This window comes from Budorcas taxicolor, chromosome 1, assembly GCF_023091745.1.
Source record: "Budorcas taxicolor isolate Tak-1 chromosome 1, Takin1.1, whole genome shotgun sequence".
NCBI lineage: Eukaryota > Metazoa > Chordata > Mammalia > Artiodactyla > Bovidae > Budorcas > Budorcas taxicolor.
In genome coordinates this window covers 43727434-44011968 of record NC_068910.1, presented here as the reverse complement: position 1 = coordinate 44011968, position 284535 = coordinate 43727434, and the positions used below count along the sequence as shown (strand labels likewise).

Below are 284535 nucleotides of genomic sequence, written 5' to 3'. Positions count from 1 at the left end.
ACTTGACGGCTCGTGCACTATTTTGGGTGATTTGGGATGTGAATTTGGGCCCATTGTCAGACTGGAGGGAGGAAGGCATTCCAAACCTTGGGAGGATTTCAGTAAGAATAAGCTGAGGCACAGTAGGGGCTCGTTTGTAGTCGGGAAAGCTTCAATCCATCCAGAAAATGTATCTATGAAGACTAGGAGAAATTTAACCCTTTTTACAGGTGGCATGTGGGTGAAATCTACCTGCCAGTCTTGTGCGGGAAGGTGTCTGTGAATTTGGTGGGTGGGGAAAGGAGTCGGGGCAAATATTAGGATTTGTCTGCCGACAAATGGTACAAGTTTGGGTCAGATTATTTAAATAAGTCACATCGTCTTTAGTCAGTTTAGTAACGTTTTGAAGGCAAGCCTTAAGTACTTTTGTAGTGGGGTGGAAGAGGGAATGTAAATATAAAAGTAATGTGTGGATGTTAGGCTCATCAATCTGGGCTATAGAAAGGACAGGACTAACAGAGGTCGGCTGCCGTTTTGTGTCGTGATCTGTTATATTGTTATAAAGGGAGATAGGACTATGTTGCTGATGTCTCCAGCAGTGTATTAGAGCAGCTTGTTTTGGGAGCTGAGCCGCATGGAGGAGTTCAGAAATAAAAGAAGCATTGAGAACAGGTGTGTCTTTTTGAGTGAGGAATCTCTTTTCTCCAGATTATAACGTTAGAATGTAATACGTTATAGACATGTTTGGAGTCAGTGTAAATGTTTATCTTTTGGTCTTTGGCTAGGATCACAGCTTGTGTAAGAGCTATCAGTTCAGCCTGTTGTGAGAATGTGTGAGCTAGCTGGCAGTGTGGCTGACTTGATGAGGCGAGGGGGGATAACTTTGTCAGGCTGTCCCTGAACTATAGAGTATTGAACCCCAAATGGGGCTTGTTTTTGGGCAATGCCATCTATGAACCAGGATGGGACTTTGGGTTCAGTAAGGGGCTGATCAGTTATATGTTCAGAGGGATTAAGTGTCATATCTAAGTCTGAACACAGTCATAAGATAGGTATTCTTCTAGATCTGGTGTGGGGAGTAAGCTAACAGGATTAAGAGGTTTACAAGGCATAAAAGAAAGGGATGGGTCGAAGTGGTGTGCGTGGAAGATCTGTAGTCGAGGAGGGTCAGAGAAAGGAAAGCCCGATTACAGAGCAAATCTTTGAAGGAATGAGGTGAGCATCTATTTAGAGGGGCATTTCGGGTTAGTTTTTGGGCTTCAGGTATTAAGAGAGTGGTTGCAGCTAAGGCCTGGAGACGAGGTGGCCATCTGAGTGTGATGAGATACAGTTGTTTAGATAAGTAAGCTAGAGGGCCCCATATGTCCCCCCCTTTTGGGGCACAGAATCTCTAAATCATGTCCTTGTTGAGAATGTACAAAAAGGAAAAAAGGCTTGGGGTAATCAGGTAAGTAAAGCGAAGGGGCTTGTAGTAAATATTTGATAAAAGTCTGCTGGGGTGTGGAGAGAGGTGGGGGCCAATAAGGGATCATCTAAGTTTCTTTGAGTAGCTTGGTAGAGCGTATTTGCATGGAGGGCAAAATTTGGGACCCATATTTGGAAGAAGTTTAATAGACCTTGTTATGCCCAGTGTCCGAGTCCCCAAAACTGAGAGAATAAGACGTCCACAGCAATGCAAAAGCATAAAGGGGTGTATTGCTAGCTCGACCTAGGGCTCAGGTCTCATCCAGCGCAGTGGAGTCTTGATGAGAGCCCCGCACTCTGAATCACATCTACTTTTATACAGACGGTTCTTTGTTCCTGTAACAGCATAGCTGATTGGTTAAACTGTACACGCCCACGGGACTTTTAACCTCACATCCTTATCCGGATTGGCTCAGGTCTGGTGCAGGCGGGGGGGGGGGGGGGGGGGGGGCTACCGGGATTTTTTCTGATTGGTCGAGCTGCACTGCCTGTGGGAGTTCCCAGTGCCTCAGCTTTCCTAGAGACTAAACCTCAGGCTTAGCCTGCCCCTTAGAGCCTGTCCTGGCTTCAGTTTGGTCCTAACATTCCCCCCTGTCTTCAGCTACATAGAGGAATCTTTCTCTTTATTTTGGGGCAGGTCCTGATACTGTTGCCTCAGTACCATCAGTTGGACTGTATTGATGTGGTCTTTTACAAAGGCAACAACTTAGTTATTATGCGTGGACCAAAAGTAAGTATTAATAGTAGCACTATTAGAGGGCCCACCAGGGTGGAAATTAGCGTAGTTAACCATAGGGACTGTTGGAACCAGGACTCAAATCAATTTTGAGACTTTTTTTTTTTTTTTTTTGATTTAGCCCTTCTCTTATCTTGGCCAGGGACTCCCTGATTATCCCTGAGTGATTTACATAAAAACAACGTTTTTCCCCTAACACAGCACATAGGCCCCCTGAGAGACTTCATACTCAGGATACTTTTTGGGAATTGGGGCGGAGGTCTCTTTCTTCTGTAACTTCTTTCTGCTGTGCATGGGCGTAGGCCTGCCTAGCAGAGCAGAAGTCTCTCTACCTGATCTAAGTTGGAGTTTTCCACATCTGAAACCAGCTTCTACCCTTGTAGTTGCAGCGATTTATTTGGCCCCTCTCAGAGATGAAATAGACAAGGGCCAAACAAGAGACCTAACAGGATGGTCATCTCCGGTCCCCGGAAACATAAGGCAACATTTGGGGTGAGGGTTACAGGGTTTGTGACCCCTTCTGATTGGTTGGTGGTGAGATAACAGAGCAGTGCTCCCAAGAATCTTGTGTTCAGTCTGAAGTTACCATCTTCCACCTGGGTGGGGGCTCAAAGACATTGTTATGCATATTTCTTTGAGTAGGAACCAGGACTCTGTCTGGAGGCTGTACCAACCTTTGATTGTTTCTGTTTTTGTATCCCCTCCCTTCCCTGATTAGCAATTGTTTGAATCCATGCTTTGGAATTCAGGGAAGGCCAAGGAGGCTGAACAAAGTCTATATCCTACAGATAAGAAATGGAGAACACAGAGCAGATCTGTACTCCAGAGCCCCACAGAGTCCAACTCAGTTTTAATTTTAGGGAACTAGGCAACAATGACTATGATAACTTCCTGTCAAAATGGGGCATAGGACTGCCCCAGCTTGGAACAATACAAGCTCTAATCTGAAAGTACACCCATAGCATCACCTAGTTATTTTCCAGGATATCTGAACTTTATTTTGACTTTTAATTATAAACTATTTTTTAATAGCCAAAGCAGATTTTACTGTTAATGACATCAGTGTTTCTCTAGATATGAGAAGATGCAAGAATTGGGACTCATAAAATCTTCTCCTGAGAAGATCTAACTATCTGACAGCCTGTTCTGCCAGTTTTTCCCAGAGCACAGAGTGCCTCATCCCTGATTTTCACCATGAACTCCTTTCAGGGGCATTGAAAGTCAGCAGTTGCAGCGGCCATGATTTAATCTTTGTAGATGCAGATGGCGAGTGTCAGTCTTCAGTTGGCAGAGCCCCTTTTTGCTCATAAACTTGACCATGATTTTGAAGGGGGCATTTCATGACCATTTTATCCCATGGTGCTGAGAATGCCCATTCTCAGGTTTGGCAAAGATTCTGTTGACAGGCCACTCAATGTGCTGTTACTGGATTAGGCCATAAAACAGTATCCAAAATTTTCTGGACCGCCTCTCTTATTAGCTTCTTGGTCCAGGAAAATATTCCCTCTTGTTGCTTCTTGCCATATCTAGAGTTACACTGTTACCATCATCGATCTCATATGGGACTATATATTATTCTATTAGAGGCCTCATACACACATTTGACAGTGTAAGAAACAGCAATTTTGTAAGACAAGGGAAATACAAATAAAATAACCAGCAGTATTAGTAAAGTCACAAGTAAGACTATGTTAAGAACTTCCATTAGATGTAGCCCAGTATATCTTCAGGTCATCTGACTTAGTCTGTCCTGTAGAATCTTTATCTTTCAGGGAAATTATATATTGGCACCATCTATAAGGCACATAGCCCAGTTTTTTAGTGTTACTTGACTGATTATCTTTAGTATGATTTATTTATTTCTTTATTCCAATAGAGGAGACTTTAAACCTAAATTATTGTAGCCTGGTATTATCTATATAAATCCATCCCATAATTGTGGGAGATTTTTTTCCTTCTTTGTAGAAACTTTTCTTGTTCTGATTGAGCTTGGGTAGTAGAAAAAAGCTCAAATTTATAGCCAGAGTCAGAGCAGGCGTTATTAATCGGCCCGGTGAGGGGATCTTATTTAGTAATACCATCGTGACCTGAATATGACTATAATTCTTAAGTAAATTTTCTCAGGGCCAACCAGTTAGAGTCTGGTGGTAGAGAAATTTACAAGGTAACCCAGAACTAGACACAGGTAATTGGCCACAAACCCAACAATTGGATTGATTTTTAAAACTAGCATAGGATCAGGCCTATGATAGAAAAGCATTTGACTTATATGCAAAGGTCTAAGAAGCCAAGAAAACATAAATGATCATACGAATCAGGTCCCGCATCTTGGGGAAGCTGTCTACCTCTAATGTCATCGTCTTCTCATCCTGGTGTAGTGTAGTTTCTCCTGATAAAAAAGTCCTTCCATCTATGTTGGAGACAGTCCCTTAAATTATGTCTTTTTCCAGTCCTGGTTGCAGGTCACAAGGCATCTGATCTTCATCCAAAGATAGATTACTGAGATAAGCTTCAGAAACAAACTTAGGGTGTTTTTCAAGAATTCAATTCAATTTTACATCAATATCACATAACAGCAAAGAACTGTCTAAGAGATGAGTCTTACTAGATGCAGACCTCCATTAACAAACTGGGATTTAACATTTTGAAATATCTTTTTCTCCTTATAGTTACCCTTATCTTTATTAAATACAACCAAATTAAGGCTAGTTTATTTGCAAAATAGGTCTTTCTCACTGATTTTGGTCTGATGGTTTTTATAACCATAATTGATTATAGGCTTTTTATTTTGCTGAAACATTTATAGAGTCTCAGACTGAACTTTTAAAATAAAACAGGTCTGGGAAACTCACACCAAAGGCTTATCACAGATTCTGCCTAACAAATCTAGGTGAATTCTTCCCTTTTTAAGGTCTCAAAAATTTCTTGAGATTTTTGTATCTGTGAGATAACCTTCCTAACTCATTTGATGAACTTACTGGAAACCTAAGAACTTCCCATTTTTAGAGAGGTCAGAAAATATAATTGTTTTGTTTATAACGTTTAATTTTACCAAAGTATTGTCATAATTAGTTTGAGAGGAAGATTTTCCCTACTCCCTGAAAACATAAGATTCAAACCCATAATTTTTCAGATAGAAATCATAAAAGTTATAAGCATATTTACTGGTTCATTCAGTCCTTTTGCTAACTTTTGTGAAGCCATCAGGTTTTCCATTAAAATACCAGGACATATCAGAATGTTAAAAACTCCATATAATTTCTAGGATATCTGTATTAGTTAATTTACCATAGATTATAACATGAGCAGATTACTCATTTGATAATCTTTTCCATGTAATTTAACCAACCAAATAAACACAGTTTAATATCTCTCCTTGGGATGTTCCAGGGGCCCTCTGAAGCACCCCAAAGTTAGCTAGAGATATAAAAGCTCATATCTTATTTACATTCTTAGAAGTTTTATCACTTGAGGTAATTTCCTTGTTGACAAACTTGTAACAGATATAATATTTAACTTATATTAATCCTAGGTACAATGAAAATATTCTACTTAACGTTATTTTAAGACATATCTATATTAGATAGGTCAACAAACAAACATTAATATCAGGTATTTAACACTGAATATTTCCCAGTTCACATGAACCTGGAATTTATTGTTTAATTTAGAATTACTTGATTTGTAAGCACTTACCCCTTTTTTTTAAGCCAAATAAATAGAGCTCATATACATATTAACCACAAAAATATTACCAAGACATATTTAGACAGACACAGTGCAAGATCTAGCTTTAAGTCTTTTTTCTTTTTTTTCGTTTTCCCTCAGTGTCAGGAGTTGGAGACGGTCTAGATGAGTGTTCCTGAGAGCCCTGGTCTCCAGGCGCAGAGAAAGAAAATCAAGTTCTAACAAAATGGCGGCATGTCTAAACCACATGGTGGCCAGACAAAGCAAAATTTCCTTCTCCAGGGGATCTTCTCGACCCAGGGATTGAACCCAGGTCTCCCATATTGCAGGCAGACGCTTTAACCTCAGCTCCACCACGGAAGCCCTTAAATACAAAAATATAGTCTCTCTGGAAACCTCCTTTAGAGACACAGAACTTCAGATCTAAGTACTAACATCAAAGATTTCAAGGGGAGGAAAGGAAGCCAGGTGGAAAGAAGAAGGGGGAGGAGGCAGGAGAGGGGGCAAAAGGGGTGGCCTTACAGACGTCCCCTGCCACCTACAGATACCCAGGCGTTACGGGACTTTTCCCTGGGCCTCCAGAGAAGGGAGGACTGGAACTCGGCCCTACCAGGAATCAGAACCAGAATTCAAGTTCTCTGCCAAGAGGAGGTGATCAGTCTCCAATCCTCAGCTCAGGCTGAGGGCCCTTCGACCAGATTCCTGCATCCAGGACTGGGGGAGGGACTAGAAAAACAGGGAAGCATAGGAAGGGTTAAGGAGAGGAAAGAGAGAGGGGAAGGGAGAGAAGTCAATAAAGTCTCTTGTTCCTTACCAGTCGGGGCACTCTGGCCAGTTGTCCCCATCAGGAGGAGACCAGGGACAAAAGGGTCCCGGTTGCAGCCGCTGGGTCTGGTCCATTGGCAGGCAAGCTGGCCCCTGAGTACCCCGAGTGGTCAGGATGTCAGTCTCGGCTTTTTCACCAATAATGATAGATTTTGTGCCCTAGATTTGAAATCAGAAAAATGGTCAGTCATAAGGAACAAAGGAGTAGAAGTCGCTTGCCCCATGATTACAGAGAAGAACACAGGAGACGAAATGAACACAAAAGAGCGGAGACAATGCCGGCACTCACACAGACACGACAAACAGATAACAGATACACATCGGCCAAGAACACAGCACTAGGTCTTCCTGGGCCCCCCTGAAACTTTCTTTCCCTCGAGGTAATCTTACCAACAAGGCGTCCACAGAGCCAGCCGCCTCCCCAGCACAATGCCAGGCCTCGGCCTTACGCTGGTCTTAACCAGAGAACAGAGCCAGCCGCCTCCCCAGCACGATGCCGGGCCTTGGCCTTATGCTAGTCTTAACCAGAACTAACACCGGTGTTCAGATATCTCTCCTCCTAGTGAGGAAACCCCTTCTGCCGGGAGAGTGTTATTCTTCCCAGTTAACAGGATCCCGGACGACCCCCCAAATGTTATGCCCAGTGTCCGAGTCCCCAAAACTGAGAGAATAAGACGTCCACAGCAATGCAAAAGCATAAAGGGGTTTATTGCTAGCTCGACCTAGGGCTCAAGTCTCATCCAGCGCAGTGGAGTCTTGACGAGAGCCCCGAGCTCTGAATCACATCTACTTTTATACAGATGGTTCTTTGTTCCTGTAACAGCATAGCTGATTGGTTAAACCGTACGCGCGTGCGGGACTTTTAACCTCGCATCCCTATCTGGATTGGCTCAGGTCTGGCGTGGGCGGGGGGCTAAGGGGATTTTTTTCTGATTGGTTGAGCTACACTGCCTGTGGGAGTTCCCAGTGCCTCAGCTTTCCTTGAGACTAAACCTCAGGCTTAGCCTGCCCCTTAGAGCCTGTCCTGGTTTCAGTTTGGTCCTAACAACCTAATAGAGAAAGCGGTTTTCTATTGGTCTGGGGCCTGGGGGTCTGTGTCAAGGCTCGAAATCTCTGAGTTGGGATTATGTTTTAAGTCTTTGTTGGGGGAAAAAAAAAAAAAAAGTCTTTGTTGGGATTCCGTGGTCAGGATATATTGAGTTTGGGTTATTACTTGAGAGGGATTTTTAAGAAAGACCTGCCCGGGGGAATGGTGTCTGGCTACTGATGGGGCTTCGGTGTCCCAGACCTGAGGATCTATCGGGGAAAGATCAGGGAGCAGGTTTTGGGAGTGAGGGCTGGCCAGGGGTTCGGGTGCCATTTGGATGCAAAGAACTGATATGGGATCTAAGAATGGGAAGTTTACAGAAGTTTGTAGCTTTGCCGGAAGATTACATCCCATCGATGTCATTGGGCATTGAGGAACTGTTACAAAAGAATGTGTTAGTATTGTTTTGCCAAAGGAACAAAGGAGAGGAGGGGTTATTTGGGGATAAAAAGGGATGTCTGAGACCCCTTTGATGGCCACTTTTGAAGGTTGGAGAGGGCTCTTAAAGGAGGTTAAAAGTGAACAGGCCGCTCCAGCATCTGTTAGAAATGAGACTTCGTGTCCGGCCACCGTGTCAGTTACCCGACGCCCCGAGTCCATCTGTGTGGGGCGGACTTGGGGTCTGGAGCCTGGGCTCTGTCGCTGGAATGATTCAGGCACAGTTGGATCATCTCTGACCTCATCCGAGGAACCATGGTCTGGGATGCCAAGGCCTGCCTGAGTCTGGTTCCTGGCCCATTGTTGTTGGGTCTGGGGTGGACCCGGAGGTTTGGTGGGTAGTGTCTGAGAACAATCTATTTTTCAGCGGCCCCATTGTTTGCAGGTGCGGCAGCGTTTGGTGGGTGGCCGGGGATTTGGGTAGGACAGCCCAGTGTCCCGTTTGGTTACATCTGAAGCAGGGCTCTGCACGGTTAGGTCTCATAAGGGTGGGCTGAGGTTGATGAGCCAAAGGGGTTGAATTTTTTCCTTGGATAGCTGCAGCGAATAAAGCATATTTGGCCTTTCTTTTCTTCTCTTTTTTCACTTCTTCTTCCCTATTGTTGAAAGCTTTAATGGCTAATATTAGGAGATCTCGCTGAGGGGTTTTGGGGGCACTTTTCTGACTGGCGTAGGTTTCTGCGTATATTGGGGGCTGACTGGCTTATGAACTGGACATGTAGGTACAGAAGTCTGGCGGGGGAGGGAATATCTAGATTAGTGTATTTTTGGATTGCCTCAGTAAGCCGTGAAAGAAAAAGGGCAGGATTTTTATCTTTTTCCTGAGTCACTTCCCTAATCTTATCGTGGTTAATGTGAATGTGAGAGCTTTTTAGCATTTCTTCTAGTAAACAGGTGACCATATGATGCAGGTCCTGGATGTCGTCCACTGTGGCTCAGTTAAAGGGACTGCATCAGCAGCCACCGGATTGGTCTTATCTTGATTATGGAGCTGATCAGCGTGAGTCCTGGCTGCCTGTCATATCCGTTCTTTTCCATCAGGGGTTAAAGTGGCATTTAGGATATAATAAAGATCATTCCAGGTTAAATGATATGTTTGTGTAAGGCAGAGGAATGTTTTTCTGTATCTAGTAGGATTTGCTGAAAAGGATCTCAATGTTTCTTCAGTTTGGCTCGCATCAGAAAGGCCCAGGAACCCGTGTAGGGCCCTCCGGTCTCGCTACCCCTGAGAGGAAATGGTTTGCTTCGGGTCCTGGCCGATGGATGGGGGTGGAAATTCTTTTGGGGTTTTGGAGTCATTGCTTTCTGTTTTGGAGGAGGAATGGCTGGAGGATGGGGTCTCGTCTCTGGATGGTGTCTCGTTTCTTTGGGGCAGTAGGGAGGAGGCTCATTTGTTGGGTCAAATGAGCTTTAGATTTGGATTCTTTTGTAATGGAGGTGGGGAGAGAGCAGAGGAGGATTTGATAGGTGTAACAGTCTTTGCAGGAAAAGCAACGGCTTTTAAGGTCTCAGAAGGCTTGACTATAGGGGGCCTCCGACCGTTTGCCATTCCGTTTGAGGAAGTTACTGATATCTGATAAAATATTGAAATGAAAAGTCCCGAACTCAGGCCAGAAGTCTTGATTGTCTAATTGGTACTGAGGCCAGATCTGTACACAGAGCTGTTTTAAGCGGTTAGCTTTGAGTTCAGTGAGTAAGAGTGGTTTGAGATTCTTGAGAACACAGGCCAGAGAGAAATCTTTTGGGACAGATCAGCCAGACCCCATAATTGAAAGGCAAGCAGAGGCTCCTATTGGGAACTCGAGTCAGTCACCAGTAGTCGCAATAGGAGTTATGAGAAGAGAGCCCTGTGTCGAGGTGGAGCGTCCCCCACCATCGTCTACAGAATGGCCCTAGGCCAGGGGTCCCTGGGCCCAGAGAGGACTGAGTTCTAGCACGCCTCTAGAACACCGTGTGGATCTTACCTTAATCTAGGGGCCAGCTCGAGTGGAATGTTGCATGTAAAGCGGTCAAATGGCAAAAGGCGTCTGTCCTGGAGTTGGTCGGTCTTGGGGAAAAGAAAGTGTAGACAAAAGAGGAAGAGAGAGAGAGGCCAGCATTCCTCAGGGTACGTGGAAAACCAATAAAGCCCTTACACAGGGCTTGTGCTGCTCACGAAGGCACAGGGCGTCCTCTCGAGGTCTTGAGAGCCTGGGCAGCAGGCTTCCACGCTCCGAAGAGGTGGCGGTGGAGAACGAGGAGGAACCTCAACATCCCGGGTTTCGGCACCAAAAATGTAGGGTAATGGAGTTAGAGAAGGCGAGGTTCAGAAAAAGAATGAGACCAGCACTTTACAGGAACAGACCACCTTTAATGAGGCGAGAAGGGGCGGCAGTCAGATTAGTGAGCTGCTGCACTAACCCAAGAAAAAAGTGTATATAGGCGTCTATGTGGAAGGCTACTGTATTAAGGGGGCCTGTTCTTCTCCAAGGTTGTTCAGAGTAGTTATCTCTTAAACAGCTGGGGTAAGGAATTTTGGAGATCGGCCAGAGGCTGGACTGGCTGGGACCTGGACGTAATCAACCTAATGTTCATTTTTGCTTCGGGTGAGAGAGTTCTTTGTTTTGTATAGAATGGTGGGGAGGACCTGGAGGGGAATTTTAACTCCAGGCTATTTTGAGCTGTGTAACTGTCCTTCAGTGGGGGTAGTAGGCTTAGTGTGGGTGGAGGAGGGCCAGCCTGGATCTGAGGATTGAGGTCCCCAGCACAGAGGATGAGGCCCTGCAGATCCAGGGAAGGGCTCATTTGCATACCCATCCTCCCACCTCCCTCAGCCAGGAGACAGCCCACGCTGGGGACCCACGCCGGCTCAGGCCCCTTGGATGGGACACCAGCCGTAGCCCCTAAGGAAGGAGGGGTCGAGCACAGGCCTTTGGGTGTCGTTTGCTCCTGCCGTGTATTTTCGACTGGAGTAGAGTTTCCCTTGCAAGGTTAGCTTGTTGTCAGCAGCACAGCCACTCGATCCATCAGTCCACACAGACACAGGTATTCTTCTACCCATTCTCTCCATGAATAACTTAATATACGTTTGAGTAGAGTTCCATGTGCATAAGGAAGCTGTTGCTCATTGCCCTTTATCTCTCTACCTGTCTGTCTGTCTAGGCCCCCACCAAGCTCTCTGTATACCTCCCTAATTCTGTCTCTATTTCTCTTTCTGGCTATCAATAAATTTCTCTCCTTGTATTTATATCTCTGTCCATTCATTCACTGTCTCTACATTCATCAGTTTCACTGTCTATGTTTCTCTCTGTGCATATTCATCTTTTAAGTCCATGAATCCAGCTACCTCTATATCCATCTGTGTCTGTCTGTCTGTGTAGCTATGAATGTGTCTCTCTCTCTTTCTCTCTCCAGGTACCAGTGTAGACAGGAATCCAGCTATTCATCTCCCTCTCTGTCTATATTCATCTCTTTCTCTCTGCCGCTGTTAGTAGATCTATTTATCATCTACATTTCTGTGTCCTTTCATCCTCTGTGTTTGTTTATATTTTATCCGTATCTCGATGGGCCCAGTGTTCTTGTATCCAGCTATCTCTCTAATCACATTATCTCTGGATTTCATACCTCTGAATCTCTACATCTTTATATACGTTTTTATTTATGTTTACAGCTATATCTAACTCTTCCGCCCTTGTTCCAGCTCTCCACTCCCTTTTTGTCTGCGTATCTACCCACTTCTCTGTGTCACTCAAATTTGCTACGTTTTCATCCCCAGCTCCTCAATTACCCTTCCTTTCATTCTAGACGTCCCTTTGCCAAGTCTCAGTCTGATGTCTCCGGCTGGGAATCTGTTTCTGTTGGGGAAACTAGTTCATTTGTGATGCTTTCGGATTCCACCTGAGCGCTGTGGTATGTATACTACTCGTCTTTCTCTATCTGCTTTCCTGGAGTCAGTGTGACCATCTGAGGGACTGTCAATGCGCAAGAACTGGCATGATTTTCTTGGTGTTTCTGGCTGAGTCATCATCAATTGCATGTATATAGGCCGTCTTCCATATCCGCTCATCTGTGAATGGGCATTTTGGTGGTTTCCAATGCTTGACTCTTCTGGGGAGCCCCGCAGGAGACACTGGGGTTCAGGTGTGATGGAGAAGGATGGTTTTCCCTGGATAGCAGCCCCAGAGTGCGATTTGGGGATCTCCTGGTAGGTGTATTATTCGCCTCTGAACAAACCTGCAGGCCGTCTCTGTAGAGAGCCTGTTAGCAGTTTCCATTCTGTGCAGCAACATGGCGGGGGGCGGGGTGGGGGGGTTCTGTTTTCTGCACGTGGCCTTGAACATTTGTTGTTTGTAGAGTCAGCAGAGGACCAGTGCCAGATGCCACCTCAGCTGCCCTTTTGCATGGCGGCTGTCTTCGTGGTTGAGAAGCTGAAGAACTCTCCAGGCTCGTCGACAAGTTGTAACTGTGAGGAGAACTTTTGCCTTGAAATCGGCTCTGAAATTAGGCACACTTTTGCATTCTTCTAGTATTACCAACCACAGTAAGTTTCTCCAGGGTGGGGATCATTTAGGGCCCCGCAGGCCTTGTGAATATCTAGATAGATGGATATAGAGGTAGCTGGAATCATGAACTTCAGAGATGAATATAAACAGAGAAACATAGGTAGTGAAACTATGGGGTGTATAGATAATGGATAGAGATATCAATATAGGTAGATAAATTTATTGATATCCAGATTGAGAAATAGAATTAGAGATTTTCTCCATGTGGAGAAAGCAGAACCCCCCTGTGTTGCTGCATGGAACAGAAACTGTTACAGCCTCTCTGAAAACACAGCCTATAGGGTTGTTCATAGGTGAAAAATGCACCTACCAGGAGATCCGCAAATTGCACTGCAGGGCCGCTATCCAGAGAAAACCATCCTTCTTCAAGACACCTGAACCCCAGTGTCTCCTGCAGCGCTCCCCAGAAGAGACAAGCATTGGAAACTCCCCAGAATGTCCACAAATATGGAAGACAGGCTACATACATACAATGGATGATGACTCATCCAGAAACACCAAGGAAACCGTGTCACTTGCAGCCGCATTGAGGGACCCTCACACGGACTCAAGGAAACCAGATGGAGAAGGATGGAGAGTATACACAGGACGGCATTCAGTAGAATCCAGAAGCGACACAGATGAACTCGTGTCCCCAGCAGAAACAGATTCCCAGACGGAGACGCCAAACTGAGACTTGGCAAGGGGATGTCTGGAACGAGGGGAGATGTAATTGAGCAGGTTGGGATTAAAACATACAAAGTTTGGGTGACATACGGAGGTGGAGAGATACGTGGGCATAAAGGGAGCTGGAGAGGTGGAAAGACAGTGGGAGAGTTAGATATAGCTGTGAATATGTCAATAGATACATGGGCAGATATAAATAAGAATGTATGTCAACACGCAGCCACAGAGATTCAGAGGGATGAAACTCAGAGAGAGTGTGATAGAGATCTAGCTGGAGATAGGGAGACTGGATCCATAGAGAGATGGATAAAACATAAATACACAGAGGATGAAAGGACACAGAAAGAGCTTCCAACAGCTGCAGAGAAGCAGAGAGGAATATAGACAGGGAGGCAGGTCAGTAGCTGGATTCCTGGATACATAGGTACCTGGAGAAAGAAAAACACAAATACAGGGACAGATACATAGCTAGCTAGACAGACAGACTTAGACAGATGGATATAGACGTAGCTGGAATCATGGACTTAAAAGATGAATGCACACACAGAGAAACAGAGATAGGTCGATGGCTGTATAGATAGCGAATGAATGGACAGAGAGATAAATATAGGGAGAGAAATTTATTGATAGCCAGAAAGAGAAATAGAGACAGAATTATAGATGGGGAGGTATACGGAGAGTTTGGTGGAGGCCTGGAACGATAGAAAGTTAATGAACTATGACTTCCTGGATACAACAGGGAGTTCTCCTCAACAGTGTATTAAGTTACTCATGTAGAGAATGTGCAAAGGAATACTTACGTCCATATGGACAGATGGATCAAGGGTCTGTGCTCCTGACAAGAAGCCAACTTTGCAAGTTAAACTGTACTGCAAGAGAAGATACAAATCACACAAGAAGAGAAAATTAAGCCCAAAAGCCTGCATTCAGCCCCTCCTTCCTGACGGGCTATGCTGGGGTCACATCCATGGGGCCTGAGCAGGCGTGGGTCCCAAGGCTGGGCTGTGGTGGGGCTGCGGGAACTGCGGAGGATATGCCAGCTGCTGATCCCCCCACTGTATCTGGATTACCTCGTCCCTACTTTTGGGGCCTCCTTTCCCATATTCAGACTGGTCTGCTTATAGCTATGCCAAGGTTTGTGTCTCTGAAGGATCATGAACCCCCGTCCATGAAGAGTTTCATAAAGTCATGTTGTCTCCCAGGCTTCTGGGGTTGGACTTCCAGCCTCCTTCCTTAGAGTCACCCATCTACTTACCACAGCACCCTCATCATAGCACTTTGGCAGAATTTTGGATTTGTCTGGGGCCAGAGGTCAAGTGTAAGCAATGAGATACAGCCCTTGGGTATTTCTTCAGACACTTTCCAGTCTAAGTTACCAGGCAGAAACAGGACTATCTCTAGGCTGTGGACGTAAGAGTGCATCATAAAGAAGGGCTCCTTGCTTGTGGTTCTGGCTCAGAACAATTTGAACGTTGTGCTTTGTCCTTTGCTAAGTCACTAGGTTGTGTCCAAATTTTTATCACCCCATGGACTGCAGCACACCAGTTCTCCCTGTCCCCAGCCATCTCCCAGAGTTTGCCCAAGTTTATGGTCGTTCAGTGATGCCATCCAGCCATTTCATCCTCTGCTGCCCCCTTCTCCTTTTGCCTTCAATCATTCCCAGCATCAGGGTCTTTTCCAGTGAGTCAGCTCTTTGCATCAGGTGGCCAAAGTACAGAGTACAAAGCACAGAGCTTCAAGCAACAGTCCTTCCAGTGAACACCCAGGACTGATCTCCTTTAGGACTGACTGGTTTGATCTCCTTGCAGTCCAAGGGATTCTCAAGAGTCTTCTCCAGCACCACAAATTGAAAGCATCAATTCTTCATCATTCAGCCTTCTTTATGAATGAACTCTCACATCTGTACCTGACTACTGGAAAAACCAAACTAGATAGACCTTCACTGGCATAGTGATATATCTGCTTTTTAATATGCTGTCTAGGTTAGCCATAGCTTTTCTTTCAAGGAGCAAGTCACTTTTAATTTCACGGCTGCAGTCTTCGTCCGCAGTGACTCTGGAGCCCAAGAAAATAAAATCTGTCACTGTTTTCACTTTTCCCCCCTTCTATTAATATTTGCCACAAAGTGATGGGACCAGTTGCCATGATCTTAGTTTTCTCAATGTTGACTTTCAAGCGAGCTTCACCCCCATCAGAGGCTCTTTAGTTACTCTTTGAGTTCAGTTGCTCAGTCGTGTCCAACTCTTTGCGACCCCATGAATCGCAGCACGCCAGGCCTCCCTGTCCATCACCATCTCCCGGAGTTCACTCAGACTCGTGTCCATCGAGTCAGTGATGCCATCCAGCCATCTCATCCTCTGTCGTCCCCTTCTCCTCCTGCCCCCTATCCCTCCCAGCATCAGAGTCTTTTCCAATGAGTCAACTCTTTGCATGAGGTGGCCAAAGTACTGGAGCTTCAGCTTTAGCATCATTCCTTCCAAAGAAATCCCAGGGCTGATCTCCTTCAGAGTGGACTGGTTGGATCTCCTTGCAGTCCAAGGGACTCTCAAGAGTCTTCTCCACAGTTCAAAAGCATCAATTCTTCGGCGCTCAGCCTTCTTCACAGTCCAACTCTCACATCCATACATGACCACTGGAAAAACCATAGCCTTGACGAGATGGACCTTTGTTGGCAAGGTAATGTCTCTGCTTTTCAATATGCTGTCTAGGTTGGTCATAACTTTTCTTCCAAGGAGTAAGCGTCTTTTAATTTCATGTCTGCAGTCACCATCTAAGTCACCTGAATGGCATAGTGGCTTTCCCTACTTTGTTCAATTAAGCCTGAATTTTTCAATAAGGAGCTCATGATCTGGGCCAGTCACTTCCAGGCATTGTTTTCATGGACTGTATAGAGCTTCTCCGTTTTGGCTGCAAAATGGAGATTTTGTGGTCAGATGTCGTCAGATTTTAGTGCTGACCATCTGGTGATGTCCGTGTGTGGCGTCGTCTCTTGGGTTGTTGGAAGAGGGTGTTTGCTGTGACCAGTGGGTTCTCTTGGGAAACTGTTAGCCTTTGCCCTGCTTCATTTTGTAATCCACAGTCAAACTTTCCTGTTATTCTGGGTTTCTCTTGACTTCCTACTTTTTTATTCCAGTCCCCTATGAGGAAAAGGATATCTGTTTTTATTGTTAGTTCTAGAAGGTGTTGTAGGTCTTCACAGACTGGGTCAACTTCAGCTTCTTCAGCATTAATGGTTGGGACATAGACTTGGATTACTGTGATGTTGAATGGTTTGCCTTGGAAATGGACCGAGATCCTTCTGTCATTTTTGAGATTGCACCCAAGTACTGCATTTCTGACTCTCTTGTTGACTATGAGGGCTACTCCATTTCTTCTAAGGGATTCTTGCCCGTAGTAGTAAATATAATACTCATCTGAATTAAATTCGCCTATTCCTGTCCACTTTAGTTGGCTGATTCCAACGAATTCAGTACAGGACCAACTCTTAAGATGCCATTTCAAGAGCAAAATCTTCCTCCCATTCTTTAAATCACATGAAAATATGCTCAGCATCTTTGGGTTTTCCTTGGTGGTCCAGTGGTTAAGAATATGACTTCCCATGCAGGGGATGCAGGTTCGATCCTCTTGGGGAACTAAGACCTCACTTGCCTCAGAGCAACTAGGCCCAAGGGGTGAACCCGTGGGGTGAAACTACTGAGCCCACGTGCTCTAGAATTCACGCGCCACAACTAGAGTAGCCCATACCACGATGAAGACCCTGAATGCCGCAGCTAAGACGCAATGCAGCCAAAAATCAAAATATATAATCTTTTAAGTTTTTAATTAAAATAAGTACCCACCATGTTCCCTTCAGGCCTTGGTGACCTGGGCTGGTATCCCATCCCTAAGGAGGCTTGGGTTCCAAAGCTAGACTCTCCTTAGGCTGAGGGTGCTGGGGAGGTTGTAACCAACAATGCGCCGCCTGGGACCTCTAGTGTCTGGTCCCCTCTGGATGTGACCACAATCTTTAGATCCAGGTGGCCCCTCTTGCAGTTAAACCAAGCCTAAAGGACCCCCAAAATGATGGCCCCTTCAGGCGAGAAGAGCTTTGAAAAGTCATCTGGTCTCCCATGTCCTCTGAGTTCCCACTTCCTTAGAGGCACCCCACTTACAAATGACAACTCCTCAGCAGAGCAGCTTGGTATGGATTCCAATATACCTGGAGACGAAGGGTGAGGAAGGAGCAGTAATGAAACACAAGCCCTTGGGTATTTGTGCTGGTACACTACACTCTAATTGACAACCCAGGAACAAGACTTTCCCTAGGGCTCTCGTTGCCCCAGTAACCAGAGTTGGCATGAAGAAATCCTGCCGTCTTGTGGCCATTGCTCGCAACTACAACTTGCAAATTGGTGCTTAACATTCATTCACAAGGGCGGCGGCGGCGGCGGCGGCGGCGGCGGCGGCGGCGGCGGCGGCTGCTGCTGCTGCTGCTGCTGCTGCTGCTGCTGCTGCTGCTGCTGCTAAGTTGCTTCAGTCGTGTCCGACTCTGTGCGACACCATAGACGGCAGCCCACCAGGCTCCCCCATCCCTGGGATTCTCCAGGCAAGAACACTGGAGTGGGTTGCCATGTCCTCCAATACATGAAAGTGAAAAGTGAAAGTGAAGTCGCTCAGTCGTGTCCGACTCGTAGCGACCCCATGGACTGCAGCCCACCAGGCTCCTCCGTCCATGGGATTCTCCAGGCAAGATCACTGGAGTGGGGTGCCATCGCCTTCTCCGTCACAAGGGCTGTAGGGATGTAAATAAATAACTCCTTCCCTAATAAGATGGGCTGGATAGGCTACCCGATCCAGTATTCTTGGGCTTCCCTGGTGGCTCAACCGGTAAAGAGTCTGCCTGCAATGCAGGAGACCTGGGTTCAATCCCTGGGTTGGGAAGATGCCCTGGAGAAGGGAAAGGCTACCCACTCCAGTATTCTCCTCTGAGAAAAGCCATGAATGGAGGAGCCTGGTGGGCTACAATCCATGGGACTGCAGAGAGTCAGATATAACTGAGCAGCTAAGCACGCACACACAAGGCATGGGAACACCCGAAACGTCCCTCGACAGATGAACGGAAAAAGCCATGCTACATGTACTGAATGGACTGTGACTCAGCCAGAAACAGAAGGAAATGATGTCATTTGCAGCAAAATGGACGGACCGGGAGATGTCCACACTAAGTCCAGCAAGTCAGGCAGAGAAAGACATGAATGATGTCACTTACAGGTAGAATACAAAAATTGATAGAACTGAACTAATTTACAAAAGAGAAATGACTCACAGACTTAGATGATACAGTTAGGGTTACCAAAAGGGAAAGTTGGGGGGGATAAATGAGGAGACTGGGTTTAAGCAACACCCACTAATACTTATGGGCTTTCCTGGTGGGTCAGACAGTCAAGTCTGCAGTGCAAGAGACCCAGGTTCGATTTCTAGATTGGGAAGATCCCCTGGCGAAGGGCATGGCAACCCACTCCAGTATTCTTGCCTTGAGAATTCCATTGACAGAGGAGCCTGGTGGGCTGCATTTATAAAATAGATAATCAACAAGGGCCTACTATAGAGGACAGGGAGCTCTACTCAACATTCTGTCATAACCTATATGCAAAAAGAAGCCAAGAGCAAGAGAAATTTATATATACATATGTCTATTTATACCTGAATCACACTGCTGTACACTTCAGATAAACATAACATTGCAAATCAACAATACTCCAATATAAAATAATCTTTAAAACATAAAAAATGCCTAACAAAGTTCCCTTTGGCCACAGGGGCCTGGGCTCTTAGCACATCCCTGGGGCCTGAGGAAGCTGGAGCCGAAGGCTGGACTAACTACAGGGCTGACAGTCTAGGCCAGAGAGCATGGAGAGCACAGTTCTGATCCTAACCAACCCTGAACCAAAGATCACCGCTCACCAGAGGCCCCAGGACCCTGACCTGAACCAGAAGTCACAACAGCAGCTGCGATTTACTGAGACCTGCGTGAAGCGGCACAGCTTTCCTGGATAGGCACATACTCCTCGCCTTACTGATGAGCAAATGGGCAAGACGTTCAAAAGCTACCACTGCCATGTGCTAAAGCCAGCGCTGGCATCACAACCCACCGTCACGAGGACTCTGAAATTAGTCCTTCCAAGGGTGGATCAGAGAGGAAGTACGGGGGCTCCTCAGAGGTTGGCAAGGAGGGGAGCTCCCACCAGGCCTTTCTGTGCGCACACTTAGATGAAAGCTCAGGCCGCTCACTGCAGGAAGCTGTGTACAGAGGCAAGTGTGGACCCCTGTTCTACAGGTTCCTTGTGCGTTTCTCAGCAGCAGAACCTCTGCTTTGAAATAAATCTTAGATCGAGTCAGAGGGAGGGGATGTACAGATACTTAGGAATGATTCATGTTGTTGTATGGCGGAAAGCTATGCAACATTGTTAATTATCCTCCAATTAAAAAAAATAACAATATTAAAAATAATAAATATTAGATAACATATAAAATGGAAAAAAAAGTGAAACTACTTTGGCTGAAGTGAGGATACAGCGGCCTGGCCCACTCAGTCTGCAAAATCCAAGCCTTTAGCGAACAGGAGGACAATAGTTGCTTCCTTCCTTCCATTATTCAGACATGAAAAGAAAGGCCAAGAAGGCAACTTTTGCTCAGGCTTCTCAGCGGACACAGACTACACTGAATTCTAATGAGCTCTACATTTCTGCTTTCTCTCATGCTCTCTGTGCTCCCAAGGGCAGGCCTGGTCCTCCGTACAGTGCCTGCTGCCATCAGTGAATGAATAATGAGAGGAGACTGGCCCCAGTCACACAGTGGGCTTAGTGATAGGTCATTGGGCTCCTGGCCGTAAGCTGTGTTTGTACCTTACAGCACCAGGATCAATGACAGCAAGCTGAAAGTAAATGAAATTGCCGCCCTCCACCGTTTATGCTTAGGGGAGTAACGCGTTAGCCATTCCTAAGAGAAATAGTTCGAGTCTGTTACAACAAAGTAAGCCAAGGCAGTGGAATACAGGGCTGCGTCCATCTTCCAGGGCAGTCGCCAAAGCCAAATGAGACGAATGGAAGGGTGCGTTCTGGTGAGGACACGGCGGCAGAGCAGCCACACAGGTTTCCAGTCCTTTCACAAAAGCAAAGCCGCCAGGAGAGTAAAAGAAACCCCCAGGTGGCATTAAAGGAGTTCGTCAGACTCTAGAACGTGAAGGAGCAGGGCCAAACCACTCATAGCCATAACACCAGTGTGGTTTCAGCGCGGGGAGGAGAAAGGCAAGTTTTTCAGGCCCTTTGAGTCAAGTAACCCGAGAATTATGATCAAATACACATCCCTTCTAGATGGAAAACTCAACAAGCCAATATGAGAACTGTCAAACTAGGAGCAGAGTCCCATGCTTTCGTTTAAAAGTGAAAAATGGGGGATGCAAGAAAGTTGCGAATGGAGTCTCTAGCAATGAACAATTCATTATTAAAGTAAAAAATACACTGGATGGGAGTACACAGACATTAGACACTGCTGAAGGAGAGATCAGTGAGTCTGAATTCAGCAATAAAAATTACACAAACTGAAGCACAGAAAGAGAGACAAGACCCCTCCAAAAAAATAACAACAGGTAAGTTACTACAATATTAAGTAGTTTAAAATATGTGTAAGTCTAAAAATCTTTGAGGAAACAGCCAAAATTTTTTTCAAACTGGATTAGAACTATAACCCTACAGATTCTAGGAAGTCAAAGGACCTCACACACACTATAATAAAACTGAAGCTAAAAAAGCAACCAGAGAAAAAAGATACATTACAGATAAAGGAACAAATATAACAATGTCAGATGTGCTGAAAGAAAAAAACCTGTTAGCTTGGAATTCTACACTGAGTGAAAATATCCCTTTTTAAAGGTGAAATTAACTCTTTTTCAAGTAAAAACTGAAACAATGAGTTACCAGAAAAGCTGAAATACAAGAAATGTGAAAGTAGCTTCTTCAGGTAGAAGGAAAACACCACCAGATGAAAATCTGAATCTACACAAAGGAATAAGGAACACCAGAAATAGTGACCATCTGGGTGAGTAGAAGACGTTCTTCCGTTTGTTTAACATCTCTAAAAATACTGACTATCCAAAGTACACTGTGGCGGTTATAGCATATAGAAGTAAAAGGTGTGGAATAGCACAAATAACGGCAATAGGGAAATCAAAGTATTCTGTTTGAAGGATCTTATAGTATAGAAAAGGAATATCCTATCGGTTCAAGGAATGTTGTGGTGAAGCTGTGTTTTAAATCCTAGGTCAACCACTGAATAAAACAAAGAATATAGCTAATAAGTCACCAGTGATTAACATAATACCACAAAAAAATGCTCCAAAAATGGGCATGAAGAGAGAAAAGGAACAAAGAACAGGAGAGTCAAGTAGAAGACAGCTAGTAGGTTTATACCAGACTATACAAGTGATTGCAGTAGGCTAAAGACTCCCAAGTAAAAGGCCCTGGTCAAAAGAGATGATCAGAATAGATTAAAAAAAAACCCAACTACATGCTGTTTATACAAAACCTACTTTAAACATGAATACACAGATTAAAACAATGGAAATGATTTAGAAGCTATCCTATATACATACTAATCAAACGAAAAATGAAGTATCTATATTATAATGACATAAAACTGATTCTAGAATAAAAAATATCCGATAAAGTAGACTTCGGGACAACAAATACTTATAAAGGATTTTAAAAAAAGGACATAATAATAAAATGATCAATTCATCAAGAAGGCAACAGTCCTAAATACGCATGCACCGAAAACAGAGCTTCAAAATATGTGAAACAAAAACTCACAGAACTGAAGAGAAGTCATTTCCAATTCCAGCTGGAGATCTTAACACTCCTCTTTTAGCAACAGAACAAGTAGATCCCTAAAAAAAAAAAGTAAGGTTATGGAATACATACACAAACCTATCAATCAGTTTGACTTATAGCATATTTCACCCAACAACACTTAAAGGCATTCAGGTACATCTGGAACATTCATCAAGATAGACTCATTTCTAGACTCATTTCTGGACACCCAGACATTGTTTAACAAATTTAAAAGAATTAAAAGCATCAAGAACATACTCTTGGACTATAATGGAAATAACCTAGATATCAATAATAGAATATTTGGGAAAATCTTCAAGTATTTGGAAATGTAAGCAATATGTACACACTTAAATAACTCAGGGATCAAAGAAAAAAAATCACAGTAAAAATAGTTATCTATAGAGGAAAGAAGAAACAGAGAGAAGGGGACAGAAATGGAAGGTAATAGTCTCTGCTCTACAATGCAGGAGACCCAAGAGAAGCAGGTTCAATCCCTGGGTCAGGAAGATCTCCTGGAGAAGGAAACAGCCACCCTCCCCAGGATTCTTGCCTGGAGAATCCCGTGGGCTGCAGTCCATGGGGTCACGGAGTCAGACACGGCTGAAGCGACTTGGCGCACATGTACCCTGTCCTATGCATTGACTTTGGAAGCATGTGATGTTTAGTAAATAACAAAGAGGGAAAAATTCCTAAAAACTGAGAGAACAAATGGATGTAATTTTACTCATATATCAAGCCCAATCCATAACCAAGAGAGAAAATAAGTATTGAAGTGTTTTAAACTGTATGTTCCTAATAGGCTGTATTTAGTAGTTTTGTGGTTTGTAGTAATTGCAGTCATCTTGTTTTGAAAGTATTATGTTGAGACCATAATACAGAGCAAGAGAAAAGTAATTTTGTTACTGTAACTAGAAACCAAGATTTTTAAGATAAAAGAAGGGATTTAAGTATACAACTCAAGAACTGAAAACACTGTCACCTTAAGTTTTACTTGGAAATAACACTAACTCATGACCTATTTTTCTCCTAACTATATTTTTTCTCATCTCTGTACTGAAAGGGCCTAGAAGCAATATAACTAATTAGCATCCAGACTGTGGTCTTTTGTAAAATATATATATGTGTGTGTATATATATATACTTGTTTATTTATTTGTGGCTGCCCTGGGCCTTTGTTGCTCCGTGCAGGCTTTCTTTATTTGTGGCTGCCCTGGGCCTTTGTTGCCCTGTGCAGGCTTTCTCCAGTTGTGGTCAGTGGGCTCTAGGGCAAGGGCTCGGGAGTGTGGGGCACAGGCTTAGTTGCTGTGTGGCATGTGGAATCTTTCGGGACCAAGGATCGAACCTGTGTCCCTTGCGTTATCTGAGGTGGATTCTTAACCACTGGACCATCAGGAAAGTCCCAGACTGTGGTCTTTAAAAACTACTTCCCACTAAAAGAAACCAGCATTTCTTAAAGGAATTACAAATTAAGGTCAGAAGCAGGAAGGGCACGCACAAAATGAGCCCAGGATTTCTTAATGGGACAGAAAAAAATGAAAGTGTTAGATGCTCAGTCATAACAAGGAAGCTACAAAAAAAAAATAGGGTTATGTCAAAAGCACACAGCAATCAACTCTTCAAATATGGAAGCATCAAAAATAATAATGAGTATAATTGATTAAAACACATTTTAAAAACTCTTTGAGTGTGTGATAGGGGAAAATTTTTGAAGGTTGCTAGAACAATGAATGACTTTACTTTGAAAATAAAAAGAAAAAAAGACTCATGTATTTTTCTTGCCTTTCCTGTACAAACTGTGTATCACGGTGATAAAATAATTGCTGAAGGAAACAATGCTAGTAAATGTAGAAAGGAACAATAAAAAAAATAATAATCAGGTACAGGCACAGGGCTGGTACAGCCTGAGAGTGTGTTTTATCTGTTAAAGATACATACTGAAGCTTTTAAGGTTGAAATTACATGATTGCCGAGATTTGCTTTTAAAATATTCCCCTAAAAAGAAAAACAGTAAGTGGGATAGAAACATGAAGCAAGATGCTAATACATGTCGAAACTGACGATGGATGCTTGGAGACTCACTGTATTACTCTCTCTGCTTTCTTTCTATGTTAGAAATTTTCCAGAATAAGAAGCTCAAATATATGTGGTGTTAGTTGCTCAGTTGTGTGTGACTGTGACCCCATGGACTGTAGCCCGCCAGGTTCCTTTGTCCGTGGGGATTCTCCAGGTAAGAATACTAGAGTGGGTTGCCATTCCCTTCTCCAGGGAATCTTCCGGATCCAGGGATCAAACCCAGGTCTCCTGCATTGCAGGCAGATTCTTTACCATCTGAGCTACCAGAGTGAGAGACAGTCGTGTCCGACTCTTTGCGACCCCATGGACTGTAGCCTACCAGGCTCCTCTGTCCATGGGATTTTCCAGGCAATAGTACTGGAGTGGATTGCCATTTCCTTCTCCAGGGGATCTTCCCAACCGAGGGATTGAACCTGGGTCTCCCGCGTTGTAGACAGACGCTTTACAGTCTGAGCCACCAGGGAAGCCCTCAAATACATGTGGAGAGAGTTTATCTTCAGTTTAGTCGCTCAGTCGTGTCCAACCCCTTGCGACCCCATGGACTGCAGCACGCCAGGCTTCCCTGTCCATCACCCACTTCTAGAGCCTGCTCAGACTCATGTCCATCACGTTGGTGATGCCATCCAACCATCTCATACTCTGTCGTCCCCCTCTCCTCCCTGCCTTCAATCTTTCCCAGCATCAGAGTCTTTTCAAATGAGTCAATTCTTCCCATCAGAGGGCCAAAGTATCTGAGTTTCAGCTTCAGCATCAGTTAACATTGGCTTAAGTTACACTATTCTCCTCCAAAGGCCTCTGGGGTCCAGATCCGAGTGGGTTCCCACCCCAGTCCCACAGCTGCGGGTATGCAGTGAGGTACTTTCCGGGCACCGTCTCCGCTCCCTCAGTGGTTCTGACGTCCTTCACCACTTCCTTCCTCCCCGACCCAGCCTCAACTCTTCGGGATGTGCTTGGGGTGGTTTCCAACCCACAGACACATCTCTGTTTCCAAAGATAACACAGCAAGAGAGCGTGGGTGTTTGCCTGTGGGTGGTGTGTCTCCCCCCAACCCTGCCCCACCTTCAGGCCGTCTGGGCCCCCAGGCCTGAGCTCAGGTGGCCCCCAGGGGTGAAGGCCTCTGGGTGACAGGCTTACACTCTGCTGGGACTGAAGGAGGGGTTCTAGCCTCCACGGTGGGTGCGCTGGTGGTGAGAAGCTTCCCAGCAGAGGTATTGATACTCGGCCCCTGCAGTACCCTGAGGGGCTCAGCCAGCCCCTCCCGGGCCCACACTGTCCCTAGAGTCTCCACAGGGGTCCAGTGCCCCCCAAAGTCCATCTATATCAGAAGGTCACTGGATGACCACTGGTCTGCTGGCTCCCCAACCCCCATTCTGTCGTGCTCAGAACCTGGTCAGGAGGCCAGCACTGCCACTGAGGGCTGCGTGGCTCTGGGGAGACTGTGGTCTTTAGGGCATTCAATTTTCCTCCTTATAAAAAGAGAGGTGCAGCCTCCCAGGTCTTTAAGGTCCTGTTGGGTCACTCCTCCCCTCAGGAGCCTTCATAGCCTCCCTCCTCCAGATCCAGCCCCAACGCCTTGTCCCAGCAGCTCCCAAACTGTGCTTATCCTCACCCGGCATCTCCTTCGAGGCCTTCCCTTACGATCCATCCCCCACCTCTGCCGCCCTCCTCTGAGCATCCCACCCTCTGACTGGGGCTCCACACAGTCTGCACTCATGCCTGCTTTTCATCTCCGCTTCTGCCCACTGCCTGCCACAGGGCTTCCCTTCAAAGCTCTGCTCCACTGCCAGCGGAGCCCGGTCAGAAGTTAGTTCTTCCTCCAGAACACTACAAGGTCTATGCAGACAATTCACCGAGCCCTCAGGAGTCCTCGCCTGAGCATCCCGTGTCATGAAGGGGTCCGGGGCAGGTATGGAATCCCCCACGTGGTTGACGAATTCTTCATCTGAGAACATCTGACGTAGCAGAGGCTGGCCAGGGTACAAAAAATAGTTGTTTTCTGAATTATACTTGACAGGTTGTAAAGGATTTCACACCATCACCTCAGTTAATCCTGAAATTAATCCTCAGTAAATCCTGACACTCTGAGAGGCAGCCCTGAGCAGGGGGACGCTGAGTGACCTCCCCAAGGCCAGGGTGTGTGTGGTTACCTGGGGCAGCACGAGGCCCCAGCTCTCCTGCCCCCAGGGGCCCCTCTGCTCCCTCTCAGAAGCTGGCTGTGATTGGGAAGACCAGCCCACACATTAGGAAAGGCTGAGCCATCACCACCACCCAGAAGAAAGCACTGGCATTCAGCGCCTGTTGGAGATGGTCCCTGCCCTGCTCTCCTGCAGTTTCTTCATCTGAAAAATGGCCTTCCCTTGGAAAGGCCTGAAAATTCCATAAGCTGGAGTCCTATAGGCTTGAGGCTGTGAGAGCCTGAGCAGAATCCCTTATGGAAAGCAGCAAAGGCCAGGGCAGGACACGCTCCTGAGATCGAGTGATCCTGTCCCTGGAGGAAGGGAACCGCAGACAGGCTGAGGCCACCAAGCAGCAATAGCGGGCAGGACTCAGGGCCGCCCTCCTCCCTCCCACCTAAACTCAGGGCTGAGCATGCCTGGGGACAGGAGGGCAGATGGCCACCCCATGGGGCTGCCCCAGGCCAACCCAGCCATCTCTTAGGGCATCTGACCTCCGCTGCTGATTTCTACCCAGAGGACGTCATGAGCATTTTTAGTTCCCAAGGAATGTTAATCAGCACCCGGAGGCTGGGCTGCCCTGAGATAGGACTGCTGTTTAAAACAAACAGGGGCTTCCCTGGTGGCTCACTGGTAAAGAATCCTCCTGCTGATGGGTTCGATCCCTGGTCTGGGGAGATGCCACATGCTGAGGAGCAGTGGAGCCGTGTGCCACAACTACTGAGCCTGTGCCCGCGAGCCTGTGCTCCTCAACATGAGAGCCCCCACTCGCTGCAACTAGAGAAAAATCCATGCAGCAATGAAGACCCAGCACAGCCGAATAAATGAATCCCAGGCAGGCACTCTGGTGGTTCTCGTCTGCAGGGACCTGTTTTTATGGGTTTATCTCACCCTGACAACTGTCTGCAGGGCCATCTGGACACAGTGTCCTGGGGCCTTGCTGGTTCAGCTTCCTCATCGCTCCTCGAGGCCTGGGACAGAGGACTTGGGGAGCCCCACTGTCAAACATTCCGCCTCTGAGTGAACATTCTTGGCAAACAGCACCCACATCCTTCCACCGCTCCTAGCTGGGGGAGGCAGGCACACAGGGGGCTAAGCTGTCTACTCAGCAATTGCGGCCCCAGGTCTAAGTCGGAGCCCTAGGGCTGACTGCAGGGCTTGGGGCACAGGGATGGAAGGTAGGGCAGAGAGGGGATGGGAGGAGGGGAGGGGAGGCACGTGGTCCGGACTCTCGCCTCCAGGCCCGTGTGTCCCCAGCCAGCTGAGGCCATGCCTGCCCCGGGGACCGTCTGCAGCCTGCAGCTGCTCAGTGCACTCTGGGTGGACTTGGCCAGGGCGGGCTCCAGCTCCTGAGCCTCAAACATCAGGAAGTGCAGGTGAGACATCTCCCCACAAGCCCTGCATTCTGAATGGGGAAACTCCTTCCAGCCCTGCCCTGAGCCGTGTGACCTGGGCAGCGGCTCACACGCTCTGGGCTTCAGCCTTCCCCCAGAGCACAAAGGAGGCCTCTAGGTCTAAACGCGGGCCCGTACCTCACGCTGCTTTTGGACGGACATGGGGGCTCAAGGTCCTAAGGAGAACACCTCCTCTTTCCAGCAGAGAAAGGAATCCAAGAAGCCAGCAGTCACACCAAAGCCCCGAAGCCCTGGGAGGCTGGCTTGGCCCGGAAGTCAGGCAGAAAATGCAGAAGATGAACTGGAAATCCAGGTGGGTCTCTGCAGTTTTATGCCTCTGGCAGTGGAAGGGATAGTGGACTCTGTGCCACTGGGCTCTGGGAGGTCTTTGCCCATCAGCAGGCAAATACCTAAGTAACTTTGCTGCAGCAGGATGAGCTCCAAGCAGAGGGGAATGGAGGTGCCAGCAGACACCAGGCGATCACAAAGGGGAGCTGGCAAACAGACACCAGGAAGAAAGCGCTGCTCAGATTGGAGACGTTTCCCTAGAGCAAACTTTCTGATGGACTCAGGGACCTCTCAGACCTTATCTGACTTTATTTTATGAGGGGCAGAACCCTGGACAGGTGAGCTGGGGGTCCAGCTCTCACCAAACCCCACCTATTGATGAGGATGGAGCCCACCAGGCTTGCTTAGGCTTTGGTGAATTGTGCACGGAGGGCCAAGGAGGACTAGGAGAGAGAGGGCGTGAAGGCATTTTATAAGGGATCCCCACCTGTGTGGGGAAGGTGAGTGCAAGGAGGTGTGCGTGCTTAGAAAACCAGCGAATGGTCCTGACCAGAGTTAAGGTAGAGAAAGACCTCTGTACAGGGGAAGCAGAATCCCCCCGGGCTGCCTGGTCCCCACACCTGTCTCTTTCCGCTGCTTCATCCTCTTGCTTAGCATTTAACCTCTACAACCTCCCGTGAGGTCAGTAAGGCTGGTCTTTTAGAGTAAGGCCCTCGTTTAGAGACAAAGGACAGAGGTTCAGCTGGGAGAGCTCATTGGCCTGAGGGGCCACAGCTTGTGTGGGGCAGAGGTGGAACCCCTGGTCTGGGGGCACTCTGGTCCCCAAGCCCTGTATCCCCATCACCCTCTGGCAGAGAGAGAGTGGGTGGCCCAGTAAGTCTCCTTGGCCTCCCTCCACCGACCCCCAGCCTCTCCCCTGATCCCTGTGAGTCAGGGGTGAAATCCCCAACCCACACCCTCTGACCCTTGCCAGGAGCCTCCTCCCACCACGTGTGAGATCCCACCTGTCACAGTGCCCCTCGACACCAGTCTGCAAATCCTTAGACTAAAATGAGGGAACTTTCCCAGTGCACCAGCCAAGTCCAGCAGGGTAAGAGAAGCCCTAAGCCAGCTCAGATGCAGAAGTTTCTAGTTTCCACAGAGGGAACGGCAGGCACTACTTCAGCTAGAACTGGGAGTCGGCGAGTCGGGGGTGGGACACCCGAGGTGGAGGGGCCAGGGCGCAGCCCGTGACTCTGCCTCTGCTCTCCAGACCCCTCCATTCCTGGGGTCCCATCTCGATCATCACAGGCCCCTCCACTCCCTCCGAGCTTGTTTCCCAAAATGGAGTTTCAGACCTAGAAGCTTTCGAGACCAAGTCCCACCCCCAGGGCACCCAACCGCTACTCACCAGATGAGAACACTGAGGCCAAAGGGGTCTTTTCAAGCCACTTGAAGCCACTCTCCCGTCCAGCGGCCACTGCGCCTGTCAGTTTCCCCTCGTCCGGCTCCAGGGTGCAGTCTAGCCTGGCAGGTCTCCAGTTCGGTGCCCCTACTGCTGTGCAAGGTCTGCTGGGTCATCTGACCACTCGCATCAGCCAGGGGGTGGAGGGAAAATGAGTATGCACTGAAGGGAAGGAAAGAGGGGCTTCAGGTCCCCCCCAGATCAGTGACCTCATCACTCGCTTCGTCTTCATGGTGGCGACGAGGGATGGAGGTATGTTTTAAATAGGGAACCAACACGTAGCTGTTTTATTAGTATCTCTGAGCGTCTCTGCTCATCTGTGAAATGGGAGCCACAGTGGCCCCTACCTGGAGGGTAAGGGCTCGGCCTGAGCCTGACCAGGATGAGGGCTGATGCCAGGCGCGGTGGCAGCGGCCCTGGGGCTCAGAGGGGCTCCAAGGCTGGTGGGTTCCAGTCTGGCGTCTGGCCCTGGCCACCACCTCCTTCTGCAGCCCTGGGCACGTCATACAACCTCTTAGGGGCTTAGCTGTTTCACATGAAAACGCCCCGTCCTGAGTGCAGGGCAGGGGCAGAAGGACCATGGGCTCCTTTTCAGCCCCAAGATCCCTTTGTCTACTCATCCAGAATCTCATTGCCCAACATGGCCAGGAACCCACGTGGGGTAACATGAAGGTAAGCAGTCTCCACTCCCCAGGAGAGAAACAATGATGTGGCCACAAACAGAGCTCCTTCCTCTGCCCACAGCTTTGAGCTTCAAGAAGTCATCTCACAAGCTGCTGAGAAAGGAGGGCTTGTGGGGCACCCTCCCTGCAGAGAGATGGAGCATAGGAAGAACAACCTTGGCTCCGAGCATCCTTCAAGGAAAGCGTCAGCTTCCTGTCCGATTTTCCACAGAACAAGGAAAGGCCTGTGCAGTCGAGAGGAAGACCACCTGGGAAGGGAAGAAGGCGGGGGGCAGACACCATTCCCCAGGCTAGTGCTGCGTCCACCAGGGAGAGCCCTGTCTGCAGATCACCCTGCCGGCATCTCAAACTCTACCACTGGCCATTCAACCTTCTGCCTTCCAAAGCTGCAAGGATGCGGGAAACTCGTTCCAGGGGACCCCACAGCTTTTATCAGTAACCTCCTCAGTGGTAAGGACAGAGGGTACAAGGTAAGCCCTTAAAGATGGTGAGGACAAGCACTGAAGCATATACACTATCGTGTGTAAAATAGGCAGCTAGTGGGATTTGCTGTGTAACACAGGGAGCTCAGCCCGGTGCTCCGTGAGGACCTTGGGGGGGGGGGGCTTCAGAGGGAGGGGATACACATGCTTCAGGCTGATTCACGCTGTTGTACTGCAGGAACCAACACGACATCATAAAGCAATTATCCTTCAATGTAAAATAAAATAAAGATGGTGGGGATAATAAGACCAGGCCCAGGAAGGAAGGTAACCTGGCTGAGGGGTGCCTGCTGGACCCCAGGCCCTTCTCTCTCCCCCTCCTGAGAGCCCAGGGCCTCCACTGGGATGGGGGTGGGAGGGTGAGACCTCTGACAATTCCTGGGCCCTCCTCCTATAGTTCAGTGCCCCCTTTGACGCCGGGATCAAAGCTGTCGGGGGCTTAGTCCCACCAGCACGGCTAGACCCTGGGGAAGTTTCTTCAGGATGTCCTTTGGGAAGAAGCCCGTGCTAAGTCCTTGCCCAGGTCAGGTCAACTCCAAGTTTTCGCTGGAGTCCCAGCGTGAGTCTGCCTATGGGTAACAAAACAGCAGTTTTCTTCCCCACCCTTGCATCTCAAGCTTGACTCCTCTGTCCCAAACACAGTCATCCCTCAGTTCCCACAGGGGATTGGTTAGAGCACTCCCCCCGCCCCGCCCTGCCGCTTTTAGGGGATGGATCCCAGTCACACGGTGCACACTCTGAGGCCAGTGCTCTCCCCATGGCAACACACCACATCCATCACCCCGTGGAAGAAAAGCCGACTGTGACGGCACCAGCAGGACAGTGGACGAAGCAGCGGGGCCTTTTGGTGGGCACTTTTTGGTTTTTTCCAGCTACGCTGTGAGGCACGTGGGATGTTAGTTCCCCAACCAAGGATGGAACCCGTGCCCCCTGCCATGCAAGTGTGGAGTCTTAAACCCTGGACCGCCCCGGAAGCCCCAGACATGGCACTTTGACTTGACCTCACTTTTCAGAAGGCCCGATCGGCAAGTGACCAACCCTGAGACCAGCCACCTCTCCATTCTCCCAGAAGCACTCAGCTGGATTCCAGAATACTTCAAGACCACACCCAGGTCTGAGGGGTATTAGCCCGAGGTGAATCAATGCTCAAACTGGATGCTGAAGGTGCAAAATGTTTACTTCACCAAAGAGGAAGATTTCACTGAAAAACAACCACCCAGCCAGCCAATTCTTGGTCTGTGGTCAATGGAAAGAGAAAAAATGAACATGTAGCAAGGAGGTGTGCATGCTTAGAAAACCAAATTAGAGCCGCACCTACAGCGGAGAAGTTTATTGAGGGGATGTAGGAGCAGAGGAGGGAGAGAGAGGAGGAAGGAAGGGCGAGACAGAGGAAAAGAAGAAGACAGGCAAGGGTCCTTTAAGTACCAGAGCTTCTCAAGTGCAAAGAAAGCTACATCAGCAACCAGTGAGGCCTGTGTGAGCAGGGGAACTTGCGGTGACACCGTCAGAGCCACTGAGCGGACATTCACGGGCAGAACAGATGCTGGGAATGTGAAAGCCTGAGTCTGAAGCTGGACACAATTGGGGCACGAGCAACAGCTAGAGCCACCGCCAGACACGGCTGACCTGACCTCTTCCCCTTCCTCCTGGTCCACTGAGAAGACCCGCACGGCAGACACCGCCTCATGTGGCCAAGGCTGGCCATTGCCTTGGCTCCTCCATCGATCTGGGACACGAGGGTGATGTCCCAAAAGCCTTCCAACCCCAGCTCACGGCTGAAGTGAGCCTTGATCCTTAAGTTCCACCGCTGAATTCCAGTGAAGACCCAGTCTTCCTGGGGGGAATGTCTCTTATGAGTCACGTGCTCTTTGGTGTGAACTGACTCGAGCTAGTGACGAAGGAAGGGTGATCACAGGGGGAGAATCACTGCCCGCCTCAGCATGTGTGCACCCATTAGAAACACACAGGACACCTCTCCGTGGAGCCAGGGTAACGTCCACACTCTGGAGAAACCCTTGTCACAGAGGGCTTCCTGTAGGAGCCAAGTATCTTCTCCAGTGACATTCTGGCCGCCAGGCACTTAAGACACAGCCCCGTAGTGCAAACCACCCATCATGCTTGGTGGGCACCACGATCCCCCACCACCATCCCTCAGCGAGGTGCCATGAGTGGCCCATGGAATGTCATCGTGATCAAGGAACCTCTTAGAAGTGCAGAATCTTGGGCCCCGTCCTTGCCCTAGAAGATCAGGATCTGGGCTTTAACAAGACCCCAGGAGCATATATCATGGCTTAATGCCCACAGGGTCCTATTCAGGCAGCAGAGCCAGGTGGCCCCACCTGACTTAGAACAGGTGTCAACTCTCACATGACTTAGGACAATGCAAAGGACCCTCAAGGAAAGTGAGACTGAATGAAAAGGCTGTCCTGTTTCCTCTTTCACTGACCTTCCTGTCCCAACTCTCTAAGCTGCAGCTCTGCCATCAACTCCATGCCTGTCCACTGGGCAGACCACACAGACACACCCCTTCCATCTCAGGAAAAAACACACACACCCCTTTCATCTCAGGAAACCACACACACCTATTTGGCTGTGTAATGACTTGGCTCACCGAGCTCTTGCCTCTGAAAGCATCTGCCTGTAAGGGATGACCCCAGTTTGAAAGGCATTATCCCCATTAGGGGGGCTTCCCAGGTGGTTCAGCAGCAACGAATCCTCTTGCCAGTGCAGAAGACACAGGAGATGTGGGTTTGGTCCCTGGATTGGGAAGATCCCTGGAGGAGGAAATGACAACCCACTCCAGTATTCTTACCTGGGAAATCCCACAGACAGAGGAGCCTGGCGGGCTTCAGTCCATTGGGTGGCAAAGAGTTATACACAGCACACACACATCCCCACTAGAGGAATCTAAGGTATTGGAAAGCAGGTGAATGATCTGGGTGGAGGAAGCGAAGTCCACCTCCAGTGAGCCAGCTTTTCTCTCTGATGCAGAGACCCACATGTGGGCCTGGAGCTGAGGCACATCCCAGCTCTGAAACCTAGCAGGAGGGCCACCCTGATCATGGCTGGCAATGCCCAGAGCCCTTTTCTCAACATCCAGAGAAGGAGCTAAGGCCCAACCATCATCAAACAGCACAAAAAACCACTTCCTGACCTGGTGAAGCCGCCAGTTGGGGTTCAGGGGAGGATGGGTGCCTGGCTCCGAGGAATGCTGGTCACCTGTTGCTCCCCCACAAAGACAAGGCTCTACACTTTTCTCAGGGGGCACACACAAGCCTTCTCTCCCACTTGCCCAGGTCATTCATTCCAGAAACAGATGTTAAGCACCCACTCGGGATGGGGCTCTCTCAGCTGGCCCAGGTAGCATGGTGGGGTGGAACGCTATGAGCCTCAGACTCAGACCCAAATATGAACACCAGCTGTCTGATCCAGCCCGTGACACTGAACTTCTCAGGCTCCTCCCATGTAAGGCTGAACACAGTATCTCCCTGGAGGATATCTGCACACAGTAGGCACTCAATTATCCTCAGAGCCACCTTTTGCTGCATTCCTGCTGTGCACTAGGCACTGTTCTTAACACGTCTCACATGAATTTAATGTAATTTCAGTTAATTTCCACAACAAACCCACTTAAGAGGAAGAAGACTGAAGTTCAGAGGAATTAGGTGACTTCTTGAGGTCAGGTAGCAAACAGGTTTCTGACTTACCCAGAGCTGTGGCCTTGGGCCTAGGCTGCCCCATGTTCTGTTCTCAACCAATCTCACCCTCTTGCCCTGCTACCTAAGGTAGCCTTTGGTTTCCATTTTTCATTTTCGTTCATAAGACATAGGATCAACTTGGAGTAGGCCAAGGACAATTTCAAATTGACAACTGTAAGAAATAAAAACTGATCGCAGGGAACACAGGGGACATACTTGAGAAAATGCAGCATTTCAAACCTGGTCCCACATCAGCCTTCTCAGACCTTCTCCTGCCCACGTCACTTCCCGACATCACTACCGGCTCTCTGAAGCAGGTATATTTATGCCCTGGGCTGAGCAAGGTATTTACACAGGAAAAATAAAAACAACAAAAAAAATGTCCTTATGAAAAAATTGTTTTATAAATAATACGCCCAGTACATTAGAATGATAGCACGTGTATTTCACTTCTTACACACTTACAGGGGTGTAAGAAATTCCCTTAGGACAGTGTACACAGAGGAGTAGAGACCCATGCTTAGCAACCGCACTTTAGTCTGAATTCACTTCCAAACACTGTTAACAAATGAGCATTTACAGCAAGCAAGAGGGCTGCCTGGCCACTGACCAACAGTTCTGCTGCCGTTCTGGGCACTTTGTTCAAGCACCATACAGTGGACATTTGCCTGGATTTTACAGAAATGAGTGACATAAAAATGAAAGTGCTCGCAGTAAATGATTACTATTGGTCCCAAGCTTAATACACAGAGAAAGATGTAAAACACCAGGAAGGCCAACAGCAGATTTCCAGCCACACAGAGACTATCTCTGTGTCAGGCAGACACAGCTGCCGTGCGCTCAGCTGGGATGGAGTTCGGAGTGAGGAATGTGCTGGAAATACACAAACCAATGACTGTGCGTCCCAGATGAGGCATCAACAGATTCCAAATTCATCGACTGTTCTTGGAACAGAGCCTCCCTTTGGACAGACTTACTTTTGGCTTGAGCACTTTTGTCCAAGGATGCCTTAAGACAGGAGGAAGTTCTGTTTCACTGCATGCAGAGTTTGCCCAGAGGCACCAGAGTTCACAGTCCAGAGCCCACAGTTCAACGGAGTCATCAACAACACCCTTCTTCATTCCATTTTTTCCCCTCCTGTTTCATTGATCAGGAACAAAGAACGTGTCTATTTTTCAAGGCTAAGAAGCAGAAGTGTATCTGGGTGTTCCTGGGCAGTAAAATGAGACTAAATGCTCAGAGGCAGCAGAGATCTGGAGAAGTTACCCAAGCTGCTTCCAGCTGAATTCTGCTGAAGCACAGACATATTCGAGAAGGTCTCCAGACCTCCGGATCCTTAGGGTACAAAGGTAGGAAACAACCAAACCACTGCTAACACTCAGAAATACAAACACACATAGAGACCATGGGAGCTGGCTGAAGATCCATCACTTTATTTTTAGAAAGAGATGCCCAAAGGGGATGAGGGGGCAGAGATACAGAGGCATGCCAGCAACACAGCAGAAACAATCCAGTTGGCCACCCAAAAACTGTAAATGAAACACAGTGCCAACTGGCTTTCACCCGCCCTCACCCCCATCCCGCCTGCCACAGGTCGCATTTCACTGTGTAACAGAAATGAAAATCCTTGATCCTGGAGATGAAAGTAGATAGCACCTGCTGCTTCACCTTGGCAGGGGATCTGTGATGGCTCTGAGACATCCACTGAGTTGTCACTCTTCATCATTGCACGTGGGCCCGGCTGGTTTCCCTCGTTGCTGTCGTGATTTCCAGGCCTTGTCATGAAGGAGACGGCTAAGCAGCAGTTCATTTGGGGAACAATGAAGCACTCTGAAACACTTAGTCCTCCAAATCTTCCAAGCAGAAGAATAAGGCTCTGGACTCCCCAGATCTGAGGCACAGATGATGCACAGCTGATCCATGGAAGGTCGACAGTGAATCAAGGCCCACTTCCCAGGCCAGCAACTTAGGTACCCGGGCAAGGAGGAAATACCACACACGAAACCCCAAGTCCTTTTCCTTGCAGCTCATGAGGTTCCAAAGTACCTTCCACAAACACCTAGAGGGATCCAGCACAAGTGACGGCTTCGGCTACTGGTCTCCAAGAAACAGACAAAGGACCCAGGGCGGCCTCACTGAGGAAGCTGGAATTAATGATGCTTTTGTACCAAGTGCAGGGCGTCCTCACTCTTAACCTTTGACTGTCATAACCTTCCAGGGTCTGTATGGAACATACCTTCACAAGGCACCAGCAGGGCGCGGAGTACAGCTCAGAATTTGAGATGGCCTGGCTGCTCAGAGTCCGAGGAGGGGCTCTGACTTCCACCATGGAGAAAGAACACAGTGGAGGCCAAGGTGAGGGAGAGCCCCAGGACGGGAAATGGGAGATTCATGGACACCAGGCCTCTTGTTCTGCATAGGCAATGGACAGGGCTGGGCGGCGCCAGCAGAGCTTTGGAGAATTAAACTGGTTTACTTCTCGACCTGGGTGGGGCACACAAGGGGCCGTTACGAGAGATGGTACAGAAGGAATATTTCTGGTCCAACGCTGCAGGAGAAGGGGGCAAAGTGGAGGCCAGCGGGGCTGACAGCCCTGAGGGCAGGCTAGCAGACAGTTTCTGCAGCAGACTGGACCCTTGGTTAGTTCAACACGACTGAGCTTCAGACCTGGGGGCCTCAGTAAGGGGGAAGAACACCTTCCCTAGGGTCCTTGTCCTCAAATGGGCTTCCTCCTCAGGTCCCCCAGTCGATCCAGGTTTCCCTCAGCCAGGACTTGCCCTGGACAGTGGACGCCCCTCGGCCCTCTCTGTCAACAGAGGGGAACCACTGAGACTGCAGCTGAGTCCTTCAGCCAGTGCTGACACGGAACTGACACTGGCGACGGTGCGGGCCAGACCGAAGAGTTATCCAGGGGAGCGAGGGGCTCCTTCACTGGCCACAGGAGCATCAGCCTTCGAGACAGGTCTCTGGCCAGCGTCCCCCAGAGATTTCCCACTCGGGAGTTGTGTTAAGAGTGGAGAACCAGGAACCACACCACTGGCTCACGCGCACTAAACGAGCAGTGCGACTTCACACACAGACTGCTTGCACCTAAGCGGCAGAGACTGGCTCGGGGTGGGTGAGTTCGCTGCGCACTCACACCCTCTCCCTCTTCTGCCCGGGTCGCCCTGGAGCACCTGGCCAGGAGGCCAGCCCAAGCCCCTTGCCCACCCACCGCACCCCTCCCCACCCTCCCCAGCCTGAAGCAGAGGCCTCTGCAGAGGTCTCAGGAAACACCCCGTCCGGGTTTCCTCTGTCCCAGCCGGCTCTCCAACATCCTCGAGCGGGGACCCACAGGCAGACCTCACGTGGCCTTTCTCCTGTCAGGCCGCTGGTCATCCTGCAGGGTGTGGGGAAGAGAAAAGGATGAAGGTTAAACTCAACTTCAGGGGCGTCCCTGGTGGCTCAGCAATAAAGAATCTCCCAGCCAACCCAGGAGATGCAGGTTCGATCCATGGGTTGGGACGATCCCCTGGAGAAGGCAACCCACTCTAGTCTTCTTGCCTGGAGAATCCCATGGACAGAGGAGCCTGGAGGGCTCCAATCAATGGAGTTGCAAAAGAGTCGGATACAACTGAGTTAGCACACAAACTCAAGTTCACTCAAGACAGACCAGGCTCATTGCTTACCCCATGTTTACCTGCTCCACATTTATAGAGACCAAGTCATTTTTTGTCTTGGTTTTGCAAAACTACACATGTACTGTGATTTTCCCCACCTTTCCTAGGAGACTCCTGGTGGCACTCTCCCTCCTTAAAGACTGTAGAGGCGGCGGGTGTTCTCACGCAGGGTGGCCAGGGTGCTGGCGAGTGGCAGGTCTTTGACCCTGGCAATCTCTCGAACCGTGTGCAAGGCCAGGCCCGGGTGGGCGTACTGGCAAAGGCTCTTGGGAACCTGGAAGACACCAAGCATTCAGGACATCGCTGTGCTTTCTGTGCACAGCCATCAGGCACGTGTCCCTCCCCGGCCCTTCCCGAGCAGGGCCTCTTTGGAGCTGTGTAGAGACCCCTTTACCTGCAGGTGCAGGGAGAGTCCCAGTCATGGGGGCTCTGGGTGAGCAGGGTCCCACGCTTCCTTGGACAACCCTCTACAGGGTAGAGCTTTGCACTGCCTGGAAGAGAGTGGTTACCCTTCAGCTTCTCAGCCCCCTAGACTTTGGTTCTGCAAAGCAACAGAGAGGAGACATCTACACAGCCAAGGGCGGGACCTGGAAAGGTACTGGGCGCTCTGGTCCTGCCAGCCTTGCATGGGCGACCGCCCGCCTCCCACCCTCTCTCAGCGCCTCAACTTAGCTTGAAGACAGCCCTACCTGTCGAGGCAGGAAATAGGGAGCGTCCGTCTCTACGATGATCCTCTCCAGCGGGATCTGTTTCAGAGCTTCCCGGGCCTCCCAGGCGGAGGAGTAGGTCAAGACGGCTGTGAAGCCCACGGACATGTTGGGAAAGTGCTCCAGCAGGGGCTCGATGACCGGGTAGCTGCCGGTGAAGCAGTGCCTGCGAGGAGGAGAATCCCACTTCAGGATTCTCTCATCACCCACTCTGCCAAAGCCCCAACTCCCTCTAGACACTGCACCTCTTCTGAGTTAATTTTGGTGGACAAATTCTCAAAAATGCAAAGACTGCATTCGAGGGAAGGACTCACAGTCGACACAGTCAGAAGTAGAACTGACAAATGCAGCCCCTTTGGATCACAAGGACCGTGGGCAGAAATTACGTCCATGTAATCGAATAAACCGGAAGGGGCCTAGGGGTGAACTTTTCTTCTCTTAACCTGACACCTGTCCATGTTCTTAGTACCATATACATCAGCCCAAAAGGGCCGAGTGACTGTGCCTCGTCTCATCTCTGGCGACCGCTCCACTCAGAGGCGTCACCCTTGGCCTGGGTGCCTGGAAAGCAGTGGTCTAGAGGCCTGACAGCCCCACCCTCTTCAGTCACCTGTCAGAACCAGGCTTGGGATCTAGACTGTTTCTTCAGTTAACCCATCTCACCCATCTTGAAAGAGCCAGCTGGGCATCACCTCCTGGCCCCCTTGCAGCCAGAGGCAGCTAAGGGCCCGTGCTCTGGCTCCCTGTGCCCAGCTCAGCCCCACACCCTCTGGGCAGTCACCCGCGGATTGTCTCTCACAGCTCCTCCAGGGCCCCCTCAAGCCAAGCCCATGCCCAGAACAGGCACACAGCAGGATATCCAACTAAAGAACCCCTAGATACCATTTAGAGAAGATACTTCCTGGGCTTTAAGGTAGGGTGGGGAGGGGTGGGGAGGGATGGGGTTTCAAACCACAAGCAGGAGAGAAAATGTCTTTTCCGGTGACCTGGAATGCTGTGTGCTCAGGCAATGGACCCACAGCCGCTCCCCCAGATCAACAGCTCTCATTTCTGAGAACTGAGCCTCCGTCACAACCTGCTTCACGGGATGGCGGTCACAGTGATTCAGGGTATTAGCTCAAACCATATGAAGCTGTCATTTTTTACGTAAAAAGTGGTCAAGTATCAGAAATTTCATTTGGGTCAAAATGATGTTAATCTTTTGAAAAGATTCTATGAAAACTAACATTATCAACGCTCTTCTCACTGCATTTGTTTTTCCCAGTAACATCCTAGACAGAGGGACATGTTCACTTCATTTGCCTGCTGAAGTTCTAGGCTCTCACCTGTGAATCTTGTAGTCTGGAGGCACAAGTTTTTTCATGATTTTTAGCAGATCCTCATCAGCTTCTCGGCAGTGGATTACCAAGGGCTTCCTTAGAGACACGGCCAGCTGTAGCTGCCTCTCAAACACCTGGGAGAAGGTAGCGACAAAACCTGTGGGTGAGGGCCGTTCTGGATGTCTGTTAGCTCCAGAGGAGCCAGTCCAGTGGGCAACCCCCACCATCTCCCATTCTTTGTTTTTAAGCTCTATAATGCATAATAGCAGCTAACATTTACTGACTGCTTACTAGGTAGTATTATTATTTAGGTGCGTTATAACCTGTAATCCTCAAAAACACCCTAAGCTAGGGTGCTCAGCCCATCATGTAAAGAAACGGAGGCTCTGAATGAGGTCAGATAATTTGCAGTTGATTAGCTGGAGCACCCCGATTCAAACCGGAACCCAGGCTCTGCATGGAGCAACTGCTGCTGCTGCTGCTAAGTCGCGTCAGTCGTGTCCGACTCTGTGCGACCCCATAGACAGAAGCCCACCAGGCTCCTCTGTCCCTGGGCTTCTCCAGACAAGAACACTGGAGTAGGTTGCCATTTCCTTCTCCAATGCATGAAAGTGAAAAGTGAAAGTGAAGTCACTCAGTCGTGTCTGACTCTAGCGACCCCATGGACTGCAGCCTACCAGGCTCCTCCGTCCACTAGGCAATGCTTATTTGGGGCTCCAGGGGCGGGACAGGGCTCACGAGCACCACTCCAAGATAAGTGTCCTCTCCTTCACTGGCCCTGCCCCTACTCCCACTCCCACGAAGGAATCCATCACCTTGCACACCTTCCTACATGAAAAGTTGCCATGGATATATCTGCATGATGCCCGACTCTCAGAGGTGCTCAACTACTTGTGGAAAGAATAAATACTAAAGCTGTTTCCTGCAACTTGCTTTCTTAACCAAAATCAGATCTGCTAGGTGAATACCTACAGATACATTACATTTGAAAAAAACAATGCTCTTAATATTTCCATGAGTAGTTTTTTTCAATCGTGGAATATAATTCATGTTTGAATTTTTAGCATCAAATTAGAAGATGCTTTTGAGTCAGGTGATTCACTTGAGAATGACATTTTCAAGTCCAACACTCGTACTACCTTGTCTCAAGATAGTGGCAATGAGCCAGTACCAATTTTGACATAATTCAGGTTTAACCTGTGTTTTCAACTAAAGGAAAGTGAGCCAGGAAACCAACACAGGATGCTTTCAAGGACTTTAACGATGAGCTAATCGCAGTACCGGCAGCCCACTGGAGCCCTCTTTAATATATATGCCCTCCTTGAACTCCTCCAGAGGCAGAAGGCTGCAAGAGATTCTAATTTCAACACTTAATTTTTGCTTCTAAAAAGCTACTGTTTGCATAATCAAACTATTATAGACTTGGGGTGGATCATTACATGGCTGTTAAAAAAGCCTATTTTTCAAAGAATATTTAATGAAGCAGGAACATTTTCACGGTGGAAAAAACACTCAAACTACTACTTTCTCTAAACTTACTACTTGAAATTCTTTTTTAAAAGGCACATACATACAGCAGTCATTTCCTTGATTCTTTGAAAGGTGCTCATAAGACATACCACCAACTATCCCTTGCAACTCTCTAAGGGATAGCGACAACAAAAATATGAATTCCAAAACACATCTGAATTTTAAAAACTATTAAGAAGAAAGAATTGTTAGGGGACAGGAACAGCAGCTGCAATGGAGCATGTGTCATCCCCAGGAGCCAGCAGAAAAAGAACAAGAGATGAAGCTACTGCAAGGGGGAAGTCATGGTCGCTCTCTCCTGGATTGGGAAATGATCATCTTTGCTCATTTGCGTGTTTTGCAAAATATTCTGCAATGGGCACACTAACTTTAAAATCAGAAGAAAAACAGTGTTTAATTAAACAAACAAAATGTGTTGCTTCCCAAGAAGGAATGGAAGCTTTGACATTTGTATCATTCACTGTAAAGGTCATTCAGCCCCTACCCTCCTCTTCTTTCATAAATCACCTGAAAGAAAAGACACAGCTTGCGAAGCATTTGACCAATGACATCTGGGGTTGGGGAGAGGGGGTCTGGATAAGAACAATCACGTTTTTAGAGATTCTGAATTCTTTAAGTCCCAAAGTGGAGAAACCCTTATGTAACCACTAAGAGAGGAACACTGAGCAAATGAAGGACGATGTTACCTTGTGCTGCTCTGGGACAGGCGTGGTGCACTTGTGAGAGTAATCCAAGCCCATCTCCCCGAATGCCACGGCCTTGGGGTGCCTCAAGGCTTGCAGAAGATTTCTTTCTTGACTCTCACTGTAGTAACGTGCAAAATGCGGGTGACAGCCAAAGGCACCCCACACCAGATCCTCCTGCAACAGGTCCTCCCAGAGGCCATCCGTCAGGGTGCGAGGATCGCAGAAGTCGGAGATGCAGCCCTGAAACTCCTTAGGGAAGGAGCTACTGTAAATCTTCCTGAACTTGGTGAAGGTCCCTTTGAATGACAGCTTGGAATAGAGCATGTCCAAGTGACAGTGGGTGTCGATGAAACCCTCCAGCCTAGGCTCCCGACGGCTCCGGGGCAGGGAGCTAGATGCAGGTTCTTCACCCGGCCGGGGCAGCACATCCTCCTGGAATGTTCTTTTCTCCTTCGCGTGTCCTTCCGAGCTTCTGGAGAAACGAGATGAACGAGACTTCCGGGATCTGCCTTCCTTGGCAGCCTCAGGCTCCCTGGAGGTGAGCGGGGGGCTCGCCGTCGAGGCGGGGGAAGAGCCCCGGCCGCTCCTGCCAGCCTGCGTCGTGTCGCTGCCGCCACTGCCCACGGACGGGTACCCGGGGGTCTTGGGACCACTGGTCCAGTAGCTGGCGTAGTCACACCAGGGACTGCTGTACAGGTGAGCTGGATACATGACATAGTCCGTGGGGAAGGCAGAAGCCTCCGGAACTGCGGAGGGTTTCAGGGGGACGGGCTCCTCCTGAGAGAACCTGGCCGTGGAAATCTCGTCCACGTCGGACCAGTCACTTCCTGAAGAGGTGTGCTCCATCACCACCTCCCGGTCCTTAGGCTGCGGAGAAGAGAAGAGACAGAGGTGTGCCTTTGTCCTGTGTGAGGACAGCCTCCCGTGCTCGGCCATCTGCCAAACAGAGGCCCTGGCCGCTCTCTGGCCTCGGTGACGGCGCGGCATTGACTGCTTAGCGCACTTTTGTCATCTGGCTTCCTAATTACTTCGCAGAAGGTAAGCCAGGTTGCCACGGAATAAACTTGGGATCATGGTGTCATGTGCCCTCCCTGGAAGGGAGGCTGTGCCTGCATTCCCTTTCCGAAGAACCCCTCTTGGAAAAGAACTGCTCTCTAGGACATACAGGGTATGGGGGGGGTGCGGTTTTTAGAGAAAAGCACCGCCCAGCATCTCATCACTAACAGGTCTGTTGCACATTCGAAATATACCACCATGCAGTTGGAGTCGTTTGAGGGTGTCTGCAAATTCTTTGACGTTACTCTCCACTGAAAGGTGGGGTCTGTGACCCCTCCCCTTGAACCTGGGCCAACTTGTAACTGATAGAGCCAGAAGGGACTGCAGCTTCCAGGACTAGGTCAAACCAGTCTTGCTCCTCTGGGGGAGGCAGACTACCATAGGACTTCTGAGCACCCACAGCCACATGCTAGAGAGGTCACAGGTAGGTGCCAACCACCAGCTGCTGGACACGTTCACATGTGAGCATGTCAATAAAATACCTCTGACATACACTAACAGATAATTAACATCTTTGCAATCTAGCTCTTCAAAATATATTTCACTATTTCCTTTTCCCCCAACAACAAAAGTTAATCTGATTAAAATTATAAAAAATGTCCAAATGGAAGGTAAGGGTTTCTCCTCAAAATGATACTTCTCTTCTCTGAGGGTTCATTTCATATTCAAGTCCTCACAAAGTCTCTTGTAGTACAAGATATACTCTTTTATTTGAAGATAAATGACCCTAAACAAAACTCAGTCAAGCTAACTTGAGAATTTAAAGAGGTTCCCTAAACTCATTTTTTTTTTAAAAGCGGGGAGATGGGAAGCAAAAAAAGGTAACAGATTAATAATTGTTCCTGGGGGTATGACCTCAAAATTCTCTGCTAGACATCATTTTGAACAAAGGTTTTAAAGACAGTTTTTAGTTTTTTATAAAGATAACTTTTTAAACAGCAATAAGGTAAGTGGTTAAGCATAAAATTATACTGGAAACTTAAATAAAATATGTAGGAGGAGGAATAGGGCAACACAGGGCCAGCTGGAAAACTCCTTTTCACTAAATACATTTTTTAAACAGTGGAAATATATTTCCTAAAATACTAACTGAAAGAATAATTAGACATGGTTACACTGTAGGATGCCCAAAAATTTACCTCCCAAGGCTGAACAAATGCAAAGGGATTTGCAAAGGGCATGCAAAAGGAACAGCTATTTGCAATGTGGGACAGAATTTCCAGAGACAGAATAAGCCAGACCAAAAAGTGCTACATCGTATCAATGGGATCTCAGCTACAGGAAACTCTACAAGTCAAATGACATCTTTTTTTTGTTTAATATATGTAACAACAAATAACATGGAATGGGAAAGGGGAGGAGGAATCTACAGAGACTAAGAGATTTAACACTTAAGAAAAAGACATATATGACTCTTACATCCTGCCTGAAGCAATCATGAAATAGGGAATGGATATGTGTGCTCAGTCGTGTCCGAGACTCTGCGAGCCCATGGACTGTAGCCCACCAGGCTCCTGTGTCCATGGGATTCTCCAGGCAAGAATAATGGAGTGGGCTGCCATTCCCTTCTCCAGACAGACTGGATAGTTGACCCTATTAAGGACCAGAGGGAGAGGGCAGAGGGAGAGATTAGAACTGTAGTTACGCTTGTTTTTTCCCTAAAGATCCTAATTTGAGAGAGAAACACTAAATATTTATGGGTGAAATGATATGGTAGGTGCAATTTTCTTCCAAATAAGTTGTGGAGAGAAAAGGGATACAGAGCTCAAACAAGACAAGACTGGCAGTGAGTTAACACTTACTGATGATGAGTAATGGGTAGTCGGGTAATTTTCATAAATATTTTGAATATCTCATAATAAAAACTTTAAATGGAAATAATAGCAATTAAAATTCCAACTCAGATGGAAGGGTATAGATGTCCTCTGGCTGCTTCACGAACAATCATCTGAGGGTACTGGTTAAAAAAAAACAACTAATTCTGCACTTCCATCTCAGACCTCTTGAGTCAGATTCTCATTCTTCTCATGAGGGAAGTTCAGGAAATCACATTACATGACTCAAAAAGTAACTCCAGTGACAACAAAGACCATGTCAGAGAAACCTGTGAAAAGGTTCAATAAAACTAATCAAATATGAGGGGATGGGAAATGGCAGAGTGGGGGTAAAAATGACTTCAAAAAATGCACATGTACCTAGAAATACATATGATAAACAGACTTTGATGACATCATCTAAGACCTTGAAAGACTTTATATATAGTCAAGTTGGCCAGGAAAAGGTTTTGGATTCCTTTTTGGGAAAACAGACAATTACCTCTACTCAAGACTGCCTAAGGTTCAGTGCGTATGGTGAAATTTAAAGCTGCATTTATTGAGAGTCTACTATACACGAGGCACTGAGCAAAGTATTTTCATGTATTAATTTAGCATTCAGCAAACTTCAACCCACAAGCCAAATCCAATACACTGCCTGCTGGTTTAAGTAAAGTTTTATTGGAATAGCCAGGCTCATTCACTTAAATATTGTCTATCGCTGTTTTCACGCTATTACAGAAGAGTTGAATAGTTGCAATGGAGGCCTCAAGAGCTCAAAAAACCTAAAATATTTACTATCTGGTCCTTCACAGACAGAGTCTGCTGATCCCCGTATTAGTCTGTGATAACATTCAAGAATCATGCCTTTTTATATAGAGGAAGAAACTGGGGCTCAAAGAGGTTAAGTGACTTTCTCAAGACTGCAGTACACTGGCAGAGCCAGGATATGAACTCAAAATGTCTGATCTCAACACTCATCTGCTCACCTACCCAAATATATACTCAACAGGCAATCTAAGTGTCCAGTCTGACAAACAGGAGTTTCAGTATAGAAGTTTGGAAAGTTCACCCATACCAGGGAACTCCAGGCAGCGAAACAATGATCTACATTAGACAGGAAACACAGGCATTATACACTGGGTTGGCGGGAAAAGTAGTTTACAAAACCTACTGCTCTTGGGGTTTCCAATTAAATACAGCACATGTGGGTTTTGTCCTTCCTGCCAAAAAACTCTTATTAAAGTTATAGGAAATGGATGTGAAAAAGCATAAACCTATGAAGAGAAAGCATACAGAAAAAAAGAGCAAAGCAAACTAAAAAAATAATCAGATACTAGAAAGCACATAAAGCAACAGTCACTGGATAAGCAGATCACAGATGGCCAAAACCTAGGCCTGCAGTGAGAAAAACCCTGAAACATGCTGAATCATACTACAGGCCCCCAGAAGACTCAGGAATTGGAGGTATCAGAGCTCTCAAAATGAAGGCGAGGCTGGAGATGAAAGTAAGAGGATCTGTGAAGTTAGAGCCCCAGATCCTTGCTCCCATCCTGTACAGACGGGTCTGCCCCTTCCCCGCCCAGCAAAAGATAGATTCGCGCTTGGAAAAGTTAAGCCAAGGAGCCTGTGGAAGAATCAGGGACAACAGACACATAGCTGAGGGTCATCACATGTTAGACACTGATGAACCCAGGCACCTCCCTCAACCTGACTCCTAAAACACTAGCAGCTGGACATGTGCTCCTGAGCAGAGCCCTGGAGGATTTGTCCCAGGGCCCCACCCCTCACGCCCCAGCAGCCTCTGAGGATGAAACTACAGGTGATCACCTGATGCTAAAGGCAGCAGTTGATAAGCCCACCCAGGCACCAAGACTTCCAACTGGCTTAATGCTTCATCGTTAAAACATGAACAGATACCCAAAACATCTGAGGAAAAGCCTACCACAAAAGATGACACCAAAATATTTAGGGGAAAAAAACAACAAAACAGAAGAAAACTGAAAAAGTAGTGCAGAAAGAAAACTTCAAAACAAACTTTTAATTCATATTCTCAGAGAAACAAGAGAAGGTATTATAACCTCAAAATGAAACAGGATGTCTAAAAAAGGACAAGTCAAAAAACTGAGCCAGTGTTTTATAATTTAAGTACGCCAAAAATGTTAAAAGCATGTGTTATCATCAGATGCACTCTCCTTAATTACGCATAAAGAAAGCAGAGATGAAAGGAGACCGAGGGAAAAAGGAATTGTAAGGAATCAAAAGGAATATACTCTCAAAAAGAAAAAAAAAGGTGGGAAGCAGACTACTTATTTTGACAATATTGAGAAGAATTTTATGGTACTGTTAGGGGAAGCACACTGACTAAAACCGCCCACCCTGGCCAGGCACCATAGTAACCATTTGCATGAGTTGTTTCACGACAGTAGGTCCTGGTAAGGAACACGGAATTAATAAGCCACCACCAACCAGAAGAGTTCAGAAAAGGTCAAAAGGAGACACCACATGTCCAACCACCTCCCAGAATCCTCCTCTCTGGCACCCATCTTGGCTGAACAAGGCGTGCACCACCAGGAAGGACTCTGAGTCAGAATGACTGGCTAAGGACAACCCAGAAACTAATCCCATCACCATAAAACCCGAGACTGCGAGCCACATGGCAAAGCAGTTCTCCTGGGTTCCCTTACCCTACTGCTCTCCACCCAGGTGCCCTTTCCCAATAAAATCTCTTGCTTTGTCAGCACATGTGTCTCCTCGGACAATTCATTTCCGCGGGTTAGACAAGAGCCCAGTTTCAGGCCCTGGAAGGGGCCCCCCTCCCTGCAACAGTACTAGCAGTTTGGAGATGAAACAGTCATAAGAACAGAAAACTACAGGAAAGAAACAAAGATGAACTTCAAGGTAGACAAACTTTTATAAGATTGGAAATATAATCAGAGTATACTAAGTCAGTCAGCTATGAATACGGGCATGATAATTGTAAATAGATTTGACTAAAAATTGTATTATGAACCAGGGAGCTATAGGAAGGCAGAAAGGATACATTTACACGTGTGGGTACCGTCGAAGTGTAGAGAACTAAATTCTCGTCTCCTGTGTAGAAAGTCCACAGATGTCTAAATTTTTAAAAAATAAACAGTGTGAAATTACTTAGAAACACAGACTAGAAGAGAGAGATGAAAGGGGCTACCTCCGAGCAGCGGTCACAAAGCATGGGCAGAGATGGGTACCACGGGGGAATGTTTTTCCCTCCGAATCAGAAGCAGTGTTAAAAACTGCTAGTTTCCCTTCAGTGCTATTCAGTGTCACCCTCTGGTCCTCTAGAGCAACAGAAGTTTATCTGAATGTAGTGTTTCCCAGATGGAAGTCAGTCTGGACCTTTCCAGACTTTCTTGCAAGTGTTGGCCAGATTCTTCTCAACAGATATGAGCAGATACAATGGGGACTACTTCTGAGCCAAACTCTTAAAAGGGAGGGAATGTCCTTTGCTCTTCTCCCCTTCCTCCGGGCTGGAATGTCAAAGTAATGTGCGGAGCCTGGTCACAGCCACCCAAACCACAATATGGAAACCGCCAAGCACCAGCAGAGAGTTAAGCAGAAGGCACCGGGTCCCCCACACCGTGGACCCATCCTCTACAAGGCAAACTGCTTAAGTCAATGTTATTTTGGCCTTTGTTACACAGGAAAATCTGTATCTTAACGTATAAATCCGAAAACAAAGCTAGCACTGAATTGAGGTTTCTTAATAAATCAGAAAGGCATGATACAAGAGAACTATCAGTTTGTTTCCTGAAGCCCTGGGTAAGTCAAGGACTGCGCTGAATGAGTAATACTTTATGATCAAACTAAAAAGACCAAGGACATTTAACAAAACTCACAACTCCACGCTGGACCTGAGCTTGACTCACCTTCTGGCCATTCAAATGCGAGTCAGAGTCATCCAGAAACTCCAGGGGTGGAGAGCACTCTTCCGTGAGCACCCTTCGGCCACGCAGGGGCTCCTCGCTGGGTCTCTCCTGAGGGTCTATCACCACCCTCCTGTCACAGAAGCTGCTCTTCTCCAGCACAGCATCCTCCTCCTCCGCTCTGACCTCTGCGGTGGACTCTCTCTCTTTCTGAGGAGCAGCCACGCTGCCACTCCTGGCTGGTCCCTCTCCGCGGCGGGGGCGCTCTGCGATGTGGGGTTTTGCCTGTGGGGCCGCCTCTCCCTTCCTCTTTGGCATCGACTTTCCCAGGATGCCCTGGATGGCCTTTAGGTAGATCATGGCGGAGCCCTGGTCTCGAAGTCTATCCCTCTGCCTTTTCTGGACCTTGTGTGGTTCCTCCATTGTACCATTTTGACCCTCCACTTCCGCTGCCAATTCAGAATCCACGGAGCTACGAGGGCTATCTTTGGAATCAACCTGGAGGAAAAAAATAAGAAATTATGAAAGGTGATTTCATATATGAAGCACTTAGCAAATGAGACATTAGTGGAGACGTCATGCCAGCCCTCAGCACACGCAGCCACTGTGAACAGTTTCAGTAGAAACTGGACTAGAAGAGCGAGCTAAAAGAGATGAAAGGGGCTATCTCCAAGCAGCAGTCATGAAGGATGGGCAGAGATGGGTACCACAGAGGATGCCTCCGCCCACTGTTCGTCTACAGCTGCCACAAAGAGTTCTACCATCTGGCAACATGACACCGCCGCTTAACATGCTTCAACCGCTCTGTGTCTGCCTGACTCCTGAGTGTGACCCCAGAAGCTCTCCTCCCCAGTTGGCCCCCAGCCTTCCTTCCAGCATCATCTCCTGCCTTTCTCCACTCACCCAGGTGTCCTGAGAATGAGGGAAGCACTGGAGAAGGAGGAAAGGAGGGCCCTGGAATAAGCAGTGCCCTAAGCATCAGAACAGCATTTCATAATCCTTTTAGGACACACACTATTCTTGTTTCCTGAAATGTACTTGTCCGTCAAGAGAACTCAAATGACACCTCTTCTGTGAGGACTTTCCCGATGCTTAGTCACTCACTCCTCTGACCTCTCGTACTCCAAATATCCCTGTTACCACACTCCACACCTCATACTGTGATGAACTGTCTCATTCTCTGCACCACCAGCCCCAGCACGGCCTCACCCAAGCACTGGACATCCACTGAGTGAAGCAGAAGACAGGATCCCCCGTGAAAGTCTCATCACTCAAGAGCCAAGATGCGCAGTGCTTTCTTGTGTCTGGGTTGCGTGACCCTCTAAAGGGCCCCTCCAAGGAAGGACGCTGCCCTCTTCATCTCCCTGCTCCTCCCACCTAATGCTGGGCCAGGATGAGCACGTGCTCAAAGGAGGGCAGCAGCCCCAAGAACACTGCCTGTGAAGTCAGACTGACCTGGGATTATGCTCTGACCTGTACAAGCTGTGTGGCCTTGGTCCAGTCATTTGACCTTTCTGAGTGTCACTATCCCAGGGTTTACATATATAGCATGTGCTCAAACATTTGTTCACTGGTATCTAAGCATTTGTTAAGGAAGACATAAAGATAACACTTCCATCAACTATACTTCAATTAAAAACAAACAAGCTTAAAATCTTAAGGGTTTAGCATAACTATGGCTTTACTTCTCATAAAAATAATAAAACAGATGACACTACCCACCTCACAAGACTGAGAATTATGTGAATGCACCTGATGCGAAGTGACTCATTGGAAAAGACTCTGATGCTGGGAAAGATTGAAGGCAGGAGGAGAAGGGGATGACAGAGGATGAGACGGTTGGATGGCATCACCAACTCAATGGACATGAGTTTGAGTAGGCTCCTGGAGTTGGTGATGGACAGGGAAGCCTGGCATGCTGCAGTCCATGGGGTCGCAATGAGTCAGACATGACTGAGCGACTGAACTGAACTGAAGAGAGGTCAAATATTGAGATTCACATTTGACAAGCTTTAGCTTCCCAGGTGATGTTAGTGGTAAAGAACCCACCTGTCAGTGCAGGAGATGTTAAGAGAAACGAGTTCAATCCCTGGGTCAGAAAGATTCTCTGGAAAAGGAAATGGCAACCCACTCCAGTATTCTTGCCTGGGAAATCCCATGGACAGAGGAACCTGGTGGGCCACAGTCCATGGGGTTACAATGAGTCGGACCTGACTTACCTACTAAACCTCCTTCTCCAGCACATCATAAAGTTCAAACTTTTCCTTCCACTCTTCCTTCCCCAAACTGAATTAAAAATTTGGACATGTCATCAACAGATGGAGAGAGATTTCATGTTCCCAGGTTGGAAGAAACAATACTGTGAAAAATGACTATACTACCAAAAGCAAGCTACAGATTTAATGCAATCCTTGTCAAACTACCAATGGTATTTTTTGAAGAACTAGAACAAAAAACTTCACAATTCATATGGAAACACACAAGACACCAAATTGCCAAAGCAGTCTTGAGAAAGAGAAATGGAGCTGGAGGAATCAACCTTCCTGACTTCAGATTATACTGCAAAGCTACAGTCATCAAGAGAACGTGGCACTGGCACAAAAGCAGAAATATAGACCAAAGGGAAAGATAGAAAGCCCAGAAATAAACCCATGCACCTATGGGTAACTTATTTTTGACAAAGGAGGCAAGAATACTCAATGGGGCAAAGACAGCCTCTTCAATAAGTGGTGCTGGGAAAACTGGACAGCTACATGTAAAAGAATGAAATTAGAACACTTCCTAACACCATGCTGCTGCCGCTAAGTCACTTCAGTCATGTCCGACTCTGTGTGACCCCATAGACAGCAGCCCACCAGGCTCCCCTGTCCCTGGGATTCTCCAGGCAAGAACACTGGAGTGGGCTGCCATTTCCTTCTCCAATGCATGAAAGTGAAAAGTGAAAGTGAAGTCGCTCAGTCGTGTCCGACTCTTAGCGACCCCATGGACTGCAGCCTACCAGGCTCCTCTGCCCATGGGATTTTCCAGGCAAAGAGTACTGGAGTGGGGTGCCATTGCCTTCTCCTCCTAACACCATACACAAAGATAAACTCAAACTGGATTAAAGACATAAATGTAAGACCAGAAACTGTAAAACTCTTAGAGGAAAACATAGGCAGAACATAAATCAAATGATGATGTAAATCAAAGCAAGATCCTCTACGACCTACCCCCTAGAGTAATGGAAATTAAAACAAAAACAAGTGGAACCTAATTAAACTTAAAAGTTTTTGCATAGCAAGGAAACTATAAACAAGGTGAAAAAAACAACCCTCAGAATGGGAGAAAATAATAGCAAATGAAACAACTGACAAAGGATTAATTTCCAAAATATACAAGCAGCTCACACAACTCAATACCAGAAATACAAACAACCCAATCAAAAAGTGGGAAGAAGACCTCAACTGACATTTCTCCAAAGACATACACATGGCTAACAAACACATGAAAAGATGCTCACCATCTCTCATTATTAGAGAAATGCAAATCCAAACAAAATGAGATATCACCTCATACCAGTCAGAATGGCCATCACAAAAAGTCTACAAATAAACGCTGGAGAGGGTGTGGAGACAAGGGAGCGCTCTTGCACTGTTGGTGGGAATGTAAACTGATACAGCCACTATGGAAGAGGTATGGAGATTCCTTTAAAAACTAGGAAGAAAACCACCATATGACCCAGCAAACTCACTCCTAAGCAACCAAAATTTAAAAAGACACATGTATCCCATTGTTCACTGCAACACTATTTACAATAGCGAGAATATGGAAGCAACCTAGACGTCCATCAACAGATGAATGGATAAAGAAGCTGTGGTACATACATACCATGGAATATGACTCACCCATAAAAAGGAATGCATCTGAGTCAGTTCTAATGAGGTGGATGAACCTAGAACCTATTATACAGAGTGAAGTAAGCCAGAAAGAGAAAGATAACCATCATATACTAATGTATATGTATCATATATAATGAATCTAGAAAGACGGTACCAATAAATTTATCCACAGAGCAGCAATGGAGAAACAGAGAGAACAGAATTATGGATACAAGGCGGGGCGGGGCAGGAGGGCAGCCAGAGGGTGAGATGTGTGGCGAGAGGAGAGAGTAACACGAAGACTTACACTCTCGTGTGTAAAACAGACAGCTAGTGGGGATTTGCTGTGTGACTCAGGGAACTCAAACGGGCTCTGTATCAACCTAGAGGAGTGGGACTGAGAGGGAGATGGAAGGGAGGCTCAAGAGGGAGGGGACCTATGTATACCTATGGCTGATTCATGTGGATATTTGACAGAAAACAACAAAAGTCTGTAAAGCAATTATCCTTCAATTAAAAGAAATAAATTAAAAAAAACTTAGATATGTCATACTAAAGGCTAAATATAAGGTAGGTGAAGGTGCTCACAACAGAGACATTTAACCTTCTCTATAAAGTAAACGAAAATCATCAACTACCGTTAGAATCTGAGGGTCTTCCCTGGGGGTCCAGTGGTGAAGAATCCACCTGCCAATGCAGGGGACATGGCTTAGATTCCTGGTCCTGGAACTAAGATCCCACGCGCCACGGGGCCCATCTGCCACAACAAAGACCCAGCACAGACCAAAAAGCAATTAAAAAAAAAATCTGAGAAAACCTTGCCAACAATTATCCTGGAGGTAATAAGGCACAACAAGGAGATGCTGGCCAGCAGGAATCGCTAATGATTCCAAAGTGGCAGTCTAGCTATGGTCTAAATGTGTTCCCCACAAAATTCAAATGTTGAAATCTGATCCCATGGTGGTGTTATTCTGTGTGTTCTTTGGGAAGTGATTAGGTCACGTAAGTGACTACTTCTTATTGACAGGATGAGTACCCTAGTGAAGGGGCCCCAAGACAGCTTTCTTGTCTGTCATGTGAGGACATAAAAAGAAGTCTGTGACCCAGAAGAGGGTCCTCACCAAGCTGGCACCCTGATCTCAGACTTCCAGTCTCTAGAATTGTGAGAGATTTGTGTGGTTTGTAAGCTGCTCAGTCTATGGCATTTTGTTACAGCAGCCAGAATGAACCAAGATAAACATCTTCCCCTCGGAATACTCCATGACCTGGCACACAGACTTCTCTGCTGAGGGGGACACACAGAGCCAAGTGTGTATCTCTCCAAGTCCACAGAGCACATGCAGAAGGGCAGGTGGGTGGGTGGGAAAAAGGCAGGTGAGTGGTGACAGGGCTTTGACTTGTTAGACAAACAAGTCTGCAAATGACTGCAGAAAAAGCGGGGAAGAGGGGCAGAGAGAGGGGACGGTCAAAGAGGCATTTTCAAATCATCTAAATGAGTAAAGTACTGTACCTTGTTTTCAAACTAACAAACCCTCTCTAGGGAGAGTGCTTAGCAGTGCTAGAGAAAGATAGTTGGGATTAATTCTATCAAGTCGCAGAGTGTACTGACATGAATGATCTTCCAAAAGCGCAAATCTGCCTTCCCTCCATACAGAGCTCCCTAATGGCTTAGAATAAATCCAAATTCCCTTGGCTTGTAACACCCCACTGCAAGCTGCCCCCTACCTAGCTCCTCAGCCTCCATTCCACCAAACCATATCCTGAGGCAGTCTCGTGACTTCTTCAGGCCTCGCTTCAGACACCATGCTCCTGTGAAGGCTCGTGGGGCCACCATCCAACAGAGTGCTTGACACACAATCCTCACCCAAGTGCTTATGACTGACAGCAAGCCAAGGGAAGAACCCCAAGACTTCTGAGACAGGACCAGACTGCTCGTCTCTCCAAGGGTAGCCGTGAGAGTGACTGTGGTAAAGCAGGCCCTTGAGGCCTGGAGGATTGGCGTGTGTGCCATGAGATGAGACCACCCCCCATCAGGGGCCACACCCTCAACGCTCCAGTTCTGGCCCAAGAGAACCCAAGCCCAGCACGCAGCACCCCTGAAAGACTAGGCTAGATTCTTCCTCGCCTCACGATCTGGTTATTGAGATTCAATTTAATCAACTGATCGCTTTACCTTGTACCCCAAACCACTGAAACTGCATCAAGGATAAATGACAAGATCAAACTAGCCTCATATTTACCTCATTTACATGTGTCATATTACATATACTTCCTATTACCTACACTTATGTCAAAGACAAAGCCTTTCAACTCACCATTAAATTAAAAAAAAAAAATCAGTGTGCCCATACAAGGGTTCTGACCGTGAGGGCCACATAGAAAACACGTGAACACTTCTCCTAAGGATAACAACCTGCCAGCAAGGACACAGAGCTAAATACAGCCTCACTTCTCAGTTCCACATCAGAAACCACTCAGCAAAGGCTTTAGGACAAACTGTTTTCTTTCTGGCTGGTTCTGGGTTTTTTAATGATAACTTTATTTAGGGGCAGCCCATCTTACCCAAGTAAGACTTTGCCTGTCTTTGCTCCTCCACGTACAGAACGCCCCACCTCTAAAGGCCCATACCTCCAAAACCTAGAAAGCAAATCCCAAGCAACTAGAAACACTGCCTGGCACAAGCTAGGACCTCGATAAATATTTGCTCAAAAACTAATTAAAGAGGTGGCTGACGCTCACACAGTAGCTGGCAACAAAAACTAGGACTCGTCTCCTCCCTCTAACCCGACTGGAAGAGACGGAACATTTACAAATTCACGTTCAACTTTCTCTCTCACACACACAGTGCAGGTGCTGAGAAAATGTCATTAATCCTTTAAAAAAAGAAAAAGTTAAGGAAGTGGGTGAAACCCACCTCCTCCGTGAAGCACTCCTCAGTCTGCTCCCCAACATTATGAAACCCTCCTGTGTGTTTCCACTGGGGAACTAAATGCTGAACCTCTAAAATAACCCTGCCCCACCATGCAAAAGCCCAGCGTGCTGGAAAACATAACCTTGGTGAAAAGCCACACCAAAAACCAAATCCTTTTTCTTGGTTCTGTGCCTCGAGGTATATGGCACAACTCAGTAAATTAACAACTAAATTACATACACCTATGTCTCTGGGGCACGCCAGCCACCTGGCACAGCGAATCTCCACCATGACTGATGGCCAGTTACAAGCACCTGAGAAATACTTCAATACCAGGAAGCTGTGCCCACACTCGTGCAGAACCTCAAGAATTTTTAAGTAGTTTCAAAGTGCTGGCAAGTTTGCAAACTACCTCTCAACGGAACTTCAGGTCATCCCCTGGCGTCTATCCAGTTTGCGCTTAGTCCCCTGGGAAGACCCCAAAGATCTTAACAGACATCTTTTTCTTAGCGTCCTTTCACCAAAACTCCACCGCCAACATCTCCGTCCAAGTGGAAAGGGCTTCGCCGTTTCCAAGGCGTTGGGGCCACTTACCTTAAGGCTGCAGGCTTCCTCCTCGAGAGAAGCCATTTCTTCCAGAGAAGGTCTGACAGAGCGCAGAGGGGATCCCCCTGACGAAAGGAACCCCTGTGAGCTCGGAATCAGGCCTCGTTTGCAGGCGGCCCCACCCGCACCTGGGCCAGAGGAATGGGAGGAGGAGGAGGAGGTGGAACTTCTGCGGCGGGAATGCGAGGAAGAGGTGGAACTTTTGTGGCGGGATGAGCCCCAGGACACATCGTCCTCCTTCTGGGCTTTCAGGCGCTTGGGGCTGCTGGCCCCTCCTGAACGCGACACAGAGCTGTGAGCTGGGCGGCTGGAGGGGGCCACATCACTGGGCTCCCGGAGGCAGCTGCGCTTGCGGGAACTCCGATCCGAAGTGCTGCTCCAGTGGTACTTGACCTTGCGCCGCTCCGACGCCATGGGCACCTGCAAGGTAAACAGGCGGCCGGGAGTCCACCACCACCCCTGCTGGCTGCCCCTTCCTCAGCCTCCCGCCTTCCCAGGAACCCCTGCGGGAGGGCAGGCCACTAGGTCACAGCCAGGGGATGACTTCACTGACCTTTCCCCTTTTCCACTGCCCATCACAGTTCTCAAGGTTTCAGAGACGCTAACGCGCTTCGTGTGTCGGCGATAGCAAAGCGCTTCGGAGAAGTCCAGAAGGTCCCAGGATTTACTAAAGGTTTCCTTCGATTAGGTTTCCGAGCCCACAACGTGCTTCCGCGATTACCAAGAGCATCAGTTTGCACAGCGCTACTTCGGGGATGTCAAAGCGCTTCCGGAACTACGACGCGCTCGGATTGAGTTTGCAATACAAAGCCCTTCGCAGATGTCAGCGCTTCAAACGGCTACAGGGCGCTGTTAGGTCCACACTTGGAGGCCAGTCCTGCAGCCTCTGGGCGGGCCCGCGGCCGGGAGGCCCAGAACACCGAGCGCGGGCCGCAGAGCAGGGCCAGACAGGCACGCAGCCCGCCCTGCCCCCGAGGCCCAGCCGACCAGCCCCGGGCCGGAAGGGGGCGAGCCGCCGCTCAGCCGGCGGCTCCTGGGTCCGCCTGCTCAGACTATCCCCGGGTCTGCCCCGCTCGTCCCTGCTCTCGCGGCCCGGACGTCGGCTCCGCAACCTGCACCGCCCTGACGCCCTGCCTTGGCCGCCCGCTTGCCGTCCGCCCCAATCCTGCGGGGCCGGCCCTGCCTCCGCAAGAGCTTGGACCACACCAGCCTCTGCTGGACCCGCCTACCGGAACGAGTTGTGCGGCCCGCAGCCCGGCGTGCGGCGAGGGCGGGTCCTGCGCTGAAGAGAGGGCGCCCATTGCTCAGATCAACAAGGGGCGGAGCTCCGAGCAAGACGGAGCTCCTCTGTTGGTCAGTAAGTCTGGAGGCGGAACCCTTCGCCTTACGAATCTCGTCCATTGGTCGGAAGCTAGACGGGCGGAGCCACACACGTTAGCTCTTAGAGCTCGAAGCAGAGGCGGGGTAGCAGTTCCTCAGGCTTGCGGAAAGTAGGGGAAGGGAGCGCCGACTGATCCGTACTCCCGGGGCTGTTCCCTACTGCTCAGCGCTGTCCCCTTTAGCAGGACGCCTTCAGATTCAGATGCGCTGATCAAACCCACACTCGCGTCATCACTCCATTTACAGAGCAGGAAACTGTGGTTCAGAGACCCAGTGACAAACCCAGAAACTGACGGATTTGGAATTAGAAACCATGGGGTGGGGGGTGGGTGGGGGGACAAAAGCCTACACAAAAATGTAAACTATCCTCTGGCAAAAAAACATCAAAGTTGAAAAACAAGGTACAAACTTGGAAAGATGTTTGCAACACATAGCAAGGGGCTCATGGCCTTACTATGTAAAAACTTTCGCAATAAGATAATTAAGTGGGCAAAGGAACTGATGAACGTAACAAATCACAAAATTGATTAAATTTCATGTTGCCATATGAAAAAATGGCTCCGTTTTCAATCATTTAATGAGTACAAATAAAATTATGTTTTCACCCATTAGGTTAGCAGTGATCAAAAAGCATGATGATATTCTCTGTAGTTGAGAATGTGCAGAAATGCACTCCCATACATCACCAACTGACCTTATACTGATGTAACTTGTTTGAAAGGTTTGGTTGCAGGAAGAATGAAAACAATCTCAGTATCCAGAAAGTGAAGTTAGTTGCATAAATTACAGAATAACCATACAATGGAATAGCACGCAAAAAGAAGTGCGTGCTCCAAATGTACTGTTGAAGAATAGCCCAAAAAGACAAGAAAAAACAGGATCCAGAATAAATGAAAATACCCTGTGTGTAGTAAAAAATGAGAAATGGAGCCTCAAGATACAAAATTTTTTACGTCTGTGAGTAACCACTCTGTGTGCTTCTAATAATTTTATTGAGATATAATTTACATACCATAAAGTTGACCAATATATAATTCTATTATATTTTAGTATATTTAGAGTTGTGCAACCATCACCATAATCTAATTTTGGAACATTTCATCACTCTAAAATCTTGTGATCATTACCACTTCCCTCCCCAAACCACTCCCTGCTCCCCCACACACACACTCCTAATTTCTGTCTCTATGGATTTGCCTGTTCTGGACATTTCACAAAAATGGAAGTATATATGTTCGGCTTCTGTTAGCATTATCTTTTCAAGTTCACCTATGTTGCTTCAGTACTTCATGTTTTATGGTTGAATACAATTCCATTGTATGCATATGCCACACATTCTGTTGATGGGGCATTTGGGTTGTTTCTACCTTTTGGCTATCATGGATACTGCTGTTATAAAAACTGGTGTGCAAGTTTTTATATGAACATGTTTTCATTTCTTAGATACATAGGAGTGGAATTTCTGGGTCATATGGAAACACTACCCAATTGGCAACTGTCCTCTATTGCTCAAAATGCTTTGGAAACATACTGTTCATAATTTGAAGGTGCTTACCACATCTCAGGTCCTTTTTGGGGTACATAACAGACTCTAGTTGAATCCTTGCAGCCACCAGAGCTTAAGACAAAGGTGTTAGTACAAATCACTGTCCACCTGGGCTGGAGCCCACTCAGATTTCTTATGTACTAGTACAAAGCTGACCTTGCTGGGGGGCTGTTGAATGCCCTTTTACTATCAAAGCTATGAAACTGGTACTTTTTATCCTCCCCCATTGTACAGATGAGGAAACGGAGGCTCAAAGTAACTCCCTAATTTGGCCCAAGATCATCCAACTATTAACAGCCAAGATTTTAGAGCCAGCGCCCAACCTCTTAGCTATACCACTACACCACTCATGGATGCAGAGAAACTTCTCTATATCATCTGGACACACAACTAATTATGATACACATTAGCTTTACCAATGTGTTTTTATCTTACAAAATAAAAAAAAAATCACTATATTAGACTTATTTAAAATAGGACACACTGAATTTAAATTAGCATTTTAACAAAAGACTTGCAACATGACTTTTCAGAAATAAACCCATTGCATAAATGTTAGTTGAATGACAAAAGTAGACACTTAATGTCCTTTTTAAAAATGTATTTAATAAAACAAGATGTGCATTTTCCAAGTATTTCTGTAGCCATGTCTCTACCTCTTCCTCCCCAACAGCCCAGGGAGGGAGAATGAATGAATGCATGTTACTTACAAGGAAACTGAGGTCCCACAGATTAAATGCTTGACTTAATTAGCAGCAGAATCAATCATGAAACTAGTTCCCCTGGTTCTTCATCCAGCCATAAATAACACATACTCTCTAAATAACAGCTACACTTAAAGTATTAGCGTTAGTGAGGTGGGAAAATAAAGGTGCATAGTAAGCATTAAATAAATATCTGTGAGTTGGAAGATTTCCAAAAGAGAAAGCAGAGAAATCTCCAGAGCCTTCTGCCAAGTGTCTGGCATATGTGAAACTTGAGACCTTGAGGAAGGAGTGAAGAACCGAACTGGGACGCAAGTTGAAAGTCTTTGAGGTCATGGAAGTTTGCAAGCGGCTGGTGGCAAATATGACCTAGAGAGCTTAGCTTCGGAAAGTGCCATCAGCACTCAGAATGCTCCAGTGGTTGTCGAGAGTGAGAGCCAGGCAACGGCATCTGCGGGGGTGGTTATCATCACATACTCCCCAGAGCCACAAAATTGCCCACATCCTGGGCTCATGTACCAGGGTTTTCACTTCAGTGGCCTGATAACCCAGAGCTCTGACTGACAAATCCCAGAAAGGAAGAGGACTTCATGGATTCGTGTGTCCTGGAAAGCTGAGTCCTATCTCCCCTGACTCACTCTGGAAAAGTGGAAGTGTCTCTCCGCCTGACCCAGGGGAAGCTGATGTTTGGTGTTTCCTGGGAGATCTCGATTCTTCCTTAGATCTTTTTCTTGATCTGATGTTCATCTTTCCAATGGAGGACGAGGGTCCTCAGCTGTGTTCAAGTCATCAGGGGCCAAAAAGCTCGATGCTATCCAGTTTCTCTTCTTTGTAAAGCAGGATATTCTCCATGAGTTTCCTTTTGGCCTCATTGATCTCGATTTTCCACGAAGTCTCTGTAGCTGACATTCAATGTAAAGAAAAGCAACTTGAACAAAACGTAAATACCTTTTGCGACTACTGACAGCTGGAAATAGTTACTATTATTGTAATTCTAAGAAAGTCAGACTTCGTCAGAATTTTTCACTTAAATCGGGGTTCTGAATCGGGCCTAAGTGGAATGAGCATTGCCACTGCTTCTGCCTTTGCAGGGAAAACCTGCCACCTACCCCTACCTTTCAGAGAGGAAGGGCTTCCATGTTTCTCCCCTGGAAGTGGGGGACAGTGTTAGAATGAAGCTTACTCTCTTTTTTTCCTCTCACTTCCATGTAGGAAGAGGAACAACAGGAAAGGTCAGAGTCTGAGACACTCAGAGCCACGTTTACTAGGGGAAGAGGATGCTGAATTGTCAAGGCCTTCTGAATGTTTATTTCAGAAGGAACCTGGTGTATTTGGAGCCAGGAGGCAGAAAGAGAAAGTATCTTTGGAAGCGGCTGCCAAGCTGTGAAGTGAGGATGCAAAGGCAGGTGGCGACAGACCACAAGGAGCTTTGCTAGTCCCAAGGGAAAGTTTTTACTTGGTCTCTAAGTGCAATGGGGAACCACAGAAGGGCTTTAAACGAGGGGTGACAGGAGTCGTTTTTAAAAAACCAGGATACAGGATGCTTGGGGCTGGTGCACTGGGATGACCCAGGGAGATGATATGGGGAGGGTAGTGGGAGGGGGGTTCAGGATTGGGAACTCATGTACACCCGTGGCGGATTCATGTCAATGTATGGCAAAACCAATACAGTATTGTAAAGTAAAAAAAAAGAAACAAAAAAGTTTCTAGGATGTAGGCAAGTGAGGACTCTCTAACTCGTCATTAGAATTATAAGCTTCCCTAATCTTTTTGATGAGTGTTTGGTAGAGAACATCAGAATTTTTAATGTGCATTTTGCTGGCATAGAAGTAATATTTATAATGTGATTAACCCTAATTTAAATGATATACATAAATAAGTTGAAGAATGCTCACTGTAGATTTGTTAAAATATTAGAAAATTGGCACTAATTTTCCAGTTTTTCCTATAAGAAAAAGCCAATTTTGTTCTTCCCTGTATAGTTTCCCAATACTGTTATCTTTTACAAATATCATACACTATATTTATAAGTGGAAGCACACATAATTATCTTTCTTATATCTAGTAATGGTGATTCAGAGGGAAGCATTTTTATATGAAAGAGAAAAAAGTAAAATCACTATTAATAAAAAAAAAATTAAAAACCACAGTGGCTGGTCCCTGGAAGAAGAACTGGTGAGGGACCAGAGCAGATCAGGAAGGCCACAGGGAGGCTGTACAGTCATCCAGCAAGAGGAGAGTAGTTTAGACAAGGGGGAGGGTTACGGGGACAGGCAATGCAGAGAAGCAGATGGAGGTGAAGGATATTTAGGTCAATAGAGAGGCCTGAGTGAGGGACTGGACATCGGGCGGGGGGTGGGGAGGGGGGGGGACGGAAAGGAGGATGACTCTCTTCATCCAGTCAGCTGGCAGGTGGACAGCTGAATAACAAAATTAATGCATGAATGAGGGAGAAAAGGAATAAATGACAGGCTGAGTTAAGGGACATAAGTGACCATGTATAAGTACTGAGACCCCATGCTTACCATCCTGGGGAGGCTCTGGAAGGGCACAGGCCTCAGCGGAGGAGTCAGCTTCCTCTGCTCCACCAGCCAGCAGCATGCCTTCTTCATCCGCTGTCAGAGGAGGCGAGGAGGTAGCCCCAGCCCAGGGTGCAGCCCTCATGGGGTAGGAGGCATCCAAGCTGGAATTGTCCACGTCATCTGTTTCTTCTGGGGTGTTGGAGGAAGAGCCTGTGCCCTCAGAAAGCCCACTACAAGGGAGCGAGGTCTCCTGACCTCTCAGCTGCTCTTCCACAGCAGACACGGAGCTACACACCTTGGGGAAGAGAGACGAGAGCACTCATCAAGAACTCTTTCTGAAATTAAAAATCTAACAGATCTCCCAGGCAGGGAGAGAGAGAGAGAGACTGAAGAACTAAATGACTGTTGCTTTGCCTGGAAGAATAGCATCCTTCCTTTGAAAAGAGCTGACCCCATCACCGTCGACCTCAGCACATGACCCAGATGGGTCAATCTCAGTATCCCATCCCTGTGACCTTAATGATTGGTCCAGATTTGACCATGTGACCCAACTAGGCCAATCAGAATCCTTCTCTGGGACTCTTGCACCTAATATTTATTGAGGAAACACTGTCTTTTCCTTCCCAGTGGCACAGCCAGATACCCTGCCTCACAAAGAAAACGTGTTTACAGTAGGAGAAAATGAAGCTCCCACACAGAGTAAAGCAGGGGCTAGAGATGGGAGTGGTGTGCGGGGGTAGAGAGAGTGAGCACAGGGGCCAAAGGCGCAAGAGAGTCAAACTGCTGTACTTCTGTTGGTTGAGACTGTAGGCCTAGGTGCCCCAGCAATGCCTATCCTGCCTGTGGTGTGGTTAAATGAGCCAATAAATCGCTCATTCACAGGCTCCCTGCTTTCTTCTCTTTCTCTTTCTGTTTACATGTCTGTGTGTCTGTATCTAAGAATTTGAATTGAGTTTCTATCACTTTCAACTAGAAATGCCCTAAGTAATATAGATACTGCACCTGAGGGCTTTTCTGGTTAGGGAGGTTAGGAAGATTAAAGGCAGGCAGGGAAGAAATATTTCTTCCTTACACACATATTCTCTCTCATACAAATGGCACACAAACCTACCCTTAGTAAAAATAACAAATCTCAGTTGCTCAGTGCCTTGCAATTTACACAGCACCTTTGACGCACAACGTACAGGGAGTTCTTATAAATAAAAATTTAAAAGATCAGAGAGGTTAAGTTCCTTGCCCAAGGTCACCCAATCAGTGAGTGGCAGAGCTGACCACTAAACCCAAGTCTGCTTGTCTTCAAGTCCAGGCCTTACTGATCTCTCATCTTCCTATCTTGGTTGTGAAATACTGGGGACGAGGACCATTTCTCATTCCTTTGTGTATATGTATAGTCCCCTGTCCCTTTTATTCTACATAGCAAATGCTTCCAGGCCCAGTTCAAATGTTACCTTTTGAGATAAATCTTCACAGAATGTACTCAGTAAATGTTTGTCAAGGTAAAAACTACAGAACTACATAACTTGGTTCTGGCCTATGGGGTGTGAGAAAAAGTGATGTGTGCATTTCCAAGTCCCACCCTTAAAAAGAAGAGGATTAAAAAAAAAGAAAAAAAAAGAAGAGGATATGTTCTCCTCTTTTTTTTTTTTTTCTCCTCTTAAACTCCCTTTCAGTGGTTGGAACGTAAATGTGATGGCCTGAGCTACAGCAGCCTTCCTGGACTCTGAAATGGAAGCCACATGATAAGGATAGCAGAGCCATTTTACAGGAGCCTGAGTCCCTAATACTGAGACACTGCCACATCAGCTCTGGACTGCCAACACTCAAACTCCTGAGCTAAAAAGAGTAAATTTCTATCTCCCTTATTTTGGAGTCTCCTCATCATAGCAGCTTCTTTGAATGTACTTTAACTGATACCCTGAACAAAAGAATAAAATGAAGGAAGGTTGCGGGAAAGAGATCTTTTTAAAGCATAAGTCTGATTATGTTCTGCGCCTGCTTAATACCCCCAGTGACTTTCTCCAAATCCTGACTGTGCCTGCAAAGCCCTCTACTGTCAGGTTTTTTCCCCAGCAGCCTCATCACAAGCCACTCTGCCCCATACACTCTGTGTTCTAGCCACCCTGGCCTTCTACCCGGCCCCTGACCTTGCTAGGATGGCGCTCAACTCAGGCTATTTGCATGCATTGTTCCTTCTGCTTGGATTGCTCTTCATTTGCTTACATATTACGTCTTCGGGAAAGTCCTGGGTGGGGCTCCCCTGTCATACACCACTCACCAGGCAGTTACTGCACAATGTCTGTGAACTCCAGGAAAGCGGAACTGGCTTGCCTTGTTCCCCATTTATCCCCAGGGTCTAGCACGCCACTGCTGAATAAGCGAATGCGCTCAGGTAACTGAAGCCAGCCCAGGCTGAGACTCGGGACTTGGTCTCTGGCTCCTGCCATGCCCCGGTGCAAAAGATGGTGAACCTGAGGCTGAGCCAGGAGTCCAGCGGGCTCTGACCAAAAATCCCTCTGGCCTCATCCCCACTTCTCTGGGTCTTGACTTCGTCTGTAAAATGGGAGGCTTGGCTGTAAACATTGGTGTTTGAAGGCTTTGTTGTTGTTGTTTTTCCAGCTATCAAACCCTTTCCTCAAATAAAATACTAAGAACCCAATACAGTTATGAGAAGTGACAATGGATGTCTGGTTGGAGTCATGGGTAGGGCCTGCAGCTCTCTTTCTTTTCTCTCTCTCCCAAGGAGCCCCTCTCTGCCAGACACCACTTCAAAATCACTCAGCGGGATAACCTCTAAGAGCCCTCTCAGGCAGTTATTTTGTCTTAAAAAAACATAGCAAATTTGGTCCCCAAATTTATACCTACTACCATGGAAACCACCTCTGCATATCCTAGCCATAGGAAAATGTTTATCTGCTGTGGTGGTTGATTTCTGGTGTGTCTGCCTAGTCCATGGGCTAAGAAATGATTCCTTTCTCTGGGACTTGGCCCTGCCACCTGCCAGGCTTGACACCCCTAGCCAGGAGGTTTATATACTGAACTCCTACCTTACCTGATTGCCAACAGGTGGACACCTGACTCTAGCTAAGCCAATGAGTTTCTCTCACTAAGAGGTTGAAATTGGGGCCTGGAGACTTGGCCACTTACTGAAAACAGAACTATGACATGTAAATGAATATGGCTGTATTCCCTGACCAAGAGGATGCTGCTAAGTCGCTTCAGTCATGTCCGACTCTGTGCAACCCCATAGACAGGAGCCCACCAGGCTCTGCTGTCCCTGGGACTCTCCAGGCAAGAACACTGGAGTGGGTTGCCATTTCCTTCTCCAATGCATGAAAGTAAAAAGTGAAAGTGAAGTCGCTCAGTCGTGTCTGACTCTTCGAGACCCCATGGACTGAAGCCTACCCGGCTCCTCTGTCCATGGGATTTTCCAGGCAAGAGTACTGGAGTGGGTTGCCATTGCCTTCTCCGACCAAGAGGATGGAGGGAAGGAAAAGGGGCCCACAGAGAGGACAAGGAATAAAGCAGGTTCAGAGAAAACAGATGGACTTCTGTTACATCTGAGAGTATGGTCCGAGGTACCCTCAGGACCTCTGACTCCAGCTTAGCTGCTGTCAGCTCCAGCAGACACTGCTGTTTGCAACCAAATACGGCTCTGGAGTATGAAATCACTTCTCGGTGAAGGGACTGGTAAAGGGATTGTAATGGGCCCCTTGTAAAGCCGACTCACAAACAGGGCTCATCACTAGGGAAGGGCTGAGCTGCAGGCTCACCTCTGCCAGGCTGGCGTTGCGCCTCCGCAGACAGAGGCAGGCGGCCATGACCAAGGCCTCGGCGTGGGCCTCCAGCAGCCTCCCTGCTCTCTTCTCCAGGTATTTCTGGCAGATCTCCTTGGCCATCTCTTTCTCCACACCTGTCTTCCTGGAGCAGAGCGATGTGGTGCTGCCGGGAATTTCATGGAGCAGTAAATCCTTCTGTGGGAAAGAGTGGAAACACCCCCATGTGAGGTCCAGGGGTGTGGGGTACGTGTGCCCCACCCACCTCCAGGATGGCACCAGAGCTGCAAACACTCCGAAAACCAACATGGTTTTTAAAAAATAATTGCGAGGATCCCAGAAACAAGTAAAATAGCCAAGAATTGGAGAACAGCTAAATTCCTCACATGTACAGGGCATTTCATAGTACCCTCATATCATCATGCAGGGGCTTAACCTTTCTAGGCCTGTGTTGCTTCATCAGGAAAATGGGAATAGGATTAACACAAATTAGAAGACATAGTGCATAAAGTATGGAACTTGACACAGAATCAACATTTAATGCTCTATTAGTGATTGTAATTAATAGTAATAATAGCTATCATTTATATAGTACAGTATAGCATAATTATACCAGTATAGTACAATATAGTATAATTATGCTAATAACTCACCTTGTTAACATTTACAGGAAAATGTTAGGATGTAAGATTCTGGCCCATATACATTTAATAGGAGATGTACTATATAAATAATACTATGTATATTTTTATATTTTATAAATTTTGTACTACATGTTATATTTTATGCTACTTAGCAGAAATCTGAACTATGCATAAAACAGAAGATATGCTATATAAATAACAATAGATATATTACTATATAAATATATAGATATATTTTTATAGCATAAATTATATGTTACATGATACATTTTGCAGGTATGCATTTACTTATATAAATAGGTTATAAATATATTACTTGTATTGATTACATAGATTAAATATAGGAAATTAATACACCATCTGAAACAAATGAGAACCTGTACAGTGATTGCCCTGAAGGAATGGTGTAAGGAGACGCTCCCCAGCTGGCTACTCCCAACGAAATCATGGGTCTTGTCCCATGGAAGTGTGAAGTCTTAACCACCGGACCACCAGGAAAGTCCCTATTGTCGTTCTTTCTTTCTTTATTCCGGCTGTGCTGGGCCTTCACTGCTGCACGCAGGCTTCCCATAGTTGGGGTGAATGGGGGCCACTCTCTAATCAGGGTGTGCAAGGGCTTTTCATTATGATGACTTCTCCTGTTGCAGAGTACAAGCTCTAGGGCTCATAGGCTACAGAAGTTGTAGCACGTGCCTTTAGCTCCCTTGTGGTATGTGGGATCCTAGCTCACGGACCAGGGATGAAACCTGTGTTCCCTGGAGGATTCTTGACCAGTGGACCACCAGGGAAGTCCCCACTATTGTCACTTTTTTAACCAACTCCCAACTGAATCCACTTGCCAGTGCAGGAGACTTGGGTTGGGAAGATCCCCTGGAAGAGGAAATGGCAACTCATTACAGTATTTTTGCCTGGAAAATACTACAGACAGAGGAGCCTGGAAGGCTATAGTCCATGGGGTTGCAAAGAGTAGGACATGACTGAGCACTCACACACGCATATATAAAGTGTCAAGCACAGAGCTGGGCTGTATCATTGTATTTTTGAAATTGACACTATACACACACACGTATACTTGAATGAGAGTTGTTATAAACCTACAAAATAGAAATTATTTAGAAATTATCATAGAAACCTAAAAGGGCTGAAATTTACTTTCACCACTTTAAAGACAACGGCTACGACTTCCCTGCTGGTCCAGAGATTAATACTGTATTTCCATTGCTGTGGGCGTGGGTTTGATCCCTGCTTGGGGAACTGAGCCCACATACTGCATGGTGTGGCCAAAACAAACAAACAAACAAACCCTATTTGATTGCCTGACATGTAGACAGAAGAAATGGATTTCCCCCAAACTTTCTAAACTGTATTTTCATGCAAAAGTAGTTGTTGTCTGGCTGGTGAAAGGGGAAGGTTACAGCTGCTTTGCACAGGTACAAACCACACCCTGGATTTAGGCCTCATTAGCGATAAAAATGGGTCCAGATGGGTCCAGTGGAGGTTCCTGCTCTCCCCACCCCTTGACCCCTCCTAGCTGCGAGCCAGAAGGGTTGGTTCCCTTACCAAGTAAACTGGGCTCCGGTTGTTGTCCATCGCCGGGATGCCTGTGAGGACCTCGGCTAACACCTGGAGGGAATACGGAGTTAGCACGGTTCGGACACACATGCACAAGTTCACACAGGAGATTCTGGCCAAGAGAGAAGCTTCTTCTCAGGAATACAGTCTGAGCTTCAGGCCTGGCTCTGTCATTTGCCAGCATAGACACTTGCCCCAAATCTGGAATATGTAAACATCACTAAACACCTTCTCTAGCTAAACACGTCACTCAGCTGCTAGGAGAGGTTTAAACTGATAGCAAAGCAAGGAGGATGAAAACCAAATGTGCATGTATTACCATCAGATAGATACACACACACAAACACACACACACCTTTCCCTCCCCCCCCCATATATATATAAACATCTGTATACATACATACATATGTATACACACACACTATATATTAAATATATTTTCATTTAAAACCCATCAAAAATGGTAAGCAGGCACTGCTATGTTAATCTCAAGAAAAGGAGGAATCTACATGCAGATACCTATTCCAGACAGAAAATCTTGGCAATATCTATAGCATTTTCATCCACAGGCTTTTATTAACATTATTTGCTCATTAATTCATCCATTCATGAAAGGAGCACAGTCCTGAGCTGGTGTAAGCCACCACCAAACTGACAAACTGTGATTTGTATCTTAATAAATGCAAGAGCTGCTTTGAACAGAAATTCTCAGCGGAGGTAACAGCACATTGGCTATGGAGTCTAGCCAGTCACATAGGCCTGGGTTCACATTCTGACTCTGTTCCTTACACGCTGGGGTGATCTGTGGGCAAGAAACTAAAATGTGAGCCTGTATCCTTATCTGGTACATGATGATCTAATGACTGTATATATGAGGGAGTGGGTACTCCAGCTTAGTGTTAAATCTCCCTCCAACAACTTCTCTCAAAGACAGAATAAGGTCTAATTACTGCCAAGAAGTACAAACTGGAATCAAGATTGCCGGGAGAAATATCAATAACCTCAGATATGCAGATGACACCACCCTTATGGCAGAAAGTAAAGAGGAACTAAACTAGGCCTCTTGATGAAGGTGAAAGAGGAGAGTGAAAAAGCTGACTTAAAACTCCACATTCAAAAAATGAATATCATGGCATCCAATCCCATTGCTTCATGGCAAATAGATGGGGAAACAACGGAAACAGTGACAGACTTTATTTGGGGGGCTCCAAAATCACTGCAGATGGTGACTGCAGCCATGAAAGTAAAAGATGCTTGCTCCTTGGAAGAAAAGCTATGACCAACCTAGACAGCATATTAAAAAGCAGAGACATTACTTTACCAACAAAGGTCTGTCTAGTCAAAGCTTCGGTTTTTCCAGTAGTCATGTATGGGTGTGAAAGTTGGACCATAAAGAAGGATAAGCACCAAAGAACTGACTGAACTCTGGTGTTGGAGAAGACTCTTGACAGTCCCTTGGACTGCAAGAAGATCAAACCAGTCAATCCGAAAGGAAATCAATCCTGAAAGGAGTGGTGCTGAAGCTGAAACTCCAATACTTTGGCCACCTGATGTGAAGAGCCAACTCATTAGAAAAGATCCTGATGCTGGGCAACATTGAAGGCAGGAGGAGAAGGGGACGATAGAGGATGAGATGGTTGGATGGCATCACTGACTCAATGGACATGAGTTTGAGCAAGCTCCGGGAGACGGTGAAGGACAGGGAGGCCTGGCGTGCTGCAGTCCATGGGGTCTCAAAGAGTCTGACACGACTGAGCTACTGAAGAACTGCCAAGAACTCCTCCACCCTGAAAGGGCCTGCAGTGTTACTAACAGACTGCAGCGGCCAGGAGAGGGCAGCAGAAGGCACCCCTGCAGCTGCCGGAGGGGAGCCAAGAGAAAAGGGACTCCAGTCGAGGTCCCGCCAAGACTGGAGAAAAGAACAAGAGGAAATGAACAGACAAGCTTCCTCTGCCTCTTCCACAGGGCAGGCCCTGTGCCAGGCCTTTCACAAAAATTACTTAGCGCTCATCAAAAAAGCCAGTGACTTACTACTATATAGCATAGGGAACTACATTCAATATCCTTGGATAAATCACAATGGAAAAGAATATAAAAAATAATGTATACATATGTATCACTGAGTCACTATGCTGTATAGCAGAAATTAACACAATGTCGTAAACCAGCTATATTTTTTAAAAAAGATAAACAAAAACAACAATAACAACAGAAAAAGGCAGTGTTCCCCACAACAAGAACCAAAATTGGAAATCATACTATCCGTCAGCAACAGGGCTGAGAAAAAGATTGAAGGGAGCCAGTAGGCACTCACTGAATGAATGAAAGAGGAAGTCAATTGTTACATCAAGAACTGAGTTAAAAAGTCAAGCATTAACAGAAGTCAGGAGTGAGGGTGTGAAGGCAGGGATAATTATAATAATTAACAATAATCCCCATAATAATAATCATATTGATCAATGAAACATACTCTGCTAACCAGTTTATATATGTTATCTTATGAATCTCATTAATGTCTATATGCATCATTACCTCCATTTTACAGAGTATAAAACTGAGGCCCAGAGTTATCAGTGATACCCTAGGTCACACAGCTGAAAGCAGCTGAGCTGGGACTCAAACTCATGCTCTTCAGCTCTACACTGTAAGTGCCTGGCAGCTTTGGGGTTTAGTTCCACTGGCTCTTAAGGGAGGAGGATCCTGGGCTGACCCTGCTGAGCTTCACTGAGCACCCCCCACAGTGGGGCTGGTGGGGGTAGGGAGGGGGTGAGGCAGGAAAGAACTGGGGGACAAGTAAACCAGAAGGGCTGATGGGCCAGGAGACAGAGGGAAGCAGAACCTGGTATGTGGAAGCTGGGCTGAGGGCAGAAGGTGGCTCAGAAGAAGGGCATTAGTGGAAGAACCAGACAGACTGTGGTCAAAGAGAGGAAGTGCAGAGTTTGAGGCTGGAGACGAAGAGAGAAGGCAAAGGCCAAGATGCAGCTGTTGGCTCTAGGCAGAGGTCAGCCAGAAACCGTCACTTTTCTCAACCCGAACTTCCCAGACTTGGATCCCCGGGTCTCTGATGTTTAGAGATGCTAAGAAAACAAGGTTCCATAGTCAAGGGAATTGGGGACATGCTGCATACCCTTACTTCACTAATACCAGATTAAAGACCATTACCATATGAAAGGCCCTGGTTAATTTTTTGTGGTAACTTTTTTTCCTGCATAACCTTGTTCAACCCAGCGTTTCTCAAACCTATTTGAACACATCAAAACCCTTTAAACACATCAAACCTATTGAGACCTCAGGGAACTGGTATTTTATAGAAATGTGCTTTGGAGATGCTAGACTCAGACCATGAACTCTTGGGGGAGGGACTGTGTTTTAGTCACATTTATAGTCCCAGTGCCTGGCACACAATAATGATGGACAGCAGTGGTGATTAGGACACGGGTTGGATGGCTGGATGGATTCTGAATGGATGGGTGGCTGTTGCATGAATGGCTGGATAATAACTGAACTGATGGATGGACAGATGGACTAAACAGACAGATGAACAAACAAGACGAAATAGCCAAGTGGATGGATAATTAGATGGCAGGCTGAATGCACATCAGGGAAGTCAGGAGCTATCTGTAGCCTATTAAAATCTGGACACTCATGGGGAGGGGGAGCTTTACTTCAAGGGTTGGCAAACTTTACTTTCTAGAGATATTTACTTTCTAGGCTAAATAGTAAATATTTTAGGTTTTGTGAGCCACAAACAATTTCTGTCACACGTTCTTTTATTATTGCTGTTGCTGTTATTATTCAGTCTTTATACACATAAAAACTATTCTTAATTACAGGCCATAGAAAATGGGCTGTAAGCCAGTTCTGTCCTGTGGGCCATAGTTTGCCAACTCCTGCTGTACTTTGTGGAACACTTCTAGTTTGTGCTTACAGAGGAGCCATCGGAAAGACAGATGTGTGCAGGCCTTGATTTGAGCACAGAAGGAAGCTCTTACTATTCCACAGCTGAATACGTCCACTCGCTTTGTCAGCTGCCCCACTCTGATGAAATCTTCCGGAAGATATGCAGTGGAGGCCTGGAAAAGGTGGGTCTTCATCATGGTGTATTTTGATGTTCTGTTGACAGGACATGGGTGAGCCATCGAATGAGCCAGCTTGGGGGTGAAGTTTTGGTCTAGCAAAACATTGGAGCTGTGGGAAAGAAGGCAGAGAGAACCTTGTTGTTTGGAGGTGGACAAGAAGAGGTTGCCATGGAGACCCTTTTGGAAAGCAACGTAGTAGTGAGCAGTGCCAGCCAGCGAGGGTCACTGAAGACCCTCAACAAGTTTATGAGCCAGTCCTGATGGGGGAGTGGGGATTGGGAGCCCACCTTCACCAGCAAATGGGGATGAAGCTAAGATCAGTCCTGCTGCGCCAGAAATGGCATTTGGTGGCCAGAGAGGTGCAGCCATCCTTATCGCCACAGATGTCAGCCCTGAGCCCAGAGGCTGTACTGGCTCCATCTCTTCTGAAGCTGTTCCACCCCCAGCTATGGCCTTGCTGACTCAAGTCTAAATGTCAGCATTCTTCGGGACTGAACCTGCTCAGATCATGGGGAATAAGAAGAACAATAAAAACATTCTTAGACTTAAGCATCTAATCTACAGGAATGAATACTCTCAGAAAGTACTCCAAAGGAAAAAAATTTAATTTTTAAAAACTAACCTACATGTATAAAAATATTCAATCTGAGGACTTATCTCACGGTCCAGTGATTGACTTCACCTTCCAATGTGAGGAGGTTTTGGGGGAGAATGGATATGTATATGTACGGCTGAGTCCCTTCACTGTTCACCTGAAACTATCACAACATTGTTAATCGGCTATACCCCGATACAAAACAAAATGTTAAAAAAAGAGAAAAGATTTTGCCTTCCAATGCAGGGTGTGTAGATTCAACCCCTGGGTAGGGAGCTAAGACCCCACATGCTTCATGGCCAAAAAAATCAAAATATAAAACAGAAGTAATATCGTAACAAATTCAATAAAGACTTTAAAAATGACCCACATCAAAAAAAAAAATAATAAAACCTTTAAAAGAAATATTCAAACTAACCCTAAATGGTTTTTAAAAAGTAGATACAGAGATCAATTCTCCTGGGTTCCCTGACCCTGCTGCTGTTCACTTAAACACCCCTTTTCAATAAAGCCTTTCATTTTGTCACCCAAAAAAAGTAGACAGCAATTCCAATATTGGCTATTAGGAGTAGTTATGTAATTTATGGGCAAATACCTTCAATGGAAGACAAAGAAGTACCAAAAAATTGATGACATGCAACGTGAGGAAATGTTTAACTCATGGGGAAAAGAGACTGTGGCTGGGTAATCAGGTAATAGTGCTCTCTGAGGGCTGAGATATCTGTGTGGGCCGGGGCTGGGGGAAAAAAAAACAGCAGAGAAATGGAGGCCACGTGGTGAGTCAGGATAATAGGGTCAGGATGACCTCTTGGATCTTTACTTCCTCTCTTGCTATTACAATTGTTGGCACAATTCAATAAAAATCAGGGGGGAGAAAAGAGGAAAGGGCTTCCACTGGCCAAAAGAGGAGAGAACTCTGGGGAAGTGCAAATTCTATGGTTTCGAGGTCACTGTTGCCAGGCCTTCTGGTATCCTCTGGAATCCCTCTCCATGTTTCTAATCTTGGGAGCGCGGTACTGAGATGCTGGGGTGCACACCTAACCTGTGTCACGGTATCTGTGGCAACAGACGCACGAACGAGAGCAGGTCTCAGAAGCCCAGGGAGCCCGGCAGTCACAGCCACAGCTCGAGGACCCAGTCCAGATCGGTTGCTGGAGGGGAAGTGAAATACGGCAGGGGAATGGAAGGCTTGTGGGGAAATACCAACAAACTTGTTGGGGAAATACCTCTGTTAGGGAAAGACAAACACAGAGACAGGCAGTCGTGCTGACAGCACCCAGAGACAGAGTACCCCCTAGAAACACTGATGTTTCCGGGAATAGCAAAGAAAAAGAGATCCACGAGAGGCAAGGAGGGGAGAGAAAGTCAAAGAAAAGAGAGGCAAAGGGGGAGGAATGGGACCAGCGGTGTGCGTGGCCTCACCCCTGCCAGCCCAGCCTGGGGCGGGGCTCAGCCCTCCTCTCTCACCTCTTGACATTGCCGTGGATGATCTCCAAGCTGTGCAGGTGCTCCACGGCGTGAAGCAGTCCTGAGCAGATGCTGATGCGCTGGGGCCAGGGGAGAGGGTCTGAGCCGCCCTAAGAGAAAGAAAAGGAGGAGAGAATAGTGACACCTGTGCCTTTTTAAAGTCTCAGTGGACTTCAAAGTGGCAGAGTCCTGGGCTCCTGTCTCTCCGCCAGCCCTCAGGTCCTCTACAACAGGGCTCAGCCAGCATGGTTTACTGGCAGGGAGCTGGCTTTGACATCAGACAGATCTAGGTATAAATCTCAGCCCAGACACACACTAGCTGTGTGACTTTGGAAAAGACACTCAATCTCTCTGAGCCTCCGTTTTTTCTGATATAAAATAGAAACGTTAATCCCTATGCTTTAAGGTTGTAGTAAGGATTCAAAGGAGTGAATAGTACGCCCCCAGCATAGTGCCTGCCACACAGTGGGTGCTCAATAAATAGCAGCTATTTTTATCCTGACTTTCCTGCAGCAGTTCTGGAATTTTTCTCTAAGAGGGGCTGCTTGGGAGAGGAGCTAGGGAACTTGTGTTGGCTCATCAGGCACATGAGCTGATTTTACAAGTATTTGGAGAGATTTCACAAGAGCTGATAGAGATTATGGGTGGTCTAAAGCCCTCTATACTTCCACCGTTGTTCTGAGACTGAATGTCCAAGAAAAATCCCTTCTCATTTTTCAGGTGACCTCTTAGATTCTACATCCTCTAAGAACTGGCCTTGCCAATAGATTTCTTCTCAAAAACTCTGGAATCTGGAGCCACATGAACCTCGTTTAAACTCTTGCCCTGATAACACGTCAGCTGTGTGGTAAGTTCCTTTGCTTCTCTGAGGCAGAGACTCCTCTTTCTGAAAATGGGGGAACCTCTGGGGTTGTGGCAAGGCCTGAAGGAGATGTACAAAGCCATTATCACGGTGTCCTGCCCACAGTGAGAGCTCAGCAAAGCTAACAATCATTATTATACCATGAATAACTACTTTATCTGATCCCTCCCAAGGGAACCAATAATTCTGTTGTGGAATAACTTTTGTCACTCTCTTTGAGGACTTTCTGGGAAGGAGGCTTGTTTGTCTTAAAACTTACAACATTAATAGATATAACACTCATATGATATGATATGCAAAAGGTCAAATGAGTATGTAGTAAAAGTTTGTCTCCCAACCAGAGCCCTGTCTACATAGTTCTCCCCAGAGGCAGTCAAGGCACCAGTTTTCTGTATCTCTCCATAAATATTCCATACATTCGCAAACAAATAGGAATCTATGAGAATATCATTTTTAAGAAAAATTTACCTCCACTTTCCGTGCTCTGTATCTGTTCATCCTTTCTCTTGTCCTTGCACCTTCAGAACAATACTGGATAACAGAGTGCTACGGGCTACCTTTGTTTCACTCTTGACTTAAATGCCTCTTTGTCAAAAAACTTTCTAAATAGGTTTTTCCTGAAGACGTTTAGCCAGATCTTATCTACCTTGGCCCAGCTCCTCTCCTTGCAGGGCCGCTCCGGGGCCCCCTTCTCCTCTGGATTCCTTTAGGTGGTTAATCCTTGATTCTGCGAGTGCTGCCTAGTCCTGTTCTTTGACCGTGACCCAGCCCCTTACCTGACTCTGGAGTCTGTCCTGTAAAGAACCATTTGCCATGTATGGGTAAATCAAGCTGTAAAACTGTTCTCCAGTGCAGCAGCCCAGCAGAGGTAAGACGTTGGGGTGGCAGCATCTGAAATTAGGCATCAGAGCAGGCATGAGGAGTCAGACAGAAAGAATAATCAAAGACTACCCCATTTCCTACCTCCTCCACCTCTTCGGCCCTCTCCACCCCCTGAGGCCACCAGGAAGCTCCCAGGTACCAAATGCTCTGACTCCTGAGGGTAAAGAGATGACAACTGCATGCCTTCAAGATGCTTGAAATCAAAGAACTCAAAGTACATGATACCCCAACCACTTGTGATTCTTCACAAAATCCTCTTCTGGCGGACTGAAAGTCACTGTTCCCTCCTGACTCTCCTGCCTCTCTGACAGCTCTTCCTTGGCCTTTTCTGCTAAGACCCTCTTCCTCTGCCTTTCTCTGAAACCTGAGTCTCCCCGGATGGGCTCATCAGCTCATTTTATAAGCTGCTCCACCAGGGAACTCTCACCTCTACAAAATGCACCCTCTCTATGAGGAGCACCCCTGCATCTCTCCAGGTCCAACCCACAGTCCAGACCTGAATGTCAAATTGCATCCCAGTGTTCCAGGTGAACAACCTAGACTCAACAAGTTCCAAACCTGATTCTCCAGCCTCAGTTATTTGCTCAACCAAGGGCACGACCAACCAACCAACCATCCAATTTCCTAGAAACCTCCTTACCTCTCCCATCTAATTAGTCACCTTTCATTGTCTAAATAGCTTTGAAAAACCCCCTTCATTCTCCCCTCCTCCACCTTGAAGCAGATGCTGATGGACTCTCCCGAACACTCTTTCAAGGGCCGCCTGCCTGCCCCTCAGCCCCTCTCCGCTTCCGGCTAGGCCATCCTAGTGCACACTTTCCACCCTCACCAGTTATTTACATTCACTCTCCCCTCGGCACCGTGAACTCCCCAAGGCGGACGCTGTGTTTTCTGCATGTCTGCACTCCCGAGAACCAAGAAAGGCCTTGATGACTCACACTTGCCAAATGAATGAATGAAGCAATGGCTGCTTACTCCAGGAAGGCACTATACCAAGATGGAAAGGGAATCAGATTTCCACTTTCCATTAAGAGTGTGTATGTGCATTCATGTGTGTAGATAAGGATGTGTATATATGTATATGTGTGTGTGTTTGTGTGTAGTCACATATATATATATATATATGAAGGAAAAAGGACTAAAGAAAATATATAAAAATCTGAATACTGTAGTAGTAATTTACAGATGCTATGGAAAATCGGTGATTTCTATTTTCCTCTTTAAAACTTTCTTTATTTCTTAAAATATACCACAGTCATCCCACACTGCTTTCCCGAGACTGCATATTTGGCAGAGAAACTCAGAGAGTGTCTTGCCAGCTCGAATGACAGCTGGTGTCCAGCACACTGCAGAGGCCTAGTATGCATGTGTTAAATCCATCAGGCAATGACAGTAGGGACAGGCCAAGTGTCCAGGTCTGTAAATGTCCTCCCCTCTCTTTACCAGTCCCCCTGCCCCCACTAAGCTCTGTGATGAGAGGGTCACTTTACTTCTCCAGCCTCAGTTTCATTATCTGTAAAATGCCGGTTTGAGGATGACTTTTGATGGCCCTTATTGCTCAAGACCAGAGGTAAACAAAATTCCTCTGTAAAAAACTAGACAGTAAATATTTTAGCCATTGTAGGCCATCTGGCTTCTGGTACAATTCCTCCACTGTGCACAATCACGAAAGAGCAGCCACAGATGACACGGAAATAAATGAGCACAGCTGGGTTCCAATAAACTTCATTATAGATGCTGATATTTGAATTTCACGTACTTTTCATGTGTCATGAAATTATCTTCTTTTTATTTGTTTAACCATGTAAGAACATAAAAACTATTCCTAGCTCTCAGGCCATTAAAACAGAGCTAGGAAAAAAAACAAAACAAAACAAAACAGAGCTAGGCCAGGCTAAGCCTGTGGGTCATCATTTGCTTTTAGAGTTGGAATCAGTACATTTCTGTCCATCTCAAAAAATGGGACAGAAACAGATTCTTTCCCCCCTGGAAGGATGGCGTTGAGCCAAGTGAGCTGAGGTTCTTTTATAATTCTAATCCATGCATACAGTGGCTACAGAGAAAAAGCATGGAAGGAGTCAGATAAACCAACCAAATTCCAGCTCTGCCACATACTAGCTGTGTGATCTTGGACAAAACACTTAACATTTCTGTGCCACAATTTGTCCATGTGTAAAATAATGTGATAATAGTAGCCATGTTACAGGGTTCTTATAAGGATTACATAAAGAAAATGCTTAAAACATGTTACCACATAGGAAGCACTATATACAGGTTAGCTGTCATCACTATCAAACAAAGTATTTTCCAAAGAGGAGGCTTACCTACGACAAATTTGTACCTCTGCCTGGAAGAATTTTTCAACTGATCCTGGACCTGAACAGGCCATCTGTGGGAAAAGACATTGAAACATGAAAATCCAGCCTCACCATGCAGCCTCCACCTCTTACTGGAAACCAAGAAGTGCCTACCTCTCTGAGCTTCTTGAAGATAAACGGTGTGCCATGCTTTTGCCCTCTGTAGACATCGGCAAAGGTCCCCTCACTGATTTTGTGGCTTGGGTTGAAGTTATCAGTTGCCTGGATCACATCTACCTCACTCCAGAAAAGGTCATTTCCAGCCAGGCTTGAAAGTGTCTCTTGCTTAGGAATGGAGGCACTGAAATCCTGGAAATTCAGCGAGAAGAGACAGAGATTAATGTGGAAAGTACTATTTTCCCTACTACCTCAGGGAATCTCAGAACAGCAGAGCTGAGGGGTGAATGGGATCATCTCATCCAGTGAGGAGGAATACGAAAAGGACAGATCCCAGCTCCACTTCTAACCTTGGACAAGTTACTTAACCTTTCTGAGCCTTCACTGCCTCATCAGCAAAAACGAAGATAATCATAGTACCCTGAAAGGTAAAATTACCTTTCTACCTATAGATTAACTACAATGTGAGTATTCCCAGCCCACGGTCAATGTTTCCTTTATTTTTTATTTTCAGTTTACAAAGGGTCAAACAACTGAAGTCAGATTCCACTCCAGGTCAGTGGCTGGGCATAAACATAAATTTCCATTTTTTTAAGTTATAAATGCTTTATAAGGAACTCCCAGGTGGCACAGTGGTAAGGAACCCACTAGCCAATGCAGGAGATGTGGTTCAATCCCTGGGTTGGGTAGATCCCCTGGAGGAGGAAGTGGCAACCCACTCCAGGATTCTTGCCTGGGAAATCCCATGCCCAGAGGAGCCTGGCGGACTACAGTCCACAGGGTCATAAAAGAGTCAGACACGACTGAGCGTGCGCACACAGCACAGCACAGCAGGCTCTTATAAATAGTTTTAAAGAATTAGAGTCGGGGGCTAATTATGCATGATCCCATTATCCTCTTAACTGTTATTAAAGTTTGGTGTAATCCTTGCCAATTAGATATTTGGGGATTTCTTTTTTAAATTGGGATTGTGGGAATTCCTTAGAAGTCCAGCAGCTAGGACTGTGCACTTCAACTCCAGGGTTCATGGGTTTGATATCTGATCTGGGAACTAAAGATCCCAGAAGCTGCAGTTCAGCCAAAAAAAGAAGAAAAATAAAGGATAAATAAATAAAAACTGAGATCATGTCACACATATTGTTTTGATTTCTGGTGTTTTCTCTTAACATTACTTCATGATTATTCTCCCAATTATTCAGTTGTCTTTGAAAATGATTAATTATTAAAATATAAATCACCTTGCTTAGGTGACAGTCCCATTTATGGAAGAGCTCCACTGACCAGATCTGTGTAGCACTGGCTTCCCTGCCAGGCACCACGACACTTTTAGGGGCCCACAAAAACGTCTTAACATAATTTCTTTCAAAGTCTAAAGAATAAAAATGTACATTTTACCTCAGAGAAAATGTTGAAATTTTTAATCCAACTTGGATTATGTTCATCTTTATACCACTGCAGTCATAAAATACGATTTTTAAAAACATTTTTAAATGAAAGAAAGAGCTTAGAAAGGCAAAAAGTGCTTAAGATTCACAGAAGTCACTTGTGACCCTGGACCCAAATCATTAAAAATTGAGGATAAATCAGATATATTTTGTGTTGAAAAAAGGTTGGAGGGAAGGCATGTTCTAAGCAAATGACTACTGCCACCAAGATATTTCAGGGGGTGAGGAGGATACCAATTATCAGCTCTCATTTAAACACAAATAATGGAAAAGCTCATTAAAAACTAAAGCGTGCCTTCTCCCCGACCCTCTCTCCTGTTTTATTGAGGGTCAGCACTTAAAAGTCTTAGAAGCTCAGAGTAATTCGATGGGATTCTCCTCTTCACTCGGACCCCTAACCCCCAAACTGGTCTCAGGGAATAAACACATTGCATTTTTGAAAGACAGTCAAAGCCGGGGGTTACACTCAGGGTGGGGGGTTTACCTTTGAATCAGCTGAGGCAGGCTGGTCAGTTTTTAAGGAAGAAGAGGCATGTTCAGGAGGGGCTGGGAGGTTGACTCTGGCTGCAGCAGGTCCTGGAAAGGAGGGACAGTGGATCAGGCCTCGGCTGCTGGAGGAAGGCAGGAGGGGTCCCTGACTGGTCCCCAGACCCAGCCAGTGTCTCATTCACGCCAGTGACACTTACTGTCGATCATGACGTCAGCCATTTCCTGACAGCCAGGTGCTAGCCTATAGGCTGCTCGAATGCTACCCTGTGGAAGACTTCTGACAGCCCTGTGGGTTGGTCCTATACAAAGTCCCCCTGTGACAGGAGGAGGAAAGGAGGCGCTGCAGGGCTGCCCAGGGCCACACTGATGGAAGGGACAAAGTCAGCCTTCAAAGGCAGCTCCCTGTGCCTTCTGACTCCCAGCCCTAACCCACCTCCCCCAAAAGCAGCTGAGAAGGACACAAGTGAATCAGCTACAGAGCCTGACTTCTAGAAACCTCCATGTGGCAGGAATGGCAATAACCAGCCTCCCTGGGGAGAGGCAAGAGAGGTCTGCCTCAGTGAGCTGTGAAATCAAGGAAGGTTTCACAGAGGAAGGAACACTTGACCAGGACCTCCAAGCAGGGGAAACATTTGCAACAGTAGCGGTGAGGGAGGAAGGGCAGCAAGGCCGAGGAACCAGCCCATGAGGAGGTATGGCAGCGGGAAAGCCCAGGCTGCGGTAAACATTCCAGGCACGCTCAGTTAGCACACACTGAGAGTATGCCTGGCTCTGTTCCCAGCGCTTCCCTGACCTAATTCATTTCACCCTCACAACAGTTCCAGGAGTCAGACTCATCATCTACTCCCTACAGGTGGTGAAACTAAGGCACACAGAGGTGACCCCACCTTTCCAAAGACACCCAGTCAGTGGCTCCAGAGTTTGTGCTTTCACTGCCGTCGTGAATGGAGAAGATTCACAAGAGACACGTTAAAGTGGACCTTGGCCAGAAGCCAGAGCTTCAGATGTCATCTTCTGGAAATACCCAAGTGGTCTTACCGCAGGGCCGGCCTCTGTGTAACAGGAGGCCCATCCTTCCAAGGGAACCTGACTTTGGCCCCAGAGTTGCAGACCAAATCCACCTGCTTCAAGTATGTCTGGCTTGCATCATCAGGAAAGGAGTGATTAATGTGCAACTTTGGCCATAAAAATTAACTCGGAAGACTGAAAACAGCACCATGGTGAAACTAGAACTAGCTTTTCAAAACTATTTACCCAGGCAGCTAATAAAGCAAAACTCATCTGATACAAAGTCTGAGGCTCTTTCATTCTCTGAGAAGAGGGGCCACCCTAAGCCTCTCTCCCTGAGTTTTCTGCTGCTTCTAGAGTTTTTGTTTGTTTTCTGTCTTCCTTTTTTCCCCCATATTTTCCAGCACTGGCTATATTTGAAAGGACTACACTTTAGAAGGTACCATGTTGGTACGCCCACACTGCACCAGAGACCCCCAGAATGGGAGTAGTAACAATAAACACCCCTCCCCAAAATACACAGGTGTACACACAGTCACACATACCCTCCTTGTCCCTTAGGGCACTGCAACTTAAACTGAGCTTCAGAATAAGAGCTATAGCTCAGATATAGATATTAAACTTTTGGCCAATAAAAAGGAAAAAATAAAACCAGAATAAATGAATAAAGAAGATGGGGTATTTTTACTCAGCCATTAAAAAAAAAAATGAAAGGGAAAATGTTGAGGGAGAGATAAATTAGGAGCTTGGTTTAACAGATACACACTACTATATACAGAACAGACAACCAACAAGGACCTACTATATAGCACAGGAAACTATCCTCAATATTCTGTAATAACCTATAAGGGAAAATAACCTGAAAAAAAAAGAATGGAAATATATATTTGTATAACTAAATAACTCTGCGGTATACCTGAAACCAACACAACATTGTAAATCAATGTAAATCAATTTAAAAAAATAAAAAGGTAAAACAAATAAAGTAAGTAAAACCAGCAACGCATTGCAGAACAGCTGCTGGCACTGTAACTGTCCAAAGACCAGCTGCTCCCTCAGATCCCTCTGTGCCTCTGCCCCCGGGCTGATGGCCACAGCTGCTCCCACCCCCACCCCAGCCCCACCCTGGTGCCTGGGTGTAGAGGGGAGGCTCCCTGGGTGGCTGCTCCACCCACAGCAGCTCCATCTTCAGAGGCCTCCACTGTCGCCCTGCCATCCCTTGGGCTCGGCTCAGTGCCCTTGGCCTGAGTCACAGCGGTCATAGTCGTCCACTCCTAGGTGTGGGTCATGCGTGCGAGCTGCTCCACGATGTTTTCTTTCACTCTGCTCAATTCACATCTTAAGTATCCAGCATTGAATCCCTAGTCTTCTGTGCATGTAATACATGCTCTAACACCTGTGTTCCACGCACACTGGCGGGCAGAGGCTCTGCGCTCTGGGGACAGCTGCTCCAGGCCAACTCGACTCCCCCACTGCTTCTTTCCTGCATTTCTGCACAACCGCTCTCCCCACCCCAGGGTGGCCGCACTAGGCTGCACACATGGTCCCTCACCCTTTCCCACTGCCCAGCAACACCAAGGTCCACACTGGCCTCACACAGCCATGATTCTCTGGTCTGATGCCTGGGGTTTGCTCTGGGGGCTGCACCAGGCCTCTCAGAGTAGGGGGATCGCTGAGGTCTGCTCTTGTGACACAGGAGAGCTACTAAGGGTGGTTCAGTCTGTTTGTCTCTCCGGTGTGGAGAGTGGGGGAAAAGGGAGTGGAATGTGGGCCAGTACTGCAAGGCTGAGAAATCAGGTAAGAACAAGCCATTGCTTTCTTTGGAAACACTCATGGAAGACACTGGTCTACACAAATGTCATTTCCAAAACACTAGAGTTTATCTTTCGTGTGCCATTTCCCACAGAAATCTTTCTAGAATATTTGCTTTCTCAAGCAGAATGCACCAAAATCTTGTCCTGCTGAGTTGCGTCACTGCAGGCAGGGTGCTGTATTTCATTTTGGAGTTTTCTGGATCCTGCCCTGTGGCAGGCAGTGCGTCAGCCTCTACAGCTTCCCTATCTCTTTCTTGGTAGCAGACAGAACTGAGCTCCAGCCCTGGCTCTGTCGTTACTAAAGATTTGAACTTGGGTGAGTTGTGCCTCATTTTAGCTTTCTCAAATGTAAAAATGAAGAAACAACAACAAAAGAAAACAGTAATGGTCCATTCTTTGTAGAGTTCTTTTCCAGATTAAAACATGGCATAAAGCACAAAGGTCAGCCTCTGGTATAAATGGGGTACCAAGGCTGGTAAAACTACATACAGAATAAGAGCAAATCAATTCTGATGAACAGCCGATGCCTCTCCTACAGGTAAGGCTTTGTGACAATTATTTCAGTCACTCAGTGGCCTTTTTTCTGAAATCTAGCTTTGAGCATCTGTTTAAGGAGGTACTGAGAACTTGCCCATGGCTCATCTGCTTGTGTATTTTCCTTCTCCATGTCGCTCCCTACTTCCTCCCCACCTACTGCCAGGGGATCAGGAGATACAGAGGTTAAGACGTGAACTCTGGAGCAACTCACATGAGCTGAATCCACTCCCACCGCTTGGTCAGCCATGGAGTTTTGACAGGTTATGTCTCCTTCCCTAGCTAGCAAGAGCCCTCCGCCCTAGGGTGTCAAGCTGATTCAGTGACTGCCAGTAGGCACCATTCCCACCTGTCAGTCCTCCTCCCCAGCTACCTCTGCCTCCACATTCTCCACTCCTATGAGAGAAATAGCTGGAACTTTGGGGCCCAATAGAAGCTTGGGGTTTTCCCAAGAGAAGACTGGCTTTGGGTTATTTGAGGAAATTAATGATCACACCCGTATTTTCAGCTTGGGCAAAGATAGACAATAGACTTCCTGTCTCTAAGAGAGTTATCGTCCTGACTTGTCTGAGAACATGTCCTCCCAAGTGTCATTCAAGAAAGCGAAGGGTGCGAAGGCTGGCAGAGACGTACGGTGCTTGTTTTCACAGCAGCCGAGCTTAGGAACCACTAAAGAAGCTGCTATATCAGTAATCTTCTCTAGCCTCACCCGCACTCTCCTAGGATCTCCCTATTTATTATTTTCCTTCCCTTTGGCTACCAACCACTGTCATATGAGCTTTAGGACCATATCCCCTTTATCTTTAATCACAGATCAGAGTTCTGCCCTTAGCAAAAAAATTCTTTAGCTGTAGGAAATAATTCAGACTACTTGGACTAGAATTAACTTTTCAGACTCAACCTAGCTGGGGTGTCTGGAACATTCCTAAGATCAGCTAATGCTTAATGAACATCTACCTGGCGGTAACCCCAAGGTGTATGATTACTCCCCACACAGGATGATGTGGTTTCTACTATTATGCCCATTTCTTAGATGAAGAAAATGAGGTACAGAGAGGCTAAGGCAGTCAGTCTCCTGCTGGTGAGGACAGAGCTGGGATTCAAATATAAGTCTGCCGGATGCAAAAGCCCATACCCGCTCCTCTCAGCTGACACTGACCCTGGCTTCGGGGGCCACATCAACAAATTTGGGAGGTTTCATGGATTTGGGGTCTCCGGCTCTCTACTCAGGAGACTGCAGAAGAATAGAAGGTAGGTGGGACTCCGGAGGAGACGTGGGAAGGATGGCATGAAGAACGGGTCCCCTGGGGAAGTCACCTGCCCGGGGACAAGGAGGTAGAGACAACTGGAGCGGGCTGACAGGCTTTGGGGCAGTGGTGTGTGCAGTGGCTGGGGACATGAGCATTCAAATCACATGGCTCAGATGCTACTTCCTACGCACATGACCTTGAGCAAGTCACTTTCATGCTCTGTACTCAAACTCCACAGAACAAAGAGCAGCAGATCTGTGCCAGGCAGAGGGGAGGAAGGCTATGGGGCAGGCAGCACCCCTTGCCAACCTGGCTGCAAGGGCCAGGGGCCTGGGGAGGGCCAATGAAGAGGTCACTAGGCTCCTTGCCCGGAGCCTGTGCTGGGTCTTGGGGAACCAAAGGTAAAATACATGGGCACATTGCATATGAACCTGATAGGCTATAGGAAATAATTCAGACTACTTGGCCTAGAATTAACTTTCCAGACTCAACCTAGCTGGGGTGCTTGGAATGTTCCTAAGATCAGCTAACGTTTAATAAGCATTTACATGGTGGCAACTCCAAGGTGTATGATTTCTTATCACACATGATGATAACCTCTCTGTGCTTCAGTTTCCTCATCTGTGAAATGGGGAGAAAAATAATACCAAACTCCCACAGTCAGTTGAAGGTTAAATAGGTCAACATCTTTGAAGGGTAAATTTAGAACAGTGTGTAACACATACAAAGCCCTCTGTTACTGAGTTTCTTTTTCCTTTTTACAAAAAAATGGGGGACTTCCCAGGTGGTCCAATGGTTAAGACTCTGCTCTGCCAATTCAGGGTTCCACCCCTGGTTGGGGAGCTAAGATCTCACACGCTGTTCAGTGAGGCCAAACAAAAACAAAGGTAATAGATCGCATATATCCTCCTGTCATCTGACATTTTTAACCTCAACGTATCACGAGCATATTTCCATGTGTATAAACACGTGCTCTGTTGTGCTTAGTTGCTCAGTCGTGTCCAATTCTTTGCAACCCCATGGACCGTGGCCCACAAGGCTGCTCTGTCCATGGGGATTCTCTAGGCAAGAATACTGGAGTGGGTTGCCATGCCCTCCTCCAGGGGATCTTCCTAAGTCAAGGATTGAACCCAGGTCCCCCACGTCGCAAGCAGGTTCTTTACCATCTGAGCCCCCAGGGAAGCCCGTGTATATTCCTCCCTATATCACTGTTAGCAGGATTTTACTGTTACCACCATCTGTGATTAATTTTGCCACCCACATTCGTTGTTTCCATTTTTTTGCTATTATACTCTGAGCTAAATATCCTCATAGATAAAACAGTTCCTTAAATAAATCTCCTTTAAATTAAAAAATTAAGTTTATTAAAACTACCTGAGCCTGGAAAGATGGGTGGCCTCACAGGCTGCCCCGTTTCTTGCTTATCCTCAGTGTTTCTTACAGAAGCTGCCAAAGGCTTTCCTGGCTTCACAGTGTCCGAGAAGTCTGGGATGGAAGACTTGACTTCAAGAACTGGTTTCCCTGAAATGAGGTAGGGAGAGAGAAAGCTATTACCATTCAGTGAAGTGGGTGAGCCATCGAGAGGTTGGATGGAAAAGTCAAGAGACTTGGTTCAGAGTCTGGGGTTGGCTTCAAATTCATGCGCCCCCGAAAGCTGTTTCCCTCTCTGGGCCTTGGCCTCCCCGCGTGTAATGTATAGCGCTTGGACCCGACAATCTCTGTGACCGTCCAGCTCAGGCACTCTGAGTCAGACCCACCTCACTTCCAATGCTACCAGCTGTGTGACCTTTGATAAGTCACTTTCCTTCCCTCTCTGAGCCTGTTTCCTCACCTATGAGACCGAAGTGATGATCATGATAACATCTGCTTGCTTCCCTCACAGGGCTGTCGGGAGGAGGGAATGAGAATGCAGACATGAAAGGGCTCTGTAGACCACGAGGTTCCCTGAACACCTGGGGGAACTGCTGAGTCCCTAGCTGAGCCCCTAAGTATAAAAGTACGGCCAGTCTTCCCGCTTCCCCTTCCATGAGCAGTGCAGATGTTGCATCCTTCCCTGTTCTAGAGATGGGAAGCCTGAAAATAGCAGCCACGTCAACTGCGAGCCATAACGTCTGGTCAGCCCCAGTTCTGCAAGCATGAAATCCTCCCAAGGTCCTGCAGTGCATCCTGCCAGAGATGAGGACCCTGAGACCTGAGCAGGTTAAGTGGTTTGTCCGAGATCACACGGCCTGAGAAGGCAGGACCGGCTCAAGGAGCCTGGGTGGAGGTCAGCTGCCTTTTGAGAGTAATCACTTCCTCTCTGCAGTGATTTGGGAAACCCCAAAGTTGCCCGAAGGTGTGTTTCCACCAGCTTCCACAGAGCCTGCTCCTAAGAACCGGCTTCCTCTCCCCTCCCCCACCACTGCCGTCCTCTCAGGTTGGTCCCGGCCTCCAGCTCCAGTGGCCTCCAGAGCCCTCCCCAGGCCTCATCTTACTGAGATACCTTCCTGGCCCCGCCACTTCCCTGCTTAGAGCCCTTCTGACTCCCCACTTTCAGGATAAAACACACACTTCGCACACGAACCCTCTGACACCCCACCCCCACCCCCCACTGCCTCCCAAACCAAATCCGAATTCTACAGCCCTGCATTCAAGGCCCTTCACCTCCTGGTGGTGGGAGGTGGACCCATATTTTTTTGAGAACCAAAAAAACAGAGTGCCCCGAAGTGTGGGGAAGAATGGCCACTCGCTCGTTCTCACGTGGGCAGCGGGTGGGGCTTCAACGAAACACCTCCAGCCTTTGGGTCTGCAGGAGCATTTATTCCAACAGGTAAACTGTGTCTTGGGGCTCCCTGGGGTGGCTCGGCGGTAAAGAGTCTGCCTGCCAATGCGGGAGACTCAGGTTTGATCCCTGGGTCTGGAAGATCCCCTGGTGGAGGAAATGGCAACCCACTCCAGTATTCTTGCCTAGGAGAATTCCATGGATAGAGAATCCTCCTAGGCTAGGCTACAGTTCATGGTGTTGCAAAAAATCTGACACGACTGAGCACACACACAAACTGTGTTTCTCTGTAAATAAAACCGATCGTTGCTACGGGACCAAACTTCTCACACAGGAGCTCTGGGCCTAGAACAATAATAATGCCTAAATTCACGGCACTGCACATGGAAGGCCATGCAGATTTATTTGATGTTCTCAACAATCTCTGGTGGCTGACAGATATCTCTGCCTTTTACTTTTGAGCATATTGAGGCTCAGATGGGTGAAATGGTTCGTTCCCAGCCAAAGAGCTGATGGATTCAAACCTGGGGCTGCTTTCACTTTTATTCACCCAGCAAGGACAGAACCACTCAAATGCACTGTCCTTAGCACTCCTGTTCCCTTCTGCAGGTGGCTCGGCTCTGGGGCAGCCCCATCCGAGGAAAAGCAGGACAAAGGGTACAGGGTGCAAGCAAGTGAGGAAAGGCCAGAGGGAATGCACAAAAGTATCCAGAAGGCTGAATGAGGGATAATGGGTGACTTTTTCTTTGTTTCCTTTACTGTCACTGACATACTATTCCTTTAAATAGAACTATCTTATAAGATGGGCTTCCCAGTTAGCTCAGCTGGTAAAGAATTCACCTGCAATGCAGGAGACCCCAGTTCAATTCCTGGGTCAGGAAGGTACCCTGGAGAAGGGACAGGCTACCCATTCCCATATTCATGGGATTCCCTAGTAGCTCAGATGGTAAAGAATCCATCTGCAATGCGAGTGACCTGGGTTTGATCCCGGGGTTGGGAAGACCCACAGGAGGAGGGCAAGGCAACCCACTCCAATATTCTTGCCTGGAGAGTCGCCATGGACGGAGGAGCCCAGCAGGCTACAGTCCATGGGGTCACAAAGAGTCAAACACGACTGAGGAACTAAGCACAGCATTTTATAAGATATCTTTTATCTTATAAAGAAGTAGCAGAGCCTGGTGAGCTGCTGTCTATGGGGTTGCACAGAGTCAAACATGACTGAAGCGACTTAGCAGCAGCAGAACTTAGCTGCTTGGAGTCCAGGTTTTGGCACAGACACCAGTTTCATCACCTCCCAGCTGTGCTGGCTTTGGACAACTTCCATGAGACTAAGAGGAGTCAGCACATGTTAACTGATTAGCTCAAAACATGGGAACTTCATTGGTGGTGGTGGTATCATATTTTTAAAATAGTGGGTTATCTCTTTTCTTAAAAAAAAACAAAAACAACTTACTTAGCTGCACTGGGGCTCAGTTGCGTCATGTGGGATCTTCAATTTTCGTTGTGGCGTGTGGGATTTTAGTTGCAGCACATGGGATCCAGCTCCCTGACCAGGGACTGAACCCGGGCCCTGTGCGTTGGGACCATGGAGTCCCAGCCACTGGACCACCAGGGAAATCCCACAGGTTATCTCTTAAGCAGCCCACATATTGGGCGCAAAGAATGTAGGGCTGGAGTCTTTTAGATTTCATTTAACCTAACTCTGAATCATTTACAACTTTCTGCTGTTGTTTCACTGCATTTGTTCTTTTAAGTTGTGGTAAAATACATAAAACATAACATTTATCATCTTAATAATTTTACAGTTCAGTGGCATTACCTGCATTTACACTAGACACAGCTAGAGAGAAGCCAGCATGCCTGCAGTGAAGAGCCAGCATGCCACAATTAAGACTCGACACAGCCAAATAAATAAATAAATATTATTCTAAAAAAGAAAAGTGCATGTACACTGCTGTCCAACCATCACCATCATCCATCCAAAACTTTTTCATCTTCCCAAACTGAAATTCACGCCACCCCATATGGGGGCCCCAGAGGTCACACACTTCATTTCTCCCCACCTGGGGTCCTCAGGCACCATGCTGCCCCCACGCCAGTCCCATCAGGGAGAGGCCCTTCTGGCCCAGCTGTGACCCCAGAAGCGAGGTTCTTCCCCAAGGGCAGCCCTGCCAGCAGGATTCACGCACTCCCACGTCTTTGCTCACGTCACATACTGCCTTCCTCAGGCGCTGGGTGACACAGTTTCTTGTAGAGAGTGACAACAGGGACAGTCACCAGTAGTGAACACTGATTCCTGGGAAGATATGGAGCAGAAGCGAACACCCTAGGAGGAAGGGGCCCCCAGGCCTCTCAGAGCCCCCTTTTCCCCTCTCTGGCCTAAGGAGACGGCCCCTTGGCACACCCCGCTCTCCACCAACTGCCTCGTGCGGGTCTCATATCTCTCAAAGGGCCACGTCTAAGCCGTCCTCATGACAACATCTGTGTATGAGGCACAGGGCCAGAGGTGGCTCTTCTGTGGCTCCAGTTCCCCTTGCACTGGGCCAGTCGGGCCTGCTGGTGAAGGGGATCCCAGATAGCCCACCACAGCAGGAGATGCTCCTGAATTTATCAGCTTCCAAAAGTCCCACCTGCACCCCAACTGGCACCTTCCCCCATCCGAGGCCTGGCTGAGCTTGCTTCTTCATCAGTCAAATGGGAGGGAAGCTGGCCATCCCGGCCTGACCTTACTTCAGTGACTTATCCCTTTCCTCTTTCCCCTTCTGCACAGACCTTTGCCTCTCAGTCAAGATCTATTTGGTAGGAACATCAAGGCCACCCACCCATCTGTGGCTGACCTCTCTGGCCTCCACCCTCAGGAACAGAAACGGCTTCGTTACATTCTCACCCTAAGGAGAGTGTGCAGTGACATGCGGGAGCCTACAGCTGGCACTGTGCTCTGTGCAAACGTGGGACTGGGGCACACACCCGCCTGGGGAGGGAACACTCCTGAGGCACCTAGCGGGGTCTCCAGCCTGAAACTGAACTCGTCAGAGCATTTCAGCTAAAGTCCACTTGAGTCCCACCTAGTCACACACAAGGGCATAGCGGACAGCTGATGGAACCCAGCTTCAGGCTTGCGGTAGCAATCAAATTGAGAAGCTTCAGTTTCCTGAGAAACCCCCGTCTCAGCACTCCGTGGGTTTTCAGATGGTTTTGAGATGCAGACGTGACATGATATGTTATAAACATGACATATCTTCAGTTTGACTCTGGGGTTCCTGATGTCCGATCTGAATTGGAAGGTGCAGGGCACGCTTTCGCTTGTCTCTTTTCCTACCATCAAACCCAGGAGTGGGAGAAACTGTGGCTTTTCCCCTCTTACTGCCTGGAAACTGATCCGTGATACCTGAGAGGGCACAACGCCCACTCCTTTGAGCCAGTACATACAGCAGAGTGTCGTTGAAATAAAAATAGAACATCAAAGGCAGGATGGGGCAAAGGAGGACATAACGCTCACACAAAAGGGTCATGATGATCTTTAAATCTCACAAGCTTCCTGTCTGCCAAGACCAAAAAGCAAGTCAGTGACATCATTTATGCCTATGACTGATATACGGGAACAGCCTCACACTTCAAGGAGACAGCACTCTTTTTCCGCTGCAATTACATGTTCAAAAAGAGTCCACACAAAAAGTTGACTTTGCTGTATCATGAGAACCAAAAATAGGAATTGTGATCACCAAGTAGAAGTGAGAGGAAGTGTGGGGAAGCTTCCAGAGCCAGCCTCTCTTAGGCTGGATTTTTAACCTTCTGAGCTTCATTTGCATCTTCTATGAAGTCAGAATAATTATAATTCTTCTATCCCAGGACAATCCCAGGAGTCAGTGGAACCAGATATAAAACCAGATACTAAAACCAGATACATAACTGGGCCAGTGACGGGAGAGGGCACAAACTGTGACTCAGTCATTCTCTGTCCTCTCTTGCTGCTCAAAAGACACAGAGGAAGAATCTCTGATCCCAATTTAGGTTCCTTGAAGGAAGCATCTGGGGTGGACAGTTCCAACAGTTTAAACCCTCCAGTGGACAATGTGAGTCTCAGTGGGCAGTGGCAGGGCCTTGAAGGTGCAGTGGCCGTGGTGCGGAGTATTACAGAAGCCCAAACAGAAGAGAGCTGTGCCCTGCTTCTGTCCGCTGTGTCGTTGGCAGCTGGCCTGCTCACACCCAGGAGGACAGGCAACTTGGGGTTCTCCTGTCGAGACCCCTAGAAATGGGAGGAGATGCCAAAGCTCAAGGTAACATCTTTGGTGGCTGTGGGCGCCAAGGGGTTGAGGTGTTGGTTCTCAGATCAATTAAATCAGAGTCTGGATGTTTTCAAAAGTTCCCTAGATAAGGCTCAGAACTGCTGGTTTAACCCAGAATGATGAGCATTGAGTTTCCAGCTCCAAGGGGCAGAGGAAGGGAGTCAGAAGCGTTTCTCTCTGCTCTCTCCATAGTTCCCAGGGAACAGTGGGTCTGACTCCTTTTTCTCTCTACTTTGTATTTTCAGGATGTCCCACTCTCTAATGAGCCACAGATGACATGTGCTGTGGAGCCCAATAGTGAATTCAGGACTTCCAGCCCACTCATGCACACCACAGTCAGGCTCGTGGGCAAAGGAAACTCTCCAAGTTTCATCTGACAAGTGGGATGAGGAACTACGCCCTCCGCCCCCAGAAATGATGAAATAAGTAAATGCTCAACAGTTATAAGCTACTATTGTAATTTACTATTGTTATGATCATCACCCCCGAGTTTAGGTCAGGCGTTTTTTTCTCCTGTGTTTTACCATATGTGTAACCCATTGAATTCAAATGACAGCTCTGGGGGGAAAGGCCAGTTGCTATCTCTAGGTAACACCTCAGTAAAGTCAAGCCTGACGTAGTTCTCTTACTTATATTTTGCTTATGGAGGCCCCATTTCCTTTGGTCGAAAGGCTTATGCATGCTGGGCCCTTGGCAGAGGGCCCTGGGGTCTCCTCGCCGGGGCCAGCAACTTGGGAACATTTGACACAGTGGCAAATCCTGGAGCCACATGCTTGAGCAAAGGGCACTCCAGCTGCCAGCAAGGTATTTCCCCAGTGAGCAAGTCTGGAATTTCCCCAACTCTTCACAGCCCTCGGCTGAAGGGTGTCACCTCAAGGTAAACAGTGATGTAGTATTTATATATTTGTCTTTATTTTTTGTGTTTATTCTGATTCATGTGGCTTAAATGGATTCCTTTGAGAGCAAATAAAAGTGATTCAGCCCCTAAGTGAAGAACCCAGGTGCCAGCTGACCATGGCAGGACAAACAGAACTTTCTGGACCCTCTCTTTTCCTTTTCCTTTCCCTCCCTGGGCATCCAAAGTTCATACACACACAGCCCTAGAAACTCCCAGCTCAAGCTAGACATGAAGTTAGGCAAGTCAGAGAGCATGACCTGTCTTCCCAATCACCCTGTCTAGGATCCTCCATTGGAACCATTCCCTAGCTGCTAAAATGACTGATCCATCCTCATTCACTTACTCACTGTGTTAGGGATAGGGGATGCCAACCGTTATCAAAACCCACATGATAGTTCAAAGATATCTAATTATAAACTGGGAGGAGTTCTGTGCTGAAAACAAGCTGGAGGAAGGGAGAGATGCCTGACACTTACTTACATGGGGTGTCTGTGGACAGGTGCCGTTTAAGTCGAGACTCAGAAGATGAGAGAGATGAACCACGGAAAGAATGCAAGGGAGTTGGGGGGGCGGGGGTGGGCAGGGCCCAGCATTATAAAGAAAAGGAACAGCATATGCAAAAATCCTGAGGCAGAAGATAGTTCGGTGTATCTTCTAAAATGAAAGATGACCTACTGGCTGAACTGAATGAATGGGAGGGTGGGGAGAGTAGCCAAGATGAGCTGAGAGAACTGGGCAAGGGTTAGACCCTGTGAGACCATGGGGGCCACAGTGAGGTAGAATCTTGTAATAAACCCCCTTGAACTGAGGTACCCTAGAGCTGAGACAGTGCTTACCAAACAGTCCTTGCTCCCCTCAGACCCCAGCCTCCCTAGCAATTAGGCTGGGGCCACGTGACTGGTTCTGGCCAATAGGTGTTAAGTGGAAGGTGTTAAGGTGTTAAGCCATTGTCACTTCCCGGACAAAGCAAGCCCATCTCTTTTCCTCCACAGTGACTGTGGAAACCATGCATTCCTGATGGCCTACCAAGTGCTAGAAGGCAGGAGGCAGCCCTAGACTCTGAGAAATCATCATTGCTGCATTGAACAACTAAGATTTCCAGGTTTATCTGTGATTGCAATGTACCACAGCCCATCCTGATTAATGCGCAACCTCAACATGTGTCTAATGCTCGTAACCCAGAGGAGCTGCTTTCCACAGCGTGGCATAGAGCAGGAGCTCAGTAAACCGCAGCTCCTCTCCCTCCAGCTCCCACCTGTCCTCTCTGAAACACTGGGGATTGGTTGAAAGGCGCTGCATGTGCCCCTCTGTCCACGCTCACATGGACTCCCAAGAAACCCACAGTGATCAAAGCCTCGCTCATTTCCAGTGGAATCACTAATGCGTGGAAGGAGGGTCAGGAGACCATGCTGAGTCACACAGCAAGGATGTTCAGAAAGCCTAGTGCCACTTATGTTCCAAAGCTTCCCCGTTTATGAGACAATCAGACAGGACAATGTCTGTGCCTGTGTTTCAGAGGGGAAAGTGAGACTTGATGCCATCTGGTGATGTCCCCCAGCTGGAGTTAAGGTCAAGCCGACCTGCATCCCTTCCCAGCCCATTGCTTACTCGCTGTGTGTGGCTTTGGGTGACTTAATCCCCGCATCTTAGTTTCTTCATCCATGAAATGAGAATAGCAAGATCTGTGAGGTAAGATACTTGCCCAGCACATCAGGTGCTAGATACCAGTTATAACTAGCACTCAGGTAACATGACTCTGGCTGGGATGTGGTGGGAGGGGCAGGGGGCTCTTGGTCCAGTGCAGTGCCACCACCAGGGACAAGTCTCCTGGGGTCCTAGGACCTGAGTCCTTCCCACACTTTGTTGTTCCCTAGTGGTAGGAAAGGAGTGGATGTTGCGGAAGTCGCCAGGAGAACACACACACCAGCCCTGTCTGGTCCTTGCAACTGCTCAGCCTCTTTGGGAGAGGAAGGGTTTGTTCTCTTCCATTTCACTTTAGGAATCTGGACAACAGACAGAAACTCCCCACCCAGCAAGAGCCCAGCTCCAGGAAGGAAATGACTTTGGCTGAGACACCAAACAAAAGTTAGAAACTGTGAAGGTTGCTCAACTAAGAAAAGACTGTGTGAAAATTGGGAAACTTGAAAGAACAAACTCCCAGGAAGATGACAGCAGCAGATGGAAAGAAGAAACCTGCTTCACTTCCCTTGGAGTCCCCTCAGGTTCCAGAAACTTCTTGCTCTCCTATTCAGCTGACACCTCGAACCTCAGAAGCCCCTGTTCCCCACCACGGCCAGAGCAGTGGGGATACTCCCTCCGGAACCTTCCCATCACTCCTGATGAAAGCGGACCTGACCACGGCCAGGCATCGCTCCTTTCCACCACCAGGCCTTTGCACACGCTGTTCCCTCTGCCTGCAAATGCCTGTGTGGTTGGCCCACCCGTCCTTTGAGTGGAGACTCGAGTTTCAGTTCCTCAGGGAAGCTTCCTCAGATGAAATCAAACCTTCCCCTCTCCCACCCTCCTACCTACCTACACTTCTTTGAGCACTCCTGCTGCGGCTGGGTACCCATCTCCATGCCATCATCCTGTGCATATCCAGCTCTCAACTAAACTGCACACTCCTTCAGGTCGGAGATCTAGTCTATATTTTCACTGCAGTGTCCTCGGCACCTAGCACATGGTGGGCACTTGATGACATGCCTCAGTTCACTGCTGACTCTCCTCTCCAGATTCTGTGTATCTAGCTCCCTATGGGGAAGAACAAGGGAGAGTTCTACCTCAGAGGTCAGGCACAGCTGGTTTCATGCCTGCATGCTCAGAGCTAGAGCCATCAGACCACTGCTGTTGGCAGGTTCAGCTCCTGTGCCCACATTAGTGGCATTTCATCAGCTCTGAAGCTCAGTCGTGATGACAGCCAACCTACTTCTGGCTGGAAGCCACAGCTCTGATACTTTGGCGTCTGCCTTGATTCCAGCTCCTGAGACCCCCAGATGCCAGCACACAGCCGTCTCCCTAAGCCTGGTGGTCAGGAAAAGTCCCCATCAGGAGAAGGACTCTCAGGTTTTAAGCCCCAGGGTGATGGTTGACCCTAGGTCCCAGGGTCAGACTCTTCTGATGCTGGCCTGACCACGTGAATGCTGCCCCTGATGCCCCAGGTTCTCCATCGTGAGGCTCCCCTGGGATGCCCAACAACTGCACCATGGCCACCATTTATTACAGCAGTGACTCCCACGGTGTACTGATTCCGTGGGAATATTAATAAATATCAAATGAAAAGAGGGCTCCCATAGTCACATGTAAATGGAAAATACTGGCCTAAATAGGTTCCTTTGCTATAGAACTTATCAGAGCCTTAAAACATTGGTGTGTATCTTAGGGGGGATGATAAAGCATACGGATTGCCCAAGGTTATTTTTTCATGAATCCTTTGTTTGCAGGGGGTTAACTTTCTGGAGCACATGGGCACGTGATTTGGGAAATGCTACTCTAAACCATGAGTCACCCTGCGGACATCCTATGCATACGGTACTTTCCCTACCACAAAAACACAGTTTTCAATCCAATACAAAGGCCCCATTCCTCTTCCTATGCTGACTCAGAGACTGGGGCTTCACTTAAGACCCTGCTCTTCCCTGTGGGCTCAGAAGAGCCTGGATGTGAAGACATCCATGGAAAGTCACTTTATGTCTGGTCTCTGGCGGAAGTTGGGAGGTGAAAGCGGAGAGGGGAGAGTAATAAAGGGCAAAGTAAAGTCACTTCATCTTACAAAGTGAAGAATCAAGAGGTACTGCCTAGGCCCTTCCCTGGTGGTCCAGTGGGTAAGAATTTGCCTTCCAGTGTAGGGGATGCAGGTTTGATTCCTGGTAAGGGAGCTAAGATCCCTCTTGGCCAAAAAACCAAAACATATAACAGAAAATAAGTTGTAACAAATTTAATAAAGACTTTAAAAATGGTCCACATCAAAAGATATGTTTAAAAAAAAAAGGGTACTGTCTAGAGCTGATGGAAAATTCATCAAATATGTAATGATATTCGTTAAAAGTTAGAACAACAACCTACAGACTATAGAGGAACTAGAAATCCGTCTACAGATTACAGAGGATATCAATGTATGGCCGTACATATATTGGGAGGAATGGGGAGAGGAGGTGTGTATGCTGCCAGCCAAAATCTTGGCCTTCTCTGCCCACCAAAATTAAAGAAAAAGTACGGAGACAGGGTTTGGAGGAAATAGAAAGATGGCTTTTATTCTCAGCCAGTAGACAGGGGAACATAGTAGGCTCATGCCTCCAGAATTGCGTCCCTCCTCCATGAAGAAAGAGTCTAGTTAGTGACTTCTACAAGGCAAGGGCTTGCAGTCATGAGATGGTGATGAGGAACAAAGGTGATAGGATCTTGATTTTTTCCTCTTGCATTGTTTCAAAGACAGTCATAAACTGGCATCGGTAATCCAATAATTGAGTCTGATAGTTAGGGGGCTCTGCGGCCCTCTTTTTGATGTGTAACTACAAGGGGAAGGGTGTTGTAAGGGTAAACACCAGATAGGGGATGTAGTTAGCTACAGTCAAAGAAGAAAATGTGCACTGTAGCTCCGGCAGAGTTAGAGGGCAGAAAAGCAAACTTAGTTACTGACATGCAAAATTAAGATCAGTTAGATTAAAAAAAACAAGGAATGTTCACGCCTGCTCACTGATTTTTAAGAAAAACTCATATCTTGCTTTTCCTTTTTACTGCAACATGTAGAGCCAAATTCTCTTCTAGGAAGTTAATGGATAACATTTAAATTGATATATATGAAAAGAACAGGATAAGCACATTATTTAGAGAGAGTGCAAATGTGGTGAGAATATCCATTCCCCTTGTCTTCCTACATTCTAGAAGTTTTAGCCAGACAGACAGCTGCCTGGATAAAAACTACATTTTTAATCTACATTCAGACTTCCCTTGCAGCTAATTATGGTCATGTGACTAGGTTCCAGTAAATAGAACTTAATAAAGAGATGGGAATACCAGCCCACCTGACCTGCCTCTTGAGAAATCTGTATGCAGCTCAGGAAGCAACAGTTAGAACTGGACATGGAACAAAAGACTGGTTCCAAATAGAAAAAGGAGTACGTCAAGGCTGTATATTGTCACCCTGCTTATTTAACTTACATGCAGAGTACATCATGAGAAATGCTGGGCTGGATGAAGCACAAGCTGGAATCAAGATTGCTGGGAGAAATATCAATAACCTCAGATATGCAGATGACACCACCGTAATGACAGAAAGTGAAGAAGAACTAAAGAGCCTCTTGATGAAAGTGAAAGAGGAGAGTGAAAAAGTTGGCTTAAAGCTCAACATTCAGAAACCTAAGATCATGGCATCTGGTCCCATCCCTTCACGGCAAATAGATAGGGAAACAGTGGAAACAGTGGCAGACTTTATTTTGGGGGGCTCCAAAATCACTGCTGATGATGACTGCAGCCGTGAAATTAAAAGATGCTTACTCCTTGGAAAGAAAGTTATGACCAACCTAGACAGCATATTAAAAAGCAGAGACACTACTTTGCCAACAAAGGTCCATCTAGTCAAGCCTATGGTTTTTCCAGTAGTCATTTATGGATGTGAAAGTTGGACTATAAGGAAAATTGAGTGCTGAAGAATTGATGCTTTTGAACTGTGGTGTTGGAGAAGACTCTTGAGAGGCCCTTGGACAGCAAGGAGATCCAACCAGTCCGTCCTAAAGGAGATCAGTCCTGAGTGTTCATTGGAAGGACTGATGCTGAAGCTGAAACTCCAATACACTGGCCACCTGATGCGAACAGCTGACTCATTGGAAAAGACCCTGATGCTCAGAAAGATTGAAGGTGGGAGGAGAAGGGGATGACAGAGGATGAGATGGTTGGATGGCATCACCGACTCAATGGACATGAGTTTGGGTAAACTCCCGGAGTTAGTGATGGACAGGGAGGCCTGGTGTGCTGCAGTCCATGGGGTCACAAAGAGTCAGACACAACTGAGCAACTGAATTGAACTGAATGAAGTGATAAAAGTACATCTTTCAGCTTATACCCTTAGAAGGAAAGAAAAGTCCCCACCCCTTTCTGCTGCCTGGAATATGGAAAAGAGAAGAGGAGCTGAAGAGAGTATCTCAAACCACAAGCTGGAAACCACATGTTCAGGATAGCAGGATAAGGTAGGAAAAAAGCTTGAATCCCTGACACTGTGGATCCACCCTATCAGCCTTTTTGCCAGGACACACACTACTAATGAAGAGAAATCTTGTTTTAGTTTAACCCGTTGTTAATTTGGCCTTTCTTATAGGAGCCAGGGTTTCCCTGGTACCTCATCTGGTAAATTATTCGCCGGCAATGCAGGAGACCTAAGTTCAATCTCTGGGTTGGGAAGATCCCCTGGAGGAGGGCATGGCAACTCACTCCAGTGTTCTTGCCTGGAGAATCCCCATGGACAGAGGAGCCTGGCGGGCTGCAGGCCGTGGGGTCTCAGAGTCGGAAACAACTGAGGGACTAAGCACAACACATAGGAGTCAGATCAATAGAATAATGTTAGGAGGGGCAAGGACCGGTATGGCAGGCTGGAAAGCTGATCACTCTCCTCAGACCAAAGGCAGCGGAAGGCAGTCCATGTGCTAAGGAATCCCGTAACTCTGAATGGAGAAGCTGAAAATGTTCTGAGGGTTGGTGTATGTGGCTTCTTTTTCAAGAGACCTCCAACGAAGGGAGAAGAACTCCTGTGGAGCCAGACCACGTTAAAGCGGAGATGAAAATGATGATGCGGCCTGTAGTAGAAAATACAAGTTGACAAAGAACCACATCCCCTGTCAGGGGTCCCAAAGGGAAAGTCCCAGCAGGAGGCGATAGCACGGCCCCAACTCTTGTTTTAATCCACACTTCGCAGTCCACCACTGATCTAATTCTCAGTCCACCACTATCTGCCAGACACAGAGCCCAGAAGCAAGAGTCAAAAGAAGAACACTTCTGTCCCATCCAAGTGGGGCAGGCTGAGTACATAGGCCAGTAAATAAAAGATCAAACCTTTCAGGGCTAAGAACTAAGTTATCTAGGCTGGATCATCAGCTGTGGTTATCACATACAGAACTGATTAGAAGCCAAGAGACCAGAAATTTCTAGCATTTTGAGGGAAATGTATTGCCAAAGAAACCACAAGCCTGGTGTGACAAAAGCTGGCCATTATTTGACCCCACAGCTTCTCTGAGGCCCCCAAACCACTTCTCCCAAGCAGGAAGGGAGCTATAAAAGCCATGTAGCCCCCTATAAGGCCAGCCTTTTCAGAAATTCCCACTTCCGATGAGACCACAGCAACAGGGAGCAGGGCAGCTCCACCAATAGCTACCTCAGCCCTCAAAACAGGGTCAGAAATCAGAGAACCAGGTGCTGGAACAGCAGTTCTTAACCTTTATCTATACCGGCAACTGAGGTAAGGCCCAAGAACCTGCATTTCTAACAAGTTCCCAGGGGACGCTGAGCCTTAGAAATCTAAGGAATACACTTTAAGAATCACTGGTCAACTAAGAAGAACAAGGGGCTGCCAGATGGACCAAGCAAAGGACTCACTCCCCTTGCTAAAAGACAGTCCCTTGGGGAAAAGGTGAGCACGTTGTTTGTGGGAAGAAGGATACATACAGCTATTTGGGTGGCCCAAAGCAAAGGGCCAATGGAAGACAGCTGTCCCTCCAACATGTATCCCCTCGTCTTCTAGAGTAATAGACATTTCAGTCGTGCACACAGGTTCCCAGCTACAGATCACATTTCCCAGCTTCCCTTGCAACTACGTGTGATCATGTGATCAACCCTGGCCAATGGCCTGTGAAGGGAGGTTACACTGCAGTTCCCAGGGGATCATGCCTTTCTTGTCAGCTGGAAGGCATGTGTGGAGGCACACAGTCTTTTTAAAATCTTATTTAAGTCACTGTAGTCTGTCCTTAGTAACAGCAATGAACCTGGGATGCTAATATAGGAAACTATCGAGAAACAGCTAAAGGAATAAAAAGGGTTGACCCTGGCAAGCAGATTTGCCAGAAAAAGGAATGGTACGGCTTCTGTACTACTACTGCTAAGTCACTTCAATCGTGTCTGACTCTGTGAGACCCCATAGACGGCAGCCCACCAGGCTCCGCCATCCCTGGGGTTCTCCAGGCAAGAACACTGGAGTGGATTGCCATTTCCTTCTCCAATGCATGAAAGTGAAAAGCCAAAGTGAAGTCGCTCAGTCGTGTCCGACTCTTAGCAACCCCATGGACTACAGCCTACCAGGCTCCTCCGTCCATGGGATTTTCCAGGCAAGAATACTGGAGTGGGTTGCCATTGCCTTCTCCGATGGCTTCTGTACTAGTTTATTCTAATTCTTATAACATTTAATGTCTGACAATTGAATATTAATGGTCTTGGCAATTAAGGCTGAGAAAATATCAAGGAACAGAGACCCACACACTCAGCTCTTTACACAATGAGACCAGCAGCCCCTTGAAGGACATGATTTCAAGAGACAGGACACATGTGTGGCCCCCTGTGAACCCCACACTCAGCCTTTTGGTTCAGGTACAACCTTCGGAAGGCCTCTGCTAAATACAAATATATTACCTAGAGTCTTAAGTCTCTGAGGCTGTATATGTGGGAATTTTGGTGTCTGGTTTTCAAGTTCTGTTTTAATCAAACCTAGTCTTAAAGTTCTCTGAAAAGTCGTGGGCAGAAGTCAGGTTCTCGAACTGCTACGGGCAGCTGAGCAAGCTCATAAACAATCTTCAGCAAATGTTAGGTAGCTAGAATAGAAAACAGGAGTCCAAAATGGCATGGCTAAAAGACAGGAAGGGAAAAGCCCGCAAAAATAGAACAAAGGAAGGTCCGAGGACAGGAGTGAAGACCTCAGGAAGAACAAACAGCACTCCTGGCTAAGCCCAATTTGCATAGGGCAGGCCCAGGGGGAAGAAAAAACATAAAAGGAGGAGCCAAAGCATGCTTGCTCTCTCTCTCGCTGTCTCCCCCAACGTGCCTGTGTGCGTGCACGCACGCGCGAGCCCTCTCGCTCGCTCCCGCTCTCTCTCTCCCTCCCTCCCCCTCCCCACATCCCCTGCGAGCTGGGCGCTTCTCCACTTTCTTCTCTTCACGTCTTTGGGTTGGCACGCCCTCACACTCCTGCTGTCTTCTAAATAAAATAGAGCTGTAACACTGATTTGTCTAAGAGTTATAACACGGTTTGTCCAAGACCCAAGAGCTGTGATGCGCTCCAAATCTTTGTTGTGACGAGACAGAACCGAGGAGAATACACTTGCGTGCCACAAATAAATGCAAAGCAACGTTTAACTAATGCTACAGTTAGGGCCTCCCAGGTGGCACAGTGGTAAAGAATCCACCTGCCAATGCAAGAGATGCAGGTTCAATCCCTGGGTCCAGAAGATTCCCTGGAGAAGGAAATGACAACCCACTCCAGTATTCTTGCTTTGGAAATCCCACGGACAGAGGAGCCTGGTGGGCTACAGTCCATGGGATCGCACAGAGTCCCACAGAACGTATGGACTAAACAAAAGCAATGTTACAATTAGGGAAGGGAAAACTGATCTAGTTGGCTGGAATAACAGAAATTTAATATGCCTCACTCATGCCTTTTGTATTCAACTTCAAAAAGTGACCAAGATTTACGGCACCTTTTTTTTTTCTGAATTAAAAAAAAAAACAGAAAAACAAAACCCAAAAAAACCCCAAGATACCAAAAGGGGAAGTGTATTGCCTAAGGACTGAAAGCAATAGTGAAAACACAACCGAAATCCCAAAACAAATCTCTCTTCCTCAGGCAATTTTAATCAGCAGAGCTAAGGAGGAATGGGGAACGGAGGCCGACTCTCACAGTCCTCAGAGGTTACAGGTTGGAACAGGAAAGTAGGGAACTGAGTAAAGTTCTAGGAAGAAAGGCTGACAGATAACTGTTTCCTGGAAGACCAAACACTGTGAGCAGTGAAGTTCCCATGGAAAAAGCTAAGAATGAGGACTCTGGTCCAGACGCGCCTGGGTGTGACCAGACTTGTGCCCTTGGGGAAGGCTCTGAGCCATTCCTGACCTCAGTGTCCTCTTAGCGGGAGAAGGGGCTCCTTAGAGCACCCACCTCGAGGGGGTTCTGGGAGGAGCCAAGCTCAGCGCCTGGCCCCTCAGAAGTGCCTAGTCAGTGTCAGCTTCAGAGTGTCACACTGCAATGAGTGTTTCTCTGAATCTGGCATTAAGCTGTGTGTTGACCTCAAATTGTGAAGAATATGTTCAAGATTAGTCAACAGTCAGGTTCTGACGTCAATGGCAAACTGGTGTGTCCAAGGAGAGATGTGTCTCAATTCCTCAATTTCCCTAGGCCTCCAGACCTCCCTGCAGCTTCCCGGTGCCCTAAACCGGTATCCGCCCCAAAGCAGCCTGAGCCAGACGTCCCTCCATTCAGGCTGACCTGACCCAACAACAGCTTTCCTGCTCCACTCTGCAGTCCCCACTCTGCACAGCTCTCTCTTTTTTCCCTTCTCTCTTTTTAGCATCCTTGGACAGGCACAAATTTCCTCACCTCTTTTTGATCCCATTTAGAGTTTATCACGAATTCTATCAAAACATGAAAAAAATGTTTGAAAGCACATCTACTCAACTCAGAGTGTACCACATGTCAGGCTCTGGGGCTGCAGACAAGCCAGAGAGGGATCTGCAAGCAGCTACACAGGACAGGTGTTGGTCACACCAACCACTGTGTGTCTCCACCTATAGGCCACTCTGATAGGTCCTGATTTATCTCTGAGGATGGAGGGCTCTAAGCCCCACTCCTCCTCCTGAAAGCCCTCCCTGATTCCAGAAGGCAGGTGCTGAACTGAGGTCTGTTGGTTCAGTCAGGTTATTCCCAGCTCAGGAACCCTAGACAGGACAATTCCAGGGCCCACAGGTCTCCCACAGTCCGGTGGGGCTCTGAATGCCCTGCTGTCTACCTCTCACACCACCTTTATGCTAGTTCCTTCAATACCCCTGGGCCTTCGCACAGGCTGCTCCCTCTCCCCTGGGCTCTCACTCCAACTCCTCTCACGGGTGCCTTCTTTTCACTCCCCCGTCTTCACCTCCCCAGATGGGCCTTTCGTGACCACCATGTTCTAGAAGGCTCCCCTACTCAGTCCCTCCCTCCCATTATTTTTACCTGTTTTCCTATCTGCCATCTCCCCATCACTATGCTCTCCATGAGAGCAGAGGACCTGCTGCTTTCCCACCTGTATTCCAGGACCTCGGACAGCACCAGGCACTGGGCAGGGGCTCAGTAGGTACCTGTGAGAGGCCTGGCTCACTGCCCCACACTGAAAGGGTCTCTTTGGGAACATGGGGCTGGGGGGCCCAGGTGTAGATTATCAGGTCCCCTCATCCCCCTGCCTCTGCTGAGCACTGGCTGAACACCAGGCCCTTGACATATTCTATTTCTTTAGTTTCACTGACACCCTTCAGGGTAGGGAGGTTATTATTTATTACCTGTTAATATATTCCTACCATGGCCATATCTCTAGGGGGGGGCAGTTTGTAACACTGGTACTGAATTCATCAAAACTTAAAATATACAAACTTTCAACACAGCCATTCCAATGTTGGGAAAATCATCCCACAACTAGATTCACCTGTGTGCAAATGAGGTGTGTGTCCCAACACTGTATACAATAGGCAACTGCTAGAAGCAACCGGAACATCTATCAATAAATACAGTATGTCATAGGAATACAATGTCACTACTGACAGAAGATCTCAATATGAAACAGCCTGGAAGATCAACTGCCAGGTAAAAACAAGGGGACATCTGAGTGCATGGTCTTCTCTCTGCCATCTGTATTAAAAGTGTAGCAGATACATATAAACATTTGCCTAGAAAATTTCTAGGAAAATAAACAAGAAATTATAACTAGCGGTTACTTCTTGGGATGCCAAATTGGGAAACGGGATGAGGACATAAATAATTTTTATTGCCGACTTTCTTGAATTGTTATGTTATAGCTCTTTTTAAATTTCTATTTATTTTTGCAACAGAGAACCAACATTTAAAAGATGCAAAGAGACTGACAATCAAAAAAATCAATAAAATAAAATCTTTCTCCAACTCCTGCTTCCCTGGCCACACCATTCCTCTCCCTGGGGGTGACCACTGTTATTAGTTTCTTATTTGGGTGGTAAGCAATGTTTTTAAGGTCAGGAAAGCTTTTAAGGCCAGAAAGCGCAGCCCCCGCTGGCTGTGAGGGGACTTTGGGGACTCACAGTTGAGGATGATCTGGGCGGCGCGGTAGAGCTCCAGGTGGCACAGGAGGTCCAATAGCTGCTGGACGGTGGCCTGCCGCATGCCCCACCACCACAGCAGCTCTCGTGTGATGCTCACACCCTGGGCCCGCTCCATGGACTTGATCTTCCGCAGCTGGGTCAGGTCTGTGATCACGTAGGAGGCTGAAAGGTAAGCACGAAAAAATAATTCAGAGTCAGAAGGCCAGTCCCTCCACCAGAGGGTCCCCATGCTGGCCCGGCTCCGTCCATCAAAAAGCTGCCTGCCCCTCACTCTACCTGAAATTCTACCATGAGTCGGACTCCACCGGCAGCCCAAGTCATTCATCACCACCAGGACCAGCATGCTCACACTTGAATGTAAATGTCACCCTGGGCTGCCACGCAAGACTTAGGAGAAAGACCACTGGACAAGAGGGTCAGGGGCCTTGAGCTTTAGCTGCTTATTTGCTATGGGCAAGACACTTCCCCAGGGGGATGGGAGCCTCAGTTTCCTCAAGTGTAACAGAATGTGAAAGAACTTTGCCTGTCTTCCCTTCCAAACAGAAGCCCCATGTAGGCACTGTTAGAGCCTCAGAACAGAGAAGAATGCCTGGCACAGAGTGGGGGCAGGGCCAGGACCAAAGTGAGGCCGTGGAGGCAGCCAGGGGGCAAACTTGAAGGAAGTGCTCACTCTCAGGGCTGGTCCTGCACCTGAAGCAGCCGGAGAGTAGATGCCTCCTACAGTTTTGCCCTGGGCATCTCATTCTCCTCACCTCTAAGTCCCAGCCCTGGCAGGGGGAACTGAATGAATGAATCAATGAATCCACAGCCCGCCATCCTCACAGAACTGTTATAAGGAGCAAGAGAGCCATGGATCTAAAAAGCACTCTGCCGACTCTGAAGCACCGTACAATTTACAGGGGGCTACTGTCTACAGTGGGATTCCCTGGTGGCTCAGCGGTAAAGAGTTCACCTGCAATGCAGGAGACGCAGAAGACTTGGCTTAGATCCCCGGGTTGGGAAGATCCCCTGGAGGAGGGCGTGCCAACCAACTCCAGTATTCTTGCCTGGGAGATCCTATGGACAGAGCAGCCCGGCAGGCTACAGTCCACGGGGCCGCAAAGAGTCGGACAGGACTGAAGCCACGGAGCATGCACGCACTGTCTACAATGCTAAAACTAACGTATTCCTTCTCTTCATTTCTTATTATAAAGTTAATGGTTGTTTGCTAAAGAAAGCTTGGAAAACGCAGGGGTGAAAAAGCTAATAAATGACACAGCATCCCACTAGGATACTTTCCATTTCTAAGACTCTCCCCCTCAAAACAGACAGCTGTGCTTCTGGATGCAGCTGTTGCCAGACTATAAGAAAGAATGTGTATCTAGACCTTATCTACTAACATTATACCATAAGCATTTTTCAAGTTGGTTACAAGCTCTCCATATTTAGCATTTCTGAATGGTCACATAGTATTCTGCTGAGTTTCCTGAAGTGAGGCAGGCATTTATTTATTTATTTTTAAACTAGGACAAAAACGATCAGACTTCAGTTTCAGGATTTCAGAAATCATGGAGCAGATATCTATGGGAACATCAAGTCATACATTCATTCAACAAAATATTACTGAGCTCCAGGCCTGTGACAAGCTCCAGAGATACAGTGGTGAGTCAACCCGAAGTCCACGGAGCTTTTCTGTTTGAAAATATACAAACATAAGTGAACTGAGTGGGGAAAAGCAAGACAAGAGCCCAGGATCACATAACGATGGAGTTCGAATGCCAGGCTACCGTCTGAACCTGATCCTAGGAGCCACAGACACCAGGACACTAGGAAACACCTCAGAGCCGGGGAGGGACACGATCCTACTGAACAGTCCCTGTTGCTCTGGAGGAATGGGGAAGGTTGTGACAGCCTCCCACAGAGAGAAAGCCTCTGGGAGAAGTGCCTGGTTAGAGATGGAAAGTTCTTGAGTTGCAACCTTAGTCACTGGAAACCCCAGGCCAGATTCCTGGTCGGTGGGATGTGATGTCAGCAGGGTCAGGGGCTGCTTCCAGTGGCAGAGAGACAAGAGTGGAGGGAAGAGGAAGGAACCCCTTCTTCCCAGCCCTCCGTGCACACAAGCTCTGTCCACAGGTTCACCTCCCACTCTCTGGAGGCAGCATGATGTCATGGGAAGAACAGAAGCCGCCCCCAGGGCTCCACTGCGGCAGCGCTCACTTCTGTGGGCTGCACTTTCCTCACGGGCAACGTGGGAGGAAGAGGAATTAAACCCGGAGTTGCCCTGCAGTGTGGACACTGTAGCTCTGTGAAAGTGACATCTCTCACAGCGCTGACCTGTCAGCATTTAACAAGACCCTGAAATCAGGCTTAAGACAAGATACAGATCTTAGCGGGATGAGTCACTGCCGAGTGCCCTGCTGAGCCTTTGGCTCTTTGCCCAACACTCACAAGCAGTACCTGGTCATCACATGTGGAACATTCGGAAACTGGGAGAAAATCAAAGCCCCCATGATCACCCTACTTGGAAGACCCCAAGGAAAGCACTGGTTATACTCTTGTAGGCTCTTCTATCAGAAATAGAAATACATGCTTATGTCAGCAGGATGGATGTTCAGTCACAGGCTCAGGGACCAGACTTTGGATTTTTTTCTTTTTTTTAAATATTTATTTGGCTGCACCAGATCTTAGCTGTGGCTCTCAGGATCTTTAATTGTGACATGTGGGATGTAGTCTCCTGACCAGGGTTTGAACCCAGGTCTCCCACATTGGGAGTGCAGAGTCTTAATCACTGGACCACCAAGGAAGTCCCTAGACTTTGGATTCTGAGGCCTGGGTTCAGGTCTTCTCTCTGCTACTTATTTGCAGTGTGCTTAGGGAAGGCGCCCCCTCCCCTCTCCCTGTGCCCCACTTTCCTCATTTTCAAACGAGGAAAACAATGGCACCTGCTTCAGTGGTTGTTGCAAGGATTAGATTAGTTATACATATAGGATAACATACCTGTGATATAAATGCTTGCTGTAATTGTTAAGCCATCTCTACTCTATGAAAACCTGCTTTCATCCCCGAAGGTTAACAGTACATGATGACCATCCCTCCTGGTCTGGGATCCTGAGTCCTGCAGGACACAGGAGAAAACCTTGCCCATCTTCAAAGCTCTCTGGAGCAGAGAGGGAACAGTCTCCTGAAATGATCCACCCTTGGATGAAGTACTTCTTGTCTGGACTAACCAGACTCCTTCCTGGTTGAGGAAAAGGGAGAATGTCTTGTCCCCTAAGCCTCTCAGCAACTCATCCCCATTTTACAGATGAGGAAACTAAAGGCTCAGAGAGAGGCAGTCACTTGCCTGAAGTCACACAGCTGGGCAGGGACAAGGCAGGGCTGTACACGAAGACTGGTGCATGCACGAGAGAGGAGGAAGGGGAGCCACCTAACAAAGGAATCCCTGCCCCAGGACTCCTCGGAATACACCCGGAATGAGCGAAACAGTAAGAAGGCTGTTTTCCCCCAAGGGGAAACATCAATGCAGTCACAATCATAGGGAAACAAACAGGAGGCAAACAATATCTGCCAAAATTGTCAAATCCAAAGAGTTTGCGTATTTGTGACTGTATGATTTTTGAATCACTTTATGGACTTTTCCACCTCCATTCCCCAGTATCACAATCTGCCCTAAAGGATGATCGCTTCTAAAACAACTGGCTTTATCTGTAATAGTAAAAAGCTAGAATGCCACTAAAGAAAAAAAAAAAGAATAAATTGTGGAATTTGCAGTAAGGTCTTTCAACTTCAACAACAAAAAAGGAGACTCACAGAAGCTGAGACTCCTTAGGGCTGGAAGAACAATCATGATTACTTGTGCTGAACCATGAAGTGCTGCCTTGGCAAGGAGCTGTTACCTGGGGGCCTTGGCTGGCTCCCAGCCCAGTGACCTCTGACTCAGCACAGACAGCTGGCTGACCACGGGGCTCCAGGCCATCTTACGTCCTCACCATTCCCACATCCTTCAGCCCATCATTCACTCAAGTGGTACTGAGTGTCTGCACTGGCCGGGCACTGCCCCAGGCGCTAAGAATACAGAAGCAAACCAGATAGGTGATGTTCCTGCCCTGATGGCGCTCACATTCTCTGGGGACAGACAAACATAGACAAATAAGGAACAGGGTCATAGCATGTTAAGAGAAATGAAGAAAATAAAACATAGAGCTGAGATTAAAAAAAAAGAAAGGGGGACAGGGTCAGCTTCTCAAACAAGGTGGCATATGAATTGAGAACTGACAGACTATGCCCCTCAAAGATGTCAGTGTCCTAAACCCCAAAACCTGTGAATATGGCACCTTACATGACAAAAGGGAGTTTGCAGATGGCATTAAGTTAAGGGCTTTGAGATATGACTATCCTGGATTATCTGAATGAGCCTTATATGGTCCTTATATGCAGGAGGCAGGAGTGTCCAATTCAGGGAAGACTACAGAAGCAGAGGTAGAGAGAGCTGGAGGTGCTACCCTGTTGTCTTTGACAGTGGAAGAGGGGCCACAGGTCAAGGGATGCAGGCAGCCTCTGCTGCTGCTGCTGCTGCTAAGTCACTCCAGTTGTGTCCGACTCTGTGCGACCCCATAGACAGCAGCCCACCAGGCTCCCCCGTCCCTGGGATTCTCCAGGCAAGAACACTGGAGTGGGTTGCCTGGAGAAATGCCTGCCATTTCCTTTTCCAATGCATGAAAGTGAAAAGTGAAAGTGAAGTCGCTCAGTCGAGTCCGACTCTTAGCGACCCCATGGACTGCAGCCTACCAGGCTGTCCCGTCCATGGGATTTTCCAGGCAAGAGTACTGGAGTACTCTTTGCTTTTTGCTGGCAAAACCAAGGAAATAGATTCTCCTCTAGAGCCTCTGCAAGGACAGCTGCCCTGCCAACACCTTGATTTTAGGCTTTCTGACCTCCAGAACTGTAACACAATAAAGGCTGTTTTTAAACCATTCAATTGCGGTAATTGGTTATAGCAGCAATAGAAGTCTAAAAGAGACTAGAAAAACAGCCCTGGGGAAGATGGGGGAAGAATGTCCCAGACAGAGGGAACAGCAAGTACTAAGGCCCTGAGTCTGGACCAAGGAGGCTAGCATAGCTGGAGCAGGGTGAGCAAGAGCTGGGTGTGGGAGGAGAGTCACACAAAAGTCAGTGGAGCTCACATTGGGATGGGCCTGGTGAGGAATTTGGATTATAACCTAAATCACAATGGGAAGCCTCTGAGGACCTTGAGCAATTCTGGTGTCTCCACAGTCTAAGGGGTCAGAAGTATTCTCCACAGAGGATGTACAAATGCACATGAAGAGACACCCAATATCATTAGTCATTATGGAAATGCAAACCAAACCACAGCAAGAAATCACTTCATACCTCCTCGAATGGCTCCTCAGATGGCTAGAAACTCAGAAAGACGGACAGTAGCAAGTGCTTGGATGGAGGGGGACATGTAGAAATCGGGACCCTCATACAGAGCTGGTGGGAATGTAAAATGGTAAATGCATTTCTGAAAACAGTGTAACACTTCCTCAAAGTGTTAAACATAGTTATGCTGTGACTCAGTAATTCCACTCCTAGGTATCTACTCAAGGGAAATGAAAACATACAGCCACACAAAGACGGACACAAATGTACACAGAAGGATTATTCATAATAGTCAAACAGTGGAAAGAACCCCAAATGTCCATCAGCTGTCAGATGAATAAATAAAATGAAGTACCTCCACACAATGGAATATTATTCAGTAATAAATAAAAAGAAATTAAGCACTGATACACACTAAAATATGGATGAACTGTAGAAAGGTGCTAAATAAGTCAGTTGCAAGGGAGTACATATTTTATGATTTATTCCATTTATATGAAATGTCCAAAACAGGCAAAGCCTAAAGCTGGGGGAAAACAGGAGGTGTGTTTGGGGGTGTTGGGAGAGATGGTAGGGGTATAGGGTTTCCTTCTGGGGTAATTAAAATGTTCTAAGATTGATATGGAAATGGATATACAACTTTGCATATACTAGATGTGATTGGATTGTTCACTTTAAATGTGTGAACTGCATGGTAGGTGAATTATATCTCAATGAAGTTGTGCTGTTTTTTAATCATCATATATGGAGAACAGACTTGTTGCCAAGAGGGAGGGGCATGGGGGAAGGATGGATTGGGAGTTGAGGATTAGCAGATGCAAAATGTTATATATTAAATGGATAAACAACAAGCTCCTACTTTATAGCACAGAGAACTATATCCTATATCCTGTAATAAACCACAATGGAAAAGAATTTTTTAAAAATATATAAATATATATAACTGAATCAGTTTGCTTTTCAGCAGAAGTTACAACACCGTAAATCAACTATAATTCAATTTTTAAATTTTTTAGTTTAAAAAAAAGAGGAAGAACTTCACAAGAGTGCCTTCTAAATTAATATCCTAGAAACAGAAGTTGTTCTGGCCTTCATAACTGAGGCCAACATGGAAAAAACTAGAGTCTCTTACATAAAGTGTTTGTCCATGACCCAGGAAACAGTCAAAAGTAGTTAGATCGAAGATCATCTGAGCAAAGGGTCACAATGCGGTCTAGAAAATCAGATGATGACAGATATTCTCAGAGATGCCCTGATGTGTTACCAAGGGACTGCTTCTGCAGGGAGGAAAGGGGAGGCTGAGGACCAGGGAAGGGAAAGATACAACTTTTTAGGGGCCTGATTTGTTCATTTAACCTAGTACATCTGCTATTTTTTTCCACTAAACAGTTAATAAAAATACACACTGAATAAAAATTGAAGTCTGTGTTGCTAAAGAATACTGCTTGGCAAGGAGAAATAATCGTGATACAGCGTAAGTGAAAAAAGTAGGCTAGTAGAATGTACAAAATTATGTGATTTTTGGAAAATGTATATTCATAAATAAATATGCTTAGGGGAAAAAAAAGACTAGAAGGTATAAGACACCTAGCACTCTGCTGGAACATGGTTAGTAATTCATGTTCCCGGCTGCTGTTGTTATTATTATTATCGGCACCCAAATGATAGGAATAGCATCACTGAGCAGCAGAGTTTGAGCTAATCTTTGTTTCCCTCAGTATTTTGCAATAAGCATGTATTATTTTTGTGATTGGTTTAAAGCAGGACTTCTGAACCTCAGCACTACTGACACTTTAGGCTGGATAGTTCTTTGAGGAGGGGGCTGTTTTGTGTGTTGTAGGACAATTACCAACATCCTTGGCTTCCCTGGATGGCTCAGACGGTAAAGAATCTCCTGCAATGCAGAAGGCCTGGGTTCGATCCCTGGGTTGGGAAGATCCCCTAGAGAAGGAAATGGCAACCCACTCCAGTATTCTTGCTGGGAGAATTCCATGGACAGAGAAGCCTGGCTGCAGTCCATGGTGTCGCGAAGAGTCAGACACAACTGAGCTACCGACACACTTGGCATCTACTCACTATACCCCCCAAGCTGCGACAACCAAAAATGTCTCCAGACATCAGAAATGTTCCCTAAAGGGGTCAAAATGGCCCCTGGTTAAGAACTACTAGGTTAAAGTATATATTATTTCCTTAAACTGAATGGACAACAACATGCATGTTCATTTTATTATTCTTTCCACCATACATAAATATTACATTCTTTGTTCAAATGGTATATATCATAATCTCAGTTTTTTAAAATACAGATATTACCTTTCAAATAAAGTGGCACCAGTCGCACGGTTTAAAAAAAAAACAACTAAGAATGGTCATTGTTAATACTTCCTTAATACTTACAAGAAACTCTGACACACAAGTGTCAAGAGCTTTTTATATAATTTTCATTCCTTACAACCACCTCCAGTTTACAGATTAAGAAACTGAGACTCAGATTAAGGTTAAGTAACTTGCCAAAGTCACCAGTCGGATCTGGTGGAGCCTGGAGTACGGACCTCTGTTTGGGTGCCTGAGGACCACACGCTCAGCATGCCCCATAATGCCAAGCCGTCAGTCAATCACCAGGCGCAAACAAAGAAAATACACCAAGGAGTTAAGGATGTCCTGGCGGAGCCAGACGCTGGGGTTTAAAGCCAACTCCGCCACTTAGGAACCGCAAGTTACAAGTGACTCTCACAAGTGGCTGCCCTCACAAGTGACTCTACCTCTAAATCCTTTTCCTGGTCTGTAAGATGGGGTAAGAGAAATATGCACTTTACAGGTTGCTGTGAAAATTAAATGAGATCATCCGTGTCAGGTGCTTGCGTCAGGGCTGGGCACACAGTAAGCACCAGTCATTGCTGACAGCAATGATTTTCAGCTTTACTGTAAACAGAGAAGTGCAGCCAGTCATTACTTAGCGACAGACTAACAGCAGAAATCGTCTGAGATCACCTCAAACCTTTCAGATCACCAACAGAGAAGGGGCAGCGCCTAACTGAGGATACACAGGGAGGCCCGGGCCCAGGAAAGCAGCAGAGAGAGCCCTTGACATCAAGGACCACGGTAGACACGCGGGGAGGGGGCTTAGTGGGGTCGCAGAAAGGACCACTCACCGAACTGCATCCAGTCCCACTCGCTCAGCGTGTCCATGTTGCGGCACAGGTCGTCCAACACCCAGGAGGGCAGCTGGTAGATGTAGCAGGACATGGCCAGGCTCTGAGGGCTGGCGGGCAGGCGGCCTGACAACTGAGTCCGACGCAGGCAGGTCTCCGCTTCTGTACCCGTGGGCTCGTGGGTCCACCCACCGCGCGCCGCCGGGAAGTGGGCGGGGCCGGCCCTGTGTGCGACTGCCCCCTGGCGGACACTGGGGGCGCGACGCCGCCCAGCCGGCTTGACCAGTGGCTGAAAAACCGTCTGTCTGAGCCCGGGGGAGAAACAGGCCCAGAGGAGAGAGAAAACACCTTTAAGACCACAAGGGAATCCAGTGATGATCCCCAGAGACCTTCTGACTCCACCTCCAGGGCTTTAGCCCCTCAGCCACATTCGACTCATTCAAGAGATAGTCTATTAATAACCTGCTATTGTAAGTGAATAGTAAGTGAAGTCCCTCAGTCGTGTCGGACTCTTTGAGACCCCATGGACTGGAGCCTACCAGGCTCCTCTGTCCATGGGATTTTCCAAGCAATAGTACTGGAGTGGATTGCCATTTCCTTCTCCAGAGGATCTTCCCGACCCAGGGATTGAACCTGGGTCTCCCGCATCGTAGACAGACCCTTTACCGTCTGAGCCACCAGGGAAGCTGGGCACTATTCTAGGTGTCGGAGATGCAAAGGTGCAGAAAACTTACAAAAGTCCCTGTTTTCATGGGACTTACAATCTAGACGGGGGTGGGAGTGGGTGGAGGAAACTAGCGATAAATAAAACAGTACTGAATGAATGTTACATGAAATGCAAAGGTGCTATTGTTGCTGGGAGTAATTTATGAGGAGTCAGGAGTCCAGAGGAAGCAGGGGTAGGTCTCTGTATTAAATAGGAGACTCAGGATAGACTGTGATTTTAAGGGCCAATACTTATTGAGCAGCTACTATGTGCCAGACACTGCTCTAGGTGCTGGATTCTTTCCTCCAGAGAGGCTTGAGTAGTGCAGGGCCTCAGCAGGCCAGCTTATGGACACGACTTTGCCCCCACTCTTTAGAATAAGTTCTTCCAAGTAAGGTCTTTGTTATCACTAATTAATAGATTTGCCACTCACCTATCAAGTACCAGGCATCTAACACATATTATCTGTGTGTAGATCCCTACAATGATCCTACAGGATACATTTATCATTTCCCTTCTACAGATGAGGAAACTTAGGCTTGAGTCAGTTGTAACTTGTCCAAGCCAAACTGGTCAAGTAATGAGATTCAGCCCAAGTCTGATCCCAAGGAACGGCTCTTTGTTCCCTATTTTGTTCTCCGAAAAATCTCCTGTGATCCTGAAGAATACATAGTTTCTCCTAATTAGCTTTTCCATGACCAACACCCTCCCTACCAGGGTTGGTTAAAAAGTTACTGAAGCTAAATGTAATTAGTGATATAGTTGTGCCATTTTGACCTGTTCATGTTTGCTGCTGCTGCTGCTGCTAAGTCGCTTCAGTCGTGTCTGACTCTGTGCGACCTCATAGACGGCAGCCCACCAGGCTCCCCCGTCCCTGGGATCCTCCAGGCAAGAACACTGGAGTGGGCTGCCATTTCCTTCTCCAATGCATGAAAGGGAAAAGGGAAAGTGAAGTTGTTCAGTCGTGTGCGACTCCTAGTGACCCCATGGACTGCAGCCTACCAGACTCCTCTGTCCATGGGATTTTCCAGGCAAGAGTACTGGAGTGGGTTGCCAGTGCCTTCTCCATGTTCATGTTTAATTCCCTTGGAAATACAGAGGCTTGCAATCCCTGCTACACCTTAGAATCATTTGGGAACTTTAAAAAATAACCTATAGGCCTAACCCTACCTCTGTCCAGAGATCCAGGTGCAATTGTTCTGGGTGGGAACTCAAGCACTGGCATTTCAAAAAGCTTCCCAGGTAGTTCTACTTATGTGCAGGCAGAGCTGAGAACCCGTGGGACATCAGGAAGATGGAAGTGAAAGAAGGCTGATAAAAAGGAAATAACCAAAATAATGCTTTTCTGTGTAGTTTGCACATATTTTTCTTCTCTAATAAAAAAAACTTTATTGGTTTTTCTGATAGTATATGATCATGTCCTAAACAAAGGAGGGAAATTAAGAAAAAAAAAAAAAAAGCCAGTCCTGGACTTTGTTCCACCTACCTAGGGGAAATCCCCAGTTCTCCCTTCTTGTGTTTCTTTACTTGTAACTGAGCAGGACCCTACTACGGGGTGCCTTCTCAGAGCAGACCCCACCCCCCACCACATCCTCTGCCTCCATCTGGTCTGTAGGAAAAATTCAGCCTCTTAGACCCTCCACGAGTTCCAAAGAGTAAATTTAATCAGAGAAGTGAGAAAATGAAGAAAGGAAAACAGTCAAGTGAGACAAAATAATAATAGTTTAGCCATTAATCAAGGACTGTTACTTCCTCCTCAAGGGCTAGACATAACATTCTGAGCCAAATTCTTTGAACTATCTTGTAGATACTAAAACCCCCACCAGATGGAAGAAGTTAACCATATGCTGCCCACAAGCATGTAGACCCCAGGCCAGTTAGAATTAGAAGACTGATGATGTTAATTCCTCATTATCTCATCACTGACCAATCAGAAGAATATCAGGACTGGATCACACACCCCACAACCCCCACTTCCTCACCCTATCTTGAAAACCTTTCTCCATTTGAAAATGAATAGATACATGTATAGGCATAAGTGCATCACTGTGCTGTATACCTGAAACTAACACAACATTGTAATCAATTATACTCATACATGGGAGAAGGCAATGGCACCCCACTCCAGTACTCTTGCCTGGAATATCCCATGGATGGAGGAGTCTGGAAGGCTGCAGTCCATGAGGTCGCTAAGAGTCAGACACGACTGAAGCGACTTAGCAGAAGAAGCAGCATACTGTTACATAAAATAAAAGGTTTCAAAAAAAACACAAAAATCTTTTTCTGAAAGGCTTCAGGAAGTTCAGGTTTTCTGAGCACTAGCTGCCCGGACTCCTTGTTTGGTGCCCTGCAAATAAACAAAGGAGTTTCCTTCTCCACAACTCAGTGTAAGTAGGTTGGCTTTACTGTGTGCGGCAAGTGGACCCAAGTTGCTTTCAATAACACTATTACACACAACACTTCACTTGGGACACTTCTAGTCACCAAATGATGGAGAGGGGGTAGTTTCCCCACAACAAGCAATCGTCTAGGACACCAGCTGGGTGTTCTACAATTTAACTCAATTCTAACACTATCTACCAGGAGATAGTGTCAGATCCCAGAGGTTAAGGGCTCAGTTCCATGAAACTGTCCCCACCCACTTTAGATGCCATCCAAGTAGTTGTACTACTCATTATATATCCCCAGGTTATTCATTATTTCTGTCCAACATGGCTACAAATCAGAGGTCCCCAGGACCCCTCCTTAAGTTCAATTAATTTCCTAATTGCCCAAAGAACTTATGGAAATACACATACCACTTTATTAAAGGATATGATAAAGAATACAGATGAACATCCAGATGAAGAGAAATATGGAATTAGATCTGTTAGATACTGTGTCCTAGGCTGGAGAAGGGTGGCTAGGGCTGAAAATTCCATGCTTTCTTCCAGAAGTCATACAAGAGCCAGCCCAGAGTCCTCTCATTAGAATAAAAGATGCTCCTAGTGATCTTATCACTTAGGAATTTGAATTCAATGGTTTTAGGAGCTGTGTACCAGGAGTTCAGGCAGAGCTTTATATATATACATATATATATATATATATATTTTTTTTTTTTTTTTTTTTTTTCCTGTCAGAGAGACAGAGACAGAGAAATGAACACCTTCCCATAGTCTCATCCTGGAAGGACAACCATTATTAATAGTTTGGTGTATATACTTGCATGTATCTTTAGACCTCTATAAAATTAACTTTTTAACATAAAAATTTTAAAAACACATTTTCTACGTTTTTCAACTAATAATGAACAGTTTTTCATGTCCATACATAAGAATCTACCTTTTCCTTTCTAATGGTTTATTTAGGAGCACCATACGTGATTTGGCCCATCTCCTATTAATGTACGTTTATTTCCAGTATCGGACTCTGTTCCAGCGGTGTCTGCTTTCTCATCTACAGGAAGGGTTAGGGGAGTCCTAAAGTTTATCAAGGAAAACCATAAACCAATTTTTGGAAAACTGATGCCCCAAGGACATAGTAGACCGTTCCCCAAATTCCCTTCACTCTGCATTTGCTACAGGACAAGGGTAATCCAGACCTGCTAGAATCCAGACCTACTCTAGTTTCCATCTGATTGTTTCTGAGCACTGGATAACTGAAGCACAAGTTCTTAGTATTTCCAAGTTGGAAATACCCTGCTCCTTCAGGTGAAGAATGTCATCTTATGTCCTCCCTACCAAACTGCTGCTAGGCTATCCTTCGCCCAGTTAATTCTTCAATTTATCTGAAGATAAAATAACTTGCTAAAATGATTTCCTCTGAGTCTTTCAGAAATCTTTGGTCTGTTAACATTTGTGGGTCCAGTCCAGTTATCAAGGACTCAACTCTTCCCAACTGGAACAAAACAATCTTTTGTGTTTTCTACCTGAATAGGGAGAGAGCATATCGCTATTCATTTGTATGTTGACTTGTACTTTCCTGAGGTTTCATGTTCCAAATTCTGAAACAAGTTTTGCAGGCTTCTCTCTCATTTAAGTGTCCGGTGCTATTGCCCAACACTTTCGGTTAACATCACAAGCATATCTGTCAATCTATTCTGTCTGATATTATAAAAGTGAATAGATGTCATTAGAAATTCGTCCAAACTCACAGAATGTACACCACCAGGAGTCAACTGGTGTGATCTGCCTATGGGCTACTGGGTATGTGTGGTAACGGGAGAAGTCTCCAGGAAAATGTTCTGTTGAGGCAGGGAGCTTAGCTGACAGAAAGGGGAAATGGTGAAGGGGTAACAGGCAGCCCGGTGACTAGTATGGAGCGGGGCTGAGGTGCTAAAAACAGGATACAGAAACCTAACATGAAGTAGCTGAAAAGTTCATGCTGGTGTTCCTATTCTAGGACTCTAAAACACGGGTATTTATTTCATGTCCTTAGTGAGCTGAGCACCCTGCTTTCTTTTCATCCTCTCAATATACAGTAAGTCCTAGTGAGATATTAACCACTTTTTTTAAAAATAGACTATTTTCTAAAGCAGTTTCAGGTTCACAGCATAATTAAGAGGAAGGTACAGGATTTCCTATATACCTCCTGTTCCCACACGAAGTCTCTCCCATTATCAAATCCCCCATAGAGTGGTATATTTGTTACAATTGATGGACCTACACTGACACATTATTACCCCAAGTCTACAGTTCACCTTAGGATTCACTCCGCATTGCACATTCTGCGGGTTTGGACAGATGTATAATAATATATATCCACTATTATAATATCATACAGAATAAATTTACTACCTCAAAAAATTCTCTGTGGTCTATTCATCCCTCCACCTCCTCCAATCCTCTCTGCCCTGTAAATTAAAAAAAAAAATTATTTATTTTTGGCCATGCCAACTGCACATGGGATCTTAGTTCACCATCCAGGGATCAAAACCATGACCCCTGCATTGGAAGTGTGCAGTTTTAACCACTAGACCACCAGGGAAGTCCCTCCAATCCCTTTTTAATCCAATTCTGCCTTTTCCAGAATGTTGTAGACTTGGAATCATAAAATACGTGACGTTTTCAAGCTGTCTTCTTTCATTTAGTAATAAGCACTTAAGTTTTATCTGTCTTTTCTTGGTGGACAGCTCCCTTCATCTTAGTGCTGAACAATATTCCGTTATTTGGATATATCATATATGCATCTATTCACCTACTGAAGGACACCTTGCTTGTTTCCAGATTTTAGCAATTATGAACAAAACTGCCATAAACATCCATGTGCAAGGTTTTGGACATACGTTTTCAACTCCTTTGAGTCAATACCCAAGGAGCATAATTACTGGATATATGATAAGCGTTTAATTTTGTAGGAAGCCACCAAACTGTCTTCCAAAGTGGCCATATGATTTGGCGTTCCCATTCGCAGTGAGAGTTCCTGTTGTTCTACATTCTCACCAGCATTTGGTATGGTCTGTGTTCTGGATGTGAGCCTTGTTTTGTGTGTGGAACATTCTAATAGGTGTGTAGTAGTATCTCATTGCTGTTTAATTTGCAATTCTCTGATGACGTACTACGTGGACCATCTTTTTTTAAATACTTTTTTTGGTCACCCCACTTGGAATGTGGGATCTTAGTTACCTGACCAGGGATCAAATTCACGCTCCTTGCATTGCATGCATGGAGTCTTAAGCACTGGACCACCAGGCAAGTTCCTGGAGCATCCTTTCATATGCTTAGTTGCTATCTGTGTATCTTCTTTAGGGAGGTGTCTGTTAAGGCTGGTTCTATTTTCATGGAAAAAAAAAAAAAAAAGCCTTTGTTCCCAATGTGAATGCTTTTTTTCTTCATCCTTTTCTGTAGTGCTTAAAATTTTTAGTGATATTTCATCTTTACAAGAAAAGAAAAGCTAAAAGAATCAAAGTTCTAAACAAAATCCAGGGTTGGAAAGAAAAGGGACAGAGAACCAGGTCCCTTGTGTTTCCTCTCCCCAAGGCCATTAAAGTCTTCACACCTCTCCAAGACAGAAGAACTTGGCAAATGACATCTTACCTATTTCCTTTACTCAGCACCACTTACTGTATCCAAAAGAAGCTTTAAAAAAAAAAAAAACCTGAAAACAGGTAAGATCACAATCTCTCAAGAGCAATACATTTAATACATTCATAAGATTTCAAATGAGTACATACATCCTACAGGTTTTCGATTTTCTTTGGACAACACAAAAACAGTACTCAAGCTGCAAGTTTTAACAGGAACATTTTGACACAACGGCAGGTTAAAAAAATAATAAAACCAACATTGAACTAATCCAGCACCAACAGACTTCCTTAAATCTCTCATACTATCCTACTTTTGAAATCATATGGCTGCCTTCTATACCAGCATATTTTCTTCTCTACCCAACAATTCAACAACAAAAATTAGATAAAAAATTAGAGGTGTGTCACTGAATGAATAACACAACAGATTAAACAACAAAAGCCCCTTATTTGTTGCATGTTGAAAGAGGAGACTATGATTAGGTGGAAAAACTGTAAGGCATTTGATTCATTCACTTCACTCTGATATCAGAGCACAGGAAATGTGCTCAAAGATTAGCAGAAGGATTTAATAAGGATGGCAAGAAATAGTCCCACATTATTTATAAAAGGAAGGCTGCACTCATGAGTATGAAGTGCTTATAACACCATGGAAAAATATTTTAAGTTATAAAGTTAAATGAGAAAGTAGAATATAAAACTGTATATTCAGTATGATCTCAACTATGTAAAACCAAGCCAAGCAAAGGCTGAAAGTTCAAAATGTTAAGTTAGTGGTTGTATTTAAGCAATGTATCTACCTGGATCTTTTCTTCCTTTTATTTTTCTGTTTCTTCCAAAATTTTCTCTATTGAGGAGGATCCTTTTTTTTTTTAAACGATTAGCTACCAAAAAAGGATGCCTGATAGAAGTACTGAATTCAAATTAATGAATTTAAGTCCAGCCTATAGGAAAGGATCTGGGCATGTACAAAACTATAAAACATTCCAGGCTATTCTCTAAATCCACAGTGTGTTAGCTGTAACATTCCAGAGGCTAGAGGGCTTCTTCGTCTTCTCCTCTAGCCAGGTGCAAAGTGTCACCAGATCCTGTCTGATGAAAAACTGCTGAATTAAACAGAAATGTCACAGGTTTACAAAAAGAAACAGAAATACCCACACTTGGCAAAAACCTATTTATAGTACAGGAGTAGCTCTTTAATACTATGATTAAACAAGGTAATGGTTACTTTCTCCTATCTCCTGTGCCGATAGCAAGTTTCAAAAAGCTATCACCACAAGAACTGTAGAAAGCTAATCCTGGCTTAGAAACAGAAGTAAAACAGCCCTGTGACAACAATGGACTAAGAAAAGTCAAAATTTAGAAAATTATAAAAAAATTGCTTTCTATAAAAATGATTCCCTTTTAAATATCTGTTTACTATATATACTTTAAGGTCCCCACTATCACTCCCCCTCAAAAAAAAAAAGGGGTCAAAACCTCTAAAACAAAACCTTTCTACCAAAGGACCCACTGGTTTGTTCATTCAACTAACACAGATGGAAGGCTCATAATGTGCGAGGCACTAGGGTCTCAAAGAGCAGACAGATTTTCCCCTTCCCCAAGGACATTCTGTCTCTCAGAGCAGGAGGCCGGCACATCACCAACCACAACACAACAATGAAAAGCAGGCGCCACTGCTTCCTTACAACTCAAGAATAAGCGACAATTTTCGCTGTAATTACTTCCACAAAAGTCCTTACACAGAAACTTTCCTCACTCACTAGGAAGCAAAGATGCAACTACTTTTCCTTGATAAATATTTCTACAAGAGGCAGGCATAATTATTACATTTTGTGATATTTGCCCTTAGACATCACAATGCCTTGTAGTGAGGTCAGTTAACTTTGTTTTAAGCAATGGAGCATTTTCACTCCAAGAATGAGACACCTTGAAGCTGAGAAAAGGTGACCAGTCCCAGCTCTAGATCAAGCCTTGTCAGGACCGTCAAAAGCTGAGACCCAGGAGTGTGACTCGGAGCTAAACATCTTCAATCTCCCCTGCCATCCGCTGGTTCTCAATATGCTCCTGCGTCAGCCGCACCAGGTCCTTCCGCACATTGGGGTGGTCTTCCAGATCTTCGTAGAGGGATCGCGCAATGTCCAGTCTCCTGTAATCCTCAGGCTTGACCAGGCTTCGCACAACTTGGAGGCACCGCTCTTTCAGGGTGTACACTGTAAGGGCAGAAAACCAACTCTCAGCAGCAGACTCAGGCCTGGGGACTGAGCGCTCACGAGGCTTGGCCAACTGAGGCTGTTAAACATTTTTGACAGCTGGACCTCACGTTGGACAAAAAAAGTGAGTACGTGGGTTGTGGCAGAGTGTAACATGATGGCTCTAATAGACATCTCATAGTATTCATGGCCCTGTGGAGGAACTTCCCTTGAGACTGGGCTGAGCCTATGGTGTGCTTTAATTAAGTGAATGTGGGCAGAGCGACGCTGTGCTGATTCTGGGCTTCAGCCTTAAGAAGCTCTGGCAACGATCGCTCTCACGCCTTCAGGAGCTCTGAGTTATGCAGCAAGAGAGACCACACGAAAAGGGCCAGGCACTGAGACAACATGGGAGAGAGGCCCAGCCCTCAGCCAACCTGCCAGCAGAAAGCAGCCACACCAGTGACCACCAGAGAGTAGAATAACCCCTGAGTTGAACTCAGCCCTGCCTGCAGAATTATGAACAAATAAAATGGCTGTTTTTGGGTTACGGGTAGCTGTCACAGAGCAAAAGATACCCAAAACAGCATATAACTGGAATTTGGGGGGAACTCAAATCCTATGTTTTTGCTTTTCTTTGTCACACCTCACAGCTTGTAGGATCTTAAGTTTCCCTGATCAGGGATCGAACCCGTGCTCTCTGCAGTGGAAGCACGGAGTCCTAACCACTAGACCTCCAGGGAAGTCCTTCAAATCCTATTTTTTTTTAGTAATTAAAAAATTTTAACTTTTCCTAAAATAGCATTAAGTAGCAAACAGAAAAATCACCGTAACAAGTTGTGAGAGAGACACAGAAGAAAGGGAAAATATTTTAGTATTTTAAATGGTAGTTTTCCTGATTTTTGGACAAAAGGTCCCACATCTTCATTTTGCACTGGGTCCCACATATTAGGAAGTCAGCCCAGCTGCTGACTACTCTGTTCCTCCTGAGGCAGGTCTCAACCTTTCCTTATTGAAACCTCCTTCTGTCTATAGCCTTTTGGGGATTCCAGCTGACTGTCACCGATTTCCTCAAATCCTATTTTTAACTCACTGGGGAACTTACTCTTTAAAGGTCTCCTATAAGGCAAAATTTCCTACATTTTAACTTGCCAGTGTTCACTTCGGTATATCCACTGCCTTAAAACAAAATCTATATACACATACTAGTTTGAACCTTATGAAGCCACAGATATTTAGGGTTTTTTTTTAAACCAAAAGATCAGTTTCTTAGGGTTCAACCTAATAAAATCACTTGAGTTTTAAACAAGTAGTAAGCTATGAAGCTAATGTTCAATTTGTTGAGGTTTTTTTTTTTTAAACCCCAGACTGGCACAGTAAGCTTGATTGGATTAAATTACATTTAAAAGATACAACACCAGAAGTCATAAATAAGCCATGATATCTCACTCTCTACACATTTTTTCTCCTGAGATTCCAGAGCATAATTCTACTCCAAGGCCACAGAAACAAAATGCACTCATAATTCTACAATCAGTTATTTTAATATAGCCCACTCCTGACAAGCCCAAAGAGCTTCTGAGACACCACAACATCTTTGTTTAACATAGAGAATACCAGTAAATTTCTTACATTTTATTTATGGTGGAGAATAGGACACAGAAAAGTTGGATACCTTGCCCAGCATCAGGCAAAAATCACTAAGGACTGAGCTCCTTCAAGGGCCTATCCTCTACTTAGCACAACAGCCTATCTTTTTAAAAAGTAAGATGGAACATCGGTATACCTGGCAGTGTGATGTTGGCAAAAATAGGCTGCCCATCAACATTGAGAGATGGCACAAACAGCTCAGTTTGGTTAACTAGAAGCCCATCAGATGTCCCAGCATCTCGGAAGAGCCAAAGGTGACCTGTTAAGACAAGCAGAGGTTAAGTAGTCACATATCTACTGCCTTCATCTCCCCAGACTGAAATACTTGCCTCTCATTATGCTTGAATACCATACAAAACCCTCCCAATAATGTTATTCTATTGAATCCTCACAAAAGGCAATGGAGACAGTAGACAGAAGAGCAACTATACCAGGTTCCAAAATGAAGGCCCTTTCTGCTACCTTGGTGCAAAAGCAAAGTATTTGAACTGCAAATCACATCCAATGGTGCAAACTAAAAGGAGAGAGGTCACCAACTCCTCAGATCTGTGCTTCTCAAAAACAACAAGGTACAAAAACATCACACTGAGAGAAAAAAGCCAGACAGAGAAGGGTACATTCTGTATGAAGAGATGAAACTAATCAAGGATGTGAAAAATCAGAAGAGTAGAAAGGGGCAAGAAAGAACTTTCTGTGATAATGGAAATATTCTAATCTATAACTTGATCTAGGTATTGTCAAAACCTATTAAATGCTAGGATCTGTGTATTTTACTGCATGCAAATTAAAAAATGGATTTAAGAAATAAATATATCTTATGCAAAAAAAAAGAGGTGGGGGGACAATTGGAAGGAGACAAAAAATCCCAGGCCTAAGATTCTGTTCAAGGAAGGAAGGCGGCTGTTTCAGAATAAAAACAGCATGAAATCCTGGGCATATGTTTACTTGACGATTTGGAGGCAAAATTTAAGAAATGTCAAGTGAGAAGTAATGTTTTTTATTGTGGCAAAATATATATAACATAAAATGGGCTTTTTAACCATTTTTTAAGTGTATAATTTAGGAACATTAAGTACATTCAGGAGGTAAGTAATTGCTTTAATGTTTGCATTAAATCAGGCACAGATAAATTTTAGAGAATACAAAAGTCACACAATTTCCCGGATATAAGACTGCATTTAGTAAATGTGGATGTCTGGAAGAATTGACTTCTTCCTCATTAAAAAAAAGAAAAAAAAATTATTTTTTTTCCTAGGATACTACGTGGCCTGCAAGGATCTTAGTTCCCCCACCAGGATCCAACCAGGGCCAGCAGAGAAACCGCTGAGTCCTAAACACTGGTGCATGCTTAGTCGCTCAGTCATGCCTGACTCTGACACCCCATGGACTGCAGCCCGCCAGGCTCCTCTGTTCATGGGTATTCTTCAGGTAAGAATACTGGAGTGGGTTGCCCTACCCTCCTCCAGGGGATCTCCCCAAGCCAGGGATTGAACCCAGGTCTCCCTCATTGCAGGCTGATTCTTTACCTTCTGAACCACAGGGAAGCCCAAAGAATTCCCATTCCTCATTTAGTATTAGACGAAATTTGGTGTAAAAGTTTGAAGAGCATCACTGACTATGCTCCCCTCATGGAAAAAAGATTCATCAAGATCCTCTGAGAAAGATAGTGAATTTTTAGTAAGCGTTAACTTCATTTTGAAAACCAAGGGAAGATTACTGCCTCCTTAGGAAGTAAGGCCTAGACATCTCCAGCCTGGGTTATTACAACAGTTTTCTAACTCTTTTTTTTTTTTTTTTTAAGTTTTCTAACTCTTACCAGTAGTCTTCCCCTTCCAAATCACCTTGCATCCTGGGGAATCTTTTTAGTATTAAATCAGGCAATGCCATTGACATGGCATTTAATAATCCTTTAATAATCTCCAATGGCCCCCATTTTCCTAGGGGTAAAATCATCTTTCAGACTTCCTCTCCCATTCCATACCCTCTCCCCGGTTCCGGGTGTCAGGCCATGCGGTTCTGTCTGTCTACAGCTCTCAACTTCTCTTGGGTTGGTCAGATTCCATGCATCTTCCAGGATTCTCCTTCTTTTCTGGGAAGCTTCCCTAACTGAAAGCACACCCCCTTCTCTTTCCCTGAGCAGGTGCAATGCTGTGCTCCGTTCCTACTGCAGCAATTATGACACTGGCTTGTTCTTATCTATTTATGCATTTGTCTCTTCTAATGGGCAGAAGAGACACTTCTCCATGAAGGCAGGGACCCGGTGCGGACCGGAGAATGTGGGATTCTCCTAATCACAAACTGAACAAATGGGCGTGAGGGATGGAATACACGTGGGGTTGATCTTCAAGTGCAAATTACTCATTCTCAGAAAGATACTCTGGCACTTACTAGTTGCGTCAACTTGAATCTGTCACAACCTCTCTTGGGGCCTCAGTTCCTCGAGTGTAAAATGGGAATAAAAATGACAACAGCAGCTGCCTCCCCCGAATGGGGCAGGGGGATTCGGTGAGACCGCGCCACTGTCACCGTGAATCTCAGGCCTAGAGCGCGGCTCGCTGCGCTCAGCTCAAGGGGGCGGCGCGGCCGGGCGCGACAGGGCGACCCCGGCCCGCCTACCTCGGTAGCTGTGGATGCGGCGGCCCGTGCCTGGGGGCAGCGTCGGGTAAGGCTGGGGCTCGCCATCGAAGTTGAGCCACACGGGCAGCACCACGCGCGGGCTGCGGTTGCAGAAGATGACCTGGGACGGCTCGCGCGTGTTCACGGAACGCAGCACCGGCCGCAGCCGCCCGGCCTCCATCTCCCGCTCGGCGCCGGGTTTCTCTGCACTGGCCCCCTCAGCGCCGGCCTCAGCCTCTTCCGCGTCCCCCGCCTTCCGGGGCATTACCTCCGAGAGCCTAGACTACCCGGGCCTCGCGGGATTCGCCGGCCGCGCGGGGCGGGGCGGGAGGTGCGTGCGCGTCCCCGCGCAGGCGTACGTGAGGCTTTCGCGCGCTCCCGGTGGAGGATGGATTACACCCTGAAGACGGCCGGCTAGAGGCGGTGCGCATGCGCAGATGTATCACCTAACCTTAGGGGACTAGACTATCCTTCTCTGAGGTGGAGGGTAGCGCTAGGCCATTTTGCCCCAGGGTTTCCTCTGAGCGTTAGATTCTTGTGCCTCCCATAGGTTTTTCACACAGCATTTCTTTAGCTTCATTCATTGCCTTAAGACCGTCATGGTTTTTGCCATATTCTCCCTATCATCTGCGCTATTTACTAATTTTATTAATCAAGTTGTTTTGTCTCTTTTGGATCACAAAATTTGAGTCTTGTACAGAAAAGTAGGATAAAGTGAAATTTTCCCTTTCATCCTAGTTCCCCCAACCACCTCAAAAGAATCCCTGGAGGCAATAAGTATCATCAGCTTTTTGTATTTCCTTTCAAAGTTTTTCTGCTGCTTCTGCTAAGTCGCTTCAGTCGTGTCCGACTCTGTGCGACCCCATAGACGGCAGCCCACCAGGCTCCCCCGTCCCTGGGATTCTCCAGGCAAGAACACTGGAGTGGGTTGTCATTTCCTTCTCCAATGCATGAAAGTGAAAAGTCAAAGTGAAGTCGCTCAGTCGTGTCTGACTCAGCGACCCCGTGGACTGCAGCCTACCAAGCTCCTCCATCCATAGGATTTTCCAGGCAAGAGTACTGGAGTGGGGTGTCATTGCCTTCTCCAAAAGTTTTTCTAGGCATACCCAATTGAACACATCTGAGAGGAAATTTTATATCACCACCATCAATGGAAATTCTTTATCATTTACCATAAAAGAATACAGAGGAAATAAGTTAAAACAAGTTATTAAACAAACACAGACCTTAACACTGACATTGTATCATTGCAAACGTTTACATGTTTAAGAGGAAAGAAAATGTATTTGGGGTATTCTAAGCCCAAGCTACAGGCTATGTTGTTCTTGGAGTACATTTTACACTATGCCAAACAGAGAGAAAAAGAAAACGTACCCGTTTTTCAAAACAACTAGTGGTTTTTTTTTCTTCTACTTCTCAGCCTTTTCAAAATTTTTTTAATATATATTTTGCCTTGTTTTTGCTTCCCTGGTGGCAGAATTAAAGAATCCACCTGCCAAGCAGAAGATACAGGTTTGATCCTTGGGTTGGGAAGATCTCCTGGAGATGGAAATGGCAACCCATTCCAGTATTTTTGCCTGGGAAATTCCATGGACAGAGGAGCCTGTTGGGCTATATTGTCCATGGGGTCCCCAAAAAAGTTGGATACAACTTAGCAACTAAACAATATTTGACCAATTAAAAAGTATAGAGTAATAAACCAAACACTGATAATCTCACCATATAAAATTAACAGTACATTGTCATATTTACTTTTTAAAGTTAAGACAACATAAATGATAAGGCCAAAATTCCTTTAAGTTCCACCCTGTTTCCCCTCCTTCATCAGAGGCAATAGCTACCATGAGTTTGATGTGTCTAACCAGGCTATTTTTCCCCCCTAAATTTATTTTAAATTTCCATATGGTAGAGTTCACTCTTTTTGGTGTATAGAGCTGTGTTTTGATAAGACAGATAGTCATGTAACCATCAGGACAATCAAAGTACAGAATAATCCACCCTCTCCCACCCCCCAAAAATGAGTGTAATCAAACCCTACCCCCAGGCTTAAGTCTTATCTTTCTTCCATCTCTATAATTTTCCAGACTGTCATATAATGGGACCACACAGCATGTAGAATTCTGAGTCTGGCTTTTCACTTAGTATGCTTGAGATTCATCAATATTGTACAACCTATCAAGTTTATTCCTTTCCATCGCCAAGTGGTACTCCACAATACACTCACCAGGTAAGGGACACTGAGCAATCATGAATAAAGCTATAAGCATTTGCATACAGGTTTTATGTGTGTGTCCGTTAAGTTTTCACTTCTCTTAGGTGAGAATCATCTACAGATGAGGCTCCTGAGACACAGTCAATGCATGCTTAACTTCGTGAGAAATTGTTCAACTGTTTTCCCACAGTGGGTTATATAATTTTGCATTCCTACCAGCAATGTATGAGTGTTCCAGTCGCTCCACATCCTTGCCTGCACTATTATCAGGATTTTGTGCATTTTGAAAAATCTTATCAGCCAGCCATTCTGATAGAGTTCATATGGTAGTATCTGGCTGAGGCTTCAATTTATATTTTCCCAATGACTAACAATGTTGAAGATCTTTCATGACCTTGTCATCCTTTTGTCTTTGAAGTTATCAGTTCAAATCTTTTGTCCATTTCCTTATTAGCTTGTTTTCTTAGCTGCTGAGTTTTGATAGTTCTTTTATCCGGAACAATTTTGTTCATGATGATGATATGACTGAGAACAATCTTGATTCAGAAAAGCTGGGTACAATATTAACAGTTAACCTCTCTGAACTCCTGTCAAATCAAAGCAGCTAGCCTATCAACATCTTAATTTTGTTATAAAAGGATAAAACATTTTATGTTTAAAGACCTGAGTGACTTAAGTGTTAAAATGCAAACCATAACTTTATCATCATCAGTGAGAGTAAAAGGTATCAGAACTCTATGTTAAGTTGAAGGGACACATTGGGGACAAAATAAATGGTGGTTTAGGGTAACACTATTTATGGGCTGAAATGACCTATGTGCAAAGATGTGTATAACCTGAGAATAATATCCCAATTTCTGGAGCCTGACCAAATACGGTCTTTCAGAAGGAAACCCACAGATAGCTAGGGAAAGTGTCAGAGTTGATAAAATTCCTTAGGCAAGACTTCCGGAAAAGACAAGACACAAGCCTTCAGAGAAAGGAAGCTGGAAGAACTGAAACAATATAGACATCAATGTGAGCAGCATTTGCTAGACAGAGCCAGGAAAACCCATGAAGTCTTCTTTACCAAAGGAAGGACAGTGAAAAGGCAGGTAAAACTAACATGGGTGCGTAGCAGCTTAAAAATTATTTAACAGCAATGAACTAGGAACGAGAAAGTAAGTTTTAGATCTGGTTTTAGATTTACCAGATTCACAAGTAGAATCTGAGACAGATACGTCTAGGTCCATATTCTAGCACCTTTACTTACTCTGTATGACTTGGCACAAGTTTTAGCCTCTCTAAAGAAGTGCATGGAGGGACCCCCCTGGTAGTCCAGGGGTTAAGACTTTGCCTTCTAGTGCAGGGGTTGCAGGTTTGATCCCTGGCAGGGAAGCTTAGATCCCACAAGCCTTACAGCCAAAAAACCAAAACATAAAATAGAAGCAGTATTTTAACATATTCAATAGAGACTTAAAAAATGGTCCACATTAAAAAAAAAATCTTAAAAAAAAATTTTCATGAAGAAAGCCTACTTGTTAGGGCTTGAGGATTAAAGACAAAGTACACATAGCACTTAGCACATCTAACACATGGTAGTACTCAATAAATTATAGATAATGCTAGTTATATATCCCTGGGTGAGCTGAGGCTCAATATATAAAGGGTGTGATTACACAGGAAAGCACTCTGACACCTCAAAGGATCAGGTAAGATGGAGCAGTTACCTCTACTAGAGGAGGCTGGGCTCACTGGTTCCCATACCAGTTGTTTTCCCTACAACCAGTAGCTTACCATTAGCAACATCATATTATTTAGGGCACTATTTTAGAAATATTACTTTAATATCATTAAAGAATGTCTATAGCACCATAAAAAATTATCATTTTCACATGTCATCTAAGGAAGATTACCATCATTTTTGCCTCTATTACTATCTCATTATAGTCACTGAATATAGTAGGAATTAAATAAGTATCTGTTAAACTGACTGCAGAGCACCAGATAATCTAAAATCTGAACTTTAGGAATAGTAACTTTTTTATCCCAGAAAGGACAGGGAAGATATTAGGAATAACAATCTCAAGCAATTGTTACAAGCATATCAGATGAGCTCAATAATGTTCAAAAACAGCTGTTACCAAAGTAAAGGACAACAGTCTTGCCTCCATTGTAGCATCACCTTTTTAAAAGAAGGTCCTACTTCAGATGGTCTTCCAAAGGTCTAAACAAGGATCTAAGCACAGATGTGTGCTTGCAGCTTTCAATTGCTATTTACTGACTGCCTGCCTTCTGCAAAGTACCCAGCTGGACAATACAAGACTAAGGTGCTCATATATACTGTAAGACGCAGACGCTAAGTCAAAGATCAAACTCAGGGCTGAAATGGTGTTAGCCTGGCAGGCTGGGAGGGACTGCGAAAAAGCAACAGTGCAGCACTCAGTGAAAAGGGAGACAGGAAAACTTTATGGAGGAGGTTTGCCTTAAGCTAGACCTTCAGTGGCAAATAAGATCTGAATAGGGAAATAACTTCTATGTGACTAAAAGGAAAATTCTTAAAGGGGGTTAAGCCTAGTGGGTTGGCACAAGTTTACAGTAGGCTTTGATGCTAGAATGAAAAGTTTAGACACTTCTGTTTAAATGACTTCCTTTCTAAAAGTAGACATTTTGCTTGTACCTAATAAAACTCATAGTCTGCCATGGATTATAGTTAAACTGTGTAGATGCTGGTATTTCAATACACGGTAAGCATCACACCTGATTCAACACTGTATATTTTATTGGAGCATAAAGTCCCTACATAGTAAGTACTTGGTAAATGTCTGCTGAATGACCAAAGGATTCCCAGGATGAATGAGCTCAAAGTCCAAATATGGGGGCTCCAGCTTGCAAGCCACCTAGGCTTTGATCAAACGGCTACATCTGAAAGTTTTGTTAGATTAAGAATCCCACACATCAGATTTCTGTGGAAGAGGTGCACCCCGTCTCTAGCTCCTCTCCCCACCACAATCACAGCAGACAGATAAAGTTGAGGAGTTTATTAGGGAAATATGAGAGGTAAAGAAACCCCAAGTGACAGACAGAAAACTCTGAAAATGTCCCTTTTCAAGCCAAGTGGGGGCCTGGCCTTGACCTCCCCAAAAGGACAAGAAACTGGTGGGTTAGCAACAACATTCTCTGGCAGCCACCTCACCAGGGCATCTCAGCCAGGACTGCTTCCCACCCCCAGCCAAAGGTGGGAAGAAGACAAGCACTGTTTATAGAATCAATGCACAGGCAATGAGAGCTATAAGGAAAGACTGAGAGAGAGAGAAAGAAAGAGAGAGAGAGAGAGAGAGAGAGAGAGAGAGAGAGGTGGGGAGGACCTTGACAGAGTCCCAGGCTTTTGGCTCTCAGTGCCTCAAAAGTGTTGACATGTACTTCTACAGAACGTTCCTGAAGAGGTAAAATGCCTAACAATGTTTCCAAGAGGTCCCCGGACTCCTCCCCACACGCCACATCACACTTCTGGGTGTGCATAGCAGAGCCCAAAGGCCACACTTTTGAAAAAAAGAAAAACAAGAATAAGCCCTGTTGTTCTTTAAGGAGAGAGGAAGGAGTTGAAGGCTGCTGGGGCCTTTCCCACGAGAGGCTGCCTGCTGTAAGAGCACACTTCCCAGCAGCAGCATGGCACAGTCCTAGGTGAGGGTTTCACCTTTTGTCACCTGTCAAAGGAAAACTGACAATTAGACAAATTCAAAAGCATTAACAGGGTCTAAAATTTTATTAAATGTTTATATCTTAGGTAGCCGGGGAGTGGTAGAAAAAGGCGACAGCTTCGGAGTCCCAGAAAGCAGGTGTAAGTTCAAGCAAGGTACCTAACTTCTTTAAGCCTGTTTCTGCTTCCAAGTTTTTGCAGCAACAAGTGAGAATGTGCATTCTCTCTCACAGAGCCACGCCTGCCTCATGAGGACGCCCAGTGCCCGGCATACTCACCCTGGCTTCTATGTACTCTATTCTCCGTTCAAGAGCTGTCAATTTCTCGTTTAGTGTTGCGAGTCTTGAGCGACAAGACATATCTGGTAAAAGAAGACAGACGTTCAGGATTAATGCCATTCCAGACACAGACACATGCCAGCCCCCTGAGATGAAGAGGAGGAATGCTGTATCATGCAAGGCACAAATGGAAGCGAGTGGGGAAAGCAAGGCAGTGGGAGGATAAGGTGAGAAGTATCTTAGGAACACAGCTGCTTAGGGAGGATCTGCTTAACCTCCTACCAAATGTGACAGGCAGAGAATACTGCCCCCCGCCAAGATGTCCAGACTTTAATCCCCAGAACCCACAAATACGTATCTCACAGGCAAAGGGACTTTGCAAACGTGGCTGAGGTGAAGGACCTTGAGATTCTGGATTACCCAGATGGACCCCATGTAATCACAAGTCCATAAACATAGACATGAAAGGCACAAGAAAGGCAGAGGAAGGACAAGGGACGTGAGCAGGACTCAACCTGTCATTGAAGGCTCTGAAGATGGAAGGAGGAGACCACGACCCAAGGGATGCAAGTGACCTTTAGAAGCTGGGCGTGGTCCTTAGTTGACTACCAGCAATGAAATACGGATCTTATTCTTACAGCTGCAAGACAATGAGTTCTGCCCACAAGCTATGGGCAAGGAATCAGCTCCTCTCCTAGAGCCTCCAGCTGAGGAGGGAGGTTCTGGGCTGCTGAAGGCAGCTGAAGGCTCTGAGGCTCTGCAATCTGCTGACACTGATTTCAGCTCAGCAAACCACTGCTGGACTTCAGATGCACATGACTTGAGATAATAAACGTACGTGGTTTACGCCACTCCCTTTGTGGTAATCTGTTATGGCAGCCATAGAAAACAAAAAACTGATACACCAAGGCTGTGCAGATGGCCACTTGATGATTAATCGGCAAACCGAGAGTTTTCAAGAGAGGGGAAATGACAAGAGGAAGAAAATAATCTTAATAGGGGAGAAAAGCAGAGGCCAAGGAAGCAGCAGACCCTAGAAGGAGAGAAGGTGTGGTGTTGCTGAGCTCGTGGAGGCCTTGCCACGCTGCTGCTCTTGGGGCACTTGATGACCCAACAGTCCCTGCACAGGCCTTCTGGAACAAGAGAAAACCTGGACAGTATCAAAAACCCTGTGGGGCCTGCCTTCCATCTGCAAACAGTTCTTTTTCTTCCTCTAACTTTTCCAGTCTCTTTTACTACCTCGCGCAAAAGGAAACCTAGACTTGCCCTAAGATACCTTTTCCCCTACAAAACTTCTCTAACAGAAATCACTTGACCACTCTTCCTCCAACTGTTCTCAACATTCCAGGCACGCTAATTATTCCCACCCTCCTCCAACACTGATGTTCAGTCATCACTCAATAATCCTGACTCCTGAAGTTCTAAATATCTGTTCTCCAAGACAGTCTCCCACCCAGTGATTTAACACTTAGCTCACAATCCTCCTTTTCAACTCTTCCCTAGATGTTATGCAAAAGTAGTTCAGCACCTAATTTAAGAAATCTCCCACACCCTGATTCTTGCCTCGACTTTCATTTCATCAAGTCCAAATCTTAACTCATCCTGCCTGTCTCAGCATTCTTCTTCAAGTCAGTTCAAAGTGGACCTCTGAGAGGTCTTTGCCACGTGGACATAATCCTCCCTCTTCTGTAAGGATTTGCCTATCCTGGACACTGTTCTTTCTTCCTTTAAATATTGGGTTTGTTTTTTTTAAACACCAAAACCAGTCTGTATTGGGGTAAGCCAATTAACGATGTTGTGATAGTTTCTCGTGAACAGTGAAGGGACTCAGCCATACAAATACATGTTCTTGGCAGGGGTGTGGGGGTGTGTGTGTGTGTGTGTGTTTAATCTGCAAGTGCTGCTGCTTCTAATTCCCAGGCCCAACAGGACCTAATCTCTTTTCAGCCTGGTTTCTAGAAGCTCAAAGGCTATTCAGAATGAACATGCATGTTATCACTGACAACCTGTCATTTCCCATAAAAAAAAGTCATGGACAAAATGAAGGGGTAGGGTGGTGAGAGGGAGGGTTCCTTCCTGGGTGGCTGTTCTGTTCCAGCTCTGTCAATCTGGTGATGAGTCAGAATCCAAGAGCAACACTGTGTTACTGGCCTGCACAGATAAGCACTGCTGAAAATGTAACATGTTGAACTCTAGAAACTTCAGTCGTATTTCAGATTCCATTAAATACATACTGGTTCAAACAAAATACTGGGAAAGCACCTGGCAGCTGGACAAATTTGAAACCACAATGCATTTATATGTACATTATCATCAGACTGTAACTGAAAATGCCACATGTCCTCATCAGGGTGTTTAACGGTGTGCATACATGACCACCGCTAACAAATGCCAGTTATCAAACAACTTCTTTAAACTCTTACTGCACATAACTTCAGCCTACAAAAATCAACACTGTCTTTCTCATAAGATCTTATTTCTCCAAAGTGAAAGTGTTAGTCGCTCAGTTGTGTCTGATTCTTTGCAACCCTACTGACTGTAGCCTACCAAGCTCCTCTGTCCAGTGGATTCTCCAGGCAAGAATACTGGAATGGGTTGCCATTTCCTTCTCCAGGGGATCTCCCCAGCCCAGGGCTCGAACCCAGGTCTCCTGCATTGCAGGCAGACTCTTTATGGACTGAGCCACAAGGGAAGACTTTATTTCTCCAACAAAATTCAAAACCTCTTAAACGCGGCTCTGTCCATTTATTCTTATTTATTCCTTTCTCACAGCATCTGACACACAGCTGGAGTCACAACAGGCAAGTAATATTTGTTGGCTAACTATTAAGAAAATCAAGATTTAAAAATAGCTGCACACTCTATTTTTTTGGTTACATGTCTCTGCATGTATTAGCTTCAGAGTCAGGAAAAAAAGGTATAAAAATAAAAAGCTATCATTTGTAGCAATGTATTTTTAGAAACTTCACCATTCAAAGTGCAGGATAGGCCTAGTGTTAGGATGCTTGTGTACATCATGATGCGTGTGTCCTCAGGTCCCAGTGGTCCTCCCATGCTCAAAGAGAAAACCACAAATGGATCAAAACCCTACTCTCACCAGCCAGAATCACAGGGTAGAGCTGTTCAGTCATTAGGTATCCTGGAAAAACAATTCCCTCTCCAAAGCACATGGCCTACACAGCCTACTATGGTCAGGGTGAGAACTGTAGGTTTGCTGCCATTTTCAAAGAGCTATAGCTGCCCCCTTAAAGGAAACACCTGCTACACTTCTGTGCCACCAGATCACATTACTCACATGATACAAGCCCCCCGGGCACACATCAGAATGGAGGAGTCGTGCAAATGGCTTAGAATGGGAAAATACATCCCACACTCATCCATCCTGAGTCATCCAATGCCAAGACAATGTACTCACCTATCTTTATGATTTATCCAGTTTCTGAGCCTGTTGGTCTTTGTCTAAACTCTTATATCGTGATATCGTCAATCTCTGGGACCTTGCCTCAGGTACATCTAACTGCCAAGTCAAATTGCTTTAACCTTTAATTGTGCTTCCTAATTATTCCTACTTGTAATTAACTTCTCTTTTCTTTAAATGGGCTAAATCCACTTTCTAATATCTTCAAAAATCACCTAGTAACTACTAATGTTAGGCCATTACCCCCACCTTAAAGGAAAACAATGGCCAAAGCCCAGGGAAGCCATTTCTTCCAGCTCCTGAAAGATTGGAATCCTGTGTGTCTATTTCCTTAGTCTAGGACTTGCTGGAAACTAAAAAGAGAGAGAGAAGTCTTTGTTTTCTGTCTGATAAAATGTAACTCACATGTATTTGATAAAATCTCACAGCAGCATATATTTCCTTGCTTATATAGCAAGAAAATAGACATTCTCCTCCACAAACTCTAAGCTCAAATGCTTCAATTTTTGGTTAATTCCAAGACTCACCAACTAAAACTACAGTAACATGCCAAAAATTTTATGTCAGAGATGAACGCATGTTTACTATATGTTTATTAATATGATTGAAAGTGAAAGTCGGTCATTCGTGTCCGACTCTTTGCAACCCCATAGACTGTATGTAGCTTGCCAGGCTCCTCTGTCCATGGAATTCTCCAGGCAAGAATACTGGAGTGGGTGTAGCCATTCCCTTCTCCAGAGGCTCTTCCCAACCCAGGAATCGAACTGGGGTCTCCCACATTGCAGGTGCATTCTTTACCAACTGAGCCACTGGCAAAGCCCAAAAATACTGGAGTGGGCAGCCTATCCCTTCTCCAGGGGATCTTCCCAACCCAGGAATCAAACCGGGGTCTCCTGCATTGCAGGTGGATTAATATGATTAAATGCTCAGAAACAAAGTTATTACGTTATCTACATACAAACTGGGGGAACTGAGACACTAGGTCACTTTTAATTATGAAAAACAGCCCCAGTGTAACTTACTTTAGATGCTTGATTTACTGAATTGATATTCTTCATACTCTGTTAGGATATTCTGTGTCTACGTATCAGATATTAACTCCTACCATATAAACGAAGTCTTTTACTTCTGGTTTTAAAAGTAAAGGCTCTCAGGACTTCCCTGGTGGTCCGATGGCTAAGACTCTGTACTCCCAATGCAAGGAGCCCAGGTTCAATCCCTGGTCAGGGAACTAGACCCCACATGCCACAACTAAAGATCCCAGTTGCCTCAACAAAGGTCTAACAGCACAGCCAAATAAATAAATATCTTTTAAAAAGTAAAAATTCTTTGTCAGTTATTTGTCCAACCACGTCCACTGCCTCTCCAGTCTAAGCCAAAGTTTCAAAGATGCCATTACGTCATCACTCTATCCCTCCCTGTGCATGGAATATTTTGTTTTATCTGTTCCTTCCTCTAAGGAAAAGTTATGAGTATAAAGTGCCTTAAAGAACCCCCGTAACAGTTCAGCTCTCTAGGGAACCAGAAGAGACAATCAGGAGAACTAACACTGGAAGAGTCTGCATGGAACTTTAAAAAATAATTTCAGGCTACACGGGCTCTATGATTTTTTTGACTATCATTTCCTATTACAACCACTACAGTTAAGTTATACGTGTGAATCTGTGTCACTGACACAAAATTTATCCTATTCTTGTCTCTCATTAATACTGACATCACTCCCACTCCCTGAGTGAGGAAATCCACCACACCAAGACATTTTGTATGTAAATATATTAAAACATAAACAATAATCTGCTTTGTTCTGAAGCTGTCATTATTTCATCTTCAAGACAGAAATTCTTTAAAGGCAGGAAAATGATGCTTTTTCCCCCACCGAGCCTGAGACAGCCTTGTACTCAAGACAGTTTCCCTTGCGGATGCCTTCTGATTAAACTTTTGCTCTGTCCTTAGACTCCTTAGGATGTGTCAAGTTCTCCAGCTAGAAAATAATTCCTTTTGAAATCTTTTCTTATACATCACTGACCCCTCCTTAATCTTAACCATTTAACACTGCTGAGAGAATGGACCAGAAGCACACCAGCTGGAAAAATGTCATTCCCACTCCTTATGATGACATAGAAAGTCCACCGAGTGCTCAGTTCTGTCAAAGAAACACTTGGAGAACAGGAGGTAGGGGTCTCTGCTACGGTCTTGCTGTCCAGAAGGATGTGGGACAAAGCGGAAAGAATTTAAGACTGTCACGAGTAGGCTAATGCCTAGGAAAGATTTTGCTAGAAGCAGAACACCCATTGTTGGTTTCATACTAGCAACACAGAGATGTCCACAGCGTGACAAGATGTGGACCTTACTTTGCCCTCATCTGCTCCCGCTCAGCACAGGACAAGAAGGGACTGACAGGAGGGGCCGGAGAGGCGACTAGAAGGCTCGACCCGAAAGGAGATGGGAAACCTCTAGAGTCTTTACAGGGCAGTGACAAGATCATGTTGCGTTCTGAGAGCCAAGTGGGAACTGGAAACGAAGCACAGAGGAGGAAGGGAGGCGACTGAAGAGAAGAAAAGGCGCAGACGAAGGACGGGTTGCCAGGACGTGTCCGGGAAAAGGAAAGACTCGATAATGGATCCGGGGTAAAGGCAAAGCTGCCGATGAGCTCAGCCTGGGGCAGGATAACCCCTCAGGGACTGTCCAGTGGAGCCCGGGGTCAGGGCGAGAGGGAGAAGGTGCGGCCTGAAGGAGGAAGCGAACATCAGCAGGAGCCTAGGGCACTCAAGACTCCCCTTCAAAGCTTCTCAGCGCCCTCCCTCAGCGGGCTTCCCTCTTCCCAGCCTCCCCCTGCTCGCCCGCTGACCGAATGAGTTGAGAAAGTCTGCGATTTTCTTGATGCTGCTGGTGATGACCTCAATGTACTCCCGGTTCGCCCAGTCCTGGTGAATCTCCCGCTGCACCGGATCCTCTTGTCCCGCCATGGCTGCTGCCTGAGGAGGCGCGACTGCGCAGGCGCCTCGACCCTCCAGGCCGCCAGGGCGCCTGCGCCGCTCTCCCCACCCTTGCTTGGGTACCCACGAATCCTAGGGCCTTGTGGCGCGCCTGCGCATTGTCAAGTTCTCGGTGGCGTCTTCGCTTTGCTCCCACACCCCTGAACAGACCCGCCCCAAGCCGACAAGGAAAATAGGGTGCGCAGACGCAAAGATCCCCTCAATTACCCACCTCCGTCTCTGGCGGTTATGGTCGTTGCGGGGGGTGGGGGGCGCATGGGGCCGCATTCACCCCTTCTCTCAAGTGCTCCAAAGTAAGCTTGCGAGCTATATCCAAACCAAGCTGGGCATAGCCAATTAAACCACATTAAATACAAATCATTTTTAAAATGCCTTTTAAACAACAGAACATGATGTACCACTTCGCAATTATCAAATGAACAAAATGTTATTTTTTTCAGTTATGAAGATGCTGAGGGGAAATCGGTAAACGTCGAAATTAGCTGATCACAGTGTAAACTGACAGTCTCTTCAGAAAGAAATTTGTAAATTGAAAGCAAGAGCTGTACACATTTTCAAAGTTTTTGAAATATTTAACAAAATTATTGAAAAAACTTTCAGCGCAGAGGTGTTCTTTGAGATAATGTTTTTTAAAAATCTCAACAGTTGGGGAATGGCTAAACATTGGTATAGCCACTCAGAGCAGTATTATGCAGTCATTTAAATGCTAATCAGGAAAAATACTATGGCAGCATAACATGATAAATTGAAACGGAAAACAAAATACACTTTTTTTAAAAAAATTGCAACTATGCAAAATTATTCAAGAGGAAAATAAACTTACTGGGGTAAAAGGTGGTAAGTTAAAATATTTTGTCTCTTCCAAGATTCATCATTCTCTGTCCCTTTCCCCTCTCTGCCACCAACCTTCTCCAACTCTCTCCACTTCTCTCTCCTTCCACAGGGACACACATACACACAGTGGGCATCTGACAATCCTTGACAAGTCCCTCAAGACTATTTGGTCTTCCAAACCAGGATCTCAGCCTGACCCCATCCCGAAGATGCCCAGTCTCTCCCCTTCAGCTTCACCTAGGGTCACACAAACCCGACAGCTGTTCGCGCTGTGTTCCGTGGGTTCACAAAGTGCATGGGCGGTTTCTGGACAAGGGAAGGCAGGTGGGCCATTAGTTAATTTTTCCTACAAATACTGCCCCCTGCCAGGCACTGATAGTCAGGCACTGTGGATATAGGAGTCAACTGGGTAGACCTCCCTTCCCCCAGCCTTAAAGAGTAATTGTTTGCAATGAAGTTAAAAAGTAGCCAAATCACTCTCTTACTAAGGTGAAAGTGTCAGTTTAGAGCTGACTCACTGGAAAAGACTCTGATGCTGGGAGGGATGGGGGGCAGGAGGAGAAGGGGATGACAGAGGATGAGATGGCTGGATGGCATCACGGACTCGATGGATGTGAGTCTGAGTGAACTCCGGGAGATGGTGATGGACAGGGAGGCCTGGCGTGCTGCGATTCATGGGGTCACAAAGAGTCGGACACGACTGAGCAACTGAACTGAACTGAGAAGGAGAATCTTCCTTTTTGAAGTTTAACAGAAAGCAAAGTTTTTGGTTGGGAAGTCAAGGAGAGATGTATTTTTCTCCATCTTGACAGGGGGGCACCTGTCTGGGTCCTTGCACTGGGATTAGTCAATGCAGCCACAAAAGCCTTCAGAACTCGGGGTAACTCAGAGCAGCGTTTAAAGGGTAGCGCTAACCTTTTAATACTAACCACAGCTCCCCCCTCCCCTGACATTTATGCAGGCAGGTTCCTGGCCAGTCTTTGAAATGGGCTCCGTAGTCCTCTCTGACCAGATAGATAAAAGGCACATCGCTGTGGCGAGGTGGGGAAGAGGTGGAGGGGAACAGAATTCGGTTCAGCACTCCTGAAGGCTGAATCTGGGACCAGGTGTTCCAGTGAGATGGGAACTCCGAGCGAGCGGGGCGCTTCGATACCCCTCTCACCGCGCCCCTTCCGCGGTTCGGGCTCTCCCAGCTCCCCGCCCCCCGCCCCCCCACCGTCACCCCGCCGCCACGGTCCTGGGTCACAAAGGTTGTTGCCAAGCACCCGGTGAAGAAAAGATGCGGCCAGGGAACAGCCGCCGCCACTCTGGAGCGTGAGGCTCGCGGAGTTCAGCAGGTGAGACCACGGCCCGGATGGTGGGACCGGGCCTGGGCTCCCACCACCACCTCCACCTCGGCCAGATCCATCTGGCCTCTGCCCCGGGGTAGGGATCCCCGGGGGACAAGCCCCTCTTCTGACTGGGAGGGGTAGCCTGCTCCTCTCAGGGCAGCTCCAGCCCCTTGGGATCCCAGTTCATAAGGACCTCAGCTGCACTTTGACGCTGTCTTCCCCGTTCCCAGGTGCAGAAATGAAGGGACCAAGTTTCTTGACATGGGAGGAAGGGTATGAAGGGAAAATCTTTGGGGCTAGAAGCAGGTGTTCCCTACCTGGGAGCTCTTAAGAGCAGCTTGAACAGACTAGGTTCAAATCCTCCTTAAGTGGATGATGGAGACTCGTGGCTGGTAGGAGTGAGTGGTGAACTAGCTTTATTTGATCCTTATGTAAAAGTGGTGTAAGGGACCTGGGGTCAGACTCCCTCTTTCACCCCATGTTGGTTCTGCTGAGTATTTCGGCTGGACATTTGATAATGTCTTTTCCCTCTGGCCCTATTTCCTCTCAAGAGACAAGGAAGAAGGGCTCCTGGATTTTTTTTTTTTTTCCGTATCATATATTCAGAGTTAAGAGTCTCCACCCCCACCTTGCCTTGATGGGGTACCAGAGCAGCCCTGATCCTGGATGTGTGCTCTTAGGGTCAGAATATCAAGTACCAGAAGCCTTTCACAGGCTGTTTCGAACAGATAACTATCCCTTGGTTGTCACTTTCTCATCCTAAGGCAGTCCAGATATTTGAACACAGTATGCACAAAAGCTTGCATACTTCAGGCGAAACATTCCCAGCTGGAGGAAATCAACAATTCTTCTTTCTACTAACCACTGTCAGGGGCAGGTCTTCTGTTTCAAATGTCACCAACAATTTTCTTTTCAAAACAAAACTTCACTGTCTCACAAACTATGGTGAGGGTGTCAAAGTTCTCCTGGGCCATTACTGGGTGGGATGGGATCCCATTTGCTGCTACCTTTGTGGAAGAATAGTGAAGATACAGAGAAATACACTTGACTAGAAAGAAAAGGGTCTGTCGTGCCCCTTATCATAGTAGGTAGGTGCTGAATAAATGGTACATTGCTCTTGAATTCAGTGAAATCCTTTATATACTGACAATTTTAAAGTAGAAAGATGAAAAAAAAAAAAAGTAGAAAGATGGAAAGTCTAAATTCTATTTGGGTAAATTTTGAGTTAGCAACATATCCTCCATGCCTTTTCGTTTATCTTCAAAGAAGAAAGGAAAAAATCTCAACCAGTGGGTCTTTCACAGATAAGACAAAAAACAAAGACAAAAACATACCCAGTGAAGTGAAAGTCGCTTAGTCATGTCTGACTCTTTGCGACTCTATAATTCTGTATAGTCCAGGAATTCTCCTGGCCAGAACACTGGAGTGGGTAGCCATTCCCCTCTCCAGTGGATCTTCCCAACCCAGGCTTCAAACCCAGGTATCCTGCATTGCAGATGGATCATTTACCACCTGAGCCACCAGGGAAGCCCAAGAATACTGGAATAGGTAGCCTATTCCTTCTCCAGCGGATCTTCCCGACCCAGGAATTGAACCAGGGTCTCCTGCATTACAGGTGGATTCTTTACCAGCTGAGTTACCAGGGAAGCCCCCAAAACACATAGGAGAACCAGAAAAATCTTTAAAAACTAAAGAAGGACCAGTCCTGGGAACTTTTTCCCCTCCTGCCTGGTGTAATTCCTCTGAGGTGGTGTATAAGTACCTCAGGGCTCTGAGAGAGCTGGTCACTTGTGTCAAAAGAGGTTCTGATCTTCTGACTGTGAAGTTCCTTAAAGAAAAAGTGTAAGTTCTCAAACTGTAAGGCGCATCAGACTCCCTTGGAGGCTTTGTTTAAGTGCAGAATGCAGGGGACCCAAGAATCTGCATTTCTTCCATGTTTCCACAGGATGCTTAAGGCACCAGTCCCAGAATCATACTTTGAGAACCAACAGTATAAAGTACATGTGATTTAGTCACAAATATCTGGTGAGCTAGGCCTTTCTAAGCACCCATCCACAAATAATGTCTCACCGTGGAGTGCCAGCAGCCTCTGCCACCTGAGAGGCACAGATTCTGTCTTTAGCAGTTATCAACACAGCACAGATCCTAATACCAAGCAAGGGCTACTCTTTTGGACAAACCCATTTCCTCATCTGTACCATGGGTAAAAACCTACCTTCAGAGGCTTGTGATTAGGTTTAATAAAGTACACACAGCAGTTACCAGATTCAATACTTGTCACTATCCTCTACTGCCCTTTATAGAATTACTTGTATCCTAACAAGTACTAGAATCTGTTCATGAGAACTAAGGAGTAAGGTAAAGTTAATACTGAGACAGAGATGTGAATTTGAACAGCCCTACCCTGTTAGCCTTTCCCTAACAGTATGCTAGGGAAATTCCATGTTCTGATTCCTCTCCTCTAGGACTGTCAATGGCAGGATACCAGCTCTGGTCACCATGGACCCCACTGGATGAGAGCTTCCAATGGCTGCGGCATACAACACCTACCCCTTCCTCCAAGCACCCCTTTAGGGCTTCCCCCTGCTTTCCACATACCCCTTCTGACCTTGAAGTGCAGCTGTGCTTTCAAGAGGTCACTCTAGTCCTAGACAGCCCATTCCTGGAGCCTGGGGTGAGTCCCAAGTTGCCCTGTCACACGTCAGAGCTCCGAACCATGAACAACAAGAAAGGGCTGGTCAGGAAGCCTCAGCCTGTCCGCCTCAGTGGAGTGGATTCTGTCTTTGGCAGGGTCATCACGGCTCAGCCACCAAAGTGGACTGGGACCTTCAGAGTTTCAGACAAGTCAGCCTTCTGCAAAATCATTAGCCGGGAGCACCAGTGGCCCACTGGACTTAAGGAACCTCAGATTCAGATGACAGTGACCATGTGCAAACAGATGTTACGCTCCATCCTCTTGCTGTATGCGACATACAAGAAGTGCACCTTTGCCTTGCAACATTCCAAGTAAAGGGTCCCATCTGATCCCTGTTCCTAACACCATGTCTTTCGCTATGTGCCTGAAGCTTACGCAGAGCTGTCCCTGCAAAGGAAACTGTGCTTGCCCCAGCTATTTTGCTTTTCAGTCAGGCAGTGACAATTCAGGAGCCCCTCTCCTCCCTTTCCCTCCAAAAATGGGCCAGTGACCCAGCAAGGGAGGAGAACATTTCCACTGTAAAGCTGAACACCCATTTGAAAGAGAGTCAAACTAGCACTGACATGTACATGTGATAAAGAACCATTAAACCATATATACCAATGAGCCTACTGTGAACTCATTTCAACACTAAAACCACAATGAGGTGGAGAAACAAAGAATGTCAAGGACTGAAATTATGGATTCCTACATACATGAGGATGAAGGGGTCAAAAATGTGTATGTAGGTCAATGATTGAATAACCTCCCCACCAAAAAACAATATAAAAGCCTAACCAGCCACACCCTAACATTACTGGAGAGTATGAAAGTAGGTAGAAATATTAACAGATATTAAATATTAACAGTCTGGCACTGAAATAAGAGCAGAAGACATGAAGAGTTCCCCGTTTTAGCTGAAGTGTATGCTTAATGTTCTATTTTTAATCAACTACAAGTAATTTTGTAGTTTTCTTGTAACTAGATTATACATATAACTCAGAATAATGTGGAAATAAAAATTATTTATGCAAAGTTAACATGAGTTGGATGCTGCCCTTTTCACCTTTGTCTTATATGTCTACATAACCACCAAAAAATTTAAAATGCAGCCAAACGTGACTTTCTTTGAGCACTAAAAGAAATCTGTCACTCCTCCAAAAAGATCACAAGTGTGTTTTCATCTCAAATAAGACAGTCCTTTTAATAGGGAACATATGATTTTAATTCTCCATTATTTCTCTGCACAAACTCCAATTCAGTCTCACCTATGAAGGAAATTCCAAAAGGTAGCTGAGGCAGAACTTAGAATTTATTTGAAAACTGGTACAAGCTTAAATTGTAGAATAAATCCAGAGTTTCAAAACTAGCTCCCAAAGCCTAGAATTATGACTGTTCTGCCGTGTTCACCCAAATGGGTAAGCAATGTTACATTGGTCTTTAACATAGTAGACATTAAGCCACCGTCTTTAACGTTAGTAGACAATCCGTGAAATCCACAATTGAGTTGATTCAATAGAACCCCCTCTTTAAGGACAAAATAGGATGCTTGCAGTCAGAAAGGCAGACCGGCAGCATCTGTAACCCTGAACACTGTGGTGAGTGGCTGGCAAAGACAGGAAAGGAGCACCTTTCTGTAGCCTAATCAGAGTCGTCATCACTCTCATCTCCATCACTCTCTCGCTCCTTTTCTCCATCACTTGCTTTATCTTCTTCGCCACCCTAAGAGGCAAAGGATAATTATTTGAGGTCATCTGAGCAACCCCATGACTTGCAACACTGCTCCCACAGCATGTACAACTACACTGTTTCACTGTTAAAACCAATGATAGGTTTAAACCATTCTTTTGAGAAAAGAATCAGAGGCTGCCTCATTCTCGTATCATGGCCTTGAAGCCAAGATGATAGAGGGAGCCATTCTGATACTGACTTAGGCCATTCAGCAACCCAACCATGTGTGATTTTTAAATAAGCCCACAGCCCTCCAGCACTACAGCAGGTATGTGACAGAGGAGTAAAATCGGCTTTCAGTATAGAATGAAATGTTGGTTAAATTCAAAATGCAATAGGAATCCAGCATAAGATTCTCTCTGATCTGCAAAATCTAATCTGAGAGGTTTGCTTAGGACAAAGCATCAAAGTAATAGAATATTGTCTGCCTCAAATTTTTTTATGAGAACAAGGTAGAGGTAGTCGATACAAATAAAACAGAGAACCATGTAATAAAATAATTTTTCATACTAAGTGATCTTTTTGCAGCCTCAAATGGCATTACAAATTGTATCCAGAGCAGGGTTCTTAAATCTGAGATTCTCGATATCTATAACCTGCCCAGATTGTAAGAACTTTTATAAATACATTTTTCTCTGCTTTAAAATCCAAACAGCACCAGGAGGAGCCCAGGAGAGCATAAGGACTGCCACTGTGATTTAAGGACTGCCACTGTGATTTCAGTCCTCAGCTGTGCAGCTTTCGGTTCTGTGCTTTGGCTTTTACATCTCTATTTTGCATATTCAAACAACATGCTTAAATGGTTTAACTCATTCTTCTCAACACTCACAAAACACTTTGACCTCTTCCTATCTCCCCTCTAGAATGGTTTCAGATACAAATTCAGGGAAAATAAGAGGCTATAATGGAAGGGAATTTTCAACTGTATAACATACAGCACAACTTGAGATACTCAAGAGTGATTATAACATTGTGTGTGTGTGTGTGTGTGTGTGTGTGTTTTCTGGCCCTCACAGAATTCACCTAAGTGCAAAAGCCTTTTTTAGAGGGAATAGAGATGGCCACAGAAGGAAGTAATTATAAACTTGGGCAGGAGAAGTCCTGCACGCACCTCTGCTCCTTGGCTCTCAGAGACCTGGAATGATGTCTCACCCTCACTCTCATTTGCAGTGCTCTCCTGGGAATTCTGGGATATAATCTCTTCACCCTGAATGTGAATGGGCCAAGACAAATGGTGGGTTATAATGATCACACATGGGTCTCAAGGGCAGAAAGGCTCAAGTTTATAGGCAAGGCAAAGAAAGTCATTCAAATATGATCAAACACAGACACCAACCTGTGATCCAGCAGCTAGAGAAGTGATAATCAACCCAAGGCTTCTGAGATATTTCTGGCTCTCACACAATATGTAGTTTTACAAAAGAGCATCTTTGTATTCTAGTATCATACTAGTTTTACAAGGCTAGATTGTATTGGTGACTCTTTCAGGTAATGCTCAATACGATTCTAAACTTTCTCAAATAGCTTAAACTATGTGAACGTGAACATCAACACATCAACTATATACAGGGCTTCCCTGTGGTCCAGTGGTTAAAAATCTGCCTGCCAACGCATGGGACACTGGTTCAATCCCTGGTCTGGGGATATCCCATATGCCTCAAGCACGTGCAGCAATTAATTACTGAAGCCCAAGACCCCTGGAGCCCAAGCTCCACAATAAGAAGCCACTGTGGTGAGCAGCCTGTACAAAGCAACTAGAGTAGCCCCTGTTTGCTGCAATGAGAGAAAGCCCTCAAGCAGCAACGAAGACACAGCACACCCAACAATAAAAATAAATAACTTTTAAAAATTGAATCTAAAAAAAAAAAATCCACACCAATCACAAATGGCCATTTAGAGGCTGAAAGATAGTATACTAAAATGGTTTAGGAATACCAAATCTGGATAAAGACTGTTTGGACTCAAACCCTTTCTCCACTCATACTGCTAAATGGCAAGTTACTTAACCTCTCTGAGCTTCAATTCTCATAGTAACAAGAGTTATCTACCTAATAACACTGATGTAAAGAAAGGAAGTAACTCTCTGGGGATTTATTATTTTCATGTATAAATTATGAGACTCAGATATTATAAACATGAATGAGAAGGCCTTGGGCTATATTTGAAAAATGGTGTTACACCAAAGAAATAGTATAAACAATACAAGATTTCAGCCCGTCAGTCAGACAATTGAAAGAACTAAGAAATGCTTACTTGTTAAAATCAGTCAGAAAAAAAAAATCAGCACAGAAAATAATTTCAGGAATAGAACAGACTGGTTTTAGAGTGAAAAAAACAAAACTAAACAACAAAAAAAAGTTTCTCCATAGTTGTAGAAAAAGGTCTTCCCGATCTGCTTCTCTGAGGCCTTTTTTATTAATACATCAATGGTATGTTTTGGTGCCTCTGCTGCTGCTGCTGCTGAGGGGTGCAACTTGCAACCAGGTCCCAAGAGCAAAGTAACCTTAAGAGCTAAACAGTCACTTAAGAGAAAAGCAGTTTTGAGTATTGAGAGAGTGGAGCTTAGGTCACCTTCCTTAGATACTTTCCAATGCTCTCACAAAGAATAGAAGAGAAGAAGATTATCATTGGCAGGGTCCCAGGCTTACCTGCAAGTCCCGATTTTTAAGATTGCCCAGCCAGAAAGCCTCTCGGCAATTGTTGAGGATAAGCATGGCTTTCACTCGGCAAACTAACAGTTCCAGGGTCTTTTTGAGCAAAGGCACATGTTTGGTGAGTTTTGTGTCCTGGTGAATCTGAATGGAAACAAATGCAACCAATTCATCCGCACTTATCATTGTGCTTTCACATTTCCTATACAGAAACTTTCGAACTCCTAACACCCTGAACACTCAACAACAGCATAAGCCCTGCCGGTATAGACCAGAGACACATTCCCCAAATAGTAGTCTGATAGAGTACTCTGGAAATTCTCCAAGCCAGGCTTCAACAGTATGTGAGCTGTGAACTTCCAGATGTTCAAGCTGGTTTTAGAAAAGGCAGAGGAACCAGAGATCATATTGCCAACATCCGCTGGATCATCGAAAAAGCAAGAGAGTTCCAGAAAAACATCTATTTCTGCTTCATTGACTATGCCAAAGACTGACTGTGTGGATCACAATAAACTGTGGAAAATTCTGAAAGAGACAGGAATACCAGACCATCTGACCTGCCTCTTGAGAAACCTGTATGCAGGTCAGGAAGCAACAGTTAGAACTGGACATAGAACAACAGACTGGTTCAAATAGGAAAAGGAGTATGTCAAGGCTGTATATTGTCACCCTGCTTATTTAACTTCTATGCAGAGTACATCATGAGAAATGCTGGACTGGAAGGAACACAAGCTGGAATCAAGACTGCTGGGAGAACTATCAATAACCTCAGATATGCATATGACACCACCCTTATGGCAGAAAGTGAAGAACTAAAGAGCCTCTTGATGAAAGTGAAAGGAGAGTGAAAAAGTTGGCTTAAGGATCAACATTCAGAAAACAAAGAGCATGGCATCTGATCCCATCACTTCAAGGCAAATAGATGGAGAAACAGTGGCAGACTTTATTTTTGGGGGCTCCAAAATCACTGCAGATGGTGGCTGCAGCCATGAAATTAAAAGACGCTTACTCCTTGGAAGGAAAGTTATGACCAACCTAAACAGTATATTAAAAAGCAAAGACATTACTTTGCCAACAAAGGTTCATCTAGTCAAGGCTATGGTTTTTCCAGTAGTCATGTATAAATGTGAGAGTTGGACTGTAAGAAAGCTGAGCATTGAAGAATTGATGCTTTTAAACTGTGGTGTTGCAGAAGACTCTTGAGAGTCCCTTGGATTGCAAGGAGATCCAAGCAGTCCATCCTAAAGGAAATCAGCCCTGAACATTCATTGGAAGAAGGACTGATGTTGAAGCTGAAACTCCAATACTTGGGCCAACTCATGCGAAGAGCTGACTCATTTGAAAAGACCCTGATGCTGGAAAAGATTGAAGGTAGGAGGAAAAGGGGACGACAGAGGATGAGACGGTTGGATGGCATCACCGACTCAATGGACGTGAGTTTGAGTAATCTCTGGGAGCTCGTGATGGACAGGGAAGCCTTGCGTGCTGCAGTCCATGGGGTCGCAAAGAGTTGGGACACGACTGAGCGACTGAACTGAGCTGAACTGAGAGCACTCTGAAGAGAATGGTAGCTGTCCTTTAAGCTAAAGCAGCCTAGAAGACATATCACCAATACCTCTCAGTTCCTTATCATAATCTCTCATTGATCAATTATCAATGAATTTACCTAAAATATTCTTGAACACATATTATACTGACATTAATCAATAGAAAGTAACCCTTTTTAGTGGAGGGAGTCCTTAAAATTCCACTGTTCAGCACCTTAAAAATTTAGAAGCAGGGGAGGAAATGAATGACAGGCACTGGGTGGAAGAATCATAGGCTTGCCAATGACTTCACAATTCCACAGTTCTGTGCCCCTTCAGACAAAAAGTGACAAGGGCTCAACTGTACACTTTAAGTGGAAAAGTCCTTGAATGCTAAAATATTCTCAGAAGAGACAGATGTGTTCCTTGACTAGGAAATAATACAGCAGAAAAGCTCTAAAAACAACTGCTTTTAGAACTCCTCGTCTCCAGTAGAGTCATCACTTCCATAATACTCCTCCTGCCCAGAGTATGGTACGTAGTTACACACCCACCAACATTCTCTCACCAAAGAAGAGGCCCTAGAAGAAACAGGGCTATGGAATTTGAGTCAAATTTCAGATGCAGAATTTCCCTCGCGATGATTACCCAATCTCAGCCAGCAACTGAGGCTTTGACCACTCTGATAAACTGCTGTTGGACAGACATAGCCTCAGAAATAAAGACTTAAGAAGGGTAAAAAAGGAAGACGGCACCACAGACTAAACCAACAGTTGTGGCCTGCTTTCCCTCTTACCTTGGAATGCCCACACAGGTGATGAAGCAGTCTCGTGCTCAGCTGGAAGGCTTCCAGTAAGCTCAGAACATCTTTCTACGACCAACAACATGCACAAATGCCAAATGAAACATTCTCATTTCATTTTACGTGCAAGATATCCTTGCAACCAAGAGTACCAGAGGATCAAGCCTCAGGTTCCAGCCATAGATGGATAATCATCTCTTTTTCAAACTGAGGTAGTGCTGATTCTAAAATTTTACAAGTTTCAGGTGTACAACACAGTGATTCATAATTTTTCAAGTTTATATGGATTTGGCCCTCAAACAAAAGGAGGAGTACTCACTGGCTGTCCTCCCCCTTTCTCTTTCTGAGCTATGCGGGACCAGCCGAATATTATGAGAGTGTTCTGCAAAGTTCAAGTTGGTAAATATATGCAAGAAATCATCTCCTGACTTGTCTGGCGGTCTAGTGGTTAGGACTCCGGGCTTACAGCACAGTTTATGACACAAATGAGTTTTCTTTCCTTTTTTTGTAATTCCTGATATCAGACCCAGAGAAGTACACAGAAACAAATGACACACTAATATGTGAGGTCCTGGGACTACAGTAGCACAATAAAATCAGCCTTAAAGAAACAACCATCCTCAGCTCTGGAGCAGAAGTCGGGAGGTGGGTCCACTAGCGAATCATCAGTCCTATACGTGTCTCTGGGAGAGCTGGTGACCAGAGGCGCCTGCGTCAGTCTGTGGCCAGAGCTGGGGTGAGGGGGCTGTCCCCATGGCTGCCTAGGAGCCACTGTGGACAGACTTTCTGAACCACTACACAGAGCATGCCTGTGCTCTCTGCTCTGTTCTTACCCGGTGTTTTCTAAAACTGAAGTCTAGGAGCGGCATACACTGCTTCAGAAATGCTTCCACAAAGAGACGCCCATACTGAGGAAGAGAAGAAAAGCTGGTGAGGACCTCTCGCTGAGGTCTTTCGTGGGAAATGCCCCTGCCTGAGACAGCACAGCATTTCCCAGACCAGAGGGTTTATTTTCTTTTATATGTAAAAAATAAATCGGAAAGGGTTCAAAAGGTTAATCCAGAGAATACAGCTTAATGCAAAGGCTAAACAGGCCTGTTGCGTCCTGAGTTAAGCAGCCTTACCTGCCGCACACACAGTCAGTGTGCGGGGCATTGCTCAGCTTGAGAATGAGGGCACAGAGGAACTGAGGGGAGCCCCAGCTCCCAGAGGACAACTTACTCTCAAAAGGAATAAACAGGGTAGAGCTGAGGAAGCACAGGACCAAGTGCCCAATTCACCCGTCAGGAAAGGGACTCCCCCCTCTCAACCATCCCTCACACTGGCACCAGTGGGGGCTGTGAGGAAAGAGGAAGAAGCAGCCAGGAGACAACAGTATGGGGCACCATCCACCGGAAGGAACCGCTGGGAAAGGGGAGAAGCATTCTCCCTGCTGCCTTCCTTAGCTCTTAACCCAATGTGTTTATCACCAAATCTAGGGCTAATCCAGGATATCCCCCTGGAGGATACCAGAAGGCCAGCTCCCACATCGATGAGGCCACCCACGGGCTTTAAAAAGAGGACTCACCCACTCCTCCTTCCCTCCTGTTGACTGGGAAGGAATGGCAGGGAGTGACTACTGCTCCTTAAGCCAATCATCCTAGTTCTAAGTTTTCAAACTCATAGGAGAACTGGCTTCTCTGGGTTATCCAATTAATATAGGAAAACATATCCATGGTCTCTTCTAGACTACCTATCAGCAGAGATTCTGGAGACTGGCTTGTGGGCAAGGTATTAAGCAATTCCACTCAGCTGACCCAAAGGAAGAATAAACACTAAAGACGGCCCAGGCTATTGCTCACCTTCAAACATGCAAACAGAACAGGACGACTATCAAACACCTGGAAAGATGAAGGACAAGAAACCAGAGCTGAGATCTGCTCCTCTGAGCACCCCGGCCTCTTCCCCACTGTGCAAAACACAGCTCTGAGTGTTGTACAGACGTCTAAAATGAAGGAGGCACATCAACATGTCAACAAATCGATCACAAAGAATAAAGTAATCACTGTAACTGAAGTTCAAGAAAAGGAAGAGGGGAGCATAGAGGAACAAGGAATTGATTCCAGCAGGGAATGTTAAGAAGATGGCATTGCAGAGATGCCAAACCTTGATGGGAAGCCTCAAGAAAGAGGCAGAAAGGAAAGAAAAACATTCTAAGCTGGGAGAACAGTCTGGGCAAAATCATGGAGTGGGGGAGAGCAGAGGGTACATGAGGGATAAAGAAGGCATCCAAGTTGGAAGATGGAGACCACGGGGAATATGCTCAGATTCATGGTATGTTGAGAGCATGGGGGAATGACGGGGGCAAGGAGTCAGTAAATAGTAAACAGTATGGCACAGACTGGAAGAAGGAAGGCAGAGAAGGGAAAGACACTGCACAGGAAGCAGGGAAGGTGCTATCCAGGATGGGCAGGGCACAGGGACAAGATGGGGAAACAGGTGCCCAACAAAGGGTGGGGAGGAGCTGAGAGGGCCCATTCTGGAAGTCAGGCCCCTTGGCAGTTTCTGCAGTTAGCCAGTGAGACGGAACAGGGAGCCTCTCCATACTCACCTTTATCAGGTTGATGAGGATACTGAAGTCTCGAACAGCCATGTTCCAGTAGAGGAGCTTCTCTTCATGAATCTAGGGGCAGCCAAATATACAGGCATCTTTGAATTGCAGCCAAATACTTCTTTTACCATGTTCCCACTAATATATGGTTCTTGAACTACAGAGCTATACCGAGATTTAAACCACTTATCCTCCTAAACAGATGTGGCAACCAGTGAACCCACAAGACGGTTTGGAGGCCTGCATATATGGTATCACTGGGGTACCTTATTGAGACTTTCTAAGAAGACAACTCCTCTTTAATAACTTACAAGTAGGAAAAAGCCTCTGCAACATATCCCTGTAGTTTCTCTGATTCCCTAAGCAAGCTCTTGCTCCCAGCAGGCTAGCTCTGTTCTGGTTAGCAGGTTGCCAAGGCCTAGGACCACAGCATCTGAAACAGGCTTGTTAACCTCATGCCAGCTCACAAGTTGCAGCTGGGTACACGAGGCGGCAACCAAAGATATTTTTTCCAGACTAGGTCTATGGAGTCCGAGGTTATCCCCAGGAAGTAGCCAGGGAAAACAGCTTAATTCTCACTTCCAACTAGAAGAAAGGACATCAAGAACTCTCTGAAAAAAGTTCTGGATCTCAATAAGGTAAAGGAAATAGCTTAGGAGAAAATTCTAGACCAAGGAGAAGACCAACCAGAATCTTCTGAATAATCCAGAGTCTGCTTCCTGAGGTGGGACAATTTGACTCACCTGCTGTGAATCTGCTGCTGTTCCAGCCTGAAGACCTTTCACTGTCTTCTCTAGTTCAGCCATCATTACTCGGAAGAAAATGACGAACGTGGTCCTACAAGAGAAAAGTATGACACTCACACAATGATGATGCACTCATCACAAAGAAAGTCCTGGGGTGAAACCAGGGAACCCAAAGTGATTTCCCTCCCCACCTCTCGAAACATGCTTTCACTAGAGTCCACTCTAGGGGGATGTGAGAGCCGGAAGGATTTAGAAATGAGCCAAGAAGACAGCCTGTGAAACCATGGGATTAATTTCATGAAGGGAGAGTGTGGTGGCAGAGAAAGAACAGGAAAGTAGTGGTCAGAAGATTAAACTTTAAGTTTCTAGTTCCAAGCAAGCTCCCTCTCTAAAGCTCATTTTCCTCATCAGTAAAAGAGGGGAAATGATATCTACCTCACAGATTCATCAGAAGGATCAAATGAAATAAGGAATGTAAGAGAGCATTATGAACTATAAAGACCATATGAATATCAGATAACCACTGATACTATGAGACACAAAACCCATTAAGTGAGACATATATGGTTAGACACAATAATCACTGTATCCTTCTAAAGGTGGTTAAAATATTGGAAAAATAATTTCACATATAAAGGGTGAATGCACTGAAAAAAGTCTGGTGATTAAATATCCAATGTCTCTAAAAACTGTAACTACTGAAGTCATTCCTCAATAACATCCTTTCATATGGGCAGGGTGAGGGCTGCTTGAAGACCATTCACAGCAGACATTCTATGTGTTGAACAAATGACTGCACATACCTTCTGTATCAGAACTAGATGAAGAGTAAGGTAGTTATTTGGAACCTACATACATTAGTATGATTCTAACTTAGGGAAAGGACTAGAGGAGAGTGCTCCCTTACCAGGTCAGTGTAGGGAATGTGGAAGAAGAGGCTTCTTTAGGAGAGTTGATCAGCTCTGGAACACCAACCCCAGCAATCTCCTCTATGGCCTTCAGTACACTGTCTGTGTGCTCCAGGTAGATGCTGTATTGATAGCCACAGGAGTATGAACACACGTTACAGAATCTCTAAATCAAGATTTCTTTCTTGAGACATATCCAGGTACTAAGCTTTAAACCAACTATTAGCAATTATTTTATTAATTCATTTTTTGCTACGCCACACACTCAGTTCCCCAGCCAGGAACTGAACCCAGGGCCACAGAAGTTAAAGTGCTAAGCACTAACCAGTGGCTCACCAAGGAATTCCCAACATTTATTTTTAATAACATAAAGATTCCAATTACTTGTCAGGAGTAAAGGAAATGATGTCTCCATTAGAAATACAGTCAGACACCATGAAGTGATGGCTGTGTCTTAGATATGGTAGGCAATAATAAATATCTGACTCATGGGTTAACAAGGCAGGATACAACAGCAGACTCCTCCACTTCCTCTATGATTTGATTTACTAAAGAACTGACAGTATAAAACAGAACTAGAGGATCTGAAAATCCATATATTCTAAATTACGTTAATTTCACACCTATTTCACTGCTTCCAAATTATCGTCAACCAAGATAAATTTCTCAGTTTTTGACCAGACAAGGGATCCAAACAGGGGCAAATGGAAGGCTATTTGGCTTGTGGACAGAAGCTGAGCCTCTTACCCAAGCAAAGCCTGGAGCTGGTCATTAGGAATGCTGCTCCTCTCTTTCTCTCCACTAGGCCACACTCGACAGAGGAACTGTTTGGCCAGGGAAGCTGTTGGTGAAACAAGACAAATTTCATTCATGGAAAATGAACTTCTTTCTTGTTTTGCAGTCTTTGGGGGATGATAATTGATCAAAAACATTATTCTTCTATGTTTACTATGAAGTTCCTAGGCTAACAGACAATTTTGGAAAACAAAAAAAGCTTTCATGAGTTCCTGCTCTATTAGTCCTCCTACCAGAAATAAACCCATTTCTCTAAGATCTAACATGTCCCACCCTCTTACCCTGTCTTGCCACAAACATGAACCATACAGACACACAGAGTAAAGGAATGCTGCTGGGCAGTGGGAAGTCCATCTCAGGTACTCCTTGGCAGGCCAATAAACAATAAATAGTATGGACCTCCAAAATTCATATAAAACCCTCCCCCTTTAAGCAACAGGAATAATAAAGGTTTTGCATTTTCTTCTTGCTTTCTGTCTGTGCTGCCAATTAAGATTTATCAGTGAGATGCATTCTAAGAGCGATGTCAAAAGAGAGTTAAAGAAAAAGATCAGGGATGGACCAGACTTTTCTTTACACTTAATCCTGATTTCTCCTTTCTGTCCCATTTTATTAACTTAATGGCTTATGTTTTTCTGTCAAATGTCTCAGATACTTAATAACAACAACAAAAAAAAGGATATGAATAAACAAAAGTTAAACAGCAAATCCAGCCAAGTAAAAAGTAAACTAACCACACTCAGTTTAAGCCATGTCAGCAGAGCTCAGACATAGCTCCTACTGGGACTATGTCCTTCTTGGTATAGCAAGAAGGCATATCCACAGTGAGGGAGAGATTTGCTTGTAAAATTTACAAGGTTCTAGGAAGCCCCAAGTTTACTAGTCTATTCATGAAGGAAAAAAAGAGGATCCATCACCAATTTGTCTTTTGTTCTCAGTAGAAGCTGTAGATTTCTCCAAAATGACCATCAAAAGTCTAATGAGATAAAGAGCACAGTGGAAACTGGGAATGCTGGCATGGAAATTCTGCAAATAATGGAAGCTCTGTCTGTAAAGAGACAATAAAAAAATAAAAAACCCACCATCACAAGTATTACAGATGTGTCTAAATCCATGAGTTATACAAGTCCACTGAAATGCCTGATGGTCTAAGCAGAATCTTCCTCATTTGCAGGTGCTTTAGTAGAACCTTCTTTCAAGATCTTATAGAGAAATGTAACTTTGTATGGAGAAAGCCAGGGTGTAGAGGCCTGACCCAGTGTATGGGATGCCAGCATTGAAGAGGGTCATGTATGCCAAGATAACCAAGTGCTAGCCTAGGCCATGCTGACGTGTGCAACCCCGGGTAAATTATTTGCTCTTTAAGGCAAGAGGCAACACACTGGGTATAATGTTTAAATTATGGGTTCATAGGGACAAGGTAAAAGGAAATGATAAAGCAGAGCTTCTGATACATGTATCATATATAGTTAGCTTTTCATGTTCTAAAGTAATGGCAGATGAAGAAACACAATTAATCTAAAATTGTAGTTAAAATAAAATCAGAGTCAACTACTGATTGACTGGTGGGAAGTAAGTCAAACAAATTTAAAAGAACTGTATTGAAAATGAAATAAGGTTCTAAAAGCAGACTGCAGACTCAGTGATGGCCTAGGCTCTCAGGGGAGGTAGGGGAAAGACCAAACTGCTCTGGGTGAAGCTGGAGTAGAGGCTGAACCCATGCTCCTTAGAGCTCCTTCTCATCTCCTGTGCTCTCAGTCTAGGCTCCTCTTCTTTCAAGAGGAGGGAAGTGATAACTGACTGCTACCTAATTATCCAACCCAATTGGGAGACAGAGTAGGTACCTGGATAATCAAGAGATGACTACAGCTGGCTAGCACTTTCATCATTGTTACCTGAAAATGCAAACTTTACAGGATGAAGGATACATGAGGATTTAGTTTGATTTATTCAACAGTTTCTAAAGCTTAAGGATATATCTGAACACACAGATGAGAAAGCTCACATAAATAAGGAAAAGGCATTGAAAACACCAAGTTATCTCCAAGAAATCTTGCCTGTTTTATTCCTAGGAATTTCTTTAGATAACTTTCAGGGACATGCGGCCAACCCACCTGAGCAGCTCCTCCATGGATTGGTCACGCTCTCCTGGCTTCAGGCGGCTAGTAAGGATCTCAAGGGCTGAGTATAGTAAATTATTATTTTGAACTTGACAGAATCCACTCCTAAAGGAAAGTCAAGGAAAGGTAGCTGAGCTCAGTTTCAGGAAGATTATGTGGACAGTGTTTAAGGATCCTGGCCACTATTCTGTACCATCATTAAATCAACAGAAGAAAAAGAACTAAAGTACTGAAGGTACTCAAGCGCTAAATCTAGTCACAGCTCTGAATACCAGACTAGAAGCTGAAGGGCACCCAAAACAGTCTTTTCTTAAGGATCTGTAACAGTCCTCCTCCTAGGTTTATTTCCAAGGGAAAAAAACCTCTCCTTTATTGTATACATTTTAGAGTTAACTGTCAATCTTCTCAAAACAAACAACAAAAAACTTTAATAATTTTGTGAAACTGCTTAAATCAATGTCTAATCCATACCAGATTAAGTCAAATCTTGACAGCTCTGTCTTCTGATTATCTTTCCTACTATCTCTTCCTTTCCAAGCCAAGACCATCACTCTAGGCCAGGCCCTTATCATCATCCCATGCATGGATCCCGTCAACATCTTTTCACTGGTCTTTTTGGCTCCCTTTCCAATTCTTAGGCCAAAAGGATTTTTCTAAAACACTGCTTTTACTATACCATGGATGTGATCATAAAACTTCAAAATTACTTCCCTGGACAACGTTCAAATTCTTTCGCCTGACCTTCAAAGCCCAGCACAACCTGACCCCCTAGAACTTTCACTCCTCTGGAAACATTTCCACATCACCAGTGGTAGTCTCTCTTCCTTTCCACAAATTAATTCTGAGGGCCTATAATGTTTTTTGTTTTTTTTTTTCCTGAATAGCTTTTTTAAAGTGTAATGGACATACACTAAACTGCATGCATTTAAAATGGTGAATTTGATTCATGACTTATACACAAATCCAAGAAACCATCACCCCAATGAAAACAATAAACGTATCTATTCCTCTGAATAGATTCCTTATATTCTTTCGTAATCCAGCCCTCCTTCCATCCTCCCACCCAATGAGAGGCAAGCACTGAACTGTTTTCTGTCACTACAAGATTATATACTTTTTCTAAAACTTAATATAACTAGAACCAAGTACTACATACTCTTACAGTCTTGGTTTTTATTCAGTATAATTCTTTTTTCATCCATGTTGTTGCATTTAGTATTCTACCACAGAGAGACACTACAATTTGTTATCCATTCACCATTTTATGACTTTTTAATTGTTTCCAATTTGAGGTATTACAAATGAAGTTCCAATAAATATTCATATACAAGACTCTGTGCAGACATATGCTTTCATTTCTCTTGGATAAATTACTACTTTTACTAGCAGTAAAATGGTTGGGTGGTATGGTGGGTGTATATCTAACTTTCTGATGAACTGCCAAACGGTTTTCAAAAGTGAGTATACCGTTTTACAGTCACAACAGCAGCATGTGAGAGCTCCAATTACTCTATGTCCTCACCAGCACTTGGCAAGATAAGTCTTTTTACTGCATCTGTGCTGTAATATTAATTTGTATTTTCTTAATAACTAACACTGCTGCACATCTTTGCATATGTTTACTTGCCGCCCACATATCTCCTTGATTAAGCATCTGTTCAAATCCTTTGTCTGGCAGTGTTTTTAAATACTGAGAATATGATAATGGCTGGTCTAGGGCTTCATAGAGCTCACAGTCCAGCAGGAAAGACAGATGAACAAATAATTATAATAAAATGTGAGAAGTTTTATCCTAAGAGTATTAGAAAAGAAGTGGGGATAAGAGAGGCAGAAAGATTTACCCAGTCTAGGGGTCAGGGAAGATGGTCCTGAGGAACTGAAGTTTAAATCCAGATCTCAAGGATGAGTTAAAAAAGACTGGAGGGTCAAGGAAGGTGAAGATCCTGGCAGAAGGATGAGTATGTGTAGCCTTCCAGGTAAATGCTATATAGGGTGCTGAAATTATTTCAGTATAACTGGAGGGCAGAGTGCACCACAGTGAGTAGAATAGCAAGAGTCAGATAATAAAAGTCCTTAGAAGCTAAGTAGAAGAGACTGAATTCAAGAGAAATCTAACGGCAATCAAAACAAAGGTGGGCTAGGATAAAATCAGATTTATGTTGGGAAGATTACTTTAATTGTTGTGTGAAGGGACCAAAAGAGGAAAAGTGGAGGCAGAGAGTGACCAACTGTAAAGCTGTTCTAGGTCTGGTGAGCGATAACAGGAGTCTGGAAGCAAGTGCAGAAAGAGAGGACAGGTGGCCATCTAGATGCAATCTGGAAGATAAATGCAACAGGATTTTGTGATCAGATGTGGAACAGAGAAAGGGTAGAGAGAAGGAAAGGGACAAAGAACAACTCCTAGCTTCTAGCTCAGGCAACTGGTAGTGCCATCTGTCTCGCCAGGGAAAGCTGAAGGAGTGGTGGGGAGGATGAAACACACTTTGGATGTGATGAATCTGAGCTGTCAATGACACAGCTATAAGGAGGAGCTGAGTAGGCAGTTGGGAGTTAAATGCCTGTAGCTCAGAAATTAAATTTTAGCCCGAATTTAACCTTATCTGAGACAGCCCAGGAAACCTGTATGAGAACAGAGAGGCCAAGACTCAGCCCTGAGGAACAGAAGCATGTAAGGGACACACCTCCCTCATTTCTACTCTTGTCCATGCCGTGCCTTACAGTTTCTTCCTTTACCTCCCCAAAGCCATCTACCCTCCAAGGGCCCCATCAAGTCCCACGATTTCATGAAGGCATCCCTACACACCCTGGCTTACATTGCCTGCAGCTCTTTACCACACAATCTGGAATTTATCTGCAACTTGTTGAGTAACAACTTCTTACAACACTCACCCTGGTGCTACTAGGGAAAGGGTGCCACAGCGAACTAGCCAAGAATCAGATGGCCAGATTTGTTACAGATTAGAAAAGAGCAAGTCATCTGATTTTCAAATGAGTTAATAATAGATAAAGTGTGCCAAACCAAATTAAATGATGCAGACAAAAACACTCCAGAAAGAGTAAGTGTCATATTGACATAACCTTTTGGAGTCCTTTCTTCTTTTCTACACCTCAGTGCCTTGGTGACTGCCAGGTAGAAGCAAGGACATTCTTGATCATCTCTACCTGCTGTACTTGCCACATACTCACCAAGCAAAAAGCCCGTGAAAAATCTGCAGTAGCCTCAGGTAGCAGGACGACATTATGTGGCACTCTTGACCTTTAATTCCGGGTCCATCAACTACACCATGATTCTCAGCAGTTAAGCACTACAAGGGAAAGGTGCTTTTAAGACTGCTGCTTTAGCAATTGCTCTCATTATCCTTCAAGATTTTTCAGCCAAAAATGAAATCTCTTGTTAATTTAGCAATTTCTAAATCTCTAAGACAGGATTCTGACCTGAAAATAGTTGTGAATGTTCTCCAGATGGTTACACATGGGGTTCAGCAGTTGAACAACCCTAAATGCGATTTCTGAGGCAGATCTCTGGTGGAGATGTGAGAATCCAATATTCCGGTTTCCTTTGCTCTAAAATAAATTCAGAGTTACTAGGGAAGAAACTGTTGGATAACTTCTTTGAAACTAAGAGTCTGTTATGGGGTTTAATCAAACCTTGTGCCAGAAGGTAGAGCGAAAAGAAGAAACTAGGGATATATTTTGACAGGAAACTCAACTCAGTCTTCAAATAACCAAGAGATTGGCTTTTACAGAGTACACAGTGTTTGAGAGGGGACTTCTCTGGTAGCTCAGCTGGTAAAGAATCTGCCTGCAATGCAGAGACCCAAGTTCAATTTCTGGATTGAGAAGATCCCCTGGAAAGGGATAGGCTACCCTCTCCAGTATTGTTGGGCTTCCCTGATGGCTCAGATGGTAAATAATCCACCTGCAATGAGGGAGACCTGGGTTCAATCTCTGGGTTGGGAAGATCCCCTGGAGGAGGGCATGGCAACCCACTCCAGTATTCTTGCCTGGAGAATCCCCATGGACAGAGAAACCTGGCCGGCTACAGGCCATAAGGTCTCAAAGTCAGACACAATTGAGCAATTAAGCACAGCGCAGTGTTTGAGACATACAAACCCCAAATTACTAATGAGACAAAGCTCACACAAAAATAGAAATCATTCAGTCTAATAAGAATGTAGACCAAATATTAAATTCAAGAAGAATCAAGTAACTGGATATTTTAAACATTCACACCTAAAACTCTCACATTTTGCTGTTCCTATCATCCATTTGCTTCCCCAGCTGCTACATGCATTTGTCCATTAGATACACACTTGAGCTTGTGAACTGTTCTAGACAGCCAACTACCATGCTGAGCCTTGGACAAAGGCTGTTTGGGAAGGTATTAAAACCAAAACCCAAGCAAAGAAGAGGATCCAGGAATTCTCAGGACGTTTGGAAATACATCTTCTGTTCTGGGTAGCTTTTTGCTTTCTCGGTCTTAGAGTTCCTTTCTGAAGCAAGGTGACTGTAGGCTGGCAACCGGGCTACAACCACACCACCCAAAAACAGTGTCAGAGAAACTGACAGCTCATTCACTACTCAGACGTCTTTGTTTCCAAATCCATAGGACAGGCCCAGTGCTCCTCTCTGTATTAACCTTGAGGAAGGGGACTCTCCTGGCCACAGGTGTTAGCATGTTGTCCAGCTTCTGGGCGAGATCTTCCAGCAAGAAAAGCAGTTCAGGGGGCTGAAGTTGCACAACTTCTGCAGCCTGTTACAAGGAAGAATGAAAGACTAATTCCCAACATGCTCTAGCCATCTTCTGGGGATACAGTTTATGTTTTTACTGTCTACAATGTGTAAAGAATCTGATCATTACCAAAAGAAAGGGGGGAAATTTCCCCCACCTCACATATCAGCAAGTCAAAGTCATGCATTTCCTAAGTAAAACAAAATTTAGAATTATTAATAGGAATGAGGCAGTATAGTTTTAAATGACACAACTTTTCTCTAGAAACAAATGCCTCTGGTATATCCTTCCAGCTATGGACCAGTGATGCCTTTCCTAAATACCTTGGGATTAAAAAAAAAATGACTAATTCAAGGAAATTTTGCTTTTCTCTGTTCATTAAATGATTATTTTGCATTTTCTCTCCCTGAAATGTTTCACTACTATTAAGATAAGACTGGCAGAATCATTATAAGCACATTGCACTACCAGAAACAGAATGGGTCCAATGCAGTCTCACTTCAAATTTTTCACTTAACTGTACATTTATGGAGAATCTCCAAGTACAGGCTGATATAGAAATACTGAAAAAATAATACATTCTTATAAAAATACACATTCTTGTAAAAATCTATGGCAAAATCCACACCATTTCTTATAAAAAAAATTTTAACCTGGAAAACCTCTACCTTCTGGTGAAACCCCATATCAGAAAGTACCTTCTCTGTGTAAATGTCCTCCACTTTCAGGTTCATTATAAATACCATTCTCTCCTCAGTTTCACTGGTACCTGGTTCAGATCATCCACATAGCATGTACTACTGGTTGTCTACTTCCTTTATTAGATTATGAGCTATTTGAAGGTGAGCATCGAGCTGTATCTACTACTAAATTGCCAATGTCTAGGTGAGTGGCAAATACAAAAAACTGACTCAACAAGTATCTCATGGACACTGAACAAATATCATGAAAAAGTGAAAAGAACACTGAGTAACTATAAACCAAAATAGTGCTGCTTTATAAAAGCAATCCAAACAGCTGGTTATTAGTAACCTAAAGTAAGGATCACACCATTAGCATGATCTTCTGTAATGTCTAATGTACTATAAAAAAAAAACAAAAAACTTAGATTTATAAACATCAAGATGATGAGGATAATTATTCATCTGCATTTTCACATATAAAGGCTTTGGAAGCCAGAGTCCAACTTCTCCCAGTGTCATGGTGTTTTCTGTGAAACAGGAAGAGAGCTGAGGAACTTCCTAAAAAGAGATTAAGTTCTGGGATCTCAGTTCTGTCACTTACTTTGGTGTGCATTTCAGTATCTAAGATGAACTTGGTCACAAGCCCACAACGCAGAATAGAGAAGACCTCAATGTCCAGCTCGCGGAAAAAAGCGTGGTAATTCTGTAATGACACTGATGTCTTTTCTTCTTTCCCTTTGAATTCCTAGGAAGTACGAGTAACCAACAGAACAAGGCTTCTATATTAATCTAATTTTAAATGAAGGTTTCAAAGTGCAATTAAGCATTTACTTTATACAAAAAGTTACACTTCATTACATTCTTTTACCAACTTTCTTTTTCCAAGGTCTCAAAATATTCCTGAGACAGAGTACCCAATGTAACACTGGGATATAGGATACATATCTAGACTCTTGGTTGGTTTCCACTTAGGGATGAACTATTAGGCAAATCAAGGCACTATGGTATGGATCAGAAAACTGTGAACTTAAGGACCAAAAATGTGGCTTCAAACCCTTGCTGAAGCACTTATTAACTGTATAACTTTGAACAAGTCACCTAGTCTCTCTGGGTCTTAAGTTTTCTCATCTATTATATACAGGTATCAATACTAAACTTGATTTTGAGAGATTAGAGGAGTTATATATAACAAATACTCACTAAACAACAGCTAAAAAACAGAAATAACTGGGATCCATGTGGTTTAAGCAATTTCACAAACCAACTCTGTGAGTGGTACAATTATAGGAAATTGTTAAGTATCTGTATTAGGAAACTCTACTAAGCATTTCATGTTATCTCAACTGACTGAGAAGGGAATAATCTGGGATCAGATTAGGAAAAAAGGCTAAAAGAAGTATATTTAGAATACATCCAAAGACAGAATTTGATAGTTGCTACAAGATAATTCAAAGTACTCCTGGGGTGCAAAAAAGGGAGTAATATGATCAAGAAAATAATGAGAAGAACCAGTGTGTGGTAGTGATAAATATTTCGAGTCTCACCCAACCTCTGCTACTGACAGGGTCACTCCAAGGCCTATCAGTTTTTTCACCTCTCCTTTCCATAACTTTTCTCTCAGTGAAATGCATAGGATAATGCTAGCCCTTGCTAATTTCACTGGGCTGTTACACACCTTCATGGAGACTCATCATTCCAATACCTTTTCCTGTTGGCTCCTCTCAGCTAGTGTAGGGTCACATTCTGAACTATCCTCCTTTGAAAGCACATCAGGGGAGGATGTCTTGCCGCCATCTGCTTTTCGTTTCTTTCCTCCTTATGTTTCAAGAGGAGAAAAGTAACTGAAATAATCAATAATCTTGTTTGCGAAATATCACTGCTTTCAAGAAAAAGACTACCTAGAGATGAAGAAGGTTAATTTTATAACCCTAAGTTACAATTCATTGATAACCATGCTAAAGAAAGAGTTCAGTTATATAATCTCTCCCATTACTGATCCTTTGATGCATATAACCTCTAAGTCAATTCAACACAACACATAGGAGGACACGGAATAAGAGGAAAAGAAAATACCTGTCTTTCCTTGCATTCTGATTTTTGCTGAAACGGCCGTACTGGTATGAGGTGTTACTTCTAAAGTTTCCAAGTCAAAGTTTGCAAGGGGAGGAACATAGTCTGGGGTGACTGAAACAGAGAGCAGGAAGCTCAATGTATACCAACCATACACCACTGTTAAATTTGAATGATAATCACCCAAGTAGCTAAAAACTATTTTCCAGAACTACCACACATGGCTATCTATCAGATGCTTGCAGGTCATGTGACACTAACCATTTTGGCACAGTAAAATGGCCAAAGATAACTTTATAGAAATACTGCATTAATTGATTATGGTCAACTATGGACGGAGGAACCTGGTAGGCTACAGTCCATGGGGTCGTTAAGAGTCGGACACGACTGAGCGACTTCACTTTCACTTTTCACTTTCATCCACTGGAGAAGGAAATGGCAACCCGCTCCAGTGTTCTTGCCTGGAGAATCCCAGGGACGGGGGAACCTGGTGGGCTGCCGTCTCTAGGGTCATAGGACACTACTAAAGCAACTTAGTGGCAACTTAAAATCATTCTAAATAAAGATATAAAGTATCCAAACAGCTAAGAACTAAAAATAAACTCACATTTAAAATCTAAAGATAGTAGCAATATTTGGTCACAGAGTAGTTTGTTTTACACACAGTTATTTAGATGAGAGCCTGAGGGAGGCTCTGTTTTCCCCAGAAAAATCAAGCTAGAACTGTAAAACAAGTTTTCTTAATGGTCAAAGGGTATCAAGAGGCCTCTCAGCTTTACTCCTGATGATGTTCAGGAAGGTAAAGGGCACTGGAAGTTTGACATCTGAAGAAGCAAAGTAATTTACAAAAGCCCAACCAGTGTTTTATATCTTGTCTTTTCTCAAACACCAAGGCCTCCTGGAGAAAACAATGGGAGGAAAATGGCTGTATTCATTTTTTAAAATTTCTGTTGAGCAAACATTTTCGTGTCCCACATGAATTAGGGGCAGCTATCATTGAGTCTGGCTTAAAGGCTGTCCTCTATCTCCTCACTACTGCCCAGCAGGGTTCCCAGCCGGGACCCTTCCCTCACCCGCCAAGTGCTTTTCCAGGAGTTGCTGCAGTTCTACAATGTGCTTTAACCGGGTGAGCACCTTCCCCTTCATCTCGGGCAACTTTTGCCGACAGAAGGCATTTACAACCTGTAGAAGTACAAATCATATCTGTGAAGTGTTCAGATTTTAACCTCATTTGCATTATTCAGCAAGGGCTAAAAGTGCCATTCAGTGAAAGGATCTGTGAGCCTAGTGAGCAACGTCAAAGTCTCCTCAGCAAGGTGCTTTGGAGAAAAAAAGCCCTGGGCCAATATAGGAGGATCTAAATTTTAATACCAGTTTTACTTATTTCTAGTTAAGTAACAAGGCAGAACTTGTTACTTAACTTAACAGAAGTTAAGTAAATCTCTGCAGCTAGAGAGTACAACCTTTGGTGAAACAAGTCCAAGGTCTGTTACTTACTAGCTGTGTGACCTTGGCCAAGTCTTGAACCTTTCTGTGCTTCTATCTCTTTAACTATAAAATGGGAATGCACTTGTGTGGATTAAGTGTGAATAAAGAAACTAGCCCAGCATTTGGCACATGTGTTTGATAAATTTTAATGACTTTGAACTCTCTGTAACTGCAATTTCATATGAATAAGACAAGGATAGTAATACCTACCCTGCCTGTACCATAATACAGTTGTCAGGATAAGAAGAGATCATTCAAGTGAATAAATATTCTTAGAAACAATATGCATGAGAAAGGAAATGCGATATAGATATAAGATGTTATTGTCATTTTCAATATATTTCATTATTATTGTGCATTTCGTTAAGTACAAATATATTCTAAAGGATGGTGAAAACTATCTTCATTTGATCTCACTAAATCGAAATATTAAGTGCATACCTGTAAGGAGGAACAGTATTTTCACAGTGGAGAAGGTGAAGTTATTCCATGCAGGAAGCAGAATAGTGTGAAAAGGCTTGGAGGCAGTAAAGCATGGGCAACATTAAGTGAATTCTAAGCATTTTGATTTGGCTACATCAAGATGTGCATGTGATTAGAGAAGGGTGGGACACAATCGCTGAAGAGACACACAGGGGTTAGAGGTTGGTGGACAAGGAGTCTCATGGGAACCAAGAAAATAGTTTCCTTTCTAGAGAAATTACAGACAGTAGGTGAAACGTCCCAATAACTCTGCTCACCTCTCGGAACCAGTTGAGAGTAAGAAATATGAGTGAACACAGGAACGAACGCTCTTTAACAGACATGGACTGGAGTCTCTCTCCAGGCTCCAGGTCAGTGAGGAATAAAGGACAATCTGAAAGAGAAGAACAAACATTTCTAATCTCTTTTAGTTGAAGTCAACAGAATCTGGATGCTGCCCCCAGAGCTAGGTCTCCTTCTACTAATTTCCCCCTTTAATGGGTATTTGAAGGTCAAGTTTCAGTTAGTCTCAAAAATACCCTCATACCATGCAGCATCAACAAATATAATTTAAAAGTCTCTGTGATGTTAGAAGATTCCCTCCCCTCCCCCTACAAGTACCAATGTACCACACTTCCCTAAGTTTACCAAAAAAAGGTTACAAAGAAGAAACAATCTGATAACTTCATTCTATACCTAATAAACCATCAATCTCCTCCAAGCTTCCATTATGTTGTCTGTCCACACAAAGTCTCAGTAACCGGAAATAGGGAGCCAGGCATAACGCAGAAACCAATCTGGGAAGGAAAATCCATTTCGAGATCACAGTTTATAAACATATTAGTCCATATTTATAGGAGCCCGATCTTGTAATCAGCAAGTTTTGCCCAAAATAAATGTCTACTTTTAAAAACATGACAAAGAACATAGTGGATGCTCAGCAAATAAATAATGAACTGAATGGGAAGAAGACACAGGTAAGAGTGAAATGTCCACGCACTAAGATAAAGTACAGGTAACACAGAAGGAAGGCACATGACTGGCAAAGGTAGACAAACACATTCCCAGGTGGGGAAAAGGAACAGAAACAAAAGCAGCCTCACAAAGTATCTGTTGGCTGTCATGAGCCACTGCAAATCCCAATCCCAGGATCTGGGAGAAAACAAGGAGTCTGATCCATTCTTGGTAATGCATCCAAATACCACCTGTCTTGGGAGAAATCCTTTTCAATCAAGTTGCCAACAGATAACAAGAACTGTGGCATTCCTTGTGAACAAGAACTGTGGCACTCCTTGTCAACATTCAACACATCAACAGCCGTTTTAGAGAAGAAAAAGTATACTGACTTTTGGTCTGATTCCTGCGAAGTCAGTGTACTCCCATCTTTCACAAAGTTCTGAGAGAACAACAGTGGCAGGAGGTTGATCACAATCCCATCACAACTATCATAGTCTTCTAGTCCGTAGAGTGCTTTCACAGGAAATGGATAATCACTGTGAAGAGAACCCAGAATCTGAGGTCCCAGCATCAGGGTATGGCAACTCTATGGGAAAAACCACTAGAACAAATCAATCTTCTCTATTATGAGGAGAAGTGAGAAAGAACAAGTGGGGAATCTTCTAGCAATCCTGGAGCTGGAACTGCTGGGGTGTTGGGGTTGGGAAGAGGGAAGTTGGAGTAGGATAGACTTGGACGAAGTCAAAGACATTCTGAGATTGGTACCAGCTATCAACATAACTAACAAAATTTCTTTACCAATATAACCATGTCAGTGGGTAAACAGCACTTACCCTTCTGGAACAACACAGGCATCCACCACAAACGCATCTTGGAAATCATTAAAGATGGTCTGCCCAAGCCATTCCTTCAGGAAGCAAACAAACAAAAAGGTCTGTGTAGCCCAGGGCGTACATCCTATAAAGCCCTAAATAAACTATTAACCTTTCTGAAGCCTGTTTCCTCATTTCTGAAAAGAAAATAACAGTAATACATACTACATTATTCTGATGAGGAATAGACATAATACATGAAAAATGCTTAATACAGTGCCTGGCACAGAATAGATGGTGGCTTTTAACAACATCATTAACCAAATGATCATGATTCTCACTCTTAGTATGTGAAGGAGGCCTCAGAAGAGAGGCCTGGGGCAGAGTGAGTCAGAACAGCATTCCCAATTAGAATATGGGAGAGCTCACAGGCAGATCTATTTTTGCAATACAACAGAGAGAATGATTTGAAGAATGTATAGTAAAGCAGCCCTTGAGCTTCACTGTTTTAAGAAAAGATACTTGGCCTCACCAGGGCTTCTGGAGCTAGCCTCCTTCCATGGATCAGGTTGGCAAATTCATCATAATAAAGTCCAGAGGCCTGAGGAGATTGTTCACTGCAGGAATGAACCAACTGTAGCAAGGAGATCACCTGAAACAGTCAAAGAGAAAGAATGGTCCAGTCCTTGAGTTGCTGATGCTTCCTAGTTAAAAACTATTCACTCCATTCAACAATAAGTTTTTCCTTTTCCAACTGCATTGGCAAAGCTCTCATCACCACCTCTCACTTGAGGTTTCTCCTAAGCCTCCTGACCAATCCTTTCTTTTCAATCTTACCTCTTTTCCAATCTAGACACATGAACCAGATTAACTTTTCTAAAGCAAAGCTTGGATTATGCCATTTCTATGCTAAAACCCTTAAGGACTACCTCTGTGTAAAAATTAAATCAAAATGTCTTGATTCACATTCAGAGCACTCTGCTTTGTATCTCCAAACTAGCTGTATCTCCAGCTCTCCAATTATACACTTACTTGTCCCTACGCTCTAGTCAACCTGTTACTCTTCAAACATGGCCCACCTATTTTGCTAAGAATTTAAAATTAATTAGGAGATCAGATATAGAATTAAAATACAACCTAAGCCAAAGGATTTTAAAGGCCAAAAGAGTAGTATAAATTACAAAAGCTATGAGTTCAGCAAAATATATTTTGAAAAAAGAAGCACTCTTTGGTAAGGTAACAGTTGTTATTCAGTTGCTTAGTCATGTCCAGCTCTTTGCAACCCCATGGACCATAGCATGCCAGGCTTCCCTGTCCTTTACCATTTCCTAGAGCTTGCTCAAACCCATGTCCATCGAGTTGGTGATGCCATCCAGCCATCTTGTCCTCTGTCATCCTCTTCTTCTCCTGCCTTCAATTTTTCTCAGCATCAAGGTCTTTCCCGATGAGTCGGCTCTTAGCATAAGGTGGCCAAAGTACCGAAGCTTTACCTTCAACATCAGTCCTTTCAATAAATATTCAGGACTGACTTCCTTAGGATTAACTGGTGTGCTCTCCTTGTAGTCCAAGGGAATCTCAAGAGCCTTCTCCAGCACCACAGTTTGGAAGCATCAATTCTTTGGCACTCAGCCAACAGTGACCAGAAGCAATTTCTCAGTTACTCATAAACATATCCAACCCCAAGATAAGAACTCACCTGGGTGCACTGTTCACTGCTCAGCTCTCCACTTCCTGGGGTCAAATTAGAAGATCTACTTCCAAAAAACAAGTTATTTTAGATTCACATCTGTAATATTTTGTAACAACCAGCAATAAATTTTTAAAAATTGCCTTCCCTAAGATTAGGATGGAGAATGAAAGCACAGTCAAGTAGTTATTCAGGCCTTATAAGAGGTGGACTAGAGCAAATGATGGCTACCTTAGATTTTTTTAAAGTGTACATTAACTAAACTAGTAAAAATCATAAGAGCAAGCACTTGGTATTGTTCTATTTAATGATCTCAACAACTCTATGAAGTAAATACTATTAATATCTTTACTTCACACATTTGAACAGAAACAGAACGGTAAACTGACTTATCCAAGATCACTGAGCTAAGAACAATGGAGCCAGTATTTGACCCCAGGCAAGCAGAATGGCTCCAGAGAATGAACTTTTACCCAGTATACTGTGCAGCCTCTACAGATAACTAATGCGAACTCTAAGGATGTTTCTTGAGCTCCGAGGAATTCATAACAAATCATTTCCAAGAAGCATGAACCAAATTTCATGACTTCACAACAGTAATAACTTATCAAGCCCCAAGCTTCTATTAGACTTTACAACTGTGGAATCAAGGAACTAGTACTAGGAGGGAAAATCCACAAGAAGACTTAATTTATATCACAATTAAAATAAATTTTTTTTTTTTAAAAAGAAGACTTTATTTATATCACAATTAAAATAAATACTTTTTTTTTAAAAAGAAGACTTTATTTATTTCAGATGAGGTGTTCCAGACAAGAGTAACACAGTAATGGAGAAACCTGTATTGTCTAATGCTTAAGACTGGAGCAGATGCAGAAAAAAAGCATCCCAGGAGGATCAGGGTTCCTTTCTTGTGGAAACATTTTCTAAAACTTAATTTCTTAGCAATCCCTAGTTTTAAACAATGAGAATGTAATGACTATAAGCACAATTCTGCAAAAATTATAGGTAACATATACAGTCAAGATTAAAAAGAACATGGAAAAGTAACAACAAACATTTGCTAACTTCTCTTATGGTTTTAATTCTCCTGTTATAATGATGTCTAAACAATATAACACTTTATTTTGTAAGACAGCAACTTGATTAACTGACCATGAGCCACAGAAATCAATCAGAATTTCCACACATACCTATCTGCTGCCATGATGCCAGCCATAGTGACAGCACCAATAATACCAATAAGCTTGTACTTGAATACGGTGCTAGAGAGCTGTTTTCGTATCACCAGGTGCATGTCATCCTGCAAGGAAATAATGTGAAGATGTTGGAATGGTACAGCAAGAGTCAAATATTAGAACCAAACAAACAGAACAGCAAGGTTTCTATCATTTATTAACTGTGTGGTCTTTGATGAGTCACTCAATTTTTTTGAGTCTCAATTTTTTTCATCTATAGAATGGGAAAGGTTTTGCAAGGATCAGAGACCAAATTACAAAAAATTCCAAGAACAGCATCTGTCATATGGTAGACATTCAATAATAATAGCTATTACTGTTACTGCTGGGATAGTTGCTTGATATGGATAATGTAAATTATCCTGTCGTTGGCCACTCAGGCAGTAGTAATCAAACAGAAAAAAAGTGCTTAGGAATAAATTTAACAAAGGAGGCAAAAGACTTGCACACTGAAAAACCTGCAAAACATTACTGAAATAAATTAAAGACCTAAATAAAAAGAAAGGTATTCCATGTTCATGGAACTAAAGACAGAACACTGTTGAGATGATGCTCATTCAATGTAATCATTTAAAAAATTCTAACAGTATTTTAAAATTCTAACAGTATTTTTAAAATATTTCTTTTTTTAGGCTGCACTGGGTCTTAGTTGTGGCTTGTGGAATCTTCACTGCAGCATTAGGGCTTCTTAGTTGCAGCATGTGCTATTTGGTTCCTCAGCCAGGGATCTAACCTGGGCCCCCTGCGTTGGAAGCTCAGAGTCCTACTCAGTGGTCCACCAGGCAAGTATCTCTAACAGCAATTTTTACAAAAATAGGAAAACCCACACTAAAATTCATATGGAATTTCAAGGGACCCCAAACAGCCAAATAATTTTGAAAAAGAACAAGTTTGGAGGGCCCACACTTTTCAATTTCAAAATTACAAAGCTATAGTAATCAAAACGTGCTACCAGCATAAGCACATTCAGACCAACAGATAGAATAGATCCTAGAAATAAACCCTCACACATATGGTCAATTGATTTTCCACAAAGGTGCCAAGTCCACTCAATAGAAAAAGACAAACTATTCAACAAAAGGTGCTAGAGAAAACTGGATACCCACACACACAAAAATGAAGTAGAGCCCTTACCTTATACCATATAAAAAAATTAACTCAAAGTGAATCAATGATTTAAATTTAAGAGCTAAAACTATAAAATTCTGACAAGAAAACTTGGGGAAAATTTTTCATGACTTCAAATTTTGCGATTTTTAAAAAAAAATAAGCATGACACCAAAAGCACTGGCAACAAAAGAAAAAAAGACTGAGTGGACTCCATCAAAACTGCACCAAAGGGCACTATCGAGACTGGAAAGACAATCACAGAAAGGGAGAAAATATTTGCAAATCATTTATCTGATAAGGGACTAATATCCAGAATATATAAAGAATTCCTACATGTCAACAACAAAAAACAACCCATTTAAAAAGTGAGCAAAAGGACTTGAATAGACTTTTTCTAAACAAGATACACAAGCACCAATAAGCATACAGTAAGATGTTCAACATCATTAGTCATCTGGAAAATAGAAATCAAAACCACAATGAGATACCACTTTACACACACACCTATCAAATAAGTGTTGATAAGGATGTAGAAAAACTGGAGCCCTCTATTGCTCATTACAATGCAAAATGGTATAGCTACTGTGGAAAACAGTTTTGTGGCTCCTCAAAATGTTAAACATAGAATCTTCATATGATTCATAAATCTCACTCCTAGATATATACCAAGTATATACCCAACTGAAAACAGGGACTCAAAAGAAATACTTGTACATCAATGTTCATAGCAGCAGTCTTCAAAATAACAAAAGGTGGGGAAAATCCAATATCCATCAACGGATAAACTAGTTACAGTCTATATATACAATGGAATATTCAGCCATAAAAAGCAATAAAGTTCTGATATATCTTACAACATGGAGGAACTGTGAACACATTATGCTAAGTGAAATAAGCCAGACACAAAAGGACAAATATTGTATAACTATTTAAATGATCACACATTCAATGTGTATAACTATTTAAATGATCACACAAATTCACAGAAAGTAGGTAAGAGGTTACCAGGGTATAGAGAAAGGGAAATGGGGTGTTATTGCTTCATGGGGATAGAATTTCTATTTGAGATGATGAAAAAGTTCTGGAGACAGATAATGGTGATGGTTGCTCAACACTGTGAACGTGCTCAGTGCCAATGAACTGTATAATTAAAACTGGTTAAAACAGTAAAATTTATCCTCATGTATGTTTTACCACAATTAAAACATAATGATGTAGCTCTATTAGTCCTGATACGATGAAATCTTCAATCTATACTGCTAGATCAAACAAGCAAGACACAAAACAAGAGGATATGGTGTGGAAAACAGGTATATGGGTAAATACATATTTGTCTATGCTCAGCACATCTCAGAAAGCTATAAGCTAGTAACAGCGACTGCCTTTAGAGAATCTCAGCCTAGAGGACTGAGAGGGAGGATACATTCCTCACTACCTTTCCATATCTTTTGAATTTTGTACCATGGTGTATACTACCTGGCCAATTCTTTAAACTTAGTTTAAAAAAAAAAAAAAAAAGTTGTTCAAAGACCAGTACAGATTACTGCCACAAGGTGGCACTGAAGATGCAAAAGAGCTGAGTCGATTCCAACCCAATCTTACTTTAGACACTTTGCTTGGCTTTGGCTTTTTCAGTGAATGGTGTTCACAAATGAGAGAAGGCCCAGATGGAGTTCACGTTAGATGGAGATGTTCTTTGTGGAACAAGAGTATTCCCTGTTTTTCCATGGCACCTGGTACAGTACCTGAATGGCTTGTCTTACTCAGTTTCATAATGAGCAGATAGATTACAGGCTCATTTATACTAACAGACTGAGCTCCTAAAGGGCAGGTCTAATACACATGTACTGTCTCGGTGCTTGGCATACAGTAGGCATTTAGTGTTTGTAGCAGGAAAAGAATAAACAAATACTAGGATTATGGCTATGTACTTTAGTCATACTACTACACAGGCTGTGGGGATTCTGTTCAACAAATTTCAGCTGAAGAGGTTTAAAAGATTCTTTCACAACACACTGTCACTTACCTGGATGTGACTACTGGCTTCATGTTCTTTGCCAAATGCCAGTGTGCTGAGAATACAAAAGAGTTTTCGTATTTGCTGAGGGGACATATTATCCAGATAATCCAAAATGCCCTGGGAGAAAAAAATGTTAACGATGAGATTAGCAACTAACTTTTCTTTTTTCCTTTAAATAAAAAAATTAAAATTCTCATAAAAGGCACACACACAGATAGCCAGGCATGTTTCACAAAAGCTCAAGTTCTCTAAAACTATGCCTCAGAGCCCAAAGGGTTGATATTCTACTTAGTCATCCTAACATAGATCCTAGTTCTCCCTATACTTTTTCTCCATGCTTCTCTTTTTCTTAGTGAAAACAATATTCTGCCAAAAGTTATGTCTCTGACCTTATTTCTCAGCTTGTACTCCATGAATTACTTATTCTTTTTTACAGATACAGATGGACTTATGTCAAACCCCATTAAAATCCTTTACCAGCTCCCTCTTGTCTATAAAATAAAGTTGCAACTCTTTGGCTCCGTATTTAAGATCCTTCATAATCTGGTCTTCACCTCCCACCTTACCCTATCTACCAATCATGCTGATCTTACTTGTCATCTCTCAAGCACACCATGGACATAGGTGCCAGTTTGCTTCTGTTCAAACTATTCTCTGCCTAGATATACTTACTTTATTCTTTCAAATCTCTTCTACAAATCTCTTCTACCTTTCAAGAATCACTCTAATATTATCTCTTGTTTGAAGATTTCTCCAGTTTTCCCAGGACAAATTAATTATTTCTGCACTGGTGTATCTATAGCACTTTATTAGAGAATTTGTCATGTTGTATATATAGTGATGTACTTATATACCTTACTTTCTTATCATCAAAGGCAAAGACTACCTTTTATATCCTCAGCACCCAGCATAGAGCCTGGCACATCATTAGGTATAAAGAAGTATATGCTGAATTAATAAATATATAGACAGATGAGTTATTTTTCTATTATTTGCCCCATCACCCCACCTTCATCCCCTCCACTTCTACAAATTATAGTGCTCGGTATCTAGCATAAAAAATAAATTGCTAATAAGGTATCAGGTGTCTCAGACATATGTAAGAAAGAAAAATGATGGAATATGTGTCAATAGTAGGACTAGATACCTTCACAAAGACAGCATTCAGCCTCATAGCAGATGGGCTTACAACTACCAACTCGAGGAGGACATCCAATGCAGCATCAACTTCAACTTCATTTCCACTGCACACATGGGTCACTAGGGCACCAATCACTTCCTATGCAGAGAAAAGTCAACAGGACTGTGTGAAGCTAAAATATAGTACGGTCATCTAAAAGAGGTTTGTGCCCAAGGCCGTTCCAATCTCAACCTGGTTAAAATCCCAACCCACCTCATTCTATCACCTACTTCTATGAACTGGTTTCATTACTATTAGATTCAAGAGGTTTAGGATTATGTCTCTAACTACACTACCATCCATCTTGATTTACGCCCCATATTTTACTAGTGAGCACTATCTAAGCCCTCTGGATTTTGCTTCCTGGTATAATCTTTCTTTTTTCTCATAAGTGTCAAATATTACCCATTAAATTGTAGTTGTACTTAAACTATTAAAATTTACTGAAAAGGTGGCACTCAAGAAGCTAAAGGTTTTAAAGTTGTTTTAAGTTAGACTTATTTTTTCAAGTAAACATAGGTCATGATGGTGTCTCTAAGACATTAAGATGGTTCTCTACAAATGTCTTAGATGTCACTCTTCCCTTCCTTTATACTGCTGTTTCACACCAAATTATAGCGCTCGGAATCTAGCATAAATAGATCTCAAATGCAGATCAGTCTCAAATGCAGATTTATTTGAGATCTCAAATAAATCTCATAAATAGATTCTCAAATGCAGTAGCTATCTGATGCCAGATGTCTATTACTCCACTTTAAATGTGTTTTTTTTCCCTGCTTTAAATTTAAATAATTTTATATTATTCATTTTAAAATTCTCTCTTTTTTTGGCCACACCGTGGGATCTTAGTTTCTTGACCAGGGATCAAATCTGCTCCCCTGGCATTAGATGTGCAAAGTCTTAACCACTGGACCACCAAAGAAATCTCAGTATTCATTTTTAAAAACTGCCCTTTCAAATGTGCTTTCCTGTTGGTAATAAAGGTATAACATAAATGACCAATACAAAACAAGACACTTTGGTCTTTGTTCTCCTAATCACTTTCCATAAGCACAGCCTTCCCTGTATGTGTGCTAATAAATGTGGTGTCTGGTATTCACGAAAACAGGGTTAGGCCCTCAGGCATTTCTCTCTTATTTGTTTCTCACGACACCTTTTTCTAGAGAACAATTTCAGGATCAACTGGCAGTAGATTATTAGCAGGTAAGTTTAAAACTGCCATTCCTGTACTGTGAAAACTACATGATAACTCCAAGGCAAATGTTTGTTTCAAGCAGACTGGAGCAAGACTGAGAGAATTTACAGCTCAAGACAGAGTTAGATCCTCAAGTCCAATCCCTTCATTTAGAGACTAGGACTAGAACTAAGTTTTCCCAACTCCCAGTTCAGAGTTCTTCCTTCTTCAATGCCTTTCAACCAATAAGAAACAAATACTGGATCACATGCAAGTCATTCGGGATGGCATTTCTTTTCTTTTCCCTGTCTCCTCCTTCCCAAGATAAATATTTCAACGTACCTGCTGGCAGTAAGTGTCAAAAAACATAAAAGAATATCTGTATAGAAGACTGCCAAACAAAATTATGCTCTGGTCTAGGGAGTTCAACAAACTCTGAGCCAGCGACAAAATGGATGGACAAACATCCTTAAGAACCTTGAGGAGAGAGAAGTAGAGAAAAATGAAGCTGTGGGAGAGACTTCGTTATCACAGCACCTAGAGCTGCTATCGCTAACCCTTTTATGATGTCAGAATTCTCCCTAATTCTTAATTTAAGGAATTTTAATTTTTGTTTTACTCAGAATAATCCTTCATTCTGAGCTTCTCTTAGAATCAGTGAAATTCAATATATGGATAAGAATTGACCTTTAAACTCAAAGAAGTTAAATCACAAGCCTAATAGCTTGTAATCTGCCCAGCTTGGGACAAGAACCCAAACTTCTAAATTCAAATTTCCTCACTTAATCTTATTGCCTCCCTGGGGATACAGTGGGCCTGTTCTTCCCTGGTTATGATTTTAAATCAGTCTATAACGTTCAATCTAATTAAACTGATTTCTTTTAAAGTACATCAAGAGGAGAACTGATTATGTCCTAACAAGAAGGCAGTAGGTGGACATGAATGGAACCAGAATAAATAACCAGTTATTAAGTTCAGTTTCTTTAAATGGGTATAATGCTTTACTGAGAAAGATGCAATAAAAAATTATATATGGTTTCTGCCCTCTGCAAAGTTATAGACCAAAACACACATCAGAGCACAAATAAGCACAGACAATACTGTAAGATAAAACAATACAAATTTTAAATCCATTCCTAAATAATAGTCTTAAGTCAACTACATATTCTCCTTAATTCCTAAGCCAAGTCCCAAAACTCTGGTCCACCCAGTTTTCTAAGGTGTACACTGTTAATATCCTGAATATTCACCTGGAAAATACCATTTCTAGATTATAAAATTCCATATCAAATGGTTTATACTTCAACAAGAATGATCACCTAAGGGTCATATACTGAATGGCTAAAATAGTGATAATTCAAAAGATATAAAATTATGTCTCTACTAGCATTCCTCTGATAATGTTATACTCAGGGGTTTTTAGAAACTACTTAAAACAGGATACAGAAGGCAAGTTTGTCAAAAGTTACAGATCACAGAGAGCTAGACAATTAAAATGATTAATATAAAATCAAGATTCAAAAGTCTCAATGGACTTAAACAATGGGTTGAAACTAATATGATAATTTCTAAGGGAGATGTGAAGTTCTCCATTTTAGGTCAAAAATGAAATCATAGAAGACCTGAATTACAATATTTCCTATAAAAGAGAACACAGGGCTTGAGTCAACGAATTGTTGAACCAATTTTGTGCTTCTTTTGCTAAAAAGATGAAAACCAATCTTAGTTAGATTTTATTAATATTTATAATGTCACAATCAAGGTGGTAATAATCCCACTATGTTCTGAAATATACCAAGCTCCCTGTAAAAGATTATTACCCAGCAAAGGTGGCGGTGTCATGATTTCCGCACAGGGTAGGAAAGGTTAAAACAACCTCTGTAACTTTCAGACTAATGCTGCCTGATTTCTCTGACACTTACCAAGTAATGAATATAGAATGTACCCTGTAGCAGATCTTCTTCAAAGCAGCCTGATCGAATCTTATTTCTTAGCACCCTCTCAATGTACTTCTTTGTCTGAGTGTTGGTGCTATAGATGATGAGAAGCATTGCCAGGTCAAAAATCTGTTGTCAATAAATATGCACCAATAGGAAAACAGTTTACTAAATCAGTACATTTACTACAACAAAACAGCAGCTCTCAACTTTTTCCATTAAGACAAACACTACTCATTTGCTCAACATAATCCCATGGGAGTACCTACAGTTTCATAAAACCTAGAAGATTTTTCAGAGAAATGAAGTGTCGCAACTATTAACCACTGGTATCCTTTAAGAAAATATTGAAGGGCTTCCCTGGTGGCTTAGTAGTAAAGAATCTGCCTGCCAATGCAAAAGACACAGGTTCAATTCCTGATGAGGGAAGATCTCATATGCCACAGAGCAACTAAACCTATGTGCCGCAACTACTTAGCCTGTGCTTTAGGGTCCTAGAGCAATGACTACTGAACCCCAAAAGCCCAAGAGTCCATGCTCTGCAACAAGAGAAACCACTGCAATGAGAAGCTTGAGCAGGGCAACTAGAGAGTAGCCTCCACTCGCTGCAACTAGAGAAAAGCACATGGAGCAATGAAAAGCCAGTACAGCCAAAAATAAATAAACAAAATTATTTTAAAAATACTGGAATACAAGTAGTACCATTACAGAAACAACTTTGAATAGCTTCACATTTATTAAAGAAAAAAATCACTTGCCAAATTCAGTATATATTTTCATTATTATTAGGAAAATTACTTCGTGAAAAGTTAGAGACTGAAAATGTCTGTCAATCTGAACATGGTTATATAAATTATAATGGTCATTTTCAACATATTATATGGCCATTAAAAATGAGATACACTATATTTTTTGACAGGGACATTCACAATATATTGTGAAGCGAAAGAAAAGCAATCTGCAATAATCACAATAAGATTCCATTTTTATAAAAATAATATACAAGTGCAAATATGTGTAAGTATAAGAGTGAGCATGCTTGTGCTTGCACACATATACAACTCACATGTGAATAAGAAAAATCTAGAAGAACAATAATCCAGAAGAGTGGCACAGAGATTGGAGGTAAACTTTATTTTATAGATATTTAGATACTTGTGATGTTTTTCCCTCCCCAATTAGCTTGTATCACCTATGTTTAATTTAAAAAAAAAGGAGAGGGAGAGAGTTTAAAAAGCCAAGCAGGACAAAAAAGAAAAGAACAAACTACTTGGAACTTGCACAACTCAACAGCAAAAATACAATCCAATTAAAAGATGGTCAGAGAATCTGAACAGTCATTTTTCCAAAGACATACAGACAGCCAATGAACATGAAAAGATGTAAATCAACAGGGAAAGGTAAATCAAAACCACAATGAAGTATCACTTCACATCTGTTAAAATGGCTATAATCAAAAGGACAAAGAGTAACAAATGTTAGACAAAAATAACAAAGGAGGGACAGCAAAGAGAACCCTGTGCACTGTTGGTAGGAATATAAATTGATACAACCACTATGGAAAACAGTGTGGAGGGGCCTCAAAAAAATAACAATAGAACTACTATAGATCCAGCAATCCCACTTCTGATTATGCATTCGAAGAAAACAAACACTAATTTGCAAAGATATCTGTACCTCCATGTTCATTAGAGCATTATTTACAATAACTGAGACATGGAAACAACTGAAGAGTCCACTGATGGAATGGATAAAGAAAATGTGATACACAGAGAGAGAGACTATTATTCAGCTACCAAAGAGAATGAAATCTTGCTATTTGCAACAACATGGATGATCCCTGATGGTATCATTCTGAAATACATCAGACAGACAAAGACAAATACTGTATGATCTCAATTATATGTGGAATCTAAAAAATAAAACAAAAATGAATTTATAGATACAGAGACTAGATTAGTGGTTGCCAGAGGTGATGGGAGGGAATTGGTAAAAAGAGTAAAGGTACAAATTTCAGTTATAAAATAAATAAGTCACAGGGATGTAACGTACAGCATGGTGAATATAGTTAATGATACTGTACCGCACATCTGAAAGCTGCTAAGAGAGTAGATCTTGCAAGTTCTTACCACAAGTTAAAAAACTTGTACTAGCAGTGTACAGTAATGGACATTAACGACTGCTGTAATGATCATTTTGCAAATGACTTATACAAATAACAAATCCTTGCATTGTATGTCTAATATAATATTATCAATTTATCAATTTTATCTCAATTAACAGTAACATATATTGTTAGATGCTAAAATTAATAAAAACAAAAAACAGCAAATTACTTGGGACATCCTTTCACTGATGGCCCAACTCAGACACCAAAATTAGGATAGATTATAGCAGAAAATACAGCTATTAAAAGCCATCCTTTCAGATTATCTTCCTCAAGCAGTTAATGTTTATTAGAGCAGCTACAAAAGGATGACTGGAAGATGCCAGACCAAATAGCAGGGAGGAAAGCCAGGCAATGTCACTAATTTTACATCTATAATATTTAATTTTCATAGAAGATTAACATTACCTTGTGTTCACCCTCCGAGGGGGTCCTTTCAATTGCCTGGAAAAACAAGGGTCACAAAAATATTACAACACATAAGAACACGTTTGAACCAATCTGCTCATCTGGCAAACCATCATCTATTATTTCTACTTGATTGACTTTCAAGACTTTTATTTCAACTACCTCTACTTACATATCCATGACTGATTGCCAGCCATTTCTTCCTCAATGTTGAAAGATCTCACTCACCTTAATCCAGGCTTCTGAAATGATTTTCTCGTATCTAATAGCTGACTTTATTACATCGAAGAGAAGAGTGACACAGTCTTGACCGCTTTTTTCTTGATTTCCTGAAAAACTACAAGTAGCAGAGGGAAAGGAAATCCTTCTTACCAGAGAAGGACCTGTAAGATCTGGATTCCTGCTTACTAGGCATGTGCCTTAAAACCAGTCACAACTTCATGCGTAAAATGGCTAATAAAAATTTACTGCAGTCTATCAGGGATTGATGTGAAGAGCAAAGGGAATACACACACACACACACACATTCAGTCATGTACATATACATACCTATAAATATTATTTGAAAAATAATAGTAGTACATTATTGTGACATTACTACATAATTTGTAGTTGTAAATATTAAGATCTTCTCTCCTGGCTCCACAATAAATGTCAGAAAACTTTCCTTGCTCATGTGAGAAAAAGGGTGGTAACTGTCCATGAGTTTATACCTTGTTTGTCCTTTATTTCTCAACCTGCTTAGAGAAACCTGGAACTGTGAAGGCAAAATACAGTGCTGCAGATCCAACTTCTCTCGAAGCTCAGAAATTACCTACAGCAAATAAATGGGTTAGCTGTGTGTTCTGATCATTCATAGCAGCTAGGCACAATCTATTTTTCCAACAGAAGAACCGTAACATTCTCCTCAAAGACTGAGGAAGAATCATTAAATTAAACGAATTATTAAACAAGGCAGTTTGAAAAAGACAGTTGATGAAAATAACTAATGTGACTACAGTACATCATGCTCCTTAAAATTCCAGAATTCCTTGAGGCATTACACTGAAATAGCAAATATAACCTATAGCAGCTAATACAGAACAATAAGTCTGACTAGTAGATCCATTCTCTCCCCTGAATACTATCTGGACTAATTAGCATTATCAATTAGTTTCAGGACAGAGAAGAGCAATCAGAACCTTTTAAACAATTTATCTTGATATATCTTCCTCTAGGTTAGGCTTCTTTTCACTGCTGAGTTTCACAAGAGCACCACAGCTATTCTCTGTACTGTCCAGGATCTAATACCCTAGTGTTTGTTGGGAAACAGTAGAGTACCTCAAGCGCATCTGTGGGGGTTATGGAATGAAGAATGAATTTGATGATCACAGGTAAGTCATCCAAACTGACAGATGACAGCTTACCCATCACTAACTGGCGGACCTAAACAAAAAAAACACAAGATTTTACATATTTCCATGTTAATATCTCAATCTAGTAATGACTCATTAGGTAAAACTAGAAAAATTCTCTCACTCAGCTTCTCACTTGCACTTTCAGAAGAAAAACACATTTTACTTTTTTCCAAATTACAAGATCTCAATAGTTAATGCTACAGCTTCTTCAAAAGCAGAGAGGTGATAAATATGAAAGATTTATTATCTTACATTTTGGAGCCTGAATTTTCCACTGGTTACAGAAAGCCATGAAAATTTGTTATTCCTATGGGAGCAGTTTGTAAATATGCAGGCAACACAGAAAATTTCCACTAAAACTTACAGCTTAAAAACAAACAGTTCATCTATCACAGTATAGCATATAAAATTCATCAAAAAAAAAAAAAAGAGTAGGTGTCATTCAGCACTGTTTCAAAATGAAATTTTCATTATATACAATTGGTCCAGGGCAATGAACGACTGACATCGGTTCTGGGAGGCGAGAAGACTAGTTCTGTTTCTGGAGAGCAGAGTCCTCCATACCTTAGTCAGGAGCTTTGACTCAAGTTGGAGGCTAGAAAGGACATCCAAAATTGGGACGGTGAGCAGAGTATTCTCTGTTAGGAGGTCGCTGTGAACAGTGGAAAAGAAATTATGCAACTTTTAACAGAACTGAGCAAGTAATGACTTGGGAAAATCATCGAAGGTATGGGAAGAGAGGATATACTTAGCTCCCATTAAATTATATTTGAAGTATGTTTCATTAAAATTCTCTTGTGTAAAAAAAAAAAATAAATGCACATTTTGAAAAATTCAAACAACAACAAGAAACCCTATCTTATCATCCCCACTACTCAAAGGAAACCACTGTTGAGTTTGGTCCATATCCTTCCTCAGAAAAGGAAAAAGAAAAGCCACAATTACAATGAAGTTGGATAAATATGATACCTATATGTGCAGGGTGCTACAGTAGCATAGAGAAGGACAGCAATGGATTCTAAGAGAAAGTTAGACAAAAGGACAGGCAGGCGAAGTGAGGGATATAGGGCTATACACAGAAGAAGCAGTCTGCCCAAAACTACAAAGGCAAGAAATCTCTAGGCCTTTTCAGAAATAGCTTTACAGATAACTACAGAAAAGGAAGTATTACAAACTGAAGTTTTTAATTACTTCTAGGATAAATACACAGTTGCATTACCCCTTCTTCGTTACTGCTCTATCAATTAGAATTTTTCACATAAATGTTAGAGAGCAATGGATCTGACACAACAATGTGCATTAGAATGAGTCATTTAGGGAACCAAAGAACATTGATGTTTAATAGGTTCCACAAACCATCTGGATGTGAAGTCATGATTGAGGACACCCATGGGTAGAGGAAATGCTGACAAAACAAAAAAAATGCTAATAAACAAAGGAAAGTTTACGTCTCCACAGATCAAATTTATATATCTAATCCTAAACCAGACTTCATATTCACAACATAGATCTACTTAAATATATATTCATTATTAGAAAAACAAGTCACATTCAATATCCCAGTAAGACAAGTATCATTCTCTTTTATACAGAAACACAATATTATTACTCTTTTTATACTGTAGCAATAGGCTCCCAGAATGAAGGCTTGCTCAAGATGGCAACAAGGTGCTTACCCACCTGAGCTCTTTCCCCACATCAGCATGCTGGGAATCCCCTAGGATCTCAGGTAGGCTGATGACAAAGTCATGTTGTAGGCACAGCGGAGCAACACTGATCAGCTGCATGATCTTGGTGGTAAGATCCTGCAGTGGAGGACACTATTATAAGAACTGTAACACAGTATCCAGAATAGAGAAAGACTTCTTACTCTCAAAATATAGAGCTGGAATTCTTTTGTGTACAACATGACAACTACACATACATCCAAGCTCAAAATCTAAAATCAGAAGTAAATCACCTAGAGATTTTTCACAAATGAGATGGTATCTATATTAAAAAAAAAAAAGGAGGCTGGATGGTATATTATCTAATCTCTTTATTTCACTTAATATTTACATCTCTATTTCCTTTTTTAAAAGATAGGGATCTGTTGCTCAAGGATACTCAATTAATAAATGCCAGACCCAAAATTCCAGCCCAGATGAGACTACAAAACTCATGTTCTTCCAAATAAAGATTTAGCCTTTGAATGTGACAAAACTTGGTAGAATGATTTTAAGAACTCTGAAGATTAAGCACAAGGCTCAAAACAGATTCATCTTTACCAAGGTACTTAATAACAAAACTCCCAAAGAAATTTTGCTCAATATGTAATTAAATCAACACATCTGCAGTGAAGTAAGATGGTTTCAGATCTTACTTTTTTTGAGAAATAAAACATAATAATCTCTGTATTTTGAGAAATTCATGACTTCCTTCCAAATAATTCATTTAATAAATCACATCCAGTCATCACAGTTATGGGCTTCCCTGGTGGCTAAGCTGGTAAAGAATCCACCTGCAATGCAGGAGACCTGGGTTTGATCCCTGGGTTGGGAAGATCCCTTGGAGAAAGGAAAGGCTATCCACTCCAGTATTCTGACCTGGAGAATTCCATGGACTATCCATGGGGTTGCAAAGAGTCAGACAAGACTTCACTTCCATCACAGTGAGATATATTTCCGTTTTTTGAAGACATTTAAAGGATGAAATAACCATGATTTTCAAACTACGAAAGCTAAAAAAGCTAATGGATAGAAAAATATGAATTTCCTGTCCAGAAAGACAAAAAACCCTGCAAATTCCAAAGGTTTGGTGTTAAGTGTAGAAAACACTCTCTCTAAAGACAAGGGACCAAAAAAGTACCCAAGCCTACCTTACTATCCACAACTCGGTCCAGCCACTTCAGCTGATTGATGATGAGTCGAGGCATGCTGATTCCATCACTGTTCACTCTGAAACATTAGGGTGGATGAAAAATCAGGAACGAAGCCTGTCTGCACAGCAGCAAACATTAATACTGCATATAACATCTCAGCCATTCAATTAACATTTACTAAACTTAACCACGGGTTGCACGCTGTGCTAGACACACAGATGATACAAAAAAAACATAAGACATATGCATATATGTTGAGAAAGATGTCTGGAAGAAGATGCACTGAACTGTTAGTGACTACATCTGGGGAGGGTTCAGAGGGGAAGAAAGGTCTGGAGAGTATATCTTAAAATACATAAACAATTTTTTAAATAAAGATTATTAATAAATTGGGTAAGAGAAATTATTTTTAAAAGGTAAAAACTAATTACCTAGATGTGATAAGTACTAAAACAGCAGAATATTTTTTTACTGGAATAGAAACCTAGGTCAGATGAGATTATGTCTGTGAAAGTATTAAAAACCATCCATATATGAATGAAAAAAAGTTGACTCAGTAATGTTTCCCCTAAGATGACAGTCTTTGCCTTCTTCCCAGCCTCCTATGTCAAAGTTTTGGATTACCTCCAGCTCCTCTTCTTGACAACACTTTCAATCTTTGTTTATAATAGTCAAGATTAACTACTAAGAAAGACTAGCCAGGACACAAATCATCTAGTGCAGTCCATTCAGGCAAAGCATGAATTTTTAAAGATGAACCTTCAAGTTTACTATTATTACATATAAGACACTGAAAAAGCACGTTTTAAAAAGGAGAAAATAAAAATGACCCGAATCCTCTCATCCAGAGATGTCCATCACTGACATACATATGTCTATGTAAATGTATATGTATGATTTTTTGTTAACAAAATATTGAGTGACATATGTCTATGTAAATGTATATGTATGATTTTTTGTTAACAAAATATTGAGTGAACTGTAAATATGACTTGCAACCTGAATTTTTTTAAATGGTATATAATCCTTTTTACAATTTTTAATATCCACATGATATTCCTATACTAATTTACTTAACCAATCCCTTTTACTTAAAAATCTGTTTACAATTTTTATTTTAAACAGCAATAATATTCATTACTGTTTTCATTCAGAGCTATTACATTTGGATAAATTAGGAGGTACAGCTGAACATAAAGCAAAATCTAAGGTTTTGATACACACAACCTCCTGATCTTCAGAGCGATTACACTGCTTTATATATGTTTACCAGTGATGTATGAACTGGCTTGTTCATTACACTCAACAAGGGAGATCCTTTGAGAGTAAAAAAAACCATATTATTTGAAATTGTTGTCTTTGATTATTAATGAACTTGAGCATTAAAAAAAATTTAATGCTCTTATATTTCTTCTCTGTGAATTATCTATTCATGATCTTTATCTACTTTTCTATTAGGCTGCTCTTTTTTCCTAACTTATTTTTTTTAATGAAACAAACAAACAGTGTTTGTTTTTCTTTTTTGGCCATGTCACATGGCTTGCAGGATATTAGTCCCCATACAGGGATCAAACCTGGGCCCCTGATAGTGAAAGCCTGGAATCTTAACCATTAACGTACCTTGCTAAAAAAATGGCAGCACACATAGAGTATAAAACTGAAAAGGTAAAGAATAGTATTCAGACAATATCTGACTCCAGCCAACTGGCTCCCCTCCTTGGAAACAATCTCTACCACCAATTCATCGTGCATTCTTCTAGGAATACATAAGACATGCTACTAAAATTTCAAAAAAGTCACCACAGTTAAACTTGAGTAGTTAATTAAAAATCTGGAGTCATGATAAATATGATCTTCAGAGGTACCAAAGATGTTTCAGAGCAATCTTTTCAGAGAAACAGAAGTACACTAGGATATATAACTTCACTTACTTTTCAAAAAGAAATTCTGGCAACTTTTCAAATAAGACTTTGATAATGGCAGGCTAAAAGAGAAGACATAGGGAGTTAGGAGATGGTCTCAAAATGTACAAAAGAAATGTACAATTAGTGGTAATTCTCTCCATCAAGATTCTTGGAGGCAAAAACCTGCTATAATTGAAATGTTCATTTTTAAGAATGTCCACATGAATGCTGCCTATATTTTGAACAGAACCTGTTGGAATACAAAAATCTGTCAGTAATCCACCCTCTGAAAAATTGCAAAATGACTATCAAGGCAATACTAAAATGATCAGATAATCAATAATATGATTAATTATAATGACAACTGTTAACCCATGACATGCAAATTTTAACAGATTATCAAACAGTTTGCAAGAAAGAAGATTTCTCTTCAGGGGAACAAGAGAGCTTTTATAGACTTAAGTAAACTAAATGATATTCAAGATTTCCAATGAAAAGGAAAAGAAAATGCTAAGATTAACAGTGGGAGAGACTGTCTACTAAAGAGAGAGACAGAGAGGAGGAAAATGGCACAATCTAGTTAATAAGCAAACACAAAGCTAAATGGGAAATGATGCAGATGTGAATACAGCAGAGACATACGTGGTATACAGAGCACCTAGCATGAAGCTTTACAAAACAGCAAGCAGAGCCTGACCGGACAAACAAGACTTCAGGATATAATAGGCTGATCAGCTCAGTCCAAACCATCGATATTGCTCTCCAGATTCATCTCAGCAACAGGGCTGTGGGAAACTGCTATAAACTCAAATGCTCCTATTACCCCTGCTCTACCCTGTGCTCCGAACTGAAAAGCTTCTTGATGAAGGTGAAAGTGGAGCGTGAAAAAGTTGGCCTAAAGCTCAACATTCAGAAAACGAAGATCATGGCATCTGGTCCCATCACTTCATGGGAAATAGATGGGGAAACAATGGAAACAGTGTCAGACTTTATTTTTGGGGGCTCCAGAATCACTGCAGATGGTGACTGCAGCCATGAAATTAAAAGACGCTTACTCCTTGGAAGAAAAGTTATGACCAACCTAGATAGCGTATTCAAAAGCAGAGACAGTACTTTGCCAACAAAGGTCCGTTTAGTCAAGGCTATGGTTTTTCCAGTGGTCATGTATGGATGTGAGAGTTGGACTGTGAAGAAGGCTGAGCGCCGAAGAATTGATGCTTTTGAACCGTGGTGTTGGAGAAGACTCTTGAGAGCCCCTTGGACTGCAAGGAGAACCAACCAGTCCATTCTGAAGGAGATCAGCCCTGGGATTTCTTTGGAAGGAATGATGCTGAAGCTGAAACTCCAGTACTTTGGACACCTCATGCGAAGAGTTGACTCACTGGAAAAGACTGATGCTGGAAGGGATTGGGGGCAGGAGGAGAAGGGGACGACAGAGGATGAGATGGCTGGATGGCATCACTGACTTGATGGACATGAGTCTGAGTGAACTCTGGGAGTTGGTGATGGACAGGGAGGCCTGGTATGCTGCGATTCATGGGGTCGCAAAGAGTCGGACATGACTGAGCGACTGAACTGAACTGATACACCACAAATCACATCCATGAGATGTTCACACAAAGTGGCACAGCCTCACCTGTAATATGTCAATCCCCAGAAGCAATTTAATGAGGCTCTTACAGTAAGATGTGCCCGTGCTGTTAAAAAAAAAGAGAAATTTGTTTTGTTTTGTTACTGTTTTTATTATCCTTTGTCCATAAAATTGGTTAAATATGTAATTTTTTAGGAGAAACTATCCTTTACAGAAGAAATACAGCACATGAGAAGACAGCTCTTAAGTCACAGAGAGGCAAAGAGTTGAAATTGTTACCAACAGAGGTGAGATACATTTTGGATTCTTAGTATCTTAGTTACTTAAAAAACATTTTGGATTCTTAGTATCCTGAACTTAATAATTTAAAGGTTAGGCTACAACTCTGAGAAAAAGAGAGCTATAAATCAGAAGCAAATTCCAAAAAAACCTGCATTGGCTCCAACTTCCCCACACCCCCAATCCAAATCATGTAAACTTTCAGCAACTCGATGACTCGTCTCCACACCTGGTTTCCTCATCCTGCAGACGTTCACAAGACAAAAGGCAGCTCCTGAAACTGTCCTGGTTCTCAATGTAAGACTCCAGGCCGCTAACGAACTCTTCTATTATCTTGGTAACATTAAAAAAAAAACAAGAGCAAAAATTTTAGTTTAACATTTGCTGTGGGTTAAATAAAATCATTCTAGCACATTCAACTTTATGCCAATGACTTTAAATTCCCAATTGAAGAATACTGCTGGCAAAAAAAACCCCACAGTACTAGGGAGAAAATACATACTGTGGGATAAGAAGGATGTTTCCTCAGAGTCTGAAAGAGCTTCTTTTGGAAAACGATTTGATCCACAGCTATGAGAAAAGAACACTAGTTGGTCCCCAGTGTCTTGAACACTTCTGACTATAATCTCCCTTTCCTAAGACCTAGGTTCCTGTCTGATGAAGCCAATAAAGCTTTTCCCAACCTAATAAACCCACAGCAGAACAGAATTAGCATTAGTAAAGGATAGCTACTAAGTATTTTAAAAAGATGCCATACCCTTAACTGAATGGGATAATCTATACTCCCAAATTAGGGCCTTATATGGCTTTATTTAGAAATTTTCCCATAATTTAATTAATTAATTTCCCATGAAATTAATTCTGACCCAAATAAATACCCTGGCTATTTATTTTTTCACAAGAAAACAAAGTAATACCACATATAACATTCTTTCTTAAAAAAAAAAAAAAAAAAAGAATTAGACATACTTTACTCAACATGCACTACCTAAAATGTAATTTCAGTTTCATCCTTGTCTCCAGACAGATGGTGCTCCCATTTCTAATCTTCACTGCCTCTCTAGAAAATCCATTATTCAGTTCTGAGCCCTTTCACTATACCCAGAGACAAGATTTTCTTAAAATATTACCTAGTTGGTTCTGACTTTCTCCTGTTTTAAGAGTAATTCCTGATGCCTTAAGAAACTTTACAAAGACATTGTCATTTTCTTCAACTTCATTGTGAACATGAGATTTCTTTGTTTTTTTGGAAAGTGGCTGCTTCCTGGCTTCTGAAAATTGAAAAAAAAATTCAAGAATGCGACAAAGAGTAGAGAAAAGCTTAAAATGTAAACCCTAGAACAATAACCCTAGGATAGTTGATGGGTTCCTGATAGACTATACTGGAACTGATGCTGCAGTGAAATTTTATCTCTAACAAGGGTCAGCAATAATGGGTTGCAGACAAACAAAACAATTAACAAACAATTATTTTCACCTATTGAGTTTTCTTTTGAAGAATTCAAAATATGCCACCTCTAACAAGAATAACCACAGAAATGTTTCCCACCCAAATTCTAAAGCAGCCAGGGTCTCTCACGTACTCTACAAATCACTGCATTGGAATCACTGAGAAGCTTATTGGAAGCATATTCTTAGGTCACATCCCAGACGTACAGAATCAAAATTTCAACGCTGGAGCCTGGGAATCTAAATTTTTAATAATTTATATTCTGCAGGTAATAATCCTAACTCACACCGAAGCTTGAGAACCAATGATTAGGATGCAGAGGTAGAAGAATGTGACAGATTCTCCTACGTTATATCTTTGAGTACAAAGTCCAGACTGATTTCATTCCAAGACTTTCAATCCATGAGAAGTAATTTAAAAAAATAAGCAAACATAAACAAAAAGGTTCAGTATGATTATCTACTCTTCTCCCTTAATGAAGCAATGTTAGAATTGCCTTAATAGAAGACTATCAGCCATAGTCTTCTCATAGACAGAGTCTATCCTCTTTCTTTGCCTCTGGTGTGTTTGCCTTGATATGATGTTATTCCTTTGTATATCATCATCACAGCATTTACCGAGATCATAAATTTTAAGGGAGGAAAGATGATCATAAGATTTTTAAAGGGTTCCCTGGTGGCTCAGATGATAAAGAAGCTGCCTGCAACACAGGAGACCCAGGTTCAATTCCTCGGTCTGGAAGATCCCCTGGAGAAGGGAATGGCTACCCACTCCAGTATTCTTGCCTGGAGAACTCCATGGACAGAGGAGCCTGGGGGGCTACAGTCCATGAGGGTCCTGCTGAGTCGGACAAGACTAAGCGACTAACACAACAACAGTAGGATGTTTGGGGCTTCCCTGGTGGCTGAGTTGGTAAAGAATTCGCCTGCAATGCGGGAGACCTGGGTTCAATCCCTGAGTTGGGAAGATACCCTGAAGGAGGGCATGACAACTCATTCCAGTATTCTTGCCTGGAGAATCCCCAAGGACAGAGGAGCCTGGTGGGTGGCAGTCCATGGGGTTGCAAAAAGTCAGACACAACTGATGACTAAGCACAGACTATGTAGTTATCTTTGTGTCCCAGCACCTGAAGGACTATGATAGATGAGTTCTTACGAATATAGATTCCTCTTATGTGGAGACTGAAACTCTCAGACTATGGGCATGCCCAAAGTCATACATACAATTAGAGGTAGAAATTCCATATCTCCTGACACTGGACTCTGTGTATCCTATCTACTAAGCCTTGATGACTCCAACAATTGAAAGGAGGAACTTTATATCCCTTTTAGTGCCTCACACATTTGCTACAAAAAAATAAAGCAACAAATGATTAGACACCTACCAGAGGCATCTTCTGTTAGGCTCTCTTTATCCTCTGACAGTGACAGTTTCCTCTTGGAAATCATTCTGACCAGTCTTCTTCAGTTAAATTACTTTGCAGAACAAATCGGAGAACATAAGTTACTCTGTAGAAGCTAGATACATTCTGAGAAGTTAAAAATATTAGTTCAAAGAAAACAATTAATGCTCTATCCAAAACCAAAGACTTTACAAAATGCTATCTAAAGCCAGATCTTGAGAAAATTTCAACTCCTCTTTCTGGTCAGTACTTGCTTACTTGCACTACTTGTTTACCTAGTTGCTTCTTTAGCCAGATCACTTCTTTCTTGCTGAAGAATAAAAGCCATATTTCTCTGATATTGAAGATTCTTCACCATTTAGCCCCAATCTACTACTCCTTTAACTCATTAATCCAAAACTCCAATGTTGGGGACTGGGCTAGGTGTGGGGGTTACATCTGTGAACCAAAAATGATTCCTGCTCCAACTGAAATGCTGTTATCTGCCTGGAAATTACTCCTTCTCCTTAAAGTCTCAATCAAATGTCTTCTTCCTTGAAAACTGGACTCCTGTCCCCAAAGGAGAGTACTCCTCCAGCTTTCCTGCTCCAGAGTATATATAAGAAACCTTAGGACACACTAGACTGAGGGGCTCCTTGAGAGCAGGAATCCAGTGTTGTTTATCTCAGGTATCCCTAGGGCCCAGCATGGTACCTAGCATTAAAAAAAAAATTCTGAGAATATTCGATAAATGTCTGGAAAATTCCATGAACAGAGGAGCCCAGCGGGCCCCAGTCCATTCAGTTGCAGAGTGGGGCATGACTGACCCACTGAGCGCACACACACACACACCCACCCCACCCACCCCCCGCACCCCCCCTACCCCCCGCACTCCCCACCCCCCCACCCCCCCCCCCCGCCCCAGAAGGAAAAACTAAGGCCTCTGGACTTCAGGGAACATGCCCTTAACACATGCTAACCCGTCCACCAGCCTCAAACCCGGGGAAACCCGGAGGGCTGCCTGGACTAGGCCCTCCGGGGAGGGGCGGGGGGCGAGGATGGGAGTCAAGTCTCTCCTCACTTCGTCTTTTTAACGACGCAGGAAGGTACCTGTAGGTATTATCCTGCGACTAGACAGTTAAAGAAGCTGAGGTTGAGGGCACGGAGGCTCAGAGGGAAAGGCCAGGCTCTGGTGGGACCGAGAAACCAGGCCGTAAGGTCGCGAAGTCTCGAGAGACGACGACCTCTGCCCTACTCACCGGCGGAGTAGGCGTCGCCGGCCCTCCTCTTCGAGTTTCCCGCCCGGTACGACGCCAGGCTGCCGCCACTGTAGCGCGCCCTCGCCGTGACGTGAAACGTCCGCGCCGGAAGTGGGCGGCCCGGCGGCCCGGCTTGGGGCAGGACTCAAGGGACGACGCCGCCGTAGGGCCCGGGGCTCACCTGGCTGAGGGCGGTGAGAAGGCCCAGAGGCGGCCTCAGCTAGGACCCGGTGTCCCGACGAAAAGAAACCCGGTTACACTCGGCCGGGAGCCCGCTCTCTGTGAAGATGGCGGGGCCGGAGCTGTTGCTTGACTCCAACATCCGCCTCTGGGTGGTCCTGCCCATCGTTATCATCACCTTCTTCGTGGGCATGATCCGCCACTACGTGTCCATCCTGCTGCAGAGCGACAAGAAGCTCACCCAGGAACAAGTCTCCGACAGGTCAGCGCCCTCCCCTCTCCGGCAATCTCACTCTCTCGTGACCTTGGGCAAGAAAGTCAGTTTGCCCGGCTACATCAGGCCCCCACTAGCTGAGTTTCCTTGGCTGAGTTACCCCTGTGTTTCACTTGTTCATCTGCGAAATGGGGATGATAACAGGACATGCCTCATAGAATAGGAGTGGAGACTAAATTTTAGATGATGTCTGTAAAACATTCCTCTAGATACAATATAAGTTTCCTTGAGCCTGAATGATCACAAATGGGACATTTGGTTTCATAAATTAAGGTTTTGCTGCCTCAGACAGAGGTTACTAAAATTTTTCTAAAATGTGTTAAACCAAAATTGAGAAATATATAAATGAAAAAACATTAGACCATATTTGGGAATAGAATGAATGTAAAAAGTGACTCTCAAGCTTGTAGAATATAGTGACTTTTCGGAAAGGAAAAACAAATAGATGTTTAAGAATGTGAAACTCCAGTTTGAAAAATACTGACTTTGAAAACTCAAGTTTTATTTTAGGAAAATGTTTTTCACTTGCAAATTACAACTGCAGAAGATAAGCTTTACCTTTATCACCAGTTGCGTTGTGCTTCGTCGAGCAGGGACTTAGTTTTAGATACTAATAGAAAAAAATACAAAATTCAAAAATTCTTGTAGAATTTGCAGACTTTAAGAGAAACTGAGTATTTAAAATATATAGGATAATTTAAGTTGGCCTTTTTTCAGGGTTTAAATGCCTCACATGATTCTCAACTTCACTTCTGCAAAATTGCTCAGCAGAATAGAGAACTATCTGAATTTCTGTTCAGCCTGTGGAAGTCCTGAATTCTCTATAGTAAACAAAGTTTTTTTGACGACTTACCATGTGCTGTGCACTGTGCTGTATGCTAGGAGGTACAAAATATGACAAGACCCTACTCTCAGGGAGTTTTAGTCCAAGTGATAAAACATGCAAAGGGAAAATAGGAAATACTATTATTTTAGTGCTCAGAGTACGCTAAGTATAGTGGTAATCACCTTAAGTGACATATGTGAAGAATTGAGCTTAAAATCCTTTAATATTTGCTTTTTGCTCTTTAAAAAACTGTGGTTAAATACATATAAAATTTTCCACTTTCTTTTTTTCTCTTTTTAAAATTTAATTTTATTTATTTTGGCTGTGCTGGGTCTTCATTATTGCACGGGCTTTTCTCTAGTTGCAGCGAACAGCTACTTTCTACTTGCGGTCCGCAGGCCTCTCACTGTGGTAGCCTCTCTTGTTGCGGAAGACAGGCTCTACGTGGGCCAGTAGTTGTGGCACACAGGTTTAGTTGCTCTGCAGCGTGTGGGATCTTTGCCAACCAGACTGAACCCATGTCTCCTGCATTGGCAGGCAGGTTCTTTACCACTGAGACACCAGGGAAGCCCCACTTTGACTGTTTTATTTAAGCGTGCAATTCAGTGCCATTAAGCACATTCACCTTGTGCAACTGCCACCACTGTACGCTTCCACAATATTTTCCTGAGCCCTAGCAGAAACTCTGAGCCTATTAAATAATAATTCATTTCCTTCTCTCCCAACTCCTGAGACCCACCATTCTACTTTATCTCTAGGTACTTCATTAAGTGGAATCATACAGTATTTGTCCTTTGGGGTCTGCCTCATTTTATTTTGTATAATGTATTCATGGTTTGTCCACGTCGTTGCAGGTGAATGGATTTCCTTCTTTTTCGTGGCTGAATTAATATTCCGGTGTGTGTGTCTACCCATATATCATGTTGTCTTCATCCTTTCAGGATTTTTTAAAATCACTGTTTATTTGGGGTTGTGCTGGGTGTTCTTTGCTGTGTGCAGACTCTCGCTGTGTGCAGAGAGTGAGGGCTGCTGTTCAGTTGTGATGCATGGGCTCCTCCTTGCTGTGGCTGCTCTTGTTGCAGGGCACCGGCTCTAGAGCACTCGGGCTTCGGGAGTTGCAGCACTTGGGCTGTAGAGCTCATGGGTTTCAGCAGCTGTGCTGCACAGGCTTAGTTCCCCGTGGCATGTGGAATCTTCCTGGACCAGGGATCGAACCCATGTCCCCTGCACTGGCAGACAGATTCTTAACTGCTGGACCACTGGGGAAGTTCTCGGGTTGTTTCTATATCTGCCTATTGTGACTAATACTGTAATGAACACAGGGTTGCATATATATATATATACACACACACATATATATATGTATATATAGTGTGATTCTATTTTTATTTTTTTGAAGAACCTCCATATTGTTTTTCATAAAGGTTGTACCAATTTACTGACCCACCAACAGGGGTTTCCTTTCCTTCCTCCTTTTGCTTTTAAGATAAAAGATTACAATACAGTGGAACCCTTAAAAAGAAAGGAATCATGTCACATGCTTACAACACAGATGAACCTTAAGAATATGAGGCTAAACTAAAGAGACCAGAAACAGAAAGGCAATATCTGTATGATTCCACTTATATGAAGTATCTAAAATAGTCAAATTCACAGGAACACAAAGTAGAATGGCGGTTACTAGGGGCTGGGAGATGGGGAATGGGGATGTTATTGTGCAATGAGAACAGAGTTTCAGGTTTGCAGGATGAAAAAGTTCCGGAGATCTGTTTCACAACAGTGTGAATATGCTCAATGCTACTGAACTGTGTGCTTAAATGTGGTTAAGATGGTAAATTTTATGTTAATGTTTTTCACCACAATTTTTTAAAAATAGCGCAGAGCCTCTCTTTCATAGTCTAGCTCTCGCCAAGCTCTCAAGCCTTGTCTCACCATGTTTCTATAGTCCTCTTTCTTCCAGCCACATGGCGTTTCCCCTGGTCCTCAGAGATAGCAGTGCTTACTGCTGCCTCAGGGCTTTTGCCCACGCTCCAGCTCTTCGCCAAGGTTTTCTCTACCTGTCCTTAAGATTTCAGCTTAATCATACCCCCTCAGGAAAGCTTTCTCCAAGACCTTGACTTCTTAGACTCAGTCACATCCCCCTGTTAACACACTCAGATTATCTGTCTCTCTTTCCTGGTATATAACAGATGGATTTGACATTTATTCCTGTGGTTATTTGATTACTGTTTTTCTCCCCTACTAGACTTTAACCTTCTTGGGATACTTGCCTTTTTTTTTTGGCCACAGCAGGCAGGATCCCTGAGGAGGGATCCAGCCCATGCCTCCTGCAGTAGGAGAGCAGATTCTTAACCACCAGACCCTCAGGGAAGTCCAAGATTCTTGCTTTTGGATCACTGTTGTTCATGTCACCTAACATGGCACCCAGAAGCTCGAGAAGTATTTGTTCAATGAGAATAAGCCTGTTATTGTGTACAGTATGAATGGAGGCGTAGGAAATTTAAGAGACTCACCCAGGATCACATAGTGAACAAGTGGCAGAGCCAATATTTGAACCCATCTGTCCAACTCCAGAGCTTAAAGTTTTACTCATTATTCTAGGCCCAGTGCTGCTTAAAACTGTCCGAGGTAAAGGACCAGTTTGGGTTTTTGAATGTTCAGTCTGTCACAGACTGGTGCTTTGGTAAAAATTTTTTGATCACATATTTGGATGTTTGGACAATGTCAGATTACTATAAAAGTTTCTAAGCCTTTAGTCTCAGTGTCTGTTCTCACCTCACCACAGACCAGCATTGCGACACAGGCCACATTATGAATACCTTTAGTCTAGCGCCCAGGGAGTGGAACATATCACCTCTCAACTCTTCAGGCTTGTGTCTACAGCATTTTGTTTTGTTTCAGTTTTCAAGAAGGATTTCCATTAAGGAGGTTTTTTTCTCCCCTCATGAAAAGAACTTTTGAAAACCTAGAAAAATTAGCATTTTCATCTCTTCTGTCTGACGTTGGTTCTAACACCGCCCACTTGGTACACTTTGTTATCTGTAAGGATCAACTATGTTCAAATATCACAGATAACTTCATTTGTTAATTCAGTAAGTATCTACTGAGAGCTTACCAACATCTGCACCCTGAGTAGAATTTGTATTTGTTGTCTGTCAGGTAACAACCCTGTCAAGCCCTGTAATCATTTCTCTGGTTTTGCTTTGTTTTTAAACTTCCTTCTTTTATCCTCACCCTTCCTCCCTTCTGCCCCCAGGTCTTTTGAGTAGCATCCAACTGCTACTGTTTTTACTCAGAGAAAAGTTCCTCCTTAGCTCATTATAAAGTAACAAAAAGCGTAATGTCCCAAATGTGCCTTCCTCAGAAATCTTTGTTCAGAAAGAGTCACTTGTGGAAAGCTGAGTATTGGGTTAAGTATGTCCTGTTGGTTTTAAGGACACTTGTATTTTGAAAAGTTTCCGCACAGAGCTATTGCCAAATAGGCCCTCTCTTGTGTTGAAATAGGTTTTCTACTTTATTCTCTCATTTTCTTCTAGAGTTTCACTTTTAAAAATCTCATTGTCTTGGTTTGTTTTTTTTTTCCCTTCAGTCAAGTCCTAATTCGAAGCAGAGTCCTCAGGGAAAATGGAAAATACATTCCCAAACAGGTACTCATTTATCTTTTATTACAAGCTCCACGATTCACTGTGAGGACAGTAGATAGCTGAATGTTTTACAAGGGGACTCTTCGGGGAGACCTGAAGGCAGGCAAGTCAGTAATTAAGCTGTGGCCTAGCGGTGTTTGCTGTCATCATGACCTTGCTCTTCTTGGGAAATTGTTTTCAAATGTGGCTCAGCTAAAGTGTCAGGTCGGCTGCCAAGTAGGCTGCCAGCTCTGAGTGTGATAGCATATTCCAAGGGCCTTCTGACTAAACCTCAGGGGAATAATTTAACAGTGTTCTATGTCACAGTTTTAAGACTTAAAAAGTTCTTTTTTCTACTAGTCTTTCCTGACACGAAAGTATTACTTCAACAACCCAGAGGATGGATTTTTCAAAAAAACTAAAAGGAAGGTTGTGCCGCCTTCTCCTATGACTGGTATGTTTGTTCCCCTCTCTTATCTTTAAGGAAGATTTTTAACATGATGGTGGGATGAGCAGGGAGGACGTCCTTTTATTTGAAATTTAAATAGTAAAAGACAGTAATCTGAGGGAATTCAGGGATCATCGGATACAGGGATCTACAAAGGGGGGATTCTCTTTTTCAAATAAATTTTATACCTTGGGAACTCCAGGGTATAAAGTGGAATTAAAAGCAAGACCTCTTGGCTAAGGGGTCGGGGAATAGGGCCATTATCCCCAGGTGTCTCCCCTTTGCTGTTCCTCGGGACCCAGGGCTCTGAGGGACACAGCTGGAAGGCATTCCAGTCCCAGGTCCCACCCAGAGCAGTCCTGTTGCTGGCAGATGACCCCCAGATTCTGCCTAAATGCTTCCCTCGGTGATTCATTTCTTTGTCAGACATGACTGCTTGCTTGCCCTCTACAGTTTTTCCTCTAACAGAGTTCTTGCTTCCTCTGATCCCAGTCATGTGAAAACACAGCATCTTTAAAGTAAAACAAAAGTAATATATTATTTGGTTTTACTTATTCATTTATTTCAGTACCTATTACTTTAGGTTAGATAACCAGTATCATAATTCCGGACAGAAGGTACTGGAATTGATTTCAATAATAAGTCTTTTAGCAAACCTACAAGAAACAAAAGACCAATAAGTATATGGAAAGATACTTGACATCACAAAATCAGTGGAATGCAAATTAAAACACGGTGTCCTTTTTAACCCATTAAATTAGACAAGATTGAAAAGCTTGACCAAAGCTGCTACTGTCAAGGTCATGGAAAGTGAAGTCCTCTTACTGTTGTTGAAAGTCAGTTTTAAATGGTCAAATCCCTTGGCCCAGAAATTCTAAGGGTTTCTCTCACAGAAACACACAAATTTGCAGATTTGTGTACAAGGAAGTTGTTCGCAACTTTTTTTTTTTTTTTGCCAATAATCAATAGATCTAGCCAGAAGTGATGAGTGTGACCACAGTGGATGCCTATGCAGACATTAAAAATAATGAGCCATAGACACCAATATGGAAATATAATATATCACAATATGTTAATTTTTTAAATTAGAAAGCAGAATAGTAAGCATAGTATCCCTTCATGTATATATATACAGAAAGAAACCATTGTGTGTATATACATGTATAGGTATATATGTATGTTTATAGTGACATATAAAGATAGAAGAATAGACAGCAGTTAAAAGTGTTTAGACAGTAGGCAGAGGAACTGTCCACATCCTGTGTTTCTATGTTGTGTGAATTTTTTACAGTGAACTTGTATTAATTTTATCAAGTAAATTAAAGAGTTACAGAAAGCAAGGAATAAATCCTTGCCTTATGGTAACAGCTCTTGGTTGCTTGTTTTTCTGTCTTAGATCCCACCATGCTCACAGACATGATGAAAGGCAACGTCACCAATGTCCTGCCTATGATTCTTATTGGTGGATGGATCAACATGACGTTTTCAGGCTTTGTCACAAGTAAGTTACAGACTCAGAAGACTTCAGGTTTACTTCATCTTCGACCCTTTCCCATGACCCTACTCAGAAATCCAGGTGCTGCTGACAGAGTACTGTCCCAGGTCCTGTGTTCTCAAGTGGAAACTGGTAACAGCTCTTGAACAAAAAAACCGATCATGCTCTAGTTCCACGGCTCTTACCAAAGCGTCCATGCAGTCATGACAGGGGTGTTCTTTTACTAAGGGACTCGAGCGAGTGGCTTACTAATTTGTATCCAAATCTAGTTCTGTGTCCTAGTGAGTAGGAGGATGGGAAGCCTTTTTCTGTCTTGACTTCATTTTTGAGGTGTTGGGGTCAGTTGTTTGTCAATTTGTTTGTGACCTGCTTTCGTTTAAATGAACTTGGTGTCTCAGTAATGTAGTTCTTTGTGCGTATATATTCCACTTTGGGTTTAACAGACTAGTGCTGATTTCTTTTCCAGATTTTGGGGCACAGCTCAGTTTGAGCCCCTAGTTCTTAATCACTAGAGAATCTGGTGGTGTTCAAAGAACCAGAATACAGTGACTTTTGAGTGTTAATTCTTCAGAAAGTGGCATAAGCCTCTTTGTGGAAATAAGTTTCTAAACACTATATGGTACAGAGTTCCCATCTCCTCAGGGAAATATGTGCATCACACTTATTACACTGTTTTACAGAGGAAGCTGGGCATGGTTCTGAACTTTTTCTTTCTTTTCTGCAGCCAAGGTCCCATTTCCACTGACCCTCCGTTTTAAGCCTATGCTACAGCAAGGAATTGAACTACTTACATTAGATGCCTCCTGGTAAGGACTTTCTTCTATTGAGTAAAAACACCAACCAAAATCTAAAACAGGGATCTCTTAAACAACAGGATTTCCAATTTGCCTGCTTTACTGGAATAGGTTTTTGGAGTTTTTCCCATTGAAACTCCACTCAGAATGCCACAGATTATGGTAACTTTTACATGAGTTTTCTTGCAAAAGGAGAGAATGTATCAAGCTCTTTCCCCTAGCTTCTTGGGTCTCAGGAGCTCAAAAAAGTAGATGTGTCCACCCCAAAAAAGTTAAAGACAAGAACTCTGACCAAAGCAGACTTTTTAACAAGAAATGCCCTGGAGCTTATGGAAGTGGATGTTGGTATTATTTGTTTCAAAATACATTACTTCCAAAAACAACATCAATTCTTTTCACTGGTACCAGTCACTGTGCTAGCTACATTCCATATATTACTTTATTCTCGTAGCAACCCTATGAAGTGGAGCCATTGAGATTTGACCCCAAGTCTGTCCAAATCCAGCACGTCTGTCTTATTTACTGTTCTGTTTTTTATATCAGAGTAATAAAACCCCAAGTATGAAGAGCTCTTAGAACAGTGCTGCAGCCTCGGGAACACAGTAGTGCTTCTTCATGTGGTCTATCCAAGGTTATTTTGTCTGGCTTCCCAGAGACTAGCATCTAAGGAAACCAGACAGGGACTTCCTTAGTGGTCCAGTGGTTAAGAGTCCACCTTCCAATGCAGGGGTCACGGGTTCAGTCCCTTGTCAGGGAACTAGGTTCCCACGTGCGGCAGGGCAACGAGGCCAGCACACCATAACTCAAGAAGCCTGCACACCACAACAAAGACCCAGCAGAGCCAAAATAAAATTGAGTAGGCTAGAATAAAATAAAATAGCCAGACAGTAGGAGGAGGAGAATGGGCAATGGGGGTCACCACTGCTGATCATGACTGACTCCCCAGTTGGAGCAGCCTGTGGTTGTTTGGGAGGGACATGATAGACCCGGCGCTGGGAGAGTCTTGGCCGTGCACACTTCCCCCAGAGGAGGAAACCTAAACTTACTACAAGTAGCACGACTGTTCAGCTTTGACCTTCCAGTCTCCTGTGGGCTAAACACAAACTTCATGGGGTGGAGAAAAGCTGTTTTATCTTTTCTCAGCACCTGGACAAGTATGTTTCTGACATGCTTGTGTGGACAAAGGAGCCTGGAACCACATATGAACTAGCTTACCAATCTGAAGGATTATGTACAGATAAGTGTGACCCAAGTATTGGAATAAAGTGTGGGTCCTTTCCCTCTGTATCATTTCTGACACGCGTTTTAGTTTTTTATTATATGCAAGCATATTAACTTCACTGGGGCAAGGTGGGAAACCTAACTTAAGGAGAACTTTAGGATATAGTTCAAAACTTGAAATGGCTTTTCCAATCACTACAGTCTTCAATATGAAGCCTGCTGACACTTGTGGTTTGTTTAGAGAATGGGATTCAGGACAGGTGGCCTCTTTCTCTTTCAATTTGTATCTTACATACTTCAGTATTATTTGCATGTATTATACACATCAATAACAAGTGTGTGTTGTTGTCATGATTACAAATAATAAATGGTTTGAAAACCCACTATGTAAGCAGGATAATTAAACAACACTTGTATTCCCTGGTAAAATGAAGCCCGCCAGGTGTGAGTTCAGTTCCTGCTACTGAATGCCAAAGAAGGAGCCGTTAACCTCCATATATTACCTCATTTTACCCTCATGGCAACATCTCTGAAGTGAGTGGAAGGATCGACGTTTGACCCAAGTCTGTCCACAAGGCTCAGCTGTTCGCCTGCAGAGAGCTATAACTATTAATATTTGTAACATGGCCTTCACAACGTGTGTTTCTTCTTTGGCTGTGCTCTGGATGACTGTTGGCTGACCCCAGGAGATTCCTTTTACATACTCTGAACAACTTTGGGTGGGAGAAATGTATGAACTAGTTTATTCTGAAATAACTACCTGCATTGTTTCACTTTTGCTTCCTAGGGTGAGTTCTGCATCCTGGTATTTCCTCAACGTCTTTGGGCTTCGGAGCATCTACTCTTTGATTTTGGGCCAAGATAATGGTAAGAGGCAATTACTTCAATAGCTGAGACGTTCGTACCAGGGCCAGAGTGATTATGCAGGCTGTGCTGTATTGAACAGAGTGAAATATAGTGCTTCGTTGCCTAAACTTATTCCTAAGTATCTGAGGTACTCTGAAAGAGTCTTAAACATCCCAAGGTCAGACTGAAGATCTGAATTCTCCTCATTAATCACGGGGACAGTATTTAGTTATGCAGAGTCTGATACCCTCGTATGAGGGATCCAGCACCAGCAATGTAAGCCTGAAGCTGAGAGAAGGCTGGCTTGATCAGTTCGCCCATTGACTAGAGACCAGTACCAGTCCTGGCTCTCTTACTTAAATAGCTGGGAGCCTGGGCAAGTTACTGAACCACAGCAGCCCTCTGTTTGCCTGCCTGTAAAATGGGGACCTTGATAACTGACTTCGGGGGTTGTTGCGAGGAGTAGATAAGGTAGATGCATGGAGCACTTGGTGAAGTGCCTGGCATGTTGGTGTTGCTCAGTGACTCATAGCTATTGCTCCTGTTATCTAAATTTGAAATGAAGTTTAGAGCTTTTAGTTAATCTTTCTCCTGCTGTTATCACATCCATTTTTTGCAAGAGGTAAAGGGACTTTCACAAAGTGTGTGACAAGGCCAGTCAGTGAACTGTCCCATGGTCCTCTAACCCACTGCCAAGCATCTGTAAGTGCTGTGTGAGAACCATTCTTCCCTGGGGGTCCTGGGTGCCTGCTGTGCCCTGGCACTCACTGGGGTGTGTCTTACTCTGCAGCTGCTGACCAGTCACGGATGATGCAGGAGCAGATGACTGGCGCAGCCATGGCCATGCCCGCAGACACCAACAAAGCTTTTAAGGTACACTCACTTCTCTTCCCAGCTTCACTGAAGCTCAGAGGTGTTACCAGAGTTACTTTTAAAGATGAATTCCCTTAAGTGAGTGTGGTATATCTATGGTTCCATCATTTTAAGTTTAGCGAAAATGTATTTTCATTTGCATGTCTCTTATTCCAGAGACAGAATCATCTGATAAGTAAGTTAGAGATTCTTGGTACTTTTGGTGGTTTTTAAATGCTCACTCATTTAATCCATAGTGTAAATGAAGTTATAAAAACAGCCCAATCAGAGATGCCAGGTAGACATTTGGAATATTTTGAATTTTCTTGGACCCTGATATAAATTTCATTCAGTAAAATCTAAATTGAGATACCTTGGGAGTCTAGTGGTTAGAACTCCACTCTTTTAACTGCCGGGGACCCAGGTTCAATCCCTGGTGGAGGACCTAAGATCCCACAGGCCATGTGGTTTGCCCCCCCAAAAAATCTAAATTATTTGAGCCTTTCACACAATGATTCTTGACTTTGTAAAATCCAATATAATTTTACACAGCGAAATCTCACTAATTTTTCATGATGAAAACTAGAAATAGAGAGGAATTTGCTCATCTTGATGAAAGATACCTATGAAAGACCCACAGTTAGCATACTTATACTGGAAGCTTTGCCCCTAAGGGTAGGACAAGACAAAAGATGTCCACTATGACCACTTCTATTCAACATTATTCTAGGTGTTCTAGCCAGGGCAGTTAGGTGAGAAAAAGAAATAAAAAGCATCTAGATTAGAAAGGAAGAGGTAGGGACTTCCCTGGTGGTCCAGTGGTTAAGAATCTGCCTTCCAGTGCAGGGGACTTGGGTTCGATCCCTGGTTAGGGAACTAGGATCCCACAGGGCAGCTAAGCCCACATGCTGCAACTAGAGAGGCCCGTGGATCGCAGTGAAGACACAGTGCAGCCAAAATTAAAAAAAAAAAAAGTTTTAGAAGTAAAACTGTCTTTGTTTGCAAGTAATGTGGTCTTTTATATAGAATATCCTAAAAGGAATCCACAAAAAAGCTATTACATGTAATACATTCAGCAAGGTTTTCAGAAATCAGTCATAGCTCTACACACTGGTAATAAAGAATCTGAAAAATAGAAATTAAGAAAATCATTCCATTTATAATAGTATCAAAAAGGATAAGAATAAATTTAACAAAACAGCAAGATTTGTACCATGAAAACTGCGAAATATTGCTGAAACTAAAGAAGCCCTAAATAAATGCAAATATATCCATGTACATATTATTTTGACTTACTGTTATCAAGATGGCAGTACTCCTTGATCTGTTGATCTACAGACTCAAAATGCCACCAGCTTTTCTTGCGCAAATTGGCAGTCTGATCCAGAAGATAATACAGAAGTGAAAGGGCTTCAGAATAGGTGAAACAATGTTGAATAAGAACAGAGTTGGAAGGCTCAAGACTTCCTGATCTGAAAACCTACTTCTGAGCTATAGTAATCAAGACTGTGTGGGACTGCCGTATGGACAGACACGCAGATCAGTGGAACAGAACTGATACTTCATTCAGCGGGGCCTTCCCTGACGGTCCAGTGGTTAAGACTCTCTGTGCTTCCAGTGGAGGAGGCGCAGGTTTCATTCCTGACCAGGGAACTAAGATCCCATATGCTGTGCAGTGCAGCCAATAAATAAAAAAAGTTTTGTTTTGTTGTTAAAGAATTGAGAGTTCAGAAATAAACTCATATATGTAGATCAAATGATTTTTGAGAAAGGTGCCAAAAAAGTTCAGTGAGGGAAAGGATAGTTTTGCTGTTTATTGTGTACAGAGTTTCTGTTTCAGGGGATGAAAAATTTAGAAAAAGTTAGTGGTGATGGTTACACAACATTGTGAACCTAAAAACTGCCACCAAATTGTATACTTAACAGTGGTTACAAATGGCAGATTTTGTGTCATATGTATATTTACCACAATAAAAAACGTTTTGAATAAAAGTTTTTAAATGGGTCAAAGACCTAAATATGAGAGCTAAAACTAGAAAGCTCGTAAAAGAAAACATAGGTGTGAATGTTTGTGACCTTAGATTAGGCAGTGATTTCTTGGATATGATGTCAAAAGTATAAGCAACAAAAGGAAAAATAGATAAGTGGAACTTTGTCAAAATGAAAACTTCTGTGCTTCAAAAGACACTGTTAACAAAGTGAAACGCCAACCCATAGAATTGGAGAAAGCGTCTGAAAATCATATATCTGGTAAGGGTCCAGGATTCAGAATAAAGAACTCTTAGAACTCGACAATAAAAACATGATCCAGTAAAAAGTTGGCAAAGGATATGAATACTCACTTCTCCAAAGAAGATGCAGATATGCAGTAAGCTAAGCACGTGAAAAGATACCCAACATCAATAGTCATCGGGGGTTTTGCAAATCAAAACTTCAGTGAGATACCAATTCACACTCACTCATATGGTTATAATAAAAAAGATGGACAATAATGAGTGTTGACAAGGATGTAGAGACACTGGAACCCTCGTACATGCTGGTGATTGTCCAGCTGCTTTGGAACGCAGTTGTTAGCCTTTCCTCAAAAAATTAAACACACTTATCATATGACCCAGCAATTCTACTCTCAGTCAAACACCCAAGAGAACTGAAAACATATTTTCACACAAAAACTGAGTGCAAGAATGTTCAGAATACTACTGATAATAGTGAAAACTAGAAACAATCCAAATCTCCATCACCTGATGAACAGATAATGCAGTGTCTAGACAATGGCATGTATGCAGTGGAATATTAGCCATAAAAAAGAATGAAGTGCTGAATCATGCCACAACAGAGAGGAGCCTTAAAAACATGCTGAGAGAAGGGAACTATAACCAATACCCTGCAATAACTCTTAATGGAAAAGGATGAAAGAAAACTAAATGTATATGTATAACTGAGTCACTTTGCAGTGTGGCAGAAACCAAGACAACACTGTAGATCAAGTATACGTCAACAAAATAAAAGTTTTTTTTAATGTTAAGTGAAAGAAACCAGTGACAAAAGGCCACATACTGCATCCAGAAAAGATGACAAGATTCAGAAAATGAAGTAGTAGTTGCCAGGGCTTGGGGGAGGGATAATGGGAGTGTCTGCTGTTTGATACAGAGTGTGTTTGCCATGACAGAAGTGTTCTGGAGCTACATGGTAGTGATGGTTGCACATCCTTATGAATATACTAAAAGCCACTGAGTTGCACACATTGAAGGGATGGGTTGTGTAAATTATTATTTTTTAAAACCCATACCTGTGAGCTAACATTTATGTTGCACATTAAGTTTCATAGAGCATTTTTTTAAAGACCTACTAATTAAAGGCAAAAGTAGTCAACATTAATAGAATACTTAGGAAATGTAGTGAGTTGCCAGCTCCAGGGACCTGAACAGATTGTTTCTTTCTTAGCCTAGTCTCTTGTCTGTAACTTAGGGGCACGGGAGGGTGAGGGCACCACAGGAGCTGCCTCATAGGACTGAGTAAGGGTCACGTGTGCAGAGCTCGATCCCGCTCCAGGCCCGAGCACATCAGCACTGCTCCTATAACAGCCCTTCCCTCCCTGCCCCCATGTTTCTCTTCCTTTGCAGACAGAGTGGGAAGCTCTGGAACTGACAGATCACCAATGGGCACTGGATGACGTCGAAGAGGAGCTCATGGCCAAAGACCTCCATTTCGAAGGCATGTTCAAAAAGGAATTACAGACCTCTATTTTTTGAAGACTAAGCAGGGGCTAGCTGTGTCTGGAACTCGGAGTCGCGCTTAACCTTATAACTTTGATTTGAGCTGGAGCCTCTTGGAATGAAAAGGGGGTGCCTGAGCTGGCGGGGGTGCAGCAAGGATTGTTCTTATCTGAGGCAGGCTCCCCTTCATGTGTGAACCCAGAGGAAACATGAGGAGTGTATGCTGGGTGACTTGCCCAGAAACAGCTATTTTTTAAATATTTTAAATGTTCCTTCTGGTGACTCTAGTAATAAAAGTAAGAGAAAGGGGGGACACTCAAGCTAGTGATAATATTAAAAAACAGCAAAAATTCAGTCTATGGAAAAAGCATTGTTAATTAAACCTAATTATTACATGCAGTCATTCTGACATTTAAACCTCAGTAAACTGTTTTCTTGGAATCCATCCACCCGGCATTTCACCTTTGATTTTTTGTTAGTAAGCTTCCCTTTCACAAATAATACATTTTCATTGTTGAAAATTTAGGACCAATGGATAGACAAAATGGAACTGTGTTGTTCATTTTGTGCCTGCAAATAATATGAAAAGCAAATGTGTCAAAACCTTACTCAAGCTCTTTTTCAGAGTAAATACCCAGGGTCAGGACAGACTTAGCAAACCTTCTCTCTGTTTTAATACTATCAAGTAAAAATTGGTGACCCTGAGACACTGCCAGATTCTCAAATGCCTTTGGGATCCTCGCAGACTTCAGCAGTTAAATAGTGTGAGCTCTTCATCTGGCATTCATACTATATTAAACCCATTGTCAAATCAGGAGAGCTGTTCTATCCATGGCTACTCCACTGAACGAAAGACCCCGTGTCCAAGTTATTCTGGATGAGAGAGAGCTTACATATGGCTGTAAGGAGGGAGAGAGGGCGATTGCTGGGCGACACAGGGTAAGGGTTGCCCAGGAAGAATTCTGTCTGGATTAACTGTCCCGGGAAGGTGGCAGAGGGCCTTTTCGGTACCAAGAGGTGAATGTAATCTACACGTTGAATGTTGTAATCAAGAACAAACAGCTCGACTCTACAAATTAAATCATTCTGTTTTCTTGTCTTTGCCTGTAAAAATACTACCTCTGTGGGTCACTCACAGCCTTCTGCCAACAGTTATGAATGTGTATTGTGGACCAGTGCTGGAGAGTCTAAAATGGAAAAGATGGGATTCTTGTCCTCAGGAACTCATAAGAGAGACACATGAGAAATTGTTCCTAATCATTCGTTGGGTCACAGTACCTCTTTGAGAATCTAATGGATGCTCTGACCCTGCCCTCCAGAGTAACAGACATGGGCACAGACCTCTGGGGTAAGTTGGGTGGGTAAAATGTGTGAGACTGTTCTCACCCATCATGGTGGTAAATGTGTATGTCCTTGGCACCAGCAAGTCAAAGGGAAAAGCCAAGTTTGTCTTGGCAAGGTCTTTTCAGAACCAGCACACAAGTTCAGGGAGCACTGCTTATTATGTCTGCTTCTTGGAGTTTGATTTGGATCAGCCTTCTAGGTGAGCTTTACCATCAACCTGGACTTAGCACCCAAAACCATTTAGGGCAACCTGAAATGTCTACTTACTGATAATGGTGGTATGAAAGGCACCTTGCATGGAAGACTAAAGATGGACAGTCAGTGGCAAAACACAGCTCGGAAAAATGATGGTGACTTGGATTGGAGGACAGCAGGTAACCTGTGCTCAGAGGCAGAAGCCAGTGCGGTTCCCCTGTGGGGTCTGAGGCGCCTGATGGGCATGGCTATATGTGGGAGACATGGGGGTTACTGTGTGAGGAATCTTGCAGTGGCAACTGACAGAACTCAATCTGGGTTAAGCAGTTTTCTTTTTTTTCTTAATGAATGTAAATTGGTTCAAAAACTAAAATGCCCAGAGGTCAGTTACTTCAGTGTAGCTGGAGCCGGGGCCTCAAATGATACCATCCAGACTTGGTTGCTTTCTCAAGTCTGCTTTTTTCTGTTCTCAGGCATTCTGTCTTCTCATGGAGACACCAGGTTTGTAACCGCAGTGAAAAGCACCCCTGGGAATTCCCTGGCGGTCCAGTGGCTAAGACTCTCTGCTCCCAATGCAGGGGGGCCCAGTTTCAATCCCTGGTCAGGGAACTAGATCCCATGCCACAGTACACGCCTCCACTAAAGATCCCATGTGCTGCAAGTAGGTCCCAATGCAGCCGAATAAAGAAATACACAAAAAAGACCTGATGCGATGAGGCAAGGCCAGATGGCAGAGAGCTGCTAAGTCACCCTTCAGACACGCACTTGGTCCTGATGTTACTTCAGGAACCTTTGGGAGGGACTGGTGGGAAGGGATTTGCTGCTGGGGTGGAGTTGAGGCCGTCAAGATGATTAGCCCCCCTTTTCTTGCTCTGCCTCGGTGTGGCTGTGTGTAAGGCACTTTCCCTCTCTCGGCCTCAGTCTCCCCCCTCACCACCCTGTTACTCTCCGCTTCTATCCCATCCATTCCTTTCCCAGCCCAGATCTACAGCCACTGTGGAAAACAGTCTGGCAGTTCCTCTAAAGATCAAACAAAGTTTCCATATGATCCAGCAATTCCTAGACAATAGCCCAAGAGAAATGAGTACATGTATGTCCACACAAAAACTTGTACGCAAACACAGCATTATTCATAACCACCACAAAGTGGAAACAACCCAAATAGCCATCAACCGTGTGTAATCATGTATATAACTGAATCACTGTGCTTCACACCTGAAACTAATACCACGTTGTAAGTCAACCATACTTCAGTAATAAAAGATAATGATAAAATGTTTTGTACTGGTGATAGTTACACAACCTTGTGACTATAACAAAAACCACTGAATAGAACACCTTAAATAGGTGAATTATATCCTATTAAGTGAGGGCAAGTCCCTGGCTGTTGACATCAAGATCTCTCAAGGTCATGGCTATGAGGGGCTCTTGGAGACTATCCAGGATGTACGAGGAGGGCATGGAAGAGACATCTGTGAATGCGGGGTGCAGAGGGGTGTCGGGCATGCCAGCATGTCCCTGAGCCTCTCCTGTGCTTTAACATCAGCCCTGGCAGCCCTCCTCCTGACCCTGTGCTCACCCTGGTCCCACCATCCCCATCTCCCGGGCTCTGGAGGAGCCTGGGAAGGTCAGCGGGCTTCAGAAACCCAAGTTCTATATCCGTGTACTAGACACAAAATGGGCTAGTGTTCAATACGTAAAAGGTTTTATCTCTACAAGCAGCTCACCAATTCCACAGCCAACCCTGTGCAATCTTTTCCTTCCTTCCATTTCTTTGTGAATTTCTTTTTTGTTTTAAACTTTTAACTATGAAAAATTTCAACCACACACAAGAGCGGAGAGGATAGTATAAGGTACCTACCCATGTCCCTTCACTGATAATGAATAATAATATTTTGTCAATCTTTCATGTATCTTCCAAGCCCATTTTTTTTTAACCTGGAGTGTTTTGACAGTAAATGTCAGATACGATACCATCTCACCCATAAATATTTTAGTAAGTAGCTCTAACAGATGAGGAAATAATAAAACATAACCCATAATACCGTTATTCACCGAGTCCAAACAGGTTTATTGTTTAGTCCATGCTAAGGCCCAATCAATATTCAAATTAGCCAATTGTCTTCCAATAGCTTTGTGTCCTTGCTTTGTCTGGATGAGGGTCCCAACAAGGACCCCGCACATGGCATTTGGCTGCTATGACTCAAGTCTCTTACATTTTCCCTTCCCCCTGCTTTTTTCAAGCTGTTAGTTTGTTGAAGAAACTACGTATTTGTTATCGAAGTCTGTAAACCTTTTTGAAAGTATTCTCACCTGGGATGGGAGACCAAATCTTTAGATTGTTTTTTGCTTCAAGGAAAGATTGTGGGGAATTAGTGACAGATGCATAGACAATTAAGTAAATAGCCCAAGCCACACTTACCCCAGGAAAAGCAGAACGCCTAGCAAAGGGGTTATAATCATAGCACACTCCTGATTCAGCTTGATCATTTGTTTCGCGGTTGGACTACTGTAAATGCAGATTGATGATCTAAACAAAAGCAGCACAGAAAAATGTGGAAGGCGATATAAGAGCTAAACCTTTACGTTCCTTTGTAGTAGTCGGGAGGTAAAACCTAAAGCTGAAAAAAAAATTAGCAATATAAGTCTGACAATTAGAAAATACATATTAAAAACCAAAGAAATAATCAGAACTACCAGAAAGAGTTGAAAAGAATTAGGAGTAAGAGGGAATAAAATAAAGGACAGTTGATTTTTACAGTGTGTACTGGCTCATTAGACTTATTAATAAATATATTTTTTAAAAAAATAGGGTTCATTTAGCTGGTACCCATGGAGGCTAAACTCTGAGAAAGAATGAATTAAGATTCCAGGAACCCTTGACGCTCAATGTGGGAGTGTAACTGTTCCTGCTCTCAGAGCTAAGACTGGCCGAGAACAAAGTCTGCCAGACGGCACCGTCTCCCCCAGCCCCACTCCCAAGCTGCCTTTTGTTTCTCTGCTCTTTCCCACCATAGTGACTCGCCAGAACAGAAATGCCAGCCAAGTGTCCTATCCACGCAGGAGATTTCATCCTGGCTGTCACTCACCTTTGCCTTTTCATTCTCTCTCCCCTTCCTTGGGAGCTTCCAAGGTACTCTGGATTAGGAGCTCTCAAAGATTCCCAAAGCTGGTGGTTGGCTCTCCTTTCATCGGAGATCCCAGTCAGAGGCCTGTTTTTAATTTTAGTATATGTGCTGCCGAAGCGAGTGCTGGAGGCCTATTTTCAGATTCAAACTCCTAGCACAGTAAGTGCCACCGGGAAAGCCTGCGGTTTTCATCTCTCCTCTCTCTGCGATTCTTCCAGAGGGGCAGGATAGTGTCATCACTCTTAAGATCACTGGCTCTTATGGTTTAGCTTTTTATTTGCTGTGTGACCTTGGACAAGTTACATAACCTCCCTGAGCCTGAGCTTGCTGGCTGTAAAATGGAAAGCATAATAATATATCAAGCTGTTGGCAGAGAACAGACTTGTGCGCACAGTGGGGGAAGGGGAAGCTGGGACAAATTGAGAGGGTAGCATGGAAACACATACATTACCATATATAAAATAGATAGCCAGTGGGAACTCGCTGTATGACTCAGGGAGCTCAAACTGGTGCTCTGTAACAACCTAGAGGGATGGGATGGGGTGGGAGGCAGGTTCAAGAGAGGGGACATATGTAAGCCTATGACTGATTCATGTTGATATGGCAGAAACCAACACAATATTATAAAGCAATTGCCCTCCAATTTAAAAAAATAATAATATAAGGTTATGAGGACTTCCCTAGTGGTCCAAGATTAAGAATTTACCTGCCAATGCAAGGGACACAGGTTTGATCCCTGATGTGGGAAGATTCCACATGCTGCCAGGCAACAGAACCTGTGTGCCACAAATACTGAGCCCACGTGCTGCAACTGCTGAAGCTCACGCACCCTGGAGCCTGTGCTCCGCAACAAAAGAAGGCGCTGCACTGAGAAGCCTGTGTGTCACAACTCGAGAGTCGCCCCCACTCACTGCCACGAGAATAAAACTGTGCAGCAACAAAAACCCAGCACAGCCACAAATAAACACATATTTTTTACAAAACCTAGCTGGAAAAATAAATAATATATAGGGTTGTTGTCAGGACTTAGAAAGAATCATGCATGTAAGGCGTGTAGCACAGCTCCTGGCAGACGAACAGCTTGATAAACAAAGCTACTGACCATACCCCATATGCTATGCTTGGGATCATCCCCCACCCATCCTTGCTGTCCCACCCTCTCCAGGATGAGGCCAGGAGCTCCTTTTATAGCCAGAATACTCCCCACCTATAACTGGCACCCCATGCCCCCCGCTTAACATTTGCCTCCACCCCTAGCCAGTCTCCTCTTTCCTTTGGATCAGCTTTCATCGTGGGTTCTGGCCAAAGGGATCATAATCTCCTTGCTTTTGTCTGGAATCTCAAAGCCCCTACCAATCCACGGTTTGGAAACACAATGGGATTGGGGCTCCAGAGAGGCAGCCAGGGAGCAGCAGCCTGATGATTCTGAGGGAACTGGGGGTTTGGGCGCTGCCAAGCCAGTGAGACTCTGCAGGGGCATGAATTGGGGTCCAAGCACACAAACCCTGCCCCCTTTGGAGGAAACTGAGGAAAGGAACCAAGCCAGCCCCGAACCTGCTGAGAGAATCTTGACATTTCCAAAGGAGACTCATCACTGAGTTCTCCCATAAGGCACTGAAAGGAGGGGCCTGGATCCCACAGCTTCCGTAATGGGCCCCTAGAACTGCCCTCCCACCAAGACTGCCCCAAGGGGAAAAGTCAGAGGCCCCTCAAAGGACATGAGGATACTGACAGAAGAGAGATCTTGGACAAAGCCAAAAATTGCCCACTATCTGTTATACGTAGAATCAGGATCTAGATAATTTTCCACAAAATCAGAACTGGCTAGATCTAACAAGATAAGCAACAAACAAATGTAGAATCCTCTAGTGAGGATCAAAACATTAACTGCGGGGATTTCCCTGGTGGTCCAGTGGTTAAGGCTGTGCATTTCTACTGCAGGGGCACAGGTTCCATCCCTGGGTGGAGAGCTAAGACCCCACATGCCATGGGATATGTCCAAGAGAAGAAAAAAGAAACCAGCTGCACACAATGAGATGGGGAAGACCTGGTCAATATTGAGAATAAAGTGATGCGGCTGCCAGAAACATTACTTCAGCATATTAATAGGTAGGGTCATATTAATAGGGGAGGTGAACATTCAGTTTTATTCTCTCAGTTCCAAGAGTCATACTTTAAAGAGAATATTGTCGACCTGGTAAGAAGCAAACAGAGGAGAGATGTCACCATGGTGAGCTCTCAGAACCTTGTCTTTCAAGGGAAGTCTAGAGAACTGGAAGGGTTTGGCCTGGAAGAAGAAAATCCTAGAGAAATAACAGATGACTTTACAATCCTGAAGGGGTTCCGACAAGAAAAAATAGTAAAGCTGGTCGGATGATATGGTAAAATGGGAAAAGCCTGAACTCTCCCCCAGAGTCAGAAAAGCTAGATTCAGGCTCCGCTGTTTACCAGCTACTAGAGACTGACCACTCTTCACACTGTAACATGTCAGACACATCTAAGGCCTGAGTATTGGTTTTCTGTGAGAGCTAAAGATAGGAAAACACTGGCAGATACTTCAGCTCATCCCTAGGAAGGAGTTTCTTTCTTTCTTTTAAAAATGATATTATCATTCTTACCTCTGATTACAAAAGAAATACATGGTTGTATAAGACACTGGTAAACAGAAAAGCAAAATTAGGTAAAAATTATATCAACCACTATCTGCATGAGTGCTGAGTTACTCAGTCATGTCCTGGTGGTAAAGAATCTGCCTGCCAATGCAGGAGACACAGGTTCAATTCCTGGGTTGGGAAGATGCTCTGGAGAAGGAAATGGCAACCCACTTCAGTATTCTTGCCTGGGAAATCCCATGGACAGAGGAGCCTGGCGGGCTACAGCCCATGGGGTTGCAAAGAGTCGGACACAACGGAGCACACACACACAACATCAATCACTGTTTACCTTCTAATATTTAGGGATAGGATAGGTGGTGGACTGATTGATGGATATTAACAAAAATGGGATCATACAAATAGTTATCTAAGAGAAATGAGAGTATCAGCACATAATAATATATATATTAGTATGTAAGGATGCTTATTGCAGTATTGTTTCTAGGGGGAAAAAAAGCTGTTAATCACCTGATTACTCATCAGTAGGGGAATACTGGGACTGTCTGACAAACTGACAGAACATCCACACCATGCAAGACTTACAGCTAATTAAAAGAAAGGGCAGAGCTAGTATGTATTGCCTTCACAATGTTTCCAACATATATCTGCTTAAAACAAAACAAGGTTATGGAATAATGCACATAGTATGATCCCATTTTTGTAGAAATGCATGCACATATATATTTTTATATGATGCAAAGAAAACAGTATGATGGTAACAGTGGGTACATCTGGGGGGGGGGGGCAGAGCTGGAGAGACCAAAGGTAAGACAGTTCCCATATTCTTTGAACATTTGTATGTTGCTTGAATTGGGACAATTTCAGCATATATTATAACCCAAATGACTGCGATTTAAATACATAAACAAGTCTACTCTCGATGTGTCTCCATGCCATTAAAGATCGCACATCATATTTAATGACCACATGTATTCCTTCTATGGATCTTCCTTAATGTGCTGAGCCTTACGGTGGCCATTTAATACATCAGGAACTGTCCAAAGAGGGACCTGGAGCATTCTGGCGGACCAACCTGGAAATGTGCAGAGACACTGACCTACCCATGCCTCGGGTAGAGATTATCTGATAGGCACACCAGTGCGTGCGCACAAAGATGTCTGCACGGGAGTGCTGGTGCCTTGTTATTCTTGCTAACAAATAGCTGGGAACAACCTACATGTCCGACTTCACAAACTGGCTAAGTAAAAATGACAGGCTGATCATATGCTGCAACTCTCCATGCTGAATACAAGCAATCAGATGGATCTGTAGAAATGTACATGGTGAATATGCCAGGATATATTGGGAAGTGAAGAAGGAGAGTTACAGAACAATATGTACAGTATGATCTCATTTCTATTTCAAATGTGTATGTGGTTGTGCCTTCAAAAAGCAGAAGGATATACATCACGCTGTAGGTAGGATTTACCTGTAGGAGGTCCCTAGTATGTATGTATGTATTAGAAGGAGCTACAAAGGGAATGAGCTCCCCGTCCCAGGAGGTATGCAAACAGAGACTGACTGCCCTGTTTTCAGGGATGCTGCTGAAGTGATTTCCACATCCTTCCGAGGTGGCCTGTCTTCCCTTTTTAGCCCTGAGACTCTCTGAGAGAGGGGAGGTTGGGACTGGGAGAAGAAGCCACCCCTAAGGGGAAAGGGTTAAGCTGGGACGGCACTCCTGTGGGCGGGCTCCCCGATCGGCAGCGCTGGGCTCTGTTAGCCACGTCTGAGCATCTCGGAGGATGCGGCGTGGAGAGCAGCTTCAGGGACGCGCGCAAGGTGAACGCGGGGGCTGCCAGCTTGGCGCCCAGGTGAGGAGCTGGACTAGGGAGGGGGCAGTGGAGGGGCCCCGGCAGGGAGCATGGCCTGCAGCCCCCCTCTCAGGTGCGAGCGGCAGGGTCTGCACTAGCGCCTACCCCCACCCAGGACACTGCGGGAAGGCGCGGAGCCAGGGGAGAGGAGATGAAGGAAAAGGAGAGGTAACCCGAGATGGACCGGCTCCTGAGGCTGCCCTGCGGCCGCCCGCACCCTCCCCCCAGGACGGCCTCTCCCCAGTCCCTGGGGTAGGGAGAACACCCTCCCCACTTAAAAAAATCTCTTCAGCAGTTGGAACCCAGATCTGGGCAGCCCCCTGCTCATCCGGAGATGACTACATCTCTTGGATCGGGGGTGGTGAGCAGATGGCATATGTTTATCCTTGAAGGCCCAACTCTATTGCCTCCTCCTCTGCAAAACCTTCTCGGACCCCCTGTGCAAACTGAGCCGTTGCGGGTTCCACAGCCCCTGCTATAGCCATTGGCAGCCTGTGTGACCTTGGCTGAGTTGCTCAGCCTCTCTGAACCTTGCTTTTTTCCCCTATGAATGGATATACCCACACCTGCTTGTACCGGGAGGGGTGGATGAAATCGAGGACATGCAGCTAAGCTTAGCACAGGAGCCTAAGTGGGGACGAGTTCGACAAAGGAGAACTGTTATTAACCAGCGCCTGTGTCCGTGGCCTTCCAGTTCTTCCCCCTCAGCTCGACCCCACTCTGGACACTGGAACTGAGCCTTCTCTTGGGGTCCCCAGCACCTAGCCTGGGCCAGGTTTGAGCAACGAACTAACGAGGCAGAGACTAAACTCAGTTTGGGGGATGGGTTTAAGGGATCTTTGATTCCCCCTAAAATTACCCACAAGCTTTGGTGAACCTGGACATTTCCCTGGGGAGGCCACCTGGCATTTTCTTCAGCTTCTCAAGGTGTCTGCGAGCCACCAAGTATTAGGAACTTGGGAGCTTTGAGCACAACTGGTCCCCAGAGAGGAATCAACAGGGTCTCTGCCCTTAAACTCACCCAGGCACTGTCCCCCTCTGCTGGCTGTGGGGTTCCTTCCTGCCTCCCGCCTACATTAGGGACTCTCAGGAAGGGGAACTGTAAGGGAATATACTTGGGCTAGGCATATGCAGTGACTGGAGACAAGAAATAAAAGACACAGCCCTTGAGAAGCCCCAAGAGGGTGGGGGAGACAGAAGGTTACCATGCTATGTGACTGGTGTGATGGGAAGGGGTGGAGAAGGTGTCAGGGAAAGAAATACTCAAGTTGAAACAAGCCACTGTCATATCCTACCTGGATTTCTGTACTGGCCTCTCCCCCCCTTTTAAAAGACTTCTCAGATCTCCCTTGTAACTTCTCTGCTTGTCATCTCCCTTGGCTTCCCGGGTGGGAATAAAGTCCAGGTGCCTTTTTGTGGGTTTTGAGAAAGCCCTGCCTCCCTGACTTTATCTCCCTCTGCTCCATTCTCCTGCATCTGCTGTGCTCCCTCTGCCTGCCGAAGGGCCTTTGCACTTGCTGTTTCCTCCAGCAAATGCTTTTCCTGGATATCATCTAATGGGTGACTCCTTCCCATTCTGTATTTAGCTCAAATGTCACCTGAGTGGCCTTTCTTGCACTCCTGTGTAAAGTCGTCCCCCATTCTTCTATTTCTTACCCCTGTTTTATGTTCTCCACAGCCCATCTTATTTAAAAGTATTCATTGTCTGTCTTTTACCTAGAACACCAGCTCCATGCGGGCAGAGATCTTGCCAGTCTTGTTCACTGCTTTATCCCCCAGGCTTGGCACACAGTACGTGCTCCAATTATTTGTTGACATGGTTAGAGGGTTGGTGAGAAAGAAAGCTTTCTGGGCAAAAGGAAAAGTCAGAGGGCTCTAATGCTTATTCAGCTCCATTTATGGGCCTGGCCCATCATGTGTTTTGTTATGTCTTATAAAGAGGCCCTTAGAGTTAGGTACTATTATTATACCCATTTTACGGATAGGAAAACCATGATGTGGAGGGGAAAAGTCAGTCACCCAGAAACTGGTGAAGCTGGGATTCAAACCCAGGTCCCTCCTCAAAGGCAGGGGCATATTCCTCTCCCTCTCCACTTCTGTAATTTTTGAGCTGGGCCTTCAAGAATAGGATTAAAAATATATTTATTTATTTATTTATTTATTTATTTATTTATGTAAAGGATTTCAGCAAGTGAAGGAGAAGGGAGATGGCATTCCAGCCTGAGGGAAGAGCAGTATCGAAGGCGTGGAGTGTCAGGCAGTTCTGTGGGTGCTGAGGGATAGGTGAGCAGCCTGGTGTGGCCTTGGGAGGCCAGGAGAGGACCTTATATTCTCTCCTGAGGGCAATGGGGAACCATTGAAGGTTTTGAATTATGGCAAGTGGCATGACCAGAGAGGTAGTGTTAAAGGACTCTGGGTAGCATGCAGAGGCTGAACAGGAAGGAATGGGTAGAGAGGAAGCTGCTTCTTTCTTTCCCACCAGCCCCTGGTGGGTAGCCGTGGAAGACCACCCCCTCGTGCGCCATCCCCCTCTCCTTTTTTCAGGCTCATCTGGTGAGGACGGGAAGCGGAGGGCTCAAGGCCCAGGCAGCAGCGTGGAGCATGGCCCCCAGCCCCTGGGGCTATGTGGATGGCCTCCTGCTGCTGTTGCCCCTGCTGTCCCTGGGGACCAGCCCTGCCCTGGGCCGGGGCCTTCCCAGACCCCTTGAGGACTCAGAACCACACTTGACCCCTGGAGCCCACGAGAAGGGCCTTCTTGACACGGAGCATCGGGCCTTCGACTTCTTCTGGAAGAAGCCCCTAGACGAGAGCCCCTGGAATGCCAGTGTCCCCCAGGTCCCTGCTGAGAAGATGCCAGAGAGGCCCGAAGACGCCCTTGGCCCAGCCCTGCATGGACCTAAAGCAGCCCATGGGGCTCAGAGAGAAGGACTCCCAGTGACCGATGACCTCCAGGTGGCTCGAGGGCCAATTTCTCAGGGCTGGCCAGGACCTCCTGACTCACAGGAGCCTATGGAGCAAGAAGCACCAGTCCCCTATCCAGTGGGGCCCCCTCACCTCCCTTTCTTCCCCACGACTCCCAGACTCCAACTCGGGCTAGTCACAGTTCCTCCCACATCGGCGGAACCTGGAGGCCAAGTGGGACAGCTACCACCTAGCGATGACGGTCTACTGGCCAAAGGCAAGACCAGGGTCTCGGAGACATTTCCCTGGGACCACAGGGGCCCTTCCCCAACTCTTGTGCCCCACCCGGGTATTGTGGCGAGGCCAGGGCTGGAAGAACAGGGTGGGGGTGAGGAGGACTTCCAGGAGGCAGCTCAAGGCCCCCTTTCCACCCAGCAGGGTCCAGCAGCCCCTGATACTGGCTCAGTATCACCAGCTGAGGGGGCATCCTCTCAGGAGCCTGAGTCCCAGCCAGACCTGGCACTGGCCAGAAGCCTTCCTCCTGCTGAGGAGCAGCCCATGGAGCTGCCCAAGACAGCTGGAGGTGGGGAGGCCTGGGAGGTCAGTTTTTCAAGTCCCTCCCCCAAAGAGGCTCACCTCCCTGATGTCAGGGGCTCACCAGGACCCCAGCCGTCAGATCTCCCAGCCTCAGAGACTTCTGATGGGCAGCCCAAGCCAGGTAGGTATCAAAGTGAGGGTGCTGATCAGGGCTGGGAGGGGCAGTGTTCCAGGGCAGCTGGATGTCCCCATTTCTGTGTGACCTCTGGTCCCTCTGGGTCCCATTTACCTCATTCTGGCAAATGAGGGTGATCATGCCTCTCTCCTGGAGGATTAGATTTGGGGGAACGCTAGAGGGTCAGGCAAAGCGATGACTGCTTTTTTTATTTCAGAGTTGGCAGCAATTAATGGAGCAGATCCCATCTCCCCTCAGCGGGTGAGAGGTGCAGTGGAGGCCCCAGGTACCCCCAAGTCCCTCATCCCTGGCCCCTTGGACCTTGGCCCAACTGCAAACCGAACAGAGAGCCCTGTGGGATCCCTGAAGCCAGGTGAGGGCATGGCTGGGGGGTTGGCGAGAATAAAAGAACCTGTGTGAAGCATACAGGGGAGGGGTGGGGAATGAATGGGGATGAATGCCTCCTTAAAGGAACTGACCAACAACTTCAAACAACTTAGGATAATAAACTACTACTCACTGGGTACTCTGGGAGAAGTCATTTGCACTCTGGTGACTAGAAAAGTCTTAAATTAAATTAACATGGGTTTGTTTAGTGCAAGAGATTCTCCAACTCCCACAATTCACTGGAGGCGCTTTGAAAAAATTCCAAAGCACAGGCCCCAGCAAGAGGAATTCTGATTGAGTTGATCTCCAGGTGATTCTAATATGCAGCCCCTAAGGAGAACTGCTGATATCTCAATAAAAATGGCAGGACACATCCATTTAACCCTTAGTGGGTGTTGGGGACTATGCTAAACGTTTAATCCTCACCGCAACCCAAGGAGGGGGGTGCTGTAACCATCCCCATTTTACAGATGTGCTTGGCAAAGTTATATAACTTGTTCACCACACCGGAGCATGATGGGAAATCAAAAGCACTTTTCAAAGGGCTATTTTAATATTGTTATTATTGCAGATGAAGCCGAGGAGTGGCCGGGGCGCCCCCAAAGCCATCCCCCAGCACCCCCTGTCCAAGCCCCCTCGACGTCTCGCCGGGGCCTCATTCGGGTCACCACGCAGCGCGCCCTGGGCCAGCCACCCCCTCCGGAGCCCTCAGCCAGCTCCGTGGCATCAGTCCCTGCCTCCAGCTCCCCAGCCAACGCCACGGCACCCCCTCTGCGCTGGGGTCCCCTGCGACGGGTGCTGAGCTTTTCCTGGGAGCTGCACGTTTACGGGGTGGGGGTGCTCTTCCTGCTGCCCGCATTGTTGGCACTGGCCTCATTGGCAGCTGCCCCTGCTGGGCCCCGGCTGGCGCTGGTAGCAGCGGTGCTGGTGCTGGTAGCGGCGGGGCTGCGATCCGCCTACATGCTCACCGACCCGTATGGCTCGCAGGCACGGCTGGGTTTACGCGCCGGCCTGGTGCTCTACAATCTGCCCTTCCCCTTGCTGCTCACCGCGCTGGCGGCCCTGACCTTGCTGGGCCTGGGCACGGGGCTGCCACAGCAGCTGCAGAACCCATTCCTCCTGGGAGCACTGGCGTTGGCGCACGGCTTGGGGCTGCTCGCCGCAGACCTGCTGTCGGTGAGGCCTGCGCTCAACCTCCTGGCCCAGGGCTTATCGTGCGCCTGGGGCGCGGCCGTGGCTCTGGGCACTCTCTGTCTGTGCCGTCGCCGCCTGTTGGACGGGCCGAGGGGCTGGGATGCCAGCCCGGGCCCGAGGCTGCTGGCCGTGGCCGGCGCGCTGGGGCTGCTGGCCAGCGGCTTGCAGCTGGCGGCGGCGCTCTGGCTGTACCCGGGCCCGGGCCGGGTGGGCCGCTTCTCGTGGGCTTGGTGGGGCGTCCACTTCTGGCTGCGCCTGCTAGAGCTGACATGGGCACTCACCCTGGCGCTGGCCGCTCTGGCCGCCGCGCGGCCCAGGCCGCCCACAGAGCACGCTTGCTGGGCTAAGCTGCTGCGCCTGGCGTGCCCCACGCCCTCTAGCAAGAGCGAAGTGCCGGAGCGGCCCAACAACTGCTATGCGGGGCCCAGTGGCGTCAGCGCAGGTACCCTGGACATCAGCAAGAGCCTTATCCGCAATCCAGCGGAGGGTGGGCCTCCAGCCACGCCCAGCTCTGGCGCCTGGGGTTCGGCTGCGTCGCTGAGCCGCGGTCCCCAGGGTGGCCCCGGACTGTCCCGCAGCAGCGTGGGGCGGGCGCCATCAATAAGCGAGCTGGACCTGCGGCCGCCATCACCCATCAACCTGAGCCGCAGCATCGATGCCGCGCTCTTCCGAGAGCACTTGGTCCAAGACAGCGTCTTCCGACGCTGCGGCCTCCGCTGCCTGGCCTCCCCGCCGCCCGGGGGCGCGCTGCGGTCGCGCCGGGGCAGCCACCCCGACGCCGAGCTCGACGGCTTGGGCTCTTCGCTCCTCCGAGGCCGCTGCCGGTCGCTCAGCGATGTGCGCGTGCGCGGCCCGGTCCCGCCGCACGTGGTGGACGAAGGTGACGCGGCGGCTTCTGGCAGCTCCGTGGACAGCTTCTCCCGGGGCTCGCTCAAGATCAGCTGGAACCCGTGGCGCCACGGGCTGTCGTCGGTGGACAGTCTGCCCCTGGATGAGCTGCCCAGCACAGTGCAGCTACTGTCTACCCCAGCTCCCGCCCCGGCTCCCGCGCGGCCTGGGGAGCCCCAGAATGGAGTCCAGCCTCGCTGCAAGACGGGAGACTCACGCAGCGCCTCCAGTGACACCATCGAGCTCTGAGAGGTCCAGAAACTCAGGACCGGGGCCCCGAGCGCAGCAGACCTTCTGGGACTCTGAGCATTTGAAAGACATTCCAGGAGTATTCCTGGGCCTCCAACTGAACGCAACCTCCGGAGACAGCCAGACATGAACCCACCCCCAGCCCAGGATTTTTGTTTTTTTAAAATATCTCTATTTTTTTCAGCGGGTATTTTGCACAGAGGCCGAGACTTATGCGGAATACAGGGTGGACATGCACGGATTTGAGAATGGGGAACAGGGTGCAGGTGCCCGAAACATCCCCTCCAGATTCCCCAGGGTGGAGATGAGTCTTGCTTGTCCAGACTGTCCTCTTTGTGCCAAAGAAATAAACCCTTAGGACTTGGCTCATGCCTCCTTCTGCCCTTGCCAGGATCCTGTTTAGAGGAGATGGCCCCCTTCACCCACCCACCTAGTGATTCCAAGTCGTGTGTGTACAGTGGAAGGGAGGAATTCCAAAGGAAAGGGCACTCAACTCTCCAAGGCTTTTTTGTTTTTTTGGTCTGCATCAGGTCTTCCTTGCTGTGTGTGGGTTTTCTCTAGTCTTGGCCAGTGACCAGGGAGAGCTACTTCGGTTGTGGAGCAACCAGCTGTGGCTCAAGGTCACGGGGGCTTCAGTAGTTGTGGCAAATGGGCTTAGTTGCCTGTTGGCACATGGAATCTTCCCGGACCAGGAATCGAGCCCGTGTCCCCTGCACTGGCAAGCAGATTCTTAACCACTAAACCACCAGGGAAGTCCCCTGGGAGGCTTTAGAAATAATGGCTACCAATGTTTCATGGAATATCTATCTGCTGTACACTTTTCAGCTCTTTATATCACCTTATTTTTCACATTAAGCCTAGATGGGAAGCATTATCATGCCCATTTTATAGAAGAGTCATTTGTCAGGGTCCTCTGGCAAATGATAGGTAGTACTGAACTGAGAAAGTTTCATTCCCAAGCTTGGTTACACCATCCCCCTTCTCTTAACATATTTCAGGGCCAAGGCTCTCCTTTGCCTTCCCTCTACTCCTCCCATCAAGAGAGCCCTCAGTTTCCCAGGGTTTTAGGAAACTTCCCCAAGGGTGGAGGGCTCTCAGTAGTTTAAGCCAACCCATGGCAGGTGGGAACAGGTAGGAAGACAAGCTTCTCCATTTTCTAAGACCTTTCTTTATTTCCTGAGATGAATAAATAAATCAGTGGCTGAGGGGCAGGGGGGTGAGTACAGAACAGGAGCTGGCAGCATGCAGCTGGCAGGAGGGGGCTGTGAAGGGCCCACCCCTGCAGGGACACCTTCCCCCAACCTCACTCTGGGCAAGGGCCAAAGCTCACCAGCAGCCACAACGAGGAGATACTGTTTAAAAAAAATTCACACATTGTGAAGCTGGCCCAGTGCCCCAAGGTCAAGATCTCAAGGCACCTACCCTTGGGGCTACTTTTTCACCCCAGGGGCCTAGTGTCTGGGCTGCTCTATAAAGTGCAGAGGGGGTGCTTACCCCACTCTCAAAAATAAAGCAAGTGCCTCAAGTGTCCAGATGGGAGAGCCCCGACCTCAGGGGCAGCCTGGGCGGGAGGAGATGATGCAGGTGTGGCAGCGATTATCTGCCCTTGATGAAGCCCTCCAGCACACGGTCACTGCGCTCTGACAACCAGTAGCCAGTCATGGCTGCCACAGCTCCGATGAAGATGGCGGTAAAGACCAAGTCGCCCTTGGCGGCCAGCGTGGCCAGTGCGCAGATGATGACACCGAAGAACATCTGCTGCAGCACCACCAGCTCGTCCTCCGTCATCTCCGAGAAGAAGCCCGCTGACTCTGAGCAAGAGAAGCGCCTGTCACTCATTTCCTCTTTCTGGAGCCTCCTACACGCCTGAGCGTCACTGCCACATACATGCCCGCTGGGCATGCCAGCACACGGCGTCATTCACCACTGAGAACAACTCCCAGATGGGCAGTTATCATCCGTGTTTCACTAAATGGAAAACTGAGGTGCAGAGAGGTTTGCCCAAGGCCATGTGAGACTGTCACGTCAGAGCATGTGTACAAGCCCAGCTCGAGTCAGAGCACCTGGATTTGACACCCAGCTCTGCCACCTGCTTACCATGGGGCCCCGGGCGTGCTGTTTCATCTCTCTGTGTCTGTTTCCACTATGCAGAGTGGGGATGAGGATAAGACCTATCACACCCTTTTTTAGGGGTGAAATCAGTCAATATGTACAACATGCCTGGAACAGCATGTGACACACAGTTCGAAACCATGGAAGTGGTCACTATCACCATCGCTGTGATTGTCCTTCGTCTCATCACACCCACGGCCTACAACAGCCCTCAGCAGCAGGGCAAGGACAGACGGGGAAGGAGGCTTGGGGAGGCAGAATGATTTGATGCCAAGTCAGATTTCCTTTCTACCCTGGGAAGGGTGAGGCCACCGAAAGCCAGCCTGGGAGGGGGGGTTCTTGTGCCAGGGCAGCCTGGTGAAGGGGTGGGGAAGGGAAGGTCTGCAGCTGCCCAGACAAGGGGCTTGCCAGCCCTCCCCCCTGTATGAGGAACTCCCCTCCCCAGGTTCCTGGGGCTCACCTGGGATCTGCTCCTTCACACAGATGCCCTCCATCTGTTTGTAGCCATCGGCACAGACGCAGCGGTAACTGCCCTCGGTGTTCTCACATTGTTGGTTCTCTCCCGGACACACCGCCGTCTCACACTCGTCCACATCTTGAGGGAGGGCAAGTAGGGCTCAGAGCCCTGACCGCCAGGGTCCCATCTCACTCACACCCTGACACCCCTCTGCCCTGGCCCAGGCAACATTCCACCCTTCCTTCCCACACCCCGTCCACAGTCCAGCCCGTCGATTTGTGGTGGGCGAGGCGCTCCTGGGTGGCAGGACACTCACCGAGACACTTGGAGCCCACCTGCTGGTAGCCAGGGCTACACTTCTTACAGCGGCCGGGTCCCGCCCCCATGCAGCCCAGGCAGGCCTTGGCACAGTCTGGAGTAGGGAGAGAGATGAGGGCGAGCTGCCCGTAGGCCTGGGGGTGCCCTGCTCCGGAAGGGACCTAGGGTGGAGGGGTTGGGGCACCTGGCAGCGTGGCAGTTTGTGGGGAAAGGCGTGGAACAGCCCCTCCCACCCTCCCCATAGCTGTCCCCAGAAGACAGGGGCAGACACTCACCCCGGCACTCGTAGGAGCCCTCCGTGTTCACACAAAACTGGTCGGCTCCACAGCTGGCTCGCTCCGTGCCGCATTCGTCAATGTCTGCGAAGAGGCCAGCAGGGTGGGGACTTCAATCTCCATTTCACTCACAGGGAAGCTGAGGCCAGGGTTGTAAAGGACTTCCCCGGGCTCAAAGAGTGTGGCTGAGACAGCAGGCTGTCCGCCACCACTGATACAGGGGTGGAACTGGACTCGGGCTGGCCAACTGGAGACTACTGGTTTTCAACTTTGCAGCTAACTGGCCTTGGGACTGAGTTTTGGCCAACGGGATGCAGACAAAAGTGACGTGCTGCACTTTTCGCTTGGCCTTAAAACAACGGACTTAGATCCTCTGTGCCCCTTCTTCTCTACCTCACCTCCTCAGTGCAAGATGGTGAAACAAAGAGGTGCCCATGATCCAGCCTCAGCCAGGAAGACAACACTTCAGGGCAGGACTGCACAGTACGACAGAAGGAATCCAGGTCCTAATGACCGTGATAAGCAGAGCTTTTCTGTTAGCCTGGACCACTGGCTTCAAGACTGATTTGAGATGAAAATAAACCTCTACATTCACTAAGCCACAGTCTTTGGGGATCTTTCTGTTACAGCAGCTTAGCCTTTACCCTCGTGTATCTAAATGACTAGACAGGGACCAAACTAAGTCTAGAACACAGGTTTCCTGACCCCAAGTTCAGTATCCTCATTCCCCTGGCTAACCCTTCTCCAATCTTCAAGACCAGACCCAGGTGACACCTCCTCCAAGAGGCCTTTCCTGATTCCCCACCACCACCAAATTGGATGAGACACATTTCCTGCTGTACAACAACTGATCTGTACTGAAAGTGCCTGGTTACTTTCCCGCTTTTCCAGGTTGATATTTCTCTATGAAGATGCAGACTGGACTGGTTGAACCTAGAGATATGTACGTTGATGGGGCACCAAGCCCGAGACTTTGCCTGCCCTCCCAGACAGGGTGCCACTCACCTACACACTTGAGGTGATGCAGGGCCCAGCCCTTCTTGCACTGTAAACAATGTGATTCCTCAGGTCCTGAGCAGCGTGCACAGGGGCCAAAACAAGCTGGGCAGAACGGGGGAAGTTTGAGGGTGGGCAGACAGGTATCCCACACACCCCTGCCCGGCCCCGCGCCTCTGGGCTACCTACCCGAACATACCAGATGGCTGGCATTGCGCTCCGCCTCAAAGTAGCCGAGGCCACACTGGCCACAGGCCTCACCCCCGTAGCCAGCTTGGCAGTCACAGTGCCCGTTGCCCCCTCGAGTCCCTTCCCCTTCACAATGGCCGTAGCCACCGCAGGGCTGCTCCGCACCCCCAGGACAGGCTGTGGGCAGACACCGAACCAGATGGGGTCATAAATACAACTTTGTATGTAGAGAGTATTTTCCCCCATGTCAGTAAACATTTTTGGAGAGGAAACCATTTTAACAATGCCGTAATATTCTGTCATAAAACTTTATGAAATTTACTTAACCATTCCATTGTGGAATGGTTAGGTTATTTACAAATCTTCTTTTAGGAAGACTGAATTGACCATCTTTGTTGCTAACTCTTTATATGTGCAGCTGCAAGAGAGATTTTTCTAAAAGCGGCTGGGAGTAAGTTCAGCTCCTGTCTCAGGACTGTGTGGAAAAAAAACTGGTGACACCAGGGGCTTCAGGGCAACACCTGCCTGTCCCTAACAAGGTCATACCTTAGTCCCTTAGTCCAGGCATGGGAAATGTGGGGCTGGGGGTGGGGGGTAGATTTCTCAAATACATGACGGAAACCATGGTCCCATCTGACTCAGTCTAGCCCCATATCTCTTTTCAGAGTCATTCCCCATTGATTTGCTCATCTCACCAACCAGCTCTGTGAGGTAGGTGAGAACCAAGGTCCAGAGAAGTGATCTGAGGAGCCTGAGCTCACAGAGCCAGCCAGGGGCAGGGCCACAACTGGACCCCTGGCCCCAGAAGTTCCCTTCCAGCCCCCAAGAGGACCTGGAAAAACTCACGAAGGCAGGAGGGCCCGAAGGTGCCTGAGGGGCAGCAGAGCTTCAGGGAATCTGAGCAGAGCCACTGGAAGAGGTCTGGGGCTTCCTGCTGCCTGAGGTGGGGGGACAGTGAGGGGGCTGAGACAGTGTCATAGGCGCTGCCCACCCCACCCCCAACTGCCCACAGCATCTGTGATAAAGCCATTGTGGGCACAGGACCCATAAGGCCACCCTCTCCTTGACTGGCAGAGTTGCAGACTGCAGCTCAGAGTGGGAGCTTCGGTTCCCCAGCAGTCCTTGACACACCTGGGTTTGGAGGAAGGAGCCAAAGGAGGACATAGCTGCTAGCTCGCCAACCCCTGCATTACCAGCCAGCCTGGCCTGAACCCCTCCCAGGAAGGCCCCTCTCACTCACTTGTGAAACCACCAGCTCTCCACCAGCTCCTCACTCAGCTCCAGCAGGCGGTGGCACTCGAAGTCCGACTTGCTGCACACGCCCTCAAGCACCTCTACCAGGCGGGTCTCACTGACGGGACAAGGAGGGGTGGTAGGAACACACTCCAGCCCACCTACTACCCTCCTTATAATCCCTTCCCCCACCTGGTGCCAGACAATGTCAAAGGCTACAGGCCAAGGGGTGCTAGTTTTGGGAGTCAGACAGATCTGGGTTCCAATCTAGTGGTGTGACCTTGGGCAGGTCATTTAACCTCTCCTGAACATGTTTTCTTATCTGTAAAATGGGGACAATGGCTCCCCTGCAGGTTTGCTGGAAGATAGCTCAGTCCCTGCATCTGCACAACAGAATATAATAGCCTTGTTCAGTAGATGTAGTTAAAAACATATATAACAAGTGTTGGCAAGGATGTGGAGAAACTGGAACCCTCCTACATAGCAGGTGCGAGTGAAAAATGGTGCAGCCACTGTGGAAACCGTTCGGCAGTTTCTCCATAAGTTAAACGTGGAATCACCATATGACTCAGTAATTCCACTCCTGGATACTTCACCAAAAGAATGCAAAACAGGTGTTCAAGCAAAAACTTGTACACAAACGTTCACAGCAATACTATACACAGCAGCAAAAGGGAGAAACAACCAAATGTCCATCAACTGATACATGGATAAACAAATGTGGTTTATTAATGGAACAGAATATAACTAAGCCTTAAAAAGTAATAAAGTACTGATATTTGCTACAAAGTGGATGAACCCTGAAAACATTATGCTGAGTGCAAGAAGTTGGACATAAAAGGCCATATTGTATGATTCCAACAGAATCAGCAAATCCTCGGAGACGGATAGCAGATTAGGGGTTTCCAGCAGCTAGGGGAAGAGAGAATGATGCTCCATGGAGATAGAGTTTCTCTTCTGGGGGATGAAATTGTTTGGGAACTAGATGATGGTAATAGTTGCAAAACACTGAACATACTAAATGTATATTTAATATACATTGGTATATCTAACGGTAAATTTATCTAATGGTAAATTTTATGTTATTGCATTCTACAACAATTTAAAAAATTTTAATGTATATACAATACAAAAAATGTATTATGCTTAAAGGGTCTGGCACAGTGCCTGGCATATAGGACGTGGTGATTTAAAATAAAACCAAAAAACAGGATCCATTATAGAATTAGCATTGCCCTTAGGGTTACCTTGGTCAATCCCTTCATTTCCAAATGAGGAAAATGAGGCCCACTGAGGGAAGGGAAAATGACCAGTGTTACATAGTAACAAAACTTTTCTTTCTAGTGGTTTAATCACAGTTTAATCTTTACCACATCATATAAAATTGGATTGACATTAATACTCCCAATTTACCGATAAGGAAATAGAGGATCAAAGGTGAAGTGACCTTCCTGAAGGTACAAAGGATCACAACTGACAACATAGTCAAATTTCAAGCATGGTGATTCCTCTTCCCAATCAGACTTTGAAAAGCTAAAGGGTCTAGGACTCGGCCTCTCCTCTCATTATAATCTCATCTTGTTCCCTGGCTTTATAAACTAACTATATGTTGATGACTGTCAAATTCATGTTTCCAGCTCTATTTCTCCCCTGAACTCCTGACTCCTACATCTAACTTTATTTGACTATTTAATGGACGTTTCAGCCCAACATGTTCAATGAGAACACCTGATTCCATGCCTCCCCTAGACCCATTTATCTCATCTCAGAAAACCGTCCCACTATTCACCCAGTTGCTCAGGCCCCAAACCGAGTGAGCACTTTTTATTCTTTTCCTCTCACACCTCATAATGATTCCATCATCATGTCCTATCCTATCTGCAAAGTAAACCCAGAATCTGACCCTTTCTCACCACATCCACCACTGCCAACATGCCTAGTCTATGACCTAACCTCCCAACTGGTCTTCCTGCTCCTCCACCAAGACCCCCTATAGTCTGTCTGTGTGAGAGACCTTTTGTAGGTTTAAATAAAACTGTTATCACTTCCCGGCTCCAAAACTTCCAATGACTTCCTGATATACTCAGAACAAAATCTAAATGTCTTTCTGTGACTTTCCAGGACCTCTGCCTTCGTCTTCTGCCACTCTCCCTTCAGTTCACTCCAAATCCAACTCAACCACTTCTCAAATACATCAAGCTCAGTCCTGCTCTGTCCACACCCTTTCCTGAACCGTTGCCCGTCTGCTTCTGTACCTCAGGTCTCTGTTCAAATGTCATACACTGAATGCCATGCCTCCCCCCAATCTGCAGTCCATCCTGCTTTACCATTCTTCACCTGACATGACATTATTAATTTATTTGGGCTTCCCTGGTGGCTCAGTGGTGAAGAATCCGCTTGCTAATACAGGAGATGTGGATTCGATCCCTGGGTCAGGAAGATCCCCTGGAGAAGAAATGGCAACCTACTCTAGTATTCTTGCCTGGGAAATCCCATCTGCAGAGAAGCCTGGCGGGCTACAGTCCATGGGCTTGCAAAAAGGTCAGACGTGACTTAGTGATTAAACAATAACAACTTATCTATTCACTATCTCCTCTACTAGAATGTAAGCTCCCTGAAGGAGGGATTCTGATTGGCTTGTTTAGTGCTCTCCTATATTCAGTGACATGGGTTGAATAAGTCCTCTCCACGTGTCTCTAGGCCTCCACCAGCATAGCAGAGACTGGGATGTTAGGTATACAAACTCACCCCTCCACCTCTTTCTTACCTGTCTTTGTATTTGGACAACTTCTCTTCCTCCCAAGCAGTGTTTCCACCTCCAAAGTTGTCCCGGATGGTTCTCTCCAGGCCCTGGAAATGGAGAAAATTAGTAATATTAATAGCTAAGTACACTGCCTGGCACATTCTAGCACTTGTATTTCACAAACCAGGAAACTGAGGCAGAGAGGCAACCTGCCCAAGTCTATTCAAACAGCAAGGAACCAAGCTGGGACATGAATTCATACAGACTTGTATCCCAGAGCTCCCAACTCTCAACCCCTGTGCTACAGTAGCTGGCCCCTTCCTCTTTATACTGCTGATGCACCCACCTTGTTGAAGCTGTCAACCAGTCCCCGGCAGGTGTGACACGGATGGGCCTCAGTGTGGGGAGAAGATTGGGGAGGCACAGAAATTTGGACCCAGACCAGGCCTGGGAAGCCAAGGAAGAGGCTCAGACCACAGAGCAGAGCTGGGGCTATGCCCCTTGAGGATCTTGGGGCCATCGTTTCCCAGGCTGGGGACCTGTAGACAGAGGATATGGGGAGGGTTCACTAGGAAAGCCAAGTGGGAAAGAAAAGGGTGGGTTCTGCGGTGCTGCGGGTCTAGGAGCCGAGATCTGTGTTATAAGAAAAGAAGGCCAGACTCGGTTAAGTCCGAGGGAGGGGAAGCAGGGAAAGGAAGCTATTCTAAAATTCCAGGATGGTAATAAGTTATCCCCGTCGCTGTGGGGGGAGATGGTCAGGATCCTCGGCAAGGAGGTAGGAGTCAGCCCATCGTTTTAGTGTCGGAATACGGTTCTAAAAGGCTGAATCAGCGGAATTATGGAGAACTGGTCAGATTCCTAAATACTGCGGGAGAAGACTCCGGATGGACGGACGGTCTTGGGGAGAGGAGTCCGGAACCCCGATGTGGGGGAGGGGGGAGGAGCCCGGATCCGGATATGAAGAGGTCAGGTCCAGGGCCTTCAGATGGCAAAGGCATGGCCCACTAGCGGGCAAGCAAGGATCCAGATCCACATAGGCCGCGGCGAAGGAAGAGACGACCCACCCACCCCGCGGTCGCCAGCAGCTGTCTTCCCAACTCCGCGGCTGCGTAAAACGTGCACCCGCCGCCGACTCCGCAGCCGGGAGGGGCGGAACCCACGCCACAGCCAATGGCAGTGGGCCATGTGCCATTGCGTCACCCCATGCCAGCCAACCAGAGACGCCTCCGGGCTGCACCTGTCCGGGAGTTAAAGGGGCGCGGGGATACCGGAGGCTGGTGGTAGTTCGGCGGTCAGTAGCTGAGGAGACACACTGGAGACACGGGTAGAAAAATAGCGTCCTACTTTATTCAAGTTCTGACTCCTGCCTAAGGGCCCATCCCGCGTCCTGTCCCCAGGGCCCCCGGGGGCCGGAAACAGCTATCCAGGGCGGGCTGCAGGGCCCGGGACACTTGCTCCGCTCTCTCCGCGAGCCATCGGGAGCGGGGGGCAGCGGGCCCCTGCAAAGTCCCCAGAAAGTCGGGCAGCTGTGAGGGCAAAGAGAAGACTGGCACGCTGCGGAACAAGGCGGGCACGGCGTCCGCGGGCAGCAGTTTGTCAAAGTAGGCCCCGACGTAGCGGCCGGGCGCGCGGCCCTGCAAGAAGTCTGGCAGCACGCAGCTGAGCGAGGCGGCGAAGGCATCGTGCGGGCCATGCGCCCTGGGCGCCGAAGTGGCATCCTGCAGCCACTCGCGGCACAGCGCCACGGCCCCGGGCGAAAAGAGCAGGACCACCACGCCGCCCTCCTGCAGGGTCTGGCGCCGCTGCGCGTGGAACCAGGCCAGCGCTCCCTGCGCGCTCAGATCGCGGCGGCTCCACAGGTCCACGGCCACGCGCAGCGGCAGCTGGCACAGCGCCGAGGCCAGGACGCCCACCAGGCGCTCGAAGCTCGCGTCGTCGGCGGAGTAGAGGAGCAGAGCCGCGCGGCTCCGGGAGGCCGCTGTGGGAGAGAACAGAGCGGGAGGGAGACGTGAGCTGGCCCGAGGCCCGGCCCGCTGGGGGCGGCCCCCCGCCCCGCTCTTGCTCACACTCACCCCCCGCGCGGATGTTCTCCTTCAAGAGCCTCAGCCACCCTGCGAGGGGAGACGAGCGGAGGCAGCCAGTCAGCCCGGTCCCCGCTTTCTCCTGGCCAACTTCCAGTCCTGCCCCTGGGGAATGGGGAGCTGGGAAGCGCTCACCTTTCACAGGGTTCATTTTGAGAAGAAGGAGAAGGAAAAGCACAGCGGCCAAGAGTAAGCAGGCCAGCCAGACCAGGGCCCAGCGCTGGTGGATATCTAGGAGAATGAAGGGAGAAGATGGGCTTGTTAAGAGACCCCTACTTCATGAAGGAGAAAAACTGAGGCTCAGAGAAATGAAGAGAGTTGCCCAAAGTCAGAGCTCATAGGGTCAGAATACAGGATATGAACACAGATCAATCTACTTGAGTGACCTTGGATAAGTGATTTCACCTTCTGCCTCAGTTTTCACCTCTGTAAAACTGAGATAACAGTGGTATCTACTTCACAGGATTCTTGTGAGGACTATATGTATTGATCCACGTAAAGCACTGAACACAATGCTGGATGGACATAAGTGCTCAGATGTCAGCTAAGATTCTTGACCCCACTCCAAGGCTAGGGTTGCTGCACTCTTGACCTCACTCTCTTGGATGACTGCAGCAGCCTTCTATCTGGTGTCCCTGACCTCTTTCTTTTTTGCCTCTAACTCATTACCACATAGCTCAGTTGGTAAAGAATCCACCTGCAATGCAGGAGACCCCAGTTAATTCCTGGGTTGGGAAGATCCCCTGGAGAAGGGATAGGCTACCCCACCCCAGTCTTCTTGGGCTTCCCTTGTGGTTCAGCTGGTAAAGAATCCACCTGCAGTGCAGAGACCTGGGTTTGATCCCTGGATTGGGAAGATCCCCTGGAGAAGGGAAAGGCTACCCACTCCAGTATTCTGGCTGGAGAATTCCATAGACTATACAGTCCATGGGGTCCCAAAGAGTCTGACACAACTGACTGACTTTCACTTTCACTTTCACTACCACATGGCAGCCCGAGATCTTTTTAAATGCAAATTTGATTATAGCCTTTCAGGAAGTTCCTGCTATTCTTAATATAAAATCCAAATTGGTTACATTGGTTCCCAAGGCCCTACAATGGCCCTCATGTCATCTCATTACAGAGGTCTACCTCTCAAAACACATTCACACTGGCCACCTTGGAGTTCCTCAAAAAATCACCCAGGGTCTTCACAAAAATGCATCTTTACCTACCCCCTTCATCTAGCTCAGCCTTCAGAGTTCACTTCCAACCTTTCCCCTGAACTTGCCTGACCTAGATCAGCTCCCCTCTATAAGCATTCAGGGCTTTGGACACTGGCATGAGGACAAGGATTGTGTCTCTGGTGATGCTGGGATCACCAGATTAGTTTGTGAATTAATGAAGGAATTACCCTCTGGTTGATCTTAGCCAGGAAAGGACAAGGCCATTGTGTGTGCTTCCCTGGGAATGGTCCCTGTCAAGATTCCAGCTCCCGGTACAGATAAGGGCAGTTCTTGTAATACTCACACTTGTCCATGGGGCAGGCCCAGAGTGCTCCCAGGTCACTGTCCCACAGCTGTAAGATACAAACAAAAGCAAATCCAGGGCCCCAGCTTGGTGTTCCACACCCACCAAGTTCCGGTCCCAAATCTGCAGCCTTGACCATGCATATTTCCCCCTACACACAGCAGGTTGCCACAAGCTGCTCTGCTTTGCTCATGCTGTGCCTGTTTTCTGGACTGTGCCTTCCTCCTGGTGCCAGAACTGGCCCACAGGAAGAGACCCTTACTTGAATGTCCCCTGGAACCCAAAGCTTAACACATTGGTTATTGACTGTCTTAACCCAGTGGTTATCTGTTTGCTGGTTTCTTACCCAGCAGCGAGCAACTTGGGGACAGTGGCTCAACCCTTAGCTTCCCCTGGGCTGGACAGAAAACAAGCACATGGATGGATGGCTGCTGGAGGACAGTGAGGAGGACCCTGACCCAGAAGGGTTCTCACTCTTTCCTGCTGGGCACAGGAAGAGGTACAAAAAGTTTAAGACAGGGTTTGAAGCCTGTTGCCTTTTGGCACTGGGAAGGGCCCTCCTGCCACCTACTTACCTGTAGACACTGGCCCGACTGCACGTCTTGTAGTAACTGCTCTCCAAGGCGAGCTGCCCTCTGCCAAGCCAAGGAGTGGGGGCTGTCACCTAGAGGCACCACACCTAGGAGACCACCTGGCTACAGGCGGGCAGAATAGTTGGGGAGGGGGGCTGGGAGACTTCTGAGAGGCCATTGAGAACAAGGTCCAAGTCTAAGTCACCCCCACATCCCAGAGACCAGCACAGGGCTTGGCTTGGAGGAGCGGAATGTGAAGAGAGTGAAAATTTGAGGTCAGGTGTGAGATGGAGCTAGAAAGGGACATGGAGGAGGGCCCGCCATCCCTCACCGTGGATGCCCTGCTGAGCAGTGGGGTGCAGCCACTGGGTTCCAAGGCACAGAGGGAACCATTGTCTTGGGGGCCTCGTGTCTCCACCAGCAGCATGTCATCCTTGAGGGGCCCCAGGGAGTCTGGAAAGGGTGAGAGCCCACTCTGAGTTAGACCCAACCCAACCCTGCTCCATGCCTGACCTTCACCCCATGGGCTGGCACTTCCTGGGCTCACCCCATTGCAGTGGCCTTGCCCCAGCCTCCCCCGAGGTCCCACTCACCAGCCCACAAGCACTCTTGCATCTGTAGCTTCTCCCAGGTGCTCACCTGCTCAGAAGAGGCCAGAGTTAGAGACATGAGGAAAAGAGAAGCTGAGGCCAGAAAAATCAGAAGAGAAGGAAAGAGAGACAAAGGGGAGGCCTGTCGGGTTGGGGGAGGAGGTGGTCTGGACTCTGGACCTGAACTTAGGCAGATCTACGTTCAAAGCTGGTTAATGAGGAATCACTCCATCTTTCTCAGCCTCAGCCTTGTGAGGTTATCTGTGCTAACGGGTCTGACGGCCCTTAATTGCTTCCCTGTGTAATCTCTAAGCTGTGTCTGAACTTTTTTGTGATTCCATAGATTGTAGCCCACCAGGCTCCTCTACCCGTAGGATTTCCCAGGCAAAAATAGTGGAGTGGGTTTATTTCCTTCTCCAGGGGATCTTCCTAACCCAGAGATAAAACCTATGTCTCCTGCATTGGCAGGTGGATTCTTTACCACTGAACCACCTGGGAAGCCCAGCCTAAATTAGCTCTTTTCATTTCTTTAAAAAAATAAAATTTGTTTTTGAGGTGGACTATTTTAAAAGTCTTTATTGAATGTTACAGTAGTGCTTCTGTTTCATGTTTTGGTTTTTCAGCTGCAAGGCATGTGGAATCTTAGCTCCCCAGCCAGGGATCAAACTTGCACCCCCTCCACTGGAAGGCAAAGTCTGAACCACTGGACTGCCAGGAAGTCCCTACTCTTTTCATTTCTGATAGCACTTTATATACTCCCTTCTCGTCTAATCACCTTTTCAAAGAAGACTCATCTGACTGCCCCTCTTGAAACTGCAACTACAACCCTCCTTTATCCTTCCCCATCTTTTTCTATAGCAATTATACACAATTATAACAGACTATGTAATTTACTCATTATGTCTACTGTCTGTCTTTTTCCATTAGAACATAAGCTCTCTAAAGGTGGGAATATTTACTGGTTTTATTCACTGACACAGCTATCCCAAGAGCCTAAAACAGTGCTTGGTGTATAGTAGGTGCTCAATAAATCTTGAATTAATATTTTTATAACCACCCTTTGAAGTTGTAAAGCAACCCATTTCTCCAGGTAGGGAAATGGGATAATTATAACAAGTATCAAAGCAGCTAAGGTTTGCTGAACATTTAGTTTGTGCCAGTCACCAAGGTGAAGCACTTATTTAATCTTCATCTATGAAGTAGTTACTGTTATCATCCCAATTAAATACATGAGGAGACTGACATTCAGACAGGTGAAGTGCCCAGGCTCGCATGCCATGCACTGCTAAGGTAAACAGTGGAACTCCTAAAGAGGCAGTCGGTAACCACTTTGTTCCAGGGACCCAAGGATAAAGTGGATCCAGAAGACTAGGGGTCCGTGCAGGTCCTGTCCCCAGCTCAGCTCTCTGGCGCCCCCTTCTTGCCTGGACACAGACGTTGGGGTGGCCTTTCCGCAAGGGGAACTCAAGAACCTTCTGTGGAAAGAGGGTAATGCATGAGGTCATGAAAGTGGGCTCCTGGGCTCCCATTCCTTCCCCAACCCCAGGAACCTCCTGCCGCTTCACTTACATTCACTGTAACGTTTTCTCGGGGCAGCGGCGGGACCAGCGGCAGGCAGGGGCCCCCATCCAGTGCCTGCCAGCACAGAGTGGCCTCAGCGGGCAGGGAGCACGGCGCGTCTAGCCGCCAGCCCCGCGAGGGAAGCAGCTGCAACCGGGCAGCGCGCCAGAGGTTTCGGTGTGCGCGGGGGTCTGCAGGCAGAGGACAGGTCACTGCACTGCTCACCAGCAGGTCCCTTCCGCACTGCTCCCGCCCTGGCAGGACCTGTTCACTCACCCTCCCTAAAGGGGCAAATGCTGGTCCTGACAGAGTCGGGCTCCAGAGGCCACACCTAGAAAGGAAAGAGAGCTCCACAGGTCAGTTCAACCCAGCCAACCCTCTGCTTAAAGCCCTGAGGATGCATTCATTCAGCCCCAAAGAGTCAGCCCTCCTTGGCCCTCCTTATCCACTTTCCCTCATCCTCAGATTAGAAATATTTGGGGAGAAAATTCCAGAAAGTTGCAAAAAGCAAAACTTGAATTTGTCTACACGAAATTGTTTACATAGCATTTAAGTTGTATTCGGTATTATGAACAATCTGGAAATGATTTAAAGTATATGGGAGTATGAGAGTAAGTTGTATGTAAATACTGCACCATTTTATATCATATAAAGGACTTGAGGATCACAGACTTTGGTATCCACAGAAGTCCTGGAACGAATCCCTCTAGGATAGTGAATATAGAGGGAGGACGTATTTTATAAATATATGGTCTTCTTGTTCTCTGCAAAGCCCGAAAATTGCACACATTTATTCTTTCAGCAATCCCCATGCCAACATCTGGCAACATCTTCACTCGACAAATTTTTAATGAGTACGTACTACGTGTCTTAGCACTATGGTAGGCATAGGGACATTCGACAATTAAATCCACAATCACTTTGTAAGAACACACTACTTGCCAGGCACTGTGCTAAGTGTGAAGGACACATCCATTTATTCTCCATTTATTCTTCCAATAGACTTTTTAAGTGTACCCATTCGTGGCTTAGCCTTGTTCTAAGCACAGGAGAAATAGAATAATTTATTCAGTAAACCTTTAAGAGCACCTACTATGTAGCAGGCATTGTGCTTGGCAATCAGAACATTTATGTCACAGCAAACATTTCATGAGTGTCTGTTATATGTCCTAACACTGTGCTAAGCAGTAGAGTTTCACGTGTTCATTCATTCATTAACTTAACAAACTTGATTAGCACCCACTACATGCCAAGCATTATGCAAAGCTCCAGGGAAATTACTAACTTTGAATAGATTATTATTTCCTTGCCTTCAGGGAAATTACAGATTCACAGTTGTAGTAAGAATAAAACATGTATACAAATTAATAAATTAAGCACTCCATTTATTGAGGATTTGTCTTGTGCAAGAAGAGACAGGTGCCCAAATAACAAAAGCAATGATAAATAATGAACAGAAAAGAGAGAAATGCAAGAAGATTTGGAGACAGGAGAGGCCAGGAGTTCGAACAAAAGCTTTGGGAAAGAGGTAACATTTGAACTGGAAGGATTAGGGTGTATGAAAAAGAAGTGAGGGCATTTCAGGTAGTGAGAATGAGAGATGTTAATATCAGAGGTAAAACATGAGACCTGATGACCAATTAAATGTACAGAGGGAGAATGTATTATTATAGCATATATAAGCTGGAAGTAACACACTTCCTTGTAACAGCCCTCTTAGGCTGGTACTGTTATTCTCATTTTATTTATAGGAAACAAGCTCAGAGAGGTGAAGTGAATTGCTCAAGGTCACAGAGCTAGGAAATGGCAAGAATCAGGATTCAAATGACTCCGAGTTCATAACACAGGCTCTGCTCTCCAGGGAGGCCCAGAGAGGGAACTAGAGGAGTGGCAGAAGCCTTCAAAGGGCAGAAAGAGTGTTCAGGGCATACACAAGCAGTAGACACAGGACAGCAAACGTCAAGGGGGGCCAGCCCCCCTAGGAGCCATAGATTCCACCAGGCAGGTGAAGACTAACCCTCTCACCAATTCCCTGATCCCCTTCCCCGGGCCCCCAGCCAGATTCTGCCCCTACCTGAATACAGAGACAGGGGACCAGGTCTGTGTGGTTCAAGGTAATGGTCTGTGGCCCAGTCTGTGGGACAAGTAGAAGGGGAGAAGCTGGAGAAGATGAGTAGGAGGAAGGCTGCAGGCCAAAGTTAAAGGACACTTGGCAGGCAGCTATTTCCCCACCGATGATCCTTGCTTTGACCGTGGGTGGCTGTGTCCTTTTCAAGGGTCCCCTGTGATAAGGCATTTGCAACTTTAGCATGGGCATGGACTTGGGGAGGGGAGGCCTCACCAGGTTACTGTGCCACCAGGGTTTTATAGGGCCCTGGTCCTGGTTCCAGTACAGGGAGAGGCCAAAGTGCTGCTCCTCAGAGACGTCCAGCACCAGGCGTACGTCCTCACCATCTGCAGACACGTTGAGCCAGGGCAGGGCTGCGGGGGGATGCAGAGACAGACAGTCTTCCCTCACCGCTTCCGCACACCCAAGCCTGGGTCATACCCAACCACTGCCCTTTGGAGTTTCCTTCAAACCCCTTAGACTAGGGGGGTCCTGAAGGGCAGAGCCTGTCTCCATCGCAAGCCAAACTTTGGCCGCACCCCAGGATGGAGCCTGTGTAGATCCCAGTAGGGGGTCTGGAGATGGCTCTTCTCCTTGTTTCTCCCTCTGCAGCCAGAAAGTACCCTGTAGCCACTAAAATAAAGCATTCTCCTCTGCTCAGAACCTTCTGATGCCCGCCCTCACCACCTCACTCCCACAGTAAAAGTCAGGGTCCTTACAATGCCTGCAAGTCCCTCTCGTCTGGCTGCTGTGACCCCTCTAATCTCATTTCCTAGTACTCATGTCCTTAATTTACCTGCTGCAGACACACTGTCCTTCTTACTAACACTTAAACATACCAGACACGCTGCTGCCCCAGGCCCTTCGCACTGGCTCTTCCCTCCATATGGAACCCTCTCCCCTCAGATACGCATATGGCTCCTCCCTCGCCTCTTTCAGGTCTTTTGCTGACTGACCACTGCCACTCCCAACCTCCATCTCCCTCTTCCCTGAATTTTCTCTGTAGCATTAATTACCATCTAACTTACTGTATATTTCACACTTGGAAGTGTCCTCTGTCACGTCTACTATGACCCTGACTCCCAGCTAGAATGTCAGCTCTGTGAGGGCAGGGATTTTTTTTTAATTGGTTTATCTCCAGTGCCTAGGGATATTCCTTGGGCAGAATGATTACTCAATAAATATCTGATGACTGAGCGAATCAAGGTCTACTGAATGAATAAAGACATGAAATCTGTGATGTGTATCTGCATATCAAAGCCCTGGTGCTGAGCAGTCTTAAATGAATTACCAAAGAGGCATCAAGCTTAAGTTTAAGAAACTAAGCAGAAAATGAAGTTGAATTAACTTAAGAGTTCAGAAGCCCCACAGTGTTTCTGTCTTGATGTGCTGGTAGTTACACAAGGGTACACATATGTAAAAATTAATTGAACTGGAACGAAAATTAGTGCACTTTACAGTTTTCTGTATGTATGGTACACCATAATAAAGTATTTTTTTAAAAGGAATGAAACAAAAGTCCAAATAGTCCATGTGAAAAACATCATCAGAACCTTGAGATCCTTAGCCCTTATTTTATGGTTTAAAGCTATTTTTATGTTGATATATTGGGGCGGGGTGGGGGTTACACCATAATCCTGACCATGCTTTGGGCCTCTGGATGTCTCTGGTATGAACAAATATTTTTTCTAAGGAGTGAGAATTCACCTTTGAATGCCTGGCACTGAGTAGGAGCTACTGTAGATCATGTGTGATAAATGAATGAATGAGCTCTGTGAGCCTGTGGGGTGTGGCAGCCAGACTTGAAGTTGACTCCCAGGGTCCCTCCCACTCCAGAACAAGCCCCTCCCTCCTCCCAGCCTGGCTGGACCTAGCTCCTACCCCAGCAGCTCTGAATGTTGTCCTGGACTTCCAGACCCCTGCAGTCTGGGGAGAGATCACAGAAAAGCCTCCAGTGGGGTTAGGGGCCAAAGAAAAGAGGGGAGCAAACCAACCCCTGGGAAGACTCCCTGTCCCCTCAATATCACCCATATCTACTTCAGTGCCCACTGGGGAGCAATGTCACCTGGGGAGGCTGGGGGTGAGAGTGCCTGAGTGAAGTTGGGACAAGGAAAGGGGCAAGTGCAGAGGGGCAGTGGCCAGTGGGGAGAGAGACAAGGGGCCAGACTTGGGGCCCCTCAGGCTCTGGGGTCACTTACCAGGGAGCTGCTGCGTGAGATTGAGTTCCTTCTGGTACCTGGGCTGAGTGTAGGACCAGATTTGCACCTCAGCACCCAGGGCAGCCTCGAAGCAGTCAAATACTACAGAGCCCTGTGAGGAGAGGGTGGCGGAAGGCTGGTGGTATAAGGCTCAGAATCCTCTCCATGGACCCCTCTCCACTTGCCCTCTGCCCTGTTCCCAACCAATGACTATACTGTATGGCCCCAAATTCCATCATGTCCTCAAGGACGCTAGTGCTAAGATACACACCTTCAGGAGGAGTGGCAGCAGGGCCAGTTAAGGGATTACACCCACCCACTCAGTTAAGGGATTACAAAAGAAAAATTAAACTTTCTAAGACTCTTCCGAGCTGGGCATTATACCAGGTATTTTACATATATCAACTCATTTAATTCTCACAACAGCCATATGAGATAGGACTATTCTTTTTTTTTTTTTTTGGTGGGGGAGGCACATCTCATGGCTTGTGGGATCTTAGATCCCTGACCAGAGATCAGACCTCAGCAGTGAAAGCTGGAAGTCCCAACCACTGGACTGCCAGGGAATTCCCGAGGTGGGACTACTCTTATTCCCACTTTACAGACAAGCAAACTGAAGCATGAAGGACTGAAACGACTTGCCCACAGCCCTGCCGAGATTAGGACTTGAGATAATGCACGTGAAAGTACTTCATGAATTTCATCTTTAGGAAGTGGTTAGCGTTTTTATTATTTTGCATACCACAGACTGACCAGGCTGCACGAGGGCAGCGGGCACTTGCACCTCCAGCAGGACGCAGTGGGCAGTAGGGTAGGCCTGGAAGGAGAGCACGATGTGGGCCTGGAGAGAGGCTGTGAACAACAGGGCGGGGAGGTGGTCAGGCCCAGGAGGGAGGGCAAGGCTCTGGGCAGGGACAGCTGGGTCGGCCAGCTTCTCCTCACCATTCCTAGGCTCCTCAAGCTCTGGGTCAGCTGCTCTTCTAAACTTCTCTTCATCTTCAGGATCTTCCCAGTACCCTGGAAGGGCCCGAGAGCAAGGCACAGCTCCAGCCTCGGCTCTGGGTTTGGCTTCCTTCCAGGAAGCTCGGTGCTTGGAAGCAGAGGCCAGGCCTGGGGCCTGGGGGGTGGGCGGTGAGACCAGGCTGACTTGGGGGGTGTGCACTGGCCAGTGTTTTCCAGGAGAATCTGAGGATGCTCAGGCTACCTGACAGACTCCCCCCGCCCTGTCCTCGTGTCCACATCAGACACACTCACGTGCACCCAATGCCCAGTCACAGGATGACAGGCTCACCGTGCACGGCCAAGTGGACGGCCACACGCACACAGAGGTCACAGTCAGTCTCCTCATGGCACCTCAGCACCAGCTCTGTCTGCAAGCGTGTGGGCACCAGCACGGGGCCTGGGGCGGACACGAGGCTCCCAGGCAGGCAGAGCACGTCACCATCTGTATGTGAAGGGCGGGATAGGTGCTGAAGCCTCTCAGACCCAGAGTCTGGTTGCACCTGACACCCCCGGAGGGCCAAGGAGCTTTGGGCTCTCCCTAGGCTGAACAGCTCCCACCCTGTTCCCTGCTGCCAAACCAGAAAGATCTTTTCTCTCTAAAAGTAGAGCTACTCACCCCAGAGGTGACAGGACAGGCCCTGGGAGAGAGGTAAAGACAAGTCAGAGTTTATGCTTCTGAATCTAACATTCCCTCCGCCACCGACTCTTTCTCCCTTTTTCGAGTCCCTCCCAGAAGAACTCAGATCTAGCTCTTGCCCCCTCCCCATTCTTCTCTTACCCCATCAGCACCCGACAGACCAGCCAGGGCGGTTCTGACAGGGATGGCAGTGACAGGAGCCAGGCTAGGGCCTCGACAGCCCCAGACCGAACCCAGAGTCTTCCTCAGCCCGCCCAGGGCCCCAGACTCACCGGAGAGCAGCGGGCCGTGTCCTGAGGCCCCACAACCCTCTCAAGAGAGAGGACCACGGGGTTCCGGCCCAGAGCCAAGGACAGAAGGAACCAGGGCACAGGCATCTTCCAGGTGCCAGGCAGCACCCAGGCCTGAGGCCCTGTCCTGCGCCCCCCCCCGAGGGGGGGCAGACACCACACCTCTTCTCCCACTCAGCCGCGGGCCTCGAGGTAGGAGAGGCTGGAATCGTTCCTCAGCCTTGGGGTCCCGGCGCTGGCCCGCTCGCGCTCTCCTCTCCCAGGAGTCCTGACTCCAGGCCAGTCCCGGTCAGAGTGCTTTCGTTTTGGCTCCTGGCAGGCAGCCGTCTGTTCCCGCCCCGCCCGGTCCCTCCCACCGACACCAGACTTGGGAGCCAGCAGCCCTGGATTGGAGTGGTGGCTCAGTCCCTCCTCCTCTTCCCCTCCTCCTCCTCCTTCTCTGCGGACACCTGGCTGGGAGGGGCCCCTGGAGAGGGTGGTGGCCTAATGGGTGAGTAAGGGAGCTCTTACTCACTCTGGGAGTCCCTGAGGAGGAGGATTCTGGGCAATCCTGGGTCATTTTCACTTCCCATATGACTCTGGGACTCCGGGTCTCTTCCCACATTCTCCTTGGGCCTCACTGTGGGACAGGAGCACTAAAGGCACAAGAAAGTGGGCTTCTCATCACTGCTTGGCTTATGCTGAAGTGTGGCGTCGGGGGGAGGAACCCAGGACCCAGAGGCAGGAAGACAGGGTCCTAATTGTGCTGTTGCCACAGGCTAGCTGCGTGACCTTGGACCCACACCACCTGTTTTTCTTTTTTCTCTCTGAAGAACCACAGTGAGGATCAAGATCTCCAGATCCCTCTTTGCCTTTTCAGAGGCACTGCTTGTGAGAACGTGACAAACGTGGATATGGATGTGGACACAGAGGATCTGGGCCCACAGAATGATGTATAACCACCCCTGGGTAGGGTAATGCTGACCCTTCCCCCAGCTCAGCACCCTGGGCACACTGAAGAGGCACCTTGTGTTTCTTAGCTTACCCATCATGTTTTCTTTTATTCATCTTTCTCTCAGTCTCCACTGTCCCACCTCTGCCCCCACTACCCAGGGTCAAAGACTTTCCCTGGATCCAGAGCCCTCCCTCCCTCCAACTGTGGGCAGGGCCCCCTTCTGAAAAAGGTGAATCCTTAGCCCCAAAGGGGTGTTCTGCCCTCTCCCCCTGCCCCCTCCGCCCCCCACTCCATCTGGAGGCGCCTCCCAGTCAGAAATGCCATCTCTCCTGCCTCCCCAAGCCCTAAGCTCTCCGTGTGGACTGGAGCCTACGTGCACTATTCTCTGAAACTTTTGGAGAGAGGAAGTGTGATGATCCCCACCCACCACAGGACAGAGGTCAAGGGCGTCCTCGGTAAAGAGAGACTCTCCCTGAGGGTTCTGAGGAGGCATGAGCAGGAGGAAGAGGCTGAGCACTGGGGTAACGTGGGGAGTGGGCGGGGACGCTGAGTGAGGGGGTTCCAGCCAGTGGCCCTAGGCCTGCAGTCACAGACATCCTGACTGCGCTGAGCTCTGTTCAGCCGTGGTCGGCAAGTTTGGCGGCCTCCAGTTCCAGCCTGCGGCACAGCTCCACGCGACCCCGCAGGCGCGGCCGGGCGACGAAGCAGCCCCCGGTGGTGGCTTCAGTAGAAGCCCGAGTGTCCAGGGCGCGCAGCAGGCGCGGCAGGTCGTGCAGCAGGCGGTAGCGGGGCAGGGCGCGCAGGGGCGGAGGAATGTCGCCCTTGGCGCAGAGACGACTAAAGTAAACCAGCAGCAGCAGCGGGCGCGGGGCGGCGTGAAGCAGGGCGCGCAGAGGCGCAGCGCGAGGATCCGGGCCGCCGGTGGGGCTGGGGCCGGCGCTGCTCCACAGAAGTACCACGGTGCCCCGCTCCCGCGCCACACGCGCCCGAGCCTCCCAGAGCCACGGCAGGGGGCCGACGCGCGCCACCCGCGTGCCCTCCCAAAGGTCCACGATCACGTCGCGCCCACCGCCCAGCGCGGCTCGCAACAGTTCAGCAAGTGCTCCCACCAGGCGCCGCTGCGCCTCAGACTCCGCCACGTGCAGCAGCAGCACCGGCGGCGCTCGGCCCGGGCCTGGGGGCGGGAGCAACAGATGAGCAGGGTGCGGGGCTAAAGGAAAACGCAGCCCTCTCCTCCCAGGCCTCGGGGCTACCTGATAGAGTTGAACGTCACCCCGCCTCCACCTTCCCTGTTCCTCATCTGCGCCAGGGTTGGGTACCCAAGGCAGCTTTAGTCTATAGGGCACCTTTGGGCTAATTTAGATAAAGGTGCCCCGGAAGAGGCAAGGGCCAGGGCGACAGGTGCAGCGCAAGCTGCATTTCCACCGCACTTGCCTCTTGCCTAGAGACGCCGCAGAGAACTACCTGCAGAGGGACCTATGTCCTGCTTTAACCATCTCTGCCCACTAGGGGGCCTAAGGCTAAAAGCCTTGGTAACACAGGACGGGTGCCCAGAGCAGGGAGGAGGCTCTTTGGGAAGGCATCCTCGGCAGGGGAGCAATGGGAGGGCAACTGGCCTAGGAGCCAAAAAAGTCCCCAGGTTACCTCCCAGTGAGCTTACCTGACAGTGGACGCCGGCACGTGAGAATCAAAACAACTCCCAGCAGGGTGGTGAAGGCCAGCAGTGCCAGGATCAGGAGCCCCAGGCGTCTGTGAGAGACTGAGTCAAGCAGGGTGAGGCGAAGCCCAGCTCCTCTGTGCCCAGCCTCCCTCTCACTCCCCAGCCCCTCCCCAGAACTCACCATCTGGACACAAGAGGCGCTTCCAGGCAAACTGGACATCTGACCTCCACACCTGAGGGCAGAGAGCCCCCCACCCTTGTGAGCCAAGGTAAACCCTTCTCCCGGGGGAAGCTGAATGAGGTGGGAGGATGGAGAGGGGGACCCTGGAGAGGGCATTCCTCTAGCACAGGGTTTGCGCCTGGGCCAGCTTTGGCAAACTCAGAAAGTAAACCCAAAGTGGACCAGGGCACCCACGAGGAGCTGGAGGGGCACAAGTCCTGACTGAAGCAATCAGACGCCACTGAGCTCCCACCCCAATTACCATGTCTGAATGTGGACACAAAGCACCAGGTTTTCTGAGTTTTCAAGAAATGCTGGAAATCAACTTTTAAAAATATGACGTCTCCCACTAATTAAATGGTGGCAACTAATTCCAATTTCGAACACTGTGCTGGCCAAATCAAACATTTTTACCGACTGGATTTGCCCCGTGTGCCACCTGTGGCGTAGATGCCAGGGGTGTGTGTGCAGAGTGAGGGCAGAATTTCTTACCAGGACACAGCCTCCTGGCCTCAGGAAAGGAACGATGAGGTCTAGGGTCACTGGGGTTGAGCCCCGAGTCTGTGGGAACGAAGAGCAGAATGTCCCCATAGAGGCAAATCTGGCTCCGTGCAGCCCCTGAGCCTTTGCCCATGCGGTGGTCTTCCCTTCTCCACGCCACCCCCAATCCTACCAGGCTTAAGGCCAAGTGCCACCTGAACAAGAAGCCTTCCTAGGCTTCATTCCCAGATCCTGCTGATCATTCCCAGATCTGAACTGTGGCACAGATACACATTAATCAGGCACTCATCAACAAACACACTCTAGGTACTGACTCTGTACCAAGCCCTGAGGAAACAAGGTGGGCACAGACATCAGTTCTGTCCTCTAGTAGCTCACAAACCAGATCGTTAATCTCTGCCCTGCAAACCTGGAGGGAGAGCTTGTCCATTGGAAAGAATGTAAGTTGTAGAATCAGGAGACCACAGCTAGCAGTCAGGCTTAACACTGCCTTTGTTGTTCCTAGCAGTGGGATCTTTGCATCGAGATAGACTACCTTCCTCCTTGAGCCTCAGTTTCTTCATCTGTGTATAATGGATAATAATCCTTATGTTACTGGGCTACTGAAAGCCTCAGATGGGAATATGCAGGTGGATGCCGTTTACAGTACACAGTGCAGTGTGTATTCATTTAGTAGTAGTGCTTATTTATTACACGATAGGCTCCTTACGGGCAGAGGCTGTGTTACATGCTTTTCTTATATCTCCCAGGGCCTATTACAGAGTGGGAACATAGTGGGCACTGAATAAATGCACGCTGAACTGACGGCCCTCCATCTACAGGCAGGATGTGGCTTCACCCTGCGTTCTGGGGGTTAGTTAGGGTGGATCAACCTCCATTCTTTGGAAACACCCTCCACCCTGTCCCAGCCCTTCCTCAGCCTCCATTCTCCAGCCAGCTGTGAGCGGGTATAATACAGTGGCTCTCAAACCATGGTTAAACTCAATGATGTTCCCAGCTCACAGCAATAAAGGAGTCCTTGGATATAGCTCCCTATTTTAGGTCATCCCACATGATTTTGTCTTAAATCTATAGCATTTACTACCATCTGTCTGCTTGGGAGCCCTCAAAGACTATAAAACAAATAAACAAGCTGCATGTGAGAAAACTGAAAAGAGCGAGCCATGCTTAGTCAGCTTGGTGCTGTGGTTTTGCGGATATATTTGATGGTGGTTTTTATGTCAGATACACAGGAGAGAGTCTGCTAGTTAGCTGTTTTTAGTTCACATGATAGAGTTAAATCTGTCAGTGGTTCCCAGTGTTCTGCAAAGAGCACTTCAGCTTCCTGGGGCTCTGTCTCCCAGAGACAGAGAACTCCTGCCTGATGCCTTGTGGAGGCAGGCAGGGGTGTGTGGAGAACAGCTGGTTCAGGAGAGGGCATGAGTACAAAATGTGGTGGCAGCTGGAGTGGGTCAGAGAGCAGCTGGGAGTGGGAGGGCCAGCCTCTTGCCTGTTTATCCCTGTTGGTTCAGAAATGGAAAGGCCTAGAAACTGCTCCATCGAAGACTCCACTGACTGGCAGAGGAGGCAGCTGAATACAGGCTTATCAAGTTATTAAATCAGCAGATGCTGTAAGTCAGATATTTGGTTGCCTCTCCCTGATGTGTCTAATCAATAGGTCCCAGTGGGAGACAAACCCTGGCTAGGCCATACCTGGCTGACGCTGTACACGGGGGGCACCACGCTGTCCTGCCCCAAGCCTGGGTAGTTCCAGGCAGCACTGAAGGTGACATGTGTCCTTGAAGAGAGGTGAAGGACCACCTGCTGGGCCTGGGTATCCATGCTCACATTCCAGGATGGAGCTGCTGTGGAGGGGGGGAGGGGCGGAGAGCGTCAGGTGAGAGATGATGTTTTTGTGGGAGGTTATAGGAGCTGGGCTGCAGTTGACAGAGAAGTCTAGGGCAGGGACAGAGTTTGGCTTCACCACAGTTGTGTGAGGGTGAAATGGTGGGAGAGGGGTCCCAGCCAGGGTCACTTATTGGCTCACCGAATGTCTGGTGGGGGCATTCAATGTGGCTGCTGTTTCTAAAAGAGAACTGAGAAATCCAAGAATGGCACGTCAGCAAGCTCCAGGCACCATGCACACCCTTCCCGGCCCCTGTTGCCCATGCTGGTACCTTGAAGCAGAGCTGGGGATGCAAGTCCACTTTCTCCACGATGTACCACTGTTGGGGGAGAAGAGAGTTGAGAGCAGGGCCCCAGGCCCTAGCCCTGCTTGCCCAGGCCCTAGGAAGGCCTGACTCACCCCCTCTGACTCTCGAGCCATGGCATTGGGGAGGTCTTCGCAGAGGGGGGGCCAGCCCCTCCTCTGGCACAGGGAGGCCTCCAGCTTCAGTGGACAGCGGAGTGTCACGGCCATTACCATCTGATTGTGCTGGCTGTGGTCAGTGAAGTTCATTGACTCCCAGAAGTCTGAGCCATCTGGGCAGGCAGCAGGGGCAGAGAGTGAGGCCCAGGAGGCCTGAAACTGATCCCAATCCCCAGGGCATCAGGAGATGATATTTCTGAAGGAGCTTGGTACAGCCATGGTCTGCCTAGGTGATAAAGGAGCATGCCGCTTCCAGCCCCTCCTGTTACCTTTTATATTTAGCTACCTCCTCTCCTTCTTGCACCTCCCTTCTGGCCAACTCCTTGCTGCTCCCCAAACTCAAAATCTTCGTATCTTTTCTTACATTCCTCTCAGAATTAGGAATGCTTTATCCTCCATTCTCTTCTTTCTAAATCCTGCCCTTTTTCTGAGCCCAACTCAGGTGTCACCTCCTTTAGGAGACCTTTTCTATCCAGCCACCATGGGCTTCTCCCTACCCTGAGACAACCATCATGGGCTTCTCTGTCCCCACAGGTCATGCCCTATAGCCTATTCCTTAGTTACAATCCTGCCCTGGACCATAGGCTGCTTGGTGCTACTCATCTGTCATGTTTGAGCATCCTGTCTCTGCAATTTGGGCTCAACAATATGCATAGATGTCACCAACCACTTTCACATATAATATTGAATTCCAGTCTCATAAGGAGTTGGAAAGTGAGGCAGGGCAAGTATCATTATTTCACAGATGAGGCTCAGAGAAGAATGAGTAGCAGAGCTGGGAAGTGAGCCCAGGTCTTCTGATCCGCCCTCTTAGTACACTGCCTCCTGCGGTGGATATTTCTGAACCTCCCATAGTGCCCAGGACAATGTTCAACAGTCTGATTTAGCAGACATGGTAGTCCATGACTTGCCTCCGCACTGATTCCAGAGAAAGCGCCTCATGCTTTCTGCGGACTTCCTCCCATACCAGTGTAGAGGGTGTGCATGTGCGTGCGTTTGTGTGTATGTATGTGTGTGTGGGAGAGAGACAGAGAGAAGGTGTGCGTGCACAGGAGTCACATGAGCAGCACTCACAGGCTTCAGGCTGGCCCTGGAAGGGACATTTTTTGCGCCTCACGGTGTCCTCTTGCAGGTAGGATGCCTGTGGGAGAAAGGAACAGGAATGGAGGTTAGAGGACTGGCTTTCCCGACATCACTCAGACTTGAATCTCATTCTGGCTTGACTTTGCCTGGACACAAGCTGCCTGAGCCGTGTGGGGTGCAGGCCAGGGTGGAGGCACTTGGGGAGGAACTCCGGACTATAGCAGTGAGGTCAGTGAGGGAAGGGTTGAGTCCTCTTCTCTGGGAGAGGAGAACCCAGCCCCAGAAAGAGGCAAATCATGAGGTCCATGTTCCTCAACTTCTGCCTTCCCAGGTGTCCATTCTCAGCAATTCCCAAGCTGCCAAGTGCGCTGCCAGGCCTCTCCCCACAACACCCAGTGGTTGTACCCCTGGCAGGCGCTCCTCATTACATGTCTCTGCCTGTACCTTCCCTTTCATCTCCTTCCTGGTAACAAGGCCCCCAGACTTTTCTGTCTAGCCCAGAGGAGCCTTTTTTCAAAAATATATTTATTTCTTTGGCTGTGCTGGGTCTTAGTTATAGCACATGAAATCTTCAGTTGCAGCATGTAGGATCTAGTTCCCTGACAACAGATCAAACCCTGGCCCCCCTGCATTGGGGGTGTGAAGTCTTAGCCACTGGACCACCAGGGAAGTCCCTTAAAAGAAGTCTGAATGCTAGGCGCCCCCAGCCCTACAGGCAGAGGAGGAGGACTGCCATGTAGGGCTAGTGGGAATGGCACTTCTGGAGCCATATGCAACCTTGCAGTAGCCATGAGCCCTCACCCTAACGGCTCAGGACACCCAGTGAAGGCAGCTATCTATTCTGCTCTGTGGGTAGGCTGAGGCTGGATCTCAACAAAAGCAAGCTGGGTTTGGGTGGGGCTGAGGTTGGAATCACCCCTTGGAATATCCCATGATCAGCAGTACACCTCCACCTCTGACCCAGTGTGAGGCTCACTGTTACCTGGCACCAGTCTCCACCAGCATCTCATTAACACCAGCCCTTTTAAAACCGGACTCAGTGGAGATACACTTGACCAACTGTGCTGTCTGGGTGGCCTAGGAGTGGAGCCATGGACCACCCACACCTTTTCCTCTGCTTACCTCGATGCACAGACAGGGCAGAAGGAATTCATAAGGCAGGTCTACAGTGTGGCTCCCAGGCACAATTTTCTGTGGACAGTTCAGCAAAGGGAAAGATGAAGAGGGGGCTGAGAAAGAGCAGAGGCACCCTGGACAAGGGCAGGAAGAAGCTGGGAACTTACCCACCATACAGCCTGCTTTTCCTCTTATCTGAGACTTCTTTCTTTCACTGACAAATTTATTCTCAGGGGGTCTCTGTCCTGTAGTCTGACCATCTGCTCTAAGTGTCTCAATACATGGAATAGGGGGAGGGAGGAGCTGGGGAGAGGAATATACATTTATTGAGCCCCTACTGTATGCTAGGGAGGGTGCTAGGTGCTAGAAGCACCAACTCAGTGCATTAAATGCTAGCATCACGATGATGTTGAGAGGCATCATCATCATTTTAAATGTGGAGAGCTGAGGGACTTGGGTACAGCATCAGTCCCTGCAAATGGCTCCAACCGTATACAAGAGTATCCGTGATAACTGGAGGTTAAGGTGGGATGTCAGGCCATAGGCTGGGAGAACAGGGGACATCTCATTCTCTGAGGAGCAGTGACGAGAGAGAGAGATCGAAGGGTATCAAGACAGATGTGACCAATTTATTACTTTCTCAGGGAAAACAACTTCTTGGTGGAACTGAAAAGGCAACCTGAATCTCACTGAGGGTCATCGCACTGAGGTTAAGTGCCATATTCCTCACCTTGCAAGGCATTCATGGTTGTCCCAGGTCTCTACCCCCTCTTCCCTTCCTCTCCTGCCAGGAGACACGGCCCCCTATCTTCTTTCTCTAGTTCAAAGTCTTCATGACAGGCACTTCAGACTTGTAAGAAGTCTTGGACAATTACCATTCCTTTCTGGGCCTCAGTTTCCTCATCTGTACAATGGGTGGGTACTTTGGCTCCAGCCCTGTGTGATTTGGCTTTATAGGCAGATGGCACTCCATACCTGGGCATCGAAGGGATGGCTCAGGTCCTCACACTCCAGTGCCCACTGGTGGCAAAGACGCACACTGACCTCTGGGCCTGGAGGAATGGTCACTTGAATAGTCCTTTTCTCAGGCAGCAAGTCAAAGGAGAACTCAGGTCCTGGGGAGAAGGGGGATTTGGTGGCCTTGTCTCTTGGCCTTAGCACAGGCACCACTACTTGGCTCCACCATCTCCAGTCACATGATGTGCCTACCTCCAAGCTTTTGTGAGCCGGATCTGGAGAGATCTTCCCCTGTCTCTGGATCCACCGGCTGGGTTCTTTTGGAGCGCAGCCCCTTGTGGGAGGTATCTGGGGAGAGGCTGGAGTTGTGATGGCCCTTCTCAGACAGGCAGCAGCTACTCAGCAATTTCATCTGCAGGCAGACAGCAAGGTTGGCCTCAGGACAGAAATCAGGAACTCTGGCTTCTATTCCTGTCTATGGAGCAGCCCGAGGTACATCAGGGAAGCTGCCCAACATTTAAGCTTTAGCGTCCCTAACTGTGTAATGGACAGAATAGTCTACTTGAGCTCCACGCTTTCCCTTTCTCTTGAGTGACTGGAGAACAGGAGGAGAGGCCAGAAAGGGAAGGGCTGTGGGGCATAGGGCAGGGCTGGCATTGGCAGGGAGAGTACCTGAGCAGACACTGGCATCCTGTGTCTCCTACAGAACCAGAACTTGTAAGACTTTTCGGATTTCTGCACTAGGAGGTGGAGCCAAGCCCACTGGAGATCTGCACAGGGAGCAACACGTTTACTATGCAGTCCTCCACAGGCCCTCCCCATCTGAAGATGTGACCTGGTGTTGGACAGTCAATCATTTTACATCAGGGAGGGTAATGATCCCAAACGTCTATAGTCCTGCAAGTTATGATACAATCAAAGAGAATTAATTTCTTAAGTAGAGAAAAATCTATGTGTATACAAAGATTCATAGTAGCATTATTTATAACAGTGAACAATTATAAACTGTCAATTCTTAAGCAGTGTGTGGGAATTTAGTATGTCCCAGGGACTGAGGTAGGCAAGAAAAATGTAGAGCTGAATAAGATCTGTCTGTTCTTTCTTATAAGAACTTGCCTTACAACGAGAACATAGTAATAGTAAATTCATAGAACTGAAACAATTTTAATCCCAAGAATTGGTACCAGCTGAAAGGAGAAACAGTTCACAAAATGATACAACAGAACTCATCAGTAGTCACAGTGTGCTATTTCAGGATGGCCGAAGTCTCTGCTGAGGTTGATAACAGGACCAACATCTCTTTTAGTATGATACATTTTACTTGGCTCACCCCCAATTCCCCCAATTCCCATCTCCTCTAAGAATGGCCCAAAGCGCTATTTCTCATACCCAAGGGACCTGACACCAGATGCAAGCACCAGCAGTGGGGACGGTGGCAGCAGCAAGCACACCAAGGCTTTGGGGAGAGGGGAGGGGCCGGCTGGGTATGGTGAGGAATCTGGGCAGACCTTCCTGTGACAGAAGAAAAGGAAATCAGATGGTAAGGTCCCAGGACAAGTTGGACTTGAGGCTGAGCACTGCCACTTACACCCCGGCCAAGTGACTTGAGGCAAGTTACAGACTCCTGTAAGCCTCAGCTTCCTCATTCATAAAGTGGGCCTGCTGTCAAGCTTAAGTAAGATAATGCGTAGGAAAATACCTTGTAAAGTAGAAGGTACCGTAAAATAGGAAGGATCATTGTTGTACGACTGACTGGTGAGGGACTAGTCAAGGCGGAGTGCCTGGAGATTGACCTAGCTCTCATTTAATCCTCCCCACAGCTCAGGGACAACAGTTTTCATTGTACAATCATTTCTACTCTGCTGCTGTACCCCTCAGATGCCATGCACTGCCCGAAGCCATGTGTGGAGTATGTGGCAGTGTTGCAATGCAAATCCAGGCTTGTCCTCACTCTAAAGCCTGTGCTTTTCCCTGGATACTATGCCACTCCTCAGGTAGAGAACAAAAAATTAGAATGGAGGAAACAGGGAAGGGGAGCAGGGCAGGGAATGAGACTCACCAGTGAAACTGCCATCCTGAAAGCACAGGGCCGGGTAGGGAAAAGAAAGGACAGAAGTATAATTAGCAGAGGTTCTCACAGGGGTGTTCTCCCTGCTCGAGACCCATTAACCAATAGTCCATCCACTCCGGCTCTCTTCTTCCCAGGTCCACCCTGCCCAGGCCCTCAGTGCCCTGGGACTATGGCTATCCCTTCAAGATGGTGTAGAGGACACGCTGATGCTGCCATCAGAGCTTAGGGACTGGGTGATAGGAAAGGACAGGCAGCAGAGTGGGGAGTTTTATGAATGAGCCTGTGCGCGCCAGGTGTCCCCACCAGCAGTGGCAGGCCCACCTTACCATGCAAGAGGCCAGTAGACAGCGGGTGCTCCAGCGGGGAAGGAAGGGGCAGCCAATCCCAGCAGAGGCAGACAGGCCAGTGAGCAGCTGGAGAAGAGGCAGGAGCAGGGCTGCTGGTCTGGGGCTCCCCATGGGCTTCCGTGGGGTCAAGGCGCCCAGTGCATGGCTGCACGGCCCGAAGGAGGGCGGCAGGGCCTGGGCCGGCTAGCTGCGCAGCAGCCGGGAGTGCAGTGCCAGCAGGAGCCCTCGTCTCGGCCTGCCCCTGCCCCGCCCTGCCCCAGAGCTCCTCCTCGATCCCAACCAGCCGGCCAGGCCACATTCCTTCCCCAAGCGCAGGGACGGGGGGACATCTGCCCCTCAGAAAACCCTGCTCCCCTACCTAAAGGGCAAGGGGGCTCTTGCTCTGGCAAAGAACAGGAAAGAGGCGGGTACAGGGCGAGGGGGATGGAAGGCAGGTTGCATCTACTTAACCCCTCCTACTCCTGCAACACCCTGTAGATGGGACCCGCCCCTTAGCAGCTCCTGGACTTGGATCTTCCCTGGACACACGCTTCATCCTCTCACTTAGAGGGCCGACAGAGCTGTCAAGCACTTCTGTGCACTGGGTGCTGGAGACAGAGGTGACTGAGCACTATCTATAGAGTGGAACAAGAACGCACTGTAGGAGGCACACAAAGCTCACGTGTCCCCCAACGCACCCTGGCCCTACCTGGCTGACTCTCGGGATTATAGAGTAGCTTTCTGATGACCCACTGGCCAGTTCTTCTAGCTCTTCTGCCAAAGGGCCTCCAGCTTCAAGGATCCACTAATCAGTAGTCTGCTCAGGAGGCCCTAGAGTTCAGAGCTGAGTGCTGGAACAGAGGGAGCGGGCCCCACGCACTGACCTGGTTTCCTGTGGTTTCCAATGCTGACGAGGCTCCATTCTCTGTGGGGACCCTCCCCGTCGTCCCACAGCTTCCTCCTGCTCATGGAGCATTTGAGCTGCTTCAGCTCTCACCTTGGTGACACACACAATGGAAAAAAAGTTGGGGGCACACCTACTGGTGAAGGTACCTTGACACTGTTATTAGCCCTCTGTACCTTTCAGTAGCTTGACCATAGCTATCTTTAGGCCAATTCCATCAACAGTTTCTAAGTCTTCAGGTCCACTGTCTGAAGACCTCATTGTACCCATTATCCTAAAAATACTAACTCTTGAGTTCCTTAGAAAGATCTTTTCTTATTCTTTATGTATCTCCAGTGCCTAGAAGTGGATGTCATGAAGTAGGTGCTTTGTAGTTGGGTAAATGTAAACTGATGTTTCATCTAAGCAGTTTATTTCACATTTCGTATGTGAATCACTTTCAGAGTTGATTCTCTTAACTATCTTACAAGACAGGTGAGTGAGAATTAAGGAGAGAAATAAGAAGCAGAAAGGAGAATGATTTGGTCAAGGTCTCTAAGCCCAAGGAGCTCCAATTCGGCCAGCCTCTCACGGCTCCTTTCTGTTTTCTCCCATCCTTACGGCCTCTCCCCGCACTGCCTCATGCCCCTCTGCTCCTGAGAGCTTCTAAGGGCCTACCTGACTAAGTTCTTTTGGCCTTGGAGCCCACCACTGCAAACAAACTGCTAAGATGTGAAGGGAGAAAAGGGTGGTATGGCCATACTAAGGCTTCCCTGATAGCTCTGTTGGTAAAGAATCTGCCTGCAATGCAGGAAACCCAGGTTCAATTCCTGGGCTTGGAAGATCCCCTGGAGAAGGCGTAGGCTACTCACTCCAGTATTCTTGGGCTTCCCTGGTGGCTCAGATAGATTACGGAGTCTTCCCCCTAATTTTTCACTTAGCCCACAATAGTTTAGATCTATACCGATAACGTGTTTTCTAATGCTGCGGACATCAAGTGAGAAAGTTGGTTCCATTCTCAAACACTTTTCTCTTTTGACTCCTTTTATCTTCTAGGCTTTCCAGTTGGCTCAGATGGTAAAGAATCTGCCTGCAATGCAGGAGACCCGGGTTTCATCCCTGGGTCGGAAAGATTCCCTGGAGAAGGGAATGGCTACCCACTCCAGTATTCTTGCCTGAAGAATTCCATGCACAGAAGGAGGCTGGCAGGCTACAGTCCATGGGGTCACAGAGTCGGACACAACTGAGAGCCTAACACTTTCATCTTCTGATTCTCACAATGAAAACATTTAACATTTGGTTAGTTGTTTCTTGACTCTGGCTGAAGTATGGGAGGAGAACTGGAAAAGAAATGACAGAGACACATATACATACATAAGAAAGAAAGGGAAGAAAAAGAACATGTATAAAAGGCAGAAGAGACAGAAGGAATAGGGGAAGGGAGGGAGAAAAGAAAGTTTGTTTTGCTAGTTCATTTATTGTGGAGCCTTTCCCAAAAAGGAGCTTAAAGTAAAAAGTACAGTGGGTGAATTCCAGTACACCCTGGGCAAGACCAGCATTTTGCTGAACTCCTACCATCAGATTCTGGGCTATGGGCTTGGCCAACTGGTCTATAACCCCTGAGGTCAGTCTTACCAAACCATCTTACAGACTTGGGAACACCAGGAAGATTAGGTAACTTAACCAAATACAAAACGGAGAGAGGAGACTCACCCTCATGTCTTTCTAGCTCTTTCTGTCACAACACACTGCTTAAGGGAGATCTGTGCTTCCTGGGCCCTGTAATCCACTGAAGTACTAGACTGAACGATGTGATGAGTTGGCAGGATTAACAATGTGGGGGAAGAAATCATAATAGGTGGAAAGAATAAAGGATACGTATGTCTTATGGGAGTGAGTTAACAGTGATCAGATTTCTAGGGCAGTAGGGATTGTCTGGCAAGTGTCAACAAGGGAGGAGCAGGAATACTTCTGTGGCTGGAAAAGGAGGTGGCCAACAGGAGTAATGGCAACAATGGTGTGTGGCAGGCCTGCAGCACTTGGCTACTTTTAGGAAGTAGCCAAGGCCTGCCTCACCTGTGGTTTGTGTCTGAATGAGCTGATCCAGGCTTCATGTTCCAATAACCTTTACTTGGGGACCAAGCCAGGCCCTCAGGAGGTCATGGAGGCCTTGACACGTGCTTAGGTACAGAGTACCCTGTGGGGGCCTTGGACAGCCATTTTTCCTGACAAAGCCTTATCCATGTGTGGACTCTGGTCAGACAACTACAGCAGGGTCTCTAGGCTTTTCCTGTAATGGCAGATTCCCAAGATCTGTTGAGGCAACTGTGCCTACTATCAGGGCACCCTGGGTAACAAGGCCCAACAAATTAGACCAACAAAAACCAGGAGTACACAAGTGTCCCTTTCTTACTCCTGCTCTTCCAGAAGGAATCAAACTCCAGAATATGGAGGCAAGAGATTATGCTCAAGAGAAGTGGCTGGGACTCCCACCATGAGAGGGAAGCACCAACACTGCTCATCACTGGAAGGGATTTTGATATTTATTAAGCTAAGCACATACTACAGCTTACACAGAGTTTTCCCAATGACTCAGCAGTGAAGAATCTGCCTGCAATGCAGGAGACACAAGAGACCTAAGTTCGATCCTTGGATCAGGATAAGCCCCTGGAGGGGGACAGGGCAACCTACTCCAGTACTGTTGCCTGGAGAATCCCATGGACAGAAGGAGCCTGGCAGGCTACAGTCCATGGGGTCACAGAGTCGGACATGACTCAGCGACTAAGCACGAGCATAATTTACATACATTATTGAACCCACACAACCACCATGTGTGGTAGATACTATGATCCCCCATATATTAGATCAAACACTGGGGCTCAATCAAGGCAAAAGGAAGCAAAATGTCTGGCTAGATTTGAGTCAGTGTAGTATCAGAAACTGTTTCTCCACCACTACTAGATGCTCACTAAGGGTACTTCCAATGCCTACATCCTCTAGCTCCATAAGATCAGGGATTAATAACCATCCCTCACATTTATATAGTGTTACAGAGAGTTCTTTAAGCACTTTCACAAGACTTTATTTGATCTTCAAAACGTTCTTGTGAATTAGGCAGGGCTGACCTTGTTATGTGAACCTGCCTTTTGATCCAAATACAGTCCTCTTTCCACTAAACCAAGATCCTTTTCAAAGGGAATCTTGTTTAGTTCAGGGAATACTACAACCATGAGGCAAGGGGGAAAAAGTGATTGGAGAGGCCAGAAAAGTTAGAATACCAACAACCCCACAAGCAGAAAACTAAATTAACCAAATGGGGTTTTTTTTTTTTTTTTGGTTGTTGACACTAATTTTCATGAGTCTTGAGAAGTGCTCCAAGACTGTAAAGTACCATTCTAATATTCAAATAAATTTTAAACTTTTAAAAACTAATAAATTATTTATATCCTGCTTCTTTGAAAATTAGCAATCATTGCCTGTGCACATAACTCCATTAGCCACTCATTCATGTCTGCACCTCTCTGCTCTCCAAATCCTACCCATGCATCAGTCTAGTTCTTTGTTATGACTTTAGTCTACAGTAGGACATATTATTCCACTCAATAAATTCGGAAAGCACACTATACATTAGCTACTAGGGGTGAGAAAAAACGTTAGTAGTTCTGTCAATAGAAAAGATAAAATTGAAGTGACATGTAAATTCAAAGAAAGAACCCTTACTCCTTGAAGTAACCAGAAGGTTCCAGAATTACCATATAAACTAGGTCTCGAAAGAGAAGTAATAAAGAAGTAGAAGAGGAAAACTTTTGTTTTTTGAAAGGAAAATTTTGAAGGAAATTGGGAAAACATGGAACTGATATGGAGATTCATGAGAGGTTCTCCTGACAAGACATACAGTGTGTGGGTATCAGGAGATAAACCAGGAGTGATGCACTGGGACCACACTTTGGACATGCTGAAAGGGATTAAGGAATTTTGGCTGTTCAGAAAACAAGAGCACATAGTAAGGGACTTGATGATTCACAGCCGTGCTCTTGGTATACTCATCTGCACACAGGGAGGCAGAAAGAGAAATGGATATGAGGTAGAAGGCAAAGAGTTAAGTTCAGGACACACCGAATTTGAAAAGATAATCAGGACATCTAAAACTTAGGTACACAGAACTACTGCCAGTACCTAATAGAGACTGAGTACATAGAATGTTTATAGAACAGAATGACTGGAGGGCAGGATCCACAGTTAGAATCTGGGGGTCATCCAGACATGATAAAGTCAAGCAGGTAAGAGCAAAGGGACACTCGTCCTTCAAGCAATAAACATTTACAACGTGTCAGACTTTAGGGGGTTTAGTTCACAGATCTCTTTCCCACATCCCTTTTACACTTATCTGCTCCACACCATTACATACTGTGTTCACCGGATGTTTCACAAGGATGTTACGCTTCATGGAGATTGCAAATTCCCTTTATGTAGGATACTTTAAAATTCATTTGGAAACCATAAAACAGTATTACACACATAACTGACACTGTTAATACTGAATGATAAACATGAATATCCAGTCAAAAGACAAGCCCATAACCCAAGCTGCATAAATGAGAATGGACCATTTTATAGGTGGAGGTTGACCTTATGGCACATGGTAGCTCCTGCCCATCAGTTGCAGGGTTTCAACCATGCTTTAGGTTCCCTATGCCCAGTTCACTTCCCTGTGGCCACTGCCAGGTTTCTCAGGGAGCCTCTACCTACCTCCAAGTGTCTAAGGCCATCAAACAACACACTTTTCACATTCTATCAAATCCCCAACACAAGGCACAGGGGGGACTAGGCAGTTGTAACTTTATTGAGGTTCTTTTTAATTAAAAGGTTTCACAGTAGAGACCAACGCCTACAGGGGGAGCAGCGTCCCAGATGTTTCTTGCTCCACGACCTACTGATTGAAGGAGAATTTGACTGATTTCCCATCTCCTTCAGTTTTGATGGGAAGGGGTGATGGATGGAAGTGGAGAGAATGACCAAGACGTCAGGATGAAAAACTCAGAAGGACCTCAACTTCAACCAGCCAAAGTTTGTTTCACAGCTGTTGATCACCCAGTTCCACCAATCAGGAATAAATTAAACAGTTCCACCACCAGCTGATGGTAACAGAAGGGGCTCTGCAGAATTCAGGCTTCGTTTGCACTAGTCGCCAACATTGCAGCTGCCAAAATCACCAAAGGAGATTTTAGAGCAACTCCTTTACCCTCTCAGTTCACTGGGTAAGAGGCCCAGGCGTCACCTCACACAGCAGTCCATCAAGCAGGCTTCATTTACGCTTCTTCTCCTGTGTGCTCGTGAACCAAGAGTCTAGGAGCTTCTTGCTGTAGTATAACTGCCAGGCGTGCACTTGGACCGCCAGCACCAACACCAGATACATGACGGAGACGGCAGAAAAACCAAAGAGGAAGCGGTAGGCCTTGCCATGGCGGTAGAGCTGCTGTGCAGCAGGGAACATCTCCATGCTGCCATAAATGAGGGGAGCGATGGAGAAGAGCCCCATGCTGATCATGGAGAGCACCAGGTAGCTAATGTTGTTGCGGGGGAAGGAGAGGAGGCCCAGGAGGGAGGGTACAATGCTTAGCAAATAGGGGTACTCCCACTGATAGGGCATGGCCACCTGATCATGAGACAAGAGCCTCAAGTGTCCCACGCTCATCTTGGCAACCAGCAGCAGCCATAAGACCAGATGCACGTAGATCAGCTTCTTGATTTCATACTTGAGGGTCACACTGTGGGGCAGAGCAGAGGGAGAAGTATCTTTCATTCAGAGTTTTCTGACACCAGCTGTATGTCAAGCAATTGTACTGGACACAGGGATACGGATATAAATAAGGTATAGTTCCTGCCTGGAGACTGGGAACAAGGCAGAGGAAGAAAAAGTAATTACAAACGAACTGGAAAAACTCTTGTAAATCTATGTTGCAAAATATATGGGATCACAGGAAGAAGTAATCAATTCCGACTGAAATGAGTTGACTGAGAAGGCTATCTAGACAAGGGTGATATCTGAGCTAGGCTGAGAGGTAGGTGGAGATAGACATTCTGAGCAGAGGTAATAGCATGCAGGCAAAAAGGCATAAACATTTGTGTTCCAGGAGAGTAAACAGCTGGGTGTGGAAGGACTACACTGTGGCAGGGAGGGGAGTATCAGGATATGAAGTTGCAAAGACTCTGACTCAGTCATTTTAAAGACAGAACAGTAACTCAGGGCTGTGTTCACAAAGAAAACTCTGGGGAATTTCCTGGCGATCCAGGGGTTAGAACTCTGCACTTTCAGTGCCAAGGACCCAGGTTCAACCCCTGGTCAGGGAACTAAGATCCTGCGATCTGCACTGCGCGGCCATTAAAAAAGAAAGAGAACTCTGACCGTAGCATAAGAGTAGAGCCTATGGAACAAGGTACTGGCAGCAAAGAAACCAACTCAGGCTGTCCATACTTCTTCAGGTAAAGTAAACCTTTTTCTTCTAAAGTAAGCAAATTTTCTCTTATTCTTTGAATTTTCTTAGGTCCTAGATATATCCCCTTCACATCTCCAGAGGGCAGAGTTTCTGCTCTAGACAGGGATGAAAATGCTAGGGTGGGTTGTGAGGTTCCCTTGAACAAGGGTCTAAGCATAAGAATAAAGTGAGGTTCCAAAGAGCTTGTCATTCTTTAAAACTCTGGAAAAAAAGATGTGGAAAAGATTCTGAGAAACTTCAGTGGATTTAAGGAACGAAAACCTCTAAATTAAAAAATATATATATCATAGAAAGTGCAGAAAGGTGTGTGTGTGTGTGGTGGGAGGGGGATCAGTCACCCGTAGACTTCAAGCTCCATGAAGGCAGGGACCAAATTTGTTGTTTGTCGATAAATTTTTACTGAAGGTATAACATGAATACGAAGACCAGGGCTGCTTTCGCTATTATATCCTCAGTGCCTAACACAATGCATGATGAGTAGAAGGAAAATAAATATTTGTTGAATGAATAAACGAACGCAGAACTATCCCTTACATGATCGGGGGTGGGGGGGGTGGGGAGGGGTGTTCCATAAAATTCGTTTGAGGCAAAGTCTCGACGTTAGGGTCCACACCCCAAAACGACCCAAATCTTAACAGCTACCGCGTACTGGGCAGACTTCTGTACTAGATTTTATGTTACATTCTCACGAGATTATTGGCTCACCAATTCTTCCTCAAGACCAAAAAGGCAGCTTAAACTGAGGCTCAATTAGGAGTTAGGTTCCCGAGGTCGGAGAGCCGGGCCAATATAACCACGACCCAGGGCCCGGACTCCCTCGAGGTACAGGGGGATCAAGGGGTGGAACTCACAAGAGTGACGGGGCTTCCCGGGATTGGCGGGGCGGGGCGGGGTGGGGGTCCTGGACCGTGCCAGGTGGAGGGGACTTGGGAGGTGCCCGAGGGCGGGCTGAGGACCAAAACCCTGAGACCAGGCCGGCGTTGCGTCTCTGGCCCTGCGGGCTCCTCGCCTCACTTCATACCTCATCTGGTAGTGCACGGCGACGCGCTCCCGATGCTGAAAGTCGCTGCCGTCAGTGCCGGCCGCTCGCGGGCCTGCCCGAGACGCCATCTTCCCCGCCCAGACTCCTGGAGCCCCTCAAGCCGACAAACTGCCGCGACTACTGCTCGGAGCTGCCTGCCGACCCTGTTCGTATTGCTTCAGCTCAGCCAACCCAACAGTCTAGCGCTTCTTTGAAGACAACTTCCGGCCTCTCTGTCTCTGGAGGACCAACTCTGTGGTCACGTCCCTGCGCACGCGTACGCGAGCGTTTCCCGTCTCGGCTCCGCCCTGGGCCTCTCTCCCCATCCTTTGGAGCGCTCAGAAAACTAACTCCTAGTGTTTGGGGGTTTTGCCAAGGGCTGAAGCTGATTCTCCAGTCTCTCGAGCACTTTCACTTCCTTAAGCTCGAATTCAAGTTTCAGACGTCTCTGTTTCCACTTCTCAGATGGGGAAACTGATGCATGGAAGGGATCTGTGACTTTCTCAAGCGCATGCAACTGCCACATTTGTTTCAAAGTATCTCCCCACAGATTAATCTCTGCAAGAAGAAATGGTAACTTTACAGTAGAGAAACCTGGCAGGCACCCCGTTAACGAAATACTTGCCCACGAGTGAGACAGATTCCTTATGCCTCCTGATACAACTGAAGACCAGCATTACTTATGTGTTGATAGTGAAAGTCGCTCAGTCAAGTCCGACTTTTTCGGGGTAGCCTTTCTCTTTTCCAGAGAATCTTCCCAACCCAGGGATCAAACCCAGGTCTCCCGCATCGCGGGCAGATTCTTTACCAGCTGAGCCACAAGGGAAGCCCAAGAATACTACAGTGTACCCTATCCGTTTTCCAGCGGATCTTCCCAACTCAGGAATCGAACAGGGGTCTCCTGATTGCAGGCGGATTCTTTATCAACTGAGCTATCAGGGAAGCTGATAGCTTATTTGATATTTCTGCCCAAAATACTTGGCCAGAATCTAATCATGAAGAGACGGACAGATAAGTTCAAATTGAGAGACATTCTACAAAGTAACTGGACTATACTTTTTAAAAATGTCAAGGCCATTAAAGAAGTTAGGTAGAGGCAGAAAGCAGAACAGTGGTAGCCAAGGACTTGGGGGAGGCGGGGAGGCGAAGGAATGGGGACTTGCTTCATGGATACAGACATGAGAAAGATGGAAAAAGTTCTGGAGGTGAATGAGGTGATGGTTGCACAACTGTGTAAATAAACTTCATGCCACTTAACTATACACTTAAAAATTGTTAATTTTATGTTATGCACATTTTACCACAAGAAAAAATACATAAAATAAGAATTTCAAAATTACATTTACTGAAAAAACTGAAGCATCTCTTCATATGTTGAGTCGTTGGCATTTCATTTCCCTGAACTGTGTTCATATTCTTTGTCCATTTTTTCTACTGTACTGTTGGTCTTGTTGATTTATATATATAGATAGCAGAGAGAGAGAAAGAATCTCTTATCTTCAATATTAGTTGCCATATATTTTTCCTATGTATTGTATGTCTTTTGACTTTACTCATGGTGTTACAAGTTTAAGATGCAGAATAGTTTTTTAATATGGTTGAATATATAATCTTTTCTCTTTTTCTTGCTTCTCAATTTTGAGTCATAACTAGAGTCCTCCAAGGGGTTCAAATAATTTTATGCATTTCAGCATTTGAGAACTGTTAGGTAGGTAGAATAGGGAAAAGGAGTCCAATATGGCGGTGGCTAAAAAAACAAAGAAGGTCCGAGGACCAGAGTGAAGATGTCAGGTAGAACAAACGGCACTCCTGGCTAAGCCCAATTTGCACAGGGCAGGCCCAGGTGGAAGAAAAAACATATAAAAGGAGGAGCCAAAGCACTTCCCCCCACCCCCCACGGCTGCGCTCTTTCTCTCTCTCTCCCTCCCCCACGTGCTCCTCCACTCTCTTCTCTTCAAGTCTTTGGGTTGGCATGCCCTCACACTTCGAGGATGGATTCTCCTGCTATCTTCTAACTAAAATAGAGCTGTAACACTGACTTGCCTAAGAGCTATAACATGGTTTGTCCAAGACCCGAGAGCTGTGACGCACCGAGGGCTTTAATGTCCGTCGCTCCAAATCTTTGTTGTGACGAGACAAAGAACCGAGGAAGGGAATTCCCTGGTGGCCCAGTGGCTAAGACTCTGAGCTCCCAGTGCAGGGGGCCCAGGTTCGATCCCTGGTCAGGGAGCTAGATCCCACATGCTACAACTAAGACCCAGAGCAGCCAAATAAATAAATAAAAATTTTTAAAAAAAATGTTTAAAAAAAAAAAAAAAAGAACTGAGGAACACTCGCGTGACAGAACCATGCTCAGAAATCTGCCTCTGCAACTAGAGGTGAGCTCTAAAGAGACAGATATGAACTGAGTCAACCCATGTATTTGGCAAAGGGTAAAACTCAAGAAATACTTGCTGAGTACATAAATTCCAAATGATCCAAAATCCTCCTCTTCTAAGCACCATGAAGACTCCTCAGGGTCACTCAGCAATTCTTCACCACCCCTACCCCACCCCTCTGGCTTTAGCTTGTGCTTATCTTTGTCTTTTCTGTGTGTGATTTCCACGTCATCAGACTGCCTCTGAGTCATCCATTGGCTTATCATGAGACACTAAGCACATGCTGGATGTTCAATAAATATTTGAGGCATGAATGTTCTAGGGAGGGGCCCTAACGGTTTCCCCAGAACTTCTTCCCTGAAGTGTCAGTACTTTTCTTCTGCTCTTAGTCTGCCTTAAAGTTTAGTGATTTGTGTTCCTGTCCTCTCACCCTGCCCATTCCCTTCTCAAATCCTTTGCACTGATGTTTCCTTTCCTTGAATGCCCCCACCCCATCCCAGCACTTCAAAAGACTGGCTTCCAGTCGCAGGAACACAATAGACTGAATGTTTGTGACCCCCTGCTCCACACCCATTTGTATCTTGAAACCTAATCCCCAATGTGATGGTATTTGGAGGTGGGATTTGGGGGAGGTGGGATTGTCCTTTAGTTGCTAAATGGTACCCAACTCTTTTGTGACCACATGGACTATAGCCCACCAGGATCTCTGGAATCTGGCAGGCAGATTCTTTACCACTAGCCAACAGGGAAGCTGCAGGAGGTGGGATTAGTGTCCTTATGAAAGAGATTCCCTTGCTCCTTCTACCAGGTGAGGACACGGAGAGAAGACAGTGTCTGGGAACCAGGAAGAGGGTCCTCACCAGACACTGAACTACCAACACCTTGATCTTGTACTTGTCAGCCTCCAGAACTACAAGAAGTAAACTTCTGGTGTTTATAAGTCACCAATTTATGGTTTTCTGACTAGCAGCCCAAACAGACCAAGACACTTCAGATCTTCAAAAAAGTGACTTCTCACCAGTCATCATTTAGCTGAAAGCCCACCTCTGCGGTCTTTCCTGAGCCCATAGGCCAATCTAGCTCTCCAGCCAGTTGCTGTCACATCACTGTGTGTTGTTTTCTTCCAAGAACATCATTCTCTGAAACCATCTTGATTATCTGCATATTTGTTCATGGTCTGAGTGCCCCCTTCCTCCAGGAATGTCAGCTCCTTTAAGAATGTGACAAGGTTGTCTTGTTTCCTGCTGTATTCTCAGCCCCAAGGAGGGGCAGTATACAGTAAATGCTTAATAAGTATTTGGTGAATGAATGATGGTTGTCTGCAAGCTTCTCTAGGGAAGGATTTAGATGTAAGTAATAAAATGATGATGATGATAGCTATTTTTTAAGCCTGAAGGGTGCATTAAGCTTTGTATCAAATACTTTTCATGATTATTCTTCATGACAACCCAATGGGGTCGGAGCTATTTTTAATCCCTATTGGTCAGATCCAACTGATGCTTAGATGAGTTATATCACACAGCTAGTGCTGGCTGCTGGTTTTCAAAATGGGGTCCCTAAGTAGCCACAGCTTCAGCATCACCTTGGAACCTTGGAACATCACCGTGTAATCAGAAATACATGTTCTTAGGCCCCACCCCAGACATACTGAGTCAGAAACTCTGCAATGAAGCCCAGCAATCTGATTTTTAACAAACCTTCCATGTGATTCCAACTCACTAGTGTGAAAAATCTATCGTTCAAAGAAGGATGAGGTTGAACCTCTTTTTTAAAAACGGCTTTATTGAGAGAGAATTCATATACCACACACACTTAGGCGAGTACAGTTTATTGGTTTTTATTATATTTTCAGGGCTGTGTAACCTCCAAATAGATTTGGTGCAATCACCAAAATAGACTGGGATTAGATTAATAAATTAAAACATTTTTGGTCTCCCTTAAGAGAAACCTCATACCCACTAACAGTCTCCATTCCCTTTGCATTCCCCAGCCACAGCTCTAAACAACCACTGATTAATTTTTTGTCTTTATGATTTTGCTATTCTGGACATTTCATACAAATGAGATGATACCAACAAATATTAATATGTGATCTTTTGTGATTGGCTTCTTCCACTTTGCACAACATGTTCAATGTTCATCAATGTACTGTAGCAGCATATATCCTTTTGACTGACAAATAATATTCCATTTATGGAAACACCAGATTTCTCTGAACACTTTTTAATGCAAACATTTGGGTTGTTTCTACATTTTGCCTGTTATGAATAACACTATGAACATTCATGTATAAGTTTTTGTGTGGATATAGATTTTCATTTCCCTTGGAACTTCAAATATAACTCCAAATATTATGTATACATAGAACTGCTGGGTCACGGATCTTATTCTTAAGCACTACACATTTCAGCTGGTGTTAATTATTATTATTAAATCCTCTGCTATTATTAAATAATTATGTTATCAGTAACACCAATATTTGTTTATATCTATTAAGTATCTCTGTTGCAAAGCCCTTCACTTGTATTAATACAAATCCTTACCTTAACCCTTTAAGATAGGAATCATGATCCCTGTTGAGCGGGTGAGAGACTGGGGCTCTGGGAGGTTAAGGCAACTTGTCTACACTCAAACAGCTAATGTGAGTAGAACGGGGATCACAATTCACATTGGCCTATTTCCTGTGCCCTCTGTGCCCAATGCCATGTTCTGGGCCATACCCTGCCCCAAAGCTTTCAAAACACGCCTACACCGTTCCTTTTTGGCTTTTTCTGGAAGTGAGGCTGGCCTGCCATCCCAAGGGTAAGAGCTGCACACTCAGTGCCCATGTTCTCTTCCAGCTGGGGCTGAAGGCCAGGGGAGGGGCTGCCTTGGGAGCTGAAAATAAAGTAGAGGGAGGGTTGGGCTGAGCAGGACAGGATTGGAAGGTTAGGAGGCTGTGAGCCGGAGGTAAGAAGTTTTATATTCTGGGTTTTTTCATTTGGGTTTGGTTTTGGGTCCTAGAGAACAGGTGAGGTGGGGCTTGGCAGCTTTGTGATTGGGGGTGAGGAGTGAGGCTGGAACAAGCTGAAGGGGAAAGTGGTAAGTCAGGGCAGAGGGCTTTCACAGTCAGGCTGGCCTGGAGAGACCCCCATATTGTCAAAAGGAGACTAGGGAGGGGCCTGTGCACCATATACTCCTTTAGCCCCTTGCTCTGCACCAGGCCCGGTCTGCACTGGGGTGGGAACAGGAGAACATTTCAGGGTGAGGCACCCAGGGAGAGGTTAGAGGGACTGGCAGAAGCGGACACTAAGGCCCACCTGGCTGGGGAGAAGGAAGTAGCAGGATGGAGGGGAAATTCTGTGAGTGATCACAGAATGCAGTGAAACTCAGGCTTCAAGGCTGCAAAGCTTTAGCCCTGGGCTGGAAGGAGGCAATGCTGGTGGAGGAACTGGCTTCAGGAAGGCCTGGATCGGCCAGGCTCAGGAGAGAAGGGCTGGCAGGTCAGCCCAGGGCTGTCGGCTAGAGCTGTGCTGCCCAGGATGGCTGCCAGCAGCCCGCAGCCCTGGTGGTTGTGTACATCTAAACCAGTTAACATTCAATAAGATTAAAAATCCAGCTTCTCAGTCATACTAGCCACACTTCAAGTGCTCAATAGCCATGTTAGGGTAGCAGCTCCAGTATTAGAATGGATATAGAACCCACCATGGTAGAAAGTCCCTTTGGCCAGTGGGAAGCCTCAGGAGGGGTTTGGATTGCTCAAGGACCCATTGGAAAGAGCAGCCTTAGTCTATGGGGTGCCTGGCCTGGGAGGTCTCTGGACGACAGGTGAGGGAAAGTCCCCAGCACTGTGAGGTGGTGTGACTAGCCTCCTGCCAGCATAAAGTGGACTCTGTCCCCAAGGGCGGAAACTAACTGAGCAGGGCCTCTTCACTTCGACTTGGGATCCCTGATCAGTGTGACTGGAACCAGGGGTCAGAGAAACATGGAGTGAGTGGTGCCAGGGAGGGAGGCGTGGCTGCTGAGGGGGGCTGAGCCTGGGCACTGAGGGGGTTTCCAGCTTGGTCACGGTGGTCTACTGGGGTTGAACAGAAGAAGGGCTGGGGGAGGTGTGTATGAGCTGAGAGGGGAAACCAGAGTGGAGGCCTGATGGATGGAGGTGGGGTTGCACCGTTTCAAAAAACAATAGGGGACTTCCCTGGCATCCATTGTTTAAGACTCCCAACTAAGATCCCACATGCCCAGTGGGGTGGCCAAAATAACATTAAAAAAAAAAGACGAGAGAGAAGCCGCTCATCCCTCACAATGGACTATCTCTGCTTGCTTTCCAGGCCCAACACTATCCAGCTGACGAAGATGGAATACGCCATGAAGTCCCTCAGCCTTCTCTATCCTAAGTCCCTCTCCAGGTGAGGAAAGCCAGCTGGGGAAGGGAAGGGGACCTAACGAGCTCTGTAGGGCAGACCTTCTGCAACCTCGATGGCCATGTAAGTCACCTCGACATCTTGTTCAAATGCGGATGCTGATTCAGGAGGTCTGGAGTGGGATACTTCCACAATTCCCCAGGAGATATTAAGGCTGCTGCCTCTTCCCAATCCCCATATCACACCCTAAGTAGAAACAGGGAGATACTGCTTGAGATTTTGATTCTTGATCTCACTTAAAATTCACCACAACTTTGAGAAGTGGGGATTATTTTGCCAGATTAATAGGCAGGGAAACTGAGGCACAGGGTGGGCACTCTGTTGGAGCAAATGTGTAGTGAAGCCAAGATTTGAACTTGGGTTTGCCTGACTCCAAAACCTAGGTTCCCTGCAGTCTTTTGGTTCTCCATTGTGTATCTGAGTTCAAACTCTCTTATACTGATCTCAGCTTTGCCATTTCATCTCACATTACAGATGATAAGGAGGCAGAGAGAGGAAAGTGGTAATTGGGCAGAGGTTGGGCCATCTTCTGTCACTGGCTACTTGTCACAGTCTGAGACCCGGCAGCATCAATGTCACTTGGGAACTCATTACATATGTAACATCTCAGACTTCACCCAGACCTACTGAATCAGAAGAGCCTGCATTTTAACAAGATCCCCAGGGGACATATATGTCCACTAAAGTTTAAGATGCACTGATCCAGCAGGCTTTTAAGGAAGACTATCCAGAGCAGACTAGGTGGATAGTAGGGGAAGAGGAGCATGCTGAGCTGAGCCTAGAGAACTGGGGAGTGAGTTACCCTGTGGTGGAGTGAGAGCTGGAAGGCAGCGGACAGCTCATGCTGATGCTCCATATGGCTCCCAGGTACATGGCAGTGAGCACTTCGGTGGTGACCCAGCAGCAGCTGTCAAAGCCCAGTGCAGAGGCCCCCAGGGCCCGGCCCTGTAGAGTAACCACTGCTGACCGGAGTGTGAGGAAGGGCATCATGGCGCACAGTCTTGAGGACCTCCATGTCAAGGTAGGGACGGGCCTGCCTTCTCACAGCTCACCATGGGGACCTTGGTTGACAGCTGGCCCTGACAGCTGCCTCTGGCCTTGGTGTCATGAGGTAGGACTTCAGTAGGGATGGAGTTCATAAGAAAAATATGCTCTGAAAAATACCTCTGGCCTATTGTTAGTATCAGATGGTAATGTACTGCCACCCTCCTGTCACCAGACAGACAAGACTCCAGACGGGCACCACCAGCCTATTGAAGTTGCCATCAGAAAGGAAATCTTGGACTTCCCTGGTGGTCCAGTGGTTAAGACTGTGCTTCCAATGCAGGGGGCCTGGGTTCAATCTCTGGAGGGGGAAGATCCCACATGCCCCTTGGTGTGGAGAAAAAAAAACTTTTGTAAATTGAAAAAAAATTAGAACTATTGATCAGTAAGGTTCCAGAGAGGAAACCAAGGACACATAATACTTGTGGGTGGGAGTAACAGTGGGCAAGAATGACACCCTTCCCCATTTCCATGCTCCCCCTCCACTTGGTTGGGAGTAACTTGTCCTAGTCGTTCCTTCTTTTTTTTTTTTCATTTTTTATTTATTCACCTTTGGCTGTGCTGGGTTTTCGCTGCTGCGCAGGCATTTCTCTAATTGAGGCAAGCAGGAGGTACTCACCAGCTGTGACGTGCAGGCTTCTCGTTATGACGGCTTCTCTTGCTGCAGAGCATGGGCTCTAGGGTGCTTGGGCTTCAGTAGCTGCGGCACATGGGCTCAGCAGTTGCAGCTTCCGGGCTCAAGAGCCAAGGCTGATAGCTGTGGTGCATGGGCTTAGCTGCTCCACAGCATGTGGGATCTTCCCGGACCAGGGATCAAACTTGTGCCTCCTGCACTGGCAGGCGGATTCTTTACCACTGACGCACCAGGGAAGCCCCTAATAGTTCCTTCTTATAAAGACACCTTTCCTTCTTAAAGCCACATTAGGATTAGGGCCCACTCTAATGCCTCACTTTAATGTAACTATATCTGTAAAGACTCTATCTCCAATGATAGTCACATTCTGAGGTACTGGGATTAGGACTTCAATATATGAAATTCACAGGGATACCATTTGGCCCATAATACATACAAATCAAGTGAATATAACTGAAGGTCCAGAAATAAATCCATGTATCTGTGGTCAATTGATTTTTGACAGAATGCCAAGGTTATTCAATGGAGAAAGGGTAGTCTTTTCAACAAATGACCAAGTCAATGGGCTATGCAAATGCCAAAGAATCTAGTTGGATCCCTCCCTCATATTATGTATAAAATTAATTCAAAGTGGATTAAATACCTAAATGCAGAGCTAAAACTATAAAATCCTTAGAAGAAAACATAGGAATAAGAGTACATAACCTTAGTTTCTTAGATATGGCACCAAACCTCAAAGTAACCAAAGGGAAAAAGTTGGACTTTATCAATATTAAGAACTTTTGTGCATCAAAGGACACTAACAAAAAAATGAGAAGATAATCCACAGAATGGGTGAAAATATTTGCAAAACACATATCTGATAAGGGTCTAGTATCAAGAATATATAAAGAACTCTTAAAAGAGGATCTACTTGAAAATGGGCAAAAAATCAGAATAGATGTTTTTCCAAAGAAGATGTACAAATGGCTAATAACACATGAAAAGATGCTCAACACCCTTAGTCATTAGGAAAATGCAAATAAAAAACACTTCATAACATTAGAATGGCTAAAATGAAGACAGACAATAACAAGTGTTGATAGGGATGTGGAGAAGTTGCTAGTGGGAATATTAGATCATGCAACTGCTTTGAAGAACAGGTTGGTAGTTCTCTAAGAAGAGTAAACATAGAGTTATTACATGACCCAGAAATTCCAACCCTAGATATATATCCAGGAAAACTGAGAAGATATGTCACACAAAAATGTGTACATGAAGGTGCAAAGCACCATTATTTATGATACTCAAAAAGTAGAAACAACCTCTATGTTCATCAATTGAAGAATGGACTAAAAATGTAGTATATTTATTTAGTAGAATATTATTCAGCCATAAAAAAGTAAATAATCATGCTGAAACACAGATTAACTTTGAAAACTTGCTAAGTGAAGGAAGCCATTTATATGAAATGTCCAGAACAGACAGATCCATAGAGACAGAAAGAAGAGGAGAGGTTGCCAAGGGTGAGGAAATGAGGAGTAACAGTTAATGGGTACTAGGTTTCTCTTTGAGTAAAAATGGGATTGAAAATGTTTTGAAATTAGATGGTGGTGATGGCTGCAGAATTTTGTGAATATAGTAAAAACCACTGGATTGTGTACTTTTCCAACAGTGAGTTTTCATGTGAATTAAAACTTATCTCAATTGAAAATTACATATGTGACTCCCATTTTATTTTTATTGGACAGCACTATTCTAGAATATTACCCATGAAGTCAGATAAGGAATACCACGACATAGGTTCTTTGGATGGTGACCCCACATCAAGAGCCCTGGGTTTCAGTCCCATCCCATAAAACCCGGCCCACTCATTCTGTCCCTGACAGCTGGTTTGGGTCTTCCCCAAACCAGCTCTGTGGCTACATATGACGGCAAGAGCATCACTTACCTTATTCTCCAGGTCCGGGATACCCTGATGCTGGCGTACAAGCCTTTCTTCCTGGTGCTGGAGGAAGATGGCACAACTGTAGAGACAGAAGGGTATTTCCAATCCCTGGCAGATGACACCGTATTCATGGTCCTCCACAAGGGGCAGAAATGGCAGCCCCCATCAGAACAGGTGATATCCCACCTGTGTGAGAGAATATTGGGAGCTTAGGAGAAATCCTGGAGGGATGCTAACCACATACTTGTCTTGATGCAGAGCACTCAGTACCAGCTCACCCTCTCCCGTAAGCCTGCCAAGATTGATGTGGCCCGAGTAACCTTCGACCTATACAAGATGAACCCACAGGACTTCATTGGCTGCCTGAACGTGAAGGCAACTCTCTATGGCACATACTCCCTCTCCTATGATCTGCACTGCTCCGGGGCCAAGCGCATCATGAAGTGAGTGAACTGGGATTAGCTGGGGCTGGGGTGGGTACACAGCAATGGGAGTGGCCCTGTCTTCTCCCATGCACCCTCAGCCTTCTGGGAGCCTGGGACTGGTGTTGATGCTGACCAACCATGACAGTTAGCATTTGTCTAGGACTTCATGGCTGCACTCGTGTTTTAGTTTATAGTAGTGTATACCAAAGGGATTCATACACTCCTGCTGGTGGAATCTGGATACATTTAGCTTTCCTCATCACCTTCCACTATAACAACTATTTTTCAGCTAAAGTAGTAACTTTTCCTAAGAAATCTTCTAATCAACTTTTAAAAAGTGAATGTGTCAAAAATTTTATTGAACCCAGTTAAGGAGAGAACCAGCAAGAAGTTACAATCAGTTCAAAATCCTACCCATGTATAGATTCATCAAGAATGCTGAGCTAAATTTATAAATACAAACTTTGATTTTTCCATGGGTGTGGAAGGGATGAAATAAGTGTCCTTCCATAGATCAGAATTAATCTGCAGTTTATAGGTAATAGTCACTTATATGTCTGCTGCTGCTGCTGCTAAGTCACTTCAGTCGTGTCTGACTCTGTGCAACCCCATAGATGGCAGCCCACCAGGCTCCCACGTCCCTGGGATTCTCCAGGCAAGAACACTGGAGTGGGTTGCCATTTCCTTCTCCAATGCATGAAAGTGAAAAGTGAAAGGAAGTCGCTCAGCCGTTTCCAACTCTTTGCGACCCCATGGACTGCAGCCTACCAGGCTCCTCTGTTATTAAAGTACAGTTATGGTGGTGGTTCCCAAATTCAGTTGCTACAAGTAGTGCTCTAGAGAACTCTTACCCCATTAAGCAAATGTAGCCAACTAGTTCAAAACCACAAAGCTGGCCTCTTGCCAGTTAGTTCTGACAGATGCCACTTCTCCCAGTTGCTTCATTTAGTGTTTACTGAGCACTCTCTATGTGCCTGACCCTATGCTGTGAGCTAGAGACGCAGGGATAAACAAAATGTCAGAGCAAGCTCCAAGGGGGCAAGAATTTTTGTAGCCTCCAGTTCCTTGCCGAATTCTGTATCAGCTGGTACCACAGCAGTAATTCAAATAATGGGAGAAGTAATGAAGATACATATGAATTGTCATTCACAGTGGGCTTCTGAGAAATCCTACTCTGGGTCTCCAGAGTTCTGCCAGAATGTATGAGGCTAGAGCATACCAGACCTTTTTGGCTTCCTGAGTTTCTTCTCTGCATTTCCAGTCTCCACATGAAGGACCTGAGGCTGCGGTCCGCCTGCCACAGACGACACTCAGTGGTGGGCTCAGGCCTGGTTCTGTGGCAAGAAGTTCCATTTTCCTCCTGTCCCATATCATGTCCGCTCTTGACCTGGGCTTGCTGCCAACAGACTGCAGGTTGCAAAATCTAGAGCAAGAAGTTTCAGTCTTTAAACTCGGTCCATCTAGGGCAAGTGGGACTCTCTGACCTAAACACAGTAGGCATACTGGTACTGAAAAACAAGAATGATAGCAAGCTGGAATCCCTGGAATGATTTAGGGGTGTCAGCAAGTGTTTTTTCTTTAATGGTGATAAAATATACATACCATAAAGTTTACCATTTTAACCACTTTTTTTTAAGTATAAAATTCAGTGACATTAAGTACATTCATAATATTGTGCAATGGTCACTTGTACATACATTTCCAGAACTTTTCATCATCCCAAACTATAACTCTGTACCCATTAAATACTAACTCTCTATGTCTGCCCCGCCCAGCCATACTTACCTCTGTTCTCCTGTCTCTGTTAATTTTCTTATTCTAGGTAACTCATGTAAGTGGCATCATCCAATACTTGCCCTTTGGTGTCTGGCTTATTTCACTTAGCGTCATGTTTTCAAAGTCCATGTTGTAGCATGTGTCAGAATTTCATTCCTATCTATGTCCAGATGGCTAGTTTGAAGCCTCAGATCTCTAATCTGAGAAATGGGTATTCTTCTCAGGTACAGCTTTTAAATTTCTGAAGGATTTTCATGTACAGATGTTCATGGTTCGAACTTTCTGTCCCCCTCCACCTCAATCATAAGTTCATTTATTGAGTGAAGGTTAACAGAAGACAGATTTTAATATCAGCCAGGAAGAATTCATTTTCCTTGTGTTTTCTTCTCCTTGCTAGGACTAGACACCTATATGACCCTCTTTCAAACAGATGTGGATAAGAATTTGGTTAGTCAAGCATTCAACCACCTAGACTTGACCCCATGTCTCCCCTGTTCTTCTAAACATCAGGCCCTGTATTAAATGATTTATATTATTTCAGCCTCCTTAACCCTGTTGGGGATCAAAGTGGTATGACGCAGATGAGGGCGCTGCAGCTCAGAGCTATAGTAGTTTGCCAAGCTTGTCACAGCTAATGAGACTGGATGAGAACTCAAGCCTGTCTGACTGGAGTCCTGCTCTCAGTGCACTATAGCACCAGGCTGGGAGATCTTCACGTCCAGCACTCTGAAAACCACCTAGATTGCAAACGTCTTGGTAACACTTCCGTCTAGAACAGAGGTGATGAATGGGCAGAGTTATGTGACGCAGATCCATCTGGCTGATCCAAAGTTATCAACAGTATTAGAAAGACTAAAGGAGCTTGAATTTTGCAGGAGAATACGCAGACATCTCAGTTAAGGCAGACCCTGTCCCATCTGCTGAGGGAAGGCAACATCTGTTCTATTTGCATATCACTCTACAGTTTATGAAACGCAGCCTGGGGGAGCAGGCATTTAGAAGAGGCAGGAAGGAGTTTTCTTGGTGTTTTGACCCTAATGCCTTTGCATTCCACCCAGGGAAGCTCTCCGCTGGGCCCTCTTCAGCATGCGGGCCACCGGCCATCTGCTGCTCGGCACCTCCTGTTACCTGCAGCAGCTCCTGGATGCCACAGAGCGGGGACAGCCCCCCAAGAGCAAAGCCGCATCCCTCATCCCAACCAGTCTGAAGGTGCTGCAGTGAAAGCCCAGCCAAGGACCAGACTGGGGACCCCATGCTCAGCCGGTAGCACCCACAAGCCTGGCAGCTAGTGAGCTTCTTACCTTCCCACATCTCCCTCAGCTCTATGGGACCATGAATGAGGAAGTGGGGGGAAGGGCCTGAAACCTGGGCTGGGCCAGCCAAAAGAGAAGGGAGGGCTCTTGGCCTGGCCTGGCTCCTTCCTGCCCCAGGTAGCTTAGCGGACTAAGACTAGTCACCAGCGGGCAATGGCAGGAAGGCTGCCGCTCAGCAAGCTATCTTCACGTGCTACACTTTCATTACACTGCCTGCCTCCCGGCCTCCCATCCCAAATGAACAGTGAACCCACTTGTGTAAGATATTAGAGAGGTCACAATAAACTATATATGCTGATACATTTTCTGTGCTTCTGTTCTTTGCAAGGTGAGAGTAGGGTTCTATCTGGAAAGGTCTAAGGGAAGAGAGAACTCTGTTGTCAAATCATTCTCCATAATGTGGATTAGGAAACAGCACTTTTCCCACAAAAAAACAAAAACAAAATTGCAGTTAATTCTGAAACTAGTACTAAAGTTAAGTAGACTGTATAACCAAGATGGTAAGTGACAGTTTCCAAACAAATTTGCCTACCAGAAGGGCTTTGATTGGGAACAACAAAAGACCTAGAATTGCCAAAGCAATAAAAGAATAAAGCTGGAGGCATAACCCTCCCAGACTTCAGACAATGCTACAAAGCTACAGAAATCAAAACAGCACAGCACTGGCACAAAAACAGACATAGGGATCAACAGAACAGAATAAAAAGCCCAGAAATAAACCTGCACACCTACAGTCAATTAATCTTTAACAAAGGAAGTAAGAATATAAATGGAGAAAAGACAGTGTCTTCAGTAAGTGGTGTTAGGAAAACTAGACAGCTCCATGTAAAAGAACAAAATTCGAGCATGCTCTAATACTATACCCAAAAGTCAACTCAAAATGGATTAAAGACCTAAATATAAGACTGGACATTATAAAACTTCTAGAGGAGAACATAGGCAGAACACTCCTTGACATAAAACACAGCAATATTTTCTTTGGATCCATCTCCTAGTGAAGAGCCTGAGCTACTCCATCTTGTAAAAGAACTCCATTTTGCAAAGGTACTGGGCAAACAGACTTAGACTTTGGATATTGCCTAAACTTGCCCCACTGTGCATGAGCCAATCAGCCCTTAGGTTAAACCTCCTGACTTTAAGTTCAAGAATTTGTGATTTACCTTGGAAGTAATGATCTACCGTGGAAGTAAAAAAAAACAATCAGAAATCCACACACAACCCTATAGAAGAGGGTAACCAATCAGTAGTACTTCAGCCTGAACACCCCCTTTGTTACCCTTTCACCTGAATATTCCCTATATAAGCAGTGTAACCCAAAACTCGGGGCTCCTCTCCTTAACCGCTGCGTCGATAACGGTGGGAGCCCTAGCTCGAGGTTGGTAATAAAAACTCTCTTGCTTTTGCATCAGATACCGGCTCCCTGGTGGTCATTGGGAGATTTCGAGACTTGGGCATAACACTAGAGTAACGAAAATAAAAGCAAAAATAAACAAATGGGACCTAATTAAACTCAAAAGCTTTTGCACAGCAAAAGAAACAATAAACAAAATGAAAAGACAACCTCTGGAATGGGAGAAAGTATTTGCAAACAATGAGGCCAACAAAGGCTTAATCTCCAAAATATACAAACAGTTTATACAGTTCAACATAAAAAAAAAATCAAAAACTGAGAAGATCTAAACAAACATTTCTCCAAAGAAGACATACATATGGCAAATAGGCACATGAAAAGATCCTCAACATCGCTAACTATTAGAGAAATGCAAATCAAAACTACAATGAGGTATCACCTCACACCAGTCAGAATAGCCATCATCAAACAGTTTACAAATATAAATGCTGGAGAGAGTATGGAGAAAAACACCTACAATGTTGGTGGGAATGTAAATTGTGCAGCCATTATGGAGAACAGCATGGAGGTTTTCTTACTAAGGGATTCCCAGGGTTCGATTCCTGGGTCAGGAAGATCTGCTGGAGAAGGGATAGGCTCCCCACTCCAGTATTCTTGGGCTTCCCTTGTGGCTCAGCTGGTAAAGAATCCGCCTGCAATGCAAGAGTCCTGGGTTCGATCTCTGGATTGGGAAGATCCCCTGGAGAAGGCAAAGGCTACCCACTCCAGTATTCTGGCTTGGAGAATTCCATAGACTGTATAGTTCATGGGGTCGCAAAAAGTTGGACATGACTGAGTAACTTTCACTTCACTTCACTGTAAAAAACTAAAAATAAAGTTACCATATCATCCAGCAATCCCACTTGGGCATACATCTGGAAAAGATAGAAAATTTGAAAAGATACACGTACCCCTATGCTCATAACAGCACTGTTTACAATAGCCAAGGGATGGAAGCAACCTAAGTAACTATCAGTAGATGAATGGATAAAGATGAAGTATACACATAAAATGGAATACTACTCGGCCATAAAAAAGAATGAAATAATGCCATTTGTAGCCACATGGACGGACCTAGAGATTACCATACTAAGTGAAGTAAGTCAGACAGAGAAAAACAAATATTATGATATCATTTATCTGTGAAATCTAAAAACATAATATAAATGAACTTATTTACAAAACAGAAACAGATCTATAGGCATGGAAAACACACTTATGGACTTTCCTGGTGATCCAGTGGTTAAGAATCTGCCTGCCAATGCAGGGGACATGGGCTGGAATCTGGTTCAGGAAGATTCCACAGGCTAGGGGCAACTAAGCCCCTGTGCCACAACTACTGAGCTAGCCCCTCTAGAGACCAAAAGCTGAAACTACTGAGACAGAGTACCCTACAGCCTGTGCCCTGCAACAAGGGAAGCCATCACAGTTAGAATACCTTGCACGGCAACTAGAGAAAGACAGCACACAGCAACAAAGACCCAGTGTCACCAAAAATAAATAAATGAAATTTTAAAAAAGAAAAAGAAAACACATTTATGGTTAGGGTAAAGGCGGGAAGGGATAAATGCAAAGTTTGGGATTAACAGATACATATATACAGATATATAAAATAGATAAATGACAAGGTCCTACGGCACAGGGAACTATATTTAATATCTTGTAATAACATATAATGGAAAAGAATCTGATATATATATTAGATATGTATTCTTCAAAATATATATAATTGAATAACTTTGCTGTATAGCAGAATCTAACACAACACTGTAAATCAACTATGTGCTTGTGCTCAATCGTGTCCAAATCTTCGTGACCCTGTGGGCCCCAGAGGGCCCCCAGGCTCCTCTGTCCATGGAATTTTCCAGGTGTGAATACGGGAGTGGGTGGCCATTTCCTGCTCCAGGAGATCTTTCCCACTCAGGGATAGAACCCATGTCTCCTGCATTGGCAACCAGATTCTTTACCCCTGAGCCACCTGGAAATCAACTATACTTCAAGTTTTAAAAAAAATTTAAAAAGAGAAGGGCTTTGATTGGGAGGGTAGGATGAAGGCACTCTTCTAATTTCTCAATGTTACATTTTATTACAATCTTTTAAGTGTCTAAGTGGGACAGGACTAGTCAAGCTGCAATGCAACTCTCCATCAAAGCCTTCCCTACCTTGTTAGACAGTTTTCTTTCGTGTTCAGAACACTCAGTCTTAGGATTTCAAAATGCACTCTGGGGTAGCCACAAAGTATTAGTTTCTTAGTGTAAGCTCGCATTTTTCAGTATTGGGCAACTCAAACAAGATAAGCATGAAAGACTAGGTTTGTAGGTGAACGTGCTTTAGTCTGTGCCTCTCAGATTCAAATACATGTCATTTCTGACTAACTATAAGGCCTACCTGGGTTTATTAAATACTAAGACAAAGGCCTATGTTACCAAAGTTAAAGTGTAAAGGGTTATTTCTGGCAGCTGACCCATTCCCTGCAGCCAACCCACACCTTGCAGCCATGTGTAGGTAAGAAGCTGCCAGAGCTAGCAAAGAACATTTTTATTCTGGACTTTCCTGCTCTTGCATTTATGGTAGGAGGGCTGGCTCAATGCTGTCCTGGGTCCATCGGGGTGGGCCTTTGGCATGAGGCATGATGTTTACATCAGCACAGAAACTATTCCCTTTCGACTGTTGCTGAGGCTGTGGCCTCCCAGCTCTTCTTGTGCAGTTAGTCATAAACTGAGTTGGGCTGGGGGTGGCTAAAGTTTGGAATTTGTCCCAACTTACCTTCCTCCTGACAATCTGAGTTTCACATGTGAGTCTTAAATGGCTGATCATTGTTTCTTTGCACTGAGCCCTCTCAGCCGAGAGAAAACTAGGTTTCTTTCTTTCCTTCTGGAAGCTTGGAGATTAACAGTCACTTCAGTTTTAGGCAGTGAACAGTAGAGGGCAGACTTTGATGAGGCTGGGGCGTGTGGAGGGAGCTCAAGCCTCAAGCAGGCCAGGGGCCAGTCCAAGTCAGAGAATGGCCCTTCCTGGGGCCAAGCGGGGCCAGTGGAGGAGAGGGCTGCTGTTGGCAAAGTAGGTTGTGTCCTGTCCCTCCGTCTTTATTCAGGCTGCAAATTATGAATGCACAGGAGATCTTTCAGAAAAGAGGTTCTAAAATACTGTGGGGCCTTTTGACACAGCACACTCATGTCTGAGCCCCAAACATGATAAAATCACTTGCATCCTTGCCAAATTTCTTGCCAGTCTTGTCTGAATTTGTGCAGATTTATTTAAAAATTGACTGTTTAGGAACTTCCCCAGCAATCCAGTGGTTAAAAGAGTCCACACTTCCACTGCAGTGGGGTGTGTTTGATCCCCACTCAGGGAACTAAGATCCTTCATGTGGTAGTGCCAAAGGAAAAAAAAAAAAGAAAACTTCTTGAACTGAATAAAAATGAAAATACAACATACTAACTTAAAAATTATTTTTAAAAATTGACTACTTAAATCTTTGAATTAAAAAAATTAAGTTTCTTGAGGTATAATTTACATACAATAAAATCTACCCTTTTAAGGTATTTAGTTCAGTAAGTTTTTGGCAGATTCATACAGATATGTAATCATTGTATACCAAAAAGTTCCCTTATGCCCATTTTTAGTAGATTCTCATTCCCTCACCCACTCCAGCCCTTGTCATTGTCAACCACTGACTTTCCCAAAAGGTCATGTAACTAAAATCAGAAATCAGTCTTTTAAAATCTTTTACTTCTACTTATTTTTATTATTTAATTTTTTTAATGAATCATAGTCTTTTATATTTTGGCTTAATTTTTTTGTTGTTGTTTTGGCTGCGTAACCTGGCATGAGGGATCTTAGTTGCCTCTTTGTTAATCTGTTTCCAGTTCACAGATGCCAAGACATAGCATAGAGTTAGCATTCAAAAAATGTTGAATGGGTGAATTTATGTCCTTATGCATCTAATCAC

General features: G+C 45.6%; 13 protein-coding genes across 21 annotated transcripts; 4 read left to right on the top strand and 9 right to left on the bottom strand.

Annotated features, from left to right (window-relative positions):
• Positions 1–37781: 37781 nt before the first annotated feature.
• On the bottom strand, positions 37782–57471 carry TATDN2 (TatD DNase domain containing 2). Its single transcript, XM_052642177.1, has 8 exons — positions 57133–57471; positions 56568–56999; positions 49209–49703; positions 42431–43297; positions 40221–40348; positions 38878–39061; positions 38287–38462; positions 37782–37908 (listed from the first exon to the last, which is right to left on the bottom strand). Exons 2-7 carry the CDS (start codon positions 56991–56993, stop codon positions 38322–38324), a joined length of 2241 nt encoding a protein of 746 aa, XP_052498137.1. The 5' UTR covers positions 56994–56999; positions 57133–57471; the 3' UTR covers positions 37782–37908; positions 38287–38321.
• Positions 57472–60130: 2659 nt separating this feature from the next.
• Positions 60131–114480, bottom strand: IRAK2 (interleukin 1 receptor associated kinase 2). The gene is made up of 13 exons (XM_052641957.1): positions 114366–114480; positions 105832–106014; positions 86994–87140; positions 81009–81100; positions 79077–79271; positions 78930–78994; positions 76500–76614; positions 74862–74971; positions 72713–72908; positions 68709–68771; positions 66502–66702; positions 62735–63026; positions 60131–61111 (listed from the first exon to the last, which is right to left on the bottom strand). The coding sequence occupies exons 1-13, from the start codon at positions 114457–114459 to the stop codon at positions 60999–61001; spliced, it is 1866 nt and encodes a 621-aa protein (XP_052497917.1). The 5' UTR covers positions 114460–114480; the 3' UTR covers positions 60131–60998.
• A 7793-nt stretch (positions 114481–122273) lies between these two features.
• Positions 122274–127798, bottom strand: VHL (von Hippel-Lindau tumor suppressor). The gene is made up of 3 exons (XM_052642771.1): positions 127534–127798; positions 125054–125176; positions 122274–123288 (listed from the first exon to the last, which is right to left on the bottom strand). Exons 1-3 carry the CDS (start codon positions 127796–127798, stop codon positions 123095–123097), a joined length of 582 nt encoding a protein of 193 aa, XP_052498731.1. The 3' UTR covers positions 122274–123094.
• A 4952-nt stretch (positions 127799–132750) lies between these two features.
• Positions 132751–140115, bottom strand: BRK1 (BRICK1 subunit of SCAR/WAVE actin nucleating complex). Its single transcript, XM_052639790.1, has 3 exons — positions 139969–140115; positions 133703–133785; positions 132751–133431 (listed from the first exon to the last, which is right to left on the bottom strand). The coding sequence occupies exons 1-3, from the start codon at positions 140084–140086 to the stop codon at positions 133405–133407; spliced, it is 228 nt and encodes a 75-aa protein (XP_052495750.1). The 5' UTR covers positions 140087–140115; the 3' UTR covers positions 132751–133404.
• A 4639-nt stretch (positions 140116–144754) lies between these two features.
• Positions 144755–145291, top strand: FANCD2OS (FANCD2 opposite strand). Its single transcript, XM_052649779.1, has one exon. The coding sequence runs from the start codon at positions 144755–144757 to the stop codon at positions 145289–145291; it is 537 nt and encodes a 178-aa protein (XP_052505739.1).
• Positions 145292–146579: 1288 nt separating this feature from the next.
• FANCD2 (FA complementation group D2) lies at positions 146580–193878 on the bottom strand. The gene is made up of 43 exons (XM_052640150.1): positions 193815–193878; positions 192111–192251; positions 191483–191550; positions 191210–191313; positions 190747–190807; positions 189138–189190; positions 187204–187282; positions 186027–186151; positions 184911–184998; positions 184270–184374; positions 183663–183763; positions 183178–183286; positions 182950–182985; positions 180360–180503; positions 178780–178914; positions 177231–177362; positions 176090–176200; positions 172909–173018; positions 171725–171782; positions 170561–170680; positions 170050–170123; positions 169606–169752; positions 168956–169056; positions 168538–168653; positions 167383–167491; positions 166313–166423; positions 165942–166054; positions 164841–164984; positions 163464–163577; positions 162260–162388; positions 162011–162129; positions 158819–158929; positions 157622–157752; positions 156657–156750; positions 155909–156031; positions 154999–155092; positions 154256–154327; positions 153507–153545; positions 152499–152573; positions 151660–151734; positions 149335–149481; positions 147798–147893; positions 146580–146677 (listed from the first exon to the last, which is right to left on the bottom strand). Exons 1-43 carry the CDS (start codon positions 193876–193878, stop codon positions 146597–146599), a joined length of 4359 nt encoding a protein of 1452 aa, XP_052496110.1. The 3' UTR covers positions 146580–146596.
• A 1306-nt stretch (positions 193879–195184) lies between these two features.
• EMC3 (ER membrane protein complex subunit 3) lies at positions 195185–210444 on the top strand. The gene is made up of 8 exons (XM_052639524.1): positions 195185–195512; positions 199940–199997; positions 200334–200427; positions 201818–201922; positions 202641–202722; positions 204719–204798; positions 205568–205650; positions 209253–210444. The coding sequence occupies exons 1-8, from the start codon at positions 195358–195360 to the stop codon at positions 209379–209381; spliced, it is 786 nt and encodes a 261-aa protein (XP_052495484.1). The 5' UTR covers positions 195185–195357; the 3' UTR covers positions 209382–210444.
• A 7964-nt stretch (positions 210445–218408) lies between these two features.
• PRRT3 (proline rich transmembrane protein 3) lies at positions 218409–224808 on the top strand. The gene is made up of 4 exons (XM_052649028.1): positions 218409–218477; positions 221022–222096; positions 222308–222463; positions 223049–224808. The coding sequence occupies exons 1-4, from the start codon at positions 218409–218411 to the stop codon at positions 224806–224808; spliced, it is 3060 nt and encodes a 1019-aa protein (XP_052504988.1).
• A 1155-nt stretch (positions 224809–225963) lies between these two features.
• Positions 225964–234323, bottom strand: CRELD1 (cysteine rich with EGF like domains 1). Of its 3 annotated transcripts, none has more exons than XM_052638104.1 (11): positions 234196–234323; positions 233478–233670; positions 233156–233238; positions 230396–230506; positions 230002–230093; positions 229156–229332; positions 228976–229071; positions 227971–228054; positions 227694–227789; positions 227381–227515; positions 225964–226619 (listed from the first exon to the last, which is right to left on the bottom strand). In XM_052638104.1, exons 1-11 carry the CDS (start codon positions 234321–234323, stop codon positions 226405–226407), a joined length of 1410 nt encoding a protein of 469 aa, XP_052494064.1. In that variant the 3' UTR covers positions 225964–226404. The 3 variants fall into 3 exon arrangements, with proteins under 3 accessions (XP_052494064.1, XP_052494072.1, XP_052494080.1); XM_052638112.1 differs by having other exon boundaries at positions 234200–234254; XM_052638120.1 differs by lacking the exon at positions 234196–234323 and adding an exon at positions 233998–234189.
• A 151-nt stretch (positions 234324–234474) lies between these two features.
• Positions 234475–245957, bottom strand: IL17RC (interleukin 17 receptor C). Of its 7 annotated transcripts, none has more exons than XM_052664356.1 (19): positions 245660–245957; positions 245367–245388; positions 245040–245192; positions 244691–244765; positions 244491–244600; positions 243749–243860; positions 243432–243476; positions 241785–241924; positions 241518–241577; positions 239720–239774; positions 239453–239634; positions 239308–239358; positions 237887–237932; positions 237625–237746; positions 237297–237356; positions 236722–236770; positions 235348–235443; positions 235204–235242; positions 234475–235109 (listed from the first exon to the last, which is right to left on the bottom strand). In XM_052664356.1, exons 1-19 carry the CDS (start codon positions 245762–245764, stop codon positions 234499–234501), a joined length of 2133 nt encoding a protein of 710 aa, XP_052520316.1. In that variant the 5' UTR covers positions 245765–245957; the 3' UTR covers positions 234475–234498. The 7 variants fall into 7 exon arrangements, with proteins under 7 accessions (XP_052520316.1, XP_052520324.1, XP_052491393.1 ...); XM_052664364.1 differs by having other exon boundaries at positions 239308–239355; XM_052635433.1 differs by having other exon boundaries at positions 244502–244600; positions 245660–245771.
• Positions 245958–247228: 1271 nt separating this feature from the next.
• On the bottom strand, positions 247229–257039 carry IL17RE (interleukin 17 receptor E). Its single transcript, XM_052646348.1, has 16 exons — positions 256893–257039; positions 256555–256570; positions 255885–256007; positions 255168–255265; positions 254748–254907; positions 254514–254653; positions 253545–253613; positions 252414–252480; positions 251277–251452; positions 251149–251196; positions 251019–251067; positions 250685–250836; positions 248984–249052; positions 248453–248504; positions 248272–248370; positions 247229–247785 (listed from the first exon to the last, which is right to left on the bottom strand). The coding sequence occupies exons 1-16, from the start codon at positions 257022–257024 to the stop codon at positions 247229–247231; spliced, it is 2007 nt and encodes a 668-aa protein (XP_052502308.1). The 5' UTR covers positions 257025–257039.
• Positions 257040–262598: 5559 nt separating this feature from the next.
• Positions 262599–265484, bottom strand: JAGN1 (jagunal homolog 1). The gene is made up of 2 exons (XM_052639674.1): positions 265294–265484; positions 262599–263543 (listed from the first exon to the last, which is right to left on the bottom strand). The coding sequence occupies exons 1-2, from the start codon at positions 265380–265382 to the stop codon at positions 263081–263083; spliced, it is 552 nt and encodes a 183-aa protein (XP_052495634.1). The 5' UTR covers positions 265383–265484; the 3' UTR covers positions 262599–263080.
• Positions 264203–279101, top strand: CIDEC (cell death inducing DFFA like effector c). Its single transcript, XM_052639662.1, has 6 exons — positions 264203–264258; positions 271982–272059; positions 272942–273095; positions 275695–275853; positions 275938–276122; positions 278939–279101. The coding sequence occupies exons 1-6, from the start codon at positions 264203–264205 to the stop codon at positions 279099–279101; spliced, it is 795 nt and encodes a 264-aa protein (XP_052495622.1).
• Positions 279102–284535: the final 5434 nt, after the last annotated feature.

Coding starts and splice junctions, on each gene's coding strand:
- IRAK2 (XM_052641957.1), bottom strand. CDS start 114,459: ATGTCCTGCTACATCTACCAGCTGCCCTCCTGGGTGTTGGACGACCTG. Junction 79,272..81,008: donor CTGCCTCAGCTGATTCAAAG/GTAAACCCCCCA, acceptor CTGAATTTCCAG/GATTTCAGTGCCTCCATTCC. Junction 72,909..74,861: donor ATCCACGGCAATGTCAAGAG/GTGAGAGAGGAG, acceptor TCTTTCCCACAG/CTCCAATGTTTTGCTAGACC.
- CRELD1 (XM_052638104.1), bottom strand. CDS start 234,323: ATGGCACATGGCCCACTGCCATTGGCTGTGGCGTGGGTTCCGCCCCTC. Junction 230,094..230,395: donor GAGAGCTGGTGGTTTCACAA/GTGAGTGAGAGG, acceptor CCCCCACCTCAG/GCAGCAGGAAGCCCCAGACC. Junction 229,333..230,001: donor CTTCGGGCCCTCCTGCCTTC/GTGAGTTTTTCC, acceptor GTCTGCCCACAG/CCTGTCCTGGGGGTGCGGAG.
- JAGN1 (XM_052639674.1), bottom strand. CDS start 265,382: ATGGCGTCTCGGGCAGGCCCGCGAGCGGCCGGCACTGACGGCAGCGAC. Junction 263,544..265,293: donor GCCGTGCACTACCAGATGAG/GTATGAAGTGAG, acceptor TCTGCCCCACAG/TGTGACCCTCAAGTATGAAA.
- FANCD2OS (XM_052649779.1), top strand. CDS start 144,755: ATGGCAGGATACCAGCTCTGGTCACCATGGACCCCACTGGATGAGAGC.
- CIDEC (XM_052639662.1), top strand. CDS start 264,203: ATGGAACAAGGTACTGGCAGCAAAGAAACCAACTCAGGCTGTCCATAC. Junction 264,259..271,981: donor GGCTGTCCATACTTCTTCAG/GTAAAGTAAACC, acceptor CTTGCTTTCCAG/GCCCAACACTATCCAGCTGA. Junction 275,854..275,937: donor GGCAGCCCCCATCAGAACAG/GTGATATCCCAC, acceptor GTCTTGATGCAG/AGCACTCAGTACCAGCTCAC.
- BRK1 (XM_052639790.1), bottom strand. CDS start 140,086: ATGGCGGGACAAGAGGATCCGGTGCAGCGGGAGATTCACCAGGACTGG. Junction 133,786..139,968: donor AGACTTTCTCAACTCATTCG/GTCAGCGGGCGA, acceptor TTCTTTTACCAG/ATATGTCTTGTCGCTCAAGA. Junction 133,432..133,702: donor TAGAGTACATAGAAGCCAGG/GTGAGTATGCCG, acceptor TTCCTTTGACAG/GTGACAAAAGGTGAAACCCT.
- VHL (XM_052642771.1), bottom strand. CDS start 127,798: ATGCCCCGGAAGGCGGGGGACGCGGAAGAGGCTGAGGCCGGCGCTGAG. Junction 125,177..127,533: donor CCGCATCCACAGCTACCGAG/GTAGGCGGGCCG, acceptor TTGTCTTAACAG/GTCACCTTTGGCTCTTCCGA. Junction 123,289..125,053: donor TGCCAACATCACACTGCCAG/GTATACCGATGT, acceptor CTGCCCTTACAG/TGTACACCCTGAAAGAGCGG.
- TATDN2 (XM_052642177.1), bottom strand. CDS start 56,993: ATGGCGTCGGAGCGGCGCAAGGTCAAGTACCACTGGAGCAGCACTTCG. Junction 49,704..56,567: donor AGGAAGCCTGCAGCCTTAAG/GTAAGTGGCCCC, acceptor TTTTTCCTCCAG/GTTGATTCCAAAGATAGCCC. Junction 43,298..49,208: donor CGCATTTGAATGGCCAGAAG/GTGAGTCAAGCT, acceptor TCTTCTCCGCAG/CCTAAGGACCGGGAGGTGGT.
- PRRT3 (XM_052649028.1), top strand. CDS start 218,409: ATGCGGCGTGGAGAGCAGCTTCAGGGACGCGCGCAAGGTGAACGCGGG. Junction 218,478..221,021: donor GCTGCCAGCTTGGCGCCCAG/GTGAGGAGCTGG, acceptor TCCTTTTTTCAG/GCTCATCTGGTGAGGACGGG. Junction 222,464..223,048: donor TGTGGGATCCCTGAAGCCAG/GTGAGGGCATGG, acceptor TTATTATTGCAG/ATGAAGCCGAGGAGTGGCCG.
- IL17RE (XM_052646348.1), bottom strand. CDS start 257,024: ATGGGGAGCCCCAGACCAGCAGCCCTGCTCCTGCCTCTTCTCCAGCTG. Junction 251,068..251,148: donor ATCCCCAGCTCTGCTTCAAG/GTACCAGCATGG, acceptor TGGATTTCTCAG/TTCTCTTTTAGAAACAGCAG. Junction 250,837..251,018: donor ATGCCCCCACCAGACATTCG/GTGAGCCAATAA, acceptor CCCCCTCCACAG/CAGCTCCATCCTGGAATGTG.
- FANCD2 (XM_052640150.1), bottom strand. CDS start 193,878: ATGATTTCCAAGAGGAAACTGTCACTGTCAGAGGATAAAGAGAGCCTA. Junction 191,551..192,110: donor AGAAAGTCAGAACCAACTAG/GTAATATTTTAA, acceptor CTTTTCTCATAG/CTGTGGATCAAATCGTTTTC. Junction 166,055..166,312: donor CAGAATGCAAGGAAAGACAG/GTATTTTCTTTT, acceptor TTGAAACATAAG/GAGGAAAGAAACGAAAAGCA.
- IL17RC (XM_052664348.1), bottom strand. CDS start 245,517: ATGGGGAGGGGGCAAGAGCTAGATCTGAGTTCTTCTGGGAGGGACTCG. Junction 239,359..239,452: donor GAGAAAACGTTACAGTGAAT/GTAAGTGAAGCG, acceptor CTCTTTCCACAG/AAGGTTCTTGAGTTCCCCTT. Junction 237,747..237,886: donor GCAAGAGTGCTTGTGGGCTG/GTGAGTGGGACC, acceptor CACCCTTTCCAG/ACTCCCTGGGGCCCCTCAAG.
- EMC3 (XM_052639524.1), top strand. CDS start 195,358: ATGGCGGGGCCGGAGCTGTTGCTTGACTCCAACATCCGCCTCTGGGTG. Junction 201,923..202,640: donor GTTTTCAGGCTTTGTCACAA/GTAAGTTACAGA, acceptor TCTTTTCTGCAG/CCAAGGTCCCATTTCCACTG. Junction 205,651..209,252: donor ACACCAACAAAGCTTTTAAG/GTACACTCACTT, acceptor CTTCCTTTGCAG/ACAGAGTGGGAAGCTCTGGA.